At 51.0% G+C, this 255,491-nt stretch overlaps 4 protein-coding genes across 7 annotated transcripts; 2 read left to right on the forward strand and 2 right to left on the reverse strand.

The window, feature by feature from the left end:
- The first annotated feature begins 4,818 nt into the window (after positions 1 to 4,818).
- Positions 4,819 to 46,211, forward strand: DRC1 (dynein regulatory complex subunit 1). 2 transcript variants are annotated; one of them, XM_032867003.1, is made up of 17 exons: positions 4,819 to 5,055; positions 15,297 to 15,384; positions 20,122 to 20,234; positions 22,053 to 22,236; positions 22,832 to 22,969; positions 23,920 to 24,006; positions 24,677 to 24,799; positions 31,526 to 31,665; positions 35,387 to 35,521; positions 35,799 to 36,031; positions 39,267 to 39,379; positions 40,468 to 40,557; positions 41,083 to 41,169; positions 42,976 to 43,160; positions 44,265 to 44,405; positions 44,757 to 44,859; positions 46,080 to 46,211. In XM_032867003.1, the coding sequence occupies exons 1-17, from the start codon at positions 4,901 to 4,903 to the stop codon at positions 46,134 to 46,136; spliced, it is 2,172 nt and encodes a 723-aa protein (XP_032722894.1). In that variant the 5' UTR covers positions 4,819 to 4,900; the 3' UTR covers positions 46,137 to 46,211. The 2 variants fall into 2 exon arrangements, with proteins under 2 accessions (XP_032722894.1, XP_032722895.1); XM_032867004.1 differs by lacking the exon at positions 41,083 to 41,169.
- A 1,497-nt stretch (positions 46,212 to 47,708) lies between these two features.
- OTOF (otoferlin) lies at positions 47,709 to 139,755 on the reverse strand. Of its 3 annotated transcripts, XM_032867007.1 has the most exons (47): positions 139,677 to 139,755; positions 124,994 to 125,052; positions 109,579 to 109,667; positions 102,524 to 102,623; positions 99,890 to 100,071; positions 93,595 to 93,639; positions 87,144 to 87,217; positions 85,353 to 85,479; positions 84,822 to 84,876; positions 78,348 to 78,479; positions 73,826 to 73,888; positions 73,353 to 73,437; positions 70,633 to 70,792; positions 70,103 to 70,289; positions 69,230 to 69,416; positions 68,081 to 68,304; positions 67,530 to 67,638; positions 66,851 to 67,031; positions 66,609 to 66,729; positions 65,906 to 66,006; positions 65,684 to 65,774; positions 65,418 to 65,534; positions 64,987 to 65,139; positions 64,467 to 64,656; positions 64,246 to 64,370; positions 63,757 to 63,891; positions 62,881 to 63,042; positions 62,572 to 62,691; positions 61,924 to 62,085; positions 61,645 to 61,807; positions 61,019 to 61,089; positions 59,548 to 59,577; positions 59,002 to 59,133; positions 57,017 to 57,083; positions 55,986 to 56,122; positions 55,726 to 55,860; positions 55,231 to 55,368; positions 54,579 to 54,706; positions 54,289 to 54,459; positions 53,542 to 53,702; positions 52,680 to 52,822; positions 52,195 to 52,283; positions 50,706 to 50,804; positions 50,318 to 50,559; positions 50,024 to 50,202; positions 49,817 to 49,917; positions 47,709 to 47,911 (listed from the first exon to the last, which is right to left on the reverse strand). In XM_032867007.1, the coding sequence occupies exons 1-47, from the start codon at positions 139,753 to 139,755 to the stop codon at positions 47,731 to 47,733; spliced, it is 5,982 nt and encodes a 1,993-aa protein (XP_032722898.1). In that variant the 3' UTR covers positions 47,709 to 47,730. The 3 variants fall into 3 exon arrangements, with proteins under 3 accessions (XP_032722898.1, XP_032722896.1, XP_032722897.1); XM_032867005.1 differs by lacking the exon at positions 93,595 to 93,639 and having other exon boundaries at positions 61,019 to 61,149; XM_032867006.1 differs by lacking the exon at positions 93,595 to 93,639 and having other exon boundaries at positions 47,731 to 47,911.
- Positions 139,756 to 143,321: 3,566 nt separating this feature from the next.
- FAM166C (family with sequence similarity 166 member C) lies at positions 143,322 to 157,650 on the forward strand. Its single transcript, XM_032867032.1, has 4 exons — positions 143,322 to 143,427; positions 154,156 to 154,429; positions 155,521 to 155,633; positions 157,477 to 157,650. Exons 1-4 carry the CDS (start codon positions 143,354 to 143,356, stop codon positions 157,619 to 157,621), a joined length of 606 nt encoding a protein of 201 aa, XP_032722923.1. The 5' UTR covers positions 143,322 to 143,353; the 3' UTR covers positions 157,622 to 157,650.
- Positions 157,651 to 159,466: 1,816 nt separating this feature from the next.
- On the reverse strand, positions 159,467 to 211,819 carry CIB4 (calcium and integrin binding family member 4). The gene is made up of 7 exons (XM_032867033.1): positions 211,746 to 211,819; positions 211,253 to 211,287; positions 204,441 to 204,537; positions 171,486 to 171,627; positions 161,898 to 162,007; positions 160,966 to 161,054; positions 159,467 to 159,529 (listed from the first exon to the last, which is right to left on the reverse strand). Exons 1-7 carry the CDS (start codon positions 211,797 to 211,799, stop codon positions 159,499 to 159,501), a joined length of 558 nt encoding a protein of 185 aa, XP_032722924.1. The 5' UTR covers positions 211,800 to 211,819; the 3' UTR covers positions 159,467 to 159,498.
- Between the last annotated feature and the right edge of the window lie 43,672 nt (positions 211,820 to 255,491).

Below are 255,491 nucleotides of genomic sequence, written 5' to 3' on the forward strand. Positions count from 1 at the left end.
TAAACTCCAAATTTCAATTGTTTAAAAAAAAGAAAAAAAAAAGCATTTTCTCTGGGTAATGGGGAGGCAGTGAATTACTGCCCAGATGCAAACTCCCTACCACCTACCTTGTCCCCTTACCCTCCCATCCAACATATAATAGATTAAATTTGCAGGAATTTAACTGTAGGAAGAGAAGTTGGTACTTTACTGAGTAAGGCTTCATGCCCTGTGACTAAGAAGAGGTGGCGGGAATCAATGACTTAGCTGTGTCGCTTGAGCCATCGCAGTTCGCTTTGGGTAGCATTCTGAAATGAAAGGATGACTCCTTCCCTTCTCAGGTACCTAGAAACAACACCACTTAGGCAGCAGGCATGTGTTAGCAACAAGTAGAGTATATTAGAGTGGAAGATAAAGGGGAGCACAGTCTTTTGTTTCCTCTTTCAGGTCGTTCCATGAGCTTTTTCATCATCGGTCTGTCCAGAACTTGCTGTGTTCATCGTAAATAACATAACATTTATTTTACCTGGTTATGGTTATGGTGTGGCGTGTGTATGTACATATTTAATATAGACACATATTTCTGCATTATATGTATGATACGTTCCTTTACCCGTGCAGTCTGTTCTTGATTATCTGCAATATGGTGAGCCCTCCTTAGAGTGTTCTCTTCTCGTGGACCTAGCTTGTAACCCGTAACTCTGTGAAGCCTCTTCCCGCTCCGGAGCCACAGTCTCTCCTATTTGCAGTTCCTCTTCATCCCCAAGGAAGGGCCTTGAAATATGTCACTTTCTGTTTCCCTTTCACCAGGGATGGCGAATGAGAAAGATAGCTGCTTCCACCGGGTTTGAGGCTTCTGGCTCTGAAGGATGATGCAGCCCATTCCTGGCCCAGAGGCAGGTTGGGAGCAGTTGTGCTCAAGGCCTCGATGAGGGGAAAAAATCCAGCCCTTGCTGAACCAGGGCTTCATAACTTGCTTAAATTCCTGAGCTTCAGTGTTGCGAGGTCTTAGGTAATTTGACGCACAAATAGATGACAGCTGTGCGTTTCACCATCACTTTCGCATCGTTGGTGTTACTGATCCCTATTTCGAGCCCAGATAATCAAGACCTGACTGTTTCTTGCCACTGGATTCTGGAAGCCTTGCCCTTTCAACTGGATTTATGTTTGTTTCTGCTGCTGTGAACCCCAAAAGTAATGCAGTAGGTTTTAATTTAAAATTGTTTAATTCTATTGTTGATAAATATTTATTGTAATAAAAGTAAAGAGTAAATAATTTTTAAATCCTTTTAACTGTTTTCAGATTGTCTTCTTTGTTTGTCCTTGGTAGGTGCAAGAAGGGAGGGAGCTGTGGGGAGAAAAATAATGTCCAGCCACTTGCTTAAGAGTTACTGATTATTTTAAAACAAAACATTAAGTGTTTTTTTCTTTTGTTTGTTTAAAGAAAGATCAGCCCAGAGGTGCCTGGATGGCTTAGTAAAGCGTCTGTATTTGACTAAGGTCATGATCCCAGGGTCCTGGGATCTAGCCCTACCATGGGTCTTCCTGCTCTGGGGGAACCTACTTCGCCCCTCCTCCCACTCATTCTCTCTCTCTCTCTCTCTCTCGCTCAGATAAATAAAATCTTAAAAAAAATAATGACCAGCCTGCTTGCTCCTGGGTGTTCTGCAGTCCTGGGCCCTGTTTCAGAAAGCAGAGTACCAGGCAGGTGGCAGTAACAGCGGTTCATGTTGTCCTGCTCTTGACTTCCCCAGACCTGGGCACTGGGCAGTGTATAATAATACTGGGTCACACTCAAGTTAGTTTGTGAGGTCGTTGTCTCGTACTTAAAAACATTTTCCTACAGAAAGAATGTTAATTTTCCAGACTAATTCCATAAGAACTGAATGACCCACACTTGGTACAATTAAACGTTAGTGTATGAATCATAAGCTTTATTGAAAAACCTCATATTTCCTAACATTGCTTCTAAGAATATTTCCTGTCTTTTACATCAGAATTGATCTCCCCACTTCTAACAGCAGGCATTATTATTATTATTATTATTTTCCTGTAAGAGGTTTAAAGAAGGTGAGGGGAAAGTCCCTATTGCAGCCCAGGCTAGTTTTCCAGCAGTGTGCTCATAGTCCCCTGGCCCTCCCAGCCTCGTAGTTGCACTAGCAGTTGTTACCCCTGCCCTTCTGTCTGCAGACATCCAGCACCCAGTCCGTGCCTGACGGCATTGCAGGTATGTCCTAGGTAAGCAGTGCGGGTCTGTCCCAGCCTAGACGCCGTGCTTCCAGAATGTCCTGCTCTTCTTCCTGCTCTCATCTTTTCTCCTTGCTTGCAAGTTCCCCTAAAGCAAACTTGATATCTGCTCCTTCCATTTTTCTTTTTGCCTTCATTCTGAAAATTTCTCAAGACCTCCCAAGCTTTTAATGCCATGACCGTTTCTTTGTCATGTTCGGCCTGGCAAGCTTTGACCTGGGGCAAGTTACTTATTTTTTTTCAGAGACTCAATTTCTTCACCTGTAAAATGGGATTAGTAATATTGCCGCAGTCATGCATATGTGCTATGAATGATGCAAGGAGGTATTTAGCACAGTGTGTGGTCTAAGGTAGGTGCTTGGTTTCTACTAATAACTTTGAACTCTTCCTTAAGCCTTATGACCTACTCGTGACTCCCCTTCTTCCTTCCCTTCCCTGTTCCATCCTTCGTACCTTTAGTAGTCAATACATAAAGATGATGGGTGAGGCAGTTCTAAAAATAACTTGGAAATGAATAAAAGAAGATTGCCTTCTGAGAATCTATTAGTAAAATTCACACAAATTGGGAGATAGGAATAAGCCAAGAAATTATGTAAATGTTTGATGGGATGATTTGCTATAATCTTATGGATGTGGAATTAAGTATGTGACTTGACTTCATAGACTAAAATCTAGTCAGTGTATCATTTCCCTGGAAAAAGACTATATACTGAAGGTAGATGGCAAGCCTGTTGCATAGCAAAAGAAGCCCATATATCCAGAAGGGTTTGCGTTTATCATCCCATACTTACCCAGGGATGGGATGAAAGGACTATTGGGTCTTTGTGGCAAGTTATTCTCATTGTGGTCCCCTGAATTCATTGCAGTCAATCGTACAACATCAAGAAACTTGCCAGTTATAGTTTGATTTCCTTTGGAGAGCAGCCACAGATACGTGCTAGTCACAGGTCATAAATACACATGCTTATGTCAGTTGTAGTTTCCTGCTCAGATTAGGGTATCCTCTTTCTTTCGTGAACTTTAGTGTAAGTTCTCCAAAGCTTTTTTTTTTTTTTTTTAAAGATATTATTTATTTGTTTGACAGAGACACAGCGAGAGAGGGAACACAAGCAGGGGGATTGGGAGAGGGAGAAGCAGGATCCCCACTGAGCAGAGAGGCTGATGCGGGCCTTGGTCCCAGGACCCTGGGATCATGACCTGAGCCGAAGGCAGAGGCTTTAACCCACTGAGCCACCCAGGTGCCCCAGGAGAGAGACTCTTAAGCAGGCTCCATGCCAACACAAAACACGACACGGGGCTTGATCTCACAACCCTGATATCATGACCCGAGCTGAAATCAAGAGTCAGATGTTTACTGAACTACCCAGGCGCCCCAGAAATCTGTTGCATTTCTATACACCAATAATGAAGCAGCAGAAAGGAATCAATCCCATTTACAATAGTGTCAAACACACTAAGATGCCTAAGAATAAACCAAACCAAAGATGTAAAAGATCTGTACTCTGAAAACTATAAAATGCTGATGAAAGAAATAGAAAACATCACAAAGAAATGGAAACATTATATGATCATGGATTGAAAGAACAAATATTGTTTAATCGTCTATTACTACCTATAACAATCTACACATTTAATGCAATCCCCATCAAAATACCAACAGCATTTTTCACACAACTAGAACAAACCCCAAATTTTATGGAGTCACAAAAGACTCTGAATAGCCAAAGCAACCTTGGAAAAGAAAAGCAAAGCTGGAGGCATCGCAATTCCAGACTTCCAAGTTATAGTACAAAGCTGTAGTGATCAAAACAGTACGATACTGGCAGAAAAAAAAGACGCAGAGATCAGTGGAACAGAATAGAAAACCCAGAAATGAACTCACAACTATATGCAATTAATTGTTAACAAAGCAGAAAAGAATATCTGGTGGGAAAAAGAAGTCTCTTCAACAAATGATGGCGGGGGCAGGGAATGGCCCACTTTCTTACACTGTACACAAAAATAATTTCAAAATGGATTAAATACCTAAATGTGAGATCTGAAACCATAAAGATCCCAGAAGAGAACACAGGCAGTAACTTCCTTGATACCAGCCTTATTTTCTGTTCATTTTTCCTCCCTATATACTAGATACATATCAAATAGACTTGGCTTACATTCTACACATTGTGTTACATCTTCTCTTTCTCATTTAATCTTTATCTCTTTCTAGGTCAGATCCATTCTTAGCGGCTGCATTGTTTTCCAACCCCTGAAAACTTTACCAGTTCCCCTATTGATGGATTTTGGGGTCATACCAGTTTTTTAATATTATAAATATCTGCAGTGAGCAAACACCTGTGTACATTTCTTTCACTCAGCAAACACTGGTTGTGCACTTACTACATATTAGGTATTATGCTAGGCGCTATTTGTACAGTACTGAATGAAACCGATGTCATTTTCACCCCGCGAAGGTAGAGCCCAGGTCCATTACCTCCCCGGGAATGAAACCACAGGCCGGCGAGCAAATGCCAGAGGGGGGGCGGGGCGGGGCCTGAGGTGCCGCGGGCGCGCGCGCGCACTCCAGCTGCCAGTCAGGTGACTGCCCTCCCTGGCAACGGCTTGTTTTTAGCAACCGGCGGCGGCCTGGCGGTGGTCCAGGAGGAGCTGCCTGGGGCGGGAGGCACCTGTCATGAATCCGCCGGGACCCCTGGGGGTCCTGGAGGAGAAGGAGGAGGAACACTTGTCCACCCCGATTCTTGGGCCGTCCATACATTCTGACAACCCTCAGGAGCGGATCCAGGCCCGGCGCCTCCGCATCGCCGCGCGCCTAGAAGCCCGGAGGCGGTGAGCGGGGCGGTCTGGGCGGGTCCTCAGCGGGGAGCCCCGGGGGCCGGCGACGCGGGGCAGGGACGAGGCGGGCGCTTTCCCTCGGCGGGAGGCTCTGAGGGGAGCGGCGGGCGGGCCCCGCGTGTGAGCGGAAAGATAGGCGGTGAGATAGGAAGAATTTCTTCCACAAGGTTCCATCAAGCAAAGTATGGGATATGAAGACATTCAACACACTTGTAAAGTCAAAGACGGAAAGAACAGTCCTCTCAGCACTTTTACGGAGAGACTGCTGTGCCGTGCGCTGCGAGCAGTACACTGAAGACACAGGCCATCCGTGACATCCCCTGGGAGGTCTTTCTTTCCTTCTTCCATCCCAGCCTGCCTTCCACAAGCATTTCTGCCGTGGACCTCAGCTGTCACTTCCGCAGGTCTCAGTGGCTTATCTGGTTGTATGACACAAATCCTCATCCCTGAAGGGTCTGAGACTAATAATCATACCCTTCTCAGGCCAGGGTTGTTGCACCTGTCCATTCACGGACACAGTGGGCTGTCATGTACCAAGAGGCACCTGCATGATCTTCTGAATTCCTGAACACCTCTCTGTGTGACAGCACTTGTACCTTGCCCTGGTGGCCAGGGTCAGCTACCCTACCAAGATGGTGACTTCTTGTCTGGATGCAAGGGGCCCAGAGAGGTGTGACAGTGTTCCAACAAAACTTTACTTATGGACACTGCAGTTTGAATGTAGTATGTTCACATATCACAAAATATTCTTCAGATATTGATCTTATTTTCTGAGATCATTTTTAAAAGATTTTATTTATTTGACAGACAGAAATCACAAGCAGGCAGAGAAGCAGGCAGAGAGAGAGGAAGGGAAGCAGGCTCCCTGCTGAGCAGAGAGCCCGACATGGGGCTCAATCTCAGGACCCTGGGATCATGACCTGAGCTGAAAGCAGAGGCTTTAACCCACTGAGCCACCCAGGTGCCCCCTGAGATCATTTTTAAGAGAAATTTTAGGTTTTCAGCAAAATTGAATAGAAAGTACAGAGGTTTCCCAGTCCACTACCTGCCTCCACGCATGCACAGCCTGTCCCACTATCAACATCCTCCAGAGTGGCACATTTGTAACAAATGATGAAACTGAGTTGACACGTCATCACCCTAAGTTCATAGTTTACATCATGATTCATTCTTGGTGTTCTGTGGATTTTGACAAATGTAATGACATGTGTCCACAATTATGGTATCATACAGAATAGTTTCATTGTCCTAAAAATCCTCTGTGCTCTGCTTAGTCATCTGATCTTTTTTTTAACCATTTACAAAGTGTAAAAATCATTCTTTACTTGTGAGCCCTACAAAAATCGGTGGGTCATATTTGGCTCACAGGCCAATCTGATGTAATGAATCAATGTAATGTTGTTCTGCAGGATATCCAGATGGTCCTTATCTCTTCAGACTGTATTTTAACTGAGATCAGGAGAATTAATGTGACCCTGTAAGTGTGTGGGTTATACGAGTAAACATTGTCATCTGTCAGATGTAAATGTGAACTTCCTGATCCTTTTTCTTGATTAAAGTAGAAAATAACACATTTGGCCCAATCAACAGCCGCTTTGTGTGTACTTTAGACCACCCCGATCTGCTCTAGCAAAGATACCACACCTGCATGGCAGCCGCGATCAGGACAGGTCCTTGGCCGAGCTTGCAGTATTGATAATCATTTTCTCAGATCCATCCAGTTTTTGCAGGGGCCAGAGTGGTGATTTAAATGGACACTTGATCGGGATCACCCCTCCTGTATCCTTGACATCCTTAAGGGTGACACTAATCCCCACCTTAAGGGTGACATCCATTCGGCCTTCCCTGTCATGATAGCTCTTACCCACAGGCCAAGGACTTAATGTGGGAGTTTCTCAAATTCCTAAGTGTGTTGAGATCGCTCTGATTGCTCTTTGAGGGAATGGCTTGGAGAAGCCAGAAGTGTAACTAAGGAGAGCAGTTAGGAAGCCGTTGCATTGGTCTGGGTGAGGGATGAAGTTGGTCTGGTAAGATTGGAGAGAAAGCAGATGTGCTCAAGACATGTGTTAGAGCTTCAAGTGCCTGGATTTCCTGATTGGGGATATGCTGGTGGAAGACAGGGAAAAGGCAACAATGGCTAGAACAGCTGGGTAGGTGGTAGTGCCTTGTATTGAAACGATAAAGCTACGGGGGGAAGTGAGGCAGCAGGATTTGGAAATCAGAGAGTTTGGACATATTAAATGAAATTGGATTCTAGAAGACATTAAAACTGACATGTCTATTAGGCAGCTGGACACGGGTCTGAAACTCAGAAGAGAATTCTGGATTAGAGAGGTCAGTGCAGAGGGTCAACAGTGTTATGATTGTATTGAAAACCATAGGAAAGGATTGACTTACACTGGAAAAGAGGATAAAAAGATGAGAGGAGAGCTCATGCCAAGCCCTAGGAAAGCTGTGCATTTAGAAACAGATAGAAAAGGAACACTGACAGAGGATTATCTCCATGATCTAAAGATGCCATCGAGTGACCAGTGGTGCTGCTGGGAAAACGAAAATGCAAGGTACAGAGGTGGACCCGATGAATTTAACACCCTGAGTTGGTGTTTTTATTATTTATTATTTAAAATAATAATAACCTGAAAAGGAGAGTATTTTCTTCTATTGAACTTTGTTTATGTAACCAGGCCAATTTTTAAAATTTGAACAACATTTTAAAAATAAAATTTACGATATGAAATAAGAAAACAGGGACAGATTGATACCTTTTAATTACATTACTGTATTTTTGGGTGGGAAAGGAAGGAAAAACATGAAGTGTTTCCAAAAGAATTCTGTGAGGTTTAGAGAATGATTACATGTAGAACGACAGAACTGAACTAAACAGAGTTCAGCTTCTTCGTGTTTTCAATAGCTGGGCTGTTGTTCATGTCAAATCCCTCTTTTTCTTTTTTCTTTTTTTTTAAGATTTTATTTGAGAGATTTATTTATTTGAGAGATAGAGAAAGAGAGAGCACAAAAGGAGAGAGAGAGGGAGAGAAGCAGACTCACCAAGCTGAGAGCCCGACACAGGGCTCCATCCCAGGACCCTGAGATCACAACCTGAGCTGAAGGCAGATGCCCAACTGTCTGAGCTACCCAGGAGCCTCATATATCAAATCCCTCTTGTGCTGGGAGATGTAGTACCTTGGGGGTTGGAGATTTACCCTGTGCCTAACTGAGCTGGGACGACAGAGCCATTTTAAACATGCCCTCAGAACATGTGCGTGCAGCTTAGTCTGTGTGGGTCACAGGCCAACTGTATTCTTTGTGTTCTCTGAATTAACTTCCTTGTTAAAAAGGATAAGACATAGAAAGTTGCTGTATCGAAGCCTACATACATATTTTTTTTCTTAAGATTTTTTTCAAAGTAATCTCTACACTCAACGTGGGGCTCGAACTCACAACCCTGAGATCAAGAGTCTCATGTTCTTCCAACTGAACCTTCCAGGTGCCCCCATACATATTATTAAAAATTAACAGTAGCTGTAGAAATTGTTTAGAACTTAGATTAACAGAAGATTTTTTCAGAAAGGAGAGTTTTGTCACTGACCTTGTTTTGTTGTTGGCACAGGTTAATAATACACAGACTTTTAGTCCACTGTATCATTTTTATTTTATTTTTTATTTTATTTTATTATATATATATATATACATATATATGTGTATATATGTATATATATATATATATACATATATATATATTTCTTTTCAGCGTAACAGAATTCATTGTTTTTGTACCACACCCAGTGCTCCATGCAATACGTGCCCTCCATAATATCCACTACCTGGCTCCCCCAACCTCCCACCCCCCGTCCCTTCAAAACCCTCAGATTGTTTTTCAGAGTCCAATGTTTTATTTTTTTTTTAAATATTTTATTTATTTATTTGACAGAGAGAGATCACAAGTAGGCAGAGAGGCAGGCAGAGAGAGAAGGAAGCAGGCTTCCCACTGAGCAGAGAGCCTGATGCGGGGCTCGATCCCAGGACTCTGGGATCATGATCTGAGCCAAAGGCAGAGGTTTTAACCCACTGAGCCACGCAGGCACCCCACACTGTATCATTTTTAAATAATCTGTAGCCCCCTTGATTGCCTCTGGTGCCCACCACCCTAAGTGCTGGAGCCTCAGTATGCCATTGAGGTGTAGTTTTAGGGAAGAAGCTGTTAATAGAATCAAATGTCAAATAAAAATAAAGAATGGGTTTAATAGGATAAAGTTCCTGAAAATCCCAGTCTCTACTGTCTCAGTTGAAGTTTGAAATTCCTGGAGATGTGACTCCAGTGTAAGGATGGCAGATGGAACACATACATTTATCTTGGATCTCTATCAAAACTCCATTAGCGTGACATTTAAAGGGATTAAATAAAAAAGACATAAACCCAAAAAGTCAAGCAAAACAGAAGGGACTCAACAGCAACAACATTTGGAAGCTGGGAAGCATAAGGACAGATGGTAAATGGTCTCGCAGATTCAAGACTATGGAAATATAAACTAGCAGTGAGGAAAGCCGAGAGCCCCCCCAACCTTGATTTACTGCACAGTAAATCTGCAAAACACCAGGAAATTGGAAGCATCAGGTTCAAGTGGAAGTAGAGATGAAGAAGGGGACTAAAGTCAGGAAAATAGTTGGATGCCAGGAATCTTTTCCCTGCCTTGCACAAAAGATGGGAGTTTTGGAGGATCTGCAGTTTGGGGGGTGCTGGGCAGAGATGAGGCAGAAATACTGTACTAAACACGGTGGCCACAGGCGCACTGCCACTGAGACCTTGTAGTCCTTCTGCCTGTTCGGGGAATATGGGCAAGTTGGAGCTTCACACAACGGCAGGAGACAAGTCTCTGGAAAATTTGACCAGCTGCCAAGAAAAGATTTAAAGACACCGACGTTCAGAGTTGCCCAGCACGTGATCCAAGTAGACGGTCCTGTGCTGAAGTTCATTGTTGTCAAGCTGCACCCTTGCATTCAGAACTTCCTTCAGCTCTACAGTCTATTTTCTTTTTTTTTTTTTTTTTGACAGATTGAGATTCCAAGTAGGCAGAGAGGCAGGCCGAGAGAAGGGGAAGCAGGCTCCCTGCCGAGCAGAGAGCCCCTGTGGGGCTCCATCCCAGGACCCTGAGATCAGGACCTGAGCCAAAGGCAGAGGCTTAACCCACTGAGCCACCCAGGCGCCCCCAGCTCTTCAGTCTTGATGGTGACAAGGTAGCCAAGGATTTCTAGATGTCTGAGGAAAGTCTTTATGATGAAGGGTCGACACCAAAATGAACACACATCAAAAAGTAAATTAGAGGAAATTGAGACTATGTAGGGAAAAAAGACAACAGTATACATCAAAATGGCTATCATTCAGACGATCCTTGAAGAAAAAAAGAAATGATATTGCAACCATAGAAAAAGAATAAGATGCTGTTAAAGGGGTGGTGAGAGAACAAAATAGAGCTCTTGGAGATTAAAAATATGGTAGAAATGGAAAACTGTAGAAGGGTTAGGAAATAACGGTCATGAAGTCGCATAGAAGGCAAAGCAAAAAGAAAAACAGAAACTAGGAGAGAAAAAGATTTTTCAAAATTAGAGGACCAGTCCAGGAGATCTAGTCTCTTTTTTTCTAGATCCATAAAGAAAGGGCAGAGCGAACAGAGGGGAGGAAATGATCACTGGAAGTATTCAAGAAAATTGATCAGAACTGAAGTTTCCTTTGAGTTTTCTGCTTTGGGTTGGCGGGGGCGGGGGGAGATGCCCTACTGAAAATGTTCAGCCCAGTGGAGGAAAGTAGACCCACCCGCGGGCACAGCATTGAGAAAGTTCAGAGCGTTACTGAAGCACCCAAGTTCGGCTGCCCATTGCTCCAAAAGCCAGTAACTCAAGAGACGAGGTGTTTTTTGTTTTTTTTTTTTTAAATTAATTAATTTATTTGACAGACAGAGATCACAAGTAGGCAGAGAGGCTGGCAGAGAGAGAGGGGGGAAGCAGGCTCCCCGCCGAGCAGAGAGCCCAATGCGGGGCTCGATCCTGGACCCCAGAATCATGACCTGAGCCGAAAGCAGAGGCTTTAACCTACTGAGCCACCCAGGCACCCCATGAGACAAGTTTTGATTGGGAAGGAATATGAGCTTTATTCAGCGGGCCGGCTGTCTGGGGAGAAGGCAGACTCTTGTCCAAAAACCAACTCCGATCTATCTGCCTGAAGGTTTTTAGAGGAACTTTAGGGCAGTTAATCAGTAAAAGGGGGGCACAGTGCTGTTTAACCCTTCTTGATGGCGGTCAGACTCAGTGGTGCCGGCTACAGACATTATCCTGGTGCTCAGAGGCTGTGTATTGTGCCCTGGGGGTGTGGTGGGGGGGTGGGGAGGTTGTGCAAGTGGGTTTCTTACCAAGGCTTTCGAGGAAACAATGCAATGCCTAATCTATAGATACACAAAGAAAGGTTTAGTTAATCAATCATGTGGGCTATAAGTGCTTGCTCAAACTTTAAGACGACTAGTTGGCCTAATGGGCTGAGACAGGAGTTTCAGGAGCCTGGAGAGCCAGAGGGGCCTATAAGTTTCTGGAGTGAGAACGACTGTCACATCCAAGGAAAGGATTAAGAAACACAGTGACTTCAGGGTTTTGAAATAGCAACCCTGGAAGGTAGAAGATACCGCAGCAATGCTCTCAAAATTCTGAAGGAAAATGATTTCCAACCCCAAACCCGAAATCCAGCCAAACAATCAATGAAGTGCCAATTTTTTAATCCGAGAAGGGACTTTGTTTGGTCAGGAGGTGTGGTATTCAGTAAGATGGCGGCTCCAAGGAGACCACGTGGGTGGGAGCCCCAAGGAAGCAGTTTCCTGAAACTGAGGTAAACCTGAGGAGGGAGAAGTCTCTTTGGAGTTGACTCCTTTGGAGAATATGCTAGGTCAGCAAGCAAAATGAAACAAAACACATTTCTAGTAGCCCTGCTAAAGTAAACAGAACAGGTGAAATTAAATTTTGTTGTTTATTTAACCCACAATGTAAAAATATTCTTTTAACATGTAATCAATGTTAATTATATCGAAGTATTTTACTTTGTTTTTTATTCAAGGCCTTCAAAAATCCATGTAGTGTATTTTATACTCACAGGACATTTCAGTTTGGATCCGTCACTGGTGGTCAGTGGCTCCCTTCGTTGGACAGCGCAGTGCTAGGAAAGTCAGAAATGCTAAGAAAAAGGCAGCAATGGGGTTCCAGTGAAAACTAGGTTAATAAGAGTTCTTTCTCTTTCTGAAGCACTGGTCTTGGCTCCAGGAAGTGGAGCAACTGGAAGGGTTATTTAGATAGAGTTGGCTACTTAATTGGTGGTCAAAGTAGAAAGTCAAGAGAACGAGTGCATTTTGTCTGTTAGTGGGAGATCCATGAACCTAGCAACTTCGGAAGACGAGTGGGATGGAACACTTAGTTCTCTTAGCAATGACCAAGAGTAGATTGAATACGAATAGGGAAGTGCATGAAATGACAAGAAAGAAAATGGGGTTTTAGTTAGACTTGGAGTTGGCAGGGAGCCGTAACTCAACTCTGTAAGGGCCCGTTTAGCCGGAGCGGCTCCATCTTGGTTGAACAGCCATTTTGTTGTTTATGCAGTAAAACTTAAACTGACCCTGCCCCCCCCACCAGGGGACTTACTTAAAAGCAAGTCCGGGAAACTAGTAAAATATGGTAACAGAGCCCAAACACAAGGGCGGGTCAGGCCAGGTGGAGACATCCAACCGTGGAGCGCGCATACTGTCTCCCTAGCTACCAAGGAGTGTGGGCCCCGCCTTTTGGGCGCCAGTTCTGACCAAGGTGATAGGCTAGTTCAAATATCTACCATAGGGTGAATTGTAATTTGGTTAGCCACCCGTGTGTGACCTAGCATGACTGTGTAGCTTTCTCTGTGTGTTACAATCTCATTGGCTACCTGTGTGTGGCCAGGCTCAGCCACATGGCCTTTGCCCTTTAAAAGTTAGTCTGTAAGGCTGGGGAGGGTCGCTCTTTCTGTAAGAGGCGGCCACGAACGGTTGGTTTGATTCCCGATGCTTGGCGCGAAATAAAGCTTTGCTTGACCTTCGCTTTGTATCAGTCTTGCTCCTTTGATCATGGACCTAACAACTCCACATTTCAAAAATGCTGTAACCCTGTAGAGCGGAGCTGAACTTTGAACAAAGGGAGTGGAAATGGAAGTCAGTATTAGAAAGAAATCAAGAAAGAATGAGACAGAGAGATCTGCTTGTTGCACCACAGATGGGGTCCTAACAGGATGGTTTCATTTTTCTCATGCCTTAGGAGTCCTCATGGCCAACTGTGTGCCCGAGGGGAGAGGGGCCTCCGTGTTGTAAATGAGATGGAGGTTGGTGGGGTCATTCCCCCATGCATCCTCTAAAGAAACCCATAATCTGGAACCTTATGTTACCTCCTCTTCTTTGGTCTGATTTTCTGATTAACACACACACACACACACACACACACACACACACGCTATTGGTAAAATTCATGTTGTGCAAAAATATAGAGAATCGAAATCCTCAGTTAAATTCCCTTTCCTTAAATAGCTGCTGTCATCTGTGGTCATATGTCCTTCCAAAAAATTCCTATGTGTGTATAAGCCTATTTTCAAAAGAAAATGTATATTATACTTTCCATATCGTTCTACAGCTGGCTCTTTTTACTTAACTGTCGTGGATATCTTTGCATACTGCTAGAAATTACACCATTCTTTCTATAGGCTACAAAATATTTTCTTTCTTTCTTTCTTTTTTTAAAAAATATTTTATTTACTTATTTGAGAGAGAGACAGAGAGAGCTTGAGTGGGGGAGAGGGAGAAACAGACACCCTGTTGAGTGGGGAGTCCAGACTCGTGACTCGGTCCCGGAACCCAGGGATCATGAACTGAGCCGAAGGCAGACAGACACTTAACCGACTGAGTCGCCCAGGCGCACCCCCCAATTTTTTCTTATGTTGTTGTCTCGTAAGCTCTTAAACAGGTGGGCGTTAGTGAGGGTTAATACGTGTGTAGGAATGTTTCCATGCTTCTGCTAATAGAGTCAGTGCTGTAATAATCATCCAAATGTAGATTTCTCTGAGTACTTTCTGCAGGGAGTTCCTGAAGGTTGGGTCAGAGGGGAGGCATTTTTAAGTTTGTGATAAACCTTACCGAGTCGCCTTTTATTTTATTTTTAAATTTTATTTAATTTTTTTTAAAGTTTTTTTTTTTTTTAATTTGACAGACAGAGATCACATATAGGCAGAGAGGCAGGCAGAGAGAGAGGGGGAAGCAGACGCCCTGCCGAGCAGAGAGCCCAATGTGGGGCTCGATCCCAGGACCCCGGGATCATGACCTGAGCCAAAGGCAGAGGCTTTAACCCACTGAGCCACCCAGGTGCCCCCCAAATTGCCTTTTAGACAGGTTGTTATACTTCACATCCCCAGCTGTGGTGTGGTGTGAATAGTTGGGTACCCAAACCTGATGTTATCAACTCTTTATTTATTTATTTATTTGAGATTTTATTTATTTGTTGGAGAGAGAGAGATAGCACGCAAGTGGAGGCAGTGGCAGGCAGAGGGAGAAGCAGGCTCCCCTCTGAGCAAGGAGCCCGATGAGGGACTCGATTCCAGGACTCTGGGATCATGTCCCGAGCTGAAGGCAGACACTTAACTGACTGAGAAAACCTAGGCATCCCATTATCAACCTTTTAAATCTTTTCTCGTCTGGTATGGAGAATAATGATACCTTACAGCCTTCTCAATTGCATTTCTTGTGTTCTATGTGAAGTTGAACGTATTTTCAAATGTCTGTTTGCCTGTTGTTTTTCTCCTGTAAATTGCCTGTCCACATCCTTTGCCAGTTTTTCTAATTGTTATTTTGTCTTTTTTGTGTTGGTTTGAAAGAGCCTGTTCTCTTTTCTAGATGGCAACGTTTTGTCAAGTATCTTTTATGAGTTTATCCCTTGAATCAAGGAGAAGAGTTTTAAATTTTAAGAAGTAAAGTCTCTCAATCTTTTTATTATTTTTTTTTCTAGCTTTGGTCTTATTCTAAGAGGGGTTTTCTCCTGCATTTACTTATACTGTTTTTATGATTGTGTTTTTTAATATTGAAATTTTTATCCATATGAGATGTATTTTCATATATAGTATGATGCACTATGGAAACTCTATAGAATCCACATACTAGAAATAACTTTAGCTTCTCTACTTTCTCCCATCACAGGGAAGCACTTGGCGAATATTTAGATGGGAAGAAAGAGAGTGAGGAAGATCAAAGCAAGAGCTACAAGCAGAAAGAAGAAAGCAGACTGGTATGAGCTGGGTGGCATATGGGTCCTATCAGCTAGTGACACTAGGGAGTTGGGTGTGATGTCATGGTTTTCATACTTAGACCAGAAGAATCTCAAAAGGGATTGCGTGTTCCTGCCTTTAGTTAGGCAGAAACGAATTTGAATCTTTCCCATTTTGAGAGCTCTCTAGGAGTGAGCTTTCATTTCATCCTGTGAGCTGTTCATTAGTGCAAGTCAAGATGTTTACGCTGCCCATTCAAGGCCTTCTGTTTCCGTCCTAATGTCAGTCTTCTCTCCCGCCGATACCCACCTTGGGCCTTCATTCTGGCTTGGCCAATCCGCTCACTCACCTCCAGTGGGGACTCTGCTCGTCCTGTTCTTCCGGGATGCCAGTCCCTCCCTTACCCTCCTCCCCACTGTCCTCTACCTCCGTCTTCTCTCCTCTCATCAGGATGCCTTTCCATACGTCAAGACCATCTCAAGTCCCAACTCGAGAAGACTGCAAGTCCATGATTTCTCCGCAGCCCAGCCTCCTTTAATTCACACATTCTCTGTGCCATGTGTTTCATTTTAGACCGTTTTCTCCCTTGTAGGACTTCCAATGTGTGTGCCTGCAGTGTCCCCAGCAGAGCTGTAAGCTCCGTGAGAGCGAGAGCCTCTGCGTATACCTGTGGAGTAGTGCAGGGCTTGTACTCAATAACCACTAAAAAGAAAGTCATCACTTGCTGTCCCATGGCAATGCCAGGGCTCCTGGGATGTTTAATAAAGGACTTGGAACAATAGGTGCAGGAAGAATGAACAACACTCCCAAACAGCAAGCAGGACTGGCAAAGTGCTGCATTTAATTAACTGTTAAATGAATATCGTAGGGCAGCGGGATGGTAGGAATTGAGGGAAAGAAGAGGGCTGCCCAAGCGGGCCTGATGGGGAAAGTGGGATTTGAGCTGCATCTTGGAAAAATAGGTGGGACTTATAAAAGCACAGAGGAGAGAGAGCATTTCTGGCAGAAGTTGAAGTATACTTACTGTGAGAAAAAAAATACTCAAGTTACTGAAATGTCATTATAGAGCAAAGAGATCTACAGAGACACCTGAGTGAACTGTATGGTACTGGGTCAAGGATAAGATACCTTATGGTGGTGGGAAGAACACTGAGCTGTGGTGTGTTCTTGGTCCCCATCTGGTGCTCACTGTGACGTTGATGTGTCCTGCCTCCTGTCTGTACTGGGGTCACTTCGTCAAAGTGTCGATCATCTCTGAGCATGGCTGGGTAGGATCAAAAGGATATTGTATATAATCTGGAACCTCCTGATATAGTTTATACTGCTATGGTCTTGAAAATACTGATACAGAGTTCATCTGGAGCACTCTTTGAGTGTGAACCTGAAGAGATAATGTTGTTTTCATTAGTAGCTTTTCTTTTTTTTTTTTTTTAAGATTTTATTTATTTATTTGACAGAAAGAGATCACAATTAGGCAGAGAGGCAGGCAGAGAGAGAGGAAGGGAAGCAGGCTCCACTGAGCAGAGAGCCTGATGCGAGGCTCGATCCCAGGACCCTGGGATTATGAACTGAGCCAAAGGCAGAGGCTTTAACCCATTGAGCCACTCAGGCGCCCCATCATTAGCAGCTTTTCAAGCTTCCTTTCACTTATGACTTAAGTCATGTAAAGTGTTGGCATAGAAAAGAAATGTATAAAATGTATAACAACCAAATGCTGCCTTCCTTAATATCGAGATATTAATAACTGGTTCTACCATAAGACTTGGACAGGAAGGGCCACTGTCCTTGGCCCTATCCCTTATCAATCATTTTTACTTGGTGATTCTTTTGTTTCCTATTTAATCTTGCTCCAGTTTTATAAAGATATTCTTCCAAGTTTTCTCTTAGAAGCTTTATTTTTGTATCATGTACGTTTTGGTCTGTAGTCTATCTTGAATTGATTTTTGTGGCTGGTGTAAAGGTAAGGTTCAAGGTTGCTGTGTTGTATATGGATTTGTAATTGACCCAGCACCATTTATTGGAAGGATCATCCTTTCCCCCACTGCACTGCAATACACCTTTGTTGTGAGTCAGGTGATCACATATGTGGATTTGTTTCTGGATTGTCTGTTCTGTTTTATTGGTCTATTTGTTTGACTTTACACCAGTTCTACACTATTTTAACTACTGTAGCCTTATGACAGGTCTTGACATCTAGTGGAATAGGTCCTCTAAGTTTGTGATTCTTCAAATTGTCTTGGCTATCCTTGACCTTTTTCATATCCATATACATTTTACAATCAGTTTGTCAGTTTCCACCAAAAAACCTGCTGGGATTTTTAAAAGTTTTATTTATATATTTTAGAGAGAGAGCTGTGGTGTGTGTGTGAGGAGGGGGTTGGGGGGAAGGGGAAGGGGAGGGAGAAAGTCCTGAAGCAGACTCCCCCTGAGTGTGGAGCCTGATGTGTGGGGCTCAATCCCAGGACCCTGAGATCATGACCTGAACTGAAATCAAGAGTCAGCCACTTAACCCACGAGCCACCCAGGTGTCCCCTGCTGGGACTTTAATTGAAGTCAGATTGAACCTATAGATCAATTTAGGAAAGAATTAATATCTTACCAACGATGAGATTTACAATCCATGAGTATAAAATATCCCTCCACTTAAAATTAAAGGTGTTCTTTAATTTTGTCAACAATGTCTTATGCTGAATTGTGTAAGACTGATGATTCACAGACCTGTAGCCCTGGAACAAATAATACAAACAAAACAAAGCAAAAACGAAAACAATGTCTTATACTTTGTGTTGAGGCGCTAAGTGTTTTTTGCTGCTATATAAAAGTACAATTGGTTTTTTGTATAGTGACCTGATATTCAGCAACTTTGTCTTGTCAATTCTAATAGTATCCCATGGTCTCTGTTTGTGTGTTTATTTTTTTTTTTACATATGTAATCATATCTGAAAATGACAGCTTTCTCTTTTCCTGTGTCTGTTGGTCTGTTGGTGACTGTAACATTTTCAGTTTTACTTTGAGTCTGAAATACTTGATTCAGAAATTTCTGATGTTTGCATTGTCTGAGCAGAAAATAGAAAACTGTTCAAAAACTACTGGAAAGCCTTTACTTCCTTAGGCATGTAAAACCATTTGGTACAAGTGCTACAACTGTAGCCATTTTTTAAAAATTCTGGCATACCTCTGGATATCGGGGTTAAGGCTCCCATTCTGTATTCTTTAAAACTGCATTTCTAAGTGTCTTTAGGAGGGTGAGATGAAATGGAATCTCTGATTGTTTCAGTGACTCCTTCATATGGAGAAGCTTATAGGTTCTTTGTTCAGAAATAGTCCAAGAGCCGGAGAATTTGTAAGTTCCAAAACAGACTTAGAAAAATGTAGGCACAGCCTAAGGGTACCTGAATTTTTGGTTGAAATCCTGTCATTGCCCAAAGGTCGGAAGTGAAGACACTGATGTGGAATTCAAGGAGGGATTTATTTATTTATTTACTTACTTATTTATTCAAGATTTTTATTTATTTGAGAGAGAAAGAGAGCAGGAGCATGAGCACATGAGGTGGGGGAGTGCAGAGGGGGAAGAAGACTCTCTACTGAGCAGAGAGCCTGATGTGGGGCTCGATCCCAGGACCCCACGATCCTGACCTGAGCCGAAGGCAGATGCTTAACCGACTGAGCCACCCAGGCACCCCCAAAGAGGGATTTAGAAGGGGGCACCAATAGCAAAATTTTTGAGCCACTAAGGGAGGCAGCGGTGGAGCCCAAGTGTCTGGAACAGAAGACGCCATGTAACAGTAGCTTAAACAACATAGAAGCTTATTCCTCTGGCTTCCTTAGTAGTTCAGAGCATCAGGACACTGTCCAGGGCTGATGCGGCAGCTCCTCGATGTCGGGGACCTCATCTCCTTCTGCCATTCCTTCGGTGGCTGCATGTGCTCACTGTGTCATACCAGAGCACCACACACTGGCCCCGGAGAAGGGGGGGATGCGGCAGCAGAGGACAGGCTTTTTCCCTTCAACGTATGAGTCAGAAGGGGCACACATCACTTCTGCTCAGGTTCTGTGGATCAGACTGTATTCTAGCTGCCAAGGAGTTTGGGAAGTGTATCCATCTTGGTAGGTCCAATGTCCAGCTAAAATCGGGGGTCCTGTTACTTGGAGAGGAGGAGGGAATGGATGTGGGAGGATGATCGCTATTGTCTCTACCTCACCTCTCCCACTGAATTCTCAGAAAAGCGCCTGGTGGTGTCAGTCACTTGGAGGGTCTACGGGGCAAGTGCTGAGATGTGCCTAGGGTATCTGCCAGTGTGCTAGCCAGCTGATCCCTAGTCTAACGAGAATAAGCCAAAGTACCTCCAGAATCACACGTGCTATTAAATCGTAAGCTCTGATATCACATCCCCAATATCCTGATGGAAAGGGATTGCCAAGTACATGCTACTCTTAAGGGTCTTAAGGTTGCTTTGGATTCCCGCTTGGCTGGATAGAACAGCTATAGACAGCTGTGCAAAAGGTTTCTAACTTCATAAATTCTTTTTTTATTTTTTTAAGATTTTATTTATTTCAGAGAGAGAGAGAGTGGTGAGAGAGACCATGAATGGGGGGTTGGGGAGAGAGAGAGGCAGGCTCCCCCGCTGAGCAGGGATTCCGAAGTGATGTGGGTCTCGATCTCAGGACCCCGGGATCAGGACCTGAGCAGAAGGCAGATGCTTCACCGACTGAGCCACCCAGGCACCCCTCTAACTTCATAAATACTTCTTTTTCAGAAATTGAATAAACTGCTGCTCTGTGGCACTGAGTTGGTGACAAATATCCAGGTGGCTACAGATATCAGAGAGATCCACAGGAGAGTGGAAGAAGAGGAGATCAAGCGTCAGAGGTGAGGAACCCCCACTCTGCAGCGTGGACATGAGGACGTCTCTTCTATGGGTCCCCAAATTCTCCCCAACCGTTGGAAAGTGGCTGTGTCAGAGTCAGTCCAGCAGAATCCCCTTAATGCCCTTTAGGAATGAATCTCCTCCTTCCCTCCCTGCTTTCCTCCTTTCTTCCCCCTTCCTCCACGTGGCCATTTTAGCTCATCTCCTCAAGAGCATGGGGTTAACAATATTTTTAGTTGTTCAGCGTAAGGAATTCCTTCAGCACCTTTACTAGCTTTACCAGTATGCAACTGGTGATTTTATTCTTGTGACTTCCCACGGTCTGCCTTGGGCTGTACCTAGCACAGAATTGGCTGATTTCCCAGCCACGCTAAGGAGGTAGGCTGTTTCCTATGACCATGGAGGAAAAACTGGAAGGTCTTCAGTGGCAGACGTATAGGATAAATTGGCAAGATGATCTGGCTGTTGTTTTTCATTTTTTGAGGCCAAAAGTCAAGTGAATTAATGTGCTCTGTGCTCTAGCTCGGAAGGGAGGCAAGAAGGAGAGAGGGGAGTGTGAGTTTAAGTTGTGACTCCTGTCCTGTAGGGGTTGGCACTCTTGTCGGGAGGCAGCCTCCTACAATGACAGTCTGTGAAGGTAGGGAGAGAGTCCTGGCATATGTCCTAGTGGCCGTTCTTAGGGGGGACCTTATCTCTCCTCACGCTTCTCTTCAGGCTGGTTCCCTCCTCGGTACACTTCATCACAGAGTCTCTTTTGGAATTTCTGGAAAGGCCATGCCGATTTTCCATTCCTTAATGGTGGAGTTTCCCTATTTTCATGGCTCCCTGTATTTTTTTTTTAAATTTTTATCTATTTTTAAAAATTTCTTTTCAGTGTTCCAGAATTCATTGTTTATGCACCACACCCAGTGCTCCATGCAATACGTGCCCTCCATAATACCCACCACCAGGTTCACCCAATCCCCCACCCTCTGCCCCTCCAAAATCCTCAGTTTGTTTCTCAGAGTCCACAGTCTCTCATGGTTCGTCTCCCCCTCTGATTTCCCCCAACTCACTTCTCTCCATCTCCCCATGTCCTCTGTGTTATTCCTTATGCTCCACAAATAAGCAAAACCATATGATAATTGACTTTGCTTGACTTATTTCACTCAGCATAATCTCTTCCAGTCCCGTCCATGTTGATACAAAAGTTGGATATTCATCCTTTCTGATGGAGGTGTAATAATCCATAGTATATATCGTATGGCCCCCTGTATTTGCTGATGATTTGGGAGAGGAACGGCCACACACCTGAAGTCATGTTGATAACCAGAAACAATAATATGGGTACCCTTTGTTGAGTGACTGCTGTGCCAAGCGTCATCTCACCTAACCCCGGGAGGAGCCGTGGGAAAGTAGGTGCTTTCATCCTCCCTCTTATAGAGGAGAAAAATGCAGTTTGCTGGGGGTCAGGGACTTGTCTCAAGTTGAGAGTCTGTTAGTGGCAAAGTCAGGCCTTGGTCACTGGAGTCGTACAGCTTGTTGCGGAAGTATGTGACAGACTGTTGATCTGCACACGTGTGTGCGTGTGTAAGTAGGTATAGCTTTAAGGTCCATCTGCTTTGGTTATGGATCACCTTGTTCATCTGTCTCCTTGCTTCCAAGCACTGCTTAAGCTAAAAGAAGATTCCTCAGAGGCTGGTTTGGTTTTGAGCGGGGGGTGTGTGGGAGCAGTGCTTGAGGCCCGGGCTTGGTATTTCAGACTCTCGAGAACCGGCCTGCTTCAGCAGGAGATGGCTTCCCCAGCTGGGCTGGCATGGCCACTGTGTTTGTATCCACAGACTCGAGAAGCTGGAGAACGAAGTCAAGACCAGCCAGGACAAATTTGATGAAATCACTGCAAAGTGGGAGGAGGGCAAACAGAAGAGAATTCCCCAGGACCTGTGGGAAATGCTCAACACCCAGCAGGTGCACTGTGCCGGGCTGATCGAGGACAAGAACAAGCTGATCAGCGAGTTACAGCAGGCGAGACTCCTGGCCCCGACCCTGCCGCATGGGCTCAGGCTGGGGGATTTGACTGGCTTATTGGTTTGCTCTTCCTGAATGGAAAAATGGGGAGGCGTCACTTCACGACTCAGATTATTGCACAACTCAGGCAATAAATTCAACCAGAAGGAAGAGCTTTGGAGAAATCTGAGAATTATTGGTGACCTTAGAAAGCATGCTCGTAGCCAATGCTGTGTCAGATTTTATGTTTTCAGTTAAGGAACAGCACATAGTCTGCAGTGGATAGAGTCCCGTGTTGGATCCTGGATCGCCATTGCTCCGCTGGGGGGCCGTAAGCTGCCTGGGAGCTTATAAAGAGGTTTACAGCAAGTAGTCATGGAGGGTTTGATCGCCGGCTGCTATGTCCGGCTTTGCCCCTAGCTGAGGCCACTGTGCTCCATCCGCCTGTGCCTTCTCCCGGGCGTCCTCAGATTCTTCCGAAATGACTTTCTCTGTGTATAGCTATGTATTCCTAGCATTCACAGATACTGAAGAGTGAGGTCCTGGGAGAGTGCGCTTGGCACCTCTTCCCTCGGTCTTATTTGATGACCAACTTTCCGTTGCTCTTCTCTAGGAGTTGAAAACAAAAGATGACCAGTATGTGAAGGATTTGAAGAAGCAGTCAGATGACATCTGCCTGCTGCTGGAGAGAATGGAAGAACAAGTGAAGCACGTGATGAAAACTTTCCGTCAGGAGCTGAATTACATTGAGGTAACGGTGTGGTAGATCTGCCTTCTGCCCCGGGGGCGGCCCCTGAGGAGGGCCAGGTCGGCCCTGACTGACCCAGGTGTCTCGTCCTATGATGTCAGCCCCTTCATTTGTTTACCCATTCATGCACTCGCCCAACAACTATTCATTAAACACCTACTATGTGCCAGACACCGTCCCGGGGGCTGTGGATACAGCTATGAACTAAACAAAGTCCTCGATGAGATCTGTATTCTAGTAGGAGACAGCTAGACAATAAACAGATAAAACTACTAAATATATAGTTGGACAGATGGTAATAAGTGCTCTGCAAGAAAATAAAACCATGGAGGGATAAGAAGAGTGGAGGAGGGGGGTATGTGAGCTGTTTATTTGTTGTATTTATGGCAGCTGCGGGTGGGAGCATGGCAAAACAGGTTCAGAATCAATACTTTAAATTCGAATGAAATGTTAAGGCTTGACATTGAGACTGGCCTTTCCAGAATGGAAGAGAGCCAAGAGGGTTCCCACCGTCTTGGATTATTATAGACTCCTTTCTGCATTCCTTGGCCTACCTCTTGTGAGCAACGAGCAACGCATTCCTTTGTTTCGTGGGAACCCCAACCATGCAGCGGCTCTCGGCATGATTGAAGCGCATGCCAGGGCTTGCCCCGTCACTTCACCAGGGCCCTGGCCTTCCTCCACCTCCCTCCTCTGATGTTGGCTGAGCCACAGGGCGCTTTGCACATTTCCTCTCAAAATTTGTGGGAAGTCCAGACTTCATAACACTAATTTCCACACAACTCCTTCTGTAGCCCTTTGGTTGTATGAAACTTGGCAAGGTTGCATTTGGATTTGACTCGGACTGTCCAGTTGGTACATGGGCCCTTGTGCAATTACTTATGAGTTTTTTCCTACTGTGGAACCTGCCCAATCAAAACAGACACTAGAGCCCTCTTCTTTCTTGGTTGTAGAAAGCATTCGAGGTAGAACGACAAGAAATGCTGGCCAGTAATAAGAAGAAATGGGAGCGGGCCCTGCAGGCTCACAATGCTAAAGAGGTGAAGGGGCAATGGGTGCGGAAGGGGTGGGGGAGGGGGAGCGGGTGGGGAGGATGTGTCAGGGGTGCTCCATGGAATCTGGGGTCATATCTGCTGTGACTGAACTCGCTAACCTTTATGTATCTTGGGGAGGATTGCCACGGCAGACATTTACTACTCCACTTCGTGGTTAGTCCCTGCTGCTCCTGGTGGTGACATTTGCTTCTGGTGGCAGTGAATACTACCTTCCTTTGCAGCTCGCTGGGGTTCCTGTGGTCCTGTCCCTCTCTTTTTTGTTCCCAGGCTTCTACCCCAGCCACGGATGTTTGTGACTCAGAAGATGTTTTAAAGGATATGGGGGGTGTCACTTTACTTCAGAGACATAAAGAACAAAGAAATAGCTTTACCAAGATCCAGTGGGGTTTTTTTGAGAAATACAAATGTCTGACCACGAGGCCCATGGCTAGTTTCCTAATGGAGCAACCCTCTTGGAGTTTTTCAAGTTAAGAGGCTCCCGAGTATGGTAAAGGATACAAAGCTTTGGGGCCTAGGAGCTTCTGAGGGCTGACTGACTCCCTCCAGTCTCCTGACACTTGGAGACCCTTCACTGGTCATGCTGGTCAGGCCACCGGAAGGACTGAGACAGGGCAGGGACAAGGCTGACTTTCCTCTTGTCTTCCTGTGCCTTCAGCTGGAGTATCTTATGAACCGCATCAAGAAGGTAGAGGACTACGAGAAGCAGCTGAACAAGCAGAGGGTGTGGGACTGGGAAGAGTACAACATGATCAAGATCAAGCTGGAGCATGATGTGCAGGTCTGACTTGTTGCTCGGCGTCTGGTGGCGGTTTTGTCCTTGGTGACTGCCCAGAACGTTCTAGAGTTAGTCCCTTCAATAGATACATATTCGTTATCTGCTTTCTTTCAAGCGATCATATCTGAAGGAACTCATGGACAAAATATATGGGGAAAAATTCTTTCTTTAATAAATCTTGGAGGGCTGCCAAGAGGCAAAGCAGGAAACCACGACCTGAGGAAGCATTGGGAGGATTATGACTTTAGCCAAGCAAAGGGAAGGTATCCCCAGGGCAAGCTAAGTGTGTCGGGGCCAAAGCAGAACAGCCACCATCTAGTGAGTGACCGGACACTTAAGGCACAGTGTCTCTGATCCTCATATTAACACAGAAGGGAGGAATCACTGAACACATTTTTATGCCAGGAAATAGGCTACTTACCTGGCAAATGGTAGGCCCTGGATTCAAACCAGCTCTGTCTGGCTCGGTAGCCTGCAATGTTCCTAATATTCCAAACAGCCTCTGGCTGATGGTTGGACATCGCAGTAAAGCAGATTCCGACTTGCCATCAGAAAGAACTAACTCACTCACTCCCTTCTTTCCTTCCTTCCTCCCTCCCTCCCTTTTTCTTTCTTTCTTTCTTTCTTTCTTCCTTTCTTTCTTTCTTTCTTTCTTTCTTTCTCTTTCTCTCTCTTTCTTTCTTTCTAGATTGATTTATTCGAGAGAGAGCGAGCTCTGGTGGGGCAGAGGGAGAGGGAGAGAATCCCAGGTGGACTCTGTGCTGAGCGTGGAGGCTGACTTGGGGCTCAGTCTCACAGCCCTGAGATCATAGCCTGAGCCAAAACCAAGAGTCAGACACTTAACAGACTGTGCCACCCAGGCGCCCCAGAAAGAACTTTCTAATAGGTAGAACTATTCAATGTAGAAAAGGGTCATCCCACAGAACAAAGAGTCTTCTATCTCATAAAGTATTCAAAGGCTGCCTGACTGTCTGTCTTCAATGTCGAGGAAGGATTCTCCCAGTGGAAGGTTAGATTTTCTGGATTGTGAAGTTCTTTCCAAGCCCAGGATTCTGTGCTTCGTTAGTTTAAAAAAACGCTCATCTCTAATTACATGTAGGTGTGATGTAATTAGCTCTTAATGTTTCAGCATAGGCTATTCACTTCAGTCTCTGTCTAGAAAAACTTGTTAGACTAAAGCTTTTGCACGTAGCCTGTGATGGAATTTCAGGACCTACTACTCTTGTGCTTTATGTGACAAGGTGGCATCAAAGCCTCTCCAGACTACAAATATTCTTACCGGTCTTGAGACTTTTCCTGGGCCTTTCTCATAGTAATGTCATGGAAATGAGAGTCACTGACAAAGAATGGTGGGCATCTGGGAAAGCAGTGCTGCGAATGTAGGGTGTATACATGGCACTTTTAGTGAAATTGGCTATTGTTAAGCTTTCTTTTGTTATTTTGGTTTTATGATAATTTATGGGACAAAAGTACATACCGCTGGCCTCAAACAGTGAAATAATGGAAACTCATGTTCTTTCATCTGTTGTTTTGTTTTTCCTTTTGTGTTGAGAGCACGTAACACAAGATCTACTCTCTTAACACATTTTTAAATATACAATAACAGCATTGTTACTCAAAGACCTTCTGTTGTAACTGTTAGATCACCAGAACCTATTCATCCCACATAACTGGAACCTTGTGACCTCCGCCCAACACCCCCCTCTTTCTCCTCCCCCAGGCTGTCTGTTTTAGATCCCACATACAAGTGAGACCATGCAGCATTTGTCTTTCTATGTCTGGCTTATTTCACTTAGTATAATGTCCTCTGTGTCCATCCCTTTGTTGCCAATGGTAGATTGTCTTTATTTAAGGCTGAGGACAATTTCGTGATATACCACATTTTCTTTCTCCATTAGTCCACTGAGGGACACTTAGGTTGTTTCTGTCTCTTGACTGTTGTGAATATGCTGCAATGAACATGGGAGGGCGGACATCTCTTCAAGTTGCAGATCTCTGTGCCTTTGGATCTGTAGCCAGAAGTGGGATTATTGGATCAAATGGTAGTTCTATTTTTTATCTTTTGAGGAATCTCCATACTCTTCCCAGAGTGGCTGCACCAGTTTGCATTCCCACCAGCGGTTTCCTTTTCCACATCCTTGCCAGCACCTGTTATCACTGGTTTTTTGACAATAGCTATCCTAAGAGGCATGAGGTGATATCTCATTGTAGCTTTGATTTGCATTTCCCTGAAAAGTAGTGACTTTTATAACTATTGGTCATTTGTATGTCTTCTAATTGGGTAGTTTATTATTATTATTATTATTAATTTTTGCCATTGAGTTGTAGGAGTAGAACCTCACATTCTTTTTTTTAAATTTTTTTTAAATTAAAAAAATTTATTTATTTATTTATTTATTTATTTTATTTGACTGACACAGATCACAAGTAGGCAGAGAGGCAGGCAGAGAGAGAGGAGGAAGCAGGCTCCCTGCCGAGCAGAGAGCCCAATGCGGGGCTCCATCCCAGGATCCTGGGAACATGACCTGAGCTGAAGGCAGAGGCTTTAACCCACTGAGCCACCCAGGCGCCCCAAACCTCACATTCTTAATTTAATCCTCAAATGCTTGAACACAGCCAAAAAATTCTGGGATGTGGGGAGATTTTTAGGGGTAGGAGGTGATGGAAGACTAGGGAGGTAAAGGACGGAGAGCCTGAGGAGCTGGGAGACCTCTGTCTCCTGGCTTCCCCTGTCCAGTTGGACTGCCACGGAACGTGGGTATGTGGGAGGCAGACAGATGGAGATACTCAGAGCAGGGAAGTGTGTGCAGTGCCTGTGTTAGGACGGAAACCAGGAGTATACTGTACCATATCACATTTTAACTTGAAACAGGTAAATCAGGGATTGCCATATTGCCGTATGCAGGGTATTTTTGTAGATAAAACTTGATCATAATGCCCCTTACGTGTACTTTCATTAGATAGTAAAGTCAAATAGCATCGATTTTGTGAGGAAGATACAGTATGCAGCTTAACATCAAATTTGGTCTTCCTAAGTAATTCATAGCACTGTATCAGCTCTGAAATATACAACTAAAATTTTTGCAAACCACAAAAATATGAAGGCTCCAAATACACAGATGTGATTTGATGGGTACAAGAAATAAAAAAGAGAATGAATACTTTCCAAGTGCTTACTGCCAGTAAGGTGACATTATTAATGAGCAGAACGAAGCCTGTAAACATTATGCCCTAGAGAGGGATTTTTACCACAGCCCCCCATCGCCCCCGCCCCAAATAACACTACTAGAAACACTTAGTTCTTGATGCAGGAAGCAATTTTTTTTTTTTTTTTACTTTGGGTCCTACTTGTGCTTTTAAAATTGTAAAATGGTTTAGTTCAACTTCAGGGACTGTTACCTTTAATACCAGAATATTAATCACAAAAAATCAAATCCAAGTTACTTATTTAACAAACACCGTGAACTTAACATTGTGCAAAACACAAAGATAAACAAGGCACAGGTCCCGAGAGCAGAGGTGAAGGGACCCAGTAGGTTCTCCAAGTCAGCCCACAGGACCAGGGGAAAGGCTGTTTTAAATTTCCATTCTTCTTGGGACAATGATGGCAGCTGGTTTTCCGGAGGTTGTGAGGCAGGAGCTGGCGTGGAAAGCAGCTGCGGGGAGGCTCATACCGATGCAGGAAGAGGGGGAAGGTGGGATCAACACCTGCAGCCCCCACTACACTGAAGGCCTTTCGTGGCAGGTTAGATTGTAATCTTTGTAAATTATTCACAAAAACCAAACACGATTTCACGGTTAGTCTTGGGAACATGAAGTACAGCTTTGCAACCGTATCTTTGCATAATTGAAGAATAAGGGCGGACAGTTAACAAAATCAATTACAATTTTAAAATATAAAACTATCTTCAATGTATGACAACCAAGGATGGCTGTGTGTTGAGACTAAAGCCTGAGATAATTAACAATAGAGTCACCAGGACCAAAATTATCTCAAGCAGGTTTGAAAACAAATAATGAGTCACATAATACAGGCAGCCGCTGGTGGCTCTGTTGGGTGAGACTACCAGACTGTTAGTTCGCAAGTTCATTGACAACACTGCCAGTAACTCCCAAGGGGCATCGTGACTGCGGAGGCCACGGGGGTCTTGGACCAGAGCTGGGGTGACAGAGCAGCTGATCTGGGATCCCTTAGAGATGGAAAGCCCACAGTGCGTGTTGCATTACTAGTCCTTCCATGTGTCAGTCTCCTAGGAACATATTCTAGCAAAGAGCAGGAGCAGGTGCGTTCCAGAAAAGAAAATGAAATCGGCTAATAAATAATTAACCAGGAGCGCAGGCAAAGAAATGCAAATTAGAACCGGCAGGTGACAGAGTTTCTTTGTTTGTTGTTTTGCCTATAAAATCAGCTCAGATGTGAGTTCTTTCAGGGCACAAAGGAAAAGACATGAACTGCTTACTAATTTAGCTCAGAGTTTTGTGAACCGTATTCAGCCAGGTGACGTATGTGTGGTGGTTTCACAAAACTCACAAAAAAAGTGAGTCAGTGATTTTTTTTTTTCCTTTCAAGATGTATTGTGCAGGAAAAATAGAGAGTGGGTTTCCGTTGTGAGTATTATCTAATGATTGGACTTCAGGGGTGAAATTTACATGAACACTCACTGCTAGAACTCACGTGCTCTCACTTCCTTATAATTGTAAAAACTGTCCTATGGCCAAAGTTTGGGAAATGCTGTCTTAGTGACAGGGGCTTATTGCAAAGCTATGAGAAAAAGGGGGTCCCGACAACCTCAGAGCAAACACCAGGCACTCGGGGTCTCAGCTCCTCACTGTTGTTCCAAATCAGAGCAAACCCAGAGAGCATTCATACCTTCCAGATTATCTCCTTCCAACGAGGAGCTTTTCTGCTGGACTTTGTACTGAGCGACCTCCTAGGTCGGTGGCCTTCTCCATGTCCAGGGCTGGTCACATGTGAAGCAGCTGGGCTGGTTTCATTTGGAACACTGGGGCACAAACCATTGCGAGATACCTACCAACAGTGGAGATTTAGAACTTTCTGGAATAGTTAAACAGGGTGCTCTTGACTGATTCTCTCGGTTATCCATGCCAATGCCTTTGTTCTCTGCATCACCTCCTGGCCGTTTACCGTCCTTGAGGATAGTCCAGAGCAGGGAGGGGACGCTGCCTGAATTCTCCATCTAAGCTGATTCCTTAGCAAGGCCCTGTAGCTGCGTGGAAGGGGATGGGGGAAGGAGGCTTGAAAGAGTGCCACATGTCACATGTCCCTGCTTGTCAACCTCTGATTACACTTATTTGCATCGTCTGTCCATCTGTTCCTGCATTTCCACTCAGGAAAGGCCGGAGCAAGCTTGCCTCTATTTGCCCTGTCTCTAGCCCTGTCCCGCTCTTGACAAAAAATTTTTTTTTTTACCCACAGTCAGCATGATCTGTCTTCTTCCCTTCCCTCTTTCCTCTCTTCCTTCCTTCCTTAGATTTATTATTTTAGAGAGAGAGAGAGAGAGAGAAAGAGAGAACATGAACGGGAAGAGCAGAGGGAGAGGAAGAGAGAATCCCAAGCAGACTCCATGCTGAGTGCAGAGCCTGACGTGGGGCTTGATCTCATGACCCTAAGATCACAATCGGAGCCGAAACCCAAGAGTCAGATGCTTAACTGACTGTGCCACCCAGGTGCCCCCAGAGTCATCTCTCTCTATTGCCAGGCTGCTCTGTCAGCCTCTTTTTTGAGCATTCCCTGCCTCACACCCGACACTGCTCGTGGTTTCCCCAAAGCACACCTCACTCCCCTTGCCTCTCTGGACCTCTGTCCCCTGAGGCGTCCCCATGAGTGACTCCTCCTCATTTTCCAGGTCTCAGACATGCTGGTGCCCACTGTTCAGGGATGCCTGCCTGGCCTTCAAGGCCACGAGCGTCCCAGGCTACCCTGTGCCTACCCCTCTCTTCTTGTCACTGGTGCTTGTCGATCTGTCCCTCTCCTAGATAGGGCAAGACTGTGGCTTTTTCAGCAGTGTTTTCTCAGCAGCACCTGGAAAAGGGTCGACATAGAGCAGGCCCTCAGATCAGTATTTGGTGAGTGAATGAATATAGATAATGGAAATCCAGAAAGAAAGGATGGTCATGTCTAGCGTCCTTTAAAATGAACACCGTCTGTTAAACACCAGCACTGCCGGTTGGAGGTCAGAGCGGAGACACCTCTGTGGAAACGAGAACTTGCGTTTCTGCTGGGGCGATGTGTATCTCCCCATGAGGGTCTGGTGCATAGCACCGGAGCGGGCCAGACTGGAAGGCTCTAAATGCCATCTCTCTCAGGCTGTAGGGACACAGGCTTTAAGCTTGCAGCAGAATGATGGATATTTTCTGTAAAGATTTTACTTATTTATTTGTGAGAGAGAGAGGCAGAGGGAGAGCAAGAGGGAGAGGGAGAAGCAGACTCCCCATTGAGCAGAGAGCCCGATGTGGGACTCCATCCCAGGACCCTGAGATCATGACCAGAGCTCAAGGCAGACACTTAACCAACTGAGCCACCCGGGCGCCCGAATGTTCGATATTTTTTCTGGTTGGCCTTTCATTTACCCCTAATGACAGATTTTCTAAGAATTCAGGGGCAGGCACTTGTCCCTCCGGTTCCTCTGACATGAATCAGGGACCCTCAGGTACGAGTGATGATAGCGGGGCCAGTGAGATCATGACTTTTTTAAACTTCAACGGTAGGTTCTTGAGCAGCAGCTTCAGCAGATGAAAGCAATTTACCAGCTAAACCAAGAGAAGCTGGAGTACAACTTCCAGGTGCTGAAGAAGAGGGACGAGGAGAGCACAGTGATTAAATCCCAGCAGAAGAGGAAGATTAATCGGTAAGCAGGCCTGCAGCCCACCAGCCCCTTCCGCTCGGACCATGGGGATGGGGACGCGCTCTTCTGTTCTAGAGGAGTGCGAGCTGGTGAAGATATGACACATCTTATTAAAAGAGTTTTTTTTTTTTTTTTAAGATTGTATTTTTCTATTTGACAGAGATCTCAAGTAGGCAGAGAGGCAGGCAGAGAGAGAGGGGGAAGCAGGCTCCCCGCTGAGCAGAGAGCCCGATTCGGGGCCCGATCCCAGGACCCTGAGATCATGACCTGAGCCAAAGGCAGAGGCTTTAACCCACTGAGCCACCCAAGTGCCCCCAAAAGAGGTCTTTTCTGGGAAAAAATAATGCTTTCTGCTGCCCCACCGCCTCCCCCATGAAAGAGTGTACAGCAAAAGTCCGTCTCCCACCCCCTGTTCTGTGTGGTTCCTCTTTCCCACCTCTGTAGTAATTGTTCATTTCTTTTGTTTCTTCTAGAATTTCTTTAACCACATACAAGCAAACACAGATAAATGCTCTCACCCCCGGCTCCCCCATCCCCCCACCCCGGTCTGTTCTTAGACCAAGCGATAGCATTCTTCTATACACACTGTTCGGTGTCTTGAATGTTTCCATAGCAGTTCATCAAGAGCTTTGACAGGATCTAATGTCCCTGTGGATGGACATTTAGATTGCTTCTAATCCTCCGCTCTTGCAGATGACACCAGGGCCAGTGCCCACGCCAGCGTCCCACTCTGCATTTGCGTAGAGCCGGCTGTAGAGTAAATTCTCCACTTGCTATTACAGAAGCAAGACTGTGCATTTTAGAGAAGTAGGAAGTACCACACGTGGAAGTAAGATAAAAACATAAAATCAGGGGCGCCTGGGGGCCTTAGTCAGTTCAGCGTCTGCCTTCGGCTCAGGTCATGATCCTAGGATCCTGGGATCGAGCCCCGAATCAGGCTCCCTGCTCAGTGGGAACCCTGCTTCTCCCTCTCCCACTCCCCCTGCTTGCACTTGCTTTCTCTCTCTCTCTCGGTGTCAAATAAATCAATAAAATCTTAAAACCCATAAAAACACCATATGCCTACCAGCAGAGATCAAGTGTGTAGTGTGTCTCTTTCTAGATCTCTCCTTTCTCTCTCCCTCTCTCCATCCATCTGTGACAGCCACAAATCTGTACACTTTGTGAGGTGCTCTCTGGGAAGGCTTCCTGAAGAAGTGAAATAATGAAGGGGGAGGGATGGGAATTGGTGAAAAGGAGTTAGGACTCCAGGGTGGATGGGGCCAGAGCCAGGAATGAAGGGCGGGGCTGAAGGCAAGGAAGTAGGAAGCCGAAAGTTCCACATTTGATGAAAGAGACTGCACTGTGGGAGGGGGAGGTTGGTAGGACGGGAGGTGGGCACAGGTATGTGAGGCAGATCTTGGGTTTGATCCCAAGGGCCGAAAGATGAGTGACCTCAACCCCACTGTCCCTTCCCTGGCTCTTCCCTCTGACTTCAAGCCTGCACAGTTTCCCTTACCCTGAAAAACCCTTCAGACAACCCTGCTGCTCCTACGTGAGGCCAACTCCTCCTCCTCTTGATCACGAGGCCATTTTCTTCTCACCACCAGCCCCGCACCTCACCTCCAACACTCCTAATTTGACCTCTGACCCCAGAACTGGACAGCCGCTTCCCTCTGTAGGTGATCAATGATGTCCTTCTAAGCAAACAACCACGGCTCTGCCTCAGGTCTCATCCTGTTGTTACTGGCACCGAATCTCAGAATCTTTCTTCTTTGGCTTTCATGACTCTAAAATATTTGCTCTTTTTTCTCAGTGTATTCCTAATTGGCTTCCTTTGGTGGTTCTGCTTTCTCTTGCCTGATAAGATATTCTAGAAAGCATCTCTTCCCTTTGCTTTATATTTTTATTCCAGCGACCCTCTATACCAGTCTCATGGCTTTGAATATGATCTTTTTTTTCAAAAAGTATTTTGTTTATTTGAGAAAGAGAACATGAGTCGGGGGTGGAGGGAGAGGGAGAAGCAGGCTCCCCACTGAGCAGGGATCCGACTCGGGACTTGATCCCAGGACGCTGAGATCATGACCTGAGCCTAAGGCAGACGCTTAACCGACTGAGCCACCCAGGTGCCCTGAATAATGACCTCTTTCTCGATGACTCCCAGCTACATATCCCTAAATCGACCTCACCTCCTCACTTTATCTGGGACTGCTGAAAGACATTTAAGCTTGGACAGTCGCTGTCACTGCCAGGAGACAAGTTTTGAAACCCGGCTTGCCTACCCTCCCAGTTTTCCCATCCTCCACCTCTGCTCCCTCCATCTCTAGCTTCCAGCCAGTCACGGAGGATGGGACGAGTTGGGGAGCCTCCCCTTACAGCCACCTGTCTACTTCCTGTCTTGATGCCTTGCCCCGACCTGCAGCATGCACCTTGAGTTGATTTTTGTTTTATTAGCTTCTGTGGTTAGATGACACATAGAAACCCCTTTACTAAGTGCTGCTGGGAAAAACACTTTGGGATGGCTACTTAATACATTCTTTTTTCTTAGTAAAATTTTTTTACATCTATATGTGGAAAGTCTCCTAGAATGTTGTAGTTAAGGAACTGAAATGGATATCACTTTTTATCAGATATCACTTTTTAACTTAGGCTTTTATCAGAGCCTAAGTTAAATGATTTTGCATTTTATTGAGGCTGGAAGCGTGAAGGGTGAATGTTTATGTGTTTAGGAACCCTATGCTTATTTCAGGATAATGCTTAAGACAGAAAATTTTATTTTTAGAATTTTTAAACTGAAAATATGTAGGCCTTCAGACTCTGTCTTCCTGTGTAAGTGGGGCACTGACATAAGACACCTCTTCACAGGTTTGAAGTCTGACATATGGTCCTGGGTCTAAAAGCTGAGACTGCCATGCATATTTCATGAGACAAGTTTCCATGCCCAGAGCTCTCAGAGCAGTGAGATGTGGAGCTGTGACATGCCTGGGCCCACAGGGCCATTGGCAGGCTATCACTGTCCCTCACTGTGCTGGAACTTTCGGCCACGCCCCTGGAGGGTAAGTTCCAGGCCTCAGCTCTGGGCTCCCCGGAATCCTGTGTAAAGTGTCCTCCACCGCGCTTTCATGCTCCGCTGTGATGAGTGTGTCTTTGCCTCTGGCTCGACTGATAGTACCTTCTGCGGGAACATATCCCTGTACTCTCGCTGTATTCAAACAGAGCCCTGGCAAGAGGCCGTCCATGTTTGATGAGTGAGGGAGGGAATGAATGAACAGTATTGGCTCTCTGAGGATAGAGGGCTCATAGCTCGTAGACTTGTGGTGTGAAGTTTTACTTTTTTCCCTTCTATTTTCCTTGTTTTAGACTGGAATTGAACATCCAGATCATGGTAGTGAAATAGTTGAGATCTGCCCTTTAAAGACGTGAGGTGGCGCTCCATAGAGACACGCTTGCAGACGGCGTGTTGGGGAGGATTGGGTCACGCTTCTGAGCAGGAGACGGTCCCTCCATGTGTCAGGGGCTCTGGATCATTGTGAAGGCGTTTAGTCCTGGACCATCCCCTTACCTCCCGTGGCCTTCCTTTCCCCGATCACAGTCGGGGCCACTGGGTGTTGGAATAAACGGGAGAGTTCTTTGCACCTGCATGGCTCTGGCCCTGGGGTCTGTAGTGCTTGTATAGTTGCTGAGAGGAATGGACACCACAGCTTCTGTTCAGCTGCGGATGAACTCTGTCCCCTCCGCCCCGCAGCCTGCACGATGCTCTCAACAATCTGAGAGCGAAATACAACAAACAGATCAAGCACTTTCAGGAGGAGAACCAGTCACTGACCTCTGACTACAAACGCTTTGTGACGCAGTTCAAGGAACTACAGAGAGCCATGAGGTATTTTAGGGACCTGGGTCCCAGGCACTTGTCCTAACTAGAGATGGGAGGCACAGAGTCCTTTGTGCTGTCTTCCCCGCCCCTTCCCTTGCATGTCACCTACCTTTTCTTGAGACGCGTGGGGACCGCATCCAGGCTGTCTGTCATAGGAGAGAGCTGGTGACCCAGATCGGGGAGGCACCACAGCTCTACCTCTGGGCTCACCCTCCTGCTCATGGAGGGGACCCAGGCCAGGCCCCGGGGTCCCCTGGCCATGCCGAGCAACTCTCCTTCACAGGCATTTTGCTCTTGTTGATGACAAGCAGTTTCGGGAGATTTGGCTGATGAACGAAGAGGAGGCAAAGGATCTGATCAGCAGAGCCTTTGCTGTAGACAGGATCGTTCATACCCACCACCTGGGGCTCCCCTGGACGGCACCAGACTTCTGGTTCCTGAGGAATGTGGGACCGATCTCTCAGCAGCCGCGGAAGTCTGCCGCGCAGATCTTAGAGGAGGTGCTGATGCAAGCAGGTGACTGGGACGGCATCCTAGAGCCCCAGAGCCCCCGAGCCTCAGGCCTGTCCCGACCATCCAGTCAACCCATTCATTTCAAAGACGAGCACGCTGAAGTCCAGAGAAAGGGAGGAGGTCTCGTAGCTGGAAGGCCCATCGTTGTGGCTACTAAGTCTCTAATTTAATTGACAGCTTTACCCTCTTCCCTGTATTATAATCTGGTAGTTCGATCTAGAAGCTCGATCAGATTCAGGTTCAGTTTGGTTTTGCTGAGTACATTGTCATGTACCTCCACTGGGAGAAACTAATGGCGGGTTGTCTCTCTCTCTTTGGGAGGTTGGTAGCCATTGGTAGTCATTGTCTAAGATCCATTCATTGCCTTAGGGGTTGCAAAATGGTGATATTCTACATTCTATCATATGTCTTCGTGTAGTAGCTGGAACACTTCTGGAAACAGAATCTTCCCCTCATCAGCCATATGTTACCCTGAGGCACAGTTCGTACAGGAAAAACAGATGCTGTTCTTTCTCTCTTTACTAGTTTTCACAGTAAATGGCTGGGTCTTTAGCATTTTCCAAAGGTGGCTGGTAACGTTTTATAAAATAAATATCATTGGCCACCTGGGTGGTGCCGTCGGTTAAGTGTCCGATTCTTGGTTTCTGTTCAGGTGGTGACCTCGGTTTGTGAGATCCAGCCCCACGTGGGACTCTGTGCTCAGCTTGGAGTCTGCTTGAGTTTCTCTCTCTTCCTTCCCCCATCCCTCCCCACCACACACACTCTCTCAAATATATAAATTAATTAATAAAAACATATCATTATGGACACATTGGATTTAAACAAATTTGATGTGTTTTGTTTTACTGCCCTTATTCTTACTGGTGCTCACGTTGTCCCATCCGGCCAGTGGGGGTCTATTCCTGTTGGCTTCTGGGTCCTTTTGATACAACCTCAGTAGTCATCAATAGCTTCCAGGCTTTCCAGAATGACCCAATTTCCAGTCTCACATTATAACATTCCTGCTTCAAGTTTGTAATCAGCAAGTTCTCAAGGTCAAGGCGGCCTAGCTCTTTTAAAGGGAATGGTATTTTGAAGCCATAGTCTGGGAGCTGGAGTGCACATTAGTTGGGATAGATCAATTTTTAGGGCTTCCTAATGGATGAGCATAGGGTGTAGAATTAGATTTTCACCATAAAATAAATCACTTGTTCCTTCCAACACTTCCTCATCATCGGGATGCCAGAATTTTTACTTAACCTTATCAAGGTACATCTCATTTCTCTTAACTTGAAAATCTTGGTGCACAGTGACTCCAAAATAATTATTTGTTGTTTTTCCCACAACCACAAAACAGTTGCAGAATAAGTATCTACTTGGCACTAACAAAATGATTATGAAAGATTGTTTGAACTTTTTTGAAGTTCTTTTTACTCTTAGGACACATTCCACTAGGGATGTACAGACAGATTGCGGTCTTTTATTTATTTTAAATTTTATTTTATTATTTATTTTTTTAAAAGATTTTGTTTGAGAGAGATAGAGAGCTGGGGGAGGGGCGGAGGGAGAGGGGACAAAGCAGAACCTGTACTGAGCGAGGAGCTGGACACTGGGCTCCATCTCACAACCCTGAGAACATGTCCGAAACCAAGAGTCAGATGCTTAACCGAGTCACACAACCACCACCCACCCCCACTGGTGTCTTTTATTTTATTTTTATTTTATTTTTTTTAAAAGATTTTATTTATTTATTTGAGAGCAAGAGTGATAGAGAGAGAGCACGGGCAGAGGGGAGGAGCAAAGGGAGAGGGAGAAGCAGACTTATCTGTGGAGCAGGGAGACTCACACGGGGCTGGATCCCAGGATCCTGGGATCATGACCTGAGCCAAAGGCAGACCCTTAACCGACCAAACCACCCAGGTGCCCTGGCTGGTGCCTTTTAAAGCCACTAAGAATTGTTTCTATTTGGTTATGTCACCAACCGAATACATACTTAGGTCTTTTTGTTTTGTTTTACTTTTGTTGTTAGGGATTGCTTTTTACAATTTAATTTTGTTTTTATAGTTATGTAAAATAGTTCCATCCTTCCGAAGTCAAATGTACAAAACAAGGTATACTGGAGGAAATGTAGTCTTACCCTCCCCACTCTATTTTTATCCTTTTCCTGTAGGTAACTATCTGAAAATGTATGGTTTATTTTTCCATTGCTTTTACAAACAAATGTGTATATATATTTGTTTTTATTTATACAGACCTGCTTTCCTAATGAAAAGCATATGTTTTTCTCCATCTTGCCTTTTTCACTTACGAAGTATCCTGGAGGTCAGTCTATAGTAGTAAGAGGGCACGTTTTTCATGTGTTTTTGTTCGGTGTTCCTTTGTGTGGCCACACTATAACTTACTCAGATATGGTCTGTTGGTGGCCACTTGGAATATTTCCAGGTTTTGGTCTGTTTGTTTTTGCTCTTATAAACATTGCTGCAATAAATAGCTGGGTGCGTTTGTGTCTGCATATTTTTCCCGGTGAATTTTTGGGATAGATCCTTAAAGGTAGGACTGCTGGATCAAAGGGTAAAGGCCTCTGTAATTCGGCTGGATCTTGCTCCATACCGACGGGACCATTTTGCACTTCCACCAGCAAGATGTGTCTTATACTTTTCAAGATATCATTTATATTGTCTCCTTTTATCTTTCGAACAACTGGTAAAACCTGGTAGGGCAATTTTTTAGGACTATTTCCAGATGAGGGTTATACAGTATAAATCATTTTTAAATTTCTAATTTTAATTAAGAAAATGTTTGGCTCTTGCTATTAGCTACCAGTTCTTGCTAAGAAGTGAGGCTGTTCCCCGGACCGTGGTTTCGTCGGCAGCTTCTGATCTGTGGCCGGTTCAGAAACCACCTAGCAGATGTGCTAGATTATTCTGTAATGTGAGAATAAACAGGTTCGAACTCTCCCTTCCACTTCCTGGTCATGGCGGGATTTTGAGTATGATGTTGGCATAGAGATGAAATCTAGAACAGCAAAGCATTGTAGGATGGCAGAATTCTCCTGCTACTCTCATATTAAACCAACCCCCAGCCTCCCTGTTTTTGCCACACTAGGCTTTCTTTGGCTAATGAGACTCCATAGGACCTTAAAGAGGCTTTTTAATGGGTAAATTTTCTCAAGAAAATCTATTTGTTGCTCAAAGTCAACAAAATCAAGCAAGGATCTCCCTTTTCTCCCCCTTCTCTCTTCTCTCTGCCCCGTCTGCAGAAGAGGAGGGGACAGAGAAGGCCGCCTCGGAAGCAGAGTCTTACCTCGACCTGCCAAAGCAGATTTCCCCAAGAACTACCAGAAAGATCCTGATGCTCCTGTGTGATGAGTCGGTGAGGCCGGCCACGTGGGGCTGCGCTGGAAGGACCCCCGGCCCCTGTGTCCGGTGTGCTGCTGCTGCCCAGGCTGGCCGGGCCGGACGCGGCCTGGATGCAGGAGGCCACAAGCATCGAGCAGCAGAGCTGGGGCCATTCACAGACAGGCCCCGCCTCAGAGCTGCCCCCAGCTGGCAAAGGGGTCCTCCCTTTGTGGGTCAGCAAGGTGTGGGCCAAGTTGGCCCATGGGCTCCAGCTAATTAAAAAAAAAGAGCTGATTCTGCAAGAGAAGGGGCGCCCGTCTCACCTCAGTGAGCCCACCTGCGTGGGCTCAGCTGACGTGGCTTGACTCTGGGAGCACAGTCTGTGATTTCTCGGGGTGTGTTCGGCTCCAGGTATCTCTGCGGCATGTTAGCCAGACCCACGGGATTTTGTGTCAAGGGTGCTGGAGCTGGCTCAGCTGGGAGTTGAGGCGTTCCAGCAATATGACTGGTGCACAAGCCCGTATTTCTGAGATGAGTCCAAGAGCTGCAGCCAGGACTGGCAGCCTCCCATCCCCTAGGGACACTTCTCTTTGGCCAAGAGCTGGCTTTTGCCCCTGAGGGCGGCTCCTGCTGGGAGAGGCCATGGGGCAGGTGCTGCTCTTTCTCACCGGCTTCCTGCCAGTGGCCGCCCCCCCCCGCAGCTCTCCCCCAGGCCTTCCCAGCTCTGAGTGCGGGCGGGCGCCCAGTGTCCCCACCCACCCCCGCCGTCATGTCCCCCCCCACCCCCCATCTCAAAGCCTGCTGCCCTGGTCTCTGGATACTGGAGGGCCAGCCTCTGAGGGAAGCGACTTTGGGCGGGTGAGGATCTGTGACTGGATCAGGTATGGGCTGCTCTGGGGGACTTAGAAGTTTGCCCAGGGGCTGGGGGTGAGGTGAGCCTGTACCCTTCTGAGGTGGGAGGAACTAAAGCCATGATGAGAACTGGCCTTGTGTCCAGGAAGGGCTCATCCCCGGGGCCCTGCTCTGTGGAGTCATCGCTGACAGTTACACAGAGGTAGGCTGCAGACCCGGCACTCATTCCGGAAACCCGTCTCTGACTGGAGATGTCATCTTCCTTCTCAGGGTTTCCTCATAGAGAGCAAGCTGCTGAGTCTTCTCCTTCCCCTGGAGAAGAACGAATGCTATCTGCTGAGGCTGGACGCCGTCTTCTCGGTGGGTCCCGCTGGGCCGAGTCGATGGGGTGGGGGCCTCGTTCTCAGCCGGCCTCCTCTTTTTTTCCAACATTGCTGTGGCCCTGGGAAGAGATATGGGTCTCTGGGCTTCTCTGGGCTCTCTGTCGCCTCCTTCCCTTTCCTCGTTCTCCATGCCACGAATTGGCCACGGATTCTCCCAGCCCTGACCCTTCCTCTACCAGCTTCTCTCTCACGGCCTGGCTCTCAGACTGTAGGTTCTCCCCTACACCCCTGAACTCGGATGTGTGTCCAGCCTCCTCTAGCGTTCTCATACCCACCAGGCCTGTACAGAGCTGTTCGTGACTCTGAGCGTTGTTTCTCTGCTCAGATGTGATCTCATTGAGCTTCCCCGGTGTTGAGTGGCCTCACTCTGGGCCGTGGCAGGTGCTGGGGGGCTCGGGGGACAAGCCAAACCTCCAGCTCTTAGGAGCTGAGTGTCTGTTAACTCTCCCAGCCGGTGGACTTCTTGCTGTGGTGTTTGAGCAATGCTCCTGTTTCTCCCCAGGCCCTTGGAATTGAAAGCGAGGACGACTTATATAAACTGGTGAACTTCTTCCTCAAATACCGAGTTTATCATTCACCCTCCGGTCAGGTAACATGAAGTGCAATAAAAGAGAGAACGTTTGAAATTCTGGAAGCCCCCAGAGGGCATTGCTGCCTTTGTATAATCCTTCCAGAGAAACAGTGCGGGTTTTATGTCAGAGATAGCTAATGTAGTGTTTCCGGTATCATTACTTTTTCTGTTTGCAAGGGAAAGAATGACGGGGGATGGGAGTCTGTTCCTGGGCCCTTCCTCAAAGCCAGGCTTCAGCCCTGGGAGCCCGGTGCCCATCAAGTTCTGAATATTTTGATCCTTACCACTTTCCTGCAAAGCAGGGCCCATCTGTAATACTCATCTTGATTGTAATGCACTATTCTAAAAAAGCCACCATGTTAAAAAAATATTATAAAGTTTTAACTTAAAAATTAAAAACTTGAATTAAAAATATGGTTCGTACTGCTGGCTCCAGGGTGAGTATCCTGATAGGTTTCTAAGAAGAATTGGCAGGGTGAACAAAACGCAGAAGCCATAAAGGGGGGAAAATAGGATGTATTTGACTACGTGAAACAAAACAAAACAAACACAACCCTGTGGAGCAAAAATCACTGAAAGCAAAATTAAGATAAAGATGACAGCTGGGGTGGGGGTGGGGAATGTTTTTAACTCCTACCACAGTTAAGGGCCTATTTCTTTGATATACAAAGAACTCAAATAAACCAATAAAATGACCAACAACTCAATGAAATGGACGAGGGATATGAGCAAAAATCTCCTATAAGAGGCAATATGAGTAACTTCTAAACATATGAGAAGACAACCAGGCTTCTTATAATAAGAGAAGTGAGAATGAAAACTGTTCCAATTTCCATCTGCACCTGTCACGTAGGCAAAACTCTGAGAGTTTGATAGGATCTAGTGACGGCCCGGGCGTGGGAACCAGACATGCTCCTGTCACTGCTTATGAGCCGGTTGTTGTAACCTCTGTGGAGGGCAGTGTCCAGTGTGGATGACAACACCACAAACATGTCCCCAGCAGTTCTTCCTCTAGGATTTTGCTCTGCAGCTCTGTCTCAATACGACGAAAGCACGTGCTTGTTGTAGCTCATGGGTTTCAGCACCACTCGAAATGGGAAAAGATCGCAAACAACCTACAACTCCATCGCGAAGGGATTGATTTCCTCATCCGTGGTGCATCGAGACAGCAGAACGCTATGCACCAGGAACAAAACACAAAACAAAAAATCAAGGAAGTTCTTTACACAGTTTTTTACGTGAAAATATCTCTAAAGTTTATCGGTATGTGAAAAATGCCAAGTGCAGAACTGGGTCTGCCGCAGATTATTATTTGTGTGAAAACAGGAGGGAAGGCGTTGCTTATATAGACAGAGGATTTCTCTGGAAGGAGGGTAAGACCTTGATGACGTTGGTTTGCCTGCGGGTGGTGAACGGAATGGACCACGAGAATGAACTACAAGTAGGAGGAAGACTTTTTTAAATTAAAAAATTAAAAGGTAGTTTGTGATTTTTGATTCAAAAAGATAAATATATATATGTGGTGTCAGCTTTATGAATATCAGTGAAATGAATACCTATGAGTCCCGATTTAGAAATAGGAGGTTATCGCTGTTTTGAAGCCCCCGTGTGCCTCTCCCTGATCCCATCGCGCTTCTCGTGCTCTCTTGCCGCTCACCGTTTCTTCCGTCCTGTAAATGTGTCCCTTTGCATCTTTTCTGTAACCTACTGTAGACTTTTCTCCTTTTTCTGTCTTCAGACACTCATGCTTGCTCTGCACCCCCAGTCCACAGTCACCGTTGCGTGTTTCTCCAGCTCAACCCCTGGCATCTGTCGCCCCCATAGGAACAAACAAGCCTGATGTCGGGACAGGAGCCAGGAGAGGAGATAGACCTCGAGGAACAGAAGGAGGAAAGCCTCGTGGAAGGGGAGCCGGAAGAGAAGGAGGCTCCCCCTTCTCCCAGTCTCATCCACCCCAATGATGTCCTCAAGATCCTGGAGGCCTTTGTCATGGGTCTGAAGAAACCCAAGTACGGTGCTGGAGGGTTTTCCTGAGGCCCAGGAGAGCGGGCTGGAACCCGGGCAGGAAGGAAAAGATGATGGGGGAGGGCTGGAGGAACCCGTGGGCACAAGTGATTTGCATTTCCTCATGCATCATTCATTCAGGGGTCAGTCACGGGGTCTGCTGTGTGTAGGTCACACCTTGTCATCAGGACAATGGCCAGAATGTAACAAGGTGTCACACTGCTCAGAGGAAGCAGTGGCAACCCCCCCATCTGGCTTGTCCGTGAGGGCTTTAGACACCTAGACTGGGTTTTCTGAGGTGGATAAAGTGGGGGAAAGGGCATTTCAGGGTGTCACAGTGTGGGGAAAGGTGTGTTCGAGAATCATGACGGAGAGGTGTGGCTGCTGTCAGGGTGTTCCCTGGGAAGTGTGGTCAGTGGGTGGGGAGCCAGGCCAGATCTTGAATTGATGGGACTGGAGCCAGACCATGGTCTTGAGGAGAGGGGCAGCCATGGGTAGGCCTTTTTTTTTTTTTTTTTTTTTAAGATTTTATTTGTCAGAGAGAGAGAGAGAGATTGAGCACAAACAGGGAGAATGGCAGGCAGAGGGAGAAGCATGGAGTCTGGGATCATGACTTGAGCCGAAGGCTGACGCTTAACCCACTGAACCAGGCACCCCTAGGCTTGCATTGAAAGAACCCTTTGGTGGCAGGGAGGGAGGTGATGTTGGCTACAGGAGAGCAACTGAAGGCTTGTCCCGGTGGAGGTGACGATATCCTGGACCAAGGCTATCCTCGAGGGGAAGCCAAATTTTGAGGGGGGTTTGAGATGCGTTAGTGAAAAAAATGGGCAGGATGGAATGCCAGTGAGGTAAACTGGCTGAGAGAAGGGGGTGGATAGAACGCCAGTGATGCTGTCACAAAGGGGACAGTGGCACCAGGAATCGGGAACGTTGATGATAGTCACATGCCTTTTCTGGGAATCTGCCATAAACCGATAGGCTGGTGTAGGGGAGTGGGTAGGTGGGCGGTGGGAAAGTGAGAGTGTGAGGGGTGGGCGCTGAGGCTGGCACCACGTGGAGGCCCAGGGGTGCCAGGTGGAGACGAGGCCACTGTCACTCTTGACCTTCAGGGACTCTCAGGCACCAGTGAAGATGAAGTATGTGCGAGATAACTCGAAGGACTCGGAGTATTGGGAGGCCCTGACCACGGTTATCCCTGATGCCACGCAGAACCTCTGGGACGCCCTGTACACAGCCCTGGAGAAATACCAGTGAGTGCGCATGTCATTGTGCAGGAAAAGGAGGAGGCCAGGCAGTTGCTGGGGAAGGATCCTGCTTGCCAGGGCCACATTTGCCACGTCCCTGGGTTGGAGAGAAAAAGCTGCCTTTGAGAGAAACCTCCTGCCAAAGGGGCCTGTGGTGTTGGGTGGCTGGCCCCCCGGCCCAGGGGTCCCATTCTGTTCCTGCCCACCTGGTCCGTTCAGGGCAGGAAGGTGGGTGGGTGAGGCTTCTGGGCTCCTTTTCCACCTCTAACCACAACAGAAACCCAGAGATCCCCACCCCTCCTTGGCAGAGGACGGAAGAGGAGTCAATGAGCCTCTAACCTATTTTTCCACCCAAAGCCTCGTCCTGACCCAGAGGGCCAAGCTGCTGCTAGAGAACCGTTCCCTGGAGCAGCAGAACACCGAGCTCCAGATGCTGCTGCAACAGTATCTAGATTCCAAGGTGGGTGGCAGGGACCCTCCAAGGAGGGCAGGCAGGAGGCTGAGGGAGGCCGTGGGACTCCTCTTAGGAGATGAGTTTCTTCCCTCACCAGAGCAAGGGAGCATTGAGATGTGACATAAAATATGAACAGTCATGCCTCAGGTTGGGACAGAATTATCAGCCAATGGAGAGGACATTGCCCCAAGTCTCCTCCAGGTCGTCTGGGCTATAACAGGGCCCCTCTGATGCCACGGTCTTTGGTGCCAGCTGCTTGCTGGACCATTCTCAGAGACAGGGCCAAAGCCCACCATAGTGTCACAGGCCACAGGGCCCTACCTTATGAAATTTCCCCTTTCTCGTACCCCCTCTGTGAAGTCGATAGGGCACAAGTGATTCTCCCAAAAAGGAGAGTCAAAATCAGGAGACTCTGTGACATGCCCAGAGCCCTGGGCCCTTCCCACCTGCCGGCCCAGGTTGTCGGGCCTGGGATATGACGTGGCTAGAAGACGCTCCAGCTGGGACAGATATTCCCTGGTCCCCACTCTTGATCACGCCGGTGACGGTTGGGGCAACTTGCCCGTGGCCAGCGGGAGAAGGAATCTCACCGTCTCTGTTTCAGAGGGTAGAGTCTGTTCGTCACACAGTGGCTGGCTCTGCCACTGGTGCTGGCCAGGACAAGTCTTGACGCACTGGGCTGAGGGCGGGTCCTCTGTCACCAGCTGTGTGTGGGAGAGGTGACTGAGGTGACTGAGGCCACAGCCACAAGCCCGGGAACTGGGAGTGTGGCCCTGCCATGGTTTCAGGCCCCAGGCCACACCTGAACGGAAGCTGTGGTAAGCCTTGGTGTCGTGATGGCTTCTCGGCCGGTGACAGACCTCAGAGGGCTGCGTGGCCCACGCTTTCGTCCGTGCTGCTACCCCAGGAGGGCGGGGAGGAGCAGGGAAGGGCAGGGCTAGACCGGGAGTGGGTTGCACAGGTGAGGGGCGGACGGAGGAGTTGAGAGTGACTCAGAGCAGGAGGCTCAGAAGGTTACCAAAGGTTGTTAGCTGGCGGGAGCAGAAGCCAGACCAGAAGCCGCAGGACTTCTCCTCTGAAGGAAGGCAGCCTGGCGGCTTTCGCTGCCGTTCAGAAGCGCTTGGGGAGGAAATGCTTGCAGACACTTGGAGGCTGAGGAGAGCCCATGGGTGCGAAGGAGGAGGGCCCTGGGAGAAGTGTAATGACCTTTCCGCTTTCGTTTCCAGATAAACTCTGAACTGCAAGTTCCACCAACTCAGGTGCTCCGGGTCCCCACGAAATAGAGCTGGGCCTCCGAAGGCTGCCGTGTCGGGCTGTATGCTGGGGCCGGGGCCGGGCCCAGAGCCGCCGCTGGCACGTTCCCCCCGAGGACCTGCCTGGGACCACTCTGAGTCTCCGGAGCTGCCGGGACAGGGTCCGGTGAACTGAGGCAACGAGTCGGTACCCGTATCCTGCCGTCACCATTAAAGTCTTTAAAAAGTTGTGGCTGAATCTCTTTGAAGAGCTCAGGTCCAGTGACAGGCTAGGCCACCTCAGACTGGGCCAGAACAGGCCGGTCACTGTGGGACTGGGCCTAGGCCAAGGGCATGGGACCCCCTTCTCGCATCTGGGGGCAGTTGGTGTTTCTGACTGGAGGCTGGAACTTCGGGGGCTTTTGTGGGGTCTTTTTTATTTTTTTTAAGTAGGCTCTACGCCCAGTGTGGAGCTTGATGCAGGGCTTGAACTCATGACCCTGAGATGAGACCTGAGCTGAGTTGGAGGCTTATGCAACTGAGCCTCCCACGTGCCCTGGGCTCCTGTAGACTCTTTAGCCTTCACATTGTCCTTGGGCCTGCAGGACCCTTTTGGTGAGCTTTTGGGGTCCCTGGTTCCACCTGGTATAGCGTGAGGCTCTTCCCGTGGGCAGCCTGGGCAGGTGGCCCAGTGCCTTCAGCCCTTGAACCCTGGGCCATGAGACTATCCAGAGAGGAAGAGGTGGAGAGGTCCAGCTGGTGCTGAGTCTGCCAGCGTCAGAGGGCTCACCGACCCTGTGCCCCTATTCTGGTCCCCCCGCTTTGCCCAGTGCTGGTCAGCTCAGTGTTTAATTCCTTTTATTAAGAGACAAACCACCACTCAAGAAAGGAACAACAGCCAACAGAAATCCAGCTCTCACTGCAAGCACCACCTCCTAGCCTGGCCTCCACGAGCGCCGGGCAGGGCGGGTGGGCACGGGGTGGGGTACCGGGGTTCACCCTCGCTGCGCCTCATCTAGGCTTCTGAGCACTGGACTGTGCAGAGGAAGCTCTGGGAAGTGATCGAAACCCACAGGCAGGGCAGGGTGTGGCTCGTGAACCCACCACGGCAGCTCCCTGGGCAGCAGGAGGAGCCACTCCGGAGGGCCACAGGGCGGAAGCAGCCGCCTCCACCCCCTTGGCTGGACGGGTCTGGCCCACGAGTGCAGAACAGAGAGGGGTGGTGTGGCCTCGCTCACAGGATGCTCTGGGGGAGGGAGGGTGGTGCTTTTTGCTTATTCATTGTTTTCATAGCTGGGGGCACTGGCTAATTCTCAGTCAATTCCATTAAAGCTTTATTCCTCCCCTGGAAGGCCTGGGGGAAGGTCGGGGGTGGCCATAGGGAGCCAAGGGTGCTTCAGCCAAGGAGGGACAGGACCCCACTCCCGCCCACCCCACAGGCGGGGACCAGATGGGTGGCCCAGGGCAAGCAGCAGGCCTTGGGGGGGAGGTGGGATGATGAGAGGGGCAGGGTCACCAGCCCAGCAGCCGGCTTCTGGGACCTGAGGCCACAGGGGTGGACACTGGGCTCCCCAGGATGAGGAGGGGCAGAGGCTCGGCCCGGGAGAGGAGTGGCCAGGCAGGAGTGGCCACCTGGCCGAGGGCTTCACGCCCCGAGGAGCTTCTTGACCATGTAGCCGGGGAGGCTGTAGAGGAAGAGCGCCAGCATGAGCAGCCCCAGCAGGGCCAGCACTATCTTGATGATGAGCCACTTGTAGCGTGTGCAGATGAGGTACTTGATGGACTTGAGGGGGTTGAGGAACCAGACGAAGGCGGTGTCAGGCCGGCTAGGGGTGGCGGGGGACAGGTCGTCAGGCAGTGGGTCTGCCCGGGGACACCCGGTGCCCTCAGTGCTTCTGGACCCCCACAGGCCCTGTCCCAGCCCTGGCCCCGAAAGCAGTGACTGGAGTCAGGGTTCACGCCCTTTCTAAGTACCAGTTTCGCTGCTTACATGCTGGCGGTGGGGGGGGGGGCGTTCTCTGTGGGATCCCCTGGCATCTGGGCCCCTCCCAAGGCTGAGAGACTTTCCGGCAGTCCCAGCTGTCAACCTTCTCCCCCCACCCCTGACACTCGCTCAGTAGGGAAGGGGCCGCCACCAGGGCTGCTCCCTGTCTGAGCTCCGGGGCTGCCCCGCATGGTCTCTGGGAAACCAGCGTGTCTCAGCCTCACCCCCTTTCTGGGGAACATGAGCATCTGTCCCCACTGGGCCACTGGGCTCTGAGGAGCCCCCGTGGGACGCCTACCACTCGTTTCCCCACCTCTCCCCCGGCCTCCCGGCCAAGAGGGCCGGCTAAACTTTCCCTTCTGCAGTCGGTGTTACGACACAGTAGGTTTTACAGGAGATGAGATAGAATATTCAAGTATTGAATAAGCCTTTTCAAACTCCTGTCCCAGTGACCCCCTGAGGACGCAGACCACGCTCTTCAGAGCCTTCGGGGCAGAGTGGGGCTCCGGTGCAGGGCACCTGGTTTCCTGGCCCCTGTCTGAGCCTCAGTTTCCTTATTTGCACAGCAGGGTTAAACTCGGACCCTGCCTCTGGGGCTGGCAAAGGGCGGGAGAGACACTGCACACGTAGGGCTAGGTGGCTAAGCTGAGGGGCCGGGGTGGAGAGCCTTCCTGGGCAGCACGGCCTTTTTCCTTAGGCTCTGGGTGGGGAGGTCCGAGCTGGTGGGAACTAGTGAGGCCTTGCTGGCTAATTCTGGCCAAACCTTTCCCTGTCCCCCATCCACATGCCAACTGCCTTCTGCCAGTGGCACCAGGTTAGAGGCTGGCTGGTTGTCACCACAACAGGAAGCAGTGTCCTGCCCAGAACACCAAGCTGGCCATTTGAAAACTGGGCTGGGTCTTAGCTCTAATCTGCTCGGTGACCTTAGGCAAGTTGTTGGGCCTCTCTGGCCTAATACGCACTCATAGACAGCAGTCATTTTGGTTCCGAGAGCCTATGGGACCGTGGGACGGCTTGGAAGTTGCCCTGTGTGTGTGTGCGCGTGTGTGTGCGTGTGTTTGTGTACGTGTGCCACGCACTGCGGAGCTCGGCAGCCCGGACTCCAGAGAAAGAAGCGAGGGGTACCAGAGCCAGCAGGACGTCAGGCTCAGGCCCCAGAGCCTTCTCAGCCAAGCAACCTGGCTCCAGGTAGAGGAAGAGGGCGAGGAGGGGGAGCAGCAGCTTGAGCTGCAGCAGTTGGAGGCCCAGCCCGCGGTGTGTGCGCCCCAGGACAGGCGCCCCAGGACTGAGCCGGCAGACTTGCGAGGGTTCAAGAATCCTGAAGCGCAGGTCTGGGCAAAGGCTCAGGCTGTGGCTGGGCCTCGCTACGGGGGGGTGGGGGGTTTGCCCCTGAGCTGAGTGTGGGCACTTCTGGGGGCCTCCCTGCCATCAGGGCTGCTGGGGACCTCACACCCCAGCGCTGCAGCTGCTAGCTTCTGGCAAAAACTAGGAAGAGCATTTTACTCTGTGAAATGGGGCCTTCTCTGGGAGAGGTGCCGCTTTCCTGCAAAGGTAGCCTGTGCTTTGGTTCAGAGGGAGAGGTGGATTGTGGGGAGGCGGGGAAGCAGAAAGGGGAGCCCAGAGAGGGATAGAGAGCACAGAGGTGCTTGCTTAGCAGGAGCAAGAAGTCAAGGTTCCAGCACCTCCTTCCTATTCCTGTGGCCCCAAGGACCAGCGTTGGGGGTGGAGGAGCAGGCAGTGCACTCACTTGGGTTTCTCTAGGGGGTCAGGTTCATTGCGGGCCAGGCCCACAGGATTCTTCTCTGCCTCCTCGGCTGTCAGCAGATGCAACTCTGCCTCCACCTTGCCCTGCAGAAAGGAACAGAAGGATCCCAGTGCCCAGGAGGGGTGCTGGGCCCTCAGCACCCTAGCCAGGCCCAGCCCGGCCCTCTGCCCAAGCCGCAGTGGTCCTCACCGTGAGCTCGAACTCGTCATTCTCATTGCGGGCCAGGAGGGGCCACCAGCCTTTGACGCGCTTCTGCTTGAAGATGGAAACCAGGGGCACGTCCACCTCCCCCGTGGCCATCTCCATGGTGCACTGCTTGGCCGTCTTCGCGCCCCGGGGAAACCGGTTCAGGTCCAGCTCGATGGCCCCTACGGCAGCCTCAGAGTCAGCTCTGATGGGCCGGGTTGGGTTGACCCTCCCCAGGGTGGGTTCCCCCTACCTCAGCCTCCCCCTCCCCACCCGCTCCGTTCCCCAGCCCTGCACCCAGGAAGTCATCCGCGGAGAAGTGGTCGGCGTCCCAGATCTGCAGGGTGAGCCTTGCGGGGATCTTGTACTCTGTCTCATCCCAGGAGAACATGGACTCCTTCTTGGAGATGACGATCTTTTCCTCAGCAGCCAGGTAGTCGAAGGGGAACAGGTAGCGCCAGTTGAAGTTGCCCTCGCCAGTGAGGGAGTGATAGTGGACATCTGTGTCCTGCTTGTCCTCCTGCTGGCCCTTCAGCCACCTGCCCGGTGTCATCGGCTTCAGACCTGTGGCCGCCCGCAGGGAGCCCCCTCCCTCTTCTCCTGCCTCCCAGGAAGATGGGCTCACCCAGCCCAGCGTGCCTCCCAACCTACCTCTGCCGCCCCAGCCAGGGACCCTCTCACCCACCCCCGCACAAAAATGTCACTGGACTTCTCCCCAGTGAAGAAGTCGTCGTCCTCCAGGACCACCTCATCTGTGTTCCACACGATGACCCGGAGCTCGTACCTGGGCAGGGGAGAGGCTGGCTTGCAGTCCGGGGCTGCCGGCTGCCCCAGGGTCTTGGATGTAGATGGGGCAGGTAACCGAGGGGAGTTCTGGGGACTCGGGGTGAGCATGGGTCTGGGCCAGGTTGGGGTGGAGAGAGCTGATTCAGGGAAGGGGGTGAGGAGGGGGAGTGGAGAGGACAGGGGGATGGTGGGGCCCTGGATGACGGAGAGAGGGTCACCAGCCAGCATGGCTGCTGTGAAGAGACCTCTAGGGGAAGCCTGTCTGGCCGGCCCGCTGGGCCAAGAGCACTTTGGCGCACACTCCTGGACAGAGGCTGGCCCGGGGCCAGGAGGGGCAGGGGCCGCTGCTGGGCTCCTGAGCATGATCCCGGTCTTCAGAGGCCAGAAGACATCCAGTTCTAACACAAGTGCATATTGAAGCCCAGCAGCTGGCAGTGGACACTCATGCAATCTGGTTTCCTTCATGTCCTTGTCCCCAAAAAGGATTTTTTCCCCTTGAAGTATAATTGTCATTGCAAATTGGTGGTTACATTTCAGCCATTAGGAGAGAGGTTGAGTCACCCCCTCCATGTCACTTGGAGTGTGGCTCTCACTGGAGTTACGTCATACCTTGACTATAAGTCCCGGGTGACACCGTGGGGTGACGTGTCCCCTAGTGGCCGGCCCGGGAATAGCATCCTCGTGACCTCACACCTGGAGGCTATTTCCGGCAGAATTTGCTCTATAACTGGCAGGACCCAGTGCAAAATGGAAATGTGGGGCCCCTTTTAAAAAGTTAAGAATTTAAATATCGCCATCTTGAAATAAGCAAGGGGCCCCTCTGAGTACGGGGCCTGTGCTACTTCCCCATCCCCTGCAGTCAGCCCTGGTTCCAGGCACCGAGGATGTCAGAACTGGCAGCAACTCCATCCTGCCATTTTACAGATGGCAAAACTGAGGACCTGGCAGGCAACGTGACCTGGCCAGGGTCAAGTGGGAGAGGCAGGCACTTTGGCCACCCTCCTGCATATCTCCTCAGCGGGGGTTTTAAATAAAAGCTGGGAGAGCTTAGTGACAGCCTGGAGTGGGGACAACACAAGGAGCAGGCTCGGGGGTGGTGGCTGCTGTGAGGATGGCAATCCACTGGAGGGTGCCAGCGAGGGCGCATCGCCTCTCAGACTCTGGGACTGCACCCAGGGGTGTGGCTCTGCCTTGGTCAAGAGGGCCCACCCAGGGCCAGCCCCACTGAGGGCTCCAGGGGTTGCTCTGTTCCCCCTCCCCCACCAGGCCACAGGGGAAGCACCACTGACTAAGGTGATGTGGGTGATCTGAGCCTGGGGCCCCTACAGGAGGGAAGGTTGTGGAGGGGTGGACGGGAAGGAAGTAGGTGCTGGGCTGCAGAAGCTCACTTCTTGGGCTTCCGGGGGGAGATGTCCAGAGGTGTCCCGGGGGCCGGCATGTCCATGGGGAACATGTCCACCCACAGCTCCAGGCGGCCCTGCGGAGGAGGGAGGCGTGCTGATCTCCCCACGGGCTCCCCCCTGCCCAGGAAGGCCAGCTCTCTCCTCTGCCACCCTCCACCCCACCCCGCAACCTGTGTTCCCTCAGGACCCAGTTCCTCCATTTTCATCCTGAGATGCCGGAATTTCTACCATATCACCAATAGCCAATCCCAGCTTCTAGGGGAGGCAGTCCAGGGCTGCCCCGGAGCCCACGTGACTCTCGCTCAAAGCAAACACTCCCAGCCCTGGAGTCACTGTGAGGGGCCGCGGTGGGGAAGTGCCTGCCAGATTTTTGGGGATGTGGCGACCAGTATGAGGATTCTACAGACTCCGGTTGGGACGCCCCGATCCTAGATACCAAAGAACCTCAGATCTTGGCCCGCGAGGGTCACCTGCTCGATGCCTGGCTTGTCAGGGTTGAGCAGTGGCCGAGTCTCCACGTGTTCGGGCACCAGGCGGCAGCCCACACGGGGGATGTCCTCCCAGTGCCTCAGGGCACACAGCGCCACGTGCTCCTCTGTGGGCTTCCTCTGACCTGTGGGTGCGGGTGGGTCGGCTGCACACGGCCTCAGCAGAACAGAAGACCTGCACTGGGCTAGACTCAGGGGCACAGAGAGGCCCCAGAACCATCACCTGGCCATCTTATCTCCTTTTTACTGTTGGGGAAACTGAGGCACAGGGGAAGAACTGGCTTGCCCAAGGTCTCAGCTGCCCCTTAAAGCCTAGGGAGTCCTGTGTTCTGGGGTTTGCTCTGGCTGGGAAAGCTGACCAGAGACTCCTCCTGGGCTGTGAGGGTGGGAAGGGCAGGAATCCACTTCCTGGCCCAGCACCCCGAAGGTGGCCAGCAATATTTCTTCAGCACACATGGCTCTCTATTCTCTGGGAGGTGCCGCATGGGCAAAGGAGGGACTCGGAGTCAGATCTGAGCCCACACCTCACTCTGCTTCTGAAGAGCCATGTGACCTCGGGCAAGTCACTGTAACACTTTGGGTTTTAGTGTCCTCAGCTGCAGAATGGGGAGAACCTTCCTACCCGGCAAGAATTCTGAGAGGGAGAGGGAAGACAAGTGGGCAGGTGCTATGCAGGATGGGAGGTCAGAGGCTGGGCAGACAGGAGTGGTACTCTAGGCTGATAGGCAGAGGGTCTAAGGAGACCCCAGTCTAGGCTTCAAGGTCCTGCCTCAGGGAAGTGTGGGTTCCTCTTGGCCTCTGACTGCCCTCCCCCCACCCGTGGCTGTGCCCAGAGCCCCATTACCATTCTCGTCCTCGATCTCGGAGGGTCCAGTGAAGACACGGTTGGACACCCTCACTCTCCCGGGGGGCCCAAAGTGGGGGCCGTCCACTTTGCCCTCCTTGCAGAGGCGGGTCAGGATCTGGCTGGGCTTCATGGGGTCCCGCCAGATATTGTAGCCATGTCTGTGGGAGGGGACACACGGACTTCGTGGGGGCTCAGGGTGTGGCTGGGCCCATCCCCAGGTGGTAACGGTCTTCAGCCAGTTCTTTTAAGGTGGCTGCTGCCCCTTGTCAGCAAGTGGGCCCCACCTGAGACACCAGGGCTGCTGGAGGCTGATGTCTCTGACCCCAGGCTCCATGGTGTCCCAAGGATGGGCTTTCAGCCTCCCCCAGTGCAGCCCAACCCATTCCCCAACTGTGCCCCCTCCTCTGGTACTTTGAAGACTCCCATGAGGACCCTGATAACCAGAGAGCTGAAGGATATGAACAGAGTCACGCAGCCTGTCAGAGACTGGCCAGTCCCCAGTGGACTCTGCGGGGCAGTGCCTCCTCTCCTCCCAGCCCGGGGTTCTCTCCTTGCCCTGCCTCCTCTGTCCTGGACTCCTCTGGCTCTCCCCTTGTCTTAGAATCTGTGGTCTGCCCAGAGCCTGTAGGGAAGCTGCCCTGGCCCGGGACAGAAACCATTCTAGAGCCACCTTCCCAAATCACAATCTCTGATCTTGTCTTCAGGGTCAAGGCCAGCACGTGTGCACAGACCCGCCCCACGCACATGGAGTAGGTCTGGGCGATGCCGCAGGTGGCGCGGTGCTTGCTGTAGAAGCGGTTCTCCAGGTCGATCTTGGTTTCCCCAATGAGGTCGTCGGTGCCTACCAGATCCCAATCGTACACGGCCACCGTCAGCATGGATTCCATGGGGAAGGAGGCCTCGATGTCGAAGGACCTGGCAGGGTGGGGGGGTTGGAAGAGCTGAAGGTCAGGGGTGGGGTAGGGTGGGTGGGGCTGGGGCTGGGAAAGCCGGGGTAAGGTTGGGGGGTGCACGTGGGACACAAGGAGCCTTACTTTCCAAAGACAGGGTTGAGCTGCTTGGAGATATAGTTCTCCTTGTCCCGGATGTCTGTCTTGCCCAGCCGGATGGCGATGTAGGGGTCAGCTTTGCCATTGATGTCTGCGGGGTGCAGGTCCGTGGCCTGGGATGGGGAAGGGGTGCTCCTGCTCATACAGCCTCCCCGCATACCCTGCTCATCTTCCAGTGCCCTCACCCCTTCCCTGATGGTCCCGTGATGGCAAAGGGTGGGAGCCCTGGATCAGAGACAGGAGCCTTGCCGTGAGATCCTGGGCAAGTCACTGCCTGTCTCAGGTCTTGGCTTCCTCCTCCATAAAAGATGGGAACTAAGGGCGCCTGGATGGCTCAGTCTGTTAAGCATCTCCCCTTGGCTCAGGTCATGATCCCAGGGTCCAGGGATGGAGCCCCGTGTCCGGCTTTCTGCTCATCGGGGATTCAGCTTCTCCCTCTCCCTCTGCCCCCTCCCCCACTCATTCTCTCTCTCTCTCAAATAAATAAATAAAATCCCAAAAAAGGAAAAGGTGGCAACTAGACCAGATGACCTTCCTGGTGTCTCCCAGCTGGGGTGGTCACTTAGCAGCTGCTCAAGTTCCCCCTGGGCAGAGGGACTTGGGAGACAATGGGGAGAGGATCTGAGGGGAGTCTTACCCTGACCACATAGACTCGGACCAGCACATTGATGGGGTCATTGCTGGGGATGCCCTGGAACATGCCGTAGGTGGGGTCGTAGCCGGCTTCCCGGGACACGTCCTCTGGGAGTGGCACTTTGTACACGCACAGGGAGCCCTGGGGCAAGGCAAGGGCGCCAGGGTGCAGTTCCCACAGGCACAGGGTGGCATTCAAAACTGCAGTAGGGTCTGCACCCTACTGCTCTGGGCCTTAACCCTTTAGCTGCTGGATCAGACGGAAGTTCGGGGTTCTGGAGGGAGCGCCCAGGGCAATGTTGAGGGTGGGGGGCTAGGGGCAGATGCTCTTTTTTTTTTTTAATCAGCATAGAAATACTTTCATACTTTGCCAGTCAGTGTAGCTGAGAGTTCCACCTGATGGTCAGCCCTGGGCTCGGGGTTTGGGGAGCGTATAAGAGCTGGCCAGGGAGGGGGTCGGCTCAGGGTTCAGGGCCTGGGCACATGTCCTTCGCCTGACCTTGAACCGGCCCACGATGCGCTCCTCCTCAGTGGAACCATCCTCGTCGTCTCCTGTCTTGCCCCGCAGCAGGTTGAAAGTATGCAGCCAGTCCTCAAAGTTGTCAAACTCGGACTCCAGTTCCTTGGGGTACACCTGAGCCGGGCCGGGCCGCCGGTGGGACAAGGCGTGACCACGTGGCCTCTGGCTTGCCCCATCTGCCACGTCCTGCCCCAGGCAGGACCCCACGCCCCTTCCTGGGTCTGCTCCCCAAGCTTCACCTTGAGCTCATCAATCTTGGGTTTCTTCTTCTCAGGGGCCTCAGAGCCCTGGCCGGCGCCGGGGCTCTGGGTTCTCTTTTTCTTCTCTTCCTTTACTGCCTTTGCCTTCTCCTTGCCCTTCATCGGCCCCTTCAGGCCTGGCCAGAACCAGAAAAGGAGGCCCTGGTCAGTTTGGGGCAGAATTGACGGAGCGGGAGGTTCTGGGTGAGAGACCCAGACCCGCTGCTAATTTACTTTGCTGATTTATTTGACTTCTCAGGGCTCTGTGTACTCATCTGTAAACCGCAGACAATGCCTCCCGGCATACCTGCCTCACACGGGTGCAGGACACCCAGAAAGCCATGCTGGGACCTTGTACAGACTGCTGTCAGGTCCTCTGGCAGAGGACAGCAGGGAAGGAGCATGGGTCTTGAGTTAGGAGGCCTGAGTAGCACAGCAAGGGGCCAGCTCACTCTCTTCTCTGGCCCCAAGCTACCTGTTTGTCACATTAAGAGGACGGATCTCTATCAGCATTTCCCAAACTTCATTCAGGGGAACACCAGCTGTAGATGTTGTTGGAATGTTTTAGAAGAAAGGGTACATGATGGTCAGATAAGCTGGGGAAATATTTTATATTGTATCTTCCACTTAGAGACTTACTATAATATCTGTATATTAAAGGCACTGGGAAGTTCTGTGCCGAAAGACCTGTTTAATCCATTTAACCAAAGAATGCTCTTTTCCCTCTGGGATACCCATTAACAGAGTTCCATGGAAAGGTCTGGAAAATGCTGGAGCTCTGAGCTCCCTTCCAGCTCTGATGTCCTGTGGCTCTAACTGTCTGTTCAGCACGGTGGCTGCTGAACGGGTTCGAGCACAGGCCACCCCAGATGAGGGCCTACGCCTGCTCCTGGTGCCCAGGCTGGTGGCTTGTGGCTGCTGCAGCTGTGTGGGCCTCTGGGAGGGGAAAGAGAAGCCACGGTGTGGCAGGCGGGGGAGCCGGCCCTTGAGGGAACAGGATGGGAGGGAGAGACCCACCGTCCCAGGCTTACCTTCAGTGTTGTCTACCTCCTCCTTCTCCTCCAAGTCAATGCCTGAGGCCTCTTGCTGTCGAAGTTGCTACCAAAAGAAAGAGGAGGGAAGGTGGGCTCCCTGGGGAGGGGTCTTTTGATCCCACACTGTGGTCTCAGACCAGTCTTAAATACTTAGAAACAGAAAAGTGTTTGGTGTACCTGAGTGGCTCAGTCAGTTAGGCATCTGTCTTCAACTCAGGTCAGGATATCGGGGTCCTGGGATTGAGCCCCGTGTCTGACTTCCTGCTCCCCGCCCACTGGGGGCCTGCTTCTCCCTCTGCCCTGCCCCCTCCTGGCTTGTGATCTCTTTCTCAAATAAATAAATAACATCTTAAAAAACGAGAAACAGGAACAGTGTCCCACTGGGTTTCAAGCTCATCACATGCTCTGTGTAAGTGGGTTAAAAAAAGTTTATGATGTGTACAATAGGACTACAGTCAGGAGTTTATGATTCTTTGCATTGTGTATCATCTAAAAATAAAATGCCCTTTAATGTTTATTCTTAGTGTTATTATTATTTTTTTAATGTAGAAAAGTATAACTGAATCAGAAAATGTGTTTTACGTGCCTTCCCACAGGCCACCCCACCTGCTGGAAAACGAAATCACGAGGGTTCGACCAAGGCGCCCCCTGGTGGCAGCCTGTGCATATTACAGGAGTAGAGACACGGAGACCACACACAGCCCCTTGGAGCTCCAGCCTGGCCTGCTTGAATCCAGCAGGTGATGGTGGGAGAAGGTACCACTAGGTGACCCCCAGTGATCTGCCCTCCTGCCGTTTAGAAGTTTTTCTGGACACACAGGCATGTAGTCAGGGATTACATTTCCCAGCCTCCCTTGCAGCTAAGTATGGCTACAGGGACTAGATTCCAGACAACGTGAATGGAAGGGATATGTGCAAACTCCGGGTTGAGCCCTTAAGAGGAAAGGAGTGTGCTTCCTCTTCTTCTCTTTACCTCTTCCTGTGCTCTGGTATTAGGACCCGAGGGTGAGCCATCTCTAACCACACAGATGCAGGGGCTTTGTACTTGCTGCCATTATGTCCCCCTACCAGCCTAATGCCACTCTCGGAGATATTATGGGAGAAAGAAAGAAGCTTCTGTCTTCTTTACACCAATCTAACTCGCTACATACAGTAGCTTAGCCGACTAACCTAACAGTGGACAGTCAACCCCACACACAGCCTGGGTCACAGAAACGGCCTGGGGAGAGAGGGTGGCTGGATCAGCTCAGGTCCTACCAAGGAAGCACATCACAGGCACACGTCCCTCCTGGCTGGTTGGTCAGTCAGGGAGTGCCCTGAGCTGGGTAGGCGGGGTGGAGAGAGACAAAGGAGGAAGAGGAGAGATGCACTTTCTGGACTGTGCAATCAGCCTTGGCAGGCGGAAGCTGTGTGCACACAGTGGGGAAAGAACATTCCACAGCCACAGGGACAGAGATGTGGAGAGCAAAGCAGTATGAACAGATGCAAGTCCTAACGGATGCAAATCATTGCTCCCTTTTGGCCTCTGAGAACATGTTTCTCCTCTTCTTCAAAGGTCACCTTCCCCGTGAAGCCTCCTCTGACTCCCCCAGGCACTGATCTGCCTTTGTCATCACCCTGTACTGTATCAGTCAACATGTCCATGAGGGCTCCTTAGGCCAGGTATGGGCTTTGGCTCCCACACTACCTAGGATGGTGTCTGACTCATCATATATACTGAGGAGATGTTTGTGGTATAAATGAGTGAAGACAAGAGAAAACCTAGCCAGGGAAGGTAGGCCGACCGCCATCTTGGAAAAGGCGGGTGCTGAGCTAGTACGTCAAGGATGTGAGACAAGTCTGTTCCAAGCTCGGGTTAATGCAGTGTGAGAACTGGCTCTGGTGGGGGATGGGTAAGAAGCTGGCTAGGAGGGGATGATGTGGACTTGGGGTCAGCTCCCATAGCCCTGTTCTTCCTTGGCAGCCCAGGCCCGAGGACTTACCTCCTTCATGGTATCAATGGAGGCAAAGTACTTGGACCACCAGTCCAGCATGCTCTCATCCGGCTCCTCCTCCTCTGGCTCTTCTGAGCTGCCCTTTTTCTTCTTTTTCTTCTTCTCCTTCTCCTCGTCAGCCTGGAAGTTTGGCCGTGTCCAGAGTCCTGCCTACAGCCCTGCTCCCTGGCCATTCTCTGAGCCCCAGACCATCCAAGGGTCCCCCATCCCTTCTATTTACTTCTGGGAAGCCCTAGACTCCGTGAGGCTCCTGGGGGCCACCACTGTCAAAGGGGCTGGGCTTGGAGAAGGATGCCAGGGCCCAGACAGGATCATGACTTCCCAATTCTAGCCGCTGGCCAAGGCACTCCTGGCATTCGGAGGTTTTCCTGCCTGAATAGTTCTCTCCCTCTGCCTCTGTGGAGGGGTGTGCTGGCCCCAAGCATCCAGGGGCCAGGGAGTGGCTCAGTCCCAGATGTGGGGCCCCTTGGCCTGATGCCCTATGCCACTGTAGGGTTCTATCTCCTCAGAGCCCCCAGATGGTCCCATACTCACCACATCCACCTTGATGACAGCATCCGAAGTCTGCAGAAGGAAACCAAGGAGATGGGGATAGAATTAGCCATCAGGGGCCTGAGTGACAGGAAGGTGCCCCATCAGAAGAGAGGAGAAGGATGAGAGCTGAGAGGGGGCTCACTGTGTGAGCCCCTGTGCTCTGTGGGCTTAGCCCTGAAAAGGGCACGCTGCCTGTTGAGCCTGCAAAAGGCCTGCTTCACAAACGTTTCAACCCAAACCTTTGAGGGTGCTGGTCCTCCGCCCTGGCTGTGTGTTGGGCTCACAGGGACCTCACATAAACCATCCGTGCCAGGTGTTTGTGTCCAAAGGTGGGGATGGGGCACCTGCATGGTTGTGACTCCCCAGATGTCTCCTATGGGCATTTGGGTTTGGACAGGGAGGCTGACCCCGTATGCGGTGGGAGTTTGGTCACGTTGGCTAGACAAGGTCAACTCCAGCTCCACTCCCCTACTCACCCGGGCAAGAGCCTTACAAATGCAGCAGATGCGTGTACAACTGCACAGTTGTGAAAACACCCCACCAGAGCCCAGGGCCTGGGTAGTGATGGGGAAGCTCAGGTTCATGCTGGCCTCTATGTCACTGATGATCTGAAATGAGGGGGCTCTCTCCCGGCCCCAGAAAGATTCCTGAGGGAGGAGTTTTGGAGGATGGGAGCTGAGAGGGCACAGGATCTTCAGCCCTGGAGCAGAGAGCTTTCCGGGCAGTGCCCCCTCCCCTGAGAACCGTGCCCACTGCTAACTCAGCCAGTTGCCTGGGACCCTCTGGTGTCCAGGACTTGTGCGCCCAGGGTAGGTCATTCAGACCAAGCTCAGACCTCAGAAGCTAGGAGGTGCCCCAGGCTGTGTGAAGGACTTGAGGTCAAGAATGGAGTGGAGAGGATGTGGTCAGGAGGAAGCCCTCATCTGGCCTCTCAGGGCCTCCTTCCCACCTGCCCCTGAAGACACCCTCTCTGCATCGAAACCCCAGATGACAGGGTTCTCTCTGGCAGACAAATGGCCCCAGTTCCCCTAACTGAGAGGAATAAGGAGCTTTCACCTGGAAATCTTTGCCCAGCTCGGGCCTAGGGAGGGTGGTTTGTGAATGGCCAGGATGAAAAGCCAGGGAGCTCTGGAAGGGACACTGGTGTTCATGCAAAGAACCTACTGTCTATGGGGGTGTTTGTTGGAGAAAAACAATCCCAGGCTATTCCCTCAGATGGTTACTGTCTCTCTGTCTCTCATCCACGCATACCGCACGCCCGTCACGTGCACACGCTCACGCACACTGTGGCCCACGTGGAGTGGACGGTCTTGCTTTCCAGGACGGAGCGAGGATGGATGGCTTGCACATGTAGCAAGGTCAGCCCTCAACCACGAGTGCCATGGCTGTGAACGAACCAAAGGAGGCCGCCCTGCTCCTGAGAAGCGTCACCCGGGCCCCGCTAGTGTGGGACTGAACCCGTGCGCCTTACCGCGTCCAGCTTCACCATGGTCTCCAGCTTCTTGATGGGTGCCTCTGGCTCCATGTTCACCACGACCTCCCCTGTGGGGTGAGAGGAGGGGCCCCCATTGCACAGCACACGGCCGTCCCGGAGGAGCCTGGCTGGACAGAGAGATGGCCAGACAGGCAGACAGACAAGGAGGAACAGGGATGACAGGGAGAGTCAGAGGCGGCTGGAAGACCCAGAGGTCTGAAGCCGGTTCTGGAGCATTCTGAGGCTAGAGGGAGGGACAGAGCAGTTGAGAGAGAAAAGACAGGCCTAAGGAGAGGGAGAATGTGAGCCAGAGAGAAGGGTGAGCTGCTGTGGGGGGAAACAGTGGAGGCGGGGCCGGGAGGGAGGCTGGAAGGGAGGCCGGGGTCTCATCCATAAACCAGCAGAGGAAGCCACCTGCCCTTAGGCGCTTGAAGAGCGTGTCTGGCTCTGGCCCTCTCTAGCTCTCGAGTGATGGGCAGCCAAAGGTAGCCTGGCCCCCAGAGGGGGCCGCACCCCTGCACCCACCGCCCACTCGGGGATATCTGGCATAGCCTAGACAGTAGGCAGGAGCTCTTCCCCAGGGCTGAGTGGAGCCAGGCCTGGGCCCCGAGATGTGGCCGTACCCGTGGTGTTCCAGCTGGGGGCTGAGCGGTCTGGGGGTCTGTAGATGAAACGCCGGAGAGAGCTGACGGCGTGGGAGCCCACCAGGGTATAGCGGCCGAAGGCCCTGCAGTCCACCACCCGGATGTTCAGGGGCGGGTGCAGCAGCTCGTTCTCTGGGAGGTCCTGGGGCGGGGTTGAGCAAGGGCAGCCTGGGCTTAGTGGGGGGCCTGGAGCAGCTGCTCCCAGCCACACTGGCCACAACCCGCTCGGCCTGGCTCTGCCCTGGGGCCTGCACCCACCACTTCAAACCACTTGACGAGGGTGTTGAAGTTGGGGTTCTTCTTGTAATTGTGGATCAGGGACGACTGCACCCCCTTCCCTGCACACTCGATGTCTACCCGTGGCCGGTCCACCTGGGCCAGGTTCACCCGCTTCAGGTCTCGCAGGCCCCAGAAGAGCACCTGGGTGGGTGGATAGGGGAGTCCTGTGGTCAGTGGGGCCGGTGGAGGGTGGACTGCGCCACATGAGGACAAGCTAGGCTGGGGGGGTGTGGAGGAGGGGGCAGCAAGTCAGGAGGGGCAGGGCCGGGAGAGCTGATGAGAGGCCGGCATCCGGCTCTGGGGTGTGGGTGGGCGTGGGGGCACAGACAGGAGGGCAGGGGAAGGTCCTGGAATGACGCAATGTGGCTCAGTGCGGAACGGGAAAGCGCCTGGCTCAGCCACTGGCTCTGGGTGTGACTTAGGATGAGTCACTTCCCTTCCGAGGTCCCCAGTCTCCTTGTCTGAAAAACGAGGAACAGCCTGAGGTTGCCGAAGACCTCTGGATACCCCCAGTGTGATGTGTGCACGTGAGCCTTGACGGGAAGACAGTGAAAGGGGCAAGGAAGCCAAAAGGGCAGGGCCTGTCCGGGGCAGGGCCTGGAGGACACCCACGGAGCCCTCACGAACCTCGATTCGGTATTTGCTGAGCACAGGCCTGATGCCCACGGGCACAGGCATGATGGGACCACGGTCCATGTCCATGGGGCCGTTGATGGGTGGCAGGTCCGCTTTCCCCGCTGGCCCAATCTGGGGAACGGGAGCCAGAGTGTCACGCTATCCTTTCCCATGGGTTAGTTGTCAGGTGCTATGGGGAGACAGGGAAGGCCAAGGCCCCAAGCCCCCAAGAACCACGCCCCAGCTGGGGTCAAACTGGCCTCCCAGCAGGACAGGGAGGAGAGCAGCCTCTGACCCCCGGCCCCGGGCCTGTACCCCCACCTGCAGCAGCTCGAAGGCAGCCAGCAGGTCTCCGGCCGTGGCGTTGCCGCGGTATATCTGGTAGTACTCGAGCTGTGGTGGGAAGCGGGGTGGGCAGTACCCCTCGTCCGCCATCTTCACCAGGGGCTTGGCAAAGGTCCGGCCCATGAAGTCGGCTTTGCCCTGGTATGATGAATAACCAAGGTGGCCTCCCAGCCCTTGAGTTCACTGTGCATGTTCACACCTGGGGTCTCCTTCAGTCCTCACCATAGCCCCAGGAGCTAAGGGGCAGGTGTGATCCCTCCATTTTGCAGTTGGGGACAACTGAGGCTTGGGACCTGCCACAGACTTGCTCAGGGCAGTGCCGGCAGTGAATGGCAGGTGTAGGACTCAGGGCTAGCCGTGAGATCTTCCAGAGTCCAGAGTGCTCAGGTTATCTGGGTAGCTGGAGGGGTGGGTCCCCAGCGCTGCAGGGGGTCACCTCCATCCTTCCCTTCTCCTGCCCAGAGCTCCCATGGAGAGCTGTGAGGCTGCCACGGACTGAGGGAGGTGTGGGCAGGGGGCTGAGGGGCTCAGGGGTGTGGGGAGGCTGATGACAGTAGGAAGTGACAGCCTATGTCCCGATGACTCTGGGCCTGAGCGCAGACCTCTCTGGGTCTGCCTGTGGCGGGAGCGGGTGGGGGACACTTGGCCCAGCTCCTTCCAGAGATCCCAGAGGCTCCTGGCATTGGGAAGGGGACAGGCTGCAGTGACAGGGCAGGAGACATCTGGATCTGCTGGAGGGGCTGGTCAGCAGCCCCCCACTCCCAGCTTCCCAGCTGGCACCCTGGCTGAGGAGCTAGGGGGCTGGGTGGGGGGAGGTGTGGAGTGCTCCCTGATGCCCAAGTGCGCCCATACCATGGTGTCCTGGTCGTAGATCTCGATGACAATGATGGGGGGGTCATCCCGCAACTCCTGGGCTTCACCGTACAGCTCCAGGTTGTCGAACACCAGCATCTGGTCCCAGGTGGGGCACAGGGTCTCATTCAGGACCTGCAACGCGGGGCGGGGGGAGGTGGTGTGTGGGCAGGTACACGAGCAGGAGTCACCCCAAGTCACAGAGGCTTCCGGAGACTCCAGAGACAAGAGTGTCATTCCTCCTGGTTCTTCCCGAAAGCTTCAAATGAAGGCGGACGTGAGGTTGCTCCTGGGGCCCCCACACCCACCTGTCTCCCCTTTCTCCTGTGTTGAAACTAACCACAGTTAAAGCCTTTACCAGGGTGGCGGGGGCCCGTAGCTATCCGCACTGCTGTCCCCTAAGGATGTGGGTTGCTGGCCAATCTGTTTTCTGGTTCCCCCACACTCAGGAGCCTTCCAGGACCCCTCCCTCCTCCCGTGGGCCCTCACCTCCGTGCACTGACTCTGGTTGATGAAGAAGACGCGGGCAAAGGGGTCCGAGAGGCCGCTGCTGTCAGCGGCAAAGAGGCTGCGAGCCTGGTACATGTGGACTCGGAGCTGGAAGGCCTGCTTCTCTGTGGGGAGAGCAGGCTGAGGCTCCCTGTACCCGGAGGCACCTCCAGCGCCCTCCCGGAGTGAGGGCTGACAGCCAGCTGGGTCCCCTCACTCACTGGTGTAGACCAGGCTGATGGGTGGGAAGGAGTGCAGGCCCAGGCCCTGGGTGGCCTTGACCTCCTCGAAGCCGCAGGGCAGGCCGCACAGGAAGTCTCTGCGCTGCTTGCTGAGGCCTAGCCACAGGTAGAGCTCCAACTTGGCCTGCACTGTCCAGCCCGCTGAGCCGAAGCCCCGCTTGCCAGGCAGCTGCGGGTGGGGGTGCATCAGCCCATGGGGAAAGGAAGGGGCGAGGGCCTGGGCCGGGCTGCCTGCCCCTGCCCCTCCACAGCCACCCCACTGGGCTGGGGTGCGGGGCGAGGGAAGAGAGCCGAGGGAGATGGGCCCATCGAAGCCGTCTGGCCCCCTTCCTCCTCTTCCTATTCTCTCCCCCAACCCCTTCTCTGAGCACCTGCTACTTGAGGGCTCCACCCCTTCAGGCCAGGAGGTGGAGGCTTTGGAAGAAGGCGGATGCAAACCCGGGCCCCTAGCCCCACCCCACCCCACCCCACCCCCAAGTCTCGTCCCGTTTTCTGGCACCTTGAGGAAGAGCGTCTGGACCTTGGCGCAGTCCTTGCCCAGCTCCTCCTCGACCATGGAGAAGAGCAGGTCCTTGGAGGGCACCCGGGCGTAGGCCACGCGCTTGTTGTTGCTCAACATCCAGATGAAGACATCGGGGATGCTGTGCTGGGGCTGGGGTCAGGCAGGGCAGGGCCGCTCAGCGAGGGCATGGCCAGGGCCGGCGCTGCCCCACTGACCCTCAGGGCCTCTGCTGGGGTGGGGCCAGGCCTGGGTCTGCTGAGGGAAGGGCCCCGGGCTGGGTCTTCCTTCACCACCCACGAGACAGGAGGAAGGGTTCATTCGCCTCTGTCCCCCAAGGTCTGTCAGAGGGGGTGTGTGGAGGGGGGAGCCTCTAGCTGGTGCTAGGGCAAGCCCCTCCCCACGCCAGTCACTCGGGTCTGGGGGCACACCTCGTCTGCCAGGAAGCGCAGCTTCTGCAGGAAATTCTGACAGAGCCTCAGCTTGTCCCGCACCGTGTGTCTCTTCACCTGTGCCCGCAGGGTCTTGGCCTGCTGTCCCATGCTCTCCTGCAGGGGGGCAAGGGGGCGTGGGAGAGGAGCTGAGGCGGTGCCGCCCAACTGAGGGGGCTGGCCTGGTGGCTGTGACCCCAGAGACAGATGTTCCCCCACCTCAGGTACCCTCCCCTGAAGCCCTGTGTGGTCCAGCATGTCCTCACCAGCTCCCGCATGCAGGACTTGAGGCGCTCCCGGTCCAGCCTGGTGCGGGAGGCGTGGCCCTGGTCTTTGTCAGCAAGGGACAGGAAACGGCTGGGGGACCAGGGGAGCAACGCTCAGCTCAGCGGAGCCCACCAGCCCCCAACCCCCGCAGCAGACCTGCGCACACCTCCTTCCCTGCCCAGCCCTCTGATTCCAGCCCCTCTCGCCCCACCCCTTCTCACTAGCAGCCACAGCTGAGCTCCTCCAGGACGCCCCGCAGACGGCGCTCGGGGTAGGACTTCTCTGTCTTGATCATCTCCTGCACGTCGTTTAGGCCTTCTTCCTGTGGGCCAGAAGGGAGGGTGCATGCTGAGCCCCAGGCCCCAACCCAGCTTCCCCAGTGTCTCCCGCCATTCATCAGGGGAACGAAGGGCTAGAGACCTGGGACCCCTCACTAGAGCCAGGCCCCCTCCTCCCAGGTCCTGCCACCATATAGAAACCATGAATTCTCCAGGTTCTGTTTCTTCCAGAAGGAAGAACCCACATCTGGGCTGTGGGTCTGTGGTCCCGGTGGACTCGCTGGGGCTGGGCAGAAGTCAAGGCTGGATGGGGGTGGGGTGCAATGCTGGCCAGAGACAGAGGGGCCGGCCAGCCTCCTCCAGAGAACACCAGGACAGAATGGGCCAGGATTCCCAGACTCCACTTCAGGTAGCCCTCACCCCCCCTGCCCCACTCCTGGGACACGGGAGCAGGGACAGGACCCGAGGTCGTGCTGGGGCCATTCCTGCAGTCCTCACCCCCAGCCCCCTACCCCACCCCCACGGCAAGCTGCTGGGCAGACTGCCTAGTGTGTTGCAGGGGAAGCTTCCAAGCTGGTCAAGGCGCTCAGAAGCTCCCCCTGGCCCCTTGCCTTCCCCTCCCCCCACACCCCTGCCTGGCCCTGACCAGCTTGTCGGCGATGTGGTCCATGATGTTGGCGTTGTAGAGGCGGCGGCGCTGGTCCGGCCACCAGCTCCTGATGTAGACGCAGGGCTTGCGGTCCAGGTAGGGCAGATGGAAGTAGTTCCTGGGGGTGGGGAGGAGGTGGGAGGTTGAGAACTGGGGCGCCGGGAGCGGGGAAACCAGCCCATGTGAGGACGCAGGGCAGCAGGCAAGACCTCTCAGGACCCTCCATCCACCTGGCTCACCTGTCGGTGACCTGGGGCCGCATGGGTGGGGTGGAGGACACGGAGGCCAGGTCCCCACCCTCGTCAGCTTCATCGTCACTTGAGTTCTGGATCAGATCAACTTCTTCCTCATCCCCAGGCTCCTTCCGAGGCTGAGGCCGCTGGGGCCGTGACAGGCCATCAACTTCATTCCCATAGTTACCTGGAGGCAGAAGGGGGCATGCAAGAGCCTAGAATCCTTTCCCTCTAGGTGTCCGCCCTCTGATCCGGGTGCTGCTTTGGGTTTGTAGGAGGGAAGGGGGGCACAGGGAATGGAGAGTCTGTACCAGCTTGGACACAAGAGAACACTAGCCAGAGGAAGGAGCTCACAGCCTCCCCCCTGGGCAAACCTCGCTAGGAGCCCTGATGACCACCGAGCTCAAGGTCCAGCCTAGGACATGGCCTGGATTCCTACTCTCTCCTCTTTTGCCTCTGCAGGGAAGGCTTCTTTCTTCCCCATGTCCCAGACACAGCTTAGCCCTGTAGGGCCTTAGTGTGCACTAAGGAACCGCTGTGGGCGTGTGTGCACGCTCGTGTGAACACCGTGCTATGCGGGTGTCTGAGCACAAGCGAAGGAAAGTGGTCAAAGTTTCCCTCCCACCAGGCTCATGGTGCGGTTACCACCCAGGCCTGAAGACCCCACTGTGACCCCAGCACTCACCTATGGTGACCTCAAAGGTGATTGGTTTGTCTCCATTTTTTCGGTCGATCATTGAGGCCTCTAGGAAGGCTCCAAATAGAAAGAATTCTTCTGTTTTCCCTGTGCAGCTCTGTGGGGAAGGTGGTTCAAACCATCCTCAAACCTCAGCAGAAATGTTGGGCCTGGGGCCAGGCCTCCTCCTACGGTCTTTCAGAGAGGCCCTTTGGGCCAGTGGGGGCGGACCCCCACCCTGCCGTGCAGTCAAGCAGCCCAGACCCTGAAGGCCTAAGTCCTTTTGTCCTCCAGCCTGGGTATCCCCGGACAGGGACAACCATGGCCAGGAAGAGGGCAGAGGAGGCTCCCCCTTGGGACCTCCAGGCGGAGTGTAGGCACAGGCAGTGGGAGGGGGCAGGTCCCCATGAGGGGCGGAGTGTGGGCCCCTGTTTCTTGGGGAAGGAGGCCTCATCATGGGGTCTTGCCCTCTGAGCGGACAGGGCACCACGAGGCAGAGCGCAGTCCCAGGCTGCCCAAGCTAGGGGCTCTGGAGGACAGCCCAGTCCCCGGGTCCTCACCTCCGAGACGGGCGTGGCCTGTTCCACCTGCACCTCGGTGGAGCTGGTGAGCTCGGGGTTGGAGGTGTCCAGGATCTCCACGGCCAGGCCCAGCATGAGGCGGGCGCGGAACGACACGCCCTCACCCAGGCCCTCGTTCAGGTCCTGGTGCTCGTCCAGCAGCGTGTAGTTGCGGGTGGAGCCGTACATGTTCACCCAGGCTGGGCCCAGCGTGGGCAGGAAGCCTGTGGGCCACGGGGAGAGGACAAGGGGCTCATGGGACTGGTGGAACCTCTTTTGGGGCTCCCGGTCGCTGAGCCGAGAACCCCATGCCGTGCTTGGCGAGACACTGGAGGTGGGAGAAAGCCTGTGGACCAGCGTGTGGCCGACGGGGAGGCCTTAGGGCCGCTCCCATCTGCTGATCGTGGGCAGCCCGGGACAGCCTGCTCGCTTACATGGAGCTCTCACAGGTCAGGCTCCCTGCCTCCTGCTCCGTGAAGCCCGGGCTGCCTATAATCTCTTTGAGGGACAGATGCTGGATCCCCTCAAATTCCTCAGCCTGGCCTTCTGGCCCTTAGCAGCCTGTGCGGACCCGCATCTCAAACAGGTCCCCCCATCATCCCCACATGCAGACCCCTCCCCTCCTCTCTGAAGAACCCGCCTCCGAGAACACGTGGACTTTTGTGCCTCTGGCCTTAGGTTTTGAGCCCGTGATGGCACATCGCCCTCTCTAGTCCCCTGTGAGCACCACGAGGCCGGGAGTAGGTGTTTCTCATACTCTACCTCCCTGAAGCCCAGAGGGTTCTAGAAAGGGTCAGTCCCACAAGCCGGTAGACAGTACGTGCATATGTGAAATGTGTGTGTACATACGTGTCTCATTATTTCCATTTCACAGATGGGAAAACAGGCTCAGAGATCACACAGCTACTAACTGTCAGGGCTCAGTTCAAATCCAGGCAGACTGGCTTAGGCAGGCTATATGAGCTGACCTGAGCCATGACCTTCCCCTTTTCCTTTGAGGGGGAGGGGGCTGCGGACCAAGCCCTCACCATGCCTGGGTGCCTTTCGGGAAGAGGTAGAGATGGTGGAGGAGGTGTGTGTGGGGGCCCAGGTCTCACTGACTCCTGCCCGTCAGTGCCCTCGCCCCTCACCCAGTCTCCTACTGCTGACCTTTGTCCCCATCGTTGGAAATCTTGCGCAGGTCAATGAAGTGGGTGCCGATGGCCACGTCGTTGACCTTGTCTGAGTCCCGGATCTGCACCTTCATGCGCTTGCAGAGTGGGGGGAACAGGTCTGTAAAGACCACCTGCTCATTCCACAGGGGCTCATAGCTGCTTTTCTGCACTGAAGTCTTGCCCTGGAGGGAGGGAGTGAGGGTCAGGGTGTGTGTGCATGTGTGTGTGTGTGTGTGTGCGCGCGCATGTGTGCACACGTATGCACATAGGGGTTACGTGTGTATGTTATATGTGTGTACATGTGTGCATGCATGCGGACTATGCATAGGGTATGTGTATACAGGTGCATGTGTGTATGTGTACGTATGTGTATGTGTGGGGTGTGTATATATAATTTTTAATTTAAATTCAACTTAGTTAACATGCAGCATATTGTTGGTTTCAGGGGTAGACTTTAGTGATTCATCAGTTGTATACAACACCCAGTGCTCACGTGTGTGTGTGTGTGTGTGTGTGCGCACGCACACGCACTTATGTCTGGCAGGCACTCTCCCCCGCACCAGCCTAACAGACTCTCCTCCCTTTCAGCGCTCCTGTCTGAGCTCTTGCTCTGCAAGACACAGAGTCAGGCAGGATCCCGTAAGGCCTGTCCGTGGCTGAGAGGACCCCCAAGCCAGCGGCAGCTCCAGCCCCTCTCAGCGGGAGCTCCCCTCCCTTCTCCCTCTCCTCGAATGCACTCCGGGATCGAAGGTGCCCCCTGGCTTCTCATTCTGCCTCACATCCGCCTCCAACCTCCCTCCTCCAATCACTCTGTACCTCTCATGCCTGTTACCCCAAACCCAGCCTCCTGCCTCCTGCACCCCAATACCTTCTGGCCAGCAAAGGAGACTTGCACATAGGGGTCGACCAGGTCCTTGTTCTCACCAATGAAAGCCTTCTTCACATTGGCCATGAGGCTGGTGTTCATACGGGGCAAGCCCTCTGCTCGGTAGATTTTCACGTAGAACCGGGCCCACTGGCGTTCAGGGGGCACCCCCTCGGGGAGCAGCAAGTTCCTGCCGGCACACAGAGCTAAGGCTTTCGTGGCCAGGCGTGGGCAACCCAGTCCTGCCCTGGCATCTGCCTACCCTGGTGCCTGGGACAATCTCTGTGAAGTCCTGCCCCGCCCTTCCTCAGTGCTTCCTCTCTTGGGGTCTCTTGGGGTCTAGGGACCCCAAGGCCAGCCCTGCCCTTGGTCCTTCTTGGAAGAGCTGGTCTGTCTGGGAGTAGCGGGGGGGACAAGGGTAAGGGAGGGGGATGCGGGGAGGGTATGTGTGCCAAGTCCACCTCAGGGGCTCCTTGTGGGGTAAGGGACGGCTGGGTCAGGTCTCCAGGGCTGGGGGCAGATGGGAGCCTCACCCCTCAATGTCATCGTCATCGGTCTCATTGGCTTTGTGGGGTGTCTTGATGTTGTCCCCCTTGCCCACCACGGCAACGTCACACTTCACGTAGCCCTTCAGCCCAGCGGAGATGTCGTCGGGGTCTGACAGGATGGCCCACTTGTGGTGGAACTGGTGCTCTGCAGGGGTGACGAGGGCGGATTGCACCTGCCGTCTGGGGCAGGCTGTAGGGCTGAGCAGCCTTTTGGGGCCTGACCCCAGGATGGCCGGAAGGAGACAGAGGCCCCCAGAGGGGCAAACAGCTGGGGAAAGTCCTGCATCCAGGTGTGTGACTTTGAAGCGAGAATCCTCCAAACTGGTTTCTCTGCCCGCAGCCGTCCTGCCCCCACCCCTGCAGACAACCTGCACACAGTAGCCCTGCAGAACCCTCGGAGAGGCTCCCCCACCCTCACTCCTCCTTTCAAATGTCTGCACCTCGTGAGTGTGTGGGGTACAGACCACCGACCTTAGTGGGGTCTGTGAGGCCTCCTGATTCCGCTCTGCCCGGTTCACTCCTCTCATCCCATCCCGCCCCTGTGCTCCCGCTGGGTCCAGCTGCTGACTCCCTTCGGAACAACCGGAGTCCCTGCCAAGCCCCTCCTGCCTTTAGGGCTGCTGCTCTTTGAGCTTGGAAGGGCCTCCTTCCTCTCCCCCACCCCTTCCAAACTTCTCAGCCACCTGCCAGGGAAGGCTCGTCGGGCTGGGGCAGTGGCTAGTGCCCAGGAACTCCTCTATGATCTACCAGAGGGGGGCTGTGGCCTTGGATGACCCCCACTCACCCCCCGCTCACCTCCAGTAGAGAGAATTAGTGAGTGAGCAGGGTCCTGCTGCTGCCTCTGATGGTGGAGACATGGTCCCGCCAGGGTGAGAAGCAGGCCCTGGTCCCCCAGGAATCCCTCCCAGCTCCACAAGATATCGAACTACCAGAGACTCTCAGCGTCACGCACGAGCTCTGTGTCCCTGGCTAGCTGCTTCCAGTGACCCCCGGCTGGGTCAGCAACCAGAGGCTCATCAGGAGGGCCAGGCCAAACCTGAGACCATCAGATTGAAGACCTCAGTGCCCTAACGGAAGGGGCCGTGTGACCTCAGGTTCCCAGGAAGGGGACCAGGCTCAGGAACAGATTCAGAAGCAGCAGCAGCTCTGGCGGTGGGTTAGCCCAGCAGAGAGCCTGGAATCTGGGCCCGCCTGGACCCGGGTTCACATGCGATTCCTTTCCCTGGACCAGCTGTGTAAGCTTGCTTGGCCTGCTTCCTTCTCGTGAAATGGAGTGACGGTGCCTGCAGGGGCTGGTAAGGGTTAGGCCTGGGCGCATGGCATGCGTGCTGCCTCAGTGGCAGTGGTATCCTCTCCAGGACTCCACCGTCCAGAAGCCCAGGGGTCCACATCAGGCTCCTTGCTGTCTCTCCGAACCCCTGCTGCCAGTCCTGAGGGTGCGGGGCCCTGCTTGGCCCCAGGCTGGAACACCTCCTCTGGGATACCCGTGCGTCTCCAGCCTATGGCCCGCAGCTGGGTATGCTTCCTGGGAATGGCCGGATCGCCAACCGGCCCTCTCCCCCCTCCCGAAGATGCTAATGGTCACTAGGGCCCCCCTCTGCTGAGGACGACAACATGTGTGAGTGAGTGTGTGTGTGTGTGTGTGTGTGTGTGTGTGTGGCAGTGGGAAAGTCGCTGGCCTGGGAGTCGGGAGACCAGGTTGGGCTCCCATGGGCCCTGGGCAAGTCTCTTCGTAACCCTGGGCCTCTTTGTCATACAAAGACACCTGACTAGTGTTTTGAGCTCTCTGGTGGCTTGAATGTCCTATGAGTTTGTGCTGGTTATGCGTACAGTACTGGGTTTGGACTCGATTCCCTAGTCTAAGTCACGGAGCGTGCACCAGCCAAGTGTCTGTGAAGTCGAACTGTAAGAAATCGTTGACTTGTTCAACCTAATAGTTTGGTGGTCCTTCCAAGCTACTTAACTTCTCTTGGCTTCATTTATCTCATCTGCACAATGGGGAGGAACCCCAATGCCCCCGCTTCACTGCTCTGTGAGGGTTAAATGTGGTGCTGGATAAAATGGGATGGCCACTGTCAAAATGCCTGACGGAACCGTTACTGCGTCCTGAGTGGTGGGTTCACTTCACGGACGAGACGTGGGGCCCTCTTGGCCTGGCGTGGGCCTCACAAACCCTCTGGGAATTCCATTGGGGTTCCCTTGCCGGCCCCATCCAGGGTTGGCCCATGGGGACCCACGTTGCTGCGAGTCAGCCACAGCCTCACACGCCATTCTTGGGGGGCCTGGGGCCCTCGATGGACAGTCCGTGAGCCTGACCTCCCTCAGAGGCTGCCACACCCCATTTGTATTGAGGACAGGGTGCCTCCGGGGGGTGCCCTAGAGTCACACAGCGTGATTTCTCCCCAGGCCATCTGGGTGACAGTGGAGCCCCAACAATTCTCTGAACCCCAGGTCCCTCAAATGTAAAAGGGGGTGAAGCCCCCTACACCTCGCTGGGCTCCTGGGACTTCAACGGCCTGAGCACAGGTCATCACTGCCTCCGCGTGCAGACGGGATGCCCATCCCTCCATGCCCCTGAAGGCCCCACGCTGAGTTTACAGTCCTGGCCAGGCCACACCCAGGGACCGCCAGGGTGGGAAGGATGGCTTGGGCCACCCTTGCTGAGCTGTGGCCACTGAAGCCCACCGAGTCACGCAGCTACTCACCAGGCTGGGAGTACACGGTTCCCACATCCATTTTGAAGGACCCCACTAGGGTGCCACTGCGCAGCAGGTTCTTGGAGTGGATCACCTTCCAGGCAGAACCACCAGCCCCCAGTCAGGCCAGGCGGGGCAGAGGCTTTCCATGGGGGAGGGGAGGGGTGGTCCAACAGTGGCACCACCTGTCTTTCTGGGGAACGGAGCTTTTCGGTGAAGTGGGAGGGCATTCGGTAGGGCAGGAATGGCTTGCTGAGGCTCAGCATTAACCCCTCTTGCCCTCATTTCTGCTTACTGGTACGGGTGAGTAGGTTGCACACTGTGCAGAGACGCCTGGTTAAACAGGCTAGAGGGGCCCAAACCAGCCCATGCTGTACTTGCCAGCTGTGTGTCTGGACGTGGGGCTGCCTTCTAATGGTTGGTCCATCCAGAGGGATGACCTTTTCAAGTCTACACCAAAGAGCAGCTTGAGCTACACTCACCGAGATCTTGATGATCTTGTCGAACATGACGTCAGGAGAAACGTGGAAGTCAAAGACGAAGTACTGGAAAGAGGAAGGACCCAAACCTGCCATCATTCAGCTAATAGCAGCCAGCGACCAGGCCCCTCTCTCCTGCCAGTGCCTGTCTGCATCCTGGCCATCTCCCCTGAGCCCCGAAGGTCAGAGGAGTAGCAGTGGCAACTATCAGTCCCCCTGACTCTGTGGCAGGCAGGAGTCATGTGGCTTTGGGCAGCACGTGGTCCGCTCTGTTTCCCAAGCTGTAAGATGGGGTACGACACCTGCCTCGGAGTCTTGTTATGAGGCTGGGTGAGACTGTACGAGACACCATAATGTATGGCGCCATTGTACAGGCAACACAGACATTGCCTTTAACCACACTGCTCCAGGCCTGAAGTGTCCCAGCTTCGGAGATGTTGAAGGTGCGAAGGACTTCATTTGCCAGAAATGGAAAATGCTCCGAGTGTGACCTGGCCCCTGGAGCTGGGAGCTGCCACTGTCCCCTGGCCCCATCTCTCCAGGCCTCGGTGTGTAGGTGCCGGGAACGAGGGCAGGGCGCAGTCACACAGGGACCATGGCTTTGGTGAATTTGTGGGCAGAGACAAGGAAGAAGTGTTGCCAACATGCTTAGTGCCAGCGTCTGAGGAGAGCGTGTTCCCGGCTGCTGGAGACTCACCCTGGAGCATTGTGGGTCAAAACGCTGCCTTTAGGGTGCCTGGGTGGCTCCATCAGTTAAACGTTTGCCTTCTGCTCAGGTCATAATCCTAGGGTTTTGGGATCGAGCCCCGCATCGGGCTCCCTGCTGGGTGGGGAGCCTGTTTCTCCCTCTCCCTCTGCCCCTCCCTTCCCCTCTGCTTGTGTTCTCTCTTTCTCACTCTCTCTCTCTCAAAATAAACAAAATCTTTTTAAAAAGTGATGCCTTTAGAGCAGACAGCTGAGCTCTTCCTGTTAGGCCAATCACTTCCTTCCCGGGCCTCAGTGATGTGGGGACAATACTCAAGGCTGCCATGTTGAACTGCTCCAGGGGCACCATCCAAAGGGGAGTGGGAGGCATGGTGGTGAAGTCCGAGTGAGCTGACCACGGTCAAGCGTTAAAGCCATAAGTGCACGTGGTCGGGGGCCCCATACATGGCAACTGCTGCATGTGGCCGCGATGTGTCAGATGGCACTGGTCGGGGGGCACCGAAGCTCTGGAGAGATGGGTGGAGATCTAGTCATGCAGGTGGCATTTCAGCAGAGAGCACAGGGCACATGTCAGGAAAGGCCGTGAGGGACGGGATGGCAGGAGGGGAGGGCAGCAGAGAGGCCCTCAGGGGAGGGGGCATCAAGACAACAGAAAAAGCTGGGCAGTCCAGAGGGAAGGGTGACATGGACTTGTACTTGGGGACAGTGTGGTCCTTGATGACCCGGAGGGCGGTTTCCGTGGAGCTGGGGGTGGAGATTGGGGAGTACTTGGGAGGAGAGGCGGTGAGGACAGCTCACGGAGTTGGACAGTGAGTGGGAGGTCAGAAAAGGGTGTGGCTAGAAGAAGGGAGGGACAGGGGACGGATGGATGGGGGACAGACAGACAGAGAGACTCCTGGTTCCTGACCCTGAGCATATATAGTTTTCCATCATTGTACTCAGAGAGAATACACCAGAGTAGAACACCTTATAGGCAAGGAATAGCCAAATGAAAAGTAAAGGCAGAGTTGGGGGTGTTGAGTGGATGGGTGATGTCAGACTCTTTGGGAAGAAGAAAGAGAAGGATCCAGGGCCAGGGAGAGAGGTGGTTGAAGCAGAAGGAAGGCACCAGTGGCCAGGACCAGATGCAACCATGGAATGGGGTCTTGACCTGGACTTGAACGGTCAGGTTATAATGGGAGGGCAATGGTTGTGAGCCTCCCTTCACAGGAAGACGGGTCCGGAGCCAGGCAGGAGGCAAAGGCCAGGCCAGCTGCCTCTGACTGCGTCTGCCCTGGGAGAGAGAGCTAGCTAAGTGAGAGCCAGAATTCTGCAGCCTCTGAAGAGTCTGTGGGCACATTCCTTGTGTGTCCTGAGCAGACATCCCTTTTCTAACCACTTAGAAGTCTGCTAAGTTATGCTATTGTTCTCATCTCCCTCTGTTGTGTTTAGTGGAGTCAAAGAAGGAAAGTTCTTGCTAACTCAGAGAATTAGCCAGAAGCAGCACAGCCCTGGGACTACGGGTATTTTTCAATGAAGAGGAACATGGCATAGGACAAGAAGCAAAAAGGAAAAGTCCCGCTTTGGGACCAGAGGAATTGTGGGAAGATAGTTTCAAGTGGTTGTTCTCAGCGAGGTAATTCTAACCCCAGCGGGACATCTGGCAACAAGTGGAAACATTTTTGGTTGCTACTGGGTGGGGTTGCTACCGCCATCGAGTGGGTAGAAGGGATGCTGCCCAACGTCCCACACTTCATAGGACAATCCCTGACACCAATACGTCCCTAGTGCTGAGTGAGAAACGCTGGTTTGGCAGAAACAGAAATTCAATGAATCAGAACCACTTGGATTTGTGAGAAAGAACAAAACTAGAATCAGGAACAGATTGAAGATTCATGTGAGTGGAAGGGATAGGCTTAGTGGTAAGTGGTTTCTTAGTGGAAAGTCTTAGTGGCAACTGGAAAATGGCTTTTAGGCTGGAAGTAGGCGCGGCCTGTCAGGGGAGAGACTGTCACCTCTGTGGTCCCCATGTTGCCAGGCACGGGCTCAAAGTGCCACACATGCTGAGCAAATGTTTGTTTCTTCCTTCGGGTGAGTATCCATTCAGCAAAGTGCTACCCAACCCCTCCAGGTACAAGCCAGCTTCTGGGCTGGGCCACAGTGACACAGGAGACAGGGAGCCTCCAACCCACCAGGGACAGAGACATGAAGGACCAACCACAGTTCAGGGACGTTACTGTCCCAGAGAAAGAACTGCATTGACCTCTGACCCAGAGAATGCTGGTAGGGTGGCTCAGGGGCAAGGACCTTGGGCCTGGGCTCTGGAAGGTGAGTAGGAGTTTGCTGGGGAAACGGAGTGGGGAGAGCTGCTCTGTTTCCTTGGGAAGGAGCAGGCAATTTGAACAAAACATGAAGTGCATTGGGGCTGGTGCAAGGTGAGGCCTTGAGTCAGCCAAACGTGGCTCTGCCGCTATCAAATAACCGTGGAAGGCCATGGGCACGTGTCTCCAGATCCGTTAAGGGAAAGCAGACTCTTAGCTAGGCTGGAGGCTTTGCTGGCCGGGGATGCGCCCTGAAGTAAGGTCAGAGACGTGGAGGCTGAATTTCCTGGCTCCTGGGAGAGTGGCCACATGGGGCTGGGAGATGAGGGAAGGTGTTTCTGAGCACCGATGCCCCAGCCCTGTGGGCCTGTGGGCAACCAGCTGTGAGAACCAAGCCTACCCGTGGTAGCATAGGGCCCTGGCCTGGGTCCCTGTGGGGGACAGAAGTGTGTCCAGTTTTCCTTCCTGAAGATGCATGGCTGGGGAGCTCCCTGCCAAGTTCAGGGGGGACCCTCAGCCCTCACCACGCCTCAGCACAGACATGGAGACCCGGGACACAGATGCCTCACTTGGGCCAGCCTGGCACCCCCACTTCTTGGAGCCCCCAGGCTTCTGTGTCCCTCTGACGTACGCTCAGGCATCTCAAGGTCACCTGGGCTTCTCCCACCAGAGCTGATTAGGTCCATTCCCTGCTGGAGCCCAGAGTCAGCCTATTGAGTCAGCGGTGGCCATCCGAGGGGGGAGAGGGAGCCCTGCGCTGAGGCTGACAGGCTGGGTCCTGCTTCGTCAACAGCGCTCTCTGTGCTCTTGGACAAAGCCCTTCCCACTGAGGCCTCAGTCTCTTCCTCCATAAGATGGGGAGATAGAATTAGAAGGTCTCTGAGGTCCTTTGACCTCAGTGTGGCCTCAGATGGCTGCAAAGAACAGGAGCAGGAACCAGACTTTTTCTCTCATACCCTAAGGCCAGTGCTCTGGAAGCATCCCCGCAGAGGTTCAGACAGCCTGGAGGCAGCCCAGGGAGAAGGTGAGCGCGTGGAACCCGACTCTGGCCCTTAGCGCCCAGGCAAGGACTTTCTCCAAGAGTTTCAGTGTCCCCTTGTGTCACATGGGATTGAGGGCAACAACCTCCGACTTTTGTGGAGGCCGGATGAGGGGACGCACCTGCAGCATTTACAGGAGAGGCTGGCTCACAGGGACCGCTCCTGAATGGTGTCACTGACCCAGAGGGCTCTGGCCAAGCCCCACGGGGTTCACCCACAGAGAGCGCTGGAGGTTTGTTTCAAAGGGTGGCCTCCGGCCAGAACACTGTCAGGGGATGATCTAGGCTTGAGCTTCGGTGGACGTGGCACGGCACATCTGCGTGCTGGGGGCTGTAACAGCGTGGGCCAAGGTCAGCCCTGCTGGGGGCCTTTTGTGCCCCTTGACTCCCGCTGCTCCCATGGGGCTCGGGTGGCCTGGAGCCCCGCCTCACACCGCATGTAGGAAGTCCCTTTCCACACGTAAGGCCACAAGGTACTGACCTCATTGTAGTAGGGGCAGTTAGTGGACTCCTTCATGGACGTGCACTTCTTGTCATCACCCACCTCCACACAAACCACGGGGTCCATGTTCAAGCCCACCAGTTGCCGGGCCTCAATCACGGTGATGCTGACCTGCGGGCAGGAGAGGGACGCCAGAGGGGAGCCCCGTGAGCCGGGCAGCCGGTCCCCCTGGAGCCTAGCCCAGGAGCAGGGAGCCAATACGGGGCTTGGGTTCCAGTGTGAGCGCTTAGATCCGGGGCTCTTTCCCCACTAAGCCCCTGTGTCTTCTTCTATAAAGGAAGGGCCTGGGCTGGATCACCGCTGCCTGTGTTCTAGAATTATCTGCAGGGAGGAGGGCGCTGGTTAAACAAGCTGGTGTCCCCGCCAAACTCCAGACCAAACCTGTCCAACCTCGGGCAGGTGGGGCCAGGCATCAGTATTTTTAGGATTAGGGTTAGGGTTCTGCCAAGTAGAGGGCTGCAAACCACTTATGGGGGTTTCATGCATTCAGGAATTAAGCTTTCTATGTCTTCATTAACGTGCAAGTAATTTCTTGCTCTAGGATCTCTCTTTTTAATAGTGGGGGCCTCTGAAAGCTCTCTGTGTTTCTGGAATTTGGCCCCCTTTCCACATTCCTGGTTTCCTCCTTTTGTTTAATTTCTTTGTTGGGGAGCATGGGCCACCTTTGCTGGCTTGATGCTGTGTGTTTTGTGTGCTCTGTGTCTTTTTAGGGGGGGTCTAGCCCCCTGGAGTCTTACTTCTATGCTGGGACGCCGTTTTCCAGTAGTTCGTACATCTAACAAATGTTTGAGTATATATATGGGGTGGGGGAGGGGTGGTATGTGTGCATACCTTTTCTAAACCTTCCCTTTCAAGATTTATTTATTTGAGAGAGAGAGAGAGAGAGAGGTAGGGAGGGGCAGAGAGAGGGAGACAAAGTCCCAAGTAGACTCCTTCTGAGCATGGAGCCCGTCGACACCCGGGCTGGATCTCATGACCCTGAGATCACAACCCACGCCAAAACCAAGAGTGAGACGTTTAGCCGACTGCACCACCCAGGTGCCCCTCTTGAACCTTCATTTTAAGCAATCAGTTCTTGCTTTGGATTTAGAGGTGCTGGTTCTCATTGGGGTGGCCATGAAAAAAATAGAAAGAAGCACAGATTTGGGGTGGCTAGGGTGGCAATGAACCCCAGAACTTATACATGACCAGGTGCGAGAGGCTCACTGAGTTAGATGCGGAAACACCACCTATCTATAAGTTATGTGAAGGTTAAATGAGGTCCTGTGTGTCAAGGTGCTTCATAAACCATAGAAAGTTCTAGAAAATGTGAGCTCTTGTGATAAATGACTTCTCAGAGTCTCCCAAGTAGGTAGGGTCCTATAGATACTCATGATTTTTCCATTTGTCTCTCTCACACTTGCATTTTAACATTTTAACAAAACAGCCTGTGCTAAGCTAGTGTTAGCATTTACCTTACCTAATTCTTCTAATGAAACTGTGGGGGTTGCTTTTATGCTTCCCATCTTGCAGATTTGGTATTTTAATCGCTGTGCTTTGATGCAACTTCTAAATACGATTTTACTCCAGAAAATTATTTTCCCTTTTCATAAAAAAAGAATAACCATGGAAATTATCCTCCACTGTGTCCATCCAAGTCTTATAAATTTTCTGAAGCCCAAGAAATCTGCACATCAAAACTAATGATGTTAAGAAAAGTAGAAATTTCGGTACCAATGAGAACATTGCCAAGAAAGTATATAGAACTGGAAAGCGAACATTCACTAATTGAAGTAACACTTGAACTATGAAAGCAAGGATTTCTATTTGGAACTTGAAATGCCAAAGGGAATGAAGCTCAGCATCCAGAGCTCTGAAGACGTTTAATGATCACTGATTCTTCAGGGAGCTAAAAAGGAAATAGAGCTAATTAACTTAGTTCCGAGAAGTTGACTGTGAAGAGAGTAAGCAGACACTAGAAGTCCTTCCAGAATATTCTTGCACAGCAGTTCATAGAGTTTTAACCTCTATGAAACTTTTAAATGCCAAAGCCTTAAGAAAAATCTCATTATATTTTCCCACAACTAACCCATCCTCTCCCCTCCATTAAGATAAGAAAGAAAGAAAGAAAGAAAGAAAGAAAGAAAGAAAGACTCTGTAACTCAAGACTGGGGAAGGAGACATACAGAGTTTGGGCCTAATAAGAAATAAGATGTGACATCAAGAGATGAACCTTCCAAATGTGAGCAGTTGGTTAGTTTTTATGTTTTTTATCCAGAGGCCCAGCCATGAGGCTAGCGTTTTTTGCCCCCTACTCCTTTTCAGGACCCAAAGGGTGGATATAGGAGGAGGACAGAGGGTTGAAAGGAGCAGAGAGTGGGGGCAGGGAGAGAAAGGCTCCAGAGGGTGCTCTTTGCTGGCTGAAGGGTGACCCCGAGGGAAACCCTGAACGTGAGCCAGTGGGGTCATTGCATGGTGTTGGTGGGGGAGGAGAATGTCATTCCTGCTGCTTCCCCACCCCCCACCTGGAGCTATATGGAGGGGCTATATCACTTGGTCAGCCAGTTGAGCGTCTAACTTTTGATTTTGGCTCAGATCATGATCTCAGGGTCGTGGGATTGAGCCCCGCGTCCTGCTCCTGCTCAGTAGGAAAGTCTGCTTGAGATTCTCATTCTCTCCCTCTGCCCCTCCCCACCCTCAAAAAAATAAATAAATCTTTTAAAAAAATAGAAATAAATAAGACAAATTTGGAGGGAGAGGACTAGCCATCCTTTCCTTCCGTTCTCTAATCAGCAGAGGACTTGATTTTTCCAGGGTGGAAGACGGGGAAGCAAAAAACCCACAAAGGAACTGACCAAGCAGTGGACCCGGGAGACTCTTTGGGTAATGACCTATTCAGTCCTCCTCTTCCAAGATGAGGGACCTAATCCCCAGGTGATTTCATGAAAACCATCTCAAGGAACAAGGAGGAGTGTAAACCTGCATCTCTGTCCTGGGAGAACCCGAGCGCCATGCTGCTCTGTGACATGCTTCCGTGGGCTCTGATCGTGCTGCAGGAACAGTGGCGGGGAGCTGGAGATGGCAGGGGACAGGCGCATCGCCGCATCGGTGCTGTCCTTCTGTAACACCCTTTACCTTTCCTCACCTCCAGGTGGCCAAGATGTGGCATGACTGGATCTGCATTTTGAGAAGATCACTCCAGTGGTGGCACAGAGGTTGGAATGGAGGAGGCGCTATGAGGGCGGGGAGACCAGCTAGGAAGAGGGTGCAATATCGCCTTCGAGGCTGGGGTCCCTGGTCGATGTCACAAGATGACATGGAGGCAAAAATGTATGCGATCTTGGTGCCCAGAAGAGAGGGCAGGGAACACACTCAGGATTCCATGACCCAACAAGAACCTCTCTGCCAGGTGCTGACCTTTGCTCACTCTGATGGGAAGCAGCAGATTCACTGGGATGACATTGGGGCTTCTCGCCTTCGAGATGCCAATAATCAAGAAAGGGTTTGCACACGACATACATTCTAACCAGTGGAAACAAAGGGGATGGGCACCCCATGGCCTCTTGGCGGTCCTGAGCCCTCAGGGTCCTTCCCGCATCTCCTCCCACCAGCTGGGTGCGCTTTCAGGGGTCTTTCTAACGGGGCGAAGCTCAGCTCTCTCGAGAGGGACGTTCCTTTGCTGTTTTCTTGCTTCCTACCTTGTATTTATTGGAAGCAAGGATAAATCCACACTTGCATTCTCAGAGCTCTCTCTCTCAAACTGATTTCATAATTGTATTTGAGATGGGAATGAACTTGTCAGACAATGCTGTGTTACCAGGTTAAATACAACAACTGTTCTGTTTATTTCAGAATGTCTGCAAAGCCTTTGGAGGGACAAAGTGTGGTCCGCTTAATTAAAGTCTCTGTCAGGAAGCAGTTGGAAAGGGCTTTAAAAATAAGCAGTAGAGGGGCACCTGGGTGGCTCAGTAGATTAAAGCCTCTGCCTTCAGCTCAGGTCATGATCCCAGGGTCCTGGGATCGAGCCCCGCATCGGGCTCTCTGTTCAGCAGGGAGCCTGCTTTCTTCTCTCTCTTTCTGCCTGCCTCTCTGCCTACTTGTGATCTCTGTCTGTCAAATAAATAAAATCTTAAAAAAAAAAAAAAAGCAGTAGGTAGTAAGCTAAAGATGAACGCGGACCAGAGGGGGTGACCACCAAATTAGATCCATCCAGTTAGAGAGAAATTAGTCACTCTGACTGCTTCAGTTGGACACCCTTGGATTTGAACCCTGGCTTTACTTTTGAATAACTGTGTGACCTGGGGAAAGCTCCTCACCCTCCTTGTGCCTCGGTTTCTCACCTATGAAGTGAGGAATACCTATATTTGGATGGTTGTAAGGATTATATTAAGTTAAATGGAAAACACACAGACAGCTCGCAGTATTGTGCCTGGCTCATAGCAAGCCTTCAAGAACGTAAGTTATGATAATAGGATCAACAATGACTCCATTTTCTATGTGCCTCGATGTGGCAGGCTGGTGACACATCTGAAAACACAGACAAGGAGGTCTTGTGCTCTGGAATTTTCCTATTCTCAGAAGACAGGAGCAAAGCCCCAAGCCCAGGCCCCTGGAGAAGTGTTCAGATATTGTGTTTGGGTTGTGGCAGAGACGGGAGGGAGTGACATTCCCAGACCTCCCAGGAGCCCAATGGTTTGAAGCCGTTTAAAACCACTGCCTGGAGCTTATTTTCGAGCACCTGGAAAGATGGTCGCCAGCTGGATGAAAATGAACTGAAGCAAGGATTAAGGGAGACAAAGAATGTCCCTGAGGAAACACAAAACACGACCCGATGAACGGATACAAAGAAAGGTGCCTCCTAGTCCTTGGTATCGTCACCTGAGGAAGGAGGGGTGGGGCCGTCCTTAACGATGGGGCGGTGTGTACAGTCTGAGAAGTGAGTATCAAAGATACAGCTGTGGGGGCATCTGGGTGGCTCCGTGGGTTAAGCACCTGCCTTTGGCTCAGGTCATGATCCCAGAGTCCTGGGATCGAACCCCACATTCGAGTCCCTGCTCAGCAGAGAGTCTGCTTCTCCCTCTGACCCCACCCTGCTCATGCTCACGTGGGCATGCTTTCTCTCTCTCTCTCTCAAATTAAAAAGAAAAAAAAAAAAGATGTAGCTCTAACATGGGAGAGGAGGCTCACTCTGATTCTGGGCCCAGGTTCTGATACAGTGGTAGCCAAGTGGCCTCTCCTGAAGGCTCTGTTTCCTCTGACCAGTGAGTGTACTCAGTCCTAGGAATGCCCAGAGTCTTCTGACCTAAAGTTGGGTCTCGTTAGACCCCAAGGGAAGGTCTAGAGCAATGGGCGGTCTGTGGGCCTTCCTGCTTCCAGTTTATAAATAAGTACTCGGTGCTTTCAGCTTAGTCTATTGTGGGTTAGGTTAGTAGAACTCAGTCTCTTAGGCTCTGATCGACTCTGCCAGAAGAGACAAAATCAGGATGTGGCCCTGCAAGGCTCAGGATCAGGCCCCCAGGCTTGGGGGGCTGCACTGGGGTTCAGTCCCCCTGTGTGGCCCTCTCTCCGCAGCTACCAGCCATGCTCACAACCCATCCTGCCCGCACTGTGAGCACATTAACAATTCAATGGCTTCAAATCTCTCCCCATCACAGCCAGTTTGTCCCCGGTGTTAGAAATACACCAACAGAGGGACGCCTGGGTGGCTCAGTTGGTTAAGCCGCTGCCTTCGGCTCAGGTCATGATCGCAGGGTCCTGGAATCGAGTCCCGCATCGGGCTCCTTGCTCAGTGGGGAGCCTGCTTCTCTCTCTGCCTCTGCCTGCCGATCTGCCTGCTTGTGTTCTCTCTCTCTCTCTCTCTCTCATTCTCTGACAAATAAATAAATAAATAAATAATCAATCTAAAAAAAAAAAGAAAAAAAGAAACACACTAACAGAAAAAATAAGTGTTAATTTGAAAAAACGCAGAGAAGAAAAAGAAAAAAAACCACCCACATTCTCTCATCTATGGATAACCAGGATGGACATTACTTCTGGCATTAAATAATAGAAAACAATAATTTAAAACAGCACACCAAAAAAAAATCTCTCTTCAGAGGCTCTTATTTTAATTGTTGGAATACATATATATATTCATTCCAATATATATGTTGTGGTGCTTCTTGGTCTTTTTATGGTTTTTCCAGGTCCCTCTGACTTTATGAAGTCCAGTGCTGGACACAAATGAAATCCTGGGAGGGCTTTGCCGAGCATAAGCATCATTCTCAAGTTCCTCTTTAAGCTTGTGCCTCTTTAGTCATGACACTTTTATGAGTGCCTCCCAGAAACAAGCTTACTTTGGGAACTTACATTCAGCTTGTGGTTCTCTATGACCCTCAGATCCATGCAACCTCAGAGTCTATAATGCACATCTGGTCAGAACTCCCCACTCGAGTAGAGTCTATAAGGTATGCAGCCTCGAGATGCTCCACCTACCTGGAAATCCATGGGCCGCCCAGCACATGGCTCCATCTTAATGTCTGGCTTGGACCTGAGAAGGAGAATGTACAGTCAGGCCCGGTGTAAGGGACTGCTTGTAGGGGAGGAGGCGGGCACTCTCAGTGGTTGGACCCTGGCAGAGGGCAGAAGGACAGAATCATAGTCTCCAAACCCTCCAGGACTGTCAAACAGAATGGGGATTAGTTGTTTGCAGAGGTCTCAATAGAGAGGACTAGCTAATGGCACAAGTGACAGAGACAGAGATACTAGGTCGACAGGTTCCGATGTGGGCTGGGCAACTCTCTGATTTCCCTTGGCCTGGAGGTGTTCAGTGACCCGGAAATAGGCTCCTGCCTTTGTAGGGACCAAGGTGTGAGAGACTTCCAGGAAAAGAAGAAAGGAGCAGGGTTAGGAAGAAGATGGTTGGGGGTCGGGGGGCTGATTCTTCCCCACCCCAGTTCCATATCCTTTGGGGTCCTGCCTCAACGGGCAAGGGCAGTTTGGGTTGAGGGTCTCCTGCGTACTCACCGCTTGTTGGAGACATTGGTGGTGAGAGCTGTGACAGAGGCTAGAGACACAGAGTCAGGGTCCAGCCCATCCCCCAGCCGAATGGCCAAGTGGTCAAGGTCCTCCATCTCCAGCACAGCCGGTTCATCTGCCAAAGAAGAAAGGCCATTTAGGTGTACTGGACGGTGGGATAGAGACTGTCTTTCCCCTTTTTCTTTGGCATCCAGAAAGCTAACAGCCAATTTGGGGGATTTACTTGGTAGCTTAGAATGGTATTGTCTGGGTAGCTGCAAGGTTTCCTACCTAATCTTGATCTTTGATTTTAATTGATATTGTAACTTGTCTTGTTTTTTTAATTATAATTTTTAAAATGATTTTAAAATATTTATTTATTTTTATTTATTTATTTTAGAAAGGGGGAGAGAGGTGCAGAGAGTGAGAATCTCAAGCCAACTCTAAGGAGTGTAGAGCCTGACGGGGGACTCGATCCCAGGACCCTGAGACGGTGACCTGAGCTGAAACCAAGAGTCAGCTGCTCAACCAACTATGCCACCCAGGCACCCCTTTAAAGATTATTTTTAAGTTTATTCCTTTAAGCAATGTCTACGCCCAATGTGGGGCTCAAACTCACGACCCCAAGATCAAGAACTGCGCGCTTGCCCTACTCACTGAGCCAGCCAGGCACCCCCAGTCTTTTCCAGTTTGATTGTATATTACTTAGGCGCGCACGGAACACCCCTGGGGAAGAAGCGAAGGAGGGAGGAATCCATACACACACACCTTTCGAACAGCTATTCTACCATTTACTGAGTGGCCTCTGTGTGCCAGGCTCTTTGTACATGTATCCCCTGTCCTCACATCCATGTCCTGTCAAGATGGGCACCATTCTCATGTCACAGATTGGGAAACTGAGGCTTAGGAAGTGATTTACCCAGGTAAAAGCACTGATGATGAATTCGGAACCTAACCCTGCACTGATGTATATGAGTCCAACGGGATGAAGAATCTATTGTCCTGAGAAACTCCACTCTAAGGGGAAGGAAGGGCACACCTAGAACTGGCACGGGGGCAGGAAGGAGAGAGATGCTGGGGCCAGTGGACCACACAGGGGACGCTGAGGCAGGAAGACGGGAGCCCTGCAGGAGGACATGTGTCCTCAGACCCGGGTCGGAAAGCTACATACGGCTCCCTTATCCAATCCAGTTCTCCCCTGTCTCCTGCCCGGCCTCCCTGCCTCCCTTCAAACAGCTGTCTTGCCCTCCCCCCAGGCTGAGGCTCCCCGGGGAACCAGGGCCACAGGCCACTCCAGCCTCCTAGGCCCTTCTCTGCAGCCTGGTGAGAAGGCTTGGGGAAAGGCAGGGCAGTGGGTCCTGCCACTGAGTAAGCAGTCTCGGGTTGCTAATTTCCCCACAGAAATAGGTAACTGGCCCTACCGCTTTCGTTTTTTGTTATTCCCTTCTCTAATGAACAATCTCTAGGATTCTGTGTGCAGGGAAAAAAGGGCGGGGGGAGCAGAGAGGGCAGGAGGAGCCTTTCAAAAACAGACCCATCCGACAGAGAGTTCTGCTCACTTGGAGACCAGAGGAGATGCCCTTCCCACCCTCAGTGCTAGGAGCACCCCCTTCCTGAACACCACCTTCTGGACTCAGCTCCGGCAGCACACAATGGGAGGCTAGGGCCCGCCCAGGTGGCCTCGCCGGCCAATCGCAGGAGAGCCTGTCGGGGCGCTGCCTGCGGAGGGGAGGGGTTTGGTCTCTGTCAGGTGCGAAGAGATGGCCCAGGGCTTGGCCGGGCTGGGGCGGGTTTCCCTACCTTGTCTTTGGGGTTCCTCCTTGTGGGGCCGGTTCTTGCCGAGCTTCATGGCCGAGAACACACTTCTCCCGGCTCTGTGAGGTGGGCGCCGGAACAAGGTGAAGGGAGATGGACGCCGGGAGGAAGACAAACACACACAGGAGAGCAAAACCCGAGAAAGAACACATAAGAGAAAGGAGCTGCTTTCTCCAGCCCCTCATGGGCTGGTCCCGAGATATCGTGGGGGCCAGACTTTCTAAAGCAGGAGCCAGGAGGGAGAATTAGGGCAGAGGGGACCCCATCACCTCCTCCTTCCCCGTGCCTTCACACCCCGGAGCAGAATTAGTTATCTGCTAATAACTGCAGGGCCCAGCGGTCAGAGAAGGGGACCTTCAGCTGGAAAGAATGCTCTTAACTGGAGCCCCGCTGCCCCGGGGGCCTGGGCTGATCTCCCACCCTCCCTCCAGTCATAGACCTCCGAGCTCCACCATGCCTCCAAGCTCATCCTCCCTGTCTGTGCATCCCGCCTCAGCTGGTTGGAAAGAAAGCCAGATGACCCGAGACCAAGCATCAGGACAGAGGTACAGGAGCAGGATCAGAGGGGCAGAGGCCAAGGAGGAGGTGGGAGATGTGGCTGAAACTAGCAAATGACCCTGGTGCTCAAAGCCTGCCTTGTCTTTCCCAACCTCTCCACACACTCTGAATCTCCTCGGTCCCCAGTGAGAAGGAGATGGGCCCTTTCTCATCTGTCTTTGGTGCTGGCTTCCACCCCTTCTGCCTGTCCCCACTCACTGTGGAATCCCCCCTTTCGACCAACCCCCAGGAACGTATGGCAGACTCCATAGTTCCTACCTCTTCCTCTGGCTTGGTGTGGCCTTGTGCGCCCAGGTGAAGGGCCTTGCAGTCAGGGGGGCTGAGGGAAAGGGGCAAGGGCCGTCAGTGTCCCTTCAGAGATGTCCCTGCAGCCGAGCCTGAGGTCCCTGGTGCCAGGAGGGACCCGGGATAGGATCAGCAGGGGGTAAAGTGCAATATTCCATTACCCCATCAATATTGCACAAGCTGGATACCTGACTCCCTTGTCTTCCCATGCTCCCTCCTCCTGGGTGTAGCCCTGTCATCCTGTAGGCACGGGGGTGGGGTTGGGGGAGGTGAGATGGAGGCTCCAGCTCTAAGCTCACCCATAGCAGAGGGTCCCTGTGGAGCCTTGACTATGGTTCCCAAGACCCCCTGCTCTTTATGCCGGGTAATGTGAGGTTGGGCAAAACCTTTTCTGTCCTTGTAGGGATGGCCTAAAACCCTCAAGCCCATCTACTTCAGGTTGGGGGTCCATCTTATTCCCCCAAATCAGGCCTTTTCTTTACTCTTCTTTGCTTTCTTTACACCCAGGCAACACGTGGAGGGCTGTGAGTCTGCATCCCAGTGAGAGCACAACCAAGAACCCTTCCGTGTGCACCAGCTCACAGCTTAGAAAACACCAGCATGTCCATGGCTTCCTAAAAAGTCACAAGGTAGGTGAAGGAAGGCTGGAGTAACATTGATGAGTCCATACTAGCCAGCATCGTGTTGTCTGGGACGTCACAATGGACGAGAGGACGAAGGAAGTTTCTCCCCTTCTAATAAGGGGAGGTATATATGTGCCAGCAAGAGATTATGTAATTTTTCTTGAGCACCTACTATGGGCCAAAGACTCTTCCAGATGTTTGCTCATTCCATCTTCATAGCAATCCTGGAAAGGACATTTGCTTTTCCAGGGAAAGACTCTGAGGCCCCGAGGGCTGGGGTTGATGTGCAGAGCCCCACCTACGAGCCCCACCTACGAGGCCGGCTGCCGTGGGGTTGCCCTCGGCATCCCATCCCGATGGACATCCCATCCCGACCATCTGCAGCTTCGGTGAAGAGTCTCCGGGGCCCGCACTGGTAGGGGTAGGTGTGGACCATGGGCCAGCACAACCTACAGGTGGGGTGCTGTCTGGGTCCCACAGACTGCCCAGCTTTGCTTACGAAGGGGCTTGTTGACAAAGAATCAGCTCACACGTTTTGGAAGAGACTGCCGTGAAAGTTAATGGCTGGTGACAAAACCTCAAACAAGTCAGTGAACTCATCAGGAACAACTGAGCGGCCGTGAGAATAGACCATCCTGCCTGGCTCACACTGGCCTGGTGGCCTTGAGGGCGGGGGTGCTGGCTGTGCTCTGACCCCTGTGACGGGCGCATGCCTGGTGTGGGCCCTCACTCTGCTTCCTGTCTCAGTGTCTGGGCCTCCATTCCATCCAGCCTTCCTGCTCTGACTGCTGCTCTTGGATTCCCCAGGAGTCTCCTGGATGGTCCCATGCTTGGCTTTGTACCATTGCTTCTTGGCCATTTCTGGGCTGTGCCATCCTTAGAGTCCCCAACCCCATGCTGTGTGGGACCGACACAATGCCATCACACACGGCCCGCTCCTCAGCGCCTGCCCCTCTGGGCTGCCCCCTGCCCAGCCAACCCTGTTCCCCTTGCCCCAAAGCTCCTGGGAAAGTGGTCTGAGACGGTGGGTCAAAGCATTGTGTTGGGTCCGAAGCAGGTCCTGCCTGGAGAATCCAGCTGCTGGGCATCTGGGACACGGTCTGTACCTGCTGCCTGAAGCCTGGAGGGGGTTTGAGTGGCAGGGACTTGTGGCTTCCTGATGCTGGTGCCGAGGACCCACCCAAGTGGTAAAGGGCCTGGGGCTTCCCTTAGGCAGTGATGGCCCTTGAGTTTGAAAGTCACTTTCTTCCTTAAAACAAATACGTTTGGAAGCAACAATTGAGACTTTAAAAAAACCCCCAAAACCTATACTCTCCTACTATTCTCTACTGTACCCTGAAGCCGATCAAAGGGGAAACCCCTCTCCCCAGACCCTGCATAATTTTAAGCATCTCGGCTGGACAGGTTCATTGGTGCTACTCCCATTTTCTCTCTTAATGAAAAATTAAGGATATATGTAATATAGGGTAGATGTAATTTCCAGAATTCTTACTATGGGCTCCCCACCTAGCTCGTTTCTCCTAGACTCGCTCTTTGATTCATCTGGACAGCATGCAGTAGAACGTGACGTCACCCGCTCGCACTGCCCTTTGGAGCTTTCTGATCTATGACACGTCAGAAGTTCACTATAGAAGCTGCCTCTCCCAGCTTTTGTCACACCGCTTCCCAGAAACAGCATGCCTGCTCCTCTTGGCAAAGGGCAGAGGTGCTTTTGAAATAAATCCTAGGCCATAATAAATAAATCTTGAGGAAGATTTAAGAAGAAGAAATAAATCTTGAAGACCATCCACTTGTGTTAAAGACTAAGATTTCCAAAATGTGGAATTTGTTGACTAGGTGACTGGTGCACTAGTGTACTGAATTTTGGTTTTTGTTTTTAAATAAAATGCTGCCTCTGGCCTAATTGCATTCTTCAATTACTCAAGATTCCATGCAGTGAGAAGGAGACAAAGAAAACAAGCCAATCATCAACTCAGTGGGAAAAAAACTACTTTGCAACCAAGGGGCTCCTCGCTCAAGGCCGCAGGAAAACGGAAGCAGGAGCAGGGGAGGTGGGCTTCTGCGGGCCCTCTGAGGATTCAGGGTCACATTTGGGCTTCCCCGCGGCTGGATTCACTGCAGACAGAATGATAGGCACCTATGATGTAGACCACTCTTTCCCTCTAGAGAAAAGATTTTAACATTAGTTCGCTCATTTGTAAAATCTTTTCTTCATTTCTGGACCCGATGACTTCTTTGCTGTCTGCACGGCTCAGATCTAGAAGGATGCCGTGGTTGGGGGATGCACTTGGGACCCCAGGGGAGGGCTTGGTATTCAGAATGACTTGGGAACATTGGCCAAAATAGAGGTAGTGAGCCGGTGTTGCATGAATTCAGGTCTGTGTATTCTTCTAGAAGCTGTGCCTAAGGGGCTGCTGTGCTTGACCGTGGACTCCAGGCCTGGCTGCACATGGCTCTGCCCTGAGACGGCCTTCAGTCCTCACAACCCAGGCTCTCCAGCTCAGGCCTCGGGTAATCAGGAGGACCTCCTGTCTTGAGAGAAACAGGTCTCTGGCTCTCTGTGTTGTTGATACAGCCACATTTTCCAAATGCGCTCCTGTGTTCCAAGTGCCCCTCGGTGGGTTTATTTCTTTTAGTTCTCCTGCCCCAAGTACGGCCAATTTCATAGTTGCAGGCTGTAGAATTCGCTTTCACAATGTGTTCAATTTCAGTTAGTTTCAAAGCGCTTCCTGAATCTGGGCAGGCAGGAGGAGCCTTCGTGCAAAAGCCTGTCTCCGAATTTGTCCCATGCACCCTGGGGGAGGTAGGAGGCTTGGGAGGCCCCTGTGTACCGAGGCCCACAGTTCTCCAGGGAGCTGGCCCCTCAGCTCTCCTCAGCGGCCAACCCCTTGCAAGATCCAAGCAAACAGCATTGCGGCAACAGATCTCCCGCCTCCCCAGACCACCCTGTCCCCGCACTCACAGACTCACAGGAGCGTGAATCCTTTCACGGCCCCATCCTTCAGTTTCTCCTACTGCAACTTGCACATACCTCCACTTCTTTCTCCCTTGGGGAGCTCCAAACTAGACAGCTTTACCACCCGATAACCTTTCAGAGATTTAAAACTGGTTTTAGAGCTGTTCTTCCCCAGGTGAAAGTTTCAACTTGTTGATAATCTCTAATTTTGACAATCTCATTTCCCTCCCTTTTCAATCCTTCTCCCGCCCCACCCATTAAAAGAAGAATAAAAAATGCTAGTTGACTTTATCTCATGTGTTGACTGGAGGTGGTGAGAGATTGAGAGATTTGGATCGGGTAGCGCCAGGGACCCGTGTTTACGGTGGGGCTGCGAGGCGCCCCCGCTGCAGCTGGTCTGCGTGGCTGGGGGTCTGGCTCGGGACAGACCTGGGAGCTGGAAACCAGGCAGGGCCCTAGAGTAGGCCACTCCCAGATAGAGCCCGGGGAGGGATGGATTGTTCATACCTCCTATGTAGGCATTTTACATCTAAGCGTCCTGACCCCTGGAAACCTCTCCCATCCAGGGACTCCCAACTCAGCATCTGCGTCATCTACTAGCCCCCAACCCCCCACCAGATCCAGCTCTCTGACTCCCTCTCCAAGCTGGCATGAGCTCTGCCTGCGGCCCCTTCCCTTACTCAGAGCCTGACACACTCCTTGACCCCTCAGGTCCCTGGGCCCCAAGTTTCCCAACACGGTGCCATCTCCTTGTCACGCTTTTGCTTGTGTGTGACAAGTGGGAGTTGGAACTTGGTATGCTTTTGTTACAGCACTGGACAACGATGAGTTCCCCGGGATCCTGATGCAAGCAGAGGTCTCAGGCATACCCGTGCTGACCACCTCAGACCCCCTAAAGGCACAGTCCTTGTGTCCCCATGATGTCCTCATGTCAACTAGTTTCTAGATAATTGGCATCACATTCTGGGGTAAATCTCTTCACATCTCTGAAGCTGTTTCCCCATCTGGAAAATAAAGACCACATGCTTGGGTTTTCAGCTTGCATCAGCGTGTTCGGAGAATTAAATTAAATTTAGAGTACAGTCAAGTGCTCTAAACTCCCCGGGTCTATTGTAAACTCTGGGTCAGAAGCTAAATTCCCTGTGTTGTTATCCTAGCTCTGCTCCTATTCTGGGACAAGTCACTTCCCCTCTCTGGGATGCAAATTTGTCATCTCTAGGAAAGGGCTGTGGCCCAGAGGCCCCCTCCAGCTGGTCAGCCCTGACTACTATTGCTCCTGTGAATTCCCCAGGATGCTAGAAAGTTCTTGGGATGGCATGTGCTTTTGTAGAACTCTGTGAGACCTACTCATCAGCCCCAGGCCTTGAGCCTTTCCAAACCCCTGTGGCCGGCCCTTCTCACCTGGGTTCTCTACCTCTGTCCTCTGCCAGGCAGCCCCTGATCTCTCCCTCCCACAGGAGGCCTTTTGAGTGATGGAGATGGCATGGATGACCAGAGGGTTCTCATCTTCTCGTCTCCCCTTAGCTTTCTGAGGCTTCCTGTTCCAGCCACCCCTGTGGCCATTCCAGGCCCGGAGTCTGTCCTCCTTGGGCCTCCAGCCCTGCTTGTCCACCTGCCCAGCCCTGCCTTGAATCTTACAGGGAGGTGGCCATTGGCTTCTTGGGTCTTCCCCACTCCTCTGCCTTCAGTCGTACCCTCCCTCACAGGGAAGCCTCAGGGCCTGGTCCGTGGGTGCAGAGCTGAACGGGGAAGTGGAGGAAGGACACTGAAAGGAGGCAGGAGGGAGTGGAAACCAGCAGGCCCAGACACCTGCCCGCCCCCCCGCCCCTTCCCTCCGTGACCCTCACCCTCCCATGGCCAGATGGACAGACCTCCCTCACCCTGCCATCCACTGGTGTGGCTCCACCAGGATAGCCCACACCTAAGCCCTCTGAGATGGGCCATCCCGACATCCACACCCTGTGGTGAGGCGGCTTTGGGCCCCAAGGGCTCCGCCCTGGCCTGGGACACCTACTTGTGCTCGCCATCTCTGCCTCCCTTGGTCTTCTCTCTGCCTTTGCTGAGTAGGGGGAAGAAATGAGGAGACAAGGGGATGTGAGTGAGAGGGTGTGGACCAGAGACACTTGCAGACTTAGCCCCTGGCCCTGCAGACCCCCCACTCCCCAGGGCCCTCTTCCTCGTCCCAGGGACCCCTCACCCCACAGCTTCTTACTTCAGCCTAAGCCTGCTGGGCAAGGATCGGATGGTCCCAGGCTCTGCCCTGATCACAGGAGTGGAGCTGGTTGGCCACTTTCCCAGCCCCAAGCCCAGGAGAACCTGGAGCCTTGATGAGGGAGGAAGCTTCAGGGTATCAGCTGCTCTCTTCCATCCCCAGGCAAGAGTTTGGTGATTCCTAATGTGGGTCTCAGATGCCTCAAGCAAAGGTTAGATGAGCCTGGCCACCCTCCAGGCATGGGCCACCCTGCTCCTCCCCTGATCTCCTCCAGCAGAGTGGCCAGCTCCCAGGCTCTGAGGGCCTCCAAGAGGAAAGGTGGGCCACAGGGATTCTGGGCACATGGCAGTAGAGAGCTACGACTCTGGAGTGCAGGGCAGGTCAAGAACAGTGCTCTTCTCTCTCTTTAGGGAGGCTTTCAGAAAACCCTTCTAGAATGTTCTCTCAGTGCTTCCCTGATGCTGTGGCAATGAGGATAATCAGCTGAGACCACTGTTCAGAGAATAGCTCACTACAGCAGCCCTGGCCTGGCTGTTCTTGGTGCAGATAGGTCAGGTGTGGGCTGCGGGACCCCACTGGGACCCACTGAGAGCTGCATGGGGCCTACTCCCCTGGAGCAGGAGCTCCAATGAGAATGAGGGCTGAATGGGAGACTTACTGGCCCCACCCTCACAGTAATCTAAACAGGGGCTGCCTCTCTCTGAATTATGGATCCAAGTTTTGATGGAAGTTTGTTTGTTATTTTTAAAAGAACTCTGCAACCCTGAAAAGTGTGAAAAGCATTGTAGTAGAGGAACCAGAAGGGGAACTGTATCATCTAGAATTGGCCAAGGATGGAACAGGAAGGGGGAACTAATGCACCTGAACCAAAAAACGTGATGCTTTTTCTCTCTCCCTTTGGGTTTTGCTCTGAAATCTCAGAGACGGGTCAGACTGGCCCAGTGGGGGAACCGCTCAGGCCCAGAGCAGACCACAAGGCCCTGCGTGGACCTGCGCCCGGGACCCAGCACACCCCGCCCGGCCCAAGCCCACCACGTCCCCTCCTCACACTGTCCAGGCCTCTGGGCCTACCCAGGGGCTGGACACGGGCCCACAGTCTTGAGTGTGGACAGGGCAAAGGGAAAAAGACAGTCTCTGTGAAGAAATCATACTACAGCCCTGATTAGGTCTGATTAGGACCACTACTAACATTAATCATAAAGCTCCAGCCTGTGCTCAGCCTGCCCTCAGTCACTCAGCCACGAGCGATAGGGGTGGGACGTGGCCCCTGTCTTTGTTGCATGAGGTGAAGCCCTGGACCGCTCTGACTTTCCTCCTGGAGGCCACCTTGTGTTTTTAGTGTCCCGTCCTGGCCGGGTGTGTCCTGTTCCTCAGCCAGCCTCCCCTCTTTCTGGGCCTTGGTCTCACGCCCCCTTCGTCCTCACACCCCCACTCCTACTGCTCTACATGTGCCAGTGAGAACGGCCATGGGATGGGAGATCCAATATGGCAGCCCGCTGGGGAACTCTAGGGTTCGCTGGGACCCAAGTGCTTCACGGCGCCAGGCCTCACTAGAACACTCAGGCCTGGGCCAGGGATGGAGGGGAACCCGACCCCAGGTGAAGTGGTTGGGTTGGGGAAGAGTGTCCTGAGCACTGCTTCACCCCATATCCCAGCATGACCCTGACCCTGGCTCCTCTGCGCTGCTCCTGCATCTCCAGAGCTCAGCCTGGGGAAGGGAGGCAGGGAGGAGATCACACTCTGGGGGCGAGGCTGGCTGTGCCGGCCCCACGCACACCCCGGGATACACAGTGCAGGGAAACCCTGCTGCCCTCTGGCCCCAGGTACAGGAGTGGGGGGCTACTGAGCTTCCACGGCCCTCTGCTGGAGTGGAAGAATGATCCATAGGGAGAACAAGAAAACTTGTCCCCCCTTGCTCTCCCAAGATGAGACCGAGCAGAGAGGAGCCCGACAGGAAACTTCTCAGGCAGGGGCGCTGGGCGGAAGGAGGTGGGGCCATGGAGGGCGGGAGGGCCAGGCAGGGGGAGAAGATCAGGAGACAGAGTCACAGAATAGAGGACTCCGCCGGAAAGACCTAAAAGAAGCTGCAAGATGAAACTGGGGCTCCTTTCTGTCCTTCTGGGCCGTGGCTCCAAAGCCACCACAGCGGCAGAGCCCAGAGCCAGGCGTGAGCACAGCACCTGGCATCACACCGAGAGAACACACACGCACGTAAGTGTGCAAACACCCGGGCATTGTGAGTGTGCATACGTCTTTGGAGCTAAGGTCTCCTCTCCCTCCAGAGACTGGGGCAGGTGTATCCTGACATGCAAGTCCCAGAACCCTGATTTTGTGCTCCTGAGACCAAAGGGCCATTCCTTCTCAGCAGCGCCGACAGCTGTGGGAGGTGAGGGGACCCCCGTGAGCAAGTGAGACCCCCGCCCTGGGTTTGGGCTGCTGTGAGGCTCCAGCCGTCGGCAGCATGGCTGGCTGAGCCCTTGGTAAAGGGTGGGGTGGCCGGAGCCGAGGGGAAACTTAATAACAGGGCCTGGGCACAAAGTCAGGTCGTGCTCAGGCTGGAAGCTGGGAAGGGTGACACGGAGATTCTGGAAAGGAAGGAGGAAGGAATCAGATGCCGGCTGGGTGCCGACCACCCACCCGGGGCCACGGAGGCCCACCCATGTGTAGCATCTCACGTGTTCTGAACACTCCTAGGGGCATTAGGGATGCCCCTATTACAGGTGGGAAAGTGTGGCTCCAAAGAGCAGAGCTGGGATCTGAGCGCCGTGCTTGCCACGGCACCGCAAGGCCTTCTGGAAAACTCCCAGGGTGTTTTTAACAGAGAGCTGGCTAAAATCAGAGGCCCCTAGTTTGGGGTGGAGACTAGAGAAGTAGGGAGAGTGGCTCAGAGGGCACGAGGGACTGGGATCAATGGAACAGTGGCAGGAAAGGGTTAACAGGCTGCTTCTGTGGGGTTAGGGATTGGGGGGCATGCTTGGGCAGGGGGGTCAAGTGAGAAAAATTTCCAGGAAGAGACTTAAGGCCTTGAGAGTGAGTGTCCTTGCGTGAGGGGAGCCTCTAGAGAGGTCTTTCCTGGGGTGGTAAGGGCAGATGCCTGGGGTCCAGCCAAGGGGGGCCAGGCCATAGAGAGAGAGGTGTGGGCTCCCCAGGACCTCCCCACATCAGCCTCCTCTGTCATCTCTGGAAGAGTCCCTGCCAGTCTGGGGCAGAGGCTGTTTCCCATCCCTTCACTCCATTAGCCACCCACCCCCACACACCCTCCAGCAAGCACCCTGCTGAGCCAAGTCAGACAGGGAAGAGTGGATTCTCACACCAGACCCCCATGGGTCCAGGGGACCAGGTGAGACACTGCTGTTTGACAGCAATGAGGTTTCCCAGATGCTGGTGACGGGCCCAGAGGAGAGACGAGAAAGGCTGAGAGACTGGGCATCTTTATCTGCAAAGAGGTGGCCTTTGCAGGAGTGGGTGGAGGCAAGGGACAGATGTGGGCAAGGAAGACTTCCCTCGGGCTCAGAGGTTAAGCACAAACATTCCTCCCCCGTTCCTTTGTTGGCCAAAGCCTGTCTGGGGGGTTCTCTGGTCCAGAAGACAGTGGCTTCCTCCCACGCTCCAGAGCTGACAGGCCTGGCTGGTTGGCCCTTAGGTGATGAGGGTGAGACATAACACTTAGGGCCTCAAAGCCAATGCTCAGGATCTTGTTGGCACCCACACTCCTTGACCCAGAGCTCACAGGCCCGGTGGAGGCAGCCAGAATGAAGCTGTAGGACAATCTCAAACTCTCTAAAGCAGCCCCAGCTTCTCCTCACCAAACCAGGGTCCTCCCGAATGTTCTCACCTCTTCCCACACCCAGATTGTCGGCTGCATGGCAAGGCCTGGCAAGAGCACCGACCCCAACGTGCTCTTAGCGTAGGTGCCGGCAGCCCTCGCAGCAGCCGGGAAACCATGCGCTCCCTATCGCAGCCCCTCTAACCCGGGGTGGTGGCATCTGGAAGACAGTGGGCTCTAACCGTGGTTGTCACCCTCTCCCAGTTCCCAGTCCCGGATAAAACGCTTCCTCCGGCTCCGGCTTCCAGCTGCTGCCCTGGGCTCGGCCACAGGAAGGTCAGGGAGGCGTGGGAAAGGGTGGCCTTGGCCGAGCGAGGATGGGAGGAGTCCTCTGCAGGTCTGGGGACCAAAGCTCGGCATTTTGCTCTGCTGTTTCCACTCCTGCCCCTTCTGTCAGCCCCCCTGGCCTGCTCTCCTCAGACTGAGAGAGGAACTAGCTCAGCTGCCCTGAGCTACAGGAGCCAGAGAGGGCCGCCCTCGGCTGTCAAGAGCTCCCAGAGACCCTGTTTCACGTGGGTGCTACCCACAACATCCAGTGTGTCCCTGGGTCCCTCAGGATGTCACAGTTAGAGAGGAGCCGGGATGTCCAACTCATTCCTGCAACCGGCCCAGAGGGTAGGTGACTTGCTCAAAGTCACTTTGCTAGTTAGTGGCAGCCATGAGGGGACTTAACAGAATTTAGCTTCCCTGATTCATGGCAATGTTCCTTCCCCGCACTTGGTAGCCCTTGTGTGGCTTCAATCTTGTGCCCTTCCTTCGAGCCCCAGCCAAGCCAAGCTCTTTCTTATGTAGGGACAGAGGACTGGGACAAGATGGTGCCCTTTGTGCATGTCCCCTGGCTCCCCACTGGGTCCCCACTCCTCCTGTCACCATTTCCAGCCCAATCCCTGACCCTCTGCACTGTTGAGCTGCCAAGAACCCATTCGTCAGCAGCCCTCACCTGGGACAACTCTCAGCCCCCCCAATTACAACCCGCCCCCCACCCCACAGTGCTGCTGGCTCTCCTAACAACAGTGTGGGGGCTGGTTCTCATTGCCCCGGGCCCAATTTTACAGGTTAGGAGAGACAGTGAAGAGGGTAGGTGACTGGCCAAGGGTCAGAAGACTGGTAAGAGGCAGAGCCGGGACTCAGACCTGGGTCTCCTGAGACCAAACAGCCCACCCTTTCCTGCAGGCTGGCCACAGTCGAAAGAGGACAGGCTCCCAGCTGGCCTGGTGATGCTGCCCCACGCCCCGGCTGGCCTGGAGTCAAAGGTCAGCTGTGTTTGCCACACACATGGTTTCTTTGAGCTTGTTACTATTACACAGCACCCAGCTCCCAGGGTCTTAAGCTTGTATAGTGTGTGTGTGTGTGTGTGTGTGTGTGTGTAGGGGAGTGGTTCAAGTACAAAGAAGAAAAGCCTATTTATCTTATAAAAATATATCCATTCTCAATCAATTGCACTGATTTAGAATCTGTGTCTTTTCAGAGCAGGGACTGAATACACTTTTTTGGAAAGGGAAGGCAGGAGATTGGAGGGAGGCGGTCACTGGGAGGACATCCCTCCCCTAAGACGTTAGATGCACCACTGACTTACCTGCATTTTACACGTTAGTCCCAGTGAACTAGGAATCTAGAGCTAACATCCTACTAACTTAGAGTCTGTCTCTCTGAGTTCTAAGAGTAATACCATGGTATTTCCTTTTTTTGGAAAAACCCTGCTTTCGGCATGAGCAGGTCTGGACCCAGCATCCTGACATCTGTATGGGGCGGGACATCTGTGGTGTAAGTCCTAGGCCCTAAGGGGGGCAGGATGTCCAGATGCCTTTTTCTCAACAGAAGAGAGGCTATGTCCTGACCAGGACCTTTGGCTTCACCGTGGCAGGAAAAGGCCTCCCTGTCTTGGGCCTCCATGGGGCCAGGGGCTGGTCCAGCACTTCTGGGTCTTGGACCAGAGAGGTTAGGGCCTCCTCCTTTCTGCCCCACCCATTCTCTCAGGAGGCAGGGGTCTAGCCTCTTCCCCTCAAGTTAGAGCTCACCCTCTCAGAACTTCCTCAGGGTAGTAGGAGGTCTGGGCCCTCAGCCTGATCCCCAGGTGAGCCCTGGGGTTGGGGGACAGGTGTGCGGGGCCCTATAGAAACACCTTCCTGCCTCTCCTATGTCTCTCCAGAAGCTCAGCCTTGGACTCTGAGCCCAGTCAGGCTGAGAGGGGCCTTCGAGGGGGACCAAGCCCCAGGCATCCTCCCTGTGTCTTTTGGGGGTGGTGGGTCGCCAGAGGACCCAGCCTCTTACCTCCGGAAACTCTTCTCGCCTGGTGTCCGGGAGCTGGGGCAGGAGCCAGGGAGCAGCCCATCGGTCTCCTGGCTGTCCTTTCCTTCTTCCTGAAGAGACTCATCCCCCAGGAAGTCGCCATCATCCCAGGAGCCCACTGTGCCACCTGTGGCCTGATACCGGACCTCCACGCACAGGCTGGTCTGGAGGGAGTGGGGTGGGTGGTGAGGAGGGGAAGGTGAGAGAAGTCGTGGGCACACGCGGCCCAGTTGTGATGGTTACAAAGTGCTTTCACTTCCTTCATCGGCTGGAGGAAGACAAGCTGGGAGTTGCCCTCCCCACACCTTCATTTGGCAGATAAGGAAACTGAGGCTCGGGAAGATCGAGATGTACAGGCTCCGTCAGCTTAATTGGTTCAGGCTCCTGGTCCTGCCCCATTGGACTCTGCTCTTCCCCGGTGCACAGGGTGGGAAGCCCACCCTGGACAGTCGAGTCTAGACAGCAGTGGGTTCTCTGAGTCCACCACAGACATTAGTCAAGAAGATCATTCAGTTGTCCCAGTGCAGGGGTCACCCCCTCATCCTCAGAGCGGGGCTGACCTCCCCTCACTCCTGGGGCTGGAGGTGGGCTATGAGCTTGAGCCTTCCGGAGCAGAGGCCTGGGCACCTCCAGGGGCCTGGGCTGGCATTTCTCCCTGCTCTTCTGACACCTGCCCTCCTACTCTGGAGGTGGGACTTAGGGGTCAGACCAGGCTTTTCTCTGGGGGAAAGTGGAGCCCCAAACCCGGGCCCAGGCTGTGCACTTGAGAATCCTGGTTGGGCTTTTTGCTCTGGGTCCTGGGCCACTTACCTCCTTTCAGCTCTAGTGTCTCCCCGGTGCATGGGGAAGACTCATTCTAGTCCCTTCCCCGGGCTGCATGGATGTCAGTCTGTCTCCCAGAGTGTTTGCTTGTCCTCACAGGTTGGGGGTTGACTTGCTCCTGCCACCCACACAGGTAGCCTTCGCTCAGCACATGGGTTTTGGGATGCCCAAGCTTCGAGTCCCCCAGGGAATGGAAAGTTATACGTATTTTCTGAACCTTCACTGTGCTAGGTGTCACGTTAAAGTGTTTTACTACAAACTCATTTGATCTTTTTAACACTTCGACTTACCCTTCCTGACGTATCAGAGAAGGTAGATTACTTGCTCAAAGTACACAGCTAGAATGTGCTCGTGCTGGGATCTGAGCCCAGCCGGGCTGACCCCCAAGTCTCATGTCCTTCACACTGAGCCAGTGTGGCCCTGTTGATGGGACCAGGGATGGTATGGCGGGAAAATAGTGGCCTGGGATTGGAAGTTACGGGTCCCAGTATTGGCTCTGCTGCGGACAAAGCTGTCTGACCTCGACTGAATTCAGTTCCCATCCAGGATGTCAGGGTTCCCATCCACAAAATGGGTAGCAGAGAGAGCTGGTAGATGGGCTAGATCTTCTGTAGGTCTTCAGCCTGATTCTAAAAATACGGAGCATGGATTGTGCTGCCTACTCGTCCCTGCCTCCTTTCTCTTTCATCTCACTGCCTCCCACTGGTGTCTAGACCTTGCTCTGCATCCCCTCTCCCCTGGCTGGGGTGGCTGAGCTCTCCTGACTTCTGAGAAGTCCCCCTGCCCACTCCTGCCTGTGGAGAGAATGGCCTGGCTGGGGCCAAGCTGTGAAGTCCCAAATGTCCTCCTGTTCTCTCTAAGAAGCATCTCGAGACACCAGGGCACTGTGGGAATTTTTGCTCTGCTCTGGGCACTCCTCACAGGGGATCCCTTCCATTCTGGCTCCCCATGGCTGCCGCCTTGCCTTCTGAGGCTCTCCTGCTGGCTACCACATAGGGCCATACATTATGCGGGATGCAGGTGAGGGAACCATGGTATAACCCCACTTTACACGCAGGTACACTGAGGTCAGGAAATAGGAGTTACCAATGGGATTTTATGTATTTACGGAGCCCTTATTAGGTGCCTAACTTTTCTAAGTACTATCTGTGTGTTCTCATTTAATCCTCAGAACAAGCCCTGTGAAGCAGCTAGGTTGCTCGCTTTGCAGATGGGAGGTCATACAGCTGGTAGCCTAAGGGGCTCATCCCCGGGGGCTGTGTTCCTCAGTACAGCCGAACTGCCCATGAGTGGACACGAACAAGCTGAAGGGGACAAACGCATCAGAGCAGAGTTCAGGTCAGAGCCTCCAGGCTGACTCATCTCCTTGCTTTGTTAGGACAGGTGCCGAGTGCCTGCAGACCGGACATCATTAGTCCGCGTGTGCTCACGTTGGAAGTGCTGGGATAGGACACGACAATGGGAGTAGGAAACGAGGTTCCTAGCCTCACGGAGTGGCTTGTCTTAGAGAGGCTCGAGGGCAGGCGTGCAGAGTGAAGACTGTACCCTGGAGTGGCCAGCAGGGCTCAGCCTGGCCTTCAGATGCTGTTGTCCTCACCTTGGGACCGCAGACCCTACTGTGCCCCCAGGCGGAGGGGCTCTGGCAATCTGACCTGAGTCTCCTCCTCCTGCCTCACCTCACCACCCCTTAGGAGCCTTCCCCTGACCACCTGATGAGAGGGAGGAGGCCGGTGAAGCAGGCTCCCAGGGGCCCCCATACAGGGTGAGTCCGGGAACACGATGGGGCAGACCCACCTTGATGACAGCGTTGTTGTCGTCCATCAGTGTGTCCGTCACCTCCACGTGGTTCTCCTCCACCACCTTCTGCAGCACCATGCGGAAGGTCCCGATGAGCCTGGGGACGGCAGGGGAGACATGGCAGTTTCACATGAAGAGGCCAGAGGGAGGAACGGCCATCCCCCAGGGCTATGACCGGCTGGGGAGGGGGCTGGAGGGACGGAGGGCGTGCTTAGGCTCCAGGCTAAGCTTGGAGAAGGTGGACCCAGGACCAGGGCTGGTCCTGGACAGGGCAGCATGTCTGGGAGGATACGTGGCCCCTGATGAGTGTGAATGATTGTACGTGCGAGACCCATTTCCCTGGGAGAGCTCATGGGCAGTGAACCCCCTTGGGAGATGTCCTCAGATGGGGGCTGGGTACCCCCTGGCTTGTGATCCTTGAGGATGTGGAGTTGGGGTTCAGCTGAGCCCCTGCCCAGATGCCCAGCATGGAGGTTGTGGGGAAAGGACTGCAGGTTCCTGGACACACAAACACCTTCTGCTGCTGCCCCCCCGCCCCCGCTAACCCCGCTAACCACAACTGAGGTCTCTACCCACTACCGACCCCACCGGGTCCCTGGTCCCCTGAAGAGTCCGCAGTGCTCACCACCTGCATTCCGCAGGCCCACAGAGGGCAAGGGCCCATCTGGTTGCAGGATCCCCACATTCCCACATGACGGCAGGGAGGGGAGCCCAGTGCTATGAGCAGCACAGTCCTGAGGTCGGAGGCTGGGACCAGGAGCCTGGCTCGACACCAGCCCGTTACCTGCTTCCCTGACAGCCAGACTCTCTCAGTCCGGCTTCTCTTCAGCAGAGCCAGTAATCCCTGCTTCTCCGGGTTGTTTAGAGGGCTGAGCTCCTCAGAGCACCTAGCACATCCCCAGCACTCCAGAAGCGACCTGGTGGGTATGCAGGGGTGTCACTTGGCTGGGAGCCTCTCTGGGGGATGGGGTGGGGTGGGGAGGAGGGGGCTATGTTTCCTACTTCCAGCCTCAAGCTGACCTTTCCAGCACACGGGAGATCTCGGTATGTGCGGGCTGAATTAATGAACAACAGTGGGTACCTTATACATGCTGACTGGGTTGACTTGAACCCCACTTCCCCCTACGCTTAAAAGGTTATTGCTCTGGGAGGGAACAGGGTACTGAGCGACATCCTCACACGGTGATTCCACAGGAGAGATTAAAATGTTCAACCGTTTCTGGGTGAAGCCGCAGACGCTGAGGGGAGGCCCCACAGGGTGTGAGAGCTGGAGGGGCCTTGGGGTTCCCCGGTGCTGCCCTTGATTTACAGAGGAGGAAAGTGAGTCAGAGAAAGCGGGAAGGGTCGCAGCTAACAGCACATCCAAGCAATGTGAGGCAAGGGGCGAATTCTGACTTTAACAGACAGGTCGGATGTCTGTTCTCTCCTGAGGAACACGGAGGGTGGATACTGTTTAAAAAAAAAAAAAAAGCCTCCCATCCGTGTGAGGGGAGGAAGTGGCAGGAGCAGTTCTCGTGGACAAACGTGAAATACTTGCCTCTGGAGCTCAGAGCCCTATCCACCAGCCATCCTGCCTCCCCGAGGGCAAAACTCTTCCTGCCACTCCTCCCCTGGAAAGCCTGCCCAGGTTTCTGGGTGTTTCTCAGGTCCAGCCCAGCGGAGGTCTCCTCCCTGATGGTGTCCTGTCCTGACACTCCTGGGCTGGGGGCTGTGTCCAGAGAGACGTTCAGGCAAGGGGTCAGGAGAGCTGGAGCAGGTGCCCCTCAGTCCCAGTTTCGTCTTTATGACACAAGGAGGGGGGTGGTCTCACAGCCCCTGTTCTGTGTACACATTCACAGAACAGACTGTAGTTATCAAAAAATGCCGGTCTTTTGGCATCTTCACCTCTTTTGGTTTTAAATCAGTGGTTTTTGAACTTCAGGATACACAGAATCTTCTGGAGGGCTTGTGAAAACTGAAATGACTGGGACGTCCCCGTTCTTGGTTGTGGCGGGCACTGTTTAGCAACTGGCTGGGAGAGGACAGTCCTGACTCGGAGCTCCTGACCATGTCTATGCTGCCAACACTCCCGCCATGGCCAATTTCAAGCTTCCAACGTGGGGTCACTGAACTCACAGAGATGGGCACCGTCTGCTCTTGGGACCGGGTAAGAGCCAGCCCCAGTCACCACTGGCTCCCCTCACAGCCCCCGAGTCTGATGCGGCGGGGTGCGGGCCCAAGAAGAGGTATCTCTGACATGTTTCCAGGTCGTGCTGATAATGCTGGCTGGGGGGCGCCCTTTGAGAATCCCTGTCCACTAGTGCCCTTTGCCAAGGGGCCTTTTAGTGCAAGTAGGACCCACTGAGCCCCTGCTGAGTGTGGGCACTCAGGCCCCTTTCACTGCAGAGGATCAGCAGAGATGCTGCAATATGACAAGAGACCCCCAGGGGGCAGGATGGAGCCATTCCCCTGCCCCCCCACCCTCCCCAGCATCCTGCAAGTAAGTGCTCACTGAGGTCAGTCTCGGACCTTAGAGGGCCCAAGAGGAGGGCTTGTCAACATTTCACTAAGGAAGAGCCCTTCAGCATCCTCCCTGACTCGTGCTCTCCACCTGCTGCTAGACACTCTGTGACGGGGATCTAACCACCCCACAGCTGCTCTCGCTGCTTTCACTACACATAGTAAGATGTGGTCCGCCTCCTGGCAGATTCCGCACTCAGCACGACCTGGTCTGAGACTTGTCCACACACAGACTAAGTGCCCTCCTTAACAAGAGCAGTGTGGACAGCAGAAAGTGGCTGGGCTCTGGAGTCAGACAGAGGTGGGTTCGCCCTGTGGGCAGCTGTGTGACTTTGGCTAGCTCTCCAACCCCTCTGAACCTTGCTTTTCTTCCCATCTCCTCAGAGGAGGTGATACTACCTGCCTCGCTGGGCAGCTGTGAGAGCAGTCAAGGGAAAGCCCTCTGATGTTGTCGCACTCAGAGGCCTGCCCCTCCTCCTTCCGTGACCGTGACCATGGGGTTCGCTGTCTGGAGGGCCCACATGGTGCTGGTCTTCCATGCAGGGTAGGCTCTGGGGGCAGTGCACAGCCTCATGGAGCCAGGGTCTGTCTGGGGCCCAGAGGGTAGGGCTAGGACCCTGGGACCCAGGGGGTGGTTTGGGGGGGTGTTTCATGCCCAACAGTTTCCCCACAGCTTCAAAACAAGCATCTTAATACTGTTTCCCACAGAATGTCACCCCCAAACCCCCTCCTAGACATTCTTTGAGGAGGGAGCTGGTGCAGGAAACCTGAGCTCTGGCCTGTGCGAGGGCTCCCTGTCCGCCCTGGCCCCCATATGTCCAGCCTGGCTGCAGACTTAGTGAGCTCTGCCTGTTGCCTTTCCTCTGGGGGTGGGGGGGTGGTTGGCACAGACAAGCTGCCTGGGAGGCTGAGCGTCCCAGGGTGACCGGGTTAGGTGGGCTCATGAGACCTTGGACAGCAGGGTCGTTTCTCTGGAAAGTGGAGGTGTGAGGCCATTCATGCTCTGGGAAGGACACTGGCCTGGGGGTCAGGAGGTCTGAGTCAAAGACAAGCCCTGCCCTGCCCTTACTGTGTGATCGTGGGCGAGGATCCTTGCTGGGCCTGTTTCCTCAAGTTAGGTGAAGGAGCTGGGACCTGACTTTCTGTCCTCTGATAGCCTCCCTTATGTGGCCCACTGAAGTTACCCATCACAAAAAGGGCACCCACTAAGTGGCCCACAGCTGCCCAGGAGGCTGGGTTGGCCCCCAGAGTGGCCAGATGCACTGGGCAGGGCAGCAGGAAGGGGACCTCAGGCATGGATGAGCCCAGAGACTGACCACAAGAGAGCGGCAGTCAGGCACCAGGACCCATCAATAATTCATCGTTTTCCCCTGGGAGCCCGTGTCAAGTGCCCAAGGCTTGGCCAGGCCTCCACTGCTCTCCTGGCTGCTGAATTATTCAGAAGTCCCAGGAGACCGGGACAGGTTGGCATGGCTGTTCTCCACCGGCAATTCTGGACAGGAAAAGGGGGACACATAAGATCCTCTGGATCCGACAGGAGGTTTCTGAAGGAGGACCGTGTTCAAGGCAGGCTGGACAGATCTGGGGTCTCCTGGTGATCACAACTCGCTTCCTCCTGGCAACTCCTCCTACCACTGGGGAAGAGCCAGTTCCCAAGCCACCATCTGCTTCTAGAATGTGTCTCTTTCTCTGAGATGGGGGTAATGAGATCAGGCCCATAAACTCTTGGGTGGAGCAGGGAGGGTGGGGAGAGAATAAGGAGAGAATTTGGTTAGTAACTCCCCTGCTGTATCTCTCGCTTGTTGGCATTTCAGAACAACTAATTGAAGCCTAAAGTTTCAGTGTGTTCACTGGGATGGTATTCAATTTCCCAATTTAACAAATACTTCTGATTTGTTTATAGCAAGCGTTTTGATGTTTCCAAGGGTTTCCAGCATTTTGGTGACTCTAGCGCCTTTCACTGTAAAGAACGTACTAATCTTAATCATGTCAGTGGTGTCCATGCTCACATGCCCTGGTTTTCTGGGAGGTCCAGGAGAAGGAAGACAGGCATCCTAACCCCAGCCCTGCCACTGTCCAGGGGCCTCAGTAGCCTCTCTGAAGACTCAGTTTCCCCATCTGTGCAGCGAGGTTTGTACTGGCTATGTTCTGAGGATCCTGGAAGCTCTGACATCTGCTTGTGGGTCCCTGCTGGGGTGCCTGGATGTCTCTCCTGGCCCTCGGCTTCCAGTTCTTCCTTTTCCACACCCACTTCGGTCTGTGTCCCTTCTGTTCTTGTTTCTTCTATCCTTAGAGGTCACCCAATCACTCACCCTAGGGAAGAAGGTTTTGCTTCATCTTGGGGGCACCTGGTGGGGTGTCTCACTAACCTCTCTTGTGGATACTATCGCTGGATTGATGGTGCTGGAATGATGTTATACCCCAAGAGGCCAAGGGGCAGCCTCTCTGCCCTGAACATCTTCCCTTGTGGCCCTGCCAGCGGGCCTGAAAAGCCCACACCCCATGCTCAGCTGAGATGATGTTGTGGGTTTGCCATAAAAATCACAGAATCATTGAACCATGTGTGGTTCGGCCCAGTTCAAAAATTCCCATTCAGAAATTCCCTCCACAACATTGTGGTCCACTCCCTGCTCAGCCTCTCTCAGTGATGGGGAGCTCACTACTTCCCAACAGCTCATTGGTTGGAGAACTTTGGCTACCTTTTAGCTGTCTACTGTCTCCCAGCAATGCAGCCTGGTTCTGGTCCTGCCTCTGGGCACACATCTCTCTTCCCTCTTCCAAATGGCAGAAAACCTTCTTAGGGGACAGATATGGTGACTTAATCTCTCATTTCTGTACCTTCAGTGACTAGCACAGTGTCTGTCTGGTACAGAATATTTGCTTGTGAATGTTTGATGAGTGATTGAAAGAGTGAATGGTTGGATGGATGGACAGAAGGATGGATGGAAGGAAGGATGAATAGAAGTAGGATGAATGGAAGGAAGGATGGGCAGTAGGATGGGTGGAAGGATGGATGGATAAAAGGATGGTTGGATGGATGGATGGATGGATGGAAAGATGAATGGGTAGAAGGATGGATGGAAGGATGGATGAAATGATAGAAGGATGGATGGAAGGAAGGAAGGATGGATGGATGGATGGAAAGATGAATGAATAGAAGGATGGAAAGAATGAATGGAAGGATGACTGTATGGAAGGATGAATGGATGGATGGATGAAAGGATGGATGGAAGGAAGGATGGACAGTAGGGTGGATGGAAGTATGAACGGATAGAAGGATGGATGGATGGAAGGATTGATGAAGGATGGATGGATGGAAAGATTGATGAAGGATGGATGGATGGATAGATGGAGGATGGATGGATGGATGGACGGAAGGATAGATATATAGATGGATGGACATGTCCTCTGTGATTTCGCTTTGAGGCTCTCATCTCCTCATCAGATTTAAAGTCCCTTCTCCTGGCAATCCAAGGAGCTGCCTACTAGTATTCTCTCCATCCAGTGTGAAGACCATGGAACCTCATCTCTCACCTCTTCTTCTCTGATTGATCTACTTCTATTAATATGAGCAAGGATTAGGTCAGCTTTTCTTTTGTTTGTAGTCTCCTCCCACTGTCTAGTAATACTGCCCTCTCATTGAGTAGTATCCCCAGGCTTTTCTGGACATGTTGCTATTCAGCCATGACCCCCTCTAGCTGGTATAAAAACAACTGGTTTTGAATCTCCAAATGAGACTTTACATTTATTCTACCTAGCCACCATTCCAGACTGTTTGAATCATCCTGAATTCTGCTTGTTGCCCAGAGAGACGGATGGGAACTGCTTTAACTGAAACCTCAGTAGTGATAGAGCTCATGCAGTAGGTGTGCTTCACTGAAGCCCCGTGGGGGTGGGCACTTGCTATCCTCAGCGCCTCGTTCAGTGCCTGACACAAGGTAGGCACTTAGCAAACATTTGGAAGAATGAATGAATGAACGGGTATCTATTTAATTCTCACAGCTTCCTTTGAGGTAAATACCTCTACTTCCTACAGGCTGGTACACTGAACTCAGAGAGATTCTGTGTAACCAGCTCAGGGTCACACAGTAGATGACTGAGCTCAGAATCTGAGACCAGGCTTTCCTGACTCCCAAACCACTGCACCAAACTGTCTCAGAGCTTCTCAGTCTCCCTGCATGTGGCAAGTTTGCCCTCAAGGCTACTGATGATCTATTGGAGTTCATGATCCGCCATTCTGTTAACTTCTCTGCTGGGTAACTGTCACCCAGGACAGTGTAAAGCGGGAGACTTAAAGAAGGGGACAGGAAGCTGAGATGGGGCTGGGGACAGAAGGAGTGGATGGGAGGGTAGGGTGTTCTTGGCTGACAATGATTGAGAGGGCTGAGGGACTCTGAGGACAGCAGGAGAGAGCAAGGAGAGGGGTCTTCGACAGTCCATCCAGGTTAGGCTGTGGGTGTAACGCCCCTTTTAAGCCCAAGGGACAGGGTAGCCCAAGGAGCAGGGCAGGCCCCTAACCCCTTCAGGCCTTACCTCTCCCATCCCCCACTTACTTGTTGCTGAAGACTTTGCTGTAGTTGAAGATTTGAATCTCAAGTATCTCATTGCTGTCGATGCTGCTGGCCACTGGCCACCGGAAGGTCTAGGGAGAGAGAGACAGCTGTGGCCTTAGAAGGAAACAACAGGGTATGAGGAATAGGAGGCGGATCCCTGTTAAGGTGGCCCTCCGAATCGACCCAGTGCTCCACAGGGATAAAGTCCACACCTAGACTCTCATCTAATTCCAACCACCTCCTGGTAACGTGGGTATTGTGACCCAGTCCTCTTTCAAAGATGGCGCTCAGAGAGGTCCAGTGACCTACTCAAGGTCATATGGTGAGTGCAAGGACCTAGGGCTAACCAGGACCTCTGAGTCTCAGCCCAGTTCCTGGGGTACACTCAGGAGTGGGTGGTGCAACCAGGATGTAGTGGGCTCCGGGATAACAGCAAGGATCGTGGGCACGGGCTTGCTTTTTGTTGTGTGCGGAGTGGAGCTGTAAGCTTCCGGCTTTCTCCTCCCAGAATCATTCTGGCCGGTTCAAGCTCTGCCTTAAGCGGGAGGTTCTGTCCCCCACCACCCCCCCATTCAGGTCAGATCACCCCCTCACACTGGCAATGTTAACTCTGGGGACAGACTTTAGTTGTTTATTGTTATTAGGGTCAGGCCCACAAGGGAGGGGCGGCCTGTTTCCAGCATGCTGTTTCTAATTTACCCTCACCACATCTATCTTGGCTTTTTTTTTTTTTTTAAGATTTTATTTATTTATTTGTCAGAGAGAGAGTGAGAGAGAGAGAGAGAAAACGAGCAGGGGAGGCAGCAGGCAGAGGGAGAAGCAGGCTCGCTGCTGAGCAAGGAGGCTGACGTGGCATTTGATCCTAGGACCCCGAGATCATGATCTGATCTTTTCTTCATTATTCAATCGATAATAATGATGAGCAGGAAGTTGAGTGGGATTTTTCCTGATGCCCTAGACATGGCAAGGAGGGCCCAAAATAGAGGATAGACATGCTAAGGACCCCATCCTCTAAAGAGAGCTGCCAACAGGCTGAACCAGGCTCCTGCCTCAGGACTTCCTCAAAGGCCTCTCACCCCCAACGACACCCCAGTGCTCCTTCTTCCTGGGGTGTAAAGACTGCGGAAGGGAAAGACACCAATAGTCATATCCTAGTCCCAGCTTTTTTGTGGCTCCTTCCTAGAAGAATTTCTCAGACAGGTCGAGGTACCTACAGGAAGGGGAGCCTAGCATGTAAGTTCCCAATGACATCTGCCAGGGCAGTAGACTTACTGGTCTGTCCCCCAAGCCCCTAGGGAGCCCTGCAGGCCACCTTGGGCAAGGCAGTGGTCATAAGGAGCCTGACATGCCACCGCTAGGTGCCTTAAGTATGTGACTTCTGCTCTGTGAGGCCAAGAGCGTGCTGCAAAGGGGAGCCAGGCTCAGCAAGTGGGCTGACCTTCCACCCCAGCCGGCCCTCCGGTGGAGGGGTCCTCAGCCTGGGTGAGGCTGTGCGGCTCTGTGCCCCGTGGTGGGAGCTGAGGTGGGGTGGAGTCAGGGAATCCGTACCGTGTGGGGAGCTGGGCTCAGGTTGCCCACAGGAGCCCCCACATGGTGCTCTCTGAGACAGCCTGCGTCTACAGGCCGGCCATGCTGACAGCCTCCAGAGCTGGCTGGAGCTCGTCCGAGAGGCTGTCACGCCACAAGGAGGGTCCATGTCCATGGCAGGGCCCCCAGAATCAGACCACGTCCCCCACCTTTGGCTGGAGCGGGCAGCTCCACTCCGCACACAACAAAAAGCAAGGGCCGGAGCCGGCATCCCTGTCCCACTCGGGGTCTGGAACCACAAGCCTGACAGAAGCGAGAAGACCAGGCCTGGGCTCTGAGAAGATGCTGGACTGGAATGACAAGCCTTCCTGGGCTGGACTGTGAATAACGGAAGACGACCAGAAAGATCTGTGCTCTGCTCACGACGCCGCTGAGAGGTGGTATGGACGGGGACTTTGACACAACAGCCGGAAGGCAGTGACTTCCAAACTTGTATCATTTTCGTTCCCCTCCCAATCCAGACTGCCCAACAGGCGAGAAATAAACAATCACGGTAGGCATCTTAATGATAATCTGAATAATAGCTCTAGTATTCAGTATTAAGATAGTAATTAGTATTAAGATAGTATTAAGTAGTATTAAGATAGTAATCTTAATTATAGCTGCCATTTGTAGAGAACTTTTCATCGTGCTGAAACGTTGAGGGGGCTGAGTGGTTTAGATGCACTAATTCATTTAGTCTTTCCTCCAACCCAACGGGCTGCTCCCATGTTCTCTGTTTCACACGCAGGCCTCACAGAAGGAACATAATTCAGAGAACCCTGTCATTGGTGACTGAGCAGGCCTTGGGGGGCATTGGAGAGCGGGTCCTGAGAGCCATTCTTAAGCTTCCATCTCCCAGACTGGGGGCCCAGGGTTTTGCAGGGGGCGCCGGGCCAGCTTGACAGGTCACCACACAGTGTGGGCAGGGCCTGGCTGGGGAAAATGGCCTCACGTTGCTCTCTAAATCCCAACCAGGATTCAGCTGGAGTGGGCAGGTGAGAGAGGACGAGGCATCGGAAGGAGGTGGGGGTGGAGGCCAGGGAGGGAGAAGGTTCTGAGTGGGGCCTGGGGAGGACTTTGGAGGCTATGGACACAGACGGGCCGGCTAAGCAGGCGGCCCAACCCGGGGCCCGCAGGCCCCGTAAAGCGGCTTTTGCTCCTGATGTCTGCACGCCTCCAGCCCAGCCAAATGTGTGGTTTTCTTAATGAAGTCGCTTGTAATTGAGCTGCAGGGAAATAAGCTAGCTCGTGAAGGCCCAGCTCAGCAGCCACAGGGCCAACTGGAGAGGCCTGCGGAGCCTCTGAGATTTCGGTTTCTGTGGGATGAAGGGGGTGGGTGTTTGCACCACCTGAGGGTGTGTGGGTGGGGTCTTGACTTTGGGAAGAGAGGAAGATTAGGAGAAAAGGGGGGTCGCTGTGGCCGTGGCGCCAAGACAGGAAGGGGCGCTGAGCCGAGACATGAATGAAGGGAACACAAAAGATCAGCGGAAGTCATTGTGAGGAAAAGGGACCCAGAGCAGGAAGCTGCTTGGGACTTCTGCTTGCTCACCGCCAGGCACTGACTTGCCTAGGGATTGGGGTGCAGTTTCTGGGCAGGGAGTGGTGACGGGATCCGGAGCTGGTCGCCATGGGCAGATGTGCCGAACAGAGCATAGGGGGCTTTGGGCTGGCTGCCCGCAGGGGAGCCATGGAAGGGCCTGGACTAGCAGCATGGCGGAGGGGCATTTCCAGAATGTACCATATTCAGTGTTTCCGGGAAGGAGCCCCAGGAGGAGGGGACAGGAGGAGCAGATGCTCCAGCAATGTGGGGGTCAGGGGCCAGTGACTGTGGAGGGCAGGGACTAAGGCCGCCCCCGGGGCTTTCACGTGGGAAGAGACTAGTCCTGAGGGAGTTCGCCAGATTTGCCTCTGACCCCCTCCGTGCTCGCTTCCTTCTCTGTCTCTCATGCCCACCCGGCCCTTCTCTGTTCTTCTCTTCTCCTGGCTGCCCTGCTTTCTGCTCTCACCGGCTCCATTCTGACCTTCTTCAGTTTCTTTCCAGGTCTCGGTCTCTGTCCTTCTCTCAGTGCTTCTCCATCCTACCTACACCCTTGAATCGCTTCCGGAAGCTTTCAACACTCCCTCGGCCCAGGCTACATTTCAGACTGATTTTACTGTGTCTTTGGGGGTCCCAGCATGGGATGGGAGAACTCCCAGGTATCCGTGTCCCCGCCACACCCCGCCCCTACCTGGCTGTGCCTGAGCCGTATTTCTAGCCCTGCCTCCTGCTCCTGGCAAATACCTCCTGAGCTCAGGAACAGCGGTGAGCAGGACAGCCCTGGCTCTGCCACGACTTAGCTTTGGGGATTGCAGGCCACTCCTGGCATGGGGCCTCAGCTCTGTCGTGGGTAAAATGAGGGTGACCAGACTTCCCTCACGGGACTATTGGAAGAACCCAGTGAGATCACACAGGTGGATTTTGTAAGGGACACAACACTGCAGAAATGAGAGGCATGACTTACTTTGTTTTATTTTGCTTTTCCTTGTGGGGACTTTCTACCAGAATGCCTGGGGCTGACCCTCACCTTTCCCTGACCCCCACCATCTCTCTCTCTCCCTCCATCACTCTCTAACCACTTCTTCTGCCTTGGTCTGTTTATGTCCTGTTTCTCTTTTACCAGAAAAATTGTTATTTCTCGTTGTCTTCTCACTTTTTGTCATTACTTCCTCCCCACCAGCTGTGTACTGACATGTATGGAGGGCAGTAGGACCACAGGGGGGTTGCGGGGGGCCTCGGGGCTCCTGGGCCTGTGCACATCCCCTCAGAACCCAGAGAGCACATCTGGGTAGAATTCAGTACGTCTCAGAGAGCTTTTTGTTAGTAACCTAGACTCACAGCAACACGGCCCAGACGGGCTTCTTCTGGACCTTGGGGGGGTAGAGGGTGTGAGAGGTGTGAGACACACAGCCGGTTGGTGGCAGACAGGATTGAAACTCAAGTCTCCTAATACTTAGCTCGGGGCTTGGCCTCCCACCCTGCACCCGCTCCTGAAGCCAGAGAGATTAGCTGAGGTTGACACTCAGAGGGGGCCTGTGGCTCGGACCATCCTTCTAGGTTGACAGCATCAAAAATATTTATTGAGCGCTGACCCTGCATTGGCACCACACTTTGCACATATTCTAGAACTCAGTGCCCACTTCGCAGATGAGGGAACTAAGGCTCAGAGCAGACTTGCCCAAAGCAATTCAGCTAACAAGTGGTAACGTAGCAGCTTCGTAGTTGAGATAAGAGCCTGGCCCTCTCGGAAGTCAACGACCGGGTACAGAGGTCGAAGCCACCGTGCTGGAGAGAGCTCGTGGAGAGAGCTCGTAGAGAGAGGGCCCAGAGAAGGCAAGGGCGCAGGGAGATGCAAGGTGCCCCAGACAACAGTCAGTGCCAACCGCACTCCCAGCTGGAGGCAGAGCCGCCCAGCTGAGCCCCGCCAACCGCAGGATCATGGGAAGCCCCACAAGGCAGAGAATACCGTGCTTTGTTCTGCACCACTAGATGACTGTGACTTTCCCCCCTGCTGTCTCTCTAAGAGTCAGCCTCAGGTCAGGGAGGCCTGACACCAGTGGCAGAGCTGGGCTCCATGACCCAGGCCTTGCCTCTCTGCACACCGATGCTGGGCTCCCTCTCCCTGGGTTGCTGCATGAGCTCCAGTGAGAGCTTGACCGTTGCTGTCAGAGCAGCCCAGAGGAAGAGCAGAGTGGACAGTCCCAGTTCTGTCTCATTCACCGAGGTCTCCCTCCACCCGGCATAGGGCCCGGCACACAGTAGGCACTCCACAAATGGGCCTTGGATGGCCGCCTGGGCTGCTGGTGGGTGAGCTCAGGTGGGCTAGTTCACCTCTCCACGCCTCAGGTTACTCTTCTGTAAAGGGAGGGTGGCAGTCACTGTACTGTTTCTTGGGCCGATTGTGGGGCTGGTGAAGTGCAGAACCTAGCACGGAACCCAGCCCAGGGTAAGAGGGCGACCAACATGGCGGCGACAGTAGTGACGCTCCATGTATGTTCATTCCAGGAGCCAGGGCAAGGACTGGCATTCTTGGGGATGGCACCCCAGGGACTGCTGGAGGCTTCAGGGAACAAGGGGCCTCTTTCCAGCCTGAAACAGCACCAGCATGATTCCCTTCCCATGACCACAACAGCTCAAAGTTGTGTCTTCAGTTTCTGAGGTTCCCTGCATGCTGGTGGGCCAGAGACTGGGCCAGGGGAATCCACACAGCATTTCAGATTCCACGCCATGTCAGCCTCCAGACACTCCGGGGGACTCTGATGATAGCTAAGCCGAGCACTGCCACTCACGATGTAACCAGCCAGCAAACCCCATTCAGAGCAAATGTTTTCTGAACATCTTCAGGGTTTACTGAACGCTTCCTCGTGCCAGGCTTTGTACATGGCACTGTGGCCAGTACAGAACGCAGGGGTGTTTCCTAGTTCTACGGGAGCTCCTGGATAGTTCTAGAGACACAATCCTGAAATTGCCGCCCGTAATAGGAACATTGAGAGAAGTAAGGTGGCAAGTGTTAGGGACAGGAGGAGGACAGGAGGACCTCTCTTCAGAGGAGGGGCCTCAGGATCCCTGGGAATGTGAAGCCATGACCTAGATCACCAGCTCACAACTTGGCCCTGACCTGGCAGGTGCTGGCCAGAGTGACAGAGTTGTGCATCTTATCAGCCCCAGAGATCTGGGACCCACGGAAAGGTTTCCCTGATGCAGGTTGGAGAATGACCTGGATTAACCTGAGCCTCATCACTGACTAGTTCTGGAACCATCCTATATCAGCAAGATGATGAACTTAAAGGAACAGTCCTCCAGATCTGGGGAGTGGGGGTGAATTGGAACGTGCTGCAAAACTTTAGAATTCAATGGAAAGAGAGTATCTTGGGAATTTAAAGACCCAAGACTCAAGTTGGGTTCATTCTTTTGTTCATTCTTTCCTTTGGCAATATTCCCTGTGCCCTGTGCTGGGTGCCAGGCCCCTGATGAACAAGACAGGTGCATTCCTGGCTCCATGGAGCTCATAGCTCATGACTTCCATGTACAAGTGCAGTGGGCAGGTGAGGCCAGCCCCTGGCCTCCCCACCCCCAGGCTGATGACTTCTCCCTCTTCTGAGTCCAGAAGACCCATGGTCCATCTTTGTCTGTACTGGGTCCATCTCCCCACTGGACTGGGCCCCTTGAGGGCAGGTTCATTTTGCAAGTGACCACAGGCTCTGGAATCAGGTAGAGTTGGGTACAAATCCTGATTATGGCTACTTATCACCTGGAATGATCCTAACCCAGGGAGTTAGAATGCTTGTGTGAAGCTCTCAGCCCATCCTGCTATATGCTAGGTCCCCGGGATAGAGTAGCTCTTCTTCTCATTCCTGCAAGTTGCTGCTGTGGCCTCCCCTGTGGCTTCCGGTCCACGTGGGCCTGGCTTAGAACCAAATCAAAATGCCTTCCGGTGGGCTCCTTGTGACACTCTCATTCCCCCAGGGCAGGGGTCTCTGCTAGCTGCTGGCTGGGCATAAAGTCTGTCCCCACCCCCTCCCCTGCCCTCCAGAGCTGTAGGTAAATGGAGGGTCTCAGGTTCCAGCCTCAGGGAAAGGAGACACCCCATCCAGGTTCTGTTTCCACCCATTGTTGTCCGAAGCATTGTCTTTCTTCCAAGGCCTCCGCCTCCCCACTCAGGTTCCCGCAACAGCCCCTCTCACCCTTGTCTGGGCAGAGAAGGGAGAGACATTTGCTATCTTGTCTTTTATTTCATTTTTCAGCCATGCATCTGTCCCACAAGGCGGGCAGAACAGGGAGTATCTCCCCATTTTACAAAAGGGAAACCTGAGGCCCAGAGAGGTTGAGCGGCCTGCCCAAGGTCACAGAGCTTGTTCATACCTCAGTGAGGACCATAGACCCATTCTCATGACTCCTAGGCCCATGTGCTTTGTACCTCCCTGAGCGGGTTCCCAAAAGCTCTGGGCACAGTAACATGAGAAAACAGACTTTCTGAAAAGCCAAGAGATTTTCAGAAGTTTAGCAAGGGGCCGATGAGATTCTTTTTGCAAGCTTGTTCTAGAACCACAGATGGACTGTTTCTTCCAGGGACCAGCAAGGAAGTTTAGGACTTGTCCACCCCAGTCTGGGGAGACAGATGTAAGCATGCTGGCAGTTTCAGGCTCTCTTTGGGGGCTGAGCTGACACAGGGCCCTGGGCCCTCCTTGACAAGGGTTGGAGGGCTGCTTCCCCTGCTTGGCAGGAGTGCCCTGCTGGCCAGTGGTAGCCAGACTTCTGGCCACTTCTCAGAGGGAGGAGTGGTGGCAGGGGTCATGGGAAGACCCCCAAACAAGGCCTTGCAAGGGTGTTGGGGGGTCAGGCCCAGGAGCAGCTTCCAGCTGCTGCATCCAGAGTGGATTTCGAATCTAAGTGAAGTGTGGACTTAGAGCCCTGGCTTTGCTACTTCCAGCCCCTGGGAAGAGACACCCTCTCTGAGCCTGAGCCTCACCATTGGCTGGTTGCTGTGGAGACTGCACAGAAGCAGTGCTGCTTCCAGAAGCTGCCGCCATGATTGTCAGATGGGGTTTCCCCAGGGAGGTGATGGACAAGTCCCTGCAGTGTTGGGGGAGGAGGGTGCCGAGCTTTGCCAGTCACTCAGCATCCTGGGCCCCCATTCCATGAACTGCCAGTGGGTTCCCCACAGTGATGACCAGAAACTTCCCAGTCAGCTCCTGGGTGGGCGGGACTTTCCCCATTGAGGACCCCTTCTCCCCATCTTGGGGCTATTCTCTGACTCTGGCTATGTGCTTTTGCCTATTACTCCCTGGCTTGGGCCTCTCCCCAATCTCTCCCTATGGATCCAGAAGCTCCCCCATGCCCGAGTTCCTGCATGGAACTTCAAGCACCATTGAGCCCATCTTCCCCTCTAGGGTAGCCTAGCCTGGCACACGGGAGGTGCTCAGAATGTGGCCCCGTGCTTTGCTTGGGGCTGGTAGGGACTGAGTATCCACTTGCCCCATGTTGGGCAGCACTGGGGAGAGGAAGGACACGGTGATTAACTTTGAATGTCATGTATACCTGTGGCTCAGGTGTCCCAGGGTGCAGTTCATGGAAAGGGGTGGCAGCGCCCTTTCAAGGGGCATCAGGTTGCTCACCAGCTGAGGCCTGGACAGACAAGTCCCTGGGGAGACTTGACGGGAAACAGGGAATCAGATGCTCTGCCTGGAAGATTGGGGGCAGAGACCCAGGGAGGCAGGACTGTGAGGGATTGAGTCAGGCTGCCTGTGTCTCCATTCAACCAACCCCTCCTCTCAGGGCCCTGACTGATGAAACGGGGAAAGGAAGGAAGCCTAGGTTGCATAATGGGGCAAGTCCGAGGCCAAGATGCTGGCATAGTAAGTAGCCATGGTCCACTGTCACCATCACCTCTCATTTTGTTCATCATTTGACAAAGAGACCTCATACCTATCATCAGTCCCATTTGACAGATGAGTCACAGAGGCTTAGAAACAAACTGAAAGTCACACAGCCAGGAGGGGAGACATCTAGAACAGAACTGTTCTTGGGGAGGGCACAGCCTGCTGGCTGTGATGGTCGACGGTTACTCTTGAGCACAGGAGAGAAAGTCAAAGCCTTGCTTCTCTGTGCTTGCAGCTCTGGGCCTACAGACATAGCCACACTGTGTGGGATGGGCCCAATGTGAGGAGGAGGCAGAGGTTCTGGGTGGCCCCTAAGCCTGGTGGCTGCTCAGCTAAGTACCAGGTTCAGAGGAGACGGTCTGCCCTGAGGCCCTTCCCAGACCAGCTGAGCCAAAGAGAAGAAGCAAAGCCCAAGAAAGAAGGGGTAAGCTATTCTGGGGGTCACAGCAGAGCTCCTGTTTCATGCCAGGATGGTAACTTAGGACCACTGGTTCTCACCCCAAAGTCAACTGCGGAGAAACTCTAGAAGCAAGAGGGAAATATGGATTCTAGGAAGTAAAAACCAAATAGACAAACAACTTTGAGAAATGAGAGACCAAAGCCTCTTTGAGCTGATCTTTGTCGGGGGAGGATGGAGGCTGCCCAGGGGAGGCCGGGGAGTGGGCTTGGCAGTGGGACAACGGGTGGGAGGAAATCTTCATGAGTTCTGCTTTTACTGACCCCTGGCCTTGCCTTGGGTTGATCCTTGCCTTCTCCTTTACTGATAAAATGGTGGCAAGAGCCCTACTGGGATGAGTATTGAAAAAAATAGGTGTTCATGGACTTCTTAGTGCAACCTCAAAACTAGTTAGTTAAAAATCTAGCCTGCTTTCTGTCCACCGTGTTTCTCCTGAAAGGCTTAGAGATGAGACCTTGCCTGTTTCTATGGTAACTGTGCCCCCCTCGGTGCTCACACCTGCCCTTCAACCCTTAGGGCCTGACCCAGCTCACCTCTGATGCTTCCCCAGTACCTGTCAGCAGACAGCATAGCTGATACCAGGGGCACTTGCACTGGCCAAAGGAAACACACACTTGGAGAGACATTTCTTATAAAGGCAAGACAAGACGCTGAACAGTATACACCAATGGGGGCAGAATTATTAGACCAAATGGATCATAAAGGCATTTATTAGCGATATAAAACAAGAACAAGGAATGTTAAGAAAAAAAGAATAAGTTAGTAAATTGGAAGATCGTTTTGAAGAACTCCTTCAGGAAACAGCAGGAAAGGACGGATAGACAAAAAAATTTAAAAAACAAAGAAATAACAGCTAGAGGTAGAAGTAGCAGCATCTGATAACATGGGGTGCAGAGACAAGAACAATATGAAAACTGAATGGAAGGAATATTTGAAAATAATAATAGAGAGAATTTTCTATAATAAATGAAAGATGAAAAGCCTTGGATTTGAAAAGCACTCACAAAATAGAGCAAAACAGGAGAGATAAGACATCCCACAGTTAGACACATTATCATAAAATTTGAGAATATCAAAGATAAAGGAATTATACTTTTCTTTCCCAGGGAGGAAGAAATGATCCCAGGTACAAGAACCGGACGGCCATCAGACTTCTCAACAGCAACAAGCACTGATATTTTGAAGTAAAGGGAAGAACTTTGAGCCTCAAATTTTATATCTAGTGAAAGTCTCATTCAAATTTGAAGAAATAAGAAACTGTTCTCAGATTTATAAGGCTTTAGAAGGTTGGCTACACATAGACCCAAACTGAAACTACTTTTAGAGAAAATACTCAAATAAGAAGAAAAAAAAAGCCAAGAGATGCTTCAAGAGATAGGAGAAGTAAAGGTGATCAGATATCCTGGTGAAGACCACTGTTGTCCTCAAAAAGAAAAAGAAGGCTAGGACAAATAAAAGAAAAGGAGAACACACATTCATAAGAACCTAGAATGAAAATTGTATAACCTAGACAGTGTGGGCTGAGGTAGGGAAATCAAAGAGGACTAGGAGAGTATTACAATACTTGTCATGATAGGGGGACTATAATTACTGGTTTGTTTTCCAGCTATCAACAGGGATCCCTAAATGTGACCAAAGAAGGGTGACTACCTTGAAAACACAAATAGAATGTATAACTTTTCACCTAACAAAAGAAAACCTGATCTATCTCATGGAAAGCTGGAAAGGAGAAAAGAAAACAAACAAACAAAAAGGGCAGTAAGTGGAAAATATAAAATAAGGTGGTGATAGAAATAAAAATCAAAATACCAATTATAATAGGTGTAAATGGATAAAATAATCAAAGCACAGAGACTCTCAGGCTGGGAGAGAAAATTTAATCTAAGAATATATGCCCTAGGGATGCTTAGGGGGGGGGGCGGCTCAGTGGGTTATGCGTCTGTCTTTGGCACACATCATGATCCCAGGGTCCTGGGATCAAGTCCCGCATTGGGCTCCTTGCTCAAAGGAGGGCCTGCTTCTCCCTCTACCTGTCTCTCCCCCTGCTTGTGCTCTCTCTCTCTGACAAATAAATAAATAAAATCTTTTTTAAAAAATGCACACCTTAAAAAGACACACTTGAATTTAAGAGCACAGAAATACTGAAAATGGAAGCAAGAACAAAGATATACCAAGAAAATAAAAGAATGGAAAGAGATACACTAGGCAAACGAACCAAAATTAGCTGACATTGTAATCTTAACATCCAGCAAAATAGAAACTAGTGCAAAAAACATCATAAAAGACAAAGAGGGATATTAAGTACCAGGAAAAGGAAAAATAGACAAGAAGATACAGCCATCATGAAGCTATAGAACTTACTAAAAATACAGTTTCCAAACACATCAAGCAACAGCTGACAGCCACAGGGAGAAACACGCGAATCAACATTTGTAGAAGTAGATTTTATTGCCATCATTTTTGAAACTGATAGATCAAGCAGAGAGAAATAAGCAGAAAAAGTGAAGAACTGAATAGCATAACTAAGAAGCTGGGAGTTACATTGTACTCCATAGAGAACCCTCCACTGAGCACATTCCTTGGGTAGAGGGGGCATTTATGACCATGAATGGAGGCCATAATCAAGGTCTCCATGAATTCTGAAGGACTGGTATCATACAGATTGGGCACTTTGATCATGATGCAAGAAAACCAGAAATGAAAAAAAGAATAAGGCTCTAACATGTCATACACATTTGGAAACTTAATAACATTCTTATATAACTTGGTTTTAAAAGAAAATCATAAAGGAATATAAAAAACGTTGAAAGGAATATAAAAAATCATAAAGGAATAAACCATAAAGGAATATAAAAAAGGAATATAAAAAACGATAATGAAAATACATATAAATTTTTATAGGATGCAGCTAATACACAGCAAAATTTATATCTTTAAATACATTTATCAAGAAATAAGGAGTTAAAAATAACAGGCTTAGCCTTCAATTCTGGGGGTTAGGAAAAGAGCTACAGAGCAAAATAAAATAAACAGGGAGAAGGGAAATAATTAAGAAAAAGGCAGAAATCAATGAAATGGTGAACAACAGAAGAGATGAATGAAGCCAAAAGCTGGTTCTTTACAGAGATTAATAAGATAAACAGATCTTTAGCAAGACTAAGAAAAACAGAGCAAAGCTAAAAATAAATGCAGTATGGAATAAAATGGAGGAAATAATTACAGGCACACACACACAAAACCATTTTAAAAACAATTTTAAAACTTTACAATCAAATAGATGCTAATAAATTTGAAAACCTAGATGAAATATAAAAATATAAAAATCCAAAACTGGTGCAAGAAGACACAGAGAAATTGAAAAGGGGATTGAAGAGGCCCCTCCCCCAAACCATCCAGACTTCGATGCCTCTACACGTGGTTCTTACAAAAGGTGAAGGAAGAGGAAGTCTCTATTTTATGCATGTTGTTCCAGAAAATTTTATGCATTATCAAATGATGAAAATTTTCCAAATGTAGCTTCAAAAATGCTTCATAGAAATATTTGGCAGTTGAATATAATAGGGTATTAAAGTATCTAACATTATGGAATATACTAAGGGAGCAAAGTTATAATTGCTTCAATAGATGCAGAAGAAACTTGAACCTTTTCAAGTAAAAACTCTTAGCAGACAAGTTAGACAGGTTAAATAGTAAGATCCTATAACAGCAGGTATATATGATGACAAAATTTTAGGCGGACTCATTCCTTTTAATACTAGAGGCACAGAAAGGGTGCCTACTAATCACCATTACTGTCCAACATAGAACTAGGGATCATGATCAATGTTCTGTGGAAAGATAAAGAAGTAAGGGGATAGGACTGATAGGCTAGGACTGATAGGAAAGAGATCAAACCTCTTTTTGTAGATGAGATGATCACCTACATTAGAAACAGAACAAACTATGAAAACAAGTTAAGAGACTTCAACAAGTTTGTCAGGTAACAGGGGGACTTCTAAAGGAAAAGAAAGCATTTCTCTAGGTCAACAATAATCAACTAAAAAATGTAGTAAAAGCAAGACACCATTCATGATAACAATAAAACCAGAAAGCATCCAGAAAATAATCAAGATTGGGGCATCTTGGTGCCTCAGTTGGTTAAGCATCCAACTCTTGGTTTTGGCGCAGGTCCCGATCTCATGGGTTGTGAGATGGAGCCCCGCATCAGGCTCCCTGCTCAGTGGGAGTCTGCTTGGATACTCTCTCTCTCTGCCCCTACTCACCCCATAAAATAAATAAATAAATAAATAAATAAATAAATCTTTTTTGAAAAAAGAGAAGAAAATCATCAAGATCATATGACTTCTTTGCAGTAAACGTAAGAATGTTAGTAAATGATGATGGATAAATTGAATAGATGATTTATTATTATAAAAAAATTGACATCTTCCTCAATTAATTTTTTAAATCCAATGGAACTTAATCAAAATTCCAGTTGGTTTTTGGAAGGACCTGATGAACTTATTTAAAAATTGTCTGGAAGAATAAAGGTCCACAAATAATTCACCCTCAAAAAAAGAAGAGGAAACAGAGGGAATTTGTCTCATCAGGTACTAAGACATACAAAAACGCCATACTAATGAGTACAGTGTGGTAAAGTTCAAGAACAGACAAACAGATTCAAGGGATGAGATAGAAAGCTAAGACATAGACCCTAAATGGTGAGAAGGTGATTGATCGTGTAGCAAACTGATGTTAGGAAAAGCGGTTTCTCATATGGAGAAAAATAAAAACTGTACCCCTCTCTAAAATCACATACAAGGTAAAAGAAAAAAAAATACAATTATGAAATCAGAAAATGTAGGGAAATGTACCTATAACCTAGAAGAGTGTAAAGAGGTCTTCAGCAAAACTTGAAAACACACCAGGATTAAGGACTCCTAGTCAGCGAGGGGACAAAGTTCATAAATAGATGGCAGACGGAGAAAAATTTCAGTCTCTAAATCCAAACAAGGGGTCGATATCTCAGACATATAAAAAGTTACTGCAAATCAATAAGAAAAAGACAGCCACACCCACAGGAAAAAAGGGCAAAGAATATGAACAGGCAATTTCCAAAAAAGGAAACTTTAAATGTATTATTGAAAGGACAATGAGACACCACTGTTAGTCTCAGAAAGCTTAACACCAGAAGGTGTAGATAAGGATTGGGAACCACGGATCCGTATGCATTGCTGGTGGGAGTGTAGACCCGGGCAGTGCTGAGGAACCTTAAGTGGATACAAATCCCATGAGCCAGCAATTTCAGGCTCTGGGGAATATTCCAGAGAAATGTTCACAGAAGTCCAAAGGCGACATGTGTTAAGAATATTCAGTGCCTTTCTGATGGTTGGGGGTGGTTAGAGGCAAGCTGGAGTTTCTTCTCTGGAGGAGTAAGTAGGTAAAGGATATGCAGGATGACCAACTCTTTCGAGTAAGATGAGGATTTTTCCTATTTTATCCCTTCTGGTCTGTGTCCCAAGAACCCCCTCGGTCCCAGACAAACCAGGATCACTGAACGCCCTCATACACGTTGGCTGTGCCCATAGACCATAAACAGGAGCAAATGATTTACTCAACCCTCTGAACCTGAGGTTCAAGGAAAATAGCTTTTTGGGGAGACACAGTGGGATAGGTAGCCTGATCGCTCTTAGATTGACAAGTGTGACGTCTCTATGAGACTGGCTTTCTGGAAGCCCAGGTGGGCTTAGCTTGAGCCCTCCATGTGCCCAGAGAACTAGGGAGAGAAGCCCCTCTTGTTGGAGTGAGGCCGGGCCCTCAGCCAGGGATCACTTTCAGGCCTCTGACACCTGTAGGCCCTTTCTCTGGAGAACAAAAGTTCCCCAGAGGGCAGCAAGCCATGGACTGGGACCACACTGCCCTTCTGTGGGTCAGTCACTCTGCCCTGGGCTCTCCTGGTGAGGACTTGGGTGGGGGTCCCCAAGGGTGTCCTACCTCGTTGAAGTCAGCCACGTCCTCACAGTTCTCCAGCACCCGGGAGTAGAAGGCTTGCCCTGGTTGGGAACAGAGGAAAAGAAACTGGGGTCAGACCTCTCCTCCTGGCAGTCACCAGGACAGCACTCGGATTCACATAGCACTTGTCACCAGCCAGGGGCTCCATGTCATGTGCTGTGCTCTCTGGGCTGAGGCAAGTGCCCACACCATCTTCTCCACCCACCTCAGGAGCCCTGTGGTGTAGGCAGATCAAAGGCCACTAGCTCCACCTTACCGATAGGGACACTAAAGTAAGAAGGGACAGTCTGGTCAGAGGCAGACATGAGAAAACCCAGGACTCTTTTCTCCACCTTGTTGCTCTCTTGGTGGCTTTCTTGGCCTCCTTTTGCTCTCTCCTCAGCTCCACTGGCTTCCCCTGGCCTGCAGCTGCCCTGAGCAGAAGCCTGGTCCCCAGGGCGGTGGGCGCCCTGCCAGCTGGCCGGCCCCCTCTGTGACTCTGTCTGCAGCCAGGCCCAGGAGTTCGTGCCCAAGCCAGGCCCCGCCACAACCAGGACCCTCTTGCCCCGGAAGCCACGGGCCTTCCCCACCATCCCTTGCCCCAGAACTCTCTCATTCATTTTTCTGTCGGCCTTGGAGAGGAAAGCCTCAGGTCCTTACTCCCACATGTCACCCCCTCCTTTCCCCACTAGCACGGGTACTACCAAGCGTGATATGGACACACATTTTCCCACCGGCCCACGTCCATACACCACCTGCCAGGGCAGAAACCAAGCTGCCTGCTCTTCAAGCCCATCCAGTGAGGACCGGCCCCTCTGCTAGAAGAACCATAACCAGGAGGGATGGAGGACAGGGTTGGGGGACATGGGGCAGGCAGTGACTATGATGCATGGGTCACCTCAGTTTACTTTGAGAAACATTTGCTGGAGCCTACAATGGACCAGGCTACCTCCTGGAGCCTCAGGACAAAAGGATGGGTACAAGGCCCAGGACCTCTGCCCACAGGGAGCTGATGGTCGAGTAGGAACTAGAACGGGTTGCCCGTTCAATACCATACAATCCATACCCGGAGATACCATGTTGTGTGAGATAGAGAAGTGATGCAGGGAAGGAAGGATAAACATTGCTTTTGGGGGGATTTGTTGTTTTTTTGGTGTTTGTGGGGTGGAAGCATGTGGGAAGGACTTGTCATCTCTGCAAGGAGAAATCCAGAGATAGGGAGCATTAAAAAGAAATATTATTTAGGATTAATTTATTTTTGTCTCTCAATTGTAGACCAAAGGGAGGGGGTAAAAAAAAGGGTAGTATGTTTAATAGAATCCTGTATACGACTGCCCCACCCCCAAATCCCAAACCAAATTCTTCTATCTGTGAAGAGACAAAGATCTCCAACCACTAGAAATGATTACCTCTGGCTAGGGGGAGCAGGAAGAGATTGGAAGCAGCATGTTGGCCTTTGACTGTATACGCTTAAATTTGGCATTTTTTTTCCATGACCGTGCTTTGCTTTTGTCATGGAGAGAAAAATGCTTTGAAATTCCCACTGACATAAACCAGTGGTCCGTGTCATTAAAGGACTATCTCAAGGATGAATTCAGCCCCATTCCGAGGCTGAGTTGGGCTTGTCACTGATGGGCAAGTTGGGGACCCAGGAGAGGACTTGACAGCAGAGTGGACATGGGAGGGGCACACACACTGACCTGGCACGGCCAGCACCAGGCCGAGGGTAGGATTGGAGCCAGCACCCTCTGACCCCGCACTGCGATGGGGCTCGGTCCCCTGGGAGCCACTTCTGTCCCCTGGACTTGGTTCCCTCGCTCACATGAGAAAAGGGGTTGATCCAGAGATCTCCAGGGTCTGCCTGGGCTTCCGAACTTGAGAGCAAGTATGTAGCTACCTCCTGATAAGGAGGAGGCCAGGGGTTTGCTGTCAGAGACAGGGGGAGGTCTGCGGAAGGGTGTGTGTGTGTGTGTGTGTGTGTGTCTGTGTGTGTCTGCGGAAGGGTCTCTGTGTGTGTGTGTGTGTGTGTGTGTGTGTGTGTGTGTGTAGGAATAGCATGTTGGGGGAGAGGCTGTGTCTCAGAGAATCAGGAAGAATCTATAAAACAGAACTAGATACACAGAAAATAGATGTGTGAACGAGACAGATGGGAAACAAAGACTCTCCAGCACTAGCTAGGGACAAAACAAAACTGAAAAACCGGGAAGAAAAATCTCACCCACTAACCCCAGGGCAGCCAGGGGAGGACAGGAAAGCATGAGTGATGGTGCCTGAGCTGTTTACAATTTTCCCCACAGGTAACACACAATATATATGGGGACTCAGGAGAGCACTGGGGCTTCCCTGAGGACCTGGAGCTCTGAATCACCAAAGGTCTCTTCATGCTCGAAGATGATAATGAACCTGGATATTTCTGTGTTCAAGGCTTTCCCGGAGTGATCACCCAGCAGCCCAGCCAAGGCGGAGGCAGGGATGGACCATCCAACTGGGTGCAGGAAGCCACCAAGGCGCAAAACCGTCCCCGGGTGCGAATTTCCTACAGCCTTGATAGAGAGGACATAAAATGCAGTGAAATGAGCGACTGCAGAATTTCTGCATCGGGGCTCTGTTCCGAAGTGCAATAAAACCTCATCGCCTCGGGCTCTGGGGATTTAGATGTGGTGAATATTGTCAAACGGGATGAGCTAAATTTTACCTCTAGATATTAAAAAAAAAGATTTGCTAAGCTGAATCAAATCAGTCGTACAGAAACAGAATGTCCTCAAGTGTTTTTGAAATGCCGCATTTTAGGGGAAAATTCTGCAAACAGTGGCAGGGATCATTCTGGTGGTCCTTTGTATGCCTTAGGACAGAGGCAGGGGACCTCTGTCATCCCTGGCAAGTTATCAATGAGGATTCCTAACCCCATCTCTCCTCTCAAGTTCATTTCCACTTACCATCTTCTCCACTCAACATGGGTCATGTTGACATTTCTGCTCCCTCTTAAATGGCTTTCAGACAAAACCATTTGAAACCCCAATATCCAATCACCTTCCTTGCCACGGAGAAGGTTGAGAATGAGGCTTGAGGGAAAGAAAATAGCCTGCTCCTTGTAGCAGGCAGGCTTTGTGGATAGAGTGAGAGATGGGGAAAATTGAACGGCACCCCTTCTTTCAGAGGCAGCTGCTCGTAGGATAGCCGAGCTGTTGGGTTTGGAGTAAACTCCTCCTTCTGTCAATAAATGAAGTTTGGAGAGCAGACTCTGAGCTCACAACTGTAAGAAGTTCTGTGACATTGGATACACCCAGATGGAGGGACTCAGGTTCCAAAGCTTCACAGAAGTATCTATCTGGTATGCCATTTGCCATTTAAAATATCCCTCCCGCTGCTACCCTCCTAGATGAAGGGGAGCCCAAATCTTGTCTCATTTGCAGGACGGAGTGCTAGTCTTTCACGTGATATGACTTTAGGGTATCAAGTGCCCCGTCGGAACCAAACAGCCCCGTCTTCCTGACAGTTGACCATGTTAGAGCCAGACCTTGGGAAAAGGCTGGTGTGTGGGGACTGGCCTGTCAGCGGGTGTGCCTTCATCCATTCCCACATGCAAGGGGGTCTTCTGCTCCTGCTGTGTCAGCGTGGAGGGGACAGGGGTTCTACAAGAGATTTTGTCGTGGGACGCTGACTGAAGACGCTTATTACAATCCAGAAAGGGGTTAGGTCAGACATGTAAAAGACTACTGTACAAGGCAAAATTTGGTCATTCGCAGGCAACAGTGTGAATAAAACGAGTGCACAGGAGAAGGAGAAATGACCTCAGCTTAGCAGATCGAGTAAAACACGGCAGAGGCAGGGGCATGGACCCTGGGGAGAAGGGAGTGACAGGGACATCCGGGCAGAGAGGACCATGTGAGCAATTGTTTGTGAGTGTGAGCTGAGAAAGGAGCCTTGAAGGAGCAGGACACAGGACAGGCGAGTTCTGATGGTAAAGGGGAAAATGAAAAAGGTCTCCCTTCAGGGAGCAGCCGACTGAAGGTAGATCCGAGAAGGGGGTCCTGGGTTCCTGAAAGGACACAGGGTGGGCTGCTGGGCCATCTATAGGAGAAAGGGGATGTCCTGAGGACAAGCTTCAGGGACCTCAGGTCCTGGACCCGCATCTGGAGTTGGCTCTCCCACCCCTCAGGGTCTTGGAGCCATCATCTCTAACCTGGAGCAATTACCCTGGACCTGCCTATATCCTGGAACCAGGAACCGAAACAGTGAAGCGTTAAGTCCCTTGCAAGCACGGGGGACCACAGGAGAGTGTGGTAAGGCGCTTGGACCAGACCGCCAGAGTTCAAACCCCAGCTCTACCACTTGCTAGCCATGTGCCCTTGAAGAAGTTGACCTCTTTTTGTTAGTTTCCTTATCCATAAAACGGAGCAAATCTTAGTGCTTGTACACCTGGGACATAATTCATCACCCAATTAAAAAAGGGCTAGTATTCCATTAAAGGGTCCTATTCTTGCTTTTGACATTTAAGTTACGTCTCAAATATAAAAATGGTCTTCTCTACTGTGAATCACATTGTGTTAGCTTATTTTTAGTAGTATATAATCAGAAACGATTTTCTTCCTCATCTACATATTTTTCAAGTTTTAGGTATTTTAGGTGTGATTAGCTCTTTTTTTAACAAGGTAAAATTTACATTCACAGACCTTAAGTGCACAACTCAGTGGGCTTTGATAACTGAGCATATCTGTGTAATCATCCTATAATCGGGATTTAGGACATCTCCATTTTCTTAAGATGGTGCCTCACCCCTCACTCTCCAGTCAGTCTCTACCCCTTATAAGCAACCACTGTTCTGATTTCTATCACCAAAGGTTAGTTTTGCCTGTTTTAAACTTTACATAAATGGTGTTGTACGGAATGTACTTTCTTGTGTCTGCCTTCTTTTGGTCCATGTAATATTTTCGTAATTCACCCATGTTGTTGCATAGTTCAGTAATTCATTTAATTTTCATCATTGAGTAATATTCTGTGTATAAATAGTTTTTGTTTCAGGGTTAAGTATGATGTTAGCCCAATGTCTTTTGTAGTTGTTCTTTATGAGATCAAGGAAGATTCTCCCTTTACCCGTTTTGCTGAGCGTTCTTACCACAAATAGGTATTGGATTTTGTCAAAAGCTTTTCTGTATCTGTTGGTGGTTTTTCTCTTGTAGTGTATCAATATGGTGAAATACTTCAATTTCCTAATTTTAAACTAACCTTATATTCCTGGGATTAAATTTACTTGTCATAATGTGTTATCCCTTTCATGGATTGTAACTCAACTAATACCTTGTTAAAGATTTTTACTTCTTTGTTCATGAGGGATTTGGCTCTAATATTCTTTTTGTATAAGCTCTTTATCAGGGTTTGGTATCATAAAATGAGTTATAAAGTGTTCCTTCTTCTGTTTTTCTAAAAGTTTGGGTAATACTAATATTATTTCTTCCTTAAATATTTTCTAGAAATATTTATTTCTAAATATTTCTAAATAAGTATTTCTGAATAAATATTTCACCCGTGAAGCTATGGAGACCTAAAGTTTTCTTGATGGGAAAGCAGTTTACCATCATTATGATCATCATTTTTATTTTGAATTTCATGTCTTCGATAGATTCTGGACTCTTCAGATCTCCCATTTCTTTTTGTATCAGTTTGGTAAAGTGTTTTTTAAGGGATTTGTCTGCTTCATCTGAGTTGTAGAAACAGTGAGATACGGTTATTCATGGTATTTTCTTATTTTCTTTTTAATGAAATGATATCCCTTTGTCCATTCCTGATATTGGTAATTTGCATTTTCTCACTTCTTTTTTTTTCTTGGTCATTCTTGCTACAGTTTATCTATATTTTAATTTTTTTTGAAAGAGTCCACTTTCAGCTTTGTTGGCTTTCTTATTTCTTTTTTTTATTCTCTTGGTTTTAGTATTTTTTGGTTGTACTTATTTCTATTTATTGAAATATAATTCGCAAACCATGTAAGTTACCCGCTTGAAGTGTAAAATTCAGTGATTTTGGTACACTTACAAGGTTGTGCAACCTTTACCACTATCTAATTCCAGAATATTGTATCACCCCAAAAGAAAGCCTATAGTCATTAGCGGTCATTCCCCATTGTCCCAGTCCCTGGCAACAAATCGTCTACTTTCTATCCCCGTGGGTTGGTTTGTTTGAGGCACTTCGTATAAATGGATTCATATGATCCATGGTCTTTTGTGTCTGGCTCATTCAGTTAGCATGATGTTTTTAAGACTTAGGTTTAATTCGATCTTCTTTTAGTAGCTCCTTAAGGCGGAAACCTAAATGGTTGTTTTTAGACTTTTTTCTTTCCTGCCATAGGTATGTACAACTCTAAATGTTGACCTGTTGTATTTTCATTATCATTCAGCTGGAAACGATGTATAATTTCTCTTTTGTTTACTTCGCTGACCACAGGTTATTTAGAAGGATATTGTTTAATTTCCAAATATTTGGAGCTTTTTAAGATCTCTTATTGTTACTAATTTCTAAGTGAATTCCGGTGGGGTCAGAGAACATACTTTGGAGGATGTCAGTCATCTGAAATATATTGAGACATGTTTAACCTCCCATCATACGCTCTATCTTGATGACTAGTCCATATGCATTTAAGAAGAATGTGTATCTTTCAGTTTGGAGTGAAATGTCCTTGAAATGGCAATTAGGTCAAGGCAATTGATGGTGGTGTCACGTGTTCTATATCCCCTAGTTGTTTGTAATTATCTCCCGTAATAACACTTTCCCCCAGTGATGTTCCTTCAATACTGTGCTCTCTGAAAATGACCAGGGACTCACAGAGCCAGACTTGGGTTATGCAGAGTCCCTGGGCTTCCCAAAGGGAAGGTTGCCCCTTCTCTTTTCGCCATTTCTCAGCCAGATGGAGGATCCATCTACTTCAAACCCTTTACTGTCCACAGATCTCATTCAAATATAATTTCCACCTTCACTCATTTATCTCTTCGTTCCCTGTCCTGCCAACATGCCAGCACGCACAGTAGAAACTCAACTTATGCCGGGGATTCATCCTCAAGGCAGGGGACAGAGCAAGGATTATAAACCCCGTCTCTCTGGCTCAGCTTAAACCTATACTTCCTTCTAAGGGCTCACTCAAACTCTGACTTTACTATGTAACTAACTGTTGGCCCCAGTTCCTATTTTTCAGACCCAGGCACAGGCAGAGAGAGCGTGGTGTTTCCCCTCAAGCCTAGGACAGTGCCTGCTACACACTCATCAACTGCCAGGTTTCAGGTGATCCCATTACTGTGACAGATTAGAGGAACCTGTGGTCCTAGTGATCCACAAGCTGGACAGAGTCCCTGCTCTAAGCCAGGCACTGGGCATATAATAAGTCATGGTGGGAAAGTGATTTTTTACATTCTTAACGGGGTAAAAAATGTTAAAACTATAGTCTTGATTTTATCTTAAACCTTAGCTTGGGGCACAGGGGCGGAAGCCAGGGAGTGGAACTTTCAACTAAGCCCTTCTGCTTTGAATAAATAAATAAATAAATAAGTAGGAACAAAGACTGTTGAGCCACTGTCTCGAGGGTGGATCAGTCGAGGCAGGAAGAATACAAGGGCTTTAGGTAGAACTGATCACATGGTATTCTCTGTCTCCGGAGACCCTTCTGGAACTGTCAGTGCAAGGAGCAGTCACTGCCTGGTGCTGCCGGGATGGGGGCTGCAGAGTGGCCCCTCCCCTCACTGCCTCTGTTCCCGCTGTACCTGTGGGCCCTGCTCCTTCAGGCATCATCTCTACCCGGGGCTGCTCTGTGCCAGGCACTGTGGGGGTCCTGCTGCCTGCCCTGGAGGAGCCTGCTTGTGGCTCCAGATGTTTCCACACCATTGTCTCATGGCTGGCAGAATTCGGGGCATCAGCAGGAATCCCGAGGAGGATCAGGCAAGGCTCTGCCCACACCCCTTACCCCCCGCAAATCCCCCAGTCCATGGAGTCCCTGAGAGTCGCAGTCTGTTCCAATCTGGTCTCTAGAAGTCTGCAGCAGGTGCCTGAGATGCACAGCCAAATCCTTATACTGACAGAGCACTCTACAGCGTGTAGAGCCATTCACATATATCGCCTTTTCCACGGGACCCCAAAGCAGCCCTCTAAGGACTCAGGCATATCTCATCTTCTCCTAGACCTTCACGTGTCCCCTGGACTTCCAAACCACGGGGCTCCACCCACCTCCCTGGGCACTCACTGTACCAAGCCAGATCTCTGGCATCCTGGGGGACATTTTCACTAGAATGACTGACAGACAAGTCTGTCCTTTCTGTGCCCCCACCCCCAAACCTGCTCTTCCTCGCATGGCACGCTCCCCTCCTCCACCAGCGGCCTTACCACCCATCTAGGTACCCCAGTACAAAATCCAGAGACACTCTGGTCCTGCCCTCTTGCCCACTATCAACTCCAGACTCACTACCCCCTCTCTGAACCGATGTCATCTCTTCTGTCCAAACCCACAGCTTCCCCGTTAAGACACAGTCTTCCGCCTGTACAGCTGCCCCAGCTTCCTCCCTAGGCTCCTGGTCTGGAGTCCTGACATCCAGAGTGTCCTTTCCAAAACCAGACGTCCCCTGCCCATTCTCCTACTAAAAGCATCAGACTCCTATTCACTTAAAAAGCAGAAGTTCAAACCCTCTGTGTTTGGGCCCCGCCTCCCCTCCAGGGCACGCCCACCCCATCCCCAGCAAGCACTCCCTGCTCCCTAAACCCTTGATTCAGCTCCACGCCGTTACATCTGTACTGATGTTAGCCCTTCTGCCTGGAATGAGGCCATTTGTAGGTTTTGTCCCAGCTAAGAAGTCACCTTAAATATCAGCCCATCCCCCATGCCCCTGCAGTAAAATCTCTTCCCTGGTCCCGCATACAGCCCAGCTTCACCTATCGGCCTCAGGGCGGCTGACTTTGGCCAACACCAGTGCTGCTGGTTTGCTCCCACCTCCCTTCCCCAAGGGCTCCTCTGCCATCTTTAATGAGCAAGTCCTGATGCGTCCTCTCAGGGCGGCTTCCAGACCTCCTGGTCGGCGTGGGCTTCCCTTGCCTCATGCTGCCTTGCACCTGCACCTCCCTTTCCAGAATATTCTTCATGCTGCTCGTGGTGACTGGGGCAATGACTGGCTTCCCCTTGAGGGCAAGGACCATGTCTTTTTAATTTATTGCTGTCACACCAATGCCTACAATAACACTTGAGGGCCCATGGCTGGCCCTCGCTGAATATTATGATCTGGATGAATCAAAGGAGTGAATGAATGAATCCTTGGTTCACAAAGCGCATGAAAATGTAGCTTTTAATGACCAGGGAAAAAATTAGGACATCAATGAGACAAGCAGAAATTTGATCACTGACTGAATATTTGGTAATATGAAGGGGTTATTTCTTAGGAGTGATGTAATATGTGGGTTTAAAAAAAATGAGTCGTCGTCTTTTATAGCGTTGTACTGGATATTTTCAGATGAGATGGTGTGGTGTTTGGGCTTTGCTTCCAAAAGATTTGGGGTATGGGAGGAGGAGGGGAACAAATGGGACAGGACCGGCCAGGAGTTGACGGATGTTAAGACTGCCCTGGGAGAGCTTGGGGGCCAACGCGACACTCTCCCAACTCGTGTATGTCTTTGAGACTTTCCATCATAGAGAGTTAATAATAAAAAAAGGGATTAGGCCCAGCCATGGGTGTAGGTGGGAGGGCTGTAGCTTTTATGCTATGAGTAAAGGTGGGTGAGACAACCAAGGAAGGCATCGCAATTCAGGGAAATTATTTGCAAGCCTATTCTGGAACACATTTCCGGAAGCATTTTTGCTGAGGGCCTTTGTAGCAGGACACAATTTTACAGTTACTTCCATATCATGAAAACACCCTCATCAGAGCAGGAGAAGCCTGGGGAATTTCCAGTGCGCTCTGCCTTCTCTCTGAGTCTGCATTGGCTTGCTCTAGGTGGGAGGGGGGACATTTACCACCTGGGAATTTGGACAGAGAAGATCTGTCCCCAGCCTCACTCCCAGGGGGTGAGGGGTCTGTGTGTGCTGGGTACAGTGGAGGAGGTGGGAGGCACAGCAGATGCACAGAGCTGGGTTCACAGGCAGTGTGGGTGGCACAGTCTGTCCTAAGGGTCCCTCCCTTTGTCCCCTTCCATGGGGGCAATGCCCACCCCCTTGTGGGGGGTGACACCTAGCCCACAAGCTCTCAGAGAGGAGATGTGGTGCAGGACCAGGGATGGCAGGGAAGCCTCGAGATAGAGGTCCTATTTCTCATTAAGAGGGAGAGCTCCTCTTTTTTAATAGGGAAAAGAAATCTAATTTGGAATCCGGGTGGTTCCCACAGCCATGAGTGGGGACATCTTGTCCCCCGTGTCGAGGTCGGGACCCCACCTCCTCCCAGCACTCTCTCACCTGACCCCATGGATTCTGGCTCATCTCCCTCACTGCCCCCCCCCATCCCGCCTCAACTTCCCTGCAGCCTCTGCTCCAGCCCAACCTGGGGCTTCCTAGTTAGGGCACTTAACTGGGATTTCCCTCCTCTGGCCTCTGGTCCCGTCAGCCCTCACCCAGAATGGCCTGGCCTCCCGCAGCAGCCCTCCCTCAACCCTCCTTCTGCGTCTCCACCTGTGTAAGAAGGAAGCTGCCATCCCCTGAACAGGCCGCAGTTTACGGCCCAACCCTAAGCACACCTTGGCCCTTCTGAGTCGGACATTTCCCCATTATGTCCCACTCATCTCTGCTCCCCTATCCGATTATGGGACCCTGGTTCGCCTATGAAACCCCACCCTGTACCACGTGTTGTATGCAGCTGTGCTCAGAAAGAGCATGTTCTACAAAGGGCTTGGGCCACACGTGACCCCGCTTGCTTCTGCTTCCCTGCCTTTCCTAGAGAATGGGGTCAGCTTCCCTCTGGGGCCCCAGAACTGCGGCGGTTTCTAAAATACTAAGTGCCCTAGCTGAGCTGTGGGGGGAGTAAGCACATAGTACTGCAAGGGAGGGGGAAGGCTTCCCAGAGGAGGTGACATATGAGCAGGGCCTTGAAGGATGGACAGAATTAATGCGTGTTCTCAAGATGGAGGGTGGGGGTTGTTCCAGGCAAAAGAAATCAATGTCTCAAGGTCTGAAGAGATACAGGGCTTGTATCTTTGGGAGAATGACAAGAAATTCAGGGTTATGGGAATGCAGTGGGGTGGGCTGGGGAGAGGAGGAGGAGGGAGAAGTCTTTGATAAAGCAGACCTTTACCGCTGGTTTCATCACCAGTTCAAGGGAATTACTTGGAGATCAGACCCAGCCCCCAGACAACGCCCAACTCACACATCCAACCCCGAAACCTGCTATCTTGGCAAGAAAGCTCGGGGAGGGGGAGTACGGAGAGATCACGGGCCTGGCCCCAGACAGCCTGTCCCTACTTCCCGGGCAGCCCATGTTCTCTCCCTGCGTTTGGATGGGCTGAGCACTGGACAGAGGCTGGCCTAGGGGAACTTACAGGCTCTCCCATCCTGTGCTCCCTGGTTTTGATTGATGCTGAGAACCAAGTTAGCAGTTGAAAAAGGACAAACACTAGGAGAGTCCTGCTTCTCTTTGAGTAGTGACCTGCCATTGAGATGGCTCCTTTCCAGACAGCCCACTCCTGATTCTGGCTGCAGGCCTCTGAGTTCAATGAGGACCACAGTCTCATCTTGTTCACGGGAAGCTCTGGGGGCTCTGGGGCTCTGGGGTCTGCGTGCATGATGTGGCCTGTGGGCCAGGACTTCTGGTGTCTCCTGCGTGACCCAGTGGACTGTATCTCCTGCAAGCAGGGACTGTGTCTTCACCCCCAGGGTCCTAGGCCTGTCCACAAACATCTGGTCGTACAGTGAGTGAAGGAATAAGGGCAGGATCAGGTTACGAGTGAAGGCGCAGCCCCCATGGGAACAGGGCTCTCAGGGGCAATCTGCTCCAGGCCCAGGTTCCTGAGGAACATCTTAGCCGGGGGGTCCCTACAGAGCAGAGGACAGGCCCGAGTTGCTCGCTCCTGGCACAGGTCAGGAATCCCTCAGATGTGCTCTCCTCTCCCCTGAGGAAGGTGGGCTGGAGAGAAGATGGCTCGGGAGCCAGCAGCCCGCCCCCCAGGCGCACCGGAAAGGGGTGCCTCGCAGACCTAGCAGTCATCTGAATGCCCTTCCCTCAACCTCCTCCAGTGCCCACTCCTTCACTGAAGCAACCCGGCGACGCGCTTGTTACCCACGTGACCATTTTAAAGATGAGGACTAGAGAGGTGAAGTGAGAGCCAGAACCCAGTAGGAGCCAGAGCTTCTGCCTCCGTATCTAGAACTTTTTCCACTGCAGCCCCTAAGGGTACCTGGGGGGCATAGCACAGAAGGGCAAGCTATGTTTCAACCAGCTCATCCTGTCTGCCTGGGCCACAGCCAGAGGGCCCGACCCACTAGGGCTCCCTGCACCCAACCTTTCCCTGAGCTTCACTCATGGGACTAGGGGAACCCAGGGCCATCCTCTCCCTCTGACTATTCATCAGTTTCTGATTCCCCCCTGCAGCTGTTTGCTTGGACAACTGAGGCTGTGTATGCCAGGAGGTGCTGTGGAACATTCTGGAATGAGTTGCTTCCTCTGAATTGTTGTTAATGTTGGGCTTTTGGGGTGTTTCTGGTTGTCAGGTGCTGGCAGCCACCGAGGAATGGCTGAGACATCTCTGGTTGTTAGAAAGGATGCTTTCTGGAAATCTGTTTGCCATCGGCCCCTTCCTGATGCCCAGCTCCTTCCCCTAGCTCTGTCTGCGGCCACCTGCTGCAGGTACACTGCTTGGAAGTGGATCTCCCCACTCAGTCCAGAAGGCCCAGTGTGCAAACCAGCAAATTCCCATGTGGTCGGCTGAGGCTAGAGGCCCAGGGATCAAAGGAGATCAGAGGAGAAGGGGACACATCAGATAGCGTGCTCTGGTTGACCAGGAAGAGAAAAAGGGGCGTGCAGGATTGAGCACCCAGGGAAGGGGGTGAGGTTCTGTGCCCCAGGCCCTGCACTGACGCCACAGGGGTCTCTTTGCCTCCGGGCCCTGGTGTCTCTGCCTGCAAATGCTGTGCTGTTTGTGGAGCCCGGGTACACGTTTCACAGATGAAGGGACACATTCGCTTTTCCTAAAGCCAGCAGGTGGCACACAGATCCAGGGTGCTGCAGACAAAGCCATCCTCGGGCTGGTGTGGGAAGCAACAGGCAGCCTGCCCACCCTTTCCTCCCCAACCTGCTTGCAGAGACGCTGCGATCCCCTGCACCCCTGCCCATTCTGTGCACAACCTGGGCCTCCCGCCAGAGCCCATCCGACTGGGGCCCGGCGAGGTAGGCACGGGGGCTATGGCCCCTGGTCTCACCTCTCCCTTGTAACCTGGGTGTGGACGTGCCCCCAGCCTGGGCCCGAGGCTCACTTTGCTCTCTGGTCTGCTGGGCTTCTCTCAGCTCTTCCCCCAGCCTCTATCCGCATCCCCTCTCAGGAAAAATGGCCATGTCTAGTGAGGAGTGCCCTGGTCTTTGGTGAAAGGCTATCAGAGATGCCCCGGCCCAGAGGGCTGGGCTGTGGCCAGTCAGAAGCCAAGGCGGGTGGGTGGTAAGCACAGGAAAACCCGGCCTTATTTACTTCTACTTAAAAGCCTTGGGGGTTGCCCTCTGTCTTTAGGGTAAAGGCAGCCTTGCGTCCTTGGTTCCGCCTCTCTCCTGCCTCAGCTTCTGTGCTTACTCTGGGCTCCAGCTTCATGGATCCTCTATCTACTCCATTCCACGTTCCAGCTCCTCTCCCAGCCTTCAGCCTCCCGTCCCCGGCACCAGCTCTGCCCTCACCTCCTTACCTTGCTCCTTCCTGCTAGTCCCCTGGGTTTCAGCTGAGGGGCTACCTCCTCCAGGAAGCCTTCCTTGACCACTCTGCCCCAGCCCAAGTCGAGTGCCGCTTCTGTGGCTTGCGTGCTGCCCTTGTCCCCGTCCTCATCATATCAAACACCTGTCCTACTTGTCTGCCAACTGGTCCTTCTGTCCCACTGGAGGTGGGCTCCTCAAGGACAGAGCCTGGGTCACTCTCAGGCCCCAGGCTTGGCACATAGACCATCGTAAATGGCTGCCGGATGCATGGGAAGGGAGGAGGATAGGAAGAGAATTGATAGAGGGGAGGCCAGTGGGGTGCACAGGATCCCTGCCCACCAATAGATCCACAAGAAGCCAATAGTATCCTCAACCAGAGAGCCCCTGGCTGCCTGGTTTCTGGGGACCCATGCTACGGCTTTCAGTCTGCAGAGGCCACCACCACCCTGAGCCCAAGGAGATCTTCTGGAGGGAGAGGGAGAGGAGGAATGGGCCCACGGAGGCTCTACGGGGCTGGGCCTCTTCGCTGTGGGTCCCCCTGAGCTCGGAGAGGCAGTCTTTACCTCTACTTCCCCAGGACCTCCTGCAGCAGAGAACTCTGCACCCTACCAGGCACACTGCACGTTGGCAAGCACAGGGAGGGACAGACACAGATGCAGACAGGACAACACGGGGTACCTTGACTGTCAGGAAATCACAGTGGCCAGTCAGGCCAGGGGCAGAGGGCTGCCCACGAAAAGCCTCATCACCCCAACCCTGCTAGAACTTTTCCCATCCATCCTCCCGCCCTGCCTTATCCCCATCAGCCCAGACCTAGGGTCCCTCTAAGACAGGGGGTCCCCTACCTCGGAAAGTCACTTTGGCGATCCTGTCGCCCCTGCCCCGCAGCTCCGAGACCGTCTTGAGGTGGACAAACAGAGCCATGCTGACGTGTAGAGCCTGGACAACGCCGGCGGGCAGGAGCGGCTGGGGAAGTAGTGAGTCTGGCGGAGCTCGACTCACACGCACACACCTCCCTCCTCTCCCTCTCTGCTCGGCTGCTCTCGCCTCCTGCGCCCCCTCGGATGCTGCCCACAGAGACCCAAGCAAACCAGCCAGAGAGCTGCTCCCTCCAGCGGTTCACAGAGCCTCACAGCCCTGCCAGTGCCCGCCCCTCCAAGTTGTCAGCCCAGTGCGTATTGGTGTGTGTGTGTGCGTGTGTGTGGTGTGCCTTGCGTGCAGCCCTGGGAATGCAGGCTCAGAGTCGGAGTGGGAATTCATTATTCAGCAGCCTCCAGCTCCTAGATAAAACCCTGCCTAGCCTCTCCTGGCCCCTGGGGCTGACGCTCCTGCCTACCTCTCCTCCCCGCTCTGCTGTGCCCTGCTAGGCCAGTGCAGCTGCCAGGAGAGTGCAGAGGGGCTCGCACACGAGTGTGAAGTGTGAGTGCAAGGAGCTCTACCATCTGTGTGCACAGGAGGCTGGCCTGTTACACTGGTGTTTCGAGGGGATTCATGGCCCCAGCCAAGCTGGCCACCGGGGCTGCCGGTGTCCGTGAGGCTCAGGGAACCTGGATGGGTCAGTCCTGGCTGCGTCCCACTGTGTCATGTAGAAATCCCAACCCCAGCCCCCCACCCCCAGTGTCCCCTGGAAAATCAGCATCTACCAGACACCATTAAGGCTGTGTCGGGTGGCTGCTGTCAGAAAGGGAGCCCTGAGAAAAAGGAGATGTTACTTCCCCCACCTGCTCTTGGGGACCTTGTACCCCCAGGAGGTGGGGTCCTGACCTCCTGGTTTGGGATCCCTGGATCTGAGAACTGCCCCAATGTGAAGGTGTCAGAGGCCTATGTTCTACTAAGGGCTATGCTTAAGGCACTAGCCTCACCCCATCCTGGGCACGGGGATGGAGAAGGCTGGGCCGGTGAGCCTCACTGGAGCAGAACTGTCAAGATTTGTGTCCAATTAGCTGCTGGGTTTGGGGGGCGCAGGGAAGGGATATCTGGCAAAATTTCCAAGGACTGGAAAAGAACGGCCGTCTCTTCCAGCAACATACCCCGGGAGAGGCTTATAATGAAAGGGAGCCTGGGGACCAGGATTCCGGAACCCAGAACCTCTGCAAGGCCATCTACCCCTTCCTCTGGCCGTTTGCTCTGCAGGGAGTGCTCTCACTCCATACTGCCTTCTGGCCCGGCCTCAGCCCAACTGGTGCCCAATCCTGAAAGTGCCCCTGCACCCACACCTTCGCTCAGACCGGGTTGGGGTCCTCATCTGTGCCGCCCCACCCCTCTCATCTCACTGCTTCATTCTCACCACGGGGAGACCCTGGTGCCCTGCATCTTTGCAGTCCCATGGAATCCTGGTATGGAATCCTGGGTATAACAGGATACCCATAGAAGGTTGACAGGATAAGGGGGAACAGAGCCTAAAAGTTCAAAAAGGGAAGCATCAGATTTTCACGGCACGCTAACAAGAGGTTACTCCCTTTGAATTCTACAGTCCAGTGACCTGCAGGATGTCACAGGAGCGTCCTTCTAGATGATTCCTTGTTACATTGCCTTCTTTTTCTTTTTCTGTTTATGTTCTATTTCCTTCTCTCCCTTTCCTTCCTCAGTTCCTGCTCTCCTTTCTCACTTTTATCTAGCCACAATGAAGCAAAGAGTATTTCAGTCTATTGTATTTATTGAATACAAAAGAATATCCACCAAATTTTAAAAACCAGGTAAGTTTAATGTCTCTTCAAAAAAAAAAAAAAAAAAACTAGCTTTATTTGTAAGACTTGATAGGAAAAAGAGATCCATCTCCTCCCCAGGCCCTCCGGTGGTTCTCTCCTGTAGGGGGTGAGTGAGTTTCAAGAGGCCTGTGCCTCTTTAGGAAAAAGCCCATGAACTTGTCCTAAGCAAAGCATTGAGCTTGGCTGAACCTCAGTTTCTATATTGATAAGTGGTAGTAATTCCACCCCGTCAACACACAGCACCCCTTAGCCAAGCTAACTGACCCTCTGAAACCTAAGCCAGACCTCACCTTTTAATTTCCACTCTACCTACTATTACAGATTTCTGTAACTCTTACTGTAAAATTTATTCAACATATACTAGCTCCTCCTAGTACCAGGTACTGAGGATTCAGGGGTGAAGGTGATACAGTATTGGACCCCAGGCAGAAGATTCGCTGGAAAGGTCCTCGGTTCCGGGCACCACCAGCTGGGAAGTCATGATGGGGGAGGGAGTGGGCACTTGACCTTGGCAGTGGGGGGCACCTTCCTGGAGTACAGCACACCTGAACTGAGAGCTGTTCTTTTACAACTTTTACAAATGTTTTTCTTATTATTGCTCCTATTCTGCATGGGGAATTTAGAAATACACAGATCTGACTGCAGTTTGAAGGACTGGTGGAAAGTCTTTCTGCCTGGTCTGCAGCCCCTCATTCCGGGACAGTTTCTTTTCCTCCCCAGACCTCAGTTCCCCTGCTTCTTGCACTCTTTGGAAGCCCATGGCTCCCCCCAATCCCAATGTTATCTCTCAGCGAAAGCCTTTTGACAATTCTGGTTGCAAAAGCGTCCTGCAAGTTCATTAGTGTCTGTGGTCTTCATTAGCTGCCATTTACAGATTCAAACTGTGAAGATGACACTTCTTGGACAAGACTGAATGAAACCGAGAAGGCCAAGGGTAAACGGCAGAGCACTCTTGCTGATACCAGGACTGCTCCAAGGGAGCTGGGAGGGAGACAGGTTTGGCTCCAAGCCCCAAAGAGCATGTTGCCTTGGAGGCTGTCACGGCTCTTCCACGCCGCAGTTAAAGACCAGGGCTGGGATGAGGGTCGCTGGAGAAACGGGGTGCGAGGGCACCGGTTGCAGGAGGGAGCCATTATTATAAGGAACCCTCACCGGGGACTTGGGTAAGTTTGCTTTCTGGTGCAAACAAGCCAACCCTGTGGGCTGCACTTCGCAAATGAGGGCCGGAGTACATCACACATCCAGATCTTCCCAAGATTTGCCTTTTGCCCCTTACTGATAAGCCACTCTCGTGGAGTAGTATGACAGGCAAGATGAGGCAAGAAGGAAGTTCCCAGGGAGAGACGATAGAGTAGGAAGACAATTCCCTTCGAGGAGCTGGGGTGCTCAGGCAGAGCCGCGATGGGGCTGTCGCTTTCGGCTCGGCCTCCGCAGCGAGGGCGCTGGGCCATGTCCCGAGTCCTGCAGGGGACAGAAGGGCACTCGGGGCGCATCCCCCGCCGGGCCTCTCCTGCGAGTTTCCACCTTCATCCCGCATCCCACACGCGGGCATGCGGGGAAGCAGAGAGATGAGCTCATTCCTGGGCGCGGGAGCCCCGCTTGGGGGGAGGGGCAATTGGCGGGGTCCCCGGGAGAGCACGCTTGGGGAGGTCTGGGGGGGAGGTCTGGGAGCCCCCCCGGAACTCCGCTTCCCCTCGGCCCCAGTCCCCAGTCCCGTCGTTGCCAGGCGCGCGTTGCCAGGTGACCCCGGGTTGTTTACCGTCGGGCGGGGAGCCCTGGGGCGCCGGGCTCACAGCGCGCTCGCCGCACCCACCATGGCTTCCCGCAGCGCGGGCACGCTCCTGACCGAGTTCAATGCCGCCTACGTACCCCCCGGCCTCATGCCCGGGTAAGGCCGCCGTGCACCCAGGCCCCCGCCTGAACTCCGGGGGTCGGAGTCCGCGTCTTCCCCCCACCCCAACCCTCCTCTGGCTCTGGGGTTTGAAGGAACAGAGAGCGCCAGTCGTTCACATGCTGGGTGGCCTACCCCGGGGCTGGTGCGCTCAGGGTGGCTTTCCGTGTCCCCCTTTGTAGAAAGTGGGTCCCCATCGAGTGGCCCGGGGAAGGGGGAGGAGCGTGAGGGCGTGAGGTTGGTGTTTGGAGACACCTGGGGGGAGCAAGAGCGTGGGGAGCCCAAGAAGGGAGCAGGCCCCAGCCCGCGGTGGTGCACCAGGATTTGCGCAAGAGCCGGATTTGTCAGATGAAGGACTGCGGCAGACCGGGTGGGCGCCTGGGTGGGTTTCAGAGAATATGGCACGGCCAGTTGGGCCGTGCTAGTTGTCCCTGAGGGATGTGCACTGGCCTCCGACTTTGTGGTCGGTTCTCCCACTGATCTCACTTAATCTTCCCAGGACTTCCCAGTCCCCAGATCGGCCTTGCCCTTAGCATTTTCAGATGCAGGGTCAAACCTACCTTTCTTTTCTCTGGCTGCCATCAAGCTCCAAACATCTAAGATGCAAGTCTGACGGTCTCTTCCATTCTGTGGCCCCGTGTCCCACGGGTGTCTGAGATTTCCACTCCCAACCTTTTCTCCCAGAGTGTAAGAGTGTCTTCTCTCTCCCACCAGTTGCCCTGGGGCATGGAGGGCAGGGACGAGACCCTCCCGATGTCAAACCAGGGGTGTTAGAAAAGGTGGCTTATGATTTTCCTACGATCTTTTCCTTCATTTAGGCATTCTTTGGGCAAAGACCTGCCAAGCACTTGGGCTGTCCCAGGTGTTGTGGTAAGACAGACAAGCAGGGGGCTGCCCTCGATGGGTCCCATTATAGTGTAATCTCATAAGGCTTAGTTCAAAGCCATCTTGACAGCCCTTGATAGTGAAGTAAATACCACATTCTTGGTGTTTACCATAGGATTTCATTCTATACATTAACATATTTTTTTTCCTTCAGCTCCCTGCCGTCCCCAAGTGGGATCTAACCCTCCCCAAGTGTCCCCCACTCTGTCGGAGGCCAGGGGAGGCTGCATATTTCAGAAGCGATTCTGGGTTGGTCCATGCCACTGGTCTGCGGTTCCCTCGAGCACCCTGTTCTGTTAATGATCTAGAAACTGTGATAACGGGTGAATCATAAAGAAGGCTAGCTCAGTCTGTACCTGAGGCTTTTGCCACGGATCTTTCTGGGAGGAATATGCTGTTCCTCAGATCCTCATCAGTGAGGAATGAATGAAGTTGGTTTTTGTTTCTAACTGCTCCCTCATTTTGTTAACTTAATGAAAGAATCCAAGTTTCCCCCACCACACTTGGATAATTATTATTTTTGTGTGTCTTTTCAAATATTAATCACAGGATTGTAAGCACAGCATCTCTTCTGACACTCAAATCAGCCCCCTTACCAGTTTTATTCTTAGCGGCAGAGAATATTCATAGGGGTAACGACCTTGGAGATCATGTAGCCCAGCCCTGTGCTGCTCCAGATGTGGTCACTGAGGTCTGCCAGGGAGAGCAAGGGGACTTGCCTGAGTTGCAAGCTGGTGACTGAAGAGCCGGCATTGTGAGCCCCCAGGCACGAGCACCTACTATGTGCCAGGCACTGTGCGGGGCTCCTTAAAAACTTTCTCTAAAAAAACCTTTGCCGCAACCCAGATGAGAGACGAACCGCTTATCTAGGGTCAAGTTACCCTGCCTTGTCCATGTGACTTCAGCACCCAGGCTCTCCTCAATCCCTCCAGTTGTTATCTGTTACTATTAGTTAGATCCCTGCCGTGCTCAAGGCCTGATTCTGGGTACCGAGGGAGGCAGGATGCTGCTGGGCTTCAGGCTCGTTGCCAGGGAGCTTCACCTGGTCCCTTGCTGCTCTGGGCAGCACAGCCCGCCCTCCCTGCAGTAGCAGGGAATTCTTGGGTCCGAGTCCCGGGACTGTAAGGCTTCTCAAGGGATGATACTGACCTCAGTAGGGCTTTGTGCCTCCTGCTTGCACATCAGATCTAAGTGGTACCCAGCCCCTTGCTCTCAGCCTCCCGCCATGCCTCACCAGGCTCTTCGTCCAAACCCTTGACCCGCCACTGCGCCTTCATTCCTGGCTGGACTACTGCTGCCCCTGACACCCCCCAGCTCTGCCCAAGGGCTCTCACCAGGAGCAAGGGCAGGGGACTTCAGTTCCCTCCCTCCCTTCCCTCTGTCTTCCTGGAGGGGCCGTTTGGTCTCACTCTGCCACTGAGCTGGGCCTGAGCCTTAGGGGTTGCAAAACCCTAAAGTCAATGTATTCCACTTTCAAGAGGACATTCTCAGGACGGTAGTTGCACAAAGGTGTCTGTGTCCCCTTGCCCGGAATCCCTAGACAACCAGCTCTCTGGAGGGAAAAAGCCTTGATCCGTAGCGTTCATCCCCTCTCTGTAGCATAAACACTCCCACCACGGCTGATTTCAGGCTATCATCACGGTGTCCGGGTGCAGAGCTGGGGAGAGACGCAGAGCAGCTCACACACCCGATAAATCCACCCTACACACACAGGAGGCACGACTAAGCTCCAGAACACGGACGGCGGCAAAACAGTGACATCATTAGGTAGTGATCAGTTTCGAGTGTTTATTACCTTTGTTTTCAATATAATTTCTTTAATTGTGACTTCATATACATAACTTTTTTATAATTTAATTTTTTTAAGATTTATTTATTTATTTATTTGACAGACAGAGATCACAAGTAGGCAGAGAATCAGGCAGAGAGAGAGAGGAGGAAGCAGGCTACCTGCTGAGCAGAGAGCCTGATGCGGGGCTTGATCCCAGAACCCCGAGACCATGACCCAAGCCGAAGGCAGAGGCTTAACCCACTGAGCCACCCAGGTGCCCCTATAATTTAATTTTTAATACCGGCTTGTTTAGCAGCAGCTTGGAAAAACCCTGGAACTTTAGTAATCAGCTTCCTTCAGCCGTAGGAGCCTGGACCAGCCTCCTCTCTCACACCCCTGCCTCCTGCCAGCTGCTGCAGACCTCTGGGCTGAGACAGGTGTGGGCCAGGCCAGGACAGGGGAGCCCCTTTCATTTCTGCCCAGGCCCTGGCCATGGAAGTGCAGCCCCAAAGACAGGCCACTGCGTCCTACGCTACAAAACAAAGGACACATGCCAAAGGGATGTAGGAGAGTCCAAGTGCCCAGATAGGCAGCTGATGCCTCTCACGTAGCCCAGCAGAACTGGGGAGCCTTCCTAAGAAGGGGACCAGGGGCTCCTGGAGACCTAGGCTTTGTCTTTCTAGAAGAATCATCAGCCTTTTAAAAATGTGCCTCCACATGTCAGTTCATTTCAACAAATATGTACAGAGTCTCTGTGGAGGGCCAGGAGTGACAGGATGCAGATAGGAGGAGAACATCTCCCTCTCTCCCCACGGACTTCATACTTCAGAAAGAGACTAGACTAAAGGCGCAAGTAATTACAATACAGCCAGAATGTGACCTGAGACATAAGAGAGTCACAAACGGAGACGCCTGGCTGGCTTAGTTGGAAGAGCCTAGCGACTCGATTTTGGGGTCAATGAGTTCAAGCCCCACATTGGGTGTAGAAATGACTTAAATACATAAAAACTTAAATTAAAAAAAAAAAAAGAATCACAAAGGGCACAGACAGTTCAATGGAGAGGACAAGCATGGTCTGTGGGTGGCTCCATGGAAAAGTCTTGGAAATGGACCTTGAGAGATGGCTAAGGTACCAAGGCAGGGAGAGGAGGAGAGGAGTGTCTTCGGGAGAGGTGATGGCCCGAAGAAAGCTGGAGGAGCTGGCCAGATAGACTTCCAAAGCAGCAAAAGCCTTTTAGCTGGAGTAGAAAAGCTGGGACATGGGAAGTGGCTGGGAAAGTTGAAAAGACGCTCCCAGAGGCCCACGTCAAGCTGGGCCTAGAGCGTCTGGCCCCTTTGTACTTAATTTCTTAGACAATGGGGAGCCCTTGAAAGTTTTTGCCCGGGGGAAGGATCTGATGGCCCTGTACTCAGCAGGAAGTGTCTTAAAGAAGGAGGCGGTGGAATGAGGACGTGCTGAACAGTCACAAGTTAATTAGTTAATAAGGCTGCTCATGGGATCTCTGAAGGCATGGTAATTAATTTTAATGTCAGGTATGGGGCCAACCAGGGCCGTCAAGAGGCAGAGAAGGACTGTTCTCTGTGCACACAGGGAGGCACACAGGATCCTTGCCTGGGGACCTGGCTGAGCACGGTCTCCCAGCTCCTGTGCAGGGGGCCAAGGAGCCCAGAGGCAGAGAAGGGCATCAAGGAGGTGTGGCTGCACCATAGGGCCTGTTGGATCCCCTGTTATGCAACCTGTCTGCCTTTCCTGCTGTTCCCTTCTGTTCTTTCCACCACGACAGGCCATGCAACCCGTAATGATAGGCCTTTGGAAAGCTCTGCCGTAGAACCACACGGGGTCCCGCTCAAGGCACAGAACCGCGAGTGCGTCCAGGGGACACAGACCTGGCTTGCTGAGGCATGCCCTCTGAGTGCTACGGGAATGTGGACGTGTGCACCAACGTGTGCGCACCTGCGCCCCTCCCAGAGCAGCAAGCCCTGAGCAGGATCCGGAATCCAACCCCTGGAGGACTGCGGATTGCGGATTGCGGAGGAGAGGGCTTCTGTTCTATTGGGATGCAAATATCTTGGCATTCAGGGAAGGTGGAAGATCGGGGAGCAGAGGAGGACTATGGCAGAGAGCCTGGGGGTGGTGAAGACAAGAATCACGGGAACACGTCACATTTCTATAGCTCCTTTCTTCCCAGGAACGCAAAGGCCCCCGTGGGTGGGACGCCCTGTGCCCACGTGCGCTCTGCAGATCAGAGCCAAGCCCCTTGGGAGCAGTGTTCTGGGACGTGGTGCCCCCCAGACTGAAGGGGACTTCAGTCTCCTCCAACGGACGTTTATTAAGCACTAGTCCTACGCTAGGTGCTGCGTAGGTGCTGAGGCTGGAGGAGAACAGATTAGCAGAGGAGGTGGACGGATGTGACACACTCACACTCAGCAGAGGGGAGTGGTTAGGGAAGGCGACAGAGAGCCCTTGTTCTGTGAGTGAGTGGGGAACCCCCAGGGGCGAGAGGGGACATGGCGTCCTGGGGCGAGTGGATGTGTGCGAAGGCTCAGAGGTGTGGACAGCCTGTGAGGTCCCAGAGACGTGACGCTTCCGGGGCCTTGGGCACCCTCAGGGAAGCGAGAAGGGAGAGGTGAGCCTTGGTGCTGTGATGCACCTTTGAGAAAGGTCGTTCTGGCTGAAGTGTGGACGGCAGGCCGGAGGGTGAGACTCGGTCTGGGAGACTGGCTGGGAGACTCAAGATGGTCCCGGTGAGCGAAGAGCCAGGCTGGCAGCTGTAGGAGAGTCGCAGGGCTTAGGGACAAAAGAGGGGGATGGAGAGGGGTGGATGGCCTGAATCCCAGTTTCTGGCTGGTGAGGGGTGAATATGGGTATCATTAAGCCAGGCAGAGCTATCCAGGAGGAGGAAGAGCAGGCTGGTATCCATCCTTCTGCATCTGGCACTCGGGGGCAAGCCCCGTGTGGACAGCTAGGTGTGTGGATCCGTAGCTGGGAGAAGAAATACAGAGACACGGCTCTGGGCATCCTTGGTGAATGGGCAGTATTGGAAGTCTAGCATAAATGAGCTCTCCCAGAGGGAGTAGGTCTCTGAAAAGAGACGAGGACCCTGGGGCATCTGGAAGCACCTGGAAGATAAGCCGAGGAAGAGAACGAGCTTCCAGGCCATCCCCCTCCACACCGAGGTCCTCGTCAAAGACTGACCCCAGTGGAAGGTCCTTCATGGGCCTCCACCAATACCACCCCCTCACCCTGGGGAATGGGCCTCCCTCCCCGAATTTAAAGGCATTAGAGCTCCAGCATGTATACCGTGTAACACTGTCAATTCAGAATGAGAGGGTAGGGGGGAGGAGAAAGGGCTGAGCTTTGCGGACTTCTGGATCCCCAACATCCGGTACACAGTAGGTTCACACTAGAGTAATTCTTAACACTATCTCACTGTCTTAAAAAAAAAAAAATACACGTACAAAGCAGGAAAAAAAAAAAAAAAACACCCTAAATCCAAACACCTAGCGTTAACCCCTTTTAGTTTTTGGTGAATTTTCTTCTACCGTCCTCGTTGTGTGTCTGTTCAGCAAAAAAGACTCAACGACTGGCTGGCTGGGTGGACAGAAAGATAGACAAAGCAATTCTACAAAAATACGATCTTGCTACATTTGCTATTTTAGAATGAAAATCACGAAATGTAAACTTACTAGGACTCCACCGAAGAGAAAGATGTTGGCATAAAATGGAAGAACACCCAGACTTTAGATAAATGCTAATTCAGCTCAAGAAATATTAATTCCTAAAAGATCTCTCTAAAGGAGAGGGAGGGAGGGAGGATAAAAACCATCCAGGGGTGAGAGTCACTCTGTCGTGTATTTTTCAACGACACGTTTTAAATTTAGTTGCCATGGGTTGACTCTGCTTAAAAATTCTTCGTGGGTGCGCGCCCATCGCCCCTCCGCCCACCTCCCCAATTTTTGTTGCCAAAATTATTTTTCCCTTTGACAGGTTTTATAACATTTCCACTCCATGCTGCCACCAGCCTTCACCTAGCTGCTATTTCTAGTTCCAGGACTGAAATAGATTTGAAACTAACCACCCTACATTCCTGGGTATTTCTTTTGAATCATCTCTTCGCTGGCAGATTTCCGTCACTGAGTGCTACTTGCAAGGAGAGCCTATGGATGGCTTTGGTTCCTGAGCTCTTTCTTGCTGGGAAAGGACCAGCGGCTGCCTTTTTAACAGGATGGTCGGCTGGCCAGTCTGATGTTCTTGGGTCACGCTCTTGTCCCTACAGAATGCTGCGGACAACCTTTCTTTCATTTTCATGCTATCGTTTTATTATCTTTTTGTTGGGGTTTGACAGCATCTGATGACCAGCATCTCTTTCATGCCTGCCTTCTGAGCCACTGGAGAAATACGATAAAAGAGTGAAAGCTGTTATGGGACAACAGGGCTGATACTGAACCCCAGAAAGAGGTGGCAGGGTTGACTAGGGACAGGCTCTCCTCCTGAAGGGCGGTGTGTCCACGCAAAACAGCACAGAGGAGCCCTGTGGGCTGGCATGCTTCCAAGGAAAAGAGTAAGGGGTGGGTGGGCTTCAACAAGCTTCAGTCCACCAGCCCAGTGTTCTTCCACCTGAAGGTAGAAGGACAAGTGGGGGCGGAGGCACATCCATGGGGCCCTCCCTCCACGTGAAAGGAAGCTTATCCCTACTGCTGCTCTCTGACTACTTGACTGTCGAGCTTATATTTTTATTAGGTTTCATCTATAGCACAAAGAACCCTCAGGAACTCTGCTTCTACCGTTCAGGTTATGTTTCTGGCAAATGAGTTTCTTCATCAGCTTGAGTGTTGCAGAGAGAGGCTGAACCGAGGATGTTGGATTTGGCAATTGGATGATCTTACATTACCTTAATGAAAAAATACAGGCTCACATTTAAGCTGGGGTGGGGGTGGTGAGAAGTCGGACTGAGGGAGATCAAGGAAAGAATGGGAGAGGAAGAAGCAAAGGCAGAAGGTGCAGAACATTCCCTGGAGAAATTCAGGAATACAGGGAGAGAAAGGGTGGGATGCGAGGCCCACGGAGCGGATTCTGCAGCCTGGGAAAAATGCACACGAATGTGTGTGTTTGTAGGCAGAGGGGAAGAAGCTAAGAGAGCAGGAGAGAGTATCGATGGCAAGGCAGGAGGACAGAGGCTGAGAGAAATAGAGAAAGACTGATGGGGGCAGCGGAAGGGCAGGAGGGGAGGCTCTGGACCCAGGAGGGGGGCGAACCATGGGAAAGAGGAGGACTCAGTCCCAGAAGTGGCCATAGTGACCTCACAAGCATCACCAGCCCTGCCATCTTTCCGGGAGAGAAGGAGACTGAGCCATCGGCCAGGAACTTGGGAGGAGCCAGCAGATAGGCAAAGGCAGGGGGGTGCAGGTTAGGATCCCAAGGGTCATGGTCTCAAGGGCAGAGAGAAGCCACAGGCAGGAGACGTAAGGCTGGATCAATGCCTGAGTGCAGTGGAAGTTGTCTCCCCTCACTCCCTGCTTGGGCCCAGGCAACCTCACGTGCTGTAAGATTCTAGAAAGGCACAGCTGGCGAGGGGAGGTTGGGTCAGGAAGCAGGGAGGGGCTCCTGTACTGTTTTGCCTACAGTGGAAGGCCTGGTGGTAATCCCCCGGCTTGGCTTTCCTGACTCCCACCTGAAGATGTGAGGAAGGAAGCCCCTCAATGCTCTCTCATTTTATCGGTGGGGGGGTCGAGGCCCAGAGCAGCTGCCGCAGGTAACCCTGAAGCTCGGACCTCAGACCGCAGTGCCCTGTGGCCTGGGGAGTCAGGGAAGCCCGTGATATCCCAGGGAGCCCACAGGCTTCCCACACTCCCTGGCCTGGTAAGAGAACTCAGTTGAGCGTAGAAGAGGTGTCCAGCTTCCCAGCAGGGGAGGCCCTGGGGGAGGTGCTGGGGGTCCCTGCGGCACAGCGGTCCATCAGGCATTTATATGAGTGGGTCTGACTGGAAACATCACTGATGCTGTAGGCACACAGCAACTCATTTTCTTTGTTCCCTAAACGTGTCCGTCCCAGACCGCATGCCAGACCTGGTATGGCAAACTGGGGACCCAGAAGGAAGACGTGAGCCAGCTGTGCTCGAGACACTCCCCGCCTCGTGGCAGAGACAGAGACAAGAGCATTTGGAGGAGGTTTGGCTAGTGGTGGGAGGGCGGCAGAGAGCAGGACCCACCTAGACCTGGAAGAGGTGGCAAGGAAAGGATCTTCAGAGAAGTGATAGGGCGGGTCTGTTTAAAAAAAAAAAAAAAAAAGATTTATTTATTTATTTGAGAGAGAAACAGAGCATGAGCAGGGGGAGGAGCAGAAGGAGAGGGAGAAAGAACCCCAAGCAGACTCTGAGCTGAGCATGGGCCCTGGCATGGGGCTCGATCTCACAACCCTGAGATCATGACCTCAGCTGAAATCAAGAGCCACCCAGGAGACCCACAGAGCAAGCCTTAAAGGATCCTTTCGTACCGGGGGCAAGCCTCAGGAGCCAGGGGAGAAGGCAGGCATTCCTGATGGCTGGGGACACAAGGCAAACCCCAAGGGAGAGAGAGGCGGGGAGAGGGAGAAAGAGAAGTTACATGGTGAGGCTGGAGAGGGAGGCATGGTCAGCTCCCAGACAGCCTTGAACACCATGTTAAGGGCTTGACTTTAGAAAGGTCAGTCCGGCTGGAGTATGGGAATGGGGGGGAGGTAAGAACGTGGTTGGGAGGATAGGAGGCTGCTGTGGCCACAGTCCAGATAAGAGGCAGTGTGGCCCAAGCTTGGGATGGTGTGGAGCCCCAGGGCTTGGGGACTGATGGCATGAGATAGATGCGGCTGTGGGAGGTGGATGCCAGGTTTCTGACTTGGCCATCTGGCGAGTGCTTTTCACTGAGATGGTAGCTGTTGGAGAGGTGCTGGGGAGAGAGAGTGCTTGGGCCAACTGAGGGAGAAGTCTCGTGTGCCACGGAGTACGGGAGTCTGAGGGAACTTCCAGGCAGGAGATGAAGACCAAGGGCCAGCCACCCAAGGGTGAAGGTTAAGGGCTCGGCATGAATACCATCTTCCCAGGGACTGTGTGGGCTCAGGACGGACCCCAGAGGAAAAGAGCAGAAAAGATATATCACGAGGGTGGGGGGACCAAGAAGGAACAGTCAGAAAGTCAGGTGAAGACCAGCAGACAAGGAGGGAACAGTGTCCTAAAATCCAGGAGCGGCGTTTCGAGAAGGCAGAGGTCACCAGCCCTCAGTGCTGCAGACAACCCGGGATGGTCTTGTCAAGGGCCATTTCAAGGGCACTATGGGGTCCAGGCCAGGTTTTAGGGGGTGAGAAGCACTGACTGGGAAGCCACTGGTCTCTGTCTCTTGCACAAAGTCTGATGCTCCTGCTTCTTGGGGGTCGCCCGATCGCCCCTCGCTTGGCTGCAGCAAGCCTAGCTCTCTGTAAATCTCACCAGATTGGGGCTCCCTAGTGTCCTGAGCGTGCGTGCGTGGGTTGTCTGGCTCTCTGAGGGCCCCGCTCGCCAGCCCCTGTCCCTCTTGCCGGTCTCCAGCCTCCAGGTTTGAAGAAGGTGACAGAGCTCCTGGCAGCCCGTGTGAGGGGCACGTCTCAAGGTCGCTAAGCTCCAGCCAGGTTGTAGCACGTGAACCCAGGCCTCGGCTGCAAGTGACAGCATTGTCCCACTGCTATGTTCCCACTGACTTCTGACGTCCTCTACCCTTAATGAGCCGGTGGCAGGAGGCCTCCCCATCTTCTAAATGGAGAGTGACTTGCCTGCAGGCTTGCTCGGGGCTCAGGATGGGACCCCCAGGCTCTCGCTCCTGCCTCTGCCTCTGGTCTGCAAGGATGACCATCCTCTAGGGGGAGGGAGAGGCCCAGAGTCTCTTTCCCTCATCCTTTCCCGGAGCCCCAAACTGGGCAGCACCTCTGAGGGAAGCTTCTCAAGGCCCAGAAGTGACCCACAGGGCCCACTGGCCCCATCCCTGGGTTTTCGGGGCCTCTCTTGGAACTGGCCCTGGAACCTTGCACTGATCTCCCCTCCCATGCCGCTACCCCTCATTACAGGTACCAAGGCCATGTTCCCAGTGTGGCCTTCGCCTTCGGCTCCCCCTATGGCACCGCCACCCTCAAGTACTTCCAGGACCAACGCAACGCAGCCCTGGAGAAGATCCACACTCCCTTCAGCACAGGCGGCCACTTCCCAACCTTCTTCTCCTCCAACCCCGACCTGGTGCTGAGCAAGCGCTCCCACACCCGGGACCGCTGGCTGCACACCCCTGTCTACACCCGCTTCAACCTGGACAGTGACCGTTCCACCCAGCTCGCGGGGTTCTACCAGGTGGGCTGCCCTGGGCTGGGCGGCTGCCTCCTTTCCCTGGTGGTTGGGGGAAGAGGGTTAGAGCGATGGTGGGGCCAGAGGAGACCTCTCACCCTCAAAGAGTGACTTTATTTCCTTTTTCTGAGCCCCTGAGCTGGCAAGGACCCTTGCCCTTGCTCACCCCCACTGCCGGGAGAGCTGGAGCCTTTGGGGATGTGCCCGCCCTCCCCTCTGCCCCATAGCCCAGTGGACTGTTGCTTACTTCCTACTAGAGTAAAAGGCCAAAGATTCACCTTCAGGTTGAGCCCACCCAACACAGACAAATGGCCCACTAAGCCCCCTGCCCCGACTGTACTTGCCCACCTGGGTCCTAGTGCCCACCCAATGCCTCTCTGTCTCCCAGATTTCTGAGGATGTACCCCGGAGTCAACGCCAGCCCCAAACACTAGGTGCCTGGCCCTTGGTGTTCTGGTCCTGCCCCTGTAGCTCTTAAAGCCTCCTCTGAGTCTGGTTCAGACACATCCTTGTGGACACAGGCACTGACCACTGATGTGCTTGCCCAGCTCACAGGGGCCAGGGCTCATTCTCTGCTGTGTTCCTAGAAATACACCCCCCCCGCCCCGCAGTCTCTTGCAAACAACCCTCCAGCCCGAGTTCAAGGACACAGGTACCTCCTGGTCCTCAGGGCAGAGAACCGTGTGAGAAGGCAGCCTCTCCAGGGAGAGGATCGGGTCAATGCTGTGAGACATCCGGGGGCTGGGGGACCATGTCAATGGACACTGAAAGACCTTTGGTGTCCATCATGGGGGGCGGGGGGAGGCAGAAACAAACTGTGTCACCTGCTCAGGCAGGATTCACATACCTTCCTTCTGCTGGTCGCTTGTCTCGTTTACTCTCCCTAGCAAAGCTGGTGTGGTGTGGGCCATTATCCCCATTAGACAGATGGGGAGCTGGTCTCAGAGAGGACACCTAGCTGGGAACTCCAATAGGGGCATTAGGGGAGGCAGCCCCCCGCCCCTTGCCCAGGTATAGGCAAGCAGGAATGGCAGGAGGCCCCAGGTTGCTCCTCCAACACTAACAGCCTCTCGTCTCTTCATTGGGTCGAGCTGTAGGTGGCACAACAGCATCGGAAGTTCTATCTAGACAAGACGGGCATGGTGCCCCGGGTCCCCTACTTCATGCTGCCTGTGAAGGAGTGGGAACGGTACCCTCTCCCCACCGACCTGTGAGTGCCTGCTCTCCCTTCATTCATGCGTTCTACAAACACGTGTCCATAGGCACCTGCTTTCAGCCAGGCATGCAGCCATTCAGAGTGAGAAATGAGTTAAGAACTGGCCCCAAGGAGCCTATGGTTCAGAGGATGATAGTTACACAGCAAGGGGTCAGGGTATGGGCAGCCTTGCAGCTACACTAGTCCAAACGTGGGCACAGCTGCTCTGAGCAACAAGGAACTGCTTCCCTCTGGCGGACACAGAGGGCACTACACAGAGCCTGAAATTGGTACCACACCCTCCCCCCACCCCCCAGCAACCCGGACCAGGCTCAGAAAATGTTCTTCTCTGGACTACAAAATAGCTTTCAAAGTCCAGCTGTCCATCTAACGAAATGTGAAAGTTCCCCACTGCCTGAATCTCACTGCTTTTATCCGGGAGAGTTGCTCTTCCCAGGGAAGGCCCTCTCTGCTCTGAGATAATCCAGACACATGTTTGCCTTGCGCTCCCTCCTGACACCAAGGCATGGAAATCAGAAGTCTATGCTGCCAAGGTGTCATGTGGGAAGGAAGCATCAGGTGGTCATCTGGAAGATCTTGGGTTTCCAATTACATGCTGACCCTTTGCTTGCATCAAGAGCCCCAAGCCTCGTCACCATCATCATGGATAAGGCAGGAACACTTTCCATTGAGATTAATGGGTTTTAAAGATACAAATTTACCTATCTCTGTATGTTATCTCTGTAACATAGATGGGCCCATTTTATAGATAGGGAAACAAGCTTAGTGATGGCCTCAGAAACTTTGCCGGGTAGAAAGTCTGGTTGGAGGTAGAACCTGGAGAAACTGAGATCTCCTGACACCAACTCTAGGACTCTGAGTTTGTCATCTTCACCCCTTGGGTGGCTCTGAGTCAGACCAAACTTGGAGGCAGTGTGGGGCCTCTCCTGGGCCATATTTTCTTTTGAGATCACTCTGGGCAGGACCTGCACCTCCTAAAGCTGTGGGGAGCCTAGGATGTCCCAGCCCCACTTCTCCAAATTATCTGGCAGCATATGCAGCTGATGGCTTCGCACAACACACAGGGCCAACCAGGTCAATGGGAGTAGGAGGGTCAGTGTCTGCACTCAGACCTTTTCCTGATCACCACTGTGGCTTGGGGAAAATCCCTGCCCTTTCCTGAGTTTCAACACCATCATCACCATCACGCCACCATCACCAGTATCACCATCTCCACCATCACCACTGTCACCACTTTCATCACCATCACCATCACCACCATCCCCACCATCACCACCATTACCATCACCGTCATCATCACCATCACCATCATCACCATTACCAGCATCACCATTACCACCATCACTATCACCATCACCACCATCCCCACCATCCCCACCATTTCCATCATCGTCATCATCACCATCACCGTCATCACCATCACCACCATCACCACCATCACCATCATCACCATTTCTTATAATGTTTGTTGAGTGTTTCCTCCTTGTCCAGGGTTACTGAAGTGCTTTATAAGCATTATCTCATTTACTCCTCAAAACAAAGCTGAGACAGATGTATTCACATTAGTCCATTTTATATGGGTCCACTTCCAGCAGGAGCTAAGCCAGAATCTGACACCCATGTTCTGTCTGACGCCCACGTTCTCTCTCTGAACACTATACCATCATGCAAATACCAATTATTCTGATCTCACCTGCAGGGTGGCTTATCAGATGTTGGGCTGATGAGCAGTCAGCAGGGTCAGGATGGGCTAGAACACTAGGCACACAGGGCCGCGGTTGGGCATCCCTCCCCTTGCAGGCTCACTGCCTAATGCTGGCTCCATCCTTGCCCCCAGTCCTCCTCTGACCCCGGAGAAGAAGTGGCACCTTCTAAGAGCATCCCCTGAAAACATGAAGACCTACCAGACGTTCCCCTCGGGGAAGAGGGTCTCCCCACAGGAACGGCAGAAGAGAGATCTCTACTTTGAGTTTAGAGCATGATGCCCGGGAGCCTGGCTCTGACGAGATTGGCTTTTCGGAATAAAATCTTTAGCCACGACCAAACCCGTGGTCTTCTCCTCTGAGCCCCAGGGACATTTGGCTACAGCAAGAACACGCCTGAGGGTCACACAGCGCTGAGTCTTAAGGACCGTGGAAAGCTCAGCTCAGGGGTTCACGCCAGTGGAAAGCAGTGTCCTGTGACCTACTGGCCCCCACCACCCCTCCCCCAAGGTGGGGGCTGGTAGGACTAAGAACTGTAGGGCTCCCAAGCCTTGGTGGCAGGTCACTCCGGGACAGAGATACCTCCCATCTGCTTCTACCAGTGTAATTGAGGAAGCCCCAAGATTGCATGTCCGAGAATGAAGGTAAAATGACTGCAGAGCAATTGCACTGGGATCAGATACAAAGGAATTCCAGTTTGAGCCCTGACTTGGCATCATTCAGTCCACACACTCACTTGTGAGGGAGGTGGCGTTATCCCCACTTTATTGATCAGGACGCAGAGTCTCGGAGGTTGAGAATATCGCCCAAGCTCCCACAGCTTAGAAGAGACCCAGTGTTTGGACCCAAGCCCTCGTTTGCCCACTACATAACCTGCCTGTGGTCCATGTGGAGACATGGGAAGTGGGGATGACACAGCCTAGAAGCCCCCATGGTGCCTGAGAGAAAAAGCTGCATCCGGCAACCTCTCTCTGCATTCTTCCCAGACAGGCATGGACAGGCTGCTGGGGTGTCTCTCCTGGGGACTATTTCTAGAATAGGATGGGAGGGGGTGGCCCAGGACTGAGCCATTCTTCAAGGAAATGGGGAGAACAGGCTCCCCAGTCACATGCCTGCAGTGGGGAGTCTGGAGTGTCTGCTCTCACCAGGCTGCTCTTCCCACTTCTCTGTGGCAGGGGACAGGATGTGGGGTACAGCCCCTCCATACACAGGATCTGGGATGGGGACCTCAGGCCAGGTGTGTATCCACATGACAGGTTTTCTCTAACATTCCAGCATCTCTTAGATTTGATCAAGGGACTCCATCCATCAATGGGAAATTTATTACATCTTGAATGGGTGAGTCAGGACCTGAAGGCAAAGAGACCACTGCAGGTTCAAGTACATGTCACAGTGAAACAGCACCTCCCCTGGGATCCAGTGTTTAGACACCTTCCCAGAGGACGATGTAAACCAGAAAAACTGTGTGCCCATCAGAGGGGCATCTGTCAGCTCTTAGAGACCCTATAAGGGGCTTCTCCTGTGACCCAGACTCCTTGACTACCTGGGTCCCCAAGGGTCCCTGTGGTGGCCAAATTCATTCCAGGATTTGGCTGAAGAGCAAAGCAAATAACCCCCAGTTGCTGGTCCACATGTTGCATCCTGGGGCCTGGGGATGCGAAGTGGATCCTAGATGTCTTCTCCCGTGACGAGGACCGGGAAGCCAGGCACCAGCTGGAATGACCACTGCCCAACATGACTCTGTACAGTCGGCAGGAGAGACGCTGGGAGGCAACTCCAGGGGAAGAATGGAATGTTGTGGGTTTTCTGTGTAAACTTCATCCCATTTGGCCTTTTCCCTGCTGTGAGGTGGTTGGGATTTGGACATTGTCCTCAAAAAGTCTGGTCATCCCAGCTAGCTTGGTGTCATTGGCAAACTTAAGCCCCGGAATGAGCAGTGCTTAATAAAAATTACTCTATGTGATCCTGTATTCAAAAAATGAACTGGTGGGGCAAGGGAAAGGTTTTGTTTTGCTTTATTGAATAAACAATGGTCTATAAGTGAGAGAAGGATGGGGACCAAGTCATACTTCTGACCAGAGTCCCCCAATGCCCGGAGGGGGTTGAATTCCAAGTTCCAGTGTCTCCTTGAAGCCGCCAGATCAGATATGGCCATATCAAAATCCCCAGAAGTGAATCCGAAAGGAGCTGAGAGAAAGCATCCCATGAAGCCACCCTGAGCTACAGATCTAAAGTGCCCTCCAATTTCCAGGTTCATAGTGGTCCTGGTGGCACCCTCTCGTCCCTCTCTCTGGCATGGCCAGTTTGCAGCTATTGCAAACCCTCCCAAAGCCTTCTGCTCCTTTTAGCATCACCAGAAAGCAAAGGGTGTCAGAACCTCGTGGTGCCAAAAACCAATGGAAAGAAATTGGAGAGATGCAAAGAAAAAGACAAGGAGGACAGGATTCTGGTCTCTGTTATGTACTGGGCTGTTCTGGAAGAAGAGGAATTACCCTTAGTTGGGGTAGTTCTAAGTGTGGACTGTCTGTCAGAGGGTATGCCCACACATGGGTCCCACAGCATCCAGGACGGCCTGGAGAGCCCTCTCCTCCCGCCACGCGATTAGAAGAGGGGTGAACACCTGACCCAATCTGGAGTCAGAGCTGAGAGATACTACTAGGAGTGACCGACATCTGCCGGGAGGCCATAACTGGCCTCCTGTCTGACAAGGGAGAGATTTCCTGTCTGCAGGCTGAGCTGAGTGCAGAGGAGATGAGGAGAGAGGCAGAGGCTCTGGGTACGGAGAAGAGAGAGAATGAACCATCTTCCGTTCCTGACCAGGTACTCTCTGAGGTCTAGCGCTTTGTTCTTTTTCTGATTGGTTGGTTAAACCATCATGGCGGCCATGCTTTGCTATCAGATTCACTGAGACTATGAGACCAAGGGCAGAAGAGGGCCCAGGAACAGCAGACACCGGCAAACAGAGGTCCACTGCACCCAAGAAGGGCCTTCTGACAGGGCTGTTGGATCATGAATGGGCTGCCTCTTGGGGTGGGGTGGGGTGGTGTGCTTTCCCCATAACTGGAAGGATCCAAACAAGACCATTAAACATGGCTGAGGCAATATGGAGATGGCCAGTCGTCTCTAGGGTGTCTGTACGAAGATAGAAGACAATTTAATGCGCTTTCTGCATGAAACAAGGTTTGGAAATACTCTGTGACCAGCATCTTCACACACCCATGCAAATCTCCAACTCCCCGGGACCTCTGGAGTTGTGGGGGCAGGGGAGCAAAGGCCACCCGCCGGTCAGTCCTGGAGTCCCCTGGGCCTAGGGGAAGACCCCTGTGTGCCAGCTCTAGATGGGCAGCATCTGAAGTCAGGGCCACCCACGTCATTTGCAGAGCCTGGAATGTACTCTTGCCTTTGCTGGCTAAGCCCCACTCCCTCTTTCTAAAGGTTAGAAATTTCAGTTACCTAATTTCTCCAAAGCTCCAGGTTTGCTGATTCTGAAAGCATTGGCAAAGTACCCTGGAGACTCATGACCTCCTTAGGAAGACTGGGGGGCTTTATTGGCTCTTCCTGCCCCCGCCCCCAACTGTGGTGGGTACTTCCTGTCCCCCAACCCCCAATCCAGAACACCTTACTTCATGAAGTCTGGAGACTTGGCCATCGCATGTTCAAACTCCGAGAAAGATAGCATGTTGTCGTTGTCTAGATCTGACTCACTCAGGACCTGGTCAGGGGTGCAGAAAAATTCAGAGAGCAGAGAGGAGCCCACTATGAGAAAATGACACGGGGTCGCAGGCAGAGGGGAGAACTTCTCATGCCAAGTGTTACTATAGGCCATGCTCCTCGATAGTGCTTCACTAGCATGTGAGTCCCCCAACCTCCCTGGGGGAGGGTAAGGCAGATGTTCTCCCCACCCCCCTTGCTACTCCCCACCCCAGACAAAGACATGGAGATGCAGAGATAAGGTCATGTACACTGAGGTCTGGAGCCTCGTGGGCTGGTCTCATCATGGGAAGAGTGTCCTTCATGCCTCCAGCACAAACTAGGCAGTGAAAATGGGTGTGGAGGTGAAAGGGGTGACACCCCCCCACACCTGTATCCAATCACAGGCAGGGGCTCGTACTGCAAGGAGCCCGGTCAGGTCAAGGAGTCAGTGATGACCTCCCACAGTTTTATCTTTGCTTCTAGTGTCAATCCAGACCTCAAGCACTTGAAGTTTCCCATGGTCTTAGGACAAACAGACTCATGAGGCTGCCTTCATGTCCTGTCACACTTTGGATAACATGGGAAAGGGGACATGGGGATGTGTCCCTCTGAGGCTAAGCTGCTGTCAGGCCACCTGCCCTCAGTGACCGCCATGTGGGTGGGAGGGGCCCTTGGAGAAGATGGCTTGGACACCTGCTCTTGGGGACCCTGGAAGGATGGACCTTGGAGGAAAGACAGGAACTTGGGAGATAGTTGCCTCCAGCCATGTGCCCATTCGTCGGGGCACCCCACCCTGCCTGCCACCCGGGGGCTTTGTGGGATGGCCCGGCCCAACCCAGCCCGTGTGGCTCCGGGCACACACGTGGCTTGTGAGGTCAGCCAGCAGGTCCTCAGACACGTCGTCGCTGTTGAGCAGTCGGAGGACAATCCTCTGCAGGTCCTCCTCATCGATGAAGCCATTCTCGTTAAAGTCTGTGAAGAGGAGGCCGAGTGTGAGAGGAAGGGGGGCTTCCTCAGCCTCCCTCGGGCCAGGGAGCCATGGGCCCATGGAACCTACCCCCTACCCCTGTCCTAGGCGGGCCTGGAGCCCACCTGGTTTCAGTCACTGAATCTTCACAACTGACCTTTTATGAGTCTCACTTTGCCAAAAGGACACTGAGGCCTGGAGGTGTGAGATGTTGGCCCACACTGCTGGTAAGTGGAAGGTGGGATTCGGACCCAGCTAGGCTGGTCCCCAAACCCGCATCACCCACCGCGCTAGGGAAATCTCCACCTCAGATCACATAAGCCACTAAGCGGTTTAGTGGCCGGGAGCAGGGGGCACGGAGGAGCAGATGGACGCCTGGACCTGAGCACGGATCCCTGCTCCTGGTCCTGCTCAGGGTTACCTGAGCACCTCCCCGACTTGCGCTGAGGACAGTGCCCCGGTGTCCACTCCAGCGAGCGCCCTGACCCTTGTCAGAACTTGAAGGGTCCTCCTTTTTGAGTTAAAAAATATGGTCATTCCTATGAAACTACTAGAACACTGTATGTCAACAACAACAAAATATGGGCATTACACAAGCCCCCTCCACACTGGACCCCCCTCCCCGCCGCCGGGTGTGTTTAACCCAGTTCCCTACAGAGGAGCCTTGGAAGGGGTGTCCTTAGGCTTGTCAGTGCCTGCGGCAAGTCTTCTCTACTGGCCTTGAGTGCTTCTACCCCCAGCCTTTGCAGAAGGCAGCCCCCTGCCCGGAGTACCCTCCTCCTTTTCCTCCAAGCCCGGGGATGCTCTGACTTCACCTGTGCTCACTCTCCCGTGCCTCCCTGTGAAGTCTCCCTGACACCCTCAGGCCCAGGCTGGTTCTCTCCTCGCGCTCCAGCAGCTTCTAACACGGGACCTGTCCTCCTGGCATGAGCCTTGCTCTCTTCGGCACCAGGGGCCTAGGGCTGCCTTGTTTCCCTGTAACTGCATCTGCTTCTTGCCACCGCCTCACCATTCGCTCTCGGCAGACACGTGGGTGCCTGCTGGGTGCCCTTCCCTGAGCCAGACCTCAGGGCACAGATGGACCAGACGGGTACCAGTCTGCATGGAGCTCCCAGTCTGGAGGTGCAGGGGGAGACTGCTGGACACCTGAGTAGCTTGGCTCCAGGGAGAAAGGAACAGGCCTCCCAAGGGTTCCAAGGGTTTCCAGATGGGCAAGTTTATGTCTGATTGGAGTTAGGGGGTGTGAATGAGGAAGACTTCTTGGAGGAAGAGGCATCAGAGAAGTTTGGGTTTAAAGGGTTTGGGCCTCCGGAGATGGAAACCGGAGGAGGTGCCAGGGTCACTAGGATAGTGGTGGAGAAGGAACAGCAGGAGAGTGATCGGTCTGGGATGTGGGGAACAGTGGCTTGGAGGTCTAGGAGAGTGAGACCGAGGTTAAGTGTGGAAGGCGGGCTGAACTACACAGAGCCATGGATGCCGAGGGAGGTTCTCTGGGAGAACGCCCCTGCTGCCTCTGGGAACCTCAGCATGGCCCCTACCTCTTCTCGAACCCCCAGTGCAGCCCCTGCTTCTTCTAGAACCCCCAGTGCAGCCCCTACCTCTTCTAGAACCCCCAGCATGGCCCCTGCCTCTTCTAGAACCCCCAGCATGGTCCCTGCCTCTTCTAGAACCCCCAGTGCAGCCTCTGCCTCTTCTAGAACCCCCAGCATGGCCCCTGTCTCTTCTAGAACCCCCAGCATGGCCTCTGCCTCTTCTAGAACCCCCAGTGCGGCCCCTGTCTCTTCTAGAACCCCCGGCGCAGCCCCCACACTGCTCATCAGCCATGCAGTAAGTAAGGGCAGTAAGCTTAGGCAGGTACAACGCCCCCACGACAAACAGATGTGCCCAGCAATGATCTAAGTGCTTTCTCTTCTACTGCATTTAGTCCTCATAACACAGATGAAGACAGTGAGGCACACCGAGATTGAATAACTGTCCCCACTTTCTCAGTCTCAGTTCAGCCTCTTGCCTTTAAATATCTGTGTCCAACCTGGGCTTCTCCTGAACTCCAGGAGCATATCCATCCACAGGCCTTCTTGTCCTCTCCACTTGAAGGTCTGATAGGTCCCTCAAGTTTAAGAGGTCGAAACCCAAACTCTTACCGTGCCCCCCTCCTCCCTGGCCCCAAACTTGTTGCACTCAGCTGTCCCCTTCTTGGCAAATGGGTAATGGCCAATAAGCTTGGAATCATCCTTGACCATGTCCTTGCCTTGCTCCCCATGGCTAAGATGTCAGCAGACCCTCTCTGCTCCCCTTGGAGAGACAGTGGACCCAGCCTGATGACCTCCGCGTGATCCTGCCTCAGGGCCTTTGCACTGTGCTTCCCCTCCCTGGAACACCCACCCATTTAAATGCCAGCTTCTTACCAGAACATGCCTGAAATTGCACTTTCTATCCCATTCCCTGCTTTATTTTTCTCCTAGTGCCCCATACTACCTGACACACTGTATGTTTTACCCATTAGTTCCTTTATTTCTCTCCGCTAAAATGTAAATTCCTCAAGGGCAGAAAGTTTAGTGTTTTGGGTCACTATTGCATCCCCAGCTCCTAGAACAGTGCCTGGAACAGAGTAAGCGCTCACTGAATATTTGTTGAGTCAGTGAACGCGTGAACTATCCAAAGTCACACATTGATAAATGATGGAGACAGTGGTAAACCCAGGTAGTCCAGCTCTGTGGGCAGTCTGTGCTCTGAATCACTCATAACTGCTCATATTATAATGAAGCAGCCAATTTTCAGCTGGGTTTATGACCATCTAAAATGAACACTACACTACATTTCCCAGCCTCCCTTGCTGCTCGATGTGACCCCATATTTGAGATCTCGCCAGTGAGATATAAGAGAAAGAGGCACCAGCAAACTTCCGGGAATGTCTTTAAAGAGAAGGCTATACCTTCTTCGTGACCTTGAGGCCACCTTGGGAATGGAGGATAAGGTGACACCAAGGAGGAACCTACATCCCGGCCATTGCAGAACCACTGAGGACAACTGCCTCTGGGATTCTACACGTTAGAGAAATAACACGTCGCTGCTGGAGATCTTGGAAGCCATCTTGTGTAAACCCCTGGGGGTCCCCTGCCATTTGCCACCAAATTTAACCCGAACTAATACATGATCTGAGCCTCTGTTTCCTCATCCATAAAATAGATAATAGCACCTCCAGAGTGTTGCTGTGAAAATTAAATAAGGAAATGCATGGAAGTCGTCTGGCATGGGGCTTGGAACATAGAAGATGCTCGCTACAGAAGACGTTCATTAGGTAGAGTAGAAGCTCAATTCTGTGTCACTCGAGGGTATTAAATACTGAAAATGCCAACCTTGGAAACTGTGTAATCTCTTGCTTTGAAGAATGGAATCCAGAGTTATGTTGGCCCTGGAATGGAGGAGCAGGTGTACTGAGGTCACTGAATCCTACAGGGGTAGAGCCCAGAACTTTGCCTCTGTTCCCCCAGATAGGATATGGAGGCAGAAAGTCTAACTCAGCACCCCAGTCCTTAAGCAGGTGGCTCTCCCCTGACCAACTGTTTATCAGCCCCAGGACCTGGAGGCTAAGGCCTGAGACGTTCCTCCAAGACTCTCCCTGCACAGCTTTGCTATCTCACATTGTGGGAGAGGGCTGGGAGCAGGTGGAGGGGCGGAGGCACCAGCACCGGGACTAGAGGGAGGGGGCAGCCGCAGTGACATCGCACTGCTGGTAAGAAGCTCCGCAGCCTCTCCCCGAGACCCCGCAGTGTCCCCAGGCATCCTGCTGGCCCAGCTCCCGTATGCAGAGACTGCAGCAAAGTGACATGGCTTTGGTCCCAGGCCATCTGAAGACAGAATAATTTGCTGGAGTAGAATGTAGTCCTGGACAGTTCCCCTCCTTTGGGGGTGCAAGGGCACAGCCGACTGGGAAAGAAGTGGGGGCTGGGAGCTCTGGGCGGCTGGCCAGCCCCTGCAGCCTCAGCAGTCTCAGACCTGCAGTCTTGGGGCCGTTCTGAGAATGGGGGAGGGCCTACCTCTTGCTGTTTCCCCGACAACAGGAAGGTTAGAGAAAGCTTGGAGAATCGGGGCTCCAGAACACTCTTGCCATCATCATCCCAACCTCCCTGTCATGTGACTCCTTGCAATTTACGAAGTCATTTTACAGAAATCAGCCCATGTTGGCTGAGTGACGAAAGGCACGCTTCTCACCATCATTTCTAGGAGAACGGAGCCTGCCTCCCGTGCCTCTCCCAACCCTCAGTCCCGGGTCGGGTCTTGGGGCGGTGTGGCAAGTTCTCCCCGGGGGCGCTCTGGCCCCTGCCGGGAGGTCATTCACATCTGGTGGCAGTTGGCTGATCAGAGCAGGAAGGCAGGGCCTGGGGTATCAGTCGGTCTCTGACAGGTGCAAGTCCCTCCAGAGAGGGGTGGGGATGAATCCGTTGGAGGCCAGGAACGTCCCTCAAAGCAGAAACTGGAACCTAGCAGGTACATCCCCAGTGCTGGATTCTTGACAGATAACCATCCCCTTCCCCCTCGCCTTCCTACTAACAGCAGTGCAATTCCTGTCCAGGGTGACGCCGTATTCAACTTAAAACACCCAGCTTTCCAGTCTCCCTTGCAGCTATCTGTGGCCACGTGACATAGCTCTGGACAAAGCAGTCCAAAGCTGCTGGGTGGGGCATCCAAGAAAGCTTGTTAACAAGATGAAGTTGAAGAGTCAACTTCATCGGTGCCTTCAAAGGTTCATTTGGTTCCTATCCCTCCTCCCATCCTTTTTTCCTCCTGCCTGGAATGAAGATGAGAAGCCTATAGGCACAGAAACCGTCTTGTGATGATAAGAACCACAGTCCCATACTACAGGTGGCAGATCAGGGGGCTTGAAGGGGGCAGACCGTCGCCTACTTCTCCCTGGCTCTGCAGAGCCTAATTTCAGGCTTTTTTTCTCTCTTTTTTTAAACATGGCCACTTGCATACGACTGAATGGAAGCCGAACCGGCACAGTAGCTCCGAAACTCCGCTGCACTTGAGAATTCCCCGGGGATCTTTGAAAAAGCCCACCAGCCGGGGCCCACCCAGCACCCCTACATGAGACCTGCACAGCGGGGGCCCAAGCATCCGTGGGTCTTGGGTCCCCAGATGACAGCAGTGTGCAGTCCCGTTTGAGGACCAGTGAGTTAGAGCAATGTCTCCCAAATGTTAGGATGTGGAGGACCCAGCTGGGGGTCTTGTTAACGTGCGGACCCTGAAGCGGCCTGTGTGCGGGGGGCTGGAGATGCACATTCCTGACCGGCTTCCTGCCAATGTCGCTGCTGGTGCAAGGACCACGCGCGGAGGACCAAGGCATTCGAGCATCGAGTTAAGTCTCTGGACTTTGCCGAAGAAGGATCACCAGGGCCATCACCGTTTTCTTTTCTTTTCTCTTCCTCCTCTTCTGCCCTCACGTCTACCGTTACCACCTCAATGTACTGAGCAGCTCCCACGCGCCAAGCGCCGCGCTCAGAGAGTCACGCATCCCGTCCCTAATCCTGCTGACAGCTCTGTGAGGCAACAAATCTTCTGAACCCAAAGAGAATTCAGATTTGTCTGGGTGTATCTGAGGAAGCCTTGGAGTTTATGAGTCCCCGGGTGTCTATTTGCACAGCTGATTTGCATGAAGGCTTTGTGCTTTATGTTTGGGGGCTGGAGCTCAAGGAGGAAGGAAATCCGTCAAGGGGGCCTGCAGAGAGGGGCTTGAGGAGGACACAAGGACAGCATGGGGGGGCAGAGGGTATCTGGTCCCTTACCAGACCTCAGGCGCTCAGTCTGACCTCTTGGGAGTGAGGACATTCTTCCCACGTCTCAGCCGAACACAGTTTGGCTCCTGTGCCTTGAAGCCTGAAGAGAACCTGCTGTTCTTGTAGCTTCCCTGAAGGTTGGGGTGTTTTTGTTTGTTTAGCTCGGGAAACCATGGAAAGACAGCTGAGGCAGACATCTTTGGGAACATCTGCTCAGCCCACACTTTACCATCTCTGAGAAGTGTCCCCACCCCCAGCAGTGGGCCTCTGGAGCTGTCTGTTCCATGACTCTGCATCTTTTGGGCTGTGGGTGGTTGGACAAGGCTGTTGACCCAGCCAGGGAGTAGTAAGATCATGCGTTTGACTGAGCCATCAGCCTCTCCTGAGAAAATAGGGGACCAGGGTGTTCCTCTTTGGCCCATGGGCACAGAAACAGGAAAGTCTGCAGGAAGAGCAAATGCAGAGAGAGAAGCAGAGAAGATAGACCCGGCAGCCATAGAGAGAAAAGCAGACAGCAGTTGCCTCACTTCCTGACCACTCGTCCCCTGCATCCTTGCGTGGCTGCTTCGGTTTCCCCATGGTTCCATGCTGCTTGCGATGGACAAACTTTAGAGCCCTCCTCCCCGCAGATCTGCCCCTCTTGGTGCTCATGCGTATATAATCTCCATGTCCCTTTTGTGTGGAAGGGAACTGTGACTTACATCTCACCAGCAGAATTTGACAACAGTGATGGGATGTTACTTCTGTGATTACAGTGTTATGAGACTATATCTTACCAGCATACACACCCAAGAGACTCTCTCTCTGGCTGTCTTTGAAGAAGCAAGTGGCCGTGTCAGGGGAGGCCCATGTGGCAAGGAGCACATGTCAGCCTCTGGAAACCGAAGGCAGCCTCCAGCAGATAGCCAGCAGGAAGCCAGGGCTCTAAGCTCCACAGACACAAAGAAATGCACTTGTCAACAACCAGAGTGAGCTTGTAAGTGGATTTCTCCCCAGTTACAGGCAGCCCAGACAGAGCCTTGACTGCAGCCCTGTGATATCCTAGGAGAGGACACATATAAGCTATGCCAGACTCCTAGACCATGGAGACTGTGATATTATAAACATGTTGTCTACATCCACTAGATTTGTGGTAATTTATTACACAGCAATGGAAAATGAATATATTGCTGTTCTTCATCTGTTACCTTTTACACAGGTAAGTCCCTGTTACTGGCCAACTGAAGACTGTTGGCTAAGATGAGATACCTGAGCCTGGGCCAGCACTCTGCTTTGGGAAGAGCTGCTCATCCAGAAGGGCACTGACAGGAGACAGAAGTGGCTGGGGGCAAAATAGCAAGTGCTCTGCAGCACAAGTCCCAGACCTCCCTGGGGATCCCCAGAAGTACTTGCGGTAAGGAAGGAGGATGACTAATGAACAGGTGAGGACCACGAAGCCAATTAAATTTTGGTATGTGATTTCATTTGTACTTAACTCTGCTTGAAGTTCATTATAAATGTGTGTCTTGTATCAAACGTAGGATGTGTGGGGCCATTCCTTCTTCAAATATCTTTTCTTCCCCATTAATTCTTTTCCTTCCATTTTTCAGATTAGATTATTTATACTGAACTATCTTCAGGTTTCTGACTCTTTCCTCTGTCATCTCAATTCTCCTGTTAAGCCCATCCAATGAATTTTTATTTTAGATATTTTATTTTTCACTTTCATATTTTCCATTTGATTCTTTCTTATAGTTTCTGCTTCTCTGTGGAGAATTCCTATTGTTCCCTTCATTATGAATTTCTTTTACTTCACCGGCCAAGGGTTAGTAGCTGTTTTAAGAGACTTGTCAGCTAATTCCAACATCTGGGTCATGTCAGAATCAGGCTCCATCTTGAGACCATATCAGTTTTATTTTTTAATTGTCTATTGAATAGTTTCAGACTGTAGATCAGACATTTCTGGTTTTCCAAAATTTTTGTATATTGAATAATTTTGGATTGTACCTTAGACATTATAAATGATTTATTGTAAAAACTCTGGATTCTGTTATGTTCCTCCAAAGAGTGCTGATTTTTATTTTTTTTTTTAATTTTAATTCTATCAGGCAATTGACAGGACTTAAAGTGCAAACCCTGTCACAGAGGGAACTTGTTAAAATGCAGTGGCCACTCAAATCTCAGTTCTGTTATCTACCTGAGCTGCTTTGAGTCTGCCCTTGTATATATGGTTTAGAGATCTGGGCATAGTTCATACACAGATGTTGGGCTCCCTTCTCTGGCTTTCTTTCACGGTCTCTCCCTTATTTTCACTTTTCAGGAGGAAATTGTCCCAAACTCTCTGATTCTTTAAGTCAGAAAGAGTTCAAGGTTTCTATCAGTCCTGTGTGATGTCCCTCACTGAAAGCCACCTTTAGGCTAAAAAAGTTTGTAAAAAGGGGGAGGGGACCATTCAGTACCATTTCTTTCTTCTAAGTTCAACTCTCTGCTTCTGGTACCATTAGTGCCATCAGGCTGCTGATAAATAAATATCATGTATATAAACCACATATGGTAGATGTGATTTTATTTATTTATTGGGGAGAGAGAGAACGAACCAAGGAGGGGCAGAGGAAGAGGGAGAAGCAGACTCCCCACTGAGCAGGGAACCCAACTCAGGACTCAATCCCAGGACCCTGGGATCATGATCAAAGCCAAAGGAAGAAACTTAACTGACAGAGCCACCCAGGGGCCCAAATATACATATATATTTGAGTTTGTAGTTGCTCTCTGTGGAAATGACAGTATGATAGACGCTTACTCAGCTATTACTGGATACAAAGCTTGAGGACATAGGGCTTACAAAAATACCATTAAGTCCTTTTTACAGATGAGAAAACTGAGCCCTCACAGATCCATCAGGCTTAAAACTCCCCCACTCCATTTTATCCCAGTCCATTTGGGCAAGGCAAGAATAAGATGGTGTCCACTGTGTGGGGACAGGGAGGACCTGGCTGGAAGGGAGAGCATATGAAATGCCAAACTATGCAAGCCTGAATGTACAAGTCCTTTGGGGCCAAAGAGTTGCCACAAAAAGCTTAAAGCCTTGTACATGGTCTGTTTGAAGTCTTCCCAAGATTTCTTTGTTTCTTTCCTTTTAATTTCTTTTGAGAACTCCAGGCATCTCAGCTAAGGGGACATGAGCCCCCTGAAGAACAGAACTTTTGCAGGATCTTATGGCTACCCCAGGCAAAACTAGAGACCAAAAACTGTCATAAGACCTCAGAGATGATCTCTCTCAAACACTTCATTTTAAAGATGATGAAACTGAGGCCCAGAAAGATGAAATGATTTGTCCAAGATTTCTCAGCCATTTTGTGGCTGAGCTAGTTCTGGTGTTCAAATTTCACAATTTCTTCAAAACAAGCATGGCTCCTTCATACCCATATGTAGTCTTCCATCTCTCTCTCTCTCTCACCTGTCTACACTGTTACCCCAAAATACAACACCCATGGCTCTATTTGCCTCTGATGGCATGGAGGGGAAGCCATCTATCCACTGAAGTAGTAGTTCACCACCATTTTTTTTTTTTTAATCTACAGAACTCAAGAAACATGCTAATACCCATAAACACCCAAGTGAATCCCAATGGACATCATCCCACCGGTGAATTGATGTTGATGGATTCCAGATTGGTATTTACTCTATGGCACTGACCCCCACCCACCACCACCACTTAGTCACCCACCATAGATGCGAAAGGCATACTCGATCTTCAGGCTGGGGCAGGCCTGCTCACTGAACACAGATGCCATGCCCAGCACATCCTCAAAGGAGAACATATCGTTGTGGGAGAACACTTTGCAGATTCGGTCTCTGAAAGGGTTGACCTGTGAAAGAGGAGGAGGAGGGGGTGGGAGGCCTTTCAATGTCAGGTTCATTCCTCCCTGGCCCTCACCTGTCTATCAGAAACACAGCAAATTCCTCTCTAGGACCCTCCTCTGCTTTCAGTATGCTAATTCATTCCCACCTACCAGGACTTCTTTCTCCCAATTGCTCAGAGGCCTAGCCCTGCCTGTTCTAAAGTTTTCCTTGCCTATTGGCAGGCCTTATCAGATCCCAACTTTGCTACAGTATCCTAGAATGACCCCCCATGCCTCCCCTCAAGCAACCCAAATTCTTTTTCTTAGATGCGCCTCAGCTAAGAAAACCATTTGATCCCGTGAGTTCACAGAGCAGATCTGAATGACCAATCTGCCCAATTTTTAATTAGTTGAAACAAACTCTGGTTGATTTTTCTGGTCCCCCTTTCACTGACTTTCACTGACAAGGTAACTTTCCAAGTCTCCAAGCTTCATGCAAAATGATTAGTTCCTCCGTTTCAAGCACCCGATGGGCCTATTACCTCCCTCAAGAGCATTTGAGCCCCAGCAGCCCCTCCCACCCCCCACTGCCTCTAGGGGCCTATATCCTTGTCTAACACTCCTTAGGGTTTTCCCAGCAACAGCCAATGCTTAGCCCTCTGGTTTTGATCTCTCCTTTTATGACACATGAAAATTTCTTCATTTCTTTTGAACTAAGCTACATATTAACATCTATGGTTTTAGTTTTATTTGGTGCTCCTATTGTATTTGAGGTGGGAGAGAGAACATTCTGCGTCCCCCCAGGTGGCCATGTAGCTCTCAAGCTTTAGTGAGCAAACGAGGTACTTAAGGTCCTTATCAAAAACATGAAGTGCGAGCCCCCCCCCATAGATCCTATTTTAGAAGGTCTGCGGTGTAGCCCAGCTTCATGGCTGAATCGTGTCTTCCCCCGGATTTGTATGTTGAAGTCTTAACCCCTAGTACCTCAGAATGCCACCTCGTTTGGAAACAGGGTCTTGTAGATACAATTGGTTAAGATGAGGGTGTATGAGGTAGGGTGGGCCCCTAATCCAGTATGACTTCTGTCCTTATTGAAAGGGGGAATTTGGGACACAGAGACACGCAGTGCAGGAGAACACTCTGTGCAGATGGAGGCAGACATTGGTGTGAGGCACCTACAAGCCGAGCAAGAACTGCTGGCATACCACCGGAAGTTAGGAGAGAGGCATGGAGCAGATCCTTCCTCACAGCCCTCTGAGGAAACCAACCCCGCAGACACCTTGATCTCAGCTTGCAAGGCTCTAGAAAAGAACAATAAACTTCTGTTGTTTAAGCCCCATAACTGTGGTACTTTGTCCCATCAGCCTTAGTGAACTAATACCCCTAAGAATTGACATCATAAATAGGGTCCCTTGGTGACAGGGTTAGTGTCCCAGGAGTGGCCAGGGGCTGGGAGAATCCGGGCCACCTTGCTAGAATCTCCAAACAAGCTCCCGCAGTGTCTGCCCCTCCACCCTCTCACCCCCACCCCCCTGCCCCACCGGAAAGCTTACTGTGATGGCCTCAAACAAGCACTGATAAGGGCCATCTACCCCACCATGTGTCCCAGGTCACGTGGGTCTAGCTAAGTGGCTTCACAAATTACTTGACCAAATTTTAACTCAATTAACTCTCGCAAATGGCGGCTTAACAAGATTCCTGCAAAGAAACTACAATGGAAGATAATGCTTATAATGCAAGTGCAGGGGGTCGACCGGGAAACGTCAGGGCCAGAACTTCGGCAGCTTAAAATACAAGTTCTTCTCTCTTTGGTAGTGGAAATGGTGAGAATCTTGTCAGACATAACTGAAGTCCCGGCTTCAGTTCTCATTTCCTGTGGTGAGACAAGCGACGAGCGAGCAGTGAGCCTAAGCATATATCCAACCAGGGAATGGGATAGCAATCTTCCCTCCTCTGGGGGCCCAGCTCCACACTTGGCTTTGCTGGGAGTAGTTGGGAGAAGGGATGGTTGCTAGGAAGCCAGTGCACTCTCTCTTAGGCCCATGTCACGTGACTCTGTTATCTACACACACACACACACACACACACACACACACAGAGCCCTTGTCTTCCAGAGGCTGGGAAGAAGGCAGCTGGTGTGGAAGCCGGTGGTAGCAAGAACAGTGCACAGAACACAACGTAGTGACCACAGATCCTGTCGGAAAATGTAGGGGAAATATTGCTGAAGGTGTGGAGAAATAAGCATCGAAAAATTCCACACCGTGGAAAGGTGGCTACACAGTTGAAGGAAAGTACCGACGTTTCTCACATGGTTTTCCTAGATTCCGTTTCGATCATAAAATACATGAAGAGACACAGGGTATCAGAATGGATAAAAAAACAAAACCCATCTATATGTTGCCTACAAGAAACTCATTTTAAACCCGAAGACACTTTCAGATTTAAAGTGAGGGGGTGGAAAAGAATTTACCATGCTAATGGACATCAGAAGAAAGCAGGAGTGGCAATCCTTATATCAGATCACTTAGATTTTAAACCAAAGACTATAATAAGAGATGAAGATGGACACTATATCATACTCAAAGGATCTGTCCAACAAGAAGATCTAACAATTGTAAATATCTATGCCCCTAACGTGGGAGCAGCCAACTATATAAACCAATTAATAACAAAATCAAAGAAACACATCGACAATCATACAATAATAGTAGGGGACTTTAACACTCCCCTCACTGAAATGGACAGATCATCCAAGCAAAAGATCAACAAGGAAATAAAGGCCTTAAATGACACACTGGACCAGATGGACATCACAGATATATTCAGAACATTTCATCCCAAAGCAACAGAATACACATTCTTCTCTAGTGCACATGGAACATTCTCCAGAATAGATCACATCCTTGGTTCTAAATCAGGTCTTAACTGTTATCAAAAAATTGGGATCATTCCCTGCATATTTTCAGACCACAATGCTCTGAAGCTAGAACTCAATCGCAAGAGGAAATTTGGAAAGAACCCAAATATATGGCGACTAAACAGCATCCTTCTAAAGAATGAATGGGTCAACCAGGAAATTAAAGAAGAATTGAAAAAATTCATGGAAACAAATGATAATGAAAATACAACAGTTCAAAATCTGTGGGACACAACAAAGGCAGTCCTGAGAGGAAAATATATAGCGGTACAAGCCTTTCTCAAGAAACAAGAAAGGTCTCAGGTACACAACCTAACCCTACACCTAAAGGAGCTGGAGAAAGAACAAGAAAGAAACCCTAAACCCAGCAGGAGAAGAGAAATCATAAAGATCAGAGCAGAAATCAATGAAATAGAAACCAAAAAAACAATAGAACAAATCAACGAAACTAGGAGCTGGTTCTTTGAAAAAATTAATAAGATTGATAAGCCCCTGGCCAGACTTATCAAAAAGAGAAGAGAAAGGATCGAAATAAATAAAATCATGAATGAAAGAGGAGAGATCACAACTAACACCAAAGAAATACAGACAATTATAAGAACATATTATGAGCAACTCTATGCCAACAAATTTGACAATCTGGAAGAAATGGATGCATTCCTAGAAACATATAAACTACCACAACTGAACCTGGAAGAAATAGAAAGCCTGAACAGACCCATAACCAGTAAGGAGATTGAAACAGTCATCAAAAATCTCCAAACAAACAAAAGCCCAGGGCCAGACGGCTTCCCGGGGGAATTCTACCAAACATTTAAAGAAGAACTAATTCCTATTCTCCTGAGACTGTTCCAAAAAATAGAAATGGAAGGAAAACTTCCAAACTCATTTTATGAGGCCAGCCTCACCTTGATCCCCAAACCAGACAAGGATCCCATCAAAAAAGAGAACTACAGACCAATATCCTTGATGAACACAGACGCAAAAATTCTCACCAAAATACTAGCCAATAGGATTCAACAGTACATTAAAAGGATTATTCACCACGACCAAGTGGGATTTATTCCAGGGCTGCAAGGTTGGTTCAACATCCGCAAATCAATCAATGTGATACAACACATTAATAAAAGAAAAAACAGGAACCATATGATACTCTCCATAGATGCTGAAAAAGCATTTGACAAAGTACAGCATCCCTTCCTGATCAAAACTCTTCAAAGTGTAGGGATAGAGGGCACATACCTCAATATTATCAAAGCCATCTATGAAAAACCCATCGCAAATATCATTCTCAATGGAGAAAAACTGAAAGCTTTTCCGCTAAGGTCAGGAACACGGCAGGGATGTCCGTTATCACCACTGCTATTCAACATAGTACTAGAAGTCCTAGCCTCAGCAATCAGACAACAAAAAGAAATTAAAGGCATCCAAATCGGCAAAGAAGAAGTCAAACTATCACTCTTCGCAGATGATATGATACTATATGTGGAAAACCCAAAAGACTCCACTCCAAAACTGCTAGAACTTGTACAGGAATTCAGTAATGTGTCAGGATATAAAATCAATGCACAGAAATCAGTCGCATTTCTCTACACCAACAATAAGACAGAAGAAAGAGAAATTAAGGAGTCCATCCCATTTACAATTGCACCCAAAACTATAAGATACCTAGGAATAAACCTAACCAAAGAGACTAAGAATCTATACACAGAAAACTATAAAGTACTCATGAAAGAAATTGAGGAAGACACAAAGAAATGGAAAAATGTTCCATGCTCCTGGATTGGAAGAATAAATATTGTGAAAATGTCTATGCTACCTAAAGCAATCTACACATTTAATGCAATTCCTATCAAAGTACCATCCATTTTTTTCAAAGAAATGGAACAAATAATCCTAAAATTTATATGGAACCAGAAAAGACCGCGAATAGCCAAAGGAATATTGAAAAAGAAAGCCAGAGTTGGTGGCATCACAATTCCGGACTTCAAGCTCTATTACAAAGCTGTCATCATCAAGACAGCATGGTACTGGCACAAAAACAGACACATAGATCAATGGAACAGAATAGAGAGCCCAGAAATAGACCCTCAACTCTATGGTCAACTAATCTTCGACAAAGCAGGAAAGAATGTCCAATGGAAAAGAGACAGCCTCTTCAATAAATGGTGTTGGGAAAATTGGACAGCCACATGCAGAAAAATGAAATTGGATCATTTCCTTACACCACACACGAAAATAGACTCAAAATGGATGAAGGACCTCAATGTGAGAAAGGAATCCATCAACATCCTTGAGGAGAACACAGGCAGCAACCTCTTCGACCTCAGCTGCAGCAACATCTTCCTAGGAACATCGCCAAAGGCAAGGGAAGCAAGGGCAAAAATGAACTATTGGGATTTTATCAAGATCAAAAGCTTTTGCACAGCAAAGGAAACAGTTAACAAAACCAAAAGACAACTGACAGAATGGGAGAAGATATTTGCAAACGACATATCAGATAAAGGGCTAGTGTCCAGAATCTATAAAGAACTTAGCAAACTCAACACCCAAAGAACAAATAATCCCATCAAGAAATGGACAGAAGACATGAACAGACATTTCTGCAAAGAAGACATCCAGATGGCCAACAGACACATGAAAAAGTGCTCCATATCACTCGGCATCAGGGAAATACAAATCAAAACCACAATGAGATACCACCTCACACCAGTCAGAATGGCTAAAATTAACAAGTCCGGAAATGACAGATGCTGGCGAGGATGCGGAGAGAGGGGAACCCTCCTACATTGTTGGTGGGAATGCAAGCTGGTGCAACCACTCTGGAAAACAGCATGGAGGTTCCTCAAAATGTTGAAAATAGAACTACCCTATGACCCAGCAATTGCACTGCTGGGTATTTACCCTAAAGATACAAACGTAGTGATCCGAAGGGGCACGTGCACCCGAATGTTTATAGCAGCAATGTCTACAATAGCCAAACTATGGAAAGAACCTAGATGTCCATCAACAGACGAATGGATAAAGAAGATGTGGTATATATATACAATGGAATACTATGCAGCCATCAAAAGAAATGAAATCTTGCCATTTGCGACAACATGGATGGAACTAGAGGGTATCATGCTTAGCGAAATAAGTCAATCGGAGAAAGACAACTATCATATGATCTCCCTGATATGAGGGAGAGGAGATGCAACATGGGGGGTTAATGTGGTAGGAGAAGAGTAAATGAAACAAGTTGGGATTGGGAGGGAGACAAACCATAAGTGACTCTTAATCTCACAAAACAAACTGAGGGTTGCTGGGCAGAGGGGGGTTGGGGGGGGTTATGGACACTGGGTAGGGTATGTGCTATGGTGAGTGCTGTGAAATTTGTAAACGTGGAGATTCACAGACCTGTACCCCTGGGGGAAAAAATATATATATATATATGTTTATAAAAAATAAAATTATAAAAAAAAATAAAAAAAAATAAATAAAAGGAATGGTTACTTAAAAAAAAATAAAATAAAATAAAATAAAATACATGAAGAACCACATTTCTGTGAGAGACTAATGGAAAGCGGCGATATTGACTGAACAGTACATTACTTCTTTAATGAAAACACCAGTTATGGGAGACACTGGGTGTGATCGCCGAGGGAGTGGCTGCTCCATGATGAAAAGGATTCTGGGTAAGGGTGCAGGGATGGCCACGCCTGTGAAACCGATGCCCCACAAAACTTCCTATAGGCCACCGGTCGAAAGGTTTAAGTCCAGAAGTACACAGAGTAGTACAGGATGCACTGGTGTGGGTAGTTAATAAAAAAAAAAAAAAAGAAAAAAAGAAAGAATTTAAAGCACAGTGAAACATAGACAATGATTTGTAATCAGAAGGGAAGTGACTTTGAAAATATTTTGAACACATAGAGGTTTGTGGGTTATCTCTTGACAGAGCACTTAAAAGAGCCATCAAACTTTAAGAGGAATTATATGTGTTTCTTGCACCAAAAGGCAAACGTTCCAAATTTGCTGAGCATTTTATGATGACAAGTGACTGTTGGCAGACACCCCCTGAAAAATGAACTTGTATTCTTCTGACTCTTCGAGGTAGAGGTGAATGATTTCAGCGATGAGAGAGAAAAGCGCTTGCTTTTCCAAAGAACTCCTTTCAACATCAGATTGTTGTTGCTGAAAACGTGCAGAGTCACCTACAAGCATGCTTTCTATCTGCGTACTTGAAAATATTAGAAACAGGTTTTTCTAATCTGTTTGAAAATCATCCAAATGGAGAGTGTCAGTGGATGCTGAGTCCATTTGTTAAAAATACAAAAATGCAGTGTTTTTCCAATTAGCTTGTAAGAGCCACTGACTGACATAAGGGAAGATGGACATCTTCGAGCTTCATTTCAATAAAAAGCCTTTAATTGGTGGATGGGATTGAAAACGAGGGCCATAATTTAATACATTCAGCCAAAGATACATTTCTTCTCTTTGGACCAGCTAGGACAGCCACTAAAAATAGACTCAACTAGAACCAGACCCCTGAATGGCTCAATCTCAAAGTGTTAAAGTAAGATGTTAAAAAATATTGAAGTACATCCAGCCAGACTGCTTTCCCTTACTCTCATCTTATTAATTACAAACCAACAATATAATGGTGAGACGAGAAAATTTTGTTCTATAAATGAAAGGAAATCTATTTTTAAAGTATTTATGTGTATTCAGTTTATATGATATTTAGCTTTAAAATGTTTTATTTTGCATGTTCATATCATAACATACTGGTATTGTAGTAAAAGGACAGCTTGAATATACACATATTATGGGTACATGCTCCCCATTTTTTTTTATTGCTAGGGAGGCATGATCAAAGATAGTTGATGATCTCTGGTCTAGACTAACCCCTTCATAAATCAGGGATGTGGAAAAGGGGCCTTGGAGTGGGGAGTGAGGGGAGTGACTTGCCCAAGGTCACTCAGCCTAGGACTCAGGTCTCCTGAGTCTGTCCGGCACTGTTTCTGCTATGGTCCCTTGTGGCAGATAAACACAAAAGAAAAGGAAGCAGAACATGTGGCCATTAAAACGTAGAAACCTTAAAACTGGAACTTCTTAAAAGTCTCACTTCAACTGAAAAAAAAAAATTTTTTTTTTTGACAAAAAGTGCCAAAATGGAGGCTAGCTTGAAGTCAAAACTGTGGCCCCTGCCTGTGGGAACTCCATGTCCAGCCTTCTTGTGGGTAGTGGCCGTCCTGACTGGGAGCAGCCCTGGAGGGGACAAGGCGAGCAAACACTGAGGGAGGGAGGAGCCCCGAGGAGAAAGTGGAGGCAGCAGGAAGCCCGTAGGCTTGCAAATGGTGGAGGGGCTGGAGTGAGGAGTGGGGGACGCTGTTTCTGAGAAGATGGCAGGGCAGGGCCCAAGTCACCAGAGCTGTTTCTGGGCCTTGGAGGCCAAGAGGCGGTTGGTATGGTTCTCTGTGAGGCCTAGTGGGCACCTGCCAGGAGGGTGTCCCTGGGCTGTCTCCATTCCAACAATGGCAGCCTCTCCCTCTCCCAGGTTCGCTGCTTCATCCCTTCCTGGAGGGAGATCCCAGGGCACAGACTTCCCCTGTGACAATGTGTCCTTAGCACACACAGCAGCTCTGTGCAAAGGGACGCTGCCAGGGCCTGCGAAGATAGTTTCGAAGGGTCCAGAAGAGGCTGCCTCTGTTCCTCTCCCTGCTCACCACCCTGAGCTAAGTGGCAGCTTCGCCAGTGTCCCTGGGTCCCTGGGTCCAGCCACCTGCACACAGAACAGCTGGGGAGAGGCAGGAGAGGGAGCGAGGCTCGTGAGTGATCCCAGTTCCAGTCCGAACCACTAAATTTTGGGTCCTATCCAGACAATGATAGCCTGCATTAAATTTCACACTCATTTAGAAGCCCTTCAGTCCTCCACAGGAGGAAGAAGATGACAACTGACGAAGCAAGGCTTCCATTTCAAGAATCACACGCACCCCAGTGTGAAAGCATTCCGAACAAGGGAGTATAAACATGTCAGTATAGAAATTTATACAGGTAACTCAGTAGTGCAATTTCCATCTATGTCTGACAAAACTAAAGAAGATGAAAATAAACCCCAGATGCTGAGGACTTTTTTTTTTTTGAAACAGAAACTACAGTCTGTTGACAATAAAAAGATCATAGTCCCTGCCAAAAAACTAACATTTTTTTTAAAGATCCTCTCAAAGTTATTGAACAAGAGATTTGATTTGAAGGTGAAAGTCAGAGGGAAAATATTTGGACTTAGCTTAAAAATATCTCCTCACCATTTCTCCAACTAGCACATAGTCCAAAGGAGCTTTTTACGGTTGCTGGAAAAAATTCACACGAAAATACACTAGTGACTCCACAGTGATGTCACCGAAGGAGTTTGATTTTTAAGATCTTGTTTGTTAAAAAGGATCAAACAGCATTATTACAATTAAAAGTTCTCATTGCTGATTAAACTGTCATAATTTTTAGTGTTTGTTGTTTTTGAATTATGCTTCATTTGTCCATTTTGTCTGCTACCAACTCTCGCCAAAAGGATACGATTAATGTTTGTATTTTTAAAATTTTAAACAGATGTAAAGCATTCGCCAAGGAAAGGAGCAGATGGAGATGTCGACTGGGAGGGGTACATAAGAAGCCAGTCCTTTCTGGGTCTTGAGTGAGAGCCTGAGGTTACCGCCACAAACTCTCACTATGAAAAGTGCTACCCGAAAGACTTCTCATAGTCTGGCAAGGTTGGGTGAGCAGATCCTGGAAGAAGACTGTAACAAATTGTTTGTGTTTTAGTGCCTTTATAAACTTCCCCCAGATATACCATATTTATGGATTGGAAGGCTCAGTGTAATGAAGATGTTGTTTCTTTCCAAATTGAACTGCAGAGTTAATACAATTCTAGTTAAAGTCTTCCAGCTAGATGTTTTTGCCGAAATTAACAAGATGATTCTAAACTTCATATGAAAATTGGAAATACAAAGGGCCAAGAACAGTCGAAAGCAATTCTAAAGAAGAGGAACAAGGCAGAAGAACTTACACTACTAGGTATCAAGATCTTGCTATAGTTTTAGTAATGGATACCAGTGCAAGGAGAGATAGTTCAATGGCCATAATAAAAATTCTGGAAATAGACCCACACATGTATGACTACTTGATTTTTAATAAATAGCACACTGCAACAGAGTGAGGGAAAGGGAGGTCTTTTCAATAAGTGGTGTTAGGTTGATCCCTACCTCATGCCATGCATAAAAATCAGTTCCAGATTGATCATAGATGGACCATGGAAAACCCATAGAAAAACTTGCCAGCGAAAACATAGGAGAACATCTACATGATCTTGAGGCCAAAATTCTTTAACAGTATACAAAAAGCACTGATCATTAAGGGGAAAGAATCTGTAAACTGGAGTATATTAAAATTAAGAATTCATGTTGTTCAAAAGACATCATTAAGAAAGTGAAAAGGCAAACCACTGCAGTCAACATGTACTTCAACAGGTGAGGGGATAAACAAAGTCCGGAGTATATCCATAAACTGGAATACCTCTCAGCAATGAACAGGAACAAGGTATTGATTCATGCAACAGTGTAATTTTTAGATGTGTTTTGCTAAGTAAAAGAAGTCAGATCCAAAAGACTCCGTATTATAGGAGCCTATTTGTATGACATTCCAGAAAATGCAAAAGCGTAGGGATGGAGAACAGGTGGTTGTCAGTGGTTGGGGGAGGGGAAGAAAAGAAAAGAAAAGAAAAGAAAAGAACTACAAAGGAGACTCACAAAGAAATTTTTAGGTCAATGGAACTGTTCTGTATGGTGGTTCTGTGGTGGTGAGGCCACACTTTCACGCATTTGTTTAAACCCATAGAACCATACCCCACAGAGAGTGAAGTTTACAGAATGCAAATAAAAAATTTAAAAAGTTTTTTTTTTAAGATTTTATTTATTTATTTGACAGACTCAGATTACAAGTAGGCAGAGAGGCAGACAGAGAGAGATGGATAGAAGCAGGCTCCCCACTGAGCAGAGAGCCTGATGTAGGACTCAATCCCAGGACCCTGAGACCATGACCTGAGCTGGCAGAGGCTATAACCCACCAAGCCACCCAGGCACCCCAAAAATTTTAAAAGTTTTAAAGGTCAAGGATGCTAGTAAACCTGGGATGAAATGGGGACCATTACAAATAAAAGTAACTGTATTTCAAATATATGACAAAACCTCACTGGAAGGAATTAGGAAAGAGGAGATGAGCAAATAACTTGGGGAAATGGTGGTTTGTCTAAAGACAAAAAGAGCCATAAACCAACACTGTGCCCTACCTAGCAAAATTGTTTCTTACAGGCATGTGTGTGGGTTAGCAATTCTGAAACTACATGGATACTGGAGTTGAATGAATAGATCAATAAATAAACAAAAAACAGAATATAGGAATCAAGTTTCTCATGGTCACAAGAAGTTACAAGTAAGCAAGAAGGGAAGTCTAGATGTGATATATACAAAAATAAATACTGTGTGTAGTATATATGAGTCATTATACATTCATATATTTTCTAGCTCTATCTACTAAGTAGCCTTACAGTGGAGAAATACAGAAACACCACCTTAATTAAGTGATCAAGGTTAACATCACTAGTTATAGGTCATGTCAGTATCGTGTATTCCCTGATACGATACAATGAGAAGGGCACTTCACCCCTGTGGAATTTGTTGCACAAATCCATAAGCCAAGTCTAATCAAGAGAACACATCTGATAGACCCAAACTGAGGGAGGTTCTACAAAAATACCTGGCCAGCGGTCTCCAAAAAATCATGAAGGACAAGACTGAGAAACTGTCACAGATTAGAGGGGACTAAAGGTAACATGGGAACCTGGAGTGGCTACTGGAACACATAAAGGACAAATGAGAAAACTGGTGAAATCCAAATGAAGTTTCTCATTTCATTTATAGTGTCCCAGCAACTTTAATTTATTACCAGTTTTGATAGGTGTACCATGGTTATGTAATAAAGATTTACAGTACTTGTCTTGAAAAATCTTAAAAGCAAACCTTGAAAGGATTGAACTCATTGCAATTAACAGCATTGCATCCAAGAACAAAGCTCAGTAACATTTAAATGAATACAACAAAAATAAGCAACCTAACAATATAAAATTTACAATATTCAGCATCCAATTAAAAGGTAGGAGTCCTGCAAAAAAGTAGGAAAATAAGACCCACAACCTGTAGAAAAAAACAACTAATAAAAACAGATCCAGAAATGATACTGATAGAATAAGTGGGCACAAACATTAAGATGATAATAAATATGCTAATACGTTCTAGAAGGTAGAGAAGGCATGATGAGGAAAACTGTATACCCATCAAAGCTCAACAAAGCTCAACAAAACCCAAGCAAAAGAAACTTGAAGAAAACCACACCATGGCACAGCATAATCAGATCGATAAAAACCAGTAATAAAGGGGAAAATATTTTTTGGTGTGGGTGGGGTGGAACACATACATATAGAGGAACAGAGATAAAAATGGAACTAAGCAAGCCAAAAGATATGGAGCAACATCTTTAACTCTGAGAGAAAGAAAAAAAAAAGCTCTCATCCTCTTACTCTATACCCAGCAAAAATATCCTTCAAACCCAAAGGCAAAAGACTTACTTTTTCAGACAAACAAAAGCTAAGAGAATTCATCTGCAGACCAAAGCCACAAAAAGATTAAAGGAAGTCCTTCAGGAAGAAGGAAAATACCAGAAGGAAACTTGGATCTACACAAAGGAATGAAGAATGCCAGAAATGATAAATATGTGAGTAAATATAAAAGACATTTTTCTCATTTTAAATCCTTTTCAATGAGACAAATCCATATAGATAGCTAGAAATTTCAATACTCTTTGGTCAACAATTGATAGAACAATAGACCAAAAAATCATTAAGGAAATAGAAGACTATCAACAACTTGACTTACTTGATATTTTAGAGAGCTCACCACCATACACAGTAGTATACATGTTTTTCTCAGATGCACTTGGCACATTTACCAAGATAGATTGTATTTTAAGTTGTAAAGGAAGTCCAATACATTTTAAAAGATTTAAATCATACAAAATATATTCTCTGACCACAACAAAATTAAATTAGAAATCTGTAACAGGAAGGTGTCTTGAAGACCCTCAAAGTCAAAAAAGTCACAAAAGAAATGAGAAAATAATTTGATCCAAATGGAAATAAAAACACAAGATATCAAAATTTGAGATATTCAGTGCAAACATTGTGTACAAGGTAATTAACAGCATTAAGTGTTTATATTAGAAAATAAAGGACTGAAAAGTTTAAGTGGGAAAAAAAAAGGCCCTTCACCCAAGGGTGGGAGTTGTTCACTAGAGGAAAAAGGTGTCAGGAATTCCAGGTCTATCAGATGGAGCCCGTTCTAACCCTGTGCTTCTAGGCTACTTAGCCCCAGGAAGAGGCCCCTGAGGACATGAAGGAATTTGTCACCAAGGGGCAGTGGTTGGAAGCCACAGGTGGGTGGAGCTTCTGGGCTGGGCTGAGAATGGATCAGCTGGATGTCCCTTCATGGAAGTTTTCTCTTCCTTTGAACCATTGCCCAGGAGGAATTCCTATTTCCAGGTCTGAACCCCTGCACCCTTCAGCCCTAGAGTAATTGCCAGAAGGTGGCAGTGTTGAGTTGAAGTTGGTCAGTCAGAGCTCAAACCCAGCTTGGGTGAGTACCTACTGTGTGCAAGCTATTGGTTTGGGCTGTGACTATCTTGCCGGAGCATGGTCGGATGGATATTACTGCTCCATTTTACAGAAAGAAAACTAAAGTCCAGGAAAGGAGAATGCAAACTCCTAATTCAATGCATCATCTGCACTGCTACTCTTGACTCCAAGAAAAATTTTCAAATTCACATTTCTGCATACACAAAGCAAGCAGGGTTTGAGGCATTACCCCGAGTTCCATGTCCCTGACACTTGGCAGTTGCTCAGAGAACCAACCAGTGGAACTGAAGGATATGAGTTCTCAGCTAGAGATGCAGGGCATAAAACTAATGAACCTGAACTTCAAGTCCTTGTAGCAAATGCATAAGGGGAGTTACTGTTCACCAGGCACTGAACAAGTGCCTAGACACCCCCCACCAAGTAATGGAGATGCCACCTCTGTCCTTTATGGGACTCAACCAAGGCACTTAAATAATTATCCTCAGGAACAGGTGGGGTAGAAACTGGTGTCTGAATCAAGAACGAAGCAAAGTCAAATGACAAGTGCTTGGAGGGGTAGTGTTGCATGAGGAAGGACAGACAGAGGGCCCAGGAACAAAAACCATCCAGGAGACAGAGACAGGGCAGGAGCCAAGTCCAGATCGGGCAGGGAACAAGATGTGGTCGGACTCCGGGGGTGCTCTGGGGAGGGGAGGAGGAAACAAGGCCAGGCAGCACGGCTCCCCCTTCCTTCTTTCTCCACGTAGCCTCCAGACCCTTCCCCGCTTTCCAGACTGCCCGGCCTCTGGCAGGATAGATGAGAATGTTCTGTGGGAGAGAGCAACAATGGGGCTTAACCTGGACCCTCAAACCTCTCAAAGCCAGATTGCTCTGCATGATCTTCAGCAGGTGGAGAGAAGCCTGACATTTCCATTTAAGGGGAGTTGGGGACAGGGAGCGTGAGGGATGAAAAATTCACTTAGGTGAATGCACTCCTCAGTTGGCCAGGCCAGTTGTTTATAAAAAAGGGACAGTCTCTGCGTTTTAGATGTTCAACCTTCCTGAAGTCTAAAAACAGAGAGGCCCGTATGGGAGCTGTCTCCTAGTGACAGATGGGTTGGCAGGGACGGGCTGAAGATGTGTCCTGCCGGCAGCTGGAGGCAGATCGCTAATGGAACAAATAGGGAGAAAGGCAGTAAAAATGTTAAATATTATTAAACATCCATGGGACCACGTGGCTTGAACCTGGCTCAGACCCACTAGTCCAGTCTCTCCCCAGATTTCAGGCCTGCAGGTACCTGCAACGGCCCTGAGGAAACTTTCAGAAGAGCTTCCTGCTAGTGCAGAGGAGTTCAAGGGACTGCATTGTTTAGGGGTGGGGGGGTGGCCCAGGGGTCTGGTCTTGTGTGCTGAGAGGTTCGAGATAGAGCGTGGAAGGAGCAGAGGCTCTGGAGTCAGACAGACTCTAAAAAGCCGGTAGAATCATTGTGTTTGACATCTCCAGGATTCTGGTATCTCAGCTTTTGAGGTTTACACAAGCTCAAGGGCAACTTGCCCAAGCAACAAAGGAAAAATAAGAAGAAACTAAAAAGGGGGGGGGCCCAAAAGACCAGTTGTCCCTCACTGGTTTACCAACACCTATTACAGGAGAGACGAACTCAGCTGGTGTATAAATTACTGTCTATTCCCATTTGCACAGCCCATTTTTTTCAAAGATTTTATTTATTTAATTTGACAGACAGAGATGACAAGTAGGCAGAGAGGCAGGCAGAGAGAGAGGGGGAAGCAGGGTCCCTGCTGAGCAGAGAGTCCGATGCGGGGCTCGATCCCAGACCCTGGGATCATGACCTGAGCCAAAGGCAGAGGCTTAACCCGCTGAGCCACCCAGGCGCCCCCGTACAGCCCATTTTTAACAGCTCGAGATCAACTCCAGAGTGCTTAACCACACAGCAGACCACGTTCAGTTTCCTGGGTAACAAGAGTAACAACAAAAACAAATTTGTGTGACCTCGGGCAGACCATGGGATCCCTCTATCTCCCATCTGTAGAATAGGCAAAATTGTAATTCTGCTCATGGGGATTTATGGGGATCGAATGAGATCATATTTGCAAAACACCTGCTACTGGCAGCCCCCCAGTAAACCCTAGCTGCCATTAGTATTATCCCCAACTTCTCCATCCCCTGCATCAGGATCACCAGCAGTCCCAGGGCTGTCCCTTTTGAGCTCCCAGGCAAAGATGTCACCTGAGCTCACCTGTTTGCTGGGAGTATACCCTGCCTGCTGATGGGGAGAGTGGAAATGTTTGTTCTGGCTCCAAGGGGTGTCTGAGACCCAGCATATCCTCAGGGTCACTGCTGACTGTGGCCAGAGGCATCATCTCCGTGTGCAATCTCCGGAGGACGCAAGGGAGAACAGTCAGGGGAGAAGAGGGGTGTGAAGGGGGTTTGACCCGTTGAGCGTCAGTGGATGCATAACCTCATTTGAGGGTTGAGGCTAGAGGCTCACCAAGACACTGACACCCCCACTGGCTCTGTGCCTGAAGCCCACAGGGACCTTTCACCAAAATGTGTATCCGTTAGCCCCATCATGGGCTTTGTGAGTCAGCTCCTGTAAGGGTAGGACCCAAGAACCTGTATCTCATCACGCTGCCCAGGTGGCTTTCATGTAGCCAATCCTTAGACTAAGGGACGGGTCAAAGTCACAGTGCTAATCAACGGCATGATAGCAGATGCTGCCCCTCCCCCACCGCATCCCCGCCAGCACACAGCATCCCACCCGGAGCAAGGACGTGCATGGGGAGAGGGCTTGTGTGGAGACATGGTGGGCAGCACAGGCAGCCTCCAGCCTCAGCACAGGGCAAACGCCCAACTGGCAAACACTTGCTTTGCCCAGATACCTCACAATGCTTCTTTTTCCTCCCTCTCCCTTCCCTCCGCTCCCCCTCCATCCCTCAGGCTGTGGCCAGGCTCCCGCAGAGGCAGGCAAGTCCCATCCCCCACGACCCATCGTGGTCCTCCCTTGTCAGAGCTCACTACACACGGTCAATTCCACCTGTGACACACTGTCTTTCCTGCAAATGTGTCCTTCAACTGCTCCCCTGCCCCTCTTCCAATTTCTGCCAGATTTATTTCGGAAATGTTTCCATTTACCGCCTTAGACCTTCTGATGAAAACCACTTCTTCCAGAGCACCAAATAAAGCACGGGTGTCAAACGAATGACTCTCTAGTTCAATCCCGTAGCTTTGCTGTTTTCTTGAGTTACGAAGATAACGAGGAGACACAATGCTACGGATCCTAGAGTCTCTCCCATCCAGGAGGCGGGTCCTGTGAGCGGGAAGACCCCTGTGTTCAGGGAGGTCTGGATGGAGAAAGGAGGAGGGAGATGTGGGCACCCCAAGAGGCCCTCTAGGCTGTGGACAGTGAAGGGGACAGATGGAAGAGAGAGAGGAGAGGCAGCAAATAGGAAAGATCAAAGATAGGACCCTCCTAGCTACCCTTTCTGCTGTGCCATCCCAAATCCATACAGTGCCTGGCCAAAGTGGAGTTTTTATGGAAATCGGTGAAGAGGTCAAGCTTTTTGTTGGGTAAATAGGAAGTAAAGCAGATGTGCAGGAGTCGGGGGCAGAAGGGACAAAGGGAGACATCAGAGCCCTTCCTCCTTGTCCTTCGCAAGCCCCCCCGTCCCCCCAGAAAGAACAGAAGAATGGGGGAGAGGGGCTGTGTTCTCTCAGGGAGCAACAAACTGGAGAAAGGTGGCCGGCAGCCAGGGGTTTTCCCCGGGGCAGGAAGGCCCCCCCAGATCCTTAGGACTCCCCACGCTTCTTCTCTACTTTGACGCCATTGCACCCGGAGTGGCGTCAGCTTGTGGCTCAGGCTAGGGACCTAACAACAGTTTATACGTTTTTCTGTGGAAAATGCAAACAAAGTTCCAAAGAGCCAATACAAAAATCTCTTAAAACTCGGTCTGTACCTGCCCTTGAAGGGCCGCAGGTGCGAAGCAGGGAAGCCGGGAAGCCTGACTGACGCGATGAGGTCCCCCGGGGCAGACCAGCCACGGGACAGCTTCGGGAGCTGCCCAGAGCTGAGCCCCCTGCTTGTCACGGCCCCGCAGCCCCCCTGGCTCTGGCAGCTGTTCACGTGCAGCCCTCCTGCCTGTGAGCCGGAGGGGCTCCCCGAGTGTCGGGGCTGCTGTGCAGCTGTTCGGGGTCACCCCAGGGCATCCTGGGAACGTGTTTCCCCTGTGAACTCGGTAGGATGTGTATCTTTGCCTCAAGACAACAGTTTCTCTTTTGTCAACACATCTGAGCAACAGCAGTTGCTGTATTCTGTCCCTCCCTCTGCATGCACCGATGGGAACTGAAAGGGGCTCGCCCCCCAGCCCAGGAGCGGTGACGCTCCCTCTGCGATGCTCAGTGAGTCTTTAAACACCACCGAGTCCAAACCAAAGCCTCTAGAAGGTCCTGCGTCCTTTCAGTTCCCGATATTTTGGATTATTGGCCTCTTGAAGGCCCCAGCTTCCTTTCCTGCACTTTCCCTCCGTCAGGGGAACACTGTCACTGCCTAGGGCCCAGCCTGCAGCCACTCGTCATGACTTACACATTCATTAAACACCTACTAGGGACCCAGACCTCTAGGCCCATGGACTCATCCCCACGTTCCCTTGGACCCAAGGGGGGGAACTGTGCTCGTTAAATAATTACAGCATGTCACGTGCTATGCCATTCTTGTTGACGCGTGTGACCCCCTCTATTCCTTACAAAAACCCCACCGCAGGTATCAGTCAGTTCATTGCACAGACAAACAGAACCCAGGCACTAAGAGGTTAAAGAACTTAACCAAATAAAGAGGAAGAGTGGCAGCTTGATCCCAGGTCTGTCTGATCCTCAAACCTGAGCTCTCGCCGCGGAGCGTGGCCCAGGAAGATGGTTCATCCACGTGGGAAAAAATGTGCACAGACGTGTCGGGCTCCTGGGCCAGCAGATGGGTCCAGGCTGAGCTCCGAGAAACATGCTATGACAGGTGCTGATGGCGGCTCAGGAAGGAGCAAGGGGAGGAGTGGAAAATGTCCTAGGGATCCTGGCACTGGGGGCCGGGGCTGGGGGGCAGTGGCAATGGCAGGCGTGTGGAGCTCTGTGTCTGGGTCCGTGACAGCTCATGACCTCAGGATGGCGGCAGCTGGACAGCAGGAGGAGACCCCGGAGCTAGGGCTGCCAGGCCTCAGCAGGAAATGCCAAGGGAGGGCTCACACTGCAGTACCCTCATCGAGGATGGAGAAAATGGATAGGACCCCAACACAGGCCTATGGACAAACCTCATGCAAAGTGACCTTTATGTCAACCTGGAGAGAGGTCTCGAGGGCTCTATCTTTTATCATTGGCTTGGCTTAGGGATATTTAAGAGCTCAGGTTTTACATTTATTTTGTGCTTTTTGCCGCCTTGAGGCATAAATGTTTTTCCGTGTTGCTACATACTCAGTATAATTATCATCTTAACGGCTGCATAGTTCAAATTCCCAAAGTGGACGGCCCTATCTCTCTCATGCCTCCAAGGGGAACCTGGAAATCTAAACTAAGAAAATAATTTCCTAAAATGAATAAAATAATACATGAGGATGTTTATTGCAAAATTATTTATAGTAGCAAAAAAAAAAAAAAAAATCCCAAACTGGGAACAATGGTTATGTCCTGCCATGAGAGGGTGGTTTAGTACATCGGAACTCAATGCAATTATGCAACCATTAAAATGATAATTACACGGACTATGTCACAACACCGAAAAAGCACATTTGCGCCTAATGGGAGAAAAAGCACAATAAAATTGTATCCGTGTGTGTCTACAATGATGTAAGACCAAGTGTGCCCAGTTGGGGGAGAAGGTTACAACGGACATGACAACTTCTATCAGAGTGGCTGATGCCTAGGGATTCGTTTTTAGAAAATGTATTTGAATGCTGACATACCATCTTAACAATAAATAAAAGGCGATTTAAAAAAGAAAAGTGCGCTATCGAGACATATCGCTAAGAGTGCACACAAACTCTCCTTCCCAGAGGGTTGGAAAGTGGGGACTTGTGCTTCTCTCTTCGGGCTCCTTCTCTGCAGCGGGAGGGCTGGGCCCCAGTCGGAGCCGGACTCAGCTCTCAGACCTCGTGACCGTTCTCCGGCCCAGCCAGAGAGCAGGCGCCGATGGGAATGGGGTTCAAGGGAAGAAGGCTGCAGGTCATCTCATGGCATCTGTCTCCATCTCCCCAGATGTGTTCCAAAGTATAAAGCCACAGGCTGATCACCAGCAGGTAGTGAGCGTGTCTCCTGGTAACTGGACCGGATTGTAACAGTGTTGTCGGCTTCCTTGAGCTACTGCCCCACTGTCTTGGCAGGCAAGATAGGCAGAGCACCACAGTGGTCCCAACCTCCCTTGCCCCTTAGGGTTCCTGCTGGCTCAGAGGCCTCTCGGAGGAGGGGGGTGCGTGCAGACAGAGGTGGGACCACCTCAAAGGCCTGGCCCTGTTGGGCAGCCTGCCCTCCCCTTGGGGATTCTCCCTATTCCTGGAGGCCTTCCGCCCAGAATGGAGAGCAGCAGCCAGCCAGGCAGGGCTCTGTTCATGCAGACGAGGGACAGACAGGTCCCGGATCCAGAATTGCCCACTAGCTGTTCTCCTCGACTGCCCTCCTGAAAATGGGGGCATTTCTAGGGTGCTGGACAAAGGAGGGGCTCTGGGTCTACAGGGGCCAAGGAACAGGTGCCTCCAGCCATCTCCAGTCTTTGCCACCTGAGAACTGCTGTTGTGGTCTACTCATTCTTTTCCGTTCCCCTCGACCCTGGGTTGCCCGCTGGCCGCACTTTGCTCTGACATCTGGCTTCACGCAGAAAGAGGAGGGTGACCCCTCTCCTAGCTGGAGCTCTGGATGCAGGGACATTCAGGGTTGGAAGGACATCAACCATCTCTGTTTTGATGCCCCGGGCAGGTGGGCCACCGCCACCTGAAGCCTGATGCCTCCTGCATGGCACCGGCCAGCTCGCTCTGGGATGCCTCCAGGGGCGAGCAGCTTGCTCTCTGAATGAGCGTGCTCTGGCTTCCAAAAGTGGTGTCTGTTTAGGGATTTTAACCTGTTCCCATTGCTCCAATTCCTCCTCCTCCTGCTAGCAAATACATACAAAGGGCTACGTTCTCTTGAGTCCTTCTTCGGGGGAACACACCCACTTCTTAGCTGACTTCCCAAAGGTAGGGTTTGGGGTCCCTCCAGCAGCCTGGTGGCTATCCAGGGATGCTGCCCCACCCCCGAGCCCCCACGGTGAGGGCAGAGGGGCAAAGCCACAACCTCTCTCCAGAAGCTCTTCCTTGATGAAGGCTGCCTGAGATCCTCTACAGACCATTCTAGCATCTTCACGTCCCCTCCTCTCATCCAGTCATCATAAAAACCCTCCAAGGTAGCCATGGCTGCTCCCATTAGGTCCACTGATCAGGTGGGGAAAACCAAAGTCTTCCACAAACAGCAAACCCCTGTTCAGGACTTTGAACAACAAGCTTGTCTGCCTGGAGATTTGCGGGCGGAGGCCGGGGGTTCTGGTCCAGATCCTGGCAGTCAAAGGGGACTGCGGCTTCCTTAGGGGCTGTGGCTGGGCCTGGGCTGGGCCTGGCCTGGCCCTCTGTGCCTGGGTGAGTGTGCCCGGACCCCAGCTGTGTGGAGTTGCGGGGGCCTCCAGGTCCGGGCCTGCTGCTCGACACCGGCAGCCACGCTGCAGCGTATGGTGCTGGGAAGCCCTCCTGAGTCACGGGGCGTCTTGTCCCTGTGGAGGCGGCAGCAGGCCCAAGGCCTGCGGAGGGTCGAAAATCCTGGGAACAGAGCCCCGGCCAGCCTAGCCAGCACCTCGTTACGAGGCCCAAAGTTGGGGGGGGGCATTTCAGGAACAATGTTGTTTATTTTTCTATTTTTAAACATGCTGGAGGTCTCTGGGGGCACAAATGGAGTTATCAGAAAAGACATGAGTGAAATAAAGCCTCCAGCCAGCAGGCTGAGAAGGGCCCTTGGGAGCAGGACTCTTGAAAAGCTGAGATGGGGTTTGTTTATCTTAGACTCTATGACACAGGCCTGGGACCCGGGTGCCGGACAAACATGTCCCCAAGCCCGCCACAGCCTGTTCCCTTGGGTGCTGCCAGGGAACTCGGGCACAAGCCACACTTTGAAAATGGGCCCATCAGTGTCCTCTGCGGCAGGGTGGAAGGACATTCCACCTCTGGAAGGAAATCTGGATTCGCTTCTAATCTCAATGTGGTGAACAGTGTTCCCAGGGGCCGAGAGCCCAGTGGGGCAAGTGCCCGCATGGCACCCAGTCCCAGCCCTCGCCCTGCCACCGGCTGTGCCTGCTGCCAGATGGCCCCACCACCTCCCCGAGTTTCTGTCCCTCACCGGCAGCGGGGCTGGCCACTCCTGCCTCAACTCCCAGGTGCCAGTCACAGGGACAGGCAGTGAGATAATGTGTCTGTTACCTAGGGAGGGCTGGAATGCGCATCTCACTGGATCCCGAGATGGCCCTGAGAAGGGGACTTGTCGTTCCCATCTGAAAGGTTAGGAAGGTTAGGAAGCCAAGGCTCTGAGGGTTTGGGCGACTTGCTGAAGCCTTCAGACCCAGGCCTGCCTGCTCCGCGATGCCAAGCCTCTCAATTCTCTCAAGTGTTACACATCTGCTCTTGGGAGGTCAGGGAGAAATCATGAATCATGGCCAGAGCCAATTAAAGGCCCAAGTGGCTTTGGCTGCATGAAAAATACCTTGGAGAAGTGAAAAGCGTGGCTAGAGGCAAGGGGAGCAGGACTTGGGGACAACAGGCCTGGTTGGATGTGTGTCTGACCTGGGGACCAAGCAGGAGCTTCTTCCCATGGTCAGTGAGATGTGACACATGACGGGGCAGGGGGCCACTTGCGATGTGCACAGGAAACAGAACACCTACCCCGGGCTGCCCCCGAGGATGAGGGGTTGAACAAAACTCACCCGGATGAGCGGTGGAGCGTGCTAGCCCTGAGCCCCTACCAGGGGCAGCGAACGGAGGGCAGCTCTGCAGCACCTCCCGTCAGGACACACTGGGGGCGGGGCTCCCCGTGGCCACACCCCCGCAGCGCCCGCACCCAGGCCCCTGTTTAGCGCCCATCATCCATGCCTTGCCCTGGGGTCCACATAGAAAGTTGAGGCCAAAGCTGACCCAAGGCCAGTCAGCCAGCAGAGGGAAAACCCCAAGCACCCTTCCCCACCTTCCAGGCTTTCCTAACCACTTGTGTGCGAGGCCTGATCACATCCATCTGGAAGATAAAGGACCCTGAGGCCCCAAGGTGGGCAAAGACATGTGCTCAAGGCCACTGGTGTCAGCCCCACGACCCACGCTGGGGGCCAGAGCAGGCTTTCTCTTGCTGACTGCTCACCCGCCGCAGAGCTGGCTTCCCACATCATGGAGCTTTTTCTGAAACCAGCCACTTCTTAATTCTTTGGCTGAATGTCTAAATACGGATTTTTGCCAATTCTGAGCCCTGCTAACTGATGAAGTTGTCAGAAAAAGATCTAATGATGCTTGAAAATGCAGGGAGAGAGCCAGCTGCCAAATTGCCCTCCCAGCTCTGACTCTGCCTCCGGGAGTCGGGACCCTCCCCGGGAGAGGAGGGGGGTAGTCAGCGATGGGATGGGTGGGGGAGACTGCGGCCCTTCATCAGCTGTGTGACTGGGGTTGCTTAAACCCTTTGCTCCTCAGCCTCCCAGCTCTAAGTGAGGGTAAGAACTCCCTCCTCACCAGTTACCCTGAGGATTCCAGGAGAGGATGTGTGCATGGCTTCCCGGCACAGTGCCTAGCACAGCACGGAGTCCAGGCAGGCGGGGAGGGTGGGGCAGGGGGCCCAGCTGGCCTGAGCTCTCCCTTGCGGACCCCAGGAGTGGACCACGGTGGCCGAGCCTGCAGCCCTGGGTCTTCTCTGGGGAGGTGCTGGGTCTCTGATCAGCACGCAGTATTTATTTTGGGAGGGGGGACTTGGGATCCAGCTTCCTTCTCTCCTATGAGATGAAAGGCTCAGAGTGACCTCATGGCCTGGACGGTGGGGCTTCTGGGTGGGAGCCTGGGAGGCTGGGCTGGGGTGCTCGCAGGCCAGGGCTGCCCCTTTGTTCTCTCTTCTAGCTCAGTGGAGTATTTGTTCCGCTCTGGAGTCTGGGCAGTGAGGGTGGTGGGGCAGGGCTTGAGGACTTGGGATTCAGGCAATTCCCAGGCCTGCCACGGGAGCCTGAGATGCTGGGTTCTGGGAGGGGCCCCGAAGAAATGAGCTGGGACTCAGTACGGGCCTCCCCAGTATACGAAACACACAGTGTGATCTGTCTCCAAGGAGGGCTGGGGAGGGCATCGTAGCTAATGATGGGAAAAGCCATTCCTCCCTCGGTCACCCACCGTTCAGGCCACCAGCTCCTTCCCATGCTGCTTCCTCCTCCGGCCGTGCACGCGCCCAGACACATGCATGATGATCTGCTCGGGGACCCTGACTTCATCTGCCCCCAGAAGATGGAGAAGAAGGAACAGATGTATATTTGCGATTGTGTGGTCTTGGGTGGAGCTTTGAACTTCCCACAGACTCAGTTCCCTCATCTGTAGAATGGGACTGTACCTCTGTGCTTTATGGACCCACTGTGAGAATCATATGCAGGAGAACACGCAAAGGGGCTCATGACCATGAAGCACATCACTCTGGGCAGTAGACGTTTGGGGCTGGAAAGCAGAATTGCTGTAACCATCCAATCCACTTCCTTTGTTAGCAAGCCAGGGGAACAGCAGAGCAGGAGGGAGGGCCCAGGGCAGTGGCCTAAATGCAGCCTGGGGATTACCCCTGGGTCCAGCTGTCCTGGCTGGATGATCAGACACCCCCTCTGGCAGGCAGCCTGCCCCTCTGTGCTCCCGGCTCTGCCCTCTGGATGAGTACCTGTGCTCAGAGGACTACCCTGAGGTCAAGGTTAGGAGCGAGCAGGTGAGCTCCTCACCAGGGAACCAACCTCAGCAGGAGCTTCCTTGGGAGGAGCTCAGACCGAGAGGCACAGCACAGAAATGGTCTAGTCTGAAGCAGGAGACCTGGGTTCCAGCCTTGGCTCCACCTGCCCTGCGACCTCGCATGTGCTGTCTGTGGGCCTCGGTTTCTTCAGCTGTAAGGTCTGTCCATCCTCGGGAGGGGTCCTGAGCTGGTAGCCATGCAAAGGGCTGACAAAGTTGATCTAAAAAATGTACCAGGAAGACGCCCAGCTCCCAGGCACTGCCTTCCCACCGTCCCCATCTCTTCTTGGCTGGACGGGCAGAGGCCAAGTCTCTCCAGGCATGCCATCTGCCATGGAAAAGGGGTTCGGGAACCCCCAGGCCTCTGGGCCCCCTTCCAGCCTTCTGAAAGAGGAAGCAAGAGGATCATTTATAGCAGCCGAGATTTCACTGGACGAATTGCCTCCCCCCTCCTTGACCCTCTGCTCTCCCAGCCGTCAATTCAGACAAAAACTCAGCTGGCCAAGGCTGCTGGGAGAGTTGACCTGCAGGCATTTCTGGGCCGATCCCTGGCCCTGGACCAGCCGCAGGACAGCTCTAGGGAGGTCCTTCCAGGGAGGGGTGCCTAGACGTGCCTGGCTACCCCAGTGGTCATTCAACAGCCTGAGAAGAGGGGAGGAGACCCTGACAGAGATGGCCAAGTGTCTTGGGCTGGGTGTCTCCAGGTAGCACTACATGTCTGCCCCCACCCCGGTAGCCTGGATGTACCCATCTGGGACGGAGCACTTGGCATGGGGGTCAAGGATCTGAGCTCCGCCAAGCCCCCATGGTTTGTGATTCTCCTGTTTGTTCCTAACGCAGAATTCCATTAGCAAGGAAGCCCCCGAGATCTCACTCAGTGCACAACGCACGGGAAATAATAACTACTTCTAGGGTAAACAGCTGAGAACCGGATGTGAGAACCCTGCTCATCAGGCTGAGTCCGCAAACGTGTCTCAGCTGTGGGAATGTCGCCTTGGTAATGAAATCAACTGGACAAGCAGCGCCGTTTGCCAGGGGTCCTGGGGCGGGTGGGGCTCCCAGAGTCGCCTGGCTCAGCTGGAGGGTGAGGTGGGGACAGGAAGGAGAATCAGCCACCCAGGAGTTCTGAGGACACCAACCCAGAGGAGCATTCGCGAGGCGGGGAGCGGGGAGCGGGACGGTTCTGGGGGCAGCTGCTGCGGCGCGTGGCATGTTCTGAGACAGCTACCGGGAGGGGAGGCTGTTTTCGTAATGCTTTACTGATCGTCGGGAATGCAGGTGTTATTCCTGGGTAAAGATGACGGGTTGAACACTTGCATCTATTTTCACTCTCTCTGACACCCACTACAACTCCAGTGAAAGGGAGTTTTTAGAGGCATCACCCACAGGAAAACAGAGAGAACGCAGAGAACAGCAGTGCTCTGACACACACAGGAAGCCGTAACTGACCAGGCAGGCCGGAGAGGGCCCCACCCTGAGCGCCCAGTGAGAGAAGCCGGTTAGCAGCCTTTCCTACATCCCAGGGTCCTTGAAAGGCTCTGGAACTGGAAGCACCTGGAAACACTGGAAATACACAGAGGTCGGAAAAAGACTCATTAAAAGTGTGTTGAAAGCTTTGGAGTTCTAGTCCCCTCCGCTGGATGCTGGGTGGCTGGTCCTCCCCAGCTCCTGTACCAGACTGGAAGGTTGTACACTGGAGAGTCTAAGAGGGACTTTCTGCGTGGTGGGGGGTGGGGGTTGGGGGGCCCAGTCATGTTGAAAACTGGAGATTAAATAAATAGCTAAGCAGAAGTCTGAGACCCCAGCAGCCCTCCTTTCAGAACTTTCCCGCCCTCCTCTCTCGGGAGACCTCAAGAAATGGTCACCCCGCACTGCTGTCTCCGGGGGCACTCCCATTCGAAAGCATACCCAGGGACTCCAGCTTTGACACAGCCCGCTAGCAACCAACCCCTACTCTCCACTACAAGCCCACGGTTACCAGATAGCCAGGGAAGGCCTCTGACACAGATGATGGAGACGCAAGCAAGCTGGGGGTGTGGAGGGGTGGTGAGGCACCAAGGAGAAAAAATCGGATAAGACATTGCATCCAGGAAAAAGAAAATACTATTTTAAAATGGGGTGGGGAGGGGGGAAGGAGACTTTGGAAATTAAAAGCATAAGGGCAGAAGTGAAAAACTAAATTAAGGTCGTAGATAAAGTTGAGAAACTCTCCCAGAAAGAGGAGCAAAGAGATGAAGATGAAAAATGAGAGAGGAGATAAAAAGTAAAGGGCGATCCCTGATGTACAACAGCAGGATATTAGAGTTCCAGAAGGAGAGAACAAAGAAGACACAAGGGGGAGAGTTATCAAAGAAAACAATCCATGGGAACATCCTAGTCCTGAATGACAGTTTCCAGACCAAACGGGTCCTCTGTGTGCCCGGTGCATGGGGAGAAGGACCCACAACACCTCGCATCGGTGGGAATTTCAGAATCCCAAGGCCAAAGAGAAGAGCCCGCAAGTTCCCAGAAAGAAAAAAAATCGAGTTACAAAACAAGGTCAGGAAACAGAAAGGCTTTGGACTTCTCAGTAACAACAGTGAACGCTAAAATGCACCTAAGTGCTGCTTTCCCAACGCCAGGGAAAATGACAACCAGTTGAGAGGTCAGTTCCACATAAACTCTCCATCAAGTGCAAGGGGAGAGTAAAGACATCATCAGCCACGTAAGGCGTATGGAAGGTGGCAAGACCTTTACCTCTGCGAGCCCTTTATCAGGAGGCTACTAAAGGATGAGCCACCAAAACAAAGGGCTATGCAGAGAGAGGAAGACAGGGAAGGAAAATCCAAGGGAGACACGACCAGAGTCTAGGACAACAAGGACCAGGCTTGGGGGGGGCCACCTGTCCCTGTCTAGAGCAGCTCCGAAGGCTCCAAGAGAAATTTCTTCAAGAAAGTGGAAGGTACAGAAAGCGTCTCTGTTCTGAAAGCCTTTAACTAGAGGAGATTTTTAGGTGATCGGTAGATAGGTTTGGTGTCAGCTTAATGATAAGTACACAGAAATTTAAGCAAAAACAACGATTACATCCAGGAAAGGCGACAACAGAAAACGTGCAGACAGAGAAAAGTAACCGTAGTCTATTTCCTGGCTCAGCTCCGAGTAGCATATGTAATTATTATCACGTAAACATCGAATACCGATCTAATCGAAATACTTATATAGCTACATTGGGGGTGTTGTGGGGGATGGGAGTGACTTGTGGGATGGGAGTCATGTGGGGAGTCATGTAGGGGAAGGAAGAGCTGAACCTCTTCTCTAGGGGGAGGTCAAAGGTTGAGATATTAAGAAGGGGCCATAAAGAGTACTCTCCAGAGATATGAAGGCAAGAACCAAGAACCAGCTAAGAGCCTCAAATGGTTTCTTTCCAGAGAAGGGAATTGAGGGTGATCCCCAGAGGGCAACTTGACTCTTGGCATGCATAAATAATTTTGATTCAAAAACTAAAAAAAAAAGGAAAAAATCTTAAATTAAAAAAAAAACCACGTTCCCCTCCCTGCCTCTGCTACGCTGGTCATTTCTTGAAAGCCTGAATAAGCATGAGGACTCCTGATTTGCGGAAAGCCTTGGGAAGGGGTTCTTTGCCAGCTAGTCTAAGGATCCAGGCCCAGCCTATCAGCAGGCATCAGAAAGGTTCAGAAAACCTGGGGACGGCTAGAAACCAAGGATGTGGAGCTGAAACCTTGGAACCACACCCACAGAGCCTCCTGACACCTCAGGCAGTTTCCTAAACCTCTCTGTGCTTGCGGAGTTGATGCTGGGGGGAAAGGTAGTGGAGGCCAGACTGGGCACAGACCACCTGCCCTCAGGAACCCTGGAGTGGGAACTGGGGAGAGGCCAGAGCAGCGCTGTTCGAGCCTCCATCCCAAAGGCTGAGACCTTGGGATCTGCCCAGATCCTACCACCCGCCGTCCTGGGCCTGGAAACCAGAAACCCAGGTCACACTGCGCCACTTCTCATCCAAGTTTACAGAAAGCAAGATCATTATTTACAAGAACAGAAACATTGTTTTTAAATACACCAAAGAAAGCCGCAAAGAAAAAACAGAAATTTCTGAGTGAGAAGGGACCACTGTGTCCCTGTCATCTGGTTTTTCCCACTGTCCTCGGCCGCCCAGGCCATTCTCCTTCCTTGCTCTCTGCTGACCAACAGACCCTTCCCAATATTAACCAACCCATTTTTCCACCAGTGAATCCAAGTTAAGAAAACAGGACTCTCTTCCCAGACCACTCAACCCCCTGAGCCAACTTGTAGCCGTACCGGGAGCTCCCTGGGGCCCAATTCTCACAGCTTTTTCCAGAGATGAGTTCTGGGCAGTGTGAGTCATGCAGCTCCCATCATTGGGCCGGTAGAGGACACAACAGGGACGCTCAGGCCCCCATCCCCCACCAAGCCTCTCCTCGATCATTTTGGGAAGCAATTTTCCCCCTCTGACCAAGATTGGAAAGACATGGAGGGAAATTTAGTCCTAGATCTAAATCCTCCAAAGCTGGTCTCAGGACCAGGGACGACCCGTGACAACGTGCCTGATAGACTGGTGGCAAAAGTAGAAAAATGACAAGAAGAGATGTATGTGGAAAGAGCTGTTCTTGTGCCTGGGATTAGCTCCTTCTTGTATTTTTTGCTCTAAAATGAACATTTTTAAAAAATGAAATGGTGGTGATTGTGGATCACATCGTTTTTAAATGTCCTTACTTGGCAAAATTAGGAAAGTTGGCATCTCTAGCTAGTTCTTCCTCAAAAAAATAAAAAAAAATTTATTTTGGAAATTATATTGGACTATGAAAAGTCCAAAGTCTGAGACGTACCGTGGTCACCAACACAAAAGAGTAAGAACGTGTCGCAGGGCTAGAACCACTGGCTCAGGCAGTGAAGAGGGCACCACACACGGGGTCAGTTTCTTGTTCATACCTAGGCGTGCACTAGAATATCCCAGCTAAATGCTTGTCGGCCCGTTTCCTGCCCAGCGGTGATAGGGAGCTTGTGCTCACTGCTCTCTTCCTCGTAATGTTGAGAAACTTGCATCCTTGGACCCAGGGCCACACCTGGGAGCACCTAGAACTAGGCCTCACACCTGCAGGGAAACAGGCCCTGCGGCTCCCCTCCCACCCCTTCCTCTCTGCCTGGTGTCTATTTGCTTCCTTCCACTCTGATTCATGATTCATTCCTCTTGTGACGTGGCTTGCCTTAGATCGTATGGCTAGCAAGGGGAGTTCGAACCCAGCCCTTCTGCTCCTGGCCACAGGTCCTGTCCCCTCGTTCTCTAGATGTGGCAGTGGCTTAGTGTCCTAAATTCATGAGATGGTTCTGGCTATTCAGAACCAGTTAGAAAAGGAACAAAGAAACCAAAATGGAACGGGGTGGGGGAGGGGGGTGGGGGGAGGAGGAAGCAACATACAAAAAAGTCAACGTGATCCCAAGAAACTCTTAATAAACACTTATGTATCTGCTTAGAGAAAATTAAGGAGGGAAATAAGGCAAATTGATCATGATGATCGACCCTTGAGGTGGGCTTCCTGACAGTTTTTAATTGTATTTTTGCTTTTCTGTGTTTTCCTACAATGATCTGGTTTCTAGTCACGCAACAGAATAAAATAAAGGCCACTTAGAAGGGTGAAATAAGTAATATTAAAAGTAGGCTTGTCCCAAGACCCTGTCTCCATTCCCAGCCACTGTCCAGCTTGGGGGTCCAGGGCTGCAGAGGTGGCCCAGGCTGGTGCTCCCTGCCCGCACCCCTGCCCACTGCCCTCCCGCCTCCCCGGGTGCAGAGGACCACGGTTTAGCCCTGCACATGCTGATACATGGCACAGGACAAACACGATGTCTTACCGACAGGGATTCAGGCTTAGAGGGAGAGGTCCTAGGTGGAGTGATGGAGCTGGGCCCTGACCCAGCCCTCTGGGTCCAGGCGTTGCTCCTTGGGAGCTCAGAACAGAGACCCCAGGCCGGACCAGGTTGTTCTGGGGCTATGCAGGGTGCTGGCCCACGCGTCCCCCAGCATTCTCCACATCAGCCCTCCAGGGCGGGTCTTTGCCAGGTGCTCCCCTTGAGCCCCCAGGGCACCTTGCCACCCCAGGCACACCGTCAGCACCAAGCCAAGCCCTGATCAGAGGTGGAGGCCCTGGTTAGAAGTGGGTCAGAGCCGGTCCAGGCTCTGCAGTCACCCAGCCTGAGCAAGGTGCTTCCCTCTCCAGGTTTCAGTTCTCTAATGGGTAAAACCAGGGCAGAGAGCATTTGGCAGTGATAAGGCTGGGTGGCCTCCGGGTCTCTTTCCAGGCTTCGCATTCGGATACTCTGGGACTGCCCAGTGACACGGTCCCCAACCTGGAGAACAGAGGGCAGAAGCTTCCCATTCAGGCTGCCCCTCAGCCCGGCCCTGCGTGGACAGTCTAGTTCTGAGCGACCTCACCCCCCGCCCCCACTGAGGCAGCACGTGTGTGGGGTGTGGGGAGATGGAGGTGTGCCTGTGTGGGTGAAGGTGTGTATGAGAACAGGGGGTACCAGGAGGACAAGCTCCCCATTTTGTGTCTGTCATAGGCAGATTCTCCAATTATCTCACCTTTTGAGTACTGGGTTCCTTTCCTCTCGGAGACCCCAGCTCTCAGCTGCCCCGTCCCCCTTCCAATCAGCACCCTTTCCTATTCCTTTGTCTTCTCTGTTCCTGCCTCCATCTCAAGTACCTAGCTCTGTGCTCTTTCTCTCTCTACCCAGAACAAGGTCCGTCACTTCGGAGAGGCCGCAGAACCCGCACTGAATGCGTGCTCCTTCCACCTGTACGGTCTCTCCCACCACCCGCCCCACCCGAGCCCCTAGCCCTCTTCCAAGAGGTGCCCACAGCTCTCAGGCCCATCTTGTTCCAGACAGAAGTGAGGATGGCCTCTCATTGCACAATGACAAATTCAAACCATTATTCCTCTGAGATCAGAATGAAACATCAGGAAGCCTGACACCACCGTGATTAGTTAACCTGACGTCCTTCTGAGTGCTGGACACATTTTAATTACAAATCTTAGACGTGATTAAGGAGCCCTTTTATGGTGCACCTTCGGGCTCTTCTAGGTGCTTCGGGGGAAGGGCAGGGCCTTTTCACATCAGGAACCAAAAATTTAAGATGGTACTTAAAGTTGGGAATGGGGAGCATTAACAGCTTGTGTCAGCACAGCCTTTAGAGTTCGGGGACCTTGGGGAGCCTTGGGGAGCAGAGGGAAACAACTCCCAGCCACCCCCACCATTCCACCCATTTCACAGGTGGGGAGACTGAGATGTGGGTTTGGACAAGGACTCTGCTCTGACAAGGGCAGGGCGGGTGTATGTAAACTGGGTATAAGGGTTATGAGATTTGGCCCAGGAAAGTGGGGAAATCCAGGAGAAGATAGGAACATTTGGCCCACCTCTCTCAGGTCAGGGAGGATTGGCTCCACTGGGGGGAGAGGAAGAGAGGGACAAGGATAGAAATGCACATGTCCTTCTTTCTTGTAGTCACACCTGGAGATGGAAGGAGGTAGCTTGGGACAACAGTCACTGGGCTCCAAGTCCTTTTCCTGGCTTCTCAGGGAAGAAACTGAGAAGGTTCTCAGTCCTTCTAGAAAAACCCTAGTTCACTGAAGACGCCTGAGCAGAAAAGGGCTGAGGAGGGGGATGGGCGGATGGACTGGCATGACACCCTGGCTTCCCCAAGGCCCAAATTGTTCTGCAGGGGATCCCGACCTTCCCACTTATCCAGCTTGCGGCGTAAAGGACAGCAGAGAGAGCTGGCCGGTGCAGGTCCTCTGGGTGGGAGGGATCGAGTAAAGGGCCAGCAGGAAGCTGACGGAGGGGGGCCCTAAGATAAGGCTCAAGAGGGAATCACAGACAGGCCCTGGAGCCTCATCAAGACTCACCCCCTTCCCCAATGAGACCTGGAGCAAGTGGCATTGTCTTCATGCACTTCGGTCCCTCACCTGAGAAATGGTGACAGTTGTCACACCTGTCCTGCCTCCGGGACTGATGTAAGGATAGAGTGAGGCCAGACGCATGTGAGAAGTGCTGGGAAACCATGCCCTGCGTGGTGGTCCACCAGCCCCTCTGGAGAGCCTGCCACCAGACGCCCCCAGGGCCACAATGCCCACCCCTCCCCCAGGGTCCTCCACCCCTCCGTGGACCCCAGTGGCACGCCCAGCCCCTCCCCTATGCTGCACTCACCCTCAGGGCTGGCAGGGAGCTGACCTGGTCTGTGGTCAGTGTTGCCTCCTTGTAGTACTTCCCAGGGGGACAGAGCTTCAGGAAGGTGTCATGGATGCTAAGAAGAGAGGCGGAGTGAGCTGGGGACAGAGGACCACGTGCCCCTCTCCTGCAGGCCTATCTGGAGGAAGGGGATTTACGATTGAGTGACATAGTAAAGGCAGTTGGACATCAGTCCACGCTTCTAGAAACATCCTTGAGGATCCAGTGTGCCCGGCCCACGTTGGGGTGGCGGGGGGGTGGGGAGGGGGAGAGGTGTGCAAAGATGAGCCAAGTGTGAGGAAAGGTACGTGAGTGTGCTCTGTAGCACAGAATACACACGTGTTAGTTCTAGAATGTCAGAGCTGGAAGGGACATCTCTGGTCACGCAGTCCAGTCCCTTACTTACAGATGGAGAAGCCAACAGGGACTTCAGGAACCCAGCATGCCACCCAGGCCAGCTGCCCAGCCCTGCCCTTGTCCGGGAGAAAAGACATCACACGGTGGGTGTGGCTGAGCCCCGATTAGAGCCCAGCCGGCAGGGCAGCCGAAGCCGGGGACCACACAGCCGCCCTAGCCCGCAGGTGGTCTCCAGAGACCACAGGACTAAGCCTCCGGCCTCATCTCCCCACGATCAGTGTCCCTGCTGTAGGCCCACACTGGCCTGGAGGCTTTGCTTGTGAGGGACAGGCAGAGGGCGAGGTGGCTACGTGGCCCGATGGGAGGAGAGTGCAGGACCCCCAGGCCAAGAGAGCACAAGCCGCATCCTCCCGCCCTCCTGCCCCATCCTGTCGAGGCTCCTGGGTCATTTAGGACTAGCGACCGAGACAGCCAGTGGAGAGGAGACATGGTGGCCCGAACCCCAGACCCTGTGGTGCCGCAGCAGAGCTGTGCGATCTTCATTCCTGAGCCTGAATTTCATCATCCAGAAAATGGGCAATAACGAGGGCTGTGGTGGGGATTTGATGTGACAGGGCTGCAGGGCCTTCCTGTGACTGTGTGTGTGTGTGTGTGACTGTGCGTGTGAGTGAGTGTGCATGTGTGTGACTGTGTGCGCGCATGTGAGCGAGTGTGCATGTGAGTGTGTGACTGTGCGTGTGTGTGCATGCCGGGGGGTTAACCACAGGCTGGTGAAAAACAGTCTCTAGGGCCAGACAGACCTAGTTCAAGTCCTGAGTCTGCCACCTGGTAGCTCTGAGACCTTGAGCAGGGTTCTGATCCCCCCCTCCCCGGGCCTCTAATCTCCCTTCACAAACACAAGACAAGGCGTAGAAACGTCAGCATGGTGCCTGCCTCTCCCAATCCCTGAGCCTCTCTATGTCCCTGTCTGTGTTCCTGTCCTGCTGCTCAGGCACCCAGTGCCCAGACTCTCGGAGCTCAGACCTAGACCTTGATAGGGGTGGGGGGGTGCCCTCTAACCGGACCTGGGTCCCTGGGCCCACCCTCTCTTCTTCCCCTCATGTCCTTCACACTCCAAGTTCACCTTCTCCCCTCTCCTCCTTTCCTGTTCTTCTCCCCACCATCCAACCTCTCACCTCAGCTCAGTGCCAGGAGGCAAGCCCCCGGCCAAGCTAATTCATAATTGGGGATGAGTGACTAACAGCGCCTCACTGTCCCTGGCATCGTGTTTGGTGTCTGAACCCAGACGAATCTGATCGGTGGAAGTTAGGGACAGGCGACTCAAAGAATTCAGAGGGTGATTTTACAAGTGGAGATTTGGAGATAGAGAGGGAGTCCCCGGCCAGGGCCCTGATCATGGTACGTGGAGGCCCAACTCCAGAAGAGCTCAGAGCCATGATCTGTTCCCATTCTAGCCTCTCATGCTTTCACAGCTCACTGACTGGGAAAACGTCCTTTAGATCCCGGCCATGAGAGAGTGACAAGCGCTTCAACTGTGTCCGTGCTCCTGTTCTGTTTTCCCACCTCCTGGCCAGGCCCCACTCCCATCTCTATGGTTGCCCTGTGGTGTCCAGACGCTTCCCGTAGGCTTTGGTCCAAGGGAGGCACCCACCGGAGACTGGAGGTGGTGACAGAGCCAGGTGGGGATTCGTCCCTCCCAACCCCTTCCAGCCATGGCAGGTGTTGGCCGTGTCTGCATGAGCCCTCCACCTTCCACAGCTCCAGCTCCCACTGGGCTCCTCAGGCCTTCCAGGCAGCAATGGCCAGTCGCTTAACTCCGTGAGCTCAAGACCCCCAGCTGAGTATGCTGCCTGTTCCCCGATTCCTGCTGGAATGCTGCCAGATCAGTCAGGGGTACCCGTATGGACCATGATCCTTGTCCCACCAGCTGTGTGATCTGAGGCAAGTTGCTTGACCTCTCTGACCAGAGATACCTTGACTCCAATCCTAACTCTGCCCAACAGGGAGCTAATCCCCATCTCTTACTCTGTGCTGACCCAAGAGAAGGGCTGAAAACAGGAGCCAGAAAGGCGCATGGCTCTTCATGAAGGACAGGCTCTGTCAGCCTTGTCAGGGGCCCTGGACCTTCATCACCAGGGACGGCTCTGGCGAGTTCGGGAGGCAGCCGAAAAGCAGGATATAGAATAGATGAGGGGAAACGTTCTCCAGGCAAGTGTGGGGGGCACTGCAGAGCACAGAGCAGGAAAGGAAGGCCAGCATCCCTGGAGGGTCCAGTGGCCCAAGAGGGGAGGGGACAGTGAGATGGGGTGGCCAAAGCAGCCAGCCCTAGCCAAAAGGAGTGTTTCATCACTGTCATCGTTAGAATTGCTGGCCTGAGGAGAGAAAAAGCAGACTGACTTTCAGTAAGCTGTACTAATTTTTAAGACTTCTCTGAGCCCCTGCACCGTTTTGGTCAGCGCCCAGAACAGAGGGCTCCCTTGACCCCACTGGAGGTTCCCCACCGGGAGTGGCCTGCCATGAGCCGTCAGCGCTCGTGGGCATTTTTCATGGAACTTGCATGAGCCTTGCAAGGAAGGAGCCACTCTCTCTCCTTCACTGATGAAACGGAGGCTCAAGGAGGAGAAATAACTTGCTTCGGATTACACTGTGGCACGTGTTAAATCCAGAGCTGCAGACCAAAGCTCCGTTCCTCGGAGCCCAGAGAAGAGGCGTGTTGGAGGCTCTGCTGGGGGAAAAGGGTGATGGCCACGGCCACCCCCTCCTCTCATTTACCAGGTCTCTGTGCTGGTGCACTCACGCACATTTTCTCAATTTTTCCAACATTCCTGAGGGACGGGTGCAGGGGTGATCATTTCTAAAGAAGGGTAAACTGAGGCTCAGGGGGCGTAAGAGTTGTGCCCAAGGTCATAAGGCCTGAGAGAGCGTGGGGGCCAAACCCCACACTGAGTTCTTCAGTTTGTGCTGCTGCACCCCTAAAGGATCCGCCCCACAGCCAGGTGCGAGTCTCCTGGCCCCGCCCCCCCAAAGCTTTCTGGGGAGGGGTGCGGTGGGGAGGGCCTGGCCTGGATTTCATGCCTTCCCAGGCCGCCGAGTGGGTGGGCTGCCCGCAGATGAATCGTGGCTGCATCTCGGCTGCCACAAAATGTTCTCCTCCTCCAAATATGGATCAGCAGGCTCTAAATGGAACTCTGAATTAATCACTAATGGACTCAAGAGTCAAAGCCGTTTGAAAAACTCACACATTCAGCCTGCCAGAAATCAAGGAGCCCAGGCTGTGGCTCTCTCCCAGACACAGGGAGGGGCTGTCTGCAGGCTCCGACGCCCAAGACAGGGGAGACCAGCCCCATAGCTCAAGCTCTGCCACATTCCCTCTTGTGCCTCAGTTTCCACTCTGTAAAATGAGATACTTGGTGACTCCCATTGTTCCCTCTGGTTCAGGCCTCCCATGGCTATTTCTATAACCTTCTCTGCCCCCTTGCCTCTGAGGCTCTACTTAGTGATATTCAACTGGGTCCCATGTTAGAAACACCCGTACCCACCCCGAGAGACTCTCATTCAAGGACAGGATGGGGGCAGGACCTCTACGTTCTATGAGCTTCCCCATCCCTCTCTTGCAGGCAGGACTGAGAACACAGCTCCAGTGCCAGGCTCCATCTCTCCTCCTCTCTTTTGGGCTCCGCTCTGGGGGGCCATGGGGTCAGTGGTCCTTTGCTCTACAGGACAGACTGCAGGCATTTCATAAATAGCCCTATCTTTAGCCTGAAAAGGTGGCTTTTATGATCTGCTCCTTTCAAGCTGTGTGGCTTGAACAAACCGCTTCATTTCTCTGAGCCAATTTCCTCATTTGCAGAAAAAGGGAGATAATAAAAGCATGAAAATAACAGCCAGCCCCTAGTAAGCACAGACCCCTGTGCCCGGGGCTGCTCTGACCTTTGACATGCATTTGATCGTTTAATCGTCCTAATAACAACCATGGGACCTTAGCTTCCAGTACTTTCATGTCACGCTTTTTATAAGTGTGGGAACAGGCTCAGCAAAGAAATGCACCCATAGTCACACAGCTAGAAGGGGCAGAGCTGAGCCTCCAACCCACCCCTTCGGCTTCCAGGAAGCCAGCTCGTAACCACGCTGCCTGCTGACCTTGACCCAGAGATGGGTGCTCCCGGAGGGCTAGACGCTAATGGCCAGGACAGGGCCTAGAGGCTGGGAAGTGTTGGGACTTCTGGGGTGCCAAGAGGAAAGAGCGGTCCTTATGGCCACTTCAGCCTATGCGGGGGCTAGGGACAAAGCTTCAGGCTCCCCAAGCAGACCCACACACCGCCCACAATCGTGACAGGAGCAGTCCCTGAGCAACACCGAGAAGTCCAAATGGCTCAGACTGAATCAGGCCGACCTGGGCTCCAAGCCCAGAGGTCTAAAGGAAGCCACAAGTGCCCTCCAGGGGTCGGGCCTCAGACGTGGAGCCTGTGGCCACGGCTGAAGATAAGGACCCGAACCGCCTGTGCGCTGAGCCCAAAGAGACATCTGGAAGTCAGGGCCTTCTCGGAGAGCAATCCGATCACACGTCAGGGAGGGCTGACTTAGAACTCCTGTGACAGGGAGAAGCTGTGACAGAAAATCCCCACCGGCTAGACATTGAGGGTGGACAGACCCCTTCTCGGAAAACCCGGCCAAGGCAGCCCCAGACTGCGAAGGGGCTGGCCCCGAGACCAGAGTGTCACATGTGGTCTGACCTCCCGCTGTGCGTCATCGACAGATCTGGTGACTAGGCCTTCAGGCCTTTGTGTCCTCTGCACGGCACAGATAAGAAGGTGGAAAAGCAAAAAAAAAAATAAAATAAAATGTGGGAAAGTATTGGAAGAGGGCAGAGGCACCCTTGTCCAGAGGCTACTCGTGTCTATCAGTCTCTTGGATGCTTTTTTCAGCTGGACCGACCTCTCCAATGGCACCGTCATCCAGGCTGTATGTCTTTGTCACACTAATAGGAAAATCCCCACGTGTCTTTGGAGGCCACATAGGACAATTGTCCAAAAGTGACTGGGGTTTAGTCTCGGCTCCCCTGGGCCACTGTCTCCCTTAAGCACCAAGTGCCATCAGCTCCCTCAGCCCCTGAGGTTGTCCCCGGGTGTGCGTCAACGCCGCCCCTCACCTTGCCAACAACACAGCCACGCTAAAGCCGACGTGGGCAGAACCCCAGGCCCCTGCAGGAAGCTAACCAGTGATCGGCGTGCGTGTGTGTCCTTCCACACATACTCTCTTCGTGTAGTGTGTGTGTGTGTGTGTGTGTGTGTACATGTAGAACCTTTTGTTGTACAAAAACAGAAGTGTCCTAGATACACCAGTATCTCTTTCCAAAATAACACCATTTACCTACTCGTGCTAATGGAGCACGCCCTCCAGAAGTTTCTCAGACAAGATGCCTAAGAGGTCATTTTTAAAGATAATTTGCATGTCAAAAAAAATCGTTACTTCACATTCGCTCTTGATTACTCGTTTAACTAGGACTTCACTCTGGATTGGAGTTTTTCCCTGTGTGTGTCTTTTGTTTTGTTTTTGTTTTCTCTGTGGAAGCTCTTCGCCTCTCCTCATGATCTCGGGTGTTCTGAAGTGTTATGATGACATGATCTAATGCAGAGTTTTAAATGCTCTCTTCAAACAGCCAGCATCCCTCAGCTTCCAGTTCATACCCGACAAGTGAAGCTCGCCGAAGCCGGCCGGGGGCTCATCCCTGCCTGTCATGGGGCCTAGTGGTCCTGAGGAGAGAGCCTGTCCACTCAGCTCCACCCAGCAGAGCGCCTGTCTTGTGCCGGGCCAGGGAAGGGGTGCCGAGCGGCTGCAGGGCTAGAGAAGAAATCCCGTAAGACTTTTTCAGTCCCCCGCCCTGGACCTGGACGGAGCACCCACACACGGTGCCGTTCACACCTCAGTGGCCCCGTTGAGGAGGGCATCGGCCGCCCTCACTCTGCCTGATGCTTGTCTTCTGTCTGGAGCCTTCCCTGCTGGACGGTCACCTGCATGACCATGGGCACCGCGGGCTGCTCCCTGTTACGCTCCCGTGGCCCTCACTGTGTCTGACACATGGCAGGCTCTGAAGAGAGGTTTGGAGCGGGAGTCAGGGCTTAGAGCCCATCCCTGTCTACCTGTTTCCTAAATCCTTTCTCCCTCCCCGCCAAGAGGCCTCGTTCACTTCTGCAATTCTGTGAAGAAATCCTGCCTTGAAGCGCCTAGTGGCTTAACGCCTGAGGCTTCCCTCAGCCCCACTGGGGCCCTGGCATCCTGGTGTTGGGGTCTCCGGGCTGGAGTCTGTCTCTGCCTGCCGGTCTCGTCTCCAGGGCCCCACAGTGCCTGGAGGGGCCACACTCAGGGACCAGCATGTGACCCTACCAGGACAAGCGCGCAGCTCAAGGTAGGGGAAAGGGGGCCCCTCGACTCACCACAGGATCTCATTTCTGGTCAGGAAGGTCAGGGCCTACAACAAACCACAGAGAGAGGTGACCTGCCTCCTCCCTCCGTTCTGGCCCTGGCCCCCTGGGGAGGGGGTAATTTCAGGGACCTGGGGAGGAGAAGCCCCTGCTCTTATCCTAGACCTGGCAAAACGGAAGTACCCCAACCCTCAGGCCTCCAGCGGTGGCAGAGCAGCAAACCCCAGGCTCTGACCGCCTTGGGAAGGACCATGCCGGCACAGACCTGGAGAGAGGGGTGAAGTCGAGACTACAACCCTGGGCTTTGGAGCAGCGGGAGACAAACGCAGGAGGAGGTCTCGGAGGACAGGTCAGCCTCAGGTGGATGTGGGTTTAGCAAAGGCGATAGTGCCTGCTATGCTGCCTGGGAAACACTCCAGCCACAGGCAAGCATTTCCCACTCATCCCACCTGTCTCTGGGGGCTCCCCTCACCTCTGCCCAGAACATTCCGCCTCATCTACCCACCTGGTATTCTTCCAAGTCCTCCCAGTGCATCTGATGCCTCAAACATTGCCCCATGCCAACCCCACGCTTCTCTCTGCCCAAGGGTTCAGCAGGGGAGGTGACCAGTGACCCAGTTGCCATGGTAGCCCACATTCCACCTTCTGCCCATCTACTTGAGCCTCTGAGAGGGCAAAGGGACAGATTCTCTGGGTTCTCAAGGCAACAGATGCCACTCTCCTACACAAAAAGGACAACCAGAAAGACAACCCAATAGTGGGATTGCGAGTCATAATATTGGCTGAAGAGTCACACGGGCTGGGTTCAAATCCCAGATTGGCCGCGTGCTGACATGTGACCTTGGGCAAGTTACTCAACCTCCCTGCATCTTCATTTCCTCATCTGTGAAATGAAGGTGAGACTCGTGAGATTGCCGTGAGGATTATTTGAATAATACAAGCAGCAGTGTTGGCACATTATAGGTGTTCGGTAATGTTAGCTCCTAGAACCACATTCCAAACACTGGGCCAGGTGTGGGGACACAGTGATGAATAAGCCTAGACTCCGACCTCAAGAGGTGACCAAAAGAGCATAGAAAAGGGCGTTCCACCCCGCCGGCCAGGGTTCCTGCAGGAACAGAGGAAAACTCCAGGACCCTGGAATCATGACCTGAGCTGAAGGCAGAGGCTTTAACCCACTGAGCCACCCAGGTGTCCCTCTTTTTCTTTTTAATTATTTTTATTAACATATAATGTATTATTTGCCCCAGGAGTACAGGTCTGTGAATCATCAGGCTTACACATTTCACAGCACTCATTTATTAAAACAGCAACTCTGGGTCTAACCTTGATTTAGATTTCTCTTCAAATCCAAAAGGGGCTGGAAATGAACCTGTATTCAGAATGTATAAAGAACTCTTACAACTCAACTCAACAACAAAAAGACAAATACCCAACTGAAAAAATGGGCAAAGGATCCTAATAGCTCTTTCTCTAAAGAAGGTATGCAAATGGCCAGTGAATGCATGAGAAGATGCTCGCTGTCCTTAGCCATCAGGGAGATGGAAATCAGAACCACTGTGAGACACCACAGCCCGCCCACCAAGATGGCCGAAACCGGAAGCCATGAAGTGTCGGGGAGGATGTGGAGAAACTGGAACCCTCACATACTGCTGGTGGGAGCGGTAAATGGTGATGGCACAGCCACTGTGGGAAAGAATTTGACACACTCTCAAACTGTTAGGCAGAGTTACCACGTGACCCAGCTCCAGGCTATGTACCCAAGAGAAATAAAAACATTTGTCCGCATAAAGATTTGTGCAAGAACGTTCATGCTCGCTTTCTTCATAACAGCCAAAAAGGGGAGACAGCCCAAATGTTCGTCCGCTGATGAATGTATAGATAAAACGCGGCGTATCCCTACAGCAGAGCATTAACTGACAATAAAAATAAATGAAGTATTGATACAATACGGAAGCTTAACAACATTCTCCTAAATGAGGGAAGCCAGTCACCAGAGGCACACATTGTATGATTCCATTTACATGAAATGTCCAGAATAGACGAATCCATAGATACAGAAAGTAGATTAGTGATTTCCAGGAGCCGGCGGAGGGGAGACTGGAGGCAGGAGACGATTTACTGCTAATGAGTTCGGTATTTCTTTTTGGGGTGATAGAAACATTCTAGAATTGGGGGGTGGTGATGTTTGTACAACTCTGTGACTATAGTAAGAAATATTGAGCTGTTCCCTTTTAAGACAGAACTGTAGGGCATGTCAGTGATATCTTAATAAAGCAGTTATTAAAAGCAATTTCTAAGGAGTGTTTATGTCCTAACCTAGTGACCGGAGTGTAGCAGGCCCACCGTAAATATTATTCGAGGCGCATGTAAATGAGATTATATTTTGAAATAATTTCAGGTCTATTTCCTCAGCCTATGAGTCTTCTACCCCAGGGGGTCACCCGGGGGCAAGGGGAGATCTTGCTGGAGCAAGTCACTGCCTGGCTTTGAACATCAACTAGATTTTTGTTTGAGTTCCTGGCAACTAAGCAGACTGGAAAGCCACCCTTTGTCTGGAGGAAAGATTTTCTAAATTCATTTGTTGTGGCAGGAGGCAGGTCTGGGAGGGTAGATCCTACACTCTGTAGAGGCATCCTCAGCAGGCAGAGGAAAAGGATGGGTTTGCCCTTGCGGTCTTGAGGACAAAGAGGATGAAGAAGGTAGGGAGGAAGTTAGACCGTCGTGAGCTCACTGCTCCAGAATGAGGGTGCAGGGGTGCTTAGAAATGTCCCCGGGAGCTGAGAGTCTCAGGCACTTGAGTCATGCTTCCCTGAGCTCATTGATCGTGGCAGGTGGGGCTGGGTGGGGGCGGGTTGTGGGGAGGGAACCTGATACATCTAGAAGTCTGCCTGATGCTCAGCCCGTGCAGAGGGCAGGACAAAGGTGGCCGGGGAGGCATGACCAAGGTAAGACTCCTGGCGCCCCCGGGCATGCAGGGGACCCAGAAACTCTCATGTGCCCCAGGGAGAGGACTGGAGAGGTGGAAATCTCCGGCAAAGGCCTGGCCAGGATGAAGAGCCAACTAAGGGGCTTTTCCAGGGACAAGTGGGATGACTCAGCTCCCATAGTACACGTCAGCACATTGCCCAGAAGGCCAGGTCATGCCTTGTGGGACTCCAGCAAAAATGCATGGAACACGCATGGATCCAAGGACTTGGCACACATCACTTTCCCCAGGGCTGTGCCCGTCCTACCCAGACCCAACTCCAGGGCACTTCTCCCACCTCTGTGTCTGCTTTCTGGGGTGAAGGTAGAAATGAGCATCTATTTGGAGGAGACTGAGCCTCCTGACTGATGAGTACGGATCCCCAGGCCGTGGTAAGGAAGGAAGCAGGCAGATAGATACACCTAAGGGCAACACAGGTCAGATTGTCTGGAACTAGTGCAGACTTCACAGGCTAAAGACACCATCAGCCACAAGTCTCCCCTCACTTCAGAGCCAGCCATAAGTTCTGGGGTTCCCAGGCCCCCTGTACTTCTGACCAAACAGCCATTATCCCCTCAAATTTCGTAATTCACTAGAATAACTCACAGAACTCAGGGAAGCACTGTCCTGATGACTACAGTTTTATTAGAAAGGGCACAAATCAGGACCAGCCAAATGAAGAGACATGTCTTAGTGTGTCTGAAGGAGTCTCAAATGTGAAGTTTCTGTGTTCTTAGGATACACCCCCCCACCCCGACCAATGATGTGTCACATGAGCTAGGAAGAGCTCACCTGAGCCTCTGTCCAGAGTTATTCCTAGGCTTTCACGATGTAAACATTATTGATGGAATCACTGGTCATGTGATTCAACTTAATATCCAGCCTCTCTACCCTTCCCAGGGGTCAGGCTGACATCACCAGTCTCAAAACCCCAACCCTCTAATCACACGGTTGGGTCTTCTGGCCTGGCCTGTCCCCGTCCTGAGTCATCTGACTAGCATGAACTCAGTCACGGTCTGAACGACCCCCCGTGAATGAAGAAGACACTCCTATTACTTGGGAAATTCCCCAAATTTAGGGTTTACCTCCCATGAGCCAGGGACATAAGTCACCCAAATTCTTTGTTATATACAGCACCAGGAAACCCGGGGTTGGGGATGGGGTACAGTTAGAGAAATGAAAATCCTTTCCTCTCCATAAGGAGGGTGACATTTATTTGGGGGTTAAAAAGGCTCATCCAGAGGAAGAATTCAGATAATATCTTGGAGCTTAAATCTTTGTGTTCTTTTCCACCTTCTCATAAAAGACATTTTTTCCCCTTTAGTCTCCCATTCACATTGCCTAGGGACAAAGTAGAATTGTGGTAGCAGAGGAAAAAGGCTAGAAACAGCCACTGTTCCTTTTTTTATTAACAAATCAGACTTTTGGGGAATCCAAAGTTAAGGCTGAAGGAAGCCAGGTCCAGAGTTTACAACGGAAGAGCAGATGGAGGCATCATGGCACCAGGGAGGCAGCACAAGGGTTCCTGACTAGGAGCACTGCCACTAGCAGGCCTGGCAAGCCCCAAGCCTGTAGGCAGACCCTTTGTTAGCCTTTGGGGGAGCATCACTCATGACCAGGGGAGAAGAGGCACGAGTGCACCCATTCCTCACCATGGGGTTGGGCGCTGCATCATAGACCCAGCCGCCTGGAGGGCCCTCGTCCAAAGATCTGCTGAGCCCCGTGTGAATCGCCCAGGTGTACAGACAATCCCCCACCCCGAATCCCCACTTTCAATGGCTCCAGACACCAAGAACTCCACAGATAAGAGGGTGGGGCCCCAACACTCAGAGGGCCCAGGATGGGTGGGGGTAGGGGACAAGAGCCCCAACACCACAACGCATGAATATGAATGGTGGGTGGCGCTCCTGTCCCTCTGTGACTTATATCATATGTCCCGGTGCCCCAGGTCCCACCTTGACTTCAGGTGCTGTTGCGGGGGACAGGTGTCCCCGAGCTGGACCTGTCTCCCCACTCTTGCCTCAAGGATTCTTGTCTTATCTGCCCCAGAACTTCTCTACCAAGAAGCCTCCTCGGTCTGGGTAGGCACAGCCCTGTATGTAGTATAGGGGACAGTTCTGCGGGTGAAAGCCCACCAGCGGGGGTGGGAGCTGGTGGAGAAAGCTCACTGGGCCTGTACTTCTGGCTGACAGCTCTGGGAGGGGTTCTGCGGCTTCTCAGCAAGTCCCAGTGACGTCATGTCCCTTCGAGACAGAGGTGATCTGGACACACTGACCTAGCTGGGTTTTTCCTCTCCCCGGTCCCTCACTCCTACTTCCTTCCCAGGGGCCGGCTCTCACTTAACCACCTATACAAATGTCCTGGTTTCTGTCCCACTTCCAGCTTTCTGCGACCCTTCCCTGGGGCGCCCCTGGTATTGTCTGGAGCCTGGGGCGGGGTGGGGGGAGGGGGATGCTGCCCGGCTACCGTGATCCTTTGCCTTCTGACTGGAGTCCTTCTGAATTTTTAGTTCTAAATTTCCAGAGGCAAGCCTTAGAGATCATCCCTTTGGATTCCTTCATTTTATAGACAAGCAGGCTCAGGGCTGGAGATGAAAGCTGTCTGAGATCACGCGGGGAGAAGATGGGCCTGGAAACCCACTCCTCCCCGCCCCATCTCTGCCCCGACAACAGGCCTCTAAGCGCTGCTTGCTGGAGGTGGCTGAATCAATTCAATGAGATGCTATCTGTGAAAATGCCTTGTACGCTGTGAAGCATTATATGAATGCTATCTGTCATCATCTGTGCCAGGCCTGGGACTAGAACCCGGATCCGCTGGCTCCCCAGCCAGGGCGCTAAGTCCGACAATAAGAAGACTGCATCAGACTGTTTAGAATTCCTCGTTTTTATGATCACACTCTCCGACTCTTGCTAACAAGAAACCCCATATCCCAGCCGCCCTCAGTCCGCTCTGCACTCACCGTGTTGCTTTCTGCTGCGGAGGTGGGGGTCGGGGGTGACCGGGTGTCCTTGTTGGTCTTTTACCCACTTATTCAAAACGTTATTGACGAACCTGCTAAGAGGTTCCAGGCTCCTTGCTGGCTCTGGGGTTAGAGTAGTGACCAAGACAAAGAGCCTCCAGGAGCTAGAGCCCAGTAGGGGGAAAAACCTCAACGATCCGCTGATTTCACAGTTTATTCCGATGTGCTGAGTTCTATGATACAGTGACAAGGAGCTCATGGCCGGTGGGGTGGGGGGCCGGGAAGCTCCTACAAGGAGGAGACATTGAGCTGAGACCTGAAAGATGAATGGGAGAGAAGCAGACAAGAAAATGAGAAACTATTTTCTGGAAGCAGAAGAGCCTGCGTGAGCCCCCCACCCCCACCCTAGGGCAAGAGGAAGTCAAGGCGCTCCAGAGCCGAGAAGGTCCTCGGGATGGAATGTGTCAAGGGCAACAGTCAGGTAGGCTGAGCCTGGGATGGGGTGTGGGGTAGAACAGCAGGATGGTGGCTCCTCGAGGGTTTATCTTCAAAGCTTTCTTAAAAGCAGTGGGATGTCATTGAACGCTGTTATGCAGAGAAATGACATAATCAGATTTTTGTTTTCAAGAGATCACTCTATCTGGTGGCTGGTGAACGGGCTGGAAGGAGACCAGCATGGCTTTGGGGAGGAATGTGAGGGGACTACTAAGTACCCGAGGGGAGGGGAGGGGAACGGTCCTGGGATGGGGCTGTGGTGGCAGGAAGAGGACTAGATGATGTCATGTGACATTTTAAGGTGGAGTCAGCAACATGGGGGACTGGAGGTGGGAGGGGAGCCAGTGACAATTCGTCAGTGTGACCTTCTGGTCTCAGACATAAGCAGGTAGATGGAGGGAGCCTGGGACAGGGACAGATTTAAGGGAAAGAACCAAATTTTTAACATGTGGAGTTTCTGAGCAACGGCCCCACGGTGATGACAATGGCAGATACGTGGGGCCGCAAGCGCAGAACAGAGCTCTGGGCTGGAGACAGCATCTGAAAATGTCCAGGCTTAGGTGGTATTTAAAGCCATGTTCTACGATCAGCCAGGGATCACAGCGGTGGTGGAGACAAGGGCCCTGCCCTCACGCAGCTTACATTTCGAAGGGGATAGAAAAAGAATCCAGTTCCTGGAATGTCAGAGTAGCCCATCAAAGGCCAGTCCTCCCACTAGGAATGATCTGAACAAAATCTAAAAGCCACTTGTTTGCAGGTAGCCAGGGCTTGAAAGGTCAGGACCCCAGAGAGAAGGGGAGTTAATGGAGGTGACACTCGGCGCTACCCTTCCCCTCCCAGCATCACTGGTTTGTGAGTGGCATGGACCCGAGAGGCTCAGAACCAAGCAAAAAGTGGTAGATAAGAACCCGGAACTCCAGCTAGAGGTTTCGGCAATCTCGTGGGGCGGGGAGACAAATTTGGAGTTTGAAATGCCCAGGCAAGAAAGACCTGAGGGCCAAGGCACCTGGGGGAAGAGAAGCAGCTTAGATTAGATTAGTTCAAAATGCCAGGCCCTTCCCCGGCCAAGGCGTCTGCAGATTCATAAGTAGCAGGGGCCGCGGTAGTGAAGGGCTGATGAGCCCAAAATCACCCACCGGCTGAGACACGCAGAAGCGGAGCAGAGTTCTTGACAGTCAGATGGGGGCGGGGGAAACAAACTGGAAATCAGAGCCCCACTGAAGGGGAAGGGAACCCTGAAGGGTGAGGCCCCAGGAGAAAAGGCAAGTGGGGGACAGGGCAGCCTTCACAATTCCGACAGGCAGCCTCAAATCAGCTCAACCTGGACTGGACTAGGATGGCCTTCTGGAAAGCCAAGATAAATCCCGCGATGAAAAATAACATCAGGCAGAGCCAAAAAAGTATCTCCGTACTAGAAACAGACCCATAGGTGATCCAGAAATCAGAGCGATCTGATACAGACTTTCCAACAGCTGGGATTAATATGGTCAAGAAAGTAAGTGACAAGATAGAGGATTTCTTCAGAGAACTGGAATATCTATGCAAAAGCATCACATGGGAATTATAGTGGAATGGATAGAATTTGGAAATTGACATCCTTGAAGAAGGACTGACGTTTTTCATCAGCCAGGAAGAAGGGCATCACGGACCGCAGGCCCAGGGAGTGCACCTGACACCCAGCAGGGGAGTCTGCAAGGAGGACAGAGAACAGGGTGGGCTGGTGAGGCCGGTGTGCTGGGGAGGAAATTCAGGGAAGGCCATTTGGAACCACGATATATTGGAATTTGAATGCTGGAGGAAGAAATTCAACTTCTGTTCTGCAGAATGGACAGTAGTAGTTAAGTTTGCATCTCAGTTTGGGTTCAGTTTGCCGAAGGGTCAATTTAGAAAAAGTAAAAAATGACATCGTTTACATTTTACAAAAATTAGCCTTCTTTTCAAATGTCAGGAAAATACAATATCTGCACCCGTACTGAGAGCATTTTTAATTTCTCCTCCATCCTGAAAGAGTCTTATCTTTGGGGCTATTTTTATAAAACTACATAATAAGCCTATATTACTGTTTCTGACTGTAACATTGAACTTTTAAACAAATTTTGGTATTGAGCAAGACTTTTTTTCAGCTGGTTTATTTTGTCCTTCCTTCGCTGACCTTGTAAACTACTTAATTGCGAAATGTGGTTTGTCTCAGAGTGCCTCTTAACATTGTATTCTTTAAAATAGAGATTTTTCCATTGCATGGGAGACCAACAGCAGCATCTCTAACACAGGCGCACACAAAGCAAGGCTCTTCATTCCACTTACTTAGAGACATATGGTTTTCATCAGCACTTCTCTCCTTTTGGCAGAAACCATGCTAAGGATTTAAATTTTATTTAGCAAATAGCCCACCCCTCTCACACCAAGCCCCTCTTTGTTCTTCTCGCTCTTCTTCTGTCCCTGCCGTCCCTCCCTCCTTCTCTGTTCCCAAAGAGTGCTCCCAATCTCCTGCCAGGCAAACCCAGTTGATGGAATCACCCTGCCTTCCAGACATGACCAGTAGAGCCCTGCCTCAGGAAAGCAGCCCAAAGGCCTCTGGGAGTTGAAGCGGACCAAGCTGAGCGTGAACCATCTCTCAGAAAAGATGGTTCCTGAAATTAGATCGGCTGGCCAGCTGGGAGCCATTCTTTGCTGCCACAGACAATGAGCAGCTAATGAAGATGTTTCAGGGATGGGAGGCCCCTGAGATTTGGGGTGTCCTGCCCCCATGCTGATCTGGGGGGACCAAGTGCCATTCCCTTGCCACAGGCTCTCCCCTTCTGTTCCCACCAGTTCTATCCTTCCTGGCGCCACCAGGAAGGGAGGAAGGTCCTAACTCAGTCACCATCTCAGCTGGCAGCAAAGCCCCCTGATCACCCTTTCTCTGGAGGCTGGCTTAGCCCCCCTGAAGTCTAAGCGGCCAGAAAGGAGCAGCTGAGTGCTAGTGAGCAGGGCCCTAAACAAAGTGTGAGAGACCCAGGCATCAACACCTTCACCACCATATTAACTGTGACGCGGACCATTTCTGCCTCAAGCCTGCACTGAACCCATGCGTGCACACCTCTCCCTGGTCTCCTCTCTCACCAGGACCACTGCACTAGCCTCCCTGGGCATCCCCTTGATTCTGCTCAGGGGTCCCCTCAGTCCATTCTTTGCACAGATGCAGAGAGCTCCCCATTGGAAACCTCCTCAATGGCTCTCTGTTGCACCTTGAGTAAAATACCAACTCCTCAGCATGGCCCAAGAGGCCCTGCCCATCTCTCCAGCCTTACCCTGCGTGACTCCCCCCACCCCATGACCCCCAACTGCCCTAGCTTCCCTTCAGTTTCTCAGAACTCCAGCATCCTCTACCTCCAAGGTCAGGAGCCAGCACAGCCTCCACCTCCATCCGCAGCTCAGGGCTGCACAGCTGCTGCCCACACAGGTGAGTCTGATGGAGGGCACGGTCATGAGCTCCAGCTTGGGGGTAAGACGGCCCCTTCCTAGGACTGGGCTCTAGGCCTCTGGACTTCACCTAGTCCAACCTCTTCTTTTCCAGCTGAGGAGACAGAGGCCCAAGCAGGCACAGGGGTGCCCAGCCGCTGAAATGAATTTATGGAAGAACAAGCCCAGAAGCCTTGTGTCTTCACTCCAGCCCAGTGCTCCTTGCCCACCCCAGGCCACTGGGTCACAGACCATGGGTGGCAGTGCAGGAACAGAGAGGAGCAGAGACTATAGTTTGTGCTACATTCAGGAGACCAAATTCCAGTCTGACAGCTTCCCTCCGGGACCTGGGTGCAAGGGAGCTCTGATTTAGACAGAGAAACGTTTCTTGATGCTTCTCATAGGCTGGATGCTCCAGCAAATCCTGGGGACTTGTCGGGACTTACCATTCATTGATCACGTAGGGTTCTAGGGGCCCTGGGTTTAAATCACACACTAGGAGACCCTCAGACACAGAGCAGCCCCAGGCAAGCCTTAGGGCTCCTGAGATCCGGCTGGTGGAAGGAGAGGAGGGCCTTCCTATGGTTCAGGGCACCCTGGGGGGCAGGAAGAACTGGGAAATAAGGGTATGGGCTGTTTCCAGAAGGCTCTTGGATGGGGGAGGTAGGGTGGGGCTAAGAGGTGCTGACAAGGGAGGGGTGGTGCCTGGGTCGGGGGGAATATATCGGACTAGGCAGGGGGTACTCACAGAAACATCTCTGAGCTGTAGTCAGGCTCAAGCTGCAAGAAAGACAACGCTGCAGTTTAAACAGCCAACAAAACTGTTCTAGCCACTTCTGCCTTCCAAGGGGGTAGCGTACTTTCATATCAAGGGATGATGGATCTTCACATGCTTGTGGAGACCGGTAGGGGAAGGAGTTAAGATGAATAATTTGATTGTGTTAAAGGAAAAAGTAATTTCAAAGCTGGTCCTTAATGTTTTCTGGGCAGGCAGAGACTGGCCCAGAGGCAGTCTGGGGCAGTGGGTGGGGAAGAGCTGCTTCAGAAGAGCCTTGCTGTGAAGGGAGGGAGGGAAGGAGAAAGGGAGGGGAAAGAGAGAGCCCTGGAAACATGTGGAGGCTGGGCCTCAAGGAGGTCAGATGGGGGGGGTGGTAGGATGTGGCCAAGAGAATATCTGATATTTAACTTTAAGGTGTTTTCTGTGCTAAGACACAGTGCTGCTCTACCGGTTACATGCAGGGAACTTGTGTTACATGCTCCCCTGTGCTAGGGCTACTGTTGGGAAATCAAGGAAATCAAGGAAAAAGATCTGTATTTTGCATTTGTCTTGACACCAGTCAGAGAGAAAAAAACAGCCTTGGAAAGGAGGGGGACAGTGGGGAAGAGGAGGGAGAGAAAGGAAGGGAGGAGGGTGGGGTGGAGGGAGGGTAGGAAAGAAGGGAAAAAGGAAGGGAATTCGATAGGATCAGTAAAAGGGGATTGGGAACAAATCCCCAGAAGTATAGTAAAAAACCTGCATTTCCTTCTATGGTGTGTTGAGAGTTTGATCCATTTTCTCTAGGACATTAAAAGGCAAGGTGACACAATATGGCCAAGGACTTGGGAACATCCAAAATGGTGTTTTAATCTTGGGATTAATCTTGTGTGTAACTTACTAAGTGATCAGGAAAAAAGAAAGCAAGACACAGTAAGGTTCAGAGCAGTTTGCAAGGGACACTTGAAGGAATTCATCGCCTGGGAGTCTAAGCCCAGAACTGTTCTGTTGAAGGCGGGTCCTCAGCTCACCTTAACCAGGTGCATTATAGACCCCTGTGCAATCAGAAAGGAAGTGGGTTCACTATTGCCTTCTATACACACACAAACATAGTCAGATTATGATAAGGACGGATCTGGCCTGAGTGTCTTCCCACCCCCTTCCTTTTGCAATTCCTTAAAACCACTTCTAAATTATGAATTGGCTCATTAACAGCCAGTTAAGATGACTGAATGGTTTCATTTATATTTCAGGACAGCCTGGGATCTTGTTGGCCATAAACGAGGACACATTCTTTTCTACTTTCCCTCCCACTTAGAATCTGGCCTCTGAGAACTCTCTGAGATAGAGCCACTGTACTTCATTCTTTATAGAAATGTAGACACCTCAAGTCATATATTGCTGTGACCAAGATCCTCCCAAAAGCCCTCCCAGCACCCAATCCACAGGTATCAAACTTATATCTTGATTTCTTCAGAGAAGATTTCATCATGTACTTTATTAGAATACAACTCTTGGGACGCCTGGGTGGCTCAGTTGGTTGGACGACTGCCTTCGGCTCAGGTCATGATCCTGGAGTTCCGGGATCGAGTCCCGCATCGGGCTCCCGGCTCCGCGGGGAGTCTGTTTCTCTCTCTGACCTTCTCCTCACTCATGCTCTCTCTCACTGTCTCTCTCTCAAATAAATAAATAAAAATCTTTAAAAAAAAATAAAAAAAATAAAAAAAAAAAAAAAAAAAAAAAAAAGAATACAACTCTTACAGAGAAGGTCTCCCAGGGACTCTAGTGTGGACATCTCCCTCCAGAGGATGATGACCACGGTGGGAGTGACCTAGGAACCATCTCAAATTGTGAAACTAATTGGGAATATTGAGTCTAGGGAAGAGCAAATCAGGAGAACACACAACTGTTAGAAAGAACTCTCACTTCTAAGTGAGAGAAATACAACAAATTAGATTAAGCAGGATAAAAGTTATTGGCTTCTGTAAAAGAAAGGATTGGCTGGGATCCAGTAGTTCAACAATGTCCTTGGGGTTTCCTCTGTCTCTCTCTCTCTCTCCCCTAGCTGCCTATTTCTACTTGGCATTGCCTGTGGCTGGATCCTGTGGCTCAAACTACAGCCTGAGGGCTTGGTCTCACACCATCTCTGAGAACTTGGTCTTACACCATCTCTGAGGACTTGGTCTCACACTATCTCTCAGTTATTTTCTGTCCAGGTGGCAGAAAACCTCTTGGCCACCAGGAGACCAGATTCATATTCTATCAGTTTAGAGACCCCACCAGAAAGAGATGGTCTTTTCTGACTTTTCTGTCAGAAAAGTCTTGGCATGACAAAAGTCCTAACACAAAATTGAGTCACAGAACCCTCCCTGAACCAGTATCTGTGGAGGTCAGTTGCTCCTGTTGGGCCTGACCTGGGTCACCGGCACATTCCTTGTTTTTGAGATCAAAGTCAACGCTACTCAAATCCCATGGCATAGGTGCACCACAGGAAAAAGGGGTTCTGTTACCACAGGAAGATTTAAGAGGTGCTGTCCAGACAAAAACAGAAGATGTCCACTACAATGGTCTGCAAATTTATAAGATACTCTGAAGTTTTTTTGCTTTCTATATATTATAAGTTTGTTCCCATCACCATCTTGCTTGATATCCTTTAATGGCTCCACAGGGCCTTCAAGACAAAGTCCCATTCCTTGGAATGGCTTACAAAGCCCTTTGTGCTCTGGTCCTGGCTTCCTGCTCAGCTTCACTGTCTACCACTCTCTGCCTCACTCTCTCCCCAGGTACCCCTGCACCTAGATCCAAACAGGTCTTGGTTCCTCAACCAAAGCATGGGCCAGGATCTCTCCTAATTCTCCACACCACAGCCAAAGATAAGTTAACAATGCTGAGGCAGAAGGGGAAGGGAAGTACATACTAGAAACTACCCTTTAACTGTTCTTAGAAGTGGCTCTGCTGAGAGCCCACAGCACCTAGCTAACTTCAGAGTCCTTTAGAAGCCCACTTCCCACCTCACCTGCTAACTGCCTCCATATGGCCAGTGATAAATCTCTCGCCACCAGGTATATCCCAATTATTCCCCTTCCTCAGAGTCCAGATCTAAGAGATACTCCCACCCCAGCTCCTGGAAGTAGTTGTTGTTGTTTTATTTCTCCCTCTCACTCAAATTTAATATCTGCCTTTGAAATCTTCTTGTCCTGCTCCAGAGTTTGCCTTTTCCATGCATTACTGACAGCAGAGATATCAAAACAAAATACCTGTCAGGACATCGCCCCAGCATTGGCATGGTCAGGTTAAAATAGAAGACAAGTGGGACAACCAACTCCCAGGTCCAGACTAGACTGTGCTAGGCCCAGGGTGGGTCATTTGCACGGTTGTTTTCTTCAGTCTAAGCTGAAGAAAGAGCACTTCTCTCCCACATTCTTCACCATCCCAGCCCCTTATCTTGTGTAAACAACTAATCCCCGAGTAACACACATCACTTTTCAAGAACACACCAATTTCAGGGACAGGGTAGTCTGATTCCAAATTAGGAAATGGTGGTGCTCTAAATAAAATAATGCTCAGAGGCAGAATTTCACAATTTCATTCAATGTATATTATTAAAGGATATTAACATTTCAAACTAGAAATTTCCTTTAAGACCCCAACAGTGTTCTTCCATACCCACCAAGAATGATAGGCAGGGCCCTGCTTTATCATAAATAGCATAGCTAAAAGGGCCGACTCAAGCAGTATAGGCTAAAACAGAAGAACATCTTCCATAAAGCAAATTTTAGTCTTTATCTTAAAAAGTACACAGCTTATAATCCTGAAATGGCATTTTCCCCAGTTAAACAATATCCCACTTATTATAAATTCATTAAAAAGTAATTTTATAATTCCAGGACAAAGGAAAATTAGGGAAGAAATTGGCTGAAGGCTATTTTCAAAGTTTTATCATGGGAAACCTTTTGACACATTCTATCAAAACCAAAAACTAATCTGGCATGAGAATTTCCCACACAACAATATTTTATATAATTGTTTAAAATTTCATTTAAAACATAGCTAAGCTGAAAAAAAAATAAAGAGAAGAGAGAAAATTTCTAAGTATGCAATAATGAAATCATATCATAAGAGACCTTAATAACTCAAAACACTTATAGGACTCTAATGAAAAATAGCCTCTGTTGAAGATGAGCTCATAGACAAAAATTATAAAATATATGAAGAAGTCCAATGCCAAGATGGCCAACAAATGGAATAATTCACATCAGAGAAATTAGAGACTAAAACGTTATCTGAAAAGGGCCTTAAGTTTAATTGAGTTTAAAAAGACAAAGGAAGGGCAGAGTAGAAATTGTGAAATAAGGACAAGCGGATATGCAATCTCTGACTATAATTTTGAGTTTGTCTATTTCTCTTTGCAATTCTATGTGTTTTGTGTCATTATTTTGAAACTTCTTCTTAACATGAACATACCTTTTGAATTGCTATGTCCTCTTGATAAATTGAGCCCTTTATCATTATGAAATGAACTTCTTTATCCTTAGAAATATTCTTTGCTCTGAAATCTGCTTTGTATGATATCAATATAGCTTTCCTTTTTAAAAAGATTTATTTATTTATTTTAGAAGAGCGAGAGACCCTGCAGGAGTGTGGGGGGCAGAGGGAGAAGGAGAGAGAGAATCTCAAGCAGACTTCCTGCTGAGGGCAGAGCCTGATGCAGAAATCAATCTTACCACCTTGAGATCATGACCTGAGCCAAAATCAAGGGTCATATGCTTAACTGACTGAGCCACCCAAGCACTCCATATAGCTTTCTTTTGATTAGTATTAGCATGGTATATCTGTATCCAACCTTTTACTTTTAACCTACTTATGACTATATTTAAAATGGATTTATTATAAGCAGTATATAGTTGGATCATGCCTTTAAAAAAATCCAATCTCATAATCTATGCCTTTTAATTGTGATGTTTAGAACATTTATATTTAATGACATTATGGATATGGCTGAGTTTAAATCTACCATTTTGTTATTTTTATTCTATGTGTCTCATATATTCTTCTCTATTTCCTCTCTTTTGAGTTACTTAATATGTTTTAAGATTCCATTTTATCTATTCATAGGATATCACGTGAACCTTATTTTTATCATAGGTAAATGATAAAATATCCTTTTTAACCTCAGTATAGTGTTCCATAGTGTGGATGTACCATAACTTATTTACCTATGGATAGAAATTTAATTTTTTTTAATTTTTAAATAATACCAAAAAATACTGCAATTAATATCTATATGCATACCTCTTCGTACCTCTACATTTCTGTAGGATCAAGTCTCAGAAGTGAAACTTCTAGGTCAAAAGATATGTACTTTTTATGTTAATGGAACCTGTCAAATTGTCCTCAACAAAAGTTGTATCAATTTGTTCCATCAACAAACAACAGTTTCCCACATCCTTGCCAACCTTAGATAGAATCAGCCTTCTTTTATTATTTTTTTGCCATTCTACTAGGGGAGATGGTTGGTTATTATTATTTTTAATTTGTATGTCTCTGGTTTTGGGTGTTATTACACATATTGACATATATTTATTGGCCATGTGTACTTCTTCTGTGAATTTTCCACTGTTATGGGATGAATTGTGTCCCTACCTCCAAAAAATTCATATGTTGAAATCCTAACTCCCAGTGGTTCAGATGTGACTGTATTTGGAGACTGGGCCTTTAAAGAAGTGATTAAGGTAAAATAAGGTCATGTGATGGGGCCTAATTCAATATGACTATGTCCTTATAAAAAGAGGAGATTAGGACACAGACTTATGCATGAACAGTGGAAAGATGCTGTGAGGACACGGTGAGAAAGCAGCCATCTGCAAGCCAAGGACTTGCAGGTCTCAGAAGAGCCCAAACCTTCTATGTCCTTGTTCTTGGACTGCTAGCCTCTAGAACTGTAAGAAAATTAATATCTGTTGTTTAAACTACCCCATCTATGATATTTTGTTATGGCAACCCTAGCAAACTAATACGCCTATTCATATATATTGCCTATTATTCTCTTGGATTGTTTATCTTTTTCTTATTGCTTTACAGTGTTCTTTATATTATTACCAATAATAACTTTTTGTCTAGGGTCACCATATAATTTATCATTTAAACCAAGACACTTAGAGAATGACAAATACAAAACCAGCTAAGACACCAGGACAACTGGTATAAACCAGAACTGTCCTGAGAAAACTAGAGTATATGTCTGTTATATTTGCTGCCAGTTTTCTCTCCAAGTATATTAGTTACTTGTAAAACTTTTTATAGACTTTATTTTTATAACAGTTTTAGGTTTATGGAAAAACTGAACAAAAGGTATGGAGTTCCCATATACCTCCTTCCCCCATCACAATATTCCCTTCCTCCCTCCCCACCTGTTCATGCACAATTTTTCCTATTATTAACAGCTTACATTAGTGTGGCACATTTGTTATGTGATGAACCAAAACTGCTATATTATTATTAACTAAAGTCCAGAGTTTACATGATGGTTTACTCTCTGTGCTGTACATTCTATGGATTTTGACAAATGCATAATATCATGTATTTACCATTATAATATCATTCATTATTGCCACCCTAAAAATGTCCTATGCTCTATCTCTTCATCCCTCCTTGCCTCCCTCAGAAACCCTGATATTTTTACTGGCTCTATTGTTTTGCCCTTTCCAGAACGTTGTACAGTTGGAATCATACAATATGTAGTCCTTCAGATTGCCTTCTTTAACTTATCAATATATATTTCAGATTCTTTCATTCTTTTCATGGTTTGATGAAAAGCTCCATTTTTATTGCTGAGTAATATTCTATTGTATGGATGTACCATTGATTGTTTATCCATTCACCTATTGAGAATATGATGGTTGCTTCCAACTATTGGCAATTTTGAACAAAGCTGCTATAAATACTTGTGTGCAGGTTTTCTGTAGCAAAGTTTTCAACTTTTTACGTATTTGGATAAATACGTAAGAGCCCAATTGCTGGGTTGTGTGGTAAGTTTATGTTTAGCTTTGCAAGAAACCACCAAACTGTCTTCCAAAGTGGCTGTACCATTTGCATTCCCACCAGCAATAAATGAGTGTTCCTGTTTCCCGACATCCTCATCAGCATTTGGTGTTGTCAGTGTTTTGGATTTTAGCCATTCTAATATATGTGTAGTAGTATCTCATTGTTGTTTTAATTTGCAGTTCCCTAATGACATATGATGTTGAACATCTTTTCATATGCTTATTTGCCATCTGTTTGTTTTCTTTGTTGAGATATCTGTTCAGATCTTTTGCTAGTTTTTTTAATTGGGTTGGTTTTCTTCTTATTGATGAATTTGAAGAGTTTGTCATATATTTTGGATACAAATCCTTTATGACATATGTCTTTTGCAAAGATTTCTCCCAGCCTATGTCATATTTTTATTCTTTTAATGGTGTCCTTCATAGAGCAGAATTTTTTAATTTTAACAAAGTCTAACGTAGCAATTTTCTCACTCACAGATTGATTCTGAGTCTAAAAAAATCATGGCCAAATCCAAGGTCACCTAGATTTTCACCTATGCTATCTTCTAGAAGTTTTAAATTTTGTGACTTACATTTGGGTCTATGATCTATTTTGAGTTATTTTTTGTGAAGACTGTGAAGACTGTTTAGGTTAATTGTTTTTGCATATGTATGCCCAATTGTTCTAGCACCATTTGTTGAAAAGACTGTCCTTTCTCCATTGTACTGCCTTTGCTCTTTTGTTGAAGATTATGTGACTATATTTGTATGGGCCTATTTGTCGGCTTTTTATTCTAGTTCATTGATTGGTTTGTTCTTTCACCAATGTCTTGATCACTATAACTTTACAGTAAGTCCTGAGATCGGGTAATATCAGTCCTTCAACTTTGTTCTTCTTCAATATTGTGGTAGCTATTCTGGGTCTTTTGCCTTTCCACATGAACTTTAGAATCTGTTTTTTTATCTGTTGTTTGTTTTTTTTTTAATTTTGCTGCGGGTTTTGGTTGAGATTGCATCAAATCTTTGGGTCAAATTGGGTAGAACTGACACCTTAACAATTATTGAGTCTTCCTATCCATGAACATGTACTTTTTCATTTATTTATATCTTCTTTGATTTCTTTCATCAGAGTTTTGTAGTTTTCTTCACATATATTTTGTACATATTTTGTTAGATTTATATGTAAGATTTTCTTCTTTTTTTCTTTCTTTTCTGCTTATGTAAGTGGTGTTGTATTTTTGATGTCAAATTCTAATTATTCATTGCTGGTGTATAGGAAAGCAATTGCCTTTAGTATATTAACCTTGTATCCTGCAACCTCGCTATAATCACTTATTAGTTCCAGGAGTTTTTTGTTGATTCTTCAATATAGGCAACCATGTTATCTGCAAATAAAGACCATTTTATTTCTTCCTTCCCATTTTTTACGTCTTTTATTTCCTTTTTTGTTGTTGTCGTTCTTTTGCATTAGCTAGGTCTTTAGGAACAAGTTAAATAGGACTGGGAAGAAGGGACATTCTTGTTCTCAGTCTTAGAGGAAAAACATCTAGTGTCTCACCATTAAGGATGTTAGGGTTGATTACTTTTTTAAAACATAAAAATAAATAAAAATTAATTTAAAATGTGCCTCTACATAATTTCAATTTTGCATTTTGCTTAAAAGGCAAATTTAAAATAACAAAATAATAACATTTTCTGTAGTGTTCTAGATTGCAGGCAGAAAATCAACAGTAAAATACATGTCAATAACCTATTCCTGATAGATTACACAGCATCCCAGGATCAAGAAGATTCTTGAGATTCTTTTTTTTTTTTTTAATTCATTTGACAAAGAGAGAGAGAAAGAATAAGCAGGGAGAGCAGCAGGGAGAGGGAGAAGCAGACTCTATGCTGAGCAAGGAGCCCGAAGCGGGACTCACTCCCAGGACCCTGGGACCATGACTTGAGCTGAAGGCAGATTTAACTGACTGAGCCACCCCAGCACCCCAATTCCTGAGATTCTTAAAAAGGCCTTCCCTATTGCAAAGTTATAGAAATATATTCCTATATTTTCTTGTAATACAATTGTATTTCTTGTAACACAACATAATTTTGTTCTTTCCCCATACCTCTTTAATTCATCTAAAATTTGTTTTGCATATGGTATGAGGTAGAGGTCTATGGTAGATAAATACATTGGCTGGATCAAAATTCATATCAACCCTTTTCTGATTTTCCTACTGTATTATAGGGACTCCCTTGAAGTTAGAATTCCAGATGTAATGGATATTCTCCCAGTAAAATGCTTTTGGGATCTGCTAGAGCTCTTAGTCAAAGACTGAGCATAGAGAAGAAATAGGGCATGGCCATTTCTTCCCCACATAGAGGGACTCCTCTATGGGCAATCCTTCTGGTGACCAAGACTTTCTCAAGGCTACATCACAGTCTGAGCCTTTTTCTACCCAGTCTTCCTTCCTCTCCCTCTCCTTTCACAGATGTCAGGACTATACCAGAGTCTGAAGGCTTTGCTTGCTACTCCTGCTCCCTCTCCCCTTTATCTTTCACAGGCATTATCCCAACAAATCTCCTGCCCCCTAACTCCATCTTGGTGTCTGCTTCCTAGAAGACCTAGGCAGACAGAACTCACATGACACTTTGAGTTATACGAGAAAAACACAACACAGCTTCCATTCTACTAGCACAGATCCTGGCAATGGTGGTGTGGTTTTGGAACAGTATCCACGGCAAAAACTTCCTGCTATCTGGCAGCTTCCAGATTGTAGCAGTGACAGCATCTCTTTCAGTGGCTCAGTTCTGTGCCATGGCTTTGAAGTTATTCTGGTAAATTCAACCTGAAATTTTTTTTTTCTCCATCCCTGCAATTCTGGCAGCTCTACATACCTTCCATGAGTTTCTTTTTGATTAAAATAAGTAGAATGAATTCTCCTTTTAGGAAGTAAAATCATCGCCAATATAATATACAAATGTTTTACCAAGTGGATAATCTATTGTTTGAAAACCATCCTTGGACAGTTAATCCTTTCCTAGAGATTTAAAATGTCCTGTTAGCATAAGATAGATTTCCATGGATCTCTTTCTTTGCTCTGTTCCATTGTTTATATTATCTGTTTTTACACCAATATCACTCCATATTGACTACTTTATAGTAAATGTTTATATGTGAAAGAGCAATTTCCTCCCCATTGTTCTGACTGTATAAAAATATGCCTGGCTATTCTTGTGCATGTTTCCCCTTGGTGACTTACAAAATTAGCTTGTAAAGCTCCATTTTAAAAACTCTTATTAAGTTTTTACTGGTATTTCACTGAATTTATAGATTAATTTGGGGGAAAACTTACATCTCTACAATATTGGATCTTTAGCAGTACCCATTTATATTAGGTGCTGGCTACATGGCTTAGGAGTGGGCCTGAAGCTAGAAGGCACAGGGCTATTCCAGGCTAATGAACTTGGCCAAGAGAAGGTTATTGGTGTCAGAGAGAGTGAGAGAAGTTTTGCAAAATGGTGGGAATGCAAGCCAGACCACCTAGAGTTAAGAAGTGGTTTGATGACAATATATTGAAGTATAAATAACCATCTTACATATAAAAGGAGGAATTTTAGGCCGTACACCATGGCTGAGGAAGGGACTCTTGAGTCACGAACTCTTTCATGAGAACCATCTCTTTGAGGTAACCAAAAAAAGTTTCTCAAATTCTAGGTATCATCAAGATGGGATTGAAGAAGAAACAACACTGAAGGCCCAAGAGAACTTGGAGCTGGAGCAGAATAGAGGAAAAGATCAGGCCATAGTTCCCTGAGGACCAAGATAACTGAGAGAGAGCTTGGCAGATGCTATGGGAGAATGAAATGGTACTGGGAAGGAAGGACAGATTTTTGGAGAGTCAGGAAAAGAGGGACCAGCTTTGGAAGAGACTAGATGTGAGCTGGAACAAGGTTTACAGAGTCATAGCATCCCTATACAAGATTCACCTACAACACTGACCACAGACTAGTCCCATGCCCGTTATTTGGGCAAAGATGACCATTGACAAGGTTTCCTTCCTCAAGCCTCCTTCTGCAGAAAGAAGCTTCAGTTCTCAATACGACTAGCTTGGGTATGTATGGTTATTGGTGACTCACTGCAAGTGGGGAATGAGGGTCCATGGCAGGTATATCTCCTTCCCAGGACCAGAGCTTCAAGCTCTGGCTGGTGACAGAGGAAGTGTCAGAAAAGATAGGGAGCTACCCTGACACCTGCTTAGTGCTCTCATACTGGAATGCTCTCTAAATGTCTTCTGAACTGAGCCAAGATCTCTGGAGACTTTTGGGCCCACACAGCCACTGTTGACCTCCAGATTGGATCTTTTTTTTCCCCTACCTTTTTATAATAAAACATCTGGATAGCATTTCAGAGTTTATATTCATTGTCTCATTTAACTGCCTAAAACCACTAGGATTTAGGAGAAGTTATAATTACTGAGGAGGAAATTGAGGCTCAAAGAGTTTTGTTTTGTTTTGTTTTGTTTTTTGACTTGCCAAAGGGCACAAAGCTACTCAGTGATCAAACTATTTCACTTGGTAAATGTCTCCTGAGGGCCTACTGTGTGCCCAACACTCTGGAGACCCAGACCTGAAAGACCTGTCCACACTTGTCAAGGAGCTCCCAGGTTAATGCACAGACAGTCATGAACAGGTAATTCTAAAGAAATATTGTTGCCCCAGGGGAGCTTGGTACCCATTCAGAGGTTACACAGGAGGAAGCCCCCAGGATGGCCTGGAATAGTCTTCAAAGACATAGAGGCAGCATTTGAGCTAAGACTTGAAGAATGACTAAGAATTTTCCAGAGAGTGGTATTCCAGGAAGGGAACAACGTGGGCAGAGGTGCCCAACATGAGAGGACACAGAGTGTTCACAGAAATTCTAAGTTGTTCTGGATCACTGAGTCACACAGTCGTGGCGGAAGGGGGGTGGCACAGAGACTGGGACTGACTAGGCTGAAGGGGTGTTCATTTGTTGGCCAACATGCTTGCAAAGCACAATCCTAAGCTTGTACTAACTCATGGAATCCTTCTTTTGTCCTGAGGCTGGGACCCTCCAAGCATAACTTACCCTCCAGAGGCCCTACAGGATCAGCCTGGATGCCCTCTGTGGGACTTCATCGGCGCCCTAGCCTGGCTCCTGTGTCCTTTCCTGTGTCTCTCTCCCCTACCACTTTCCCTAGGAGCACTTCCCTAGCAAAAGCTCATCATAGGGACTGTTCCTGGGGAACCCACCCCAAACACCCGCTTTATTATTTCCAACCCACTTATGGCTGCTTGTTGCCATGCTAGATTTTATTTGTTCCCTGTCTGTCCCCTTCCACTAGAATATAAGCTCCAGGAGGACAGAGACCTGGTACATAGTAGGGCTCATGTGTCTGGCACATAGTAGGTATTCTGCACCCAAAGATATTTTGCTGAATAAATGATCTCAATGAATTCTCACAAGGACCCTGTGAGGTAAAAATTATCAACCCATCTTACAAACGAGGAGATAGTCTCAAAGAAGTTGAATAACTTGGCGAAGTTGGGATGCATGGCTGGCTCAAGAGCCAGTAGAGTGTGCGGCTCTCGGTCTCAGGGTCATGAGGTGAAGCCCTACATTGGGCACGGAGCCTACTTTAAAGAAGTAAATAAATAAATAATTTGGCTAAGTTGCCACACATAGTGGCCAGCTCAGCCAGGGTTCCAAAGTCTGCCTATGTGACTCCAAACCAAAGCTTAGGCTTTTAAACCCAAGCCCAGGTTTGCAATTTCCAGAACATTCCAATAAGAAAGAGTCTATTGAAGCTGCTTCTAAAGCTTCTTCTTTTGCAGAGAAATATCCTTTTTATTCCTTACCTCACCTCTAATTGACTACAGTTATGCTCTGTGAGCCCCTGTGGTCCCTGGTCAGAATCTGGCTCTTTCTCATGCCTCTTTCCTCTTTCTCTTCCATGAGATCCTTTAGGATAAGACTTTATCTTACTCATCTTCACTTCCCTCGCACCATGCTGGAGCCTGACAGAAGACTGCGAATGTTTGTTAAATGGAAAAAAGGAAGGACTTGTCAGGTGTGCTCGTTTCTGTGGTGTAAATACTTCTCCCATGGCCCATAGCAAGCTAACTCCCCCTCTGTTATTGAAATGCAGAATTGGAAAGAAATATGCCTGGTTGGCTTTTGGGAGCCAGAACGGCTCCAGTATCTCACTGACTACATCCACTTTATTTAGGAGAAAACTGAGATTCAGAAACTTGCCCAAATTCACAACATCTGTCCTAATAGGGGGTAAAATTGAAGCCCAGGCTTCAATCCCTGCCCACGCTTCAATCCCTGCTGAGGCTGAGGGGGGACTCTTCGTGTTCATGGAAGGAGTCAGAACTTAAAATCAGAAGATGTAGGTTTGGAGCTTGGCTCTACCACTTTCTATCTGGGAGACCCAGTGGCACCACTCAGCTTCTCTTAACCTAAGGCCTCAGTCTCCTCATCTGTTAAATGGGAGTGAGTGAACGACATATATGGTTTCTCTGTGGTTTCAGTGAAGATGGCCGGCTGAACTTTGTGGCAGAAAAGCTCAGTCTTGAAGCAAAAGCAACACCCCACAGTGGGATGAGGGGTAGGAACTACTCCCCAGGAAGCCTGTCTGCTCCAAGGATGCTGCTTCCCAAGGCCCTTGGGATTCCCATCCTGCCTCTTTTCTCATGGGGGTCTGTCACCCAAGGCAGGCGGAAGCATCCTGGGGTCCCTCCACAGATTCTGCCCCTCAACCTCCTAACTCCTAACATTCCAGTGCAGGTCCTTCCCTTTCACCTCTCCCCAGGAGCTCGAGCCCTGCAAAACCAGAACCCTTCCCAGAGCTGCTGGAACCCTGCGCCCCATAAATCAGGATGCATCCAGAGCTGCAGGACCAAAGGAGTATTCTGAAAAAGTGAGTGATGACGATTGTTTCCAAACGCCATCCCACACCCCACTGAGCTCATACCCCAACCCCCAGATTAAGGCATCTTCTGCCACCCCCTGTAAGGATTTCTGGGCTCAAACCTCTCTCCCTTGACATCCAAGTACCATGTTGTAGAAAGGGCCCCGTGGCAGGGCTCAAGGCTCCTGGAAACCATTCCCTGCTCTGTGGCATGACGGGGAAGGAGTCTAGCAGCCCTTCAGAACCCGCACTCACCCAGCCCCGCTGAAATGCAAGGAGGGAGGCAGGTCTTTGAGGACCTTTGGAAGTGGGAAACATTGTGTTCTCTGGGGACCAAGCCTATCTTCAAATCACACAAATTCACAAACACACACACATGAATGTGCACGAGTGTGCACACTCCCATCTATACCATCCTGAGCCTCCCCGGATTTCAGACATGCACACTGTGTTGTTGACTCCAGGCCTCAGAAGAAGGAAAAGATATTTCCGGGTGACCTGAACCCCTGCGGAGCATGTAGGGGAGCAGAGAAGGAAAATCATGGGCTGGAAACCAAGAAAACAAGAAACAGGAGGAGGGATTTCCTGAGTGGAGCAGCTCCTGGAAGTGGCCTCGGGGGGACAACAGCCCTGGAGTTCACGCGCAGCTGGCACCAACAGCCGGGGCCTTCCAGAAGGCAGGCTCGGCCGGGCACCGAGGGACTGGTGTGGGTCTGAGGAATGGACAGCTCTCTCTGAGGGACTGGGAGCTCAGAGAAAGAGCTTGAGGATGGAGGAAGGCTAGTCTCTGACAAGGACTGGACACTCCTCCCCTGTGGGCTGGTCCCAGCAGCCACCCAGAGTGAAATCGCAGAGACCAGGGTTGTCCTTGTCCTGGCTTGTATGCAGTGCCATTCCAGCACTTTCTTTTAAGTATGTGCCTGAGGGGTGGTGTGAGTAGAAGAGGCTGGGGACAGCAGAGTTCAGAAGCAGTGGTGGCCTGGGGTGGAGATTTGTCCCATCTCCGAGGCATCAAAAGGACAGGTAAGGGCACCTGGGTGCCTCAGTGGGTTAAGCCTCTGCCTTCAGCCCAGGTCATGATCTCAGGGTCCTGGGATCGAGCCCCACATTGGGCTCTCTGCTCAGCGGGGAGCCTGCTTCCCCCTCTCTCTCTGCCTGCCTCTCTGCCTGCTTGTGATCTCTCTCTCTCTCTCAAATAAATGAAGTCTTTAAAAAAAAAAAGGGACAGATAAAAGGCACTGAGAGACATTCTGTGGAAAGCTGTGCCAAGAAGGGGAGATTAGCAAGGGGGGAGAATCCAGTAGGCCAGGCAGCACTAATCGTGGGACCTCTCATGTGGCATCCCCTTGGCAAATTGCCCATTCTCCCAGACCTGACCTTGTCAGGGTTTCAGGACAGATCCAGCCCCCGGGGCTGACTTGCCGATCACACTCCCAGAGCTGGGAATCTGCAGACCGGCCTTGGCCAATGTGTTCAACCCTAATGAGGGCTCTGAATCCCCACAGCCCCCACCAAGCCTGCCCCAGCCTGCCCCTGGAGCCCCTGGGCGGCTGAGGCTGTGAGTGCGGGATCTGGGCAAAGTCCGAGGGCCACTCCATCCTGGCTGGTGAAGCCCATCATGCTCTCAGCCCACATCAGAGCATAAGGCTTGGCCCCCAGAGCATTCTAGATTCAGGGACTTTCCCCTGCATGGCGTTAGACAGACATTGCTCCCTGCGGCTCAGCGCTCCTCTTTGGCTCTCCCAGGTCCATCATGCCCACCTCCTCTGCCCCCAGACTTGGAGTGGAGGGAGTCTATTTCAACGTACTCACCCCAAGCCTGCCCCTCAGCAATCACCCTCAGATCTCGGTGGGCACTTAGAGCTGGCCAAGTCATCGTCCTACAGCTGCAGACCAGCCTTGGCCGCCTTCTTCAGAGGCTGAGCCTGTCTCCAAGGGCAGCTTCCAAGAGTTGCCCCAGGTCCTGCTGATGAAAGGGGCCTTGGCCTCTCCCAAGGCGGATGTGGAAACCCTGAGAATGTTGGCCTCCACACATGGGATGTTAAGGCTGGTGAGGACTTGCTAGACATCCCCCCTCACGACCCAGACGAGGACCCTTAGAGCCGCAGCAGCAATGCTGCTACTCCCCGGTCCCAGACATGGGTTCTGGTCTGCCTTGGGGACTAAACCTGAGCCTCATCTCTCTCCTGCAGCCCACCTTCCCGCTCCTGAGTACCCACTCGGTCATGGAAACCCAGGAAGCTCTCCTGAGCCTGGGCGAGGACCCCGCTTCTCTACCCACTTTCCCAGGATGGGCGTTGGGAAGGGCGAACTCTGGCCAGGGCAGGAAAGTGCTGTCTAAACATGCTGTGGGGCCCGCGTGTCTGGCTCGGCTGGCTGTCACCCGGGCCAGGTGGGCCTCTGACACACAGCAGGAATTTTCCATTCGCGCATCCTCTGGCTGGTTGGGATCCAAGGCATTTTTTAGCTTTTTTTTTTTTTTTCCCAGTTGTCTCCCCTGCCCTCTGAAATTTCACCCTGGGGTCCAGAGAATGGGTTCCTAAATTCTCAGGGAGGCTTCAGGGAGTCCTACCTTCCACCACCTGGGAGGCACCCGTTAATACTAAAATATAGAATTCTAGAATGTAGGAGCCAGAAAAATGCTTTTAAAAAAAAATCTACACACTGCAAGTGAAGTTCAGAGAAAAAGGTGGCCCTCCCGAGTCCACGCCTCCAGTGAGTGGCACAACTGAGATCAAACACAGGTCTGTCTGCCCCCCCATGCTGTATATTTCCACTGTGCCAGTCGCCCAAGGTTAAGAGCCAAGATCACTGAGAGACATCATAAGCCATGTGCGGCAGTTCCAAAGATGAAGATACAAGCTGGAACTGAGCCCCCCCATATGGGGAACACTCCATTCCAGACCTAGCAATGGCTCCAATGGCTCCTCTCAAAGGCAAGGCCAGTGGGTGGTGGTTGCACCCTTCAGGGGTCTATGACCCCCTCATCCTGAATCACAGTTGGGGTGGGGGATATTTTCTTGGTGGGGTTGAACTTGACCCTGTGTCCCAGGCATTCACTGGGCAGTACTAAGTATCCTGGCCCGGTAAACATGTGTGAGATACAGACAAAGCCCACGGAGCTTGAATCATGTGGGATCGTTGTCCAACTGTGCAGGGGGCTACAGAAGGTTGTCAGAGGCAGGACGTTTGTCCCCAACGCAGGATTCCTGGTGGTTAGAGCAATACCTTTGCCTGCAGGCCAGGTTCATAGCCAAGGGGAAAAGACTGACTTCCAAGTTGAATGGTGTTCTGTGGGCTCCTCCCTTGGTCCCTGGGAATGTTCTCCAGAGTCATGACCAGCACCCCAGAGTAGGGGTCTTCACAGGGCAGGAGCTCCAGAGCCCCCAGCCTTGTTCAGGGAGGTGGAGGTGGGGGAGGTGGCGGCAGGGAGACCTCTTTGCACATAAGGCCATTCAGCCTAGGGAACCCCAACCTCCATGATATTTCTAGAATGAGGTCCCCAGTGACCAGCCCAGCATTTCTCAGAGTAAGTTCTGCGAAATAAGAGAAAAGGGTGCTAGAGAAAAACAATTTTCCATGGTCAATAAGGTTAAATCAATCATGGTTCCTCAAATGTATCACAGATTTCCCACGGATCTCCTGGAGCAGTGGTTCTCAGCCCCGGGAAAAGCCACCCCCTAGGGGATATTTGGCAATGAATTCAGACATTTTTAGTTGTCACAACTGGAGGAGTGCTACTGGCATCTGACGAGTAGGGCCCCAGCTGCTGTGAACCATCCTGCTGTGCCCGGGACAGCCCCGCCACACAGAGTCCTCTGGTCCAAAATGTCAGCAGTGCCGAGCTGGAGAAACTCAGGGCTGAAGCACTGGGACACCCAAGGGAAGTGTCCAGAGTCTGCAGTGAAGAGAACAGTTGTCATTCTTTGGATCTGCTCCCACTTCCTGTGTGTGAGGATTTCCTCTCTGCTGGGAGGCAGCAGCTGGAGGTGAAAGTGGCCAATTCGCCTTGTCCCACTGTCCTGAGGAAGAGCGCAGGCACGTGACCTCACTGCACCAACAAGACGCATCTCCCCAGGCTTTGAACCCCAAGCTAGTGAGGCAAAGCAGCAAGAACACTGCAGAACCCACTGTGGAGAGGATGGCAGGTTCCGCAGCGGTGGCTGCCCACTATTTCCAGAGGCTTCCCTGATGGCAGTTCTAAGGGTGGGTCGAGCCGGCGGCACAAGCCAGCATGTTTGTGCTCCGTGGTGGCAGCAGTGGGGTCTTCCTGGGGCCATTCCTACACTATGCTTTTGGGCATGATCCCGGCTGCTTTGCCTCTGACCTTGATTTTCTGGCCCTTCTGGAAATTCTGTGAATTACCCAAGATCCTTAGAATAAACCCCCTTTAAGCTTCCGTTAGCAGAATTGGCTTCTGCTAGAACTGACTAGAACTAGAACTAGAACTGACTCTGAGTGATGCCCCATTCCCCAATATATTTGAGCACAAGATTCTTTCTCTTGTAGAACATCTTAAGGAACCTTTGTTCCATGAGCCTACCTTGAACAATACCGACCAAAAATGACAAAGAGGGGTTCCTCTAACCTCTGCCCCAGCCAGAACCAGACCACGGTCCACCTCTACCCAAGACCTTTGGAGACACTCAGCACCTTCTTCCGGACCTCACAGAGCCGGGGCTAGCCCCCCGCTGCGCTCCTCCCTGGCGCCCAGAATAACCGCTCTTGGCTGCAGCTCCAACAGCAGAACAGAATCAAGGTGTGAAAACGATCGGGCTTGTCAGAAGGTGGAAGGAACTGAAACGTGGATGTGAAGTCTGCTGCTTGATCAGGCTGATGATGTTGGCAGGTCAGAGAGAAGTTTAAAAAGAAACTTGAGGGAAAAGGAGGAAGCTGTAGGGACGGACAGCTACTTACCCAGAGAAGAGTGAAGCTATCTTAAGGAATTCTATGCCCCGATTTCATGGAAGGTGCCGAGCCCCATTTCAGGTGTGTTTAAAGACAGCAATTTTAGATGCCATTCATTCATGTACTCAGGAGAGTGAGTGCCAGACGCTGGGCAGGTGCTGGGGAGACAATGTTGATCCAAACAGACACAGTGGCCTGTCCCTTCCCTCCTGGAGCTTATGGTCCAGTGGGGGAAGGAGGCAGACATCCAAGGCTGGGGGCACAACTTGTCTTCTTGCTGGGATGGACCTTCATTATCAGGGAGGAAAGGGGAGCCAGAGGACCAGAGCAGGAGGACCTAATGTGTCAGGAGTCAAGGAGGACTTCCCTGGGGAAGGGACAGTCAGAGGGGCTTCTAGGTGTGTGCCAGCTGGAGACAGGGGAGGGCCTGGGCAGAGGTAGGGTTCACGGGGGCAGACACAGAGGAACATGGTAGGTTTGGGGACCTGAAAGAAGGTTCCCAGAGCCCAGAGGGCGAGGACAAGTGGACCTCACTCAAAGCCAGGCTGGAGAGGTCGTAGGGGTGGGGGGCGGTGGCAGGGAGAGGATCCACAAGAGCTCTCAGGCCGCAGTGACGTCCAGGTCTTCATCCAGAGAGCCCTGAGAACCCCTGGGGGATTCAGCTCAGGTCCACATGACACGGGCTGTGGAGAATCTGAAACTAGAAAAAATGATGTGGCTTCTTCACTGGGGGAGACAGATAAAGGGCACTTGGCCCCAGATGGGGCTGGGCATCCAGGAGAACTAAAACGAGGGATGATCAGAAGGGGGGAAAGGGGCTTTGGGAAGCATTGGCCGCAGGCTGGGTGTTTTCGCATGTGACTTCACATTTGCGGCAGAGCTGAAAGAACCAGGAAAGCTGTCCCAGCCCCTTACAGATCCAGAAGGCATGCCTCCCCGTCCCCTCCCTCCGGTGCTTGCTGTCCAGGCTGTCAAGAGAAGTTCTGGAAGACACCAGCAAGGCCCTTGAGAAATGAGGGTAGGACAGGGAGAAGGAAATAAGCAAGGGGGGCCAGCCCACAGCTCCCGAGCAAGCAGCTCCCGAGAGTGGGCTGGGAAGAAATCTTAGAAAACTGGCTGGTCCGACCACCCCATTTGGGGTGGGGAATGGGATAAGGAAACAGAGGCTCAGGGTTGGGGGGCAGCGCTGAAAATAAGACTCAGGTGTTTGGCTCTTCCTCCAATGTTCTTTCTCCTGCCCCAGGTGTGAAGGGTATGTGTGTGTGTGTGTGTGTGTGTGTGTGTGTGTGTGTGTGTCTGGTTAGGTGGGTGGCCAGAACAAGACCGTCCTACTCTCCATCCTTCCATAGTCCAGGCTGGCCATGATGTTGGCATGAATTAAGATGTTTACAGAAATGAAAAAAAAAATGCTTAAGAAACAAGTTAATCTCTATATGGGGGTGTCCAGCTTCAGAAGGTTAATATCTTGATTTTTTTCTAAATCCCCTTTCTGTTTTTTCAAAGAGGATTTGGTGTTCTCAGTCCCAGCTAGGAGCTTAAGAAAGCAAAACAGTGTTTCTCTGCCTGCTTTCTTTCCTGCAGCTCTAGGTCTCTCTTGCTGGACCTGGGGACAGGGACTTTGGATCCTGGTTTTGGTGAAAGCCCATCTGTGTCTTAGTTTCCCTCTGTGTACAGAAGCATGGAGCCTTCCCTTTCTGCATCCCTCTCTTAATCCTGGGGGAGACAGTTGGTCCAGCCAGAAAGCAAAAAGGCTCACGTACAAGAGCTAAGACTTGACATTCACAGTTAACGGAGCTCAGGAGATCTGGCCTGGCAGCTGAAGGGAGACACGGGCCCCAAGGAAGGTTCTGGAAGTGTGTGCAGAGAGAGGAGGAAGATGCAGAGACCACAGTGTGTTGTAGAGAATAACCCAGGGTCCCACCTCCACCATTTACTGTCTGGGTGCACCATGGAGCCATCCTTCCTCCTTGGAAAAATGGAGATGACAGTGGGACCACATGGGCACTGCCTATGAGCTTTTAAAACTGAGGTTTGGGGAAAACCGGAGAGAGCTATTTCTGGGGTCACCACTGGCAAATAGAAGCTTCAGTGTGGCCATTTGTATCCCCCTGGTCATGCCCTTGGAGGTCAACCACCTTTCGGAGTCCCAGCCCACCAGACCCCAAAGCTTCCCAGCCCAAAATTCCCAGGAGGAGACCCTCTCCTGAAGCACACTGGGCCCCACAGGGCAGGGGGAGGTGAGCTGGAGCCCCAGCCGGGGCTCACTGGGTTCTCAACAATTTTGACCACAATAAGAAAACACGTTCCAATTTCTCCAGATTCCCAAGGTCAACACAACCACTTCTGCTCAAGTCTGGTGCACTGGCCACCGCCTGGAGCCCCATCAACTCTGAGCTAGGCAGAGATTTTTCTGATTAGGAAAATCAGCAACGGGATTCCAGCTCAATCAAGGCCAAGCGCTGTCACCAGGTTGCATGACCTTGACCCTTCCCCTCTCTGGGCCCATTGCCTCATCTCTTAAGGAACAGTTTAGACCAGATGACCTCCCCACACCCACCACTCCACATACACACACATAAGTTCCCTTTGGTGCTTCTTTCAAGATTCTCCATTTCCACTGAGTTTCTGCTGAGTGTCTGGCTGCTTCTAAACAGCTCCATCTTTCCATGGTCCCACCGCCACCCCATGCCCGGCCAGTCAGACCCAGCAAGCCCCTTTCCTCTGCCAGATTGCCTAAGCACCCCCGGCCAGCTGGCTTCCTCCCTGGGCTTTGCATTAAGGTTGGTTTTCCCCAGCCCTTACCCAGGAAAGAGGGAACAGAGGGAGGGGAAAGAAGTACTTCTGTCATGCCAGTCCCAGCTTCAGGACTGCTGATCCCGTATCTCACCTAATCCTTGTAACCCATCTTCAAAAGGGAGGTTCCCAGCTGGGCAGGGGTGAGACCCACCCAGGGATGCCAACCCTGTTCTTTTTCCTCGGCCTCACAGCGGCCTCCTTAGATCTACTCTGTTGAAACGGGGCAGAGTTCTCTGTTCTCTGTCCCGACTCAATTCATCAAGCTTTTATTAATAGACCAGAAGCTTTGCTTGGCAAGGTATTAGGGGACAGAAAAGGTCCACGGAGCCTATAGGGTAATTCTCTTCTGGCCTCCAGGCTGGGGCTCAGTCCCTCCCCCAGGGCAGTGTCAGGCCATCATCAGACACCCCTGGGCCTCTGGCAGCCGTTTTCCCATTTGTTCTTTTGGATCCAGCAAGTTACAGCTCATTCCTTCGGCCACATTGTTCCTTAACGACATCACTTTTTCCATCTCCCTGACGGCTCCTGCCCTTCTGCGGAGCGCCGCCTCCTAGCTGATCTCCATCTCCCGGAGGTGCTGCGGATTCCACGGATCGCTGGACTGCGCCATCCCTGGGCCACCTGAGATCTGCACGGGCAGAGACCAGGTCCTCAGCCATGTCTCCTCATGAGGACCCAGCACAAAGACCAACCGCAACCAGGTGGTTGAATGGTCCCTTCTCCTTCGCATCGCTTGGTGCGCTAAACACACTGCCCCTCTCCTAGGCACCGAGCTCGAAGCCTCAAAGGCATCCTTCAATTGGCACACAGCTTAGAGACACTTCTGAGTTCCTGCCTGGGTGAGATGCCTAGGGACTGTGCTTGGGCTGGGCCGCGGGCGGCGTGGCCTCCTCCCTCACCTCCACCTTGGGTGGGTCACCGAGCCCAGCTTGTTCATGACAGCCCTGTCTCCCAGGCCAGAGTCACTTGGCCTCCCCCACAGGTCTGCCCTGTGTCCTACTGGGAGTCAAGCATCTGTCCCTCCTGGGGCAAACCAAGGTCCTGGGTCCTGGACCTTTCTAAGGCCGTCCTCTCTGACCTATGTATTCATTCACACAGCGAGTACTTTTTAAGCTCTAACTATGGGCCAGGCCACTGTTGATAATGTCTTCTGTTCTTTTCCCTTATTGCTGCCCAGCTCCGCCCTCAATCACTTTCTCAAGATGGAATGTGGCAGAAAACTGAGAGCACAGACTCTGGAGTCAAATTGATCCAGGTTTGAATGCTGTATCTCTCGTCCATTTAGCTATCAGAGCTTAGACAAATTGCTTCTCGGTGAGCCTCAGTTTCCTCATCCGTAAAATGGAATGCTGCCATTCCAACGGCTTTGGGGAGCACGAAAATGCAATCATAGACATCCCTAGGAAAGTGTATATTTCTAGCAGAAAGGCAAGAAAGAGCCGGGAGCATTTGGAGAAATTGTGAATAATATGGGACGGCTGGTGGCAAGAGTTCTAAGTGAAGCAAAGGAGATGAGGCCAGAGAGGTCCGATGGGCAGACCATGGAGGCCACTCCAAGGAATGCAGGCTCAGCTCAGAGGGCCATGACCTCGGGATGGAAGAGCCCCGCCCTCACACTTTACGTGTCCCTAAGCTGTTTCCACGTAGCCGTGCAGGTTCTCAGTCTGGCACTACAGGCTCTCCAACAAACTCTGGGTCCAGCCTTCCCTCCCACCACTCCTGGAATAACATGGGGAAGAAAGTAGCTTCTTCCTTTTGGCCTCTCTCCTGGAAAAGGATTTGTGTGGGGTGCTGAGGAGCAGGGCGATCCAAGCTTTCTTGGTGCCCCCGCCCCCCTCCTTAGCCTACCCCCGTCCTCTTCCCTGCCAGCCTAATGCAGAGGAATCAGCTCTCCTCAACCCAGCATCTGAATCAAGGTGAATTCTCCTCCCAACAGATGCCCGAAAGCTGCACATGGCCAAGCCGGGCCACCACTTGCCAATCAGCATCAGGGGCTCCTCTTTGAGGACAGACCAAGGCTTTTGGTCTAATGACATGGGCACTGACCATCAGAGATCACCAAGGCCAGGGAAAGCGGGCAAGGCTGTCCTGCTCTCAGAGCCGAAATCATGAAAATCAAACCAGAGGAAAGGGCTAGAGAGGGAGATCTGGGTCCCAGCTATTTGTAATAATATTCTCAGCTTTTTTCTTCTTTTATTGAGATATAATTGATATATAACATCATACTAGTTTAGGTGCACAACATAATGATTTAACATCTGTATACATTATGAAATGATGACCCTGATAAGTTTAGTTGACCTCCATCCCGACACACAGACACAGATGTTTTTCCTGTTATGAGAATTTCAAAGATCTACTCTCTTGGCAACTTTCAAATATACAGTTAGCTTTGTCAACTGTAGTCACCATGTGGTACAGGACATCCAAGACTCGCGCATCTTATAATTGGAAGTTGGTGCATTTGACCACTCTCCGGCGTTTCACCCACACGTGACCCTCCGGCAAACATCTGTCTGTTCTCTGTACCTATGAGTTCTCTTTTTTTCAGATTTCACATGTAAGTGAGATCACAGAGTATTTATCTTTCTCTGACTCATTTCACTCAGCACAATGCTCTCAAGTTCCATCCTTGCTGTCACCAATGGCAGGATTTCTTTCTTCTTTATGTCTGAATAGTATTTCTTTTTATATATATATATACGTATATATATATATATAGGTGCATATATATATATATAGGTATATATATATATACACACGTATGTATATACATATGTATATATATATACACACACACATACACACACACATATACATATATTAAAATTTTTTTAATTTAAAAAAGTTCTGAAAAAAGAAAAAACCCATCATATATATATGGATCATACGGTAGTTCTGTTTTTAATGTTTTGGGGGAAACTCCCTACAGGGCTTCCCTATGGATGCCGGATTTGCTTTCCCACCACCAGGGCACAAGGGCTCTTTTTCCTCCTCCTCCTCACCAACACTTGTTATCTCTTGTCTTTCTGAGCATAACCATTCTTACAGGTGGGAGGCGCAATCTCACTGCGGTCTTGATTTGCATTCCCCAGGTGATGAGTGGAGTTGAGCGTCTTTTCGTGTGCCCACTGGCCATTTATGTCTTCTTTGGGAAAATGCCTATTCAGCTACCTGCCCATTTTTTAATTGGATCGTGTGTTTTTTTTTCCTATCAAGTCGCAGGAGTTATTTACATATCTGATAACCCCTTATCAGATACATGATTTGCAAATGTTTTCTCCCATTCCGCAGGCTGCCTTTCGTTTTGTAGATGGTTTCCTTTGCCTTGCAGAAGCTTTTTTAGTTTATGTTCTCGCCTTTTTAATTGAATTAATTAGTCCTAGTTTCGCATTCATCATCTCACTTGGAGTCCCCCAACCACCGTGTGAGAGAGACTATGGGGAGACCGCTCTCCTCATTTTCCTGTGGTTAAGGAAGGAAGCTGAGACTCACAGAGAGGCCATGGCTGGCCCAGGCGCCACAGCTCGTCACTGCTGTAGTCTCCTGCCTTTAGTTCCCTGCACAAGACTGACCCACTGATGCTTTTGGGTCCCACCAGTAGCTTGGTCCCAACCACGAATCCCAGAATTTCAGCGCTGGAAGGGACTGATGTTTCAAATCTATGCTCTGCATCTTGTCAGCATCCAGAAATCTTCAACAGAGTTCTTCCTCTGGGAAGGGAGCCAACACAGATAGAAGGGGCACAGCCATAGCCCGGGGTCTCACCTGTCTCCATCGTGCTCTTCTCCCCCATCTCTGGGGAAATCCTCTCCCATTTTCTCCCTCTCTAGCATGATCCAGCTTCCTCCAAGAATCTGAGACTAAGAAGCCAATAAATCATGGTCAAAATAATAATAATATTATAATAATCATCATCATGGCTGGTTTTTTGGAAACACATTTCATTACATTTCTAGAGGAGAGAAGACTATGAAGAGGGCATCCATCATTTTAAAAAACATATTATTTCAGCTATTTTTAAAAGCATAGTCTGAGTAATTAGGCCCTGCACCATATAGTTCCTTCCCGGACTAGGATCCAAACCACATGGGCTAGACAGACTGCATTTCCGTTTTGTGTTGTCTTTTTTCATTAAACCACTTTATTGAGGGATGATTGACATACAAAAACCTATATCTATTTAATGAATGCAACTTGACGAGTTCAGAGATAAGTACCGGTCTGTGACGCCATCATCACCATCTACACTATAAAGACACCCATCACCTCTAAAAACCCCAGTCTGCTCTATTTATTAGGATTATTGTTATTTCTTATAAGAACCCTTAACATAAGATCTTGGGGTGCCTGGGTGGCTCAGTGGGTTAAAGTCTCTGCCTTTGGCTTGGGCCATGATCCCAGGGTCCTGGTATCGAGCCCTGCATCAAGGGGGGGGGGGTCCTCTGCTCAGCAGGGAGCCTGCTTCCCCCTCTATCTGCCTGCCTCTCTGCCTACTTGTGATCTCTGTCTGTCAAATAAATAAATAAACTCTTAAAAAAAAAAAAAGAACGCTTAACATAAGATCTTCCTTCTTAAGCAATTTTTGAGCACACAACACTGTACTGAGATGAACCACCATTTTAATCTCAGAATGAATCCTCTCTAGCTTATCCTACTCACTTGACAGACAGGGAAACTGAGGCTTGGGTAGGAGAAACACTCTCCCCAGTGAAATCCGGCTCCTTAGTAAAAAAGCCAAGTCTCCATCTAGGTCTTTGAGTCCCAGCTCTGGGCCACCTCCACAGTGCCACAGCCCCACTGCAGCCTGAGATCTGGCCACCTGGGGAAGGTGCCAGAGGACCAGTTTCTGAGCAGCCCCTGGTCTCAGACCAGCCTGCCAAGGCCTGAGCCCCAGGCTGCTTTGATGTTCCTCCTCACGCATGTGTCTGGCTCAAATGGCTGTCCCTTTGGACGGCTGCAAGGGGCTGATTAGATGTAATTGCTTTGCCTAGAGCGAGCTATCTGCTTAATAGAATCAGCTCCCAGTAATTAGCCTGCCAAAGGCCCATTTCCCTTCCTGGAGTCCCAGGGCTTCTGGGCCTCACTTCAACCTGTGAGTGTTGGGTCTCTGCGGGCAGATATGAGATATAAGTCTGTGGGGTTTGGGTGGGGTTGGGGTGGCTGGGAGAAAGCAGGGCTCTGGTGGTTTAGCAAGGACTCCAGGAGCAGGCCTCCCAGGAGCCAGGGAACGGAGCATTTCAAGGTTGGAGGGACAAGGTGCCTGGCTCAGAGGGACTGTTCCTGACATGTGGAATGGGGTCCAACTGAACTTCAAAAGGTGCCTAGTCCAGCCCCAAACTCAGTAGATTCAGCAACCAAGTCAAAAGGCATTTCTTGCAGACCTACGATGTAGCAGGCACTGTACTAGCCCCTTGGATCCTTCTCAAGCAGCCTCAACCCGAAGGACCAATCAGGTTGTGCTTGCATACTTCTATTGACCAGGAACTCATTACCTCCTGGACAACCCATTCCTTCCTCAGAGGTGTAGAGAAAGTGTCACCTATTTTGAGCTGAAAGCTCTTCTGCTGGCGTATCTCCCCACAGATCCTTGGCCCCTGCTAGACCACCCAGACCAAAGCTAATCCTTCCTCCCTGAGAACAGCTCCCATGCTCCGTGCATCTTTTCTCCAAGCTGAGCCTCCCAAATTCCTTGGGTTGGGCCAGGTCCGTCGTGTTGGTGAGGCCCCTCGGTAATCTCAGGAATCATGGATGGGCCTGAAATGCTTCTGCTTGTCAGTTCCTCCCTCCCAGCAGGGTCAGGAGCCTGGCAACTAGGACCCCAGAGGCTAGGGGTCTCCTCTAGGAGACTAGGACTCCTCTCCCAGCAGGGAGAACAGCAGCCCGAGCCAGAACAGGACAGGAGCCAGAATAGGATGCAGTCCAAGGAATGCCGTGGTGGTGGCAGCAACCCGCCCCCCCCAGTGGAAAGACACCTAAAACCTGCTCAGTGGGAGTGAAGTCGCCTCTCTTGTCCCCTCCCCCACCTGGACACGCAAGGGCTCACGGGCTCACGGGCTCACGGGCTCACAGGCGCCACTCGATACTCACCAACTGATTCATCATCCATGTGCCATTATAATTATTGCGTTTGGTCCTGAGAACAGGCTGCCTCTGCTCCTTCCTCAGAAGCTATAAACCTGCAAAGAAGAGTTTCAAGATTTGTGAGGATGTTGACTAGATCTCCAGACTCACTTTTCTTCCTCAGCAGCATGGTGTTTGTCAGGAAAGCTGGACCATGGCTGCTCCCGAGTCTGGATTCTTGCTATGATTTGAGGGACTTGATTCTCGCTATGGGAGGGAAGCAAGTTTAGGGAACTTCTCTTGCGGCTAAAGGCTCGAAGTTAGGAGAGCCGGGCTTGAGTCCCAGCTCTGGCCCAGCAATTTGTATGGCCTGGGGGTGCTGGCTCCAGGCGCCAGGCCAGCTTCCTCATCGGACTGCGTGCTCTAGGCTTTCCTCTAGCTTGAACTATTCTGGAGCCTTGGTAAAACGCAGAGGAGAATGTGAGTGCAGGAAAAAGAAGGGCCCGGAGAGGGAAGGGAAAGACCAGGACCGCAGCTAAAAATCTTGGACTCACAGCTTTCCCTCCCCCACAGATGGACAGACATACACACAGAGACACAGACACATAGACACACATGGACATACAGACACACATAGAGATACACACACAGAGAGACACAGAGATACACACACAGGCGCGCGCACGTGCACGCGCATACACACACACACACACACACACACACACACACACATGCCCCAGGCTGGAGAACCGTGGCTGGTTTTCTCCCAGATCTCTCTCATCGCCTGCTGGCCTGCCTGAGACCCCAGTCATGGGGGCTCTGCTCACTGCCCCTGCCCCAAGCATGGGGGGAGGGAGGTGTTAAAGGGAGAAGGGAAAGGGAGAGAAGGGGGAATTAGTAGAAAATTGGGAGGCATACAAGTGGCAAAAACAGAAACATGAATTGCACCAGAGTCAGTGAGGGCCAGGCAGGCAACCCTGTGCTCCGCTGGGGAGATTGCAAACCAAGACAGCGCTACCGAGAACAGCCCAGCAGTGCTGAGGGACTCTTCTGGGTGTGCGCCCCAGTGAAAATTCCCGGCAGGTTCTCAAGGACACACGTGCAAAGATGTTCATCTCAGTGTGATACTCAGTCCCAGAGATGGAGGCCACCAAGGAAGCCCTCTCTAGGGGAAGGGATTCGTCAAATGCGGAGGACACCAGCTTTCTGCGGATGCAGGAAGCCAGACTGATCCCCACAGCCACTCCGGGAAGACCACTCGGTTCTCACTCCCACTTGTAGGAGACCCAAGTTGGTATCCGGAGCTGCTCCCCCAGCTCCTCTGCCGCAGGACTAAGAACAGAGCCAGGTGTCCACCCCCTAGCACGACACTGTCTCCCCAACGGCTCCCAGAGGCTCTCCTTTGTGAACAGCTGCCTTTTGTGTTTGGTTTGGGCTTGAGATGTTAAACAAATAGTGTCTCTTGACAAATGCAAGCCGGCTGCTCTGGGACTGGTTATGCTTTGTAAATCCAGGCTAATCCTCCATGTCTTTCCCTCAGGAATACACCAAGAAACACCTCAGTCATCCCCCAAGTACCCCGAATCCACTCAACCAGCCATCGGCCACGATCGGAGGCCACGATCCCTGGTGCCACTCTCCACCAACGAGAGCTGGCTGCAGCTCCTGGACCCACCAGGCCCCCCATTCTCAGGCCTCCTCCTCACTGGATATTGAGATCATTTGGGGTACTCCTTCTTACAGCAAACCACAGACCCTATTCCGAGACGAGTAGATGAGTAAGGCCTTACCCCTGCCTTGCGGGAGCTTATGATCTGGTAAAACAAGATGAACCAGAATGTCATGTGAAGCTCCCGTCCAACTAGTAGTGAATAGGGTTAGAATTTGAACCTGAGTTTGTCTGACTCAGGGTCAACTCTTTTACTCCCCACCTTGCCCCCTGCCCCCATCCTCCAGCCAGTGGGGACCGGGGGGTGCCAAGGACATAGGGTACCCAAGGACATGGGATGGTGGAAAACAATGGACGAAGAGGACTCTGGGCCCCTCATCCCTCAGACCACATTCTTGGCCATTGTAGGACGATCATCGCTAATCACGGGGTCAGATCTCTCATTAACCTCGCAAAATGTCAGACAGAGGGGAATCTTTGCGGTAGGCAACCCTTTCATCCTGTAGAAAGGAAGCTGAGGTCCAGAGAGGCGATGGGACACTCCCACAAGTCCACCAACTGTTTGCTAGTTGGCCCCAACTGGGACCAAATTCCAGGTGTCTAGACTCCCACTTCAGTGCTCTCTCCACATGCGCCCTTGGACCTTAGGACACTCCCATGGGTCTTTACCTCTTTCCCTCAGCCAGGCAGGGCTTGCTTCCATTTTAGAAGTGTCTGTTGACAGAGTCACAGAAGCAAACTGCCTTGTTTTTCTCCCTACAGACTCTGCTGTCTGTGCTCCTATCCCCGCTGACACTGCTGCTCTCTAACCCAGCAGGTGTAGGAGGCTTTAAGGACTTGGCTGGGTACTGAATGCACAACAGACATGTAGAATAACTCTGATGTGCAAAGCACTGGGTTCCCCACTGTGGGGAGGCGTAGGATAAGGAGGGTCTCCACCCTGGAGGAGATAATGAGCCAGTGGGGAAGACAGATATTCAAGAACTGACCAGTCTACCAGGTAGGAGGAATGTCTACTGAATTGAAGCTTAGACGAGGTGCGATGGAACCACAAGAGAGCTATTGGTTCTGATTGGAGGTAATGGGGAATGGTTCATGGAGGTAGTGGGCTTTGAGTTGGGTCTTGAAGCCTGAACATGAGTTCCATAGATAAACAATGGAAGAGTCAAGGAAGTACCAGCATCCCAGCTGATGGGAGTCTCATGAGTCAGAAGTAATGCATGAAATTCATTAGATGTGTCCAGAGCTTAGAGAGGAATGACATGGAAGACAAAGTAGAAAATAATACGTGTATAATGTTTAGTACATAATAATATGCAGCAGCTAATGGTACATTCTGTACCAATTATCCTAACTCTGATTGTGTCCTCTTCCTCGCCAACTAAAGTCTTAAAAGTAGTGACTAAATCCTTTTTGCACCTGATTCTTGGAAGAACTAAGGAAGCAGAAGCAGTCCAGGAAGGTCATGGGATGTTATAAATGAAGGGAGCATAGACACGTCCCGTCCAAACCACTCCATTTATGGATGTACAAACCAAAGCCCAGGGAGAAGGAGTGACTGGCCTGAGTCCCACAGGAAGCAGGTGGAAGGGACAGGACCCCAGCCCAGGCCCCCCAACTCTCCACCCCATGTTCTCTATACTGGATCAGATTTCAGAAACTGATCACACAGGAGGCCAGCCAGTATCGTGATTGGAGGCGTGTAAATCAGCTCTTTCTAACCGGCCCAAGGCATCCTCCACAGGAGTCACCGAGGGATTGAAAATAATAGAACATGGAAAAGTCATAGCTGAGCAGATTTTATCATTTATAAGTACATGATTCATAGAGGTGCTTTCTGACATGTGACTCTGGGCAGAGGGTGAGGCAACCCCATGAGGGAACGTACATGCAGGTCCCAGGAGTCCTGGACAGAGGGGGTGAGATAGGCTTCTAGATCTTTGGCACTATCCCACACAGGTCAGGGATGAGCTGATGGGACTCCTGCCTGCAGGACCCAGGGCCTACTCAGAAACTTAGACTGGCACTGGCCTGGTTCCCCCTGCCCCAGCCAGTCCCCCTTCCTGAAGAGAAGAAAGGTAGAAGGGACAGGAGAGTAGACCTAAGCTGACTTCCTGGGCTCCATGGACACTGGGGACCTTCTATGCTCCCCTGCCTGCAGGTGTCTTGATCCCATACATATGGGGGCTACAGGAGAGACCCCAGCCATGGGACATAAGTCTTGGCCCCCTTCACTCCCTGTGTGGCTATGAGCAACCCCCTTCTTCCCCTCTGGGCCTCAGTTTCCTCATCTGTAACATGAAAGGATCAGGTTAGCTGGTCTTTAAAGGTCCTTCTAGTTCTGAATGCTGTGAGAACAAGCTTCACCATAATCAATAATAAATGCCCTGCCCCTAAAGAGAGCTTTTTCCTTTTTCCAAAGCTCTTTCACTCATAATATCACCTTTCATCTGCACAGCAGTGTGGCCTGACAGCCAGAAGTGAGCCGACCCTGGACACACAGCCCTTCACACCAAAAACCAGACCAGTTGAGCCTTGCTCATTTAGATGGGCTTGGGGGAAACTGGCTTGGGGGGCAATTGTGGCCAGGAGGACAGAACCTAACTTGCGCCCTCACCTCTGGGAAGCCAGGAAATGCAGCGCTTGTCTTCCAGGAAGCCAGGCAATGCCAGAGGGGGAGGGCCTGCTGTAGGCTGAGTTCATGGCCAAGGGTGCAGAAAGTTTGTATCAGATCAAAGACTCTAGTATAATTAGCTACTCCATTTACAGGTGAAACAAACAAACAAACGAAAAGCAAACAAACAAACAAAAAACTAAGTCTCCAGGAGTCATTATGGAGAAGAGAATGGGTTTGTTTGGAAGGCAGACTGAAGGTTCTTCCAGCTGAACGATCTTGGACAGTTCTCTGCACTGCCTTTCGCCTCAGTTTCTCTGTCTCTAAAATGGACAGACCTATGCATACCCTTCAGGGTTGTGGTAAGACTGGAAATAATAAATGTAACCTGCCTAGCCTGGCACACAGTAGATGACTGGTACATTCTCTCCGAACAACGGCTGAAAGAGGCAGTGGGGTTGGTAGTTTTTCTCGAGAGGCACTGAAATGCCTGGCCGTGCGGGGTCGGACGAGGCTGAGGGCCAACGATTCTCCTGCTTCTGGATGGGCTGCGTCCTCCACCTACCCTCCGCCAGGGGCCCTGGGGCCTCCTCCCTGTCTTTCCTCCTGGCCCATGCCAGGGTCCCGTGAACCACTTTCTGACCCTCTTTGGCAGAGGGATTTGCATTCCAATCATTCTGCTTACTCAGCCCGTCCCTGTCTGGAGCTAAACAAGGCCTGTGGGATCCTCTGTGATGGCACCTCATCGAGGAGATAAGGAAGTGAGACGCAGAGAGGGGCAGCGACGCCTCATCTGAGGTCCCACAGCCCGCCCCTCCTCACCACCACTGCCACCATGTTGACAAAAGAAGAAACTGAGGCACAGAGAGGCTTGCTGCTTCCCCCCAGTCTTTCAGCCAGCCTCCTGGTCTGGGCCACACCTGCCTTTTTTCAGCTGGATCCCTGTCCTGTTGGGATGCTGCCCTGTTGGGGTCCTGCATTATCTCTGGCAGCCCAGGCTGGGCCACTGGTGCAGGGCTGAGGCTGCGGAAGTTAAGAGAGCGCCACAGCCCAGGAGGAAGAGAGGAGGCGAGCCTGGGATTCAGCACTACTGGCTTCGGCTGCCAGCCTGGGCTTTCTCAGCCAGTTCCAGGAGCCGTGCTGACCTGGGAAGGGTCACATTTCATGAAAGCAGGGCTTTCCCTTGGGTGTCGGCCCTGGCCTGCCCAGGTCCACAGCTGTGCCCTGCTGTTTCTAAGAGTGGTGCTGGGAGGGGGGGGTGTGGCCTGGGCGGAGGGAAGCATGGCTGAGTCCCGGTGCTGGCACTAGTTCACCGTGTGTCCTTGCATGTCACTTGACCTCTCTGCACCTCAGTTTCCCCATGGACATAATAAAGGGCAGGACAGCAGGACCCAAGGTCCCTTCCAGCGAAAGCATGCTGTGATTTCGGTGGAGATGGGGCGGGGGGGGAGGGGGGGGGGGGGGGGGGGGGGGGGGGGGGGGGGGGCGGGGGGGGGGGAGGGCTCGCTCTGCCTGTTCCTTTTTCCCTTCCTTGCTTTTCTTTTTCCGTCGTCAGTTTATCTCTAGCAACCCAGGTCTCCCTGTCTCTGTCGCTCTTTCTGTTTCCATCTTTCGCTCTCTGCCTCTCTCGCTCTGTATT

Source organism: Lontra canadensis, unplaced genomic scaffold, assembly GCF_010015895.1.
Source record: "Lontra canadensis isolate GAN:19392208 unplaced genomic scaffold, GSC_riverotter_1.0 scaffold32, whole genome shotgun sequence".
In the NCBI taxonomy this organism is placed as follows: Eukaryota; Metazoa; Chordata; class Mammalia; order Carnivora; family Mustelidae; genus Lontra; species Lontra canadensis.

Excerpts from the sequence above, each read along its gene's own strand:
- DRC1 (XM_032867003.1), top strand. The coding sequence starts at position 4,901 with ATGAATCCGCCGGGACCCCTGGGGGTCCTGGAGGAGAAGGAGGAGGAA. Across the intron at positions 43,161-44,264 it reads ATGGGTCTGAAGAAACCCAA|GGACTCTCAGGCACCAGTGA; the intron begins GTACGGTGCTGG and ends CTTGACCTTCAG. Across the intron at positions 44,406-44,756 it reads ACAGCCCTGGAGAAATACCA|CCTCGTCCTGACCCAGAGGG; the intron begins GTGAGTGCGCAT and ends TTCCACCCAAAG.
- OTOF (XM_032867005.1), bottom strand. The coding sequence starts at position 139,755 with ATGGCTCTGTTTGTCCACCTCAAGACGGTCTCGGAGCTGCGGGGCAGG. Across the intron at positions 57,084-59,001 it reads CCATTGATACCATGAAGGAG|CAACTTCGACAGCAAGAGGC; the intron begins GTAAGTCCTCGG and ends TTCTTTTGGTAG. Across the intron at positions 47,912-49,816 it reads GACCCCCTAGAGAAACCCAA|CCGGCCTGACACCGCCTTCG; the intron begins GTGAGTGCACTG and ends CGCCACCCCTAG.
- FAM166C (XM_032867032.1), top strand. The coding sequence starts at position 143,354 with ATGGCTTCCCGCAGCGCGGGCACGCTCCTGACCGAGTTCAATGCCGCC. Across the intron at positions 143,428-154,155 it reads CCCCCCGGCCTCATGCCCGG|GTACCAAGGCCATGTTCCCA; the intron begins GTAAGGCCGCCG and ends CCCTCATTACAG. Across the intron at positions 155,634-157,476 it reads TACCCTCTCCCCACCGACCT|TCCTCCTCTGACCCCGGAGA; the intron begins GTGAGTGCCTGC and ends CCTTGCCCCCAG.
- CIB4 (XM_032867033.1), bottom strand. The coding sequence starts at position 211,799 with ATGGGGCAATGTTTGAGGCATCAGATGCACTGGGAGGACTTGGAAGAA. Across the intron at positions 211,288-211,745 it reads AGGACTTGGAAGAATACCAG|GCCCTGACCTTCCTGACCAG; the intron begins GTGGGTAGATGA and ends GGTTTGTTGTAG. Across the intron at positions 161,055-161,897 it reads TGGCTGACCTCACAAGCCAC|GTCCTGAGTGAGTCAGATCT; the intron begins GTGTGTGCCCGG and ends ACCCCTGACCAG.